The following is a 269,891-nucleotide window of genomic DNA, read 5'->3' on the forward strand; positions in this document are numbered from 1 at the left end:
CGAACTCACGGACCGCGAGATCGTGACCTGGCTGAAGTCGGACGCTTAACCGACTGCGCCACCCAGGCGCCCCTAAGTTTATTTCTTTTTGAGACAGAGAGAGACAGAGCATGAACGGGGGAGGGGCAGAGAGAGAGGGAGACACAGAATCGGAAGCAGGCTCCAGGCTCTGAGCCATCAGCCCAGAGCCCGACGCGGGGCTCTACCGCGAGATTGTGACCTGAGCTGAAGTCGGATGCTTAAGTGACTGAGCCACCCAGGTGCCCCCCGGCATCGGTTATTTTAAAAAAGCATCCTTGGGGCACCTGGGTGGCGCAGTCGGTTAAGCGTCCGACTTCAGCCAGGTCACGATCTCGCGGTCCGTGAGTTCGAGCCCCGCGTCAGGCTCTGGGCTGTTGGCTCGGCGTCTGGAGCCTGTTTCCGATTCTGTGTCTCCCTCTCTCTCTGCCCCTCCCCCGTTCATGCTCTGTCTCTCTCTATCCCAAAAATAAATAAACGTTGAAAAAAAAAATAAATAAATAAAAATAAAAAAGCATCCTTGGTGAACCTCACATACATCTGGAGCGGAGGCACAGGAGTGGGACATGTTGAGGAAAAAAACAGGTCAGGGGAAGGAAATGTCCCCAGCAATGCTGCACGGACAGGACCTTTGAATTTTAAGGCAGCACAAGGGCTCTGAGCACCAGGAAGGGGCCTGGAGCAGACGGTACGCCCCGGAGCGGGGAGGTAATTTTGATGAGGGCTGGCATGCTTGGTTTTGGCCACTGGGCACCCGGGTGATTTTAAATTACACACTTAAATGCTGACCATAATCCCATTTCGTTGTTCATACCAAATATTCAAAAAGTCTCTTTCTCTTAACAGCTACTGTTTCTATAGCAAATCCTTCTCCATCTCTGGTAATGTAAGGACGCACCGTGACTTTTTATCGGTGTGTTTGCCACTGTGGTTTCCTGGCCATGAAAAAGGATTTGCAACGTGTACCTTGGTGGACCCCCAGGCATTTCTTCTCCTCCTATGTTTATCAGTGGGGATGTCTGCACTGCTGTGGGGATAACTTCAGAAAGACTTGAAGGCCCTGGGGAATCCTTGGCCAGAGATCCCCACTGACAAACCACAACCGCCTCCAGCTCCCGGTTTGAAATGAATGATGGTCTGTCAGTTTCTTAAGTATTGAGTTGTTAATAAATGTAAAAGGGAAATAAAACCTGTCTCCTTCGATGCTGGTTCTGTATAGAGCATGAAAATGCCCCACACAGGACAGGATCATCACTGCACAGGCCCATGGGTATTAAAGAACGCTCAAGGACACAGTGTCTTCCTGTCAAACAATCCAGGGAAACTATGGGTGAACTTTTGTCAGCTTGTTGACAGCTGGCAACTTCGCCTTAAAGTTCAAGTCTCTAACTTTGTATCATTTAGATTCGTGTCCTTTCACTTAAGGGCTGTAGGGAGGTCATCTCCAGCGTATTCCATGAACCTACATGAGTCAGGTACACAGCAGGAGAGAATCCCAAGCCAAATGTATCCATCTAAAACGAAGTCATTGCCAGGCATTTCTAGGTCAGCAACCAGACCGTGCCGGAGTTTGGCCATTTATATTTGTCCTACTGTTTACCTTTCCACTAAGAGCTTCTTTAATTTTTTAGACTTTTTAATTCTAACAATCCTTTCCTTTACCCCTAATCCAGCGGTTTTCAATTAAGCGTTATGAGAATCCTCCAAGGAGCTTTTAAAAACATAAGGATGTCCAGGTCTTAACCTGGACCTTCTTGAAACTCTGGGGTGAAAGCTGGATATGCACACATTTTAAAAATACCTATTAGCTTTCTGAAAGTGAGCTCCTAGGTAAAAACTCCTTCCTAATCCATTTAGTTTCCTGGTCCACTCATCTCTAACTGGGTCAACCTTAAATTCTTCATCTCAAATTCACCCTCTACCCAAAAAGCCCATCTCTGACTCTTCAAGGCAGACAAATACGAACTCAAACAAGGGTTTTAAAATATGATGGAGATTTTAAGTGATGAAGTTTGTGGTCAACCAAAGAAACGGGTTATTGTTTGGAGTGATAAAAAACAGGAATTCTTTTCTTTTCCTTTTCCAAATGAAGTTTAATTGATAATTCAGCTTCAGGAATAAAAATAACTTCTGAAATGAAGAGTATAAATATGTTTAGTGAGTGTTTTTCAGAGTTTATTTCTTTTCTTTCTTTCTTTGCATACAGTGCTGATCCATTCTCTTGCCTGAATGTTATAAAGAAATTAAAATTTTAGGTAGATGAGCTACCTATTCCCATCCTAAAACACCACAAATCCCCTAGTAGCCTCGAAGGCAAAACGCCTCCCCAGTTTTTCCGTAATGTTTATGGCTGGAATATAGCACCTGGTTGAAATAAAATAGGGACTCAGAGTTCACTTAAACATGACCCCAAAGGGGGCGCCTGGGTGGCGCAGTCGGTTAAGCGTCCGACTTCAGCCAGGTCACGATCTCGCAGTCCGGGAGTTCGAGCCCCGCGTCAGGCTCTGGGCTGATGGCTCAGAGCCTGGAGCCTGTTTCTGATTTTGTGTCTCCCTCTCTCTCTGCCCCTCCCCCGTTCATGCTCAGTCTCTCTCTGTCCCAAAAATAAATAAACGTTGAAAAAAAAAATTTAAAACAAAAACAAAAACAAAAACAAAAACATGACCCCAAAGGTGTCTGGGATTAAACTCATGGACTCAGATATTTCAGGAATTTGCAAACTACCAGCTACCTACAAAAACGAAGCCCATCCAATTAAATTTATAAAGGCTGAAGGTTCTAAATGGGCCAATGCCGTAAAAGTGTTAAGTTACCAGACAGTTATGAATGGAAAATACCATGTTTCTGTTGATGGAAGTCTATAAAAAATCTGAGGAAACACACTGTAGGTAATGAGCACATTACTGCTTTTCTAGTAACACTTTAACTGCTGTTTGCAACTGTTGTTGCTTGTTTATAATTCATTTCCTGATCGTTGAGGACCGAGGTACAAAAAGAATTCCTGCTTTATTCTCTAGAAGCTATCAACAAGAGGGAAGGAGCAGAGGGGGGGTGACAGCACACCGCAGTGCAAGCAGAAAAATGGATGAACATTGACAAAACCAAGGCGGTGCTGGGCACACGACGGGGTGTCCTCTGTGAGGAGGCTTCAGATGCAGACAGTGCCAGACTCCCAACCCGTCAGGACGTAACGTCTAATCCCGGCGGTGGATGCACACCACGGGCTCACGGAAACACCTGCTGCGCAGAATGCATTTACCCGAAGATATGTAAAGCTTCTGCAATGCAAGAACTTACCTCTGCCCCTGTTGAGAGTTAGGCCTTTCCTACTTTTTCCTAAGAACTCCTTCTTCCCAGGTCGTAAAACCAGAGGCGTAAGGCAGTTCGGCCTGGAGAGCTGGAAGGGTTCTAGTCTCTGACCTGTCCCCGGTTATGAACTGCTACCACAGACACTTGTTTAAAAACCGAGCACTTACGGATGGAGGACCTGTACTCACAAGCTCTAGAAAAAGCACAGAAACCTGGACTCAATAAATAATCCTTAAAAACTCATTTTATCTAGTGCTTTTTTTTCTTCCTCTCTGGCAATTAAAATGACTCTCGTATTTCCTGAGGAGGTCCCTAGTTTGGACGATTGTAAGGCATTGAGACCCACTAATTGACTACATAATCCTAAATAATGAAGAACTGACTATAATCTCTACTTAAAAAATTTTCAGTACTAGAGATCTTTCGAGTAGTTTGTTTTTGTTCCCTGGACAGTATTAAATTCAAATAAACCTAATCTTTGAATGAGCAGTAAAGTAAAACGCTAATAGCCCAAATATATTCCCCTAGGGATAATCACGTAAACACGTTAAATATGAAGAATATTTTTTAAAGTATCAAACGTTTACCTAATTGGTGATTTTGTTCCCCCCCGATCTTGAATCCTGGGTTATTTTGTAATTTCCCGTTTTTTACTTTTCTTCTGTCCCGGGGGCCTCCTAATTTCATACTACACAAGTAATTTGCTTTGCTTTATCAAAGAAAACAAGAAAAACCTGCTATCTCCTTGTATTTACCTAAAAATCCAGAAATAAAGAAACCTACTTCCAAAGCACGCTACCTCATACACTGTAGAAACTTAATCTCAGCCAAGTTACACTGCTGCCAATCACTGAGCTGCAAAGTGTTTCTTTCTCTCTCTCCTAACTTAATAAAGCTTGTCAAAGGTTCCAAGAAACCAACTGTGACTTCAGCTTTTATTGCGTTCTGATGGGATCAGTGGTTACATGGCCCCAGCATCACAGATCACTCTCCCCATACAGGGCGGAGGAGAACGCGGTGTAATCCAGGGCGCCAGGCACGCTGCCTGGCCCGGAGTAGGCGGGCATCCTCTTGATGCAGTACTGGGCCTGATCTGGTGGCAGCTCTCGACGGAGCTCTTCTGCCAGGATGTACGGCTGGAAAAAAAAACACACAAGTGTCGGTTAAGATCAGTGGCAGAAAACACAGGAATGTCAGTGGCGTTGATACTTACACATCGCCTGCATCTGTTGGATTTAAACAAAGGATCGAAGTCGGGGGGTCTAACAGGGGCGGTAGCAGACAATGGACGGAAGGCTGCGTTTCACTCCCGAGAGCGTATGTGCAAGGTGATTTGTCTTGTGGCCAGCAGGAAATCGTAATACGCTTCATAAAGGCAGAGGGAGGACTATCACCGGTATTTCTCAAAATGAGCCATAATGCAAGGGGAAAATACTACAGCCTAAGATTCACACTGGAAAGATAAAGGGACAGTTGCTTTATATCATACACTGATGAGAATATAGGGATGGTTACTTAACGTGATCAACGTTTTCTTTTTTTTAACGTATGTGATTGTGTTTTTAGGAAATGGAGTCATTTTCCTACTCAGTTTATTAAAAAGCTAACTTTGCCACTGGAGAAAACCTCTTTCTAAAGCAAAATAAAATTGACATTAGCAATGGATTTGTTTTTCTTTTCTTTTTTTTTGGCAAATGTCAAATGTCCAACAGGAAACAGCATAATTCTAGTAAAACAGACTGGCTGGGGGCAGCTGGGTGGCTCAGTTGGTTAAGTGTCTTGACTTCAGCTCAGGTTGTGATCTCACAGTTTGTGAGTTCAAGTCCCGCACCGGGTTCTATGCTGACAGCTTGGAGCCTAGAGCCTGCTTTGGATTCTGTGTGTCCCTCTCTCTCTCTGCCCCTCCCCTGCTCACACACTCTCTCTTTCTCAAAAATAAATAAACATTAAAAAAAAATTTTAAAAACCAGACTGGTTGGTGAGAGTCAAAAAAATAAATAGCAAATACACTATAACTTATAGTAGGTTTCTTATGGGGTGGGTGCATTAGATGAGCTTTGCTTTATTACCTCCTCTCCCTCTACCCCCACTCGCATGAGAACAGGATGAAATTTAAAATAAACATTATTGTTTTCAGGATAGTTTAACTTATCTGATGTTTTAAGGTAATAAGCATAGCCATGCTGATGTTTTAACACCCTAAATTCCTCTTCCCTCTCAGCCAGAACACAGAGTAAAAGAATCATGTCCCACATTGAATTTATACATACTGAGATGTTATTGTTTGGGGAATGAGATTCAAAAATCTTGAACATGCAATTAAACTCCTACTTCATTTCTAGCCCACACATAACGAAAAGCCTGCCAATATTTTAAATGACCGAATGGCTATATTTAACTTTGCTCCCGTGGTTGGGCACAAAGTTGAGGTCACTGATCCTTAAGAAAAGGTTCCCGGTTCCACGGTATCTGATTTGTGGGGCATCTACTGACCCAGAATGTAAAATGGCATTTAACCAGTAAAGCACAGAAAAAAACTCTACAGAATATGTACTTGGTTCCTTCTGTCAAATTCACGGTGAGGCCCACACAAAGTGCCAGGAACAGAATGTCTGTGTTTTCTCTGTTCTGTGTTTGACATCGTTAGGTTTACTTGCTGCTTTTTGATTTCAATGCTGATGTGATACAAAATATCAAAATGGTTTTTACTTGGCAATGCTGTTTCTTGTTTTACCAGATCAATGCACGGACTACCACAAAAGCAGAAGGAAATCTGTCACTGCAGACCTTATCAGAAGCCAGGATCCGGAAGGAGGCAATGACCTGCTCGGCCGTGTCCGTGTCCGCCGTCTCTCTAGTCATGAAGTCGATGAAGGACTGGAAGGTGACGGTGCCCTGTCCATTGGGATCCACCAGGGTCATGATGCGGGCAAATTCAGCTTCGCCCTGAGGCAAGGTTGCAAAGAAACATGTAATTCAACGGGACACAACCCTCCATGAGGCCCTTTTACCTCCCGACATGCAAATTCCTTAGCGTCTGAAAATTTAAATAGCGACTTAAGTTTATTGCCATGAAATGATGTTACAAGTTGCTGTAGCATCAAGCCAGAAGCTGCTGAAGGTCAGAATTCCTTCCTCCCTCTGACCCATGTAGCCTTCAGGCCTTAACATATTTCCAGAAGAGGAATTCAGAGAGAAAGAGAGATGGGCCTTTTCTCGGACTCCAATCAATCAACAAGAGTAACATTGCTAAATGGAAGGCAGTTCCGAACGTGGCTCTCACGATTTTTATTTTAAGGGTCTGAGAAGAACCAAAGTAGCTCATGTTCAAAATCCACATTGACGGGTAATAGAGAAGCCGGGGTATACTGTAAATGTAAGATTTTCTTAGCTGATTTAGTACTAAAAAAGTTTTTACCTTCTAAGATATTAGTGGGAAAAGCACTTTGAAAATCATCAGGCTACTAAATACCATTCAAGTGTATACACTTTATAAAGGATAAACTGTACAGTATATGAATTACATCTCAACATGTTAAATCATCAGAAGGGGTGCCTGGGTGGCTCAGTCGGTTAAGCATCCGACTCTTGATTTCAGCTCAGGTCTCCATCTCACCTCCTTCTAACGGTTCATGAGATCCAGCCCCATGCTGGGCTCTGTGTTGACAGTGTGGAGCCTGCTTGGGATTCCCCATCTCCCTCTCTCTCTGCCCCTCCCCTGCTCATGCTCTCCTTCAACTCCTCCCCCCCACCTCAAATAAATAAACTTAAAAAAAAAACAAACTTTAAAGAATAAAAAAAAAAATCATCAGAAAACTTCATGTTCTCTTCTTTTATTAGAAAATCAAAATCTGACCAATTCCTGAATAAACACACATATTCTGGCTCTGTGAAATTCTTTCTATACAGCAGCAGGCAAGCCTTCAAAAATACCCTATATGATGAAAGTGCACTGATCCAAAGTGTGCCATCATGATTTAAGTGAGTCACCTCCTAGAAGTCCAAAGCCAATAAAATATCAAATCTTAGTAAAATTTTCACTTCTGTCTTACCAAATCATAACCCATGGAAATCAAGCAGGCTCGGAAATCTTCATGATCCATCAGGCCATTCTTCCTCTGCCAACAAAGAAAATGAACAGAGAAGCTGAACATTAGGGACAAATCAATTAAGAATCCAGTAAGAGAAGGGCCATGTTGAGCCCTGCCGAAGAGACTGTAAAGGTCACTCTATTTATCAGGGGATGGGGCTAACACGGGAATGTTACAAAATAGTTTCTTAAAAAGGAAAACGGAGGGCGACGCCTGGGTGGCTCAGTTGGCGGAGTGTCTGACTTCGGCCCAGGTCATGATCTCCTGGTTCGGGGAGTTTGAGCCCCATGTCGGGCTCTCTCTGGTCAGCCCGCTTCGGATCCTCTGTCCCTCTCTCTCTCTGTCCGCCCCCCGCCCCTGCTCATTCTCTCTGTCTCAAAATAAACTTACAAAAAAAAAAAAAAAAAGGAAAAAAGAGGAAAGGGGGATAACCACCAGACAAAAATTAAAAGAGATTACACATGCAAGAAAGCAGCAGGAAAAAAACCACCTAGTGCCAAGAGAATGGCCCGGTCAGGAACTAACTACTGCCACCTACTGATGACAGATCACTAATGGTCCAGAGAAATGATCACGCTCTCATGGCCCCAGGAGGTCCTCTTTGTGAAGCTCCCGGAAGACACCAGCATTCCTAGGACTCCCACAATGGCACAGCAACCCCCAAATCACTCTCTGGCTCGTGGGCCAGGATGGAGCGGCCCTCCCACGCATCAGACAGCCATGCTCAGAAATGCAGTGGGCGTCTGTCCAGAGCAGCGTGCAAGAAGGCCCAAGGGGACGACGGCTGTCACAGCCGAGAAAAGGCCGGGTCAGGACAAACAGTGCCCTCAACTCTACAGATACCCAGGTGTCGCCACAAAGCCCTGGATGTGATAGGAAGTGTGTGCCGTGCTGAAGATTTTCTTGCAAGTATTGAGGAGACAGCTAAGGCTCAGCATCATTATGAACCTAAAAATAAGAAAACACCTTTAAGGTTATTTTTTGATATTTTCACTTGCCCATGAAATGGCCCGTCCCAGAAGCGAATGGCAAGTTCTGTTTTCCTATGGATGGAAACTGCACGTGTCTGTTCTCATGCCTGTGCCTGGGGCTCAGTCACTGACCTGCCCTCCTGGGGACATCCGCTAGTGCAATGCTTTCCTACCTCACTGACACTTATTTCAGGCTGACTTTCCTGAGTTCTCTTTCTCTGGTTCCTCTGCCTCCTTCACACACAGTTAATTCCCCACAGTCTGGGCCCTTCCCTCTTCCTGCTCTCCAGGCTGCCCTGCCACAAACACCAGCACGTGGGGACCCCTGCAGGGCTCAGCCCTGAACCCTCGCTGGGTTGCCAGCTGGCCAGGGCACCTCTTCACATAATGCTCACTCCACTTGCACGGCACTCCTGTTCTCATGCCCTCCAGGCTTAGAATATCCACGTTATTTGTAATCTCTCTCTCTCCTCCGCCCCCCAATCCTGTGGTCACGTCCTCCCCGATTTCTGTCTCAGCGAATCTCAGCTCTGCCCTCTCATCCTCACTTGTACCTCTGCTATGCCCCCGCCCAGGAACTCCCGTTCCTCTCCTCTCCCTTCTCCAAAAGCCTCCGGTCTGTGCCTCCACTCCCCGCCCCCTGCCATCCAGTCCAGTCCATCTTAGCCACTGCCGCCAGGCACGTTTTTCTGAAGCACAGCCACGAGCAGGTTACGTCTGTGCTCTGAAAGCCCAGCAAGAATTCCCTCAGGGCACATCCGCTGGGTCCTCTGCCATTCCTAACCCTTACTATTCAATGAGAGGACTCAGCAAAGTGGATCCACATTCCTGACACCTCTCCCCACTAAGTTCAAGCAAACGTCGTTCCCCCCAGGACATACACTTCTTAACATTTACACGAACTTTTGAACTTGGCAGGTCCTGGGGCGCCTGTGTGGCTCAGTCGGTTAGGTGTCCGACTTCAGCTCGGGTCTCGATCTCGCCGTTTGGGAGTTCCAGCTCCGCGACGGGCTGTGTGCTGACAGCTCAGAGCCTGGAGCCTCTCTCTCTCTCTCTGCCCCTCCCCTGCTCATGCTGTCTCTCTCTCTCTCTCTCTCTCTCTCTCTCTCTCTCTCTCTCAAAAACAAATAAACCTTAAAAGAAAAAAAACTTGGCACATCCTGTGTTGCCCTCCTTTGGACTTTAGTTGCAAAAGACCATCTCGTTATCTTGGACTCAAATAAATGTGCTTTTTGTGTGAGGTGGCCCCAGTGAGGGAGAGAGGTCCTCCAAGGAGCCCGGCTGGGTTTGTGCGGGGACAGCGATCCCTGACATGCACTTGAATGTATGGATCGGGTCAGCGGTGGAACATGTTCCTACGCAATAAAGCAGCGCTCACAACATGCTAACTTCTGTACTCATCTCTGTATTTCACTCTTTATTATGCCTCAGGCCCCGATCACAGGTCTACAGTCTGAACTCTTTGACAGGTGCATAGCCCAGAGGCAATTTTAAGAACCATCTACTGAAAACTGTAAAGCATACACAGAGTCCTGTTCAGAGTACTGGGATATCCTTTTTTACGGGATTTTTACCAAACGAAATGTGGCCTTAGAAGTCTCTTTTAGCCATTACGATAAGCAAACTGGGAATTTTCTTATAAAGACTTGGTTTTAGGGGCACCTGGGTGGCTCAGTCAGCTAAGCGTCAGACTTTTCACTCAAGTCATGATCTCACAGTTTGTGGGTTCCAGCCACTGTCAATGTCCATGCTGACAGCACAGAGCCTGCTTGGGATCCTCTCTCTCTCCTTCTCTGTCCCATCCCCACATGCATTCACTCTCTCTCTTTCTCCCTCTCTCTGTTCCTCCCTGACCCACACTTTCTCTCTCTAAATAAATGGATAAACCTTAAAAAATTATAATTGGTTTTACTTGCTATTATTCAAATAAAATACCAGGTAATATTTTAGAAACAGCACTTAACTTTTTATATGCCTGTACCATGCAAATGATCATCATTCTGTTGGTGCATTTTCCTTAAAACATGTCGTGAGTCAGTTTTATTAATTAAAAAAAATTAAAACAAGCAAACCAATTAAGTTTTATGTGTCAAAATGGTAGGTTAAGTTTTCATTAGGCGCTTTATCTAATTAGTTACTTAGGAAAAGTATCTCAGAATGTTGTCTTTGAGTCTTTAGAAAAGATCTAAGTCCAACAACCACATCTCATCAAGGATACACTTTTACTTGGAACAAATCTAGCTTTGCCATCAACTACAAAGGCATCCGTCAGGTGGTCTGCATAAAGGCACATGTGAACCTTGACTTCGAATCACCTTGAACAACGTCAGAGCCTAGCACATCATCTTTGGTGGCTGTTTTCATTTGGCATTAATTATCTGGTTTCCCTGTAATATCTATTGGGCATTAACACTTAAACTAATAGCACGAATATTATTTCAAATGCACTTTTTAACGTCCCCAGTATTGCTCTTCGAGTAACTACAAGGAGAGGTAGACGTACCCTGTCAAAGTGGTTGAAGGAGGCCCTGAACTCATTCATCTGCTCCTGGGTGATGCCTTTCGCGTCTCTCGTCAGGATCTGGGTCTCCACTTCATTGATGGTTCTGGCGATGGTCGTCAGCAGCACCTCCCACCCAACACGAATGTGCTACCAAAGCAAAAAGGAAATGATCAGCCCTGGGTCTTATCAGCCCATCAATCTTGCCTCCTCATTTTCATAGCCGGAGAGCAGACTCAAAGGGAGGTAAGTAGGGCTTACAAAACTTTCATTATTCCATTCTAATTTTTCACTCTTCCTAAGACTCTGTAGTAGGAAGTGCTCAGAAGTGAGAGTGGGGGTTCTAACGGTGGTGACTGGCACTTCGTAAACAAAACATACAATACAGAGTCTATTTGTCATTACAAATATCTTTCCATTTACCAAATAGCAGGAAGGGCCCTGGATTGCACCTGCTCACTCCAAGGACAGGAAATTGAGCCAAACTGGTAGCAATGTTAACCATATGTTTCGGCTTTCAAAGCAGTGCACTGGATTCATTGTCATGATGATGATGATGATGGTGATGGTGGTGGTGACAGTGGAAACCAACAATTTTATAGTGCTTGATCTAGTTCACAAAGCTTTTTCACATAGAGTGATGGGGAAGGCCTGAAGATCCCTAACTTCCACCGTGCAGAACTTCACAGGAACAGACACAGACAACTGTGGGGGGGGGGGGGGAACACCCCAAGAGAAGGTGAGATGGTCACAACTAAAAGCCACAGCGACCCCCGCCTGTGTGGCCGCTGTACCTCCATGGTGTAATTGGTGTGCTTGTTGTCAAAGACCAGGGCCTCCTGGATGAGCTGATGGTCTCCCTCTAGCTTGTCGATGTTGTTCTTGTAGTTGATGATGTTGTGCTCATACTGCTTCAGCTGGTTCATCTGGTCTTCCAGGGCTCCTGTGATCTGGATGGAGCTCCGGGCAATCTCCTGACGGAGGCAAGCGGAGGGAAGAAACGGGTGAGTGGGCCTCTACGATGACCGTGTGGGAGTCCCAGTCCCTGATGCTGCTGCAGACGCCATGCTGGCATTCAGCTGCAGCCAGAGTCATGGGATTTTCTCAGGTGGGGTGGGAAACGGGGCAGGACCACAGTGTGAAAGCAGCTCTGGTTATGATTCATCTACAGGGTGGGGAAAAATCAACCGAGAGCCGAAAGAGCAAAGCAGGAAGAGGGGTGAGCATTATCTCAGCCTCCTTCCACCAAAGATGGAAGCCTGCCTGGGTCAGCGCTGCCCTGTTCTGGAGGCAGCGGTGTGATGTTCTTCATGAAACGAGCTGTGGACAGATGTAAGACCACTGGAGAGTCAAAAGAATTTCTTACAGTTTTATGTGTTCTCCCTTTAAGAAAGAAGGTAACAATTTACCACCATAGGGAGGTTGGGAGAAACACAAGAAGGGCAATATATGTCTCTTGGCTGTTCTCAGGGATAAAATGAACCCAGAAATCAGTGTCATTCAAAGATCACTTTTCCTTAAATGTTCTGAAAATGCAAAATATCTGCTTTATTTTTTTTTTTTTAATTTAAGTTTATTTATTTTGAGAGAGACAGAGGTAGCATGAATCCGGAAGGGGCAGGTAGAGAGGGAGTGAGAGAGAATCCCAAGCAGGCTCCCAAGGCAGGGCTCGAACTCATGAAACCATGTGATCGTGATCTGTCCAAACCAAGAGTTGGACACTTAACCAACTGAGCCACCCAGGTGCCCTTGAAAATGCAATCTTTGTGACTCTTCACATGTCCTCCTTAGGGATGGATGGTTTAAAATCTAGGTCCCGTAGAAGCTAAACACTGAGAAAGAGTCCCATCATCCTTTTTAATGACACAATGAACGAATGGCAGCAAGAACAGCCTGGTCCCCGTTAGTGTGCCCCCCCCACACTGCACCAGTGTCCACAGGCCACAAAAGCTCAGGGGCCCAAAAGAGCAAAGCCCAGCATGACAGGAAGGGCCCTCACAGCCCTGAGTGGAGCAACCGGGAGCAGAAGAGGTGTCATCGTTGGGTCAACTCGGGGACTAATTTTGAGGATGGGGAAAAGCTCTCTGTGAAGGGCGCCACACTACCTCCATCTTGTTCTGGATCCACGGCCCGATGGCATTGGCCTGTGCAGCAAACTGGCGACGCAGACGCTCGTTGGCATGCTGACGGGCCAGCTCCTCCTGCAGGGACTGATCCCGGATGGGCACAAGCTGCTTCACCTGTCAGGGACCAAGGGCAACAGGGATAAGACACCAGCTTTCTTCCAACAGGAGTGACGGAGATATGTGCTGATAGTCCAGAGCGGAGGGGTGGAAACAGAGAGAGCGGAGGGGTGGAAACAGAGAGGGTGGAGTCTAGTCCTGATGGCCCCCCCAGTGCCTGCTGAAAACCTGGGTGCATCTGCATTAGGGACACGGACATTCCTCCAGCCAGGGGCTCCCTGCAGAGGATTTGTGAACTTGACTGAGGGAGAGCAGACATCTTTATTTTCACTATCTCTAATTGAAAGTTAGTGTTTCCTTCGATTACAAATGTGGGCAGCAAATCCACAGTAGTATTTAGCAGTACTGTGACTTGATCACAGTAGAAATCACAGACATTCTCATATAACATGAGTTCTCTGTGAATCCACAAAGGAGCTACCTCAGAAGTCTTTTTTGGGTCTTCTGCAAAACTGCTCCCACAGACGTTACCATTCATAATGTCCCTTTCACAAAAATCCATGTGTCCAATTTGCTTTTTAACTTCGCGCTGGGAGAAATGTTTGCCCCACTTGAAGAAATGACAGATTTCCCTTCTCTTCAGGGGAACTGCTTAGCTCAACATGTTTCCCTTTCCGTGTCGGCTGTCAGAAGGCTGCAGCTAAATGTGAAGTCAGTCCCTGTCTCCCAGATAAACGCTCTCCTTTCCACACCTGTTTTTCTCCTCTTTTGCACTGTTGATAATTATACAATTGTCGTACGCGTGTTTTTGTACGAAGCCACCTCAGATCCACTTGGTGGAATTATTCCTTGGAGGCCACGTAGTGGCACAGATAGCTGGGCTATCGTTTAAACCGTGAAAATCAATCTTTCTTAAGAGTAAGACAAAAAGGCTCAAATGATCCCATTTGGACTATAATTAAATCTGTGGACAGTTTCCCAAAATCTAAAGGGCTGCAAGTTAGCAGGAATACTTTCCCTCCCTAGTTTTCTGAGCAATTTTTCTGCATTTAAAATTTCACACACATTTGGGAAATGTCTACCCCACATTCTAAAAATTCTTTAATGAAGTTCTCTTACGGTAGGCAAGCTCGAGTGCACCCAATTTCCAGCTGGGGTTTTAAAAATGGTTTCCCTTATGGTATTAGCATCCTGGCCTATACTGATTTTGCCAACATCTTGTAAGATTTTCCTTAAAGAAAAACATTTCTGCTTTCTTTCCTTACAAACCTAAGACTGCCGAGTGGCATTTAAGAGTTTAACTTATTTCATCTGCTAGAAACAAGACAACTAGCCCAAAATGGAGTTACTTAGGCTAAGCCCCATGTCACCAACTGGAGAACTCAATTACAGTTTCAGGTTGCCCAGGAATGGAATCTTAAACTGGTCAATCACCTGATCCACACTAGTGAGGTCATCGGCTGACAGACAGACCCCCACCATCCCCTGAAGGAAAGTAACCTTGCAATAACCAACCAGTTTTTTTCACCTAGTATAATTTCCTTGTTCCCGCCGCTCCCCTCTGCCCACAAAAGTCTTTCACTTCGTACAGCTCCCCAGAGCTCCTTTGTAGCTGCCGGATGGGATGTTTGCAGGATTCGAATCGATTTTGGCTCAAATAAACTCTTAAATTTTTACTGTGCCTCAGTTTACCTTCAAACACATCTGTGACATTCGGGGCAAAGGAAAACCCCAATCGTGATGCAAATCAGTCACTCTGGTTCCCCCAAGTTTTTACCTCTTCCCTCAGCCTCGGCTTCCAGAGTGCCTACCCTGCCCCACAGCCAGTCCTCAGTCACCTACCTTGTCCCACTTGGCCCGCAGCTCATCCACGGTCACAGTGCTGTAGGGATTGCTGGAACTGATTCTGATGCTGTAGCTCTGGATCACCTTCTCCACCTCGTTCTGGATGGCCATGATGGACTGCCGCTCACCATCCGCCTCGGGCAGCGTGGCCTTGAACTGCTCATGGGCAGTGATCAGACTCTAACCCGGAGACAAAAAGCGGGGAAAACGTTCTTACAGCGTGAATGTTACAGGCTGCGACGTTCCCTTGCGCACATGTGCAAATGCCCTTTTTAATTGCAGGAATCTCTGCGGGGAAACAAATTCTGGATGTTTTAAAGATGCTATTTTGTGCATGGTAGTTCCTCAGAAATGGAAAAAAGACACCAGGATGATGAAGTGATGGCTAGTAATCCAAAGTCTTCAAAAAAAAAAAAAAACAAACCCATCATTTTCTTTTTAAACAAAAATCATGTTTGCGTTCACAATTTTTTATTTTATTGAATGTCTATTTATTTTTGAGAGACAGACAGACAGAAGATGAGTGGGAAAGGGGCAGAGAGAAAGGGAGATACAGAACCTGAAGCAGGCTCCAGGCTCTGAGCTGTCAGCACAGAACCCAAAGTGGGGCTCGAACTCACAAACCACGAGATCATGACCTGAGCTGAAGTGGGATGCTTAACCAGCGAGCCATCACTTCTGCTTCCCCAGCTACTATTTAGGTCTCACCCTCCACTGACAAACAGAACTTAGCTGCCCTTCCTAACCTCTGCAGTCCAACAAGAGAACATAACATTTGCTGTCTTTTTATTTAAAGACCACCAGGAGGGGCGCCTGGGTGGTTCAGTCGGTTAAGCGTCCGACTTCAGCTCAGGTCACGATCTCGCGGTCCGTGAGTCCGAGCCCCGTGTCGGGCTCTGGGCTGACGGCTCAGAGCCCGGAGCCTGCTTCCGATTCTGTGTCTCCCTCTCTCTCTGCCCCTCCCCCGTTCATGCTCTGTCTCTCTCTGTCTCAAAAATAAATAAACATTAAAAAAAAAAAATTAAAAAAAAAAAAGACCACCAGGAAATAATCTCTCAAAAAGAAAAGGTGGCAAAAATCAATTTGTTCCTCTATGTCTTTAAAAACCTCCATGGGGATGCCTGGGTGGCTCAGCCAGTTGAGCACCCAGCTCTTGGTTTCAGCTCAGGTCATGATCTCTTTTCACACATTCGAGCCCCGCATCAGGCTCTGTGCTGACAGTGTGGAGCCTGCTCGGGATTCTCTCTCTCCCTCTCTCTCTGCCCCTCCCCCACTCACACTGTCTCTCAAAGAAAAAAAAAAAAAGCCTCTCCTCTGGCCCTAAGGTGTAAGACCTTAGCCCCTTGGTTCTGGTGTCTGTAGGTGCCATGGAAACCACTGTCTGCCATGCTAACGGTCGCTTCAGGCGCTGCAATGTAGAGTGACCTTTCACTAAACAAAGAAACTGCTTCATGCATCAGGTAGAGCTTCCACGACACTTAGAAATCTCACTTATTCCAAAAATAAAGGATTTCAGGTTGCTAACCTCTGCTTCAGAGCTCATGCAAAAAATGCAATGTTCAACAAAGTAATTTCTTTCCCCCTCCACCCAGGTGCAAATAGAACACTCTAGAACGCTCCTGAGCGGGGAGAGGTGGGTCCAAATCCCGACCTTTAGCATTCTTTATATTTGGATTCTTTTTGATGACTATTTTACAGAAAGAAGAATTTGGAAGTATTTCTCTTTCTATTCCATTGCACATCAAGTTCATGGTACACTGGTCTCTCAATAAACTGGGTCCTTGAGAGTAACTCTCCTCCCTCACGTGACTCCTGAAAAGTCTTATTTACAAACTCTGAAGTTCCAGGAGAAATCAGAAGCAGAACATTTTGGTCTGTGGGAGACAGGAGGTGCTGCTTCATGGTTTCTTTTGCTTTATGACCCAGCAAAAGTATACAGATCTTAATAAACAGTCGCGTGGATATATTTGCAAAGTACTTGGGGCGACTGGGTGGCTCAATCAGTTAAGGGTCTGACTTCAGCTCAGGTCATGATCTCGCGGTCTGTGAGTTCGAGCCCCGCATCGGGCTCTGTGCTGACAGCTCAGAGCCTGGAGCCTGCTTCGGATTCTGTGTCTCCCTCTCTCTCTGCCCCCCTCCGGCTCACACTCTTTCTCTCTCTCTCTCTCAAAAATACATAAATGTTAAAAAAAAAAATAAGAAAGTACTTAACGCAGCAGCCAATAAACTCACAACTTTCCGTGGATACCTCCCAAGAGCGTACAGGTCTATTTTGCTCGATGATTCCACAGTATGTTTTAAAAACAGGCCCTTTTAGATGTATTCGCCATTGTCTGATTGATATGAATTTAGCTGCAGCCAATAGCAGTATACCCATTTTTAAGCTAAAGATCAAGGGGTAATTTTGGCTTCCTAGCTACATTTTCCTCAGGGGGAAAAAAATAAACAAAAACAAACAAAAACAAACAACAAAAAACAAAAACAAAAGAAGAAAGAAGAAGAAACGAAACAAAAAAGAATTCTAAGTTTTCAAAATTGCAGTTCATTTCTAGTACAGCAGGAGTCTGGGGGCTTGGGGGAGAGGGGGTTCAGTTACCTGGATCTCCTCGATGCTGTGCACAATAAACATGTCCTGCAGATCCTCCATAGCTCCTTCCATCCAATTGTTGAAAGGGGCAGCTCTCTTGGCAAACTCCAGGTGAAGCTGATCGATGGTTTCTAGCAATTTCTCAGTTCTCTGGAGATCAGTGAAATAGGAGTGTTATCGTAGATTGATAAAAACTATTCTCCGAAGACACAAACATGCATTCCAGGACAATAAACTCTCCTCTGACATCGTGTTCATCGCAACACGCTCTCACCACTAGCTCCTGCATCCCAAAGATTAGCCAACGTCCAAGGAGGAGCCTGAGCCCTGCGGGTCTCTGAAGTGCCTTCCGAATCAAAAAAGGATTGAATAACAGCCAGCGCAGCCTTGTTTCGAAAGAATGCTCTGCTAAGTGCTACTTTTTTTTGAAAACTGAGAATCCATATGGGGGATATAGTAACTTGCTTTCAGCTAAAGCAGTACCTTTAAGGTTAGATCTGATTCCCTAATGATGTTAACCAGAACATTCAGGGCATCTTCCTCATTTTATACACAACGGTGTGCAGAGAAGATGCACGCCTTTCCCAGAAGTCACCTGCCTAAGTGAAGACGAGAGAAGAACTACAATTTAATGTCCTCAAATCTTCATTCGGGATTTAATACAGAGATCTTCTTTGCCCTTCTGGGCATGGGGAAGCACCTGGCTTCGAGCCACAGAGAACACTGTAACTGTTTCATCTGACAGAGATGATGGGGGCAGACAGGGAAAACAAGCATACCCTCTCTAGAGATGTTCCATAGTTATTCATTTTTCCCTCCTGCCCTAAAATCTTGGAGGGGTCTCTGTTTGCCTGATGGTTCTTCCCTCAACCTTCCTTTCTTTAGATGGATATGCTAACAGTCATTTGGCATCTAGGAAGCTTGATATCACATATTATAAAATTTTCATCAGGGGCGCCTGGGTGGCTCAGTCGGTTGAGCGTCTGACTTTGGCTCAGGTCATGATCTCACAGTTCATGGGTTCGAGCCCCGCATTGGGCTCTGTGCTGGCAGCTCAGAGCCTGGAGACTGCTTCAGGTTCTGTGTCTCCCTCTCTCTCTGCCCCTCCCTCACTCATGTTCTGTCGGTCAAAAATACACATTAAAAAATGTAAAAAAATAATAATAATAAAAGTTTCATCAGACTCAGAAAACTGGTCACTGCTTCCTTCCTTGGCAGCGTACGTGTGCGTCTTCCGTGGGGAGAGACAACAGGGCACAGCCACCTACCAGCCACTTCCTGTTGCTTATCCAACTCTTCTACTTGCATAAGGCCAAGTTCATCCTGGATCTGTTTCATTTCCCTTTATCCTCCAACATTTGTTGCCATTTTCCCTTTGCCCACCTGCAAGTGAAGTTCTTCCTGATTCCCTGACTGCATCACAGCTCAATTTACTCTTTAGAGAAGGCCCTTTGGAAATTCACTATAATCACTACCTGATACAAAATGGGTTTATACCATAATCTTATTACCCCTGGATTTTTCTTTTTATTTCAAAAGTATGCTTCACTGAAAAAACAAAAAACAAAAACAACCAATGCTTCACTGGAAATAGAAAGTATGCCTCCCCGGGGGGGAAAAAAAAGCACGCTTCACTGCTATATGGATAAATACAGTACAAAGCCAACTATACATTTCCCGCTTTCTCCTATTTTTCATATTCTCTGTGGTGGCTCCTTTCATGAGACAACCTGTTGTGTTTTACACACATCACGCCACGGAAAAACAAAAACAGGATCTTAAGAGCTTCTAAGAAAAGATTTCATGTCAACAGGCGTCACCTCCAAGGCTTCTCTCCTCTTCTGAGTAAGCGTTCCCAATCTGTCCCACTGGTCACAGATTTTCTGGCACCGATCATTGACATTCACGGCATCATGGTAGTCCAGTTCACTGTTAGAAGCGAAAACAAAGATTAACTTTCCCTGATGCTATGAGGAAAATGGACATGGGCTCAAAATAAACATTTTTTTTTTTTAAATATCAAAGATCTGATAGAAAAATGGCAGGGTATTTTGGGGTTTTATTAACTGCCACCACTGCAAACAGGATCATTACTCTTCGACGGACTACAAGAAAAATTAGTAAAACTCTTGCTGGTCAAACAGTTTTCTGAATAGACAGAAATGCTGTCTTCCCAATGCCCCAAGCTAACTCCATTCTCCCTTGGTTTTCTTGGCCAGGCCCCCAGAGTATTATTTTTAAGTGGCGATGTACCTGTAAATGAAGCCAACCATCTGACCTGGAGGACAGTCCTGTGGGCCGCCTGAAGCCACAGTGACTGGAACACCAAAGTGAGTCAAGGGGGAGGGAGGTATCAGCTTGCACCCCATTGTGTCCTTGGCTCCCCTCAAAGGGCACAGGCCTTGCGGCTGGGATGGAGCACCGAGTCCAGAAGGGGCGCTGTGACTTTATCTAGCATTGCGAGCACTTTGAAAAACTAGCAGAACACAGCCCTTCCTCTTCCAGACAGAAGTTCTGACTTGTCTAATGCCACCCGTGTGACAGTAAGAACAAAATGACTTCTTGCTAAATAACTATTCTTCCTCACCAACCCCCTCTCCTTTGTAAGGTGAAGTAATTTGAACTTAGGATTAATGTTTTTTGGTTTTTTGAGAGAAAGAGAGAGTGTGTGTGTGAGCAGAGGAGGGGGAGACAGTGTGTGAGCAGAGGGGCAGAGAGAGAGGGAGACACAGAATCGGAAGTAGGCTCCAGGCTCTGAGCTGTCAGCACAGAGCCCAACACGGGGCTTGAACCCATGAACCGCAAGATCATGACCTGAGCCAAAGCTGGACACTTAAACAACTGAGCCACCCAGGCGCCCCTGAACTTAGCATTAAAACAAATTTCAAACTAGAAGGTTAACCTAGTATTGCTGGGGATAAAAAGTTGGAATGATGTATAAAATGTAATCACCCTTTCAGTTAAGATAAAAATTTGATTCACAGAGGTTTAAAGACACCTTTAGCGGACTCCTCTGTCATGAACAGTCAAAGATAAGACAGCTTTAAGGAAAATCCCTCCCCTCCAGCCAAATTCATTTCCCTGAGACTTAAGCTTGTTTATTTCTTCTCTGACCTTAAGGCAATGGTTGTTCACCCTGTGCTTTTCTTTTCCTCTTAAATAATATTAACTTGTCCTTATTGAATGTTATTGCCTCTGCCACTGAATGCATGTGGTTGTGACCTGAGTGTTCTTTTCAGTGGGTAAAGCTTGTCCAGCTCTTACAAGCAGCCTTTTACATACACATACACGTCACCAGTCTGAGACAGGCTTAACTTCTTGTGTTCTTTGTTATAACCCAAAAAACCCCAAAATGCACCACCAATTTGCACAGCCTTGAATACAAAGGGAAAAGGCTATGCCTCTTCAAAGTGCAAATATTAAAGAGAATAAAGGCTTCGAGAACAAAAACCGAAACACTGAATCCTACAGACCCCATGATGGAGACACCAATGCTCACTTCTCCATAATTACCTTTAAGGGGTATATACATTTCTCCTTTTTCTAATTCATTCGTAAGAGTTCCATACATACCTGCTCTCAAGGAGTGAGGGGTTTGCATAACTGTGCACACTTTGAGAGCTGCACAAACACTTTATTATTTTAGGAAAGGTAAAAAGGACAAAGAAGCAACACATTAAAATGAACACGAGGGCACCTGGATGGTTCAGTCTGTTAAGTGTCTCACTTGGGCTCAGGTTATGATCTCACGGTTCATGAGTTCAAGCCCCGCATGGGGTTCTCCAATGTCAGTGCGGAGCCTGCTTTGGATCCTCTGTCTCCCTTTCTCTCCGCCCCTTCCCACTTGCACTCTTCTCTCTCTCTCTCTCAAAAGTAAACTTTTAAAAAAAATTAACAAAAAAAAAGAAGAATGCAGATTTAAATTTTATATGTGCTGCCTCTTTTGACCATGTGGAGAAACAGTCACTGGGGATACCAGGAATAATGATACAAAATTACTACTTAAATGTTATGGGCAACACTTAGAAGCATTCCAAATGACTCACAGGAGTGGTTAAAGGGCATTAAATAGCTTGAGTTCCTTTCATCCCTTATTTTAATTGTAATTGTTAACAAGCAGCCATACACCCAATCTTCGAGAACCATAAGAAGATCACGTCAAGACCACAAATACAGTGTACAAATTGGATTATGAAGATCACAAATAATTAAGTTTATTTACCAAGGCTAAAAAAACAGTAGGATACTCTTAAAAGAGGCCGTCGCTGGTAATTAACGAGTTGTGAGGAACACGGAAGTCATAAAAATGTAAGGTAGTAAATGTTTATTATATGTTTTTAAAAATTGTTTTGTGACAGTTATCATTATGTGATTTTAGGCACTCAAACTTCTGCAGCTGTATCAGTGGGACGGGAGTAGGGAATGAAATATTTTATTAATCAAGAGAGTTAGTGTATTTACTTTTTTGTTTTTCAAGTTTATTCTTGAGAGAGAGAGAGAGAGAGAGAACACGTGAGTGGGGAGGGGCAGAGAGAGGACAGAGAGAGAATCCCAAGCAGGCTCTGTACTGGCAGCGTAGAGGCCGAATCGGGGCTGCAACTCACACACCGCGAGATCATGACCTGACCCGAAATCAAGAGTTGGAGGCTCAACTCACAGAGCCACAGAAGTGCCCCTTTCCAAGACCTCTTTAAAGACCCTCCCCCCTCGTGGCACCTGGGTGGCTCAGTCGGTGAAGTGTCTGACTCTTGACTTCAGCTCAGGTCATGATCTCATGGTCAATGATTTCAAGCCCCCTATGGGGCTCTGTGCTGATAGTGTGGAGCCCGCTTGGGATTCTCTCTCTTTCTCCCCCTCTCTCTGCCCCTCACCCACTCACACTGTCTCTGTCTCTCTGGAAATAAACTTAAAAAAAAAAAAAAAATTAAAAACCAAAAAGGCTTAGAAAGACTACAGGAAGGGGTCTCCCCCAGAGGGCGGCCACAGACAGACGCTGCACCCGGGAGCACGTGGGCCTCGAGACTTAAATCAGGCTGGGTCCCTCCCATAAAACAGAAAGCATGGAAATGAGAAAGCACTTATGTGTCGACAAAGAAAAAGCGGGGCCATCACGTCTCCTCCTCCGAGGTAAGGCAGGGAGGTAAGGCAGGGATTTGTTTTGTCTCGGTGTCTGGACCTGCCGCGCCCCCCACTCACTTCCCTCCTCTGAGAAGCAGAGCCGCCTGCGGAAGGGGCCGGGAGGGCACCGGGATCCGGCGCAGCCAGGGAACCCCAGGGGAAGCCTGTTTATCTGTTTAAAAACACAGAGGCCTCCAGCTTCGTTCCCCCTAAACTGAGCACAAGGAAGGAACCCCCGGGGGAAGCTGTTGGTGGAATCCTCCCAGCGCGCCCCTGGCCCCGGCGGAGCCGCACCGCTGCACGCGAGCAGCGCGCCCAGGCACAGCACGCACAGCACGTACTTGAGCTCCTGCGCGATGGCCGCTATCTGCTCCACCCGGTCCTGGTGCGCCGCCAGGTCGCTCTCGAACGCCTCGTGTTTCCGCAGCATGGCCCGGACCTCGGTCAGCGTGGCCGACTCATAGTCCTTCTGCAGCAAGATCTGCTCTTTGCCTGCAAAGGTTGCATAAGGGGATATGACTACTCTGATGTCACGCATCGGCTTCCTTGCACCTGCAAAGTTCTCGGCGATCCTTATGACTCCAAAGAACCAAGAGAAGGACCGAGAATGACGGGACCGAAGACACAGAGGTGCTGTTTCAATCGGTTTCCAGGCTGTAGCTGTGCTAATGCTGCTGCCCGAGCCCCTCTGTGTTCTAAAAGCTCATGTCTACACATAGAGAGGGGAAGCATGTGGAGTCCACACTAACAGGGCCACATTCTCCATAACCCTGAGTAACAAGTAACTGATTGTGCATCGTGATGCTCGGTTAAGTTAGCGATGATTAGTGCTCAAGAGTTACCTGGGATAGTTGGACACACTTGTACTCTACTGGCCCACCCTCGGGTTCAACCTTGACCCCACTTCTTAATGCTTAAGAGCCTCATTTTCTCTGGTTAAATATAACCTGTGGTTTCCTTCCTAATAGTATGAGAAGCTTTTCTCTTTGAACCTCCACCTATTTCCCCACAAGTATTTCTTAAGTCAAGCAACTGCTGCAGTTATAACCGGACCCACATTTATTCCCCAGTTGATGACCTTTAAGAATTTAATTCCAGGGGCGCCTGGGTGGCTCAGTCAGTTAAGCATCCGACTCTTGGTTTCAGCTCAGGTCACGATCTTGCAGTGCCATGAGTTCGAGCCCCCCACATCGGGCTCTGTGCCGACAGCACAGAGCCTGCTTGGGACTCTCTCTCTCCCTCTCTCTCTGCCCCTTCTCCACTCACGCTGTCTCTGTCTCTCTCAAAATAAATAAATAAGACAAAAACTTTCTAACGGATTTAATTCTATACAGCTACAAATGGAAAGCAAATGTTCATATATTTAACGGTGACAACATAGCACTTACTAGGCACCAGATACCGATTTAAATACTTTATAATGTGGACTCATTAAATCGTCATTACATCAAAGGCCTGTGTTGGAGGTATCATTGCCTTTCCACTTTGAAGAGGACACTGAGGCACTGATAGGTCGGGAGCTCATCCAAAGCGCACAGCTGGGAAGTGTCTGAGCTGGGACTCCCACCTCCCTGCCTCCAGGCCCACGCCTCCAACCATCGTGCTGTGCGACATCAACCATCAAACGACACTAAAGCAAAAGGAACCAAAGGGTGAGGGGAACCTCCCTGACCTTTCTCCAAATAGATTATGGGGAGAAGGTTTTGTTCCTCTACCTCAGCAAAATTATGATCATGGTGTCATGGCTGTGGAAAGATTTGCAAGGGCTGAAAATAGATGAATCCAGTGAAATCAGGAAGCTAAGACTATAGAAAACGATCGCTGGCATTCCTCCTTCCAAGCAGATCTTCTAAATGGGAAATTATGTTGCTTTGTGGCAGGAGCCAGTATCTGGGCCAGGGCTGTCTGACCGACAGGGAATAAACAGATACTTATGGATCAAACAGAAAGAAAGTGGGGAAGACAGAAGGAGGCCAGGACTTACATAAGGAAGCGTGGGAAGAATGCATTTTTGAGTGCCATTTTGTGAAAAAGTACATTATCTGCTCAACTAGAAAATACGCCTTCACGCCCACCTCCCGAAGAAATTTAGTACTGGGACAGCAGGGTGGGGCGAGGTGAGGACACCTGCCCACAGGGTCACTGGCATTAGGGACAGGGTTAGCAGAGACCGCACAGTGTGGCCCTGTCCGGTGCTGACAAACCCAACCCCAGGCTAGTGTACTTGCCATAAGCCCACGTTTCATGCGTCGAAGCCTTCTGCTTGAACTTCTCCGCCAGGTGCTCCACGCGTTCCAGCCTCCGAATCTCGTTGAGTAGCCATTCCTCGTAGCCCTTCTCCGCCTGCTCCAGCCTCTGCCAGGCGCCGGCGATATCCTGGGGGCATTCGAGGATGAAAACGCAGGTTACGTTCTGAGATCCTCTATAAAATCCCCTCTGCTACGAGTCCGACAGCGTTTTCTTCTCCTTGCTACCCGCCCTCCCTATCCCCAAATAACTAACTGTTCAACTGCTTTGGCTTTTAAACGTCTTCGTTCTCACCAGGGCCTTTTACAACCCATATGGTTGTTCGTATCAGCCAGTAAATGCCCGACACTCGTCCAGATGTGGACAGAGGCTTACAGGGCTTGAATTTTCTGGCTAGAAAAACATGAAGCCGCGGGGTGACTCAATTCAAAGTGACTACTACTCAGTGACTGTGCTCAATCAGCCAGCCAGCCGCCAACAATCATTTCCTGGACAACACCCGCGTGCCAGGCACTAGGGAGAAACTTCTGTACAAGAGTAAGCGACACCTGTGAAGTTCCCTGCCCCAAGTAGCTTTCATGATTGTCGGAAGGAAAGAATAAGTGAGTGCAGTTAACCCTTGAACAACAACACAGGAGCACCAACCTCCTGCACAGGTGAAAACCAACGTATAAACTTCGACTTCCCCAAAACTTAACCATCAATAGCCTACTGTTGACCAAAGGCCTATTGGTAACATCAACAGCTGATTAACACATATTTTGTATGTCATATGGGTTATATACTATATTCTTACCATAGAGCACACTAAAGAAAATGTTATAAGAAAATCAAAAGGAGGGACACCTGGGTGGCTCCGTCGGTTAGGCTTCCGACTTTGGCTCAGGTAAAGATCTCGCGGTTCGTGAGTTCAAGCCCCATGTAGGGCTCGGTGTCAACAGCTCAGAGCTTGGAGCCTGCTTCAGATTTTGTGTCTCCTGCTCTCTCTTCCCTCCCCCACTTGTGTGTGCTCTCTCTCTCTCAAAAATAAACATTAAAAAAAGAAAAAAAAAGATAAAAGAAACTACGTTTACAGTACCGTCCTGTATTTACTGGAAAAAAAAATCCATGTGATCTGTTTGGTTCAAACTTGTGTTGTGCAAGGGACAACTATAATTAAACAAGTGATCGGCTGTGAGGTAAAAAACAAAATGGGGTCGAGGGATGCTGAGAGACTAGTGGGGGGGGGGGCGGTGTTCCTTCAGGTAGGTCACTTGGAGAAGACACATCCAAGGAGGTGGCATTTTAGCCAAGATCTCAATGACAGAAAAAGCCAGTCACATGAAGAGGTGGGAGTCAGCACTGATGCCTGAAGCGGGGATGGCCCTGTGTGCAGGGAACAGCACCAAGGGCACATGACACAACATGGAGTGGGGATCAGCTGGGTGGGAAGAGAGTCAGATCACATGGGATCCTATAATATAGGCTTATATATTATATATAATATAATCTGGACCTTAGTTGAAATATTCTAGGAAGTCACTGGAGTGTTTTAAGTAGAGACACATCCTGGTTTACATTCTGAAAAGAGCCCAGCAGCTGCTGTGCCGAAAGTGAATGTTAGGGGCCAGGGAGAGGAGGACCACGGGGGGCCCTAGAAGAGAGAGAGGTGGCTTAGCAGACAGCATGGCTGTGCAGGTGCAGGCCAGGGCACGGACAAGATACAATCTGGAACCTGGACGCAGAGCCGGTGGGACTGCTGAACAACTGCCTGAGAGAAGGTGACAGACAGGAAGAGTCCAGGATGAGGCCTGGGTTTGGGGCATCAGTAACTCAGGGGGTCGTGATGCCATCTGCTAAGACAGTACGCCACAGAGGGGCTCGGGGACAGGTCAGCTTTGAAAGTGCTCTGAGACGTCCATGCGGGTACGTGAACCTGGATGTCGGGGAGGAATCAAAGCTCGAGATGGACAGCTTGGGAGGCAACGGCGTTCAGGTGCTGAGGGGGAGATCGCGTGGGAGTACGGAGGTGGAGAAGAGGGTCAGCCCCACCCCCGAGAGACGTCCTCCCATGGACCCCGGGGCAGGGGGCAGGAGGCGGCCGAGCTCTGAGCCGAGCCCTGGATGGAGTGGGAAGGAAACAGGGCGGAAAGAGTGTCAAGGAGGAGGTGTGGTGAATGGGGTCAAAGCAGCAGAGGGTATGAAAATAAAAGTGACAACCAGCATGTCACCACGGACGCCGCTGAGCTGCACAGGAACGGTCTCAGGAGGGGACACGCCAGGTGGCCGCGTGGTGAAGGGCAGAAGGAGTAAAGAAGCAGCGAGGAGGGGAGAAGGGCTGCCACTGACAGCTCCCTCTGGATTGCCTGCTGTGAGGAGAGCCGAGGGCAGGCCTGGGCTACAGGGAGGCAGCGAAGGCGGTGGTGTCTGGGATTTTCCAGTCCCCCGTGTGCTGGTGTGAGTGACTCAGCGGAGCCGAGAAGCCAAGGTGCAGGGAGGGATACGCATGTGGCACCAGCCCCGGGAAGGTGCCGGGTCGTAAGAACAGGGAAGAGAGGGAACGAGATGTAGATGCTAGGAGGCCTGGGAAGACGAGGCCAGGTCGCAGGAGGGCAGGGAGGGGAGGAGGGCGGTAGAGGCTGCTCTTGGCAAGGCCCCGCACCTGGAGCAGTGAGGGGTAGAGACCTGCATGCTGGTGGGGAGGAGACATCTGGAAGGAAGGGGTTACAGGGCCAAAGTTGTATCTGGTAGCTGCAAGGACTGGAGAAGTCAAGGCGGCCTTGTGGGCGGCCCATCAGAGAACAGGCTCCCTGAACAAAAGGGGGAACCCGGCCCGGCGCTCACCGACACCATCTTGCCCTCGGAGGGCATGAAGGCGGGCCGGTTGCTGATCCGAAGCTTGGTCTGCAGCGTGTTGAAGTTGATCTCCAGCTGGCACTTCTCCTGCACCTTGGGCGGCTTGTGCTTGCGCCGATAGTCCCGGAAGTCCTCCAGCTTCTGCTGCATGGCGTGCATGGCCTTCTCAGGGGTCCGGTTCTCCAGCCAGGGGATCGTGCGACGAATCCATTCCAACAGCTGCTCCCAAAACACAGAAACGCTGCTGAAAACACCAGCAAACTGCCCCCCGTTAAAAAACAAAAACAAAAACAAAAAAACAGAAGCACCTAACAATTGGCAGGGATTCACCTAACGTTCCTAAAATTACAGACTACGAATACAGTAACTCCCGACCGAGAGGAGAAAATAAAACGGCACCCCAATGCACAGTGGCATGAATGAAAACTTCCATGTCCCTCCCACCATGGCCACTGGCGATCACCCCAACGATGCCACACACGGGTCGGAAACTTAGAGTCAGCACGAGTCATGTTTTCACAAAAATGGGACGTTAACAGGAAATTCGGGGACCGGACATTAGCAGACAAATGCTGGATGGAGCTTTCAAATGAAAAACAAAAACCTGACAGGGTGAAATGGAAAATCAGCAAAGACTTGGGTTTGGCTTAAAAATGTAACTCTCTTTTGAATAAGCTCAAATCTAATGAAGCTATTCACCAGAGAAATGGACTGTCAATCTGGGACCGACTCCCCACCAATGTATATTTTGATTTGTTATCTAGCTTTCAAGGAAACCCACATGGTCGAAGTGAAAATGGTAGTGAACTTCTAAGCATGAAGTGATATACCCCCTTCTCTTAAATTGCTGACAAGCTGAAAGGCCACTAATAATGTGCATTTATGATCACTCGGAAAATGACAGCAGGTGAGAATGAAAGCTAGTTAAAACGGTGATACACCGGCAGTCTAAGGGTCTGAGGAGGATAAACAAAGGACCAGGGGAGAAAAGGAAGGATGTAATTGCTGAGGAGTATCTGTCCTGTGATCCTGGTGGTGCCTGAAGTGGGCTGCTGGGGTTAAACACTGCTGACAAACTGAATCTTCCCATCGCAGCAGGAGGGAAATAGAAACTCGGCACCATCCGGCGGGATTACCATGAACACTCCTTTGGAAGACTGCTTCCCAGGATCCCGACACTTTTGCCAGGACGGACCACGTATCAGCTAAATTCAGTCAGAGCGAAAATGATTTGGTCTGTGATAATGCGTCACTGTCACGGAGATCAAGCCAGAGGGGTATGTGGCCGTGCACGGCACTCAGCCCGTCCCTTGTATGGGAGAAGCCACGCCGCGGCAGGACGAGGTTGTGCAAGTTGCTACTTCGGCCAAAATCAGAACAGAAAGAAGAACGACGTGGAAAGTGCTTTTGTAACCGAGAATCTGGCTGAAGAGCTGCAGGAGGCATCGTGGAAACTCATGTGCAAGCACGTTGGATGGAGGGCCCTGTCTCCCCCACGTTTCCCTCTAGGTTTTCACAGACAACACAAGGCTGAGCCTCGTCTCACAACAGTTCCTATGATGCTCGGTCACTGTGTAGAGCAGGGCTTCTGAATAACACAGGGTACCCTATGTGAGGTCAGTAACCAATGAAGCAGGGAGAAAAAACAAGTAAGGCAAGCGAGTCGTCTGGGGGCGTCCGACCCTGGGGGTGCAGAGCTGAGAATGGCATCACACACCCCCCCTTCTTAAAACACACAAACGACCGCTATGCCTCGGGGTGGCTGGGAAGCCCATCAGGATTTCTTTTGGGCCAGTAAGTAAGTTGTTACGAGACGAACCACCTCTGAGATCGAGTGTAGCTCCCTACTTTTGATTCCATCTGAGATGAAAAATGCAAAGAAAGGCAACACTGACAGTCGGGGTTCACCCTCCGTGCCTCACCCTCTGGGTGGGAATGGACAGGACTGCCGGTCACCCGCTTCCTTTACCTCACTTGCTAGCCTCTCATATTCTTCCATCAGCCTCTCATTCTCTTGATTCACAGCAAGAACCTTACATATCCTGTTAGCTGCTGTCTCGGCCTGTAAAACACAATAGGTAAACAGGACAGCTCTGTGACAGGGAGGCGCATGCACAGAACGGAGCGTGAGAGGGCAGGAGAGGGGATGAGGTGATGGCGTGCTGTAAACAGTGCAGATTCAAAGTTAGGGTGGAGTAAGGCTGAGGGTATGGCTCGTTTAACACTATGGATCGTTTCACACCTTTTGTTACACAGACTTACACGGCAGGCTGAATGTACTGTGGGGAGTAACGGGGAGATACCATTAGTCTAAAACAGAAGCTTCGTAAAACAGCAAGCAAGTTAGTGACAGAAATAAATGGGTCAAGGAAGCCAAATTCTCCCGTCCCTGAATGTCCACCCGAGTACTCTACTGACCTCCTGACAGTGGGGTGAGAACTCTCTAAATACCATCAGCCTTTGGAAATCAAAGCAAAAAATAATTGGTTCCTGAATATATATTGGCATTGCACCGAATTAACAGAAGACCTCTTGTCCTAAAATAAATATGTGGATCTTGCTAGGTGGGATCCTTCCACAGAGCGAGATTTGTTTAATGTACATGAGAAGTGGTTGAGGTGTACGTAATTCTCGGCCATCACTTTGTGGAGGGGCACTTGGGCCAGGAGTGGCAAAGTGCCCCGAACCACGACCATGTGATGAATCAAGAAGAGCAAAGTTGCCCCCCCGGCCCCCCAATCTGTCCCAAAGCCTTGCCTCTAAAGCCCGCCATAGGGCCCATCTGCAGTTAGCATCATGTGCTGGTGACAGTCATAAAGAAATCACAGAAAACAATACTATGTTGTCACCCCAATCCATCGGTTTTCTCCAAGCAGAGACAGGTGAAGGGGCAAGAGACAGGTGCATATGGAGGTAGCTGAGGGACCATCACCCACAACGTGTGTCTTAAGAAATGTGGATTTTTCTGAGGTTTTAGCCTTACTATCCTTTTGCTATTTCAATTAAGATTAGTCTTGAAGGATGTCAGAACCGATCACTGAGCAGTGAAGGCAGTCTCTAGGCAGAGGAGAATAAGGGACACCAGCAAGGTGCTCGTCTCTCCTCAACAAATGTCCCCTTCACTGTTCAATGAATGTGGCGCCATTTTCAAGGCACCTGTTTTTTCCTAAAGCACAAATGTTTCCCACAATTTACTAATGAAATAAAATCAGGAGCTTAGAAGGAAGGAAAGATAGGAGCGCCTGGGTGGGTCAGTCGGTTAAGCGTCTGACTTCGGCTCAGGTTGTGATCTCACGGTCCGTGGGTTCGAGCCGTGCATCAGGCTCTGTGCTGACAGCTGGGAGCCCGGAGCCTGCTTCAGATTCTGTGTCTCCCTCTCTCTCTGCCCCTCCCCCAGCTTGCACTCTGTCTCTGTCTCTCAAAATTGAATAAACGATTAAAAAAAAATTGTTTTTTAAAAAGGAGGAAAGATAAAAAAAAATTTTTTTTAAACCTTCAGGAACTGTCTAAAGTTAAAGCTATTACCAAAAACAATTCCCAGTTTGGAACTTGCCATATTAGGTCATTACAAAACACTTAGAAGGATTCCAGGGTAAGATGTGAAGCGTACAAATGCACGCCCAGGTAGGCGCACGCGCATACACACACACGCGCGCACACACACACACACAACTAAAACCGATGCAGAACAGCAGCCCAGATCGACACGTGTTGAATACCTGCTCCGCGCCCGCAAACGCATGGTAGAAGCAGGAAACGTATGTCATGATAGCTCTTTCATCGGGCTTGGGAGTGTTCACAATGTCTGAAGGGAGGGAAAAATAACACAGAGAACAAACACACACACAGATGAAGAGTAGAAACCAGGGTGAACAAAGGGAAGAACAAATTGGTTTACACTGATCCATTTTCTGTGTGTTTCTCGGGCCCACAGTGCCGGCGCTCAGGAAGGCTCTCCAGCCCTGACGTGGTTTGTGAACAGAACGACTTGGACCGGCATGGCTTTAAAACAATCCAACAGAGGGCCTTTCTTCCTCCCCTGCCCCGTGATGAGCTTGTAAAAGTACAGGTGAGGCATTAACTGGGGGGGACTGGGTGCTGCACCTCAAGGCTTGCTATCACTTCCTAATGACGTGTGAGGCCCACGTCCGCTCATCTTTTGACCACATCGGGTCATCTGCCGCTTTCGCTCTGAGCGACGCATGTGACCTCGCAAGATGCTGTGAATCCGGGCAGCGCTCCGAGGCCCCATCTCTCCTGCCACCTTCCCACCCCACCTTTGTAACTGCTGGCTTTCTGGATCCTGTAAGGAGGATGTTCACCGGAGAGGGCATGGCTTTTAATGCCTTCTGCGCGTACTTACCTTGCCATTTACAGAAATCACCATGGGTAACAAAACATCTAAAGAGAAGGATATACGCGGCTTGTACTTATTGTGACTCTTGCTAGCGTTTGCATTAGCTGCCGAAATAACCAACAGGAAGAGAGAAAACAGAACCGTGTGAACACACATCCTTTCTTCCTTCACCTTGGCAACACCATTTTTTTTTTTTTTTTTTCTGAATTGCTTTTTACCTGTAAACTCCGTTCCGTCACTGGACAAAACGAAGTTGAAGGAAAAAAAAAAAAAGATACCTTGTAATTCCCTAAGGGTGAAAACCTAGTCATTGGGTTTTCAGAGGGTATTAATAGAAAGGATGCGGGGGTTGTGTAACAGTATGGAGTCTTCTGGAAAACAAACACGAACAGCATACTACTGCATGGACAGAAAGGAAGTTTCAAAGAAAACTAGACTAAAAAAAGACAAATGACTGCCTTCTCAGAACCAGACAGGTCTCCTTACTCAGAGGAGAGGGGGAAAGAGAAAAATGATTGGGAAAAAAAAAAATTAAGACACAGAAGGTGAAGGGTGAGTGGTGACTCATGTTTTACATCCTCACCTTCTGTGCACCAGCAAAAGCATGATAGTAACAGGAAACATAAGTCATTATGGCTCTCTCATCGGGTCTGGCAGTGTATACTAAATCTGTGTGGAGAAAAGAAGGTTAACCACTCGGATGTTCTAGTACCCACGGGCTTTGCCAAGTGCGGCCTCAGAGAAGCCAAAGCAATGAATCTTCCCCCCCTCACCCCCACACACTTACGTTGTCAAAACTTTGGCTCTAATCAAAGAAGTTGTTACTCTCTGTATACTTCTGAGAATTGCCAAAGAGAAGAACACGGCTAGTGCAGAAGACCCCTAGACTGGCAAGGAAGTCACATCCACAGCCAGAATCAGAACTCCAGGATTCCACAGAATGCACACAACAGCACATTCCCAGAGACTCTCCACCGCGGTACGCAAGGAGGGCCCCATGGTCAACCAAGATCCACACAGAACATACGCACCCACGAATCGAAGCCTGGTGCTCACCTTAAGGAAAGGTTTGTGAGGAAAATAGCGAAACAACTTCCAGAATGTTTTAAAAGCAGGGAAGACAGGTAAGATTAGAAAAGTTTCCCCAGTGTTTGTTACAGGTAACCTGTTCACGGGAGAGAGACCCAAGTAGCCACTGGAAAATCCCCACATAGGGTCCGGAGACCAACACAAATGACAGGAAGTGAGGTCAGCAGCAGCAGGCAGGAAGGCAAGCCTTCACCAGAGGGGTGGGCGTTCTGAGAGGAGGCGGCCAGCACGTGCTGTGGCCAAAACAGGGACATGCTAATACAGTGCTGTGGTGGTGAGAAGTCTGAGCGCAGGTAGCAAGGACAAAGGGTCGGTCACATAGCCCGGGACCTGTTGGGCAGTCATATCACAACATGCCCCACACTCAAGGCAGTCAAGTTCACGACGCTGCTAGAAGATTCCTGTGAGAAATTCCAAAGAAAATAATATAGTATGTAAGCCTTTTTCTGAACCATTTGAAAGGAAAGGAAAAGAAAAGGAATAGACTAAGATGCATCACAAGGGAGGAGGAAATGAAGGCGTACCAGGACATCTCACTGGCCTGGAAGGATACATAGGATGGATACACGCCCAGACCAGGACTCAGAAACGAAGGGGGAAAATCTACCGACTAAGAAGCATGTCAGCATGCCAGAGGAATAATGATGGTGACCCTGAACTCACCCTCAACTGCAGTGTATTAAGGAGGCATTAATTAGCTAAATGTCTCCTGTTTTTTCCTCCCTTTAGTATTCTAGCTATTAACTCAAGTGGGTAAACTCTGGGTAGTTATTTACTCTATGGAAAAGTCCAAGGAGATATCGCACAAATGTAAACTTGGCTTAGAGAGGACAGACAGACAAAAAGGAAAAGCAACTGTTCTCCATTGCTACTTCATTATTTTATTACTTTCTCTCTCTAAAGAGCTTTTGAAAACCGTACACAGATTCGGAGGAGTATATTCAAGTGTTAACACCCAATAATGTGGGTGTTTGATAAAATGATTAAATTAAAGGGCGCCTGGGTAGCTCAGTCGGCTGAGCATCTGACTCTTGATTTTGGCTCAGGTCATGATCTTGAGGTTCATGAGATTGAGCCCTGTGTCAGGCTCTGCACTGAGCATGGAACCTGCTTGAGATTCTCTCTCTCTCTTCCTCTCTCTCTCTCTCTCTCCCCTTCCCATTCACGCACACACACACTCTTTCTCTCAAAATGAATAAACATTTCTTTAAATGCTCAAATAAGTGGGTAAAATTAGAACCCTACTTCAAAGATCACTGTTTTGAGTTGCACTGTGTCCCTCAAAAAGATATACTGAAGTCCTAACTCCCACCCCCAGTAGCTGAGAATGTGACCTTGTTTGTAAGTAGGCCTTCGCTAATATACTCAAGTTAAGATGAGGTCATGCTGGGGTAGGGAAGATCCTTAACCCAATATGACTGGTGTCCTTATAAGAAGAGGGAAAGAGATAGAGAGACAGACATGGACAGAAGGTGGTCATGTAAGGACAAAGTCAGAGGTTGGAGTGATGGATGATACCATAAGCCAAGGAATGCCTGGGGCTTCTTGAAGCTGGAAGAGGAAGGAAGACACCTCTTCTCCAGATTTTGCAAGAACCATGAGGCTTCCAACAGCTCGATTCCAGACTTATAGCCTACAGAACCATGAAAGAATACATTTGCTTTGTTTCAAGCCACCTAGTTTATAATTCAAAATGCAATCACCAAAAAAAAGGAGGATCAGAAGATTGACAATTGCCTCTAATCAAGTTCTTTGCTTTCCCCCCAACCATGTCAATTAGGGGAAGAAATGGACCATCAGGGAAGAATAGTATCAACAACAAACATAGTAATAGAAGTTCCTTGAGGGTAAGACCCTGCCTTCCACACCTCGTGATCTCCTGCAGGACCTAGCAGGGTCCTGCACACAGTGGGCACTCGATACACGTCTGTTGAGTGAGAAGAGAATCACAAACAAGTGAATTGAATGGATGGTCTCCACATATCTGTCCTTTCAATGGTGTGCCGTAGGTATAATGCACACAAATTCATCACATGCAGAGAGCACAGAAGTTACTGGAAACCAGTCCCCAGCATGAATGGTGCTCAGCTGAAAAACTGCTGAGAAAGTTAGCTTCTTTCAGATCTAACTAAATGTAATTTAGACCCAAAATGAAACGTGGACGCTTGAGAGGCACACTGATGGCTGAACATTCAGTATTGTGTATTTCGATTCTGCAACTTCTTCTGGCTGGATTTTTTTTTCCCTTGTGAAGTCCTGACACTTCACAAGATTTCTTTGCTAAACTTGTCTCCATTGTTAAGAGAAATAACGATGTGTTGTTACAAAAATAAAAATCACAAAGCAAATCACAAAGCAAAGCATTCTGCCTTTTCTTTGCCAAAGCTGAACCTTTTATCAAATTATTTTCACTATAGTTTTGCTACGTGGTTTTGAGCAGGATTTTTAAAAAGAATTCAAGAGCCAGGTACAAGGAAAATTCCCTTAACCCTCCTGTGGCCAAGGACAGAAACTTCCTCGGATTCTTAAGTACTCCAGATGTAACTTGGCTATAAAGTTTTACAAACCCCCACACGTGGCCATAGCATGCACAGTCCACGGATTTTATGTGAGTCGGTAAACACAATTTTCCTCTTACCTTCAGCATCCAGCATTTTGGGAATATCCAGGTGTTTCTCTGCAATTTCCATGGCCAGGTTAATATTTCCTATTGGGTCATCCTGTGTGAAACACAGCATAGCCAGTTTTTTAAAGTATCTTTTGGACAGGGGTTACGAGTAATGTTTTTTACATACCTTACTTTTCAGAGGAGACTTTCTCATGCCCACCACATAACCATGAGAGTCTAAGTAATATTCCTTCTTATCTTTTCCCAATCCCTCCAAACATTTAGAGAAAAACCAAAAATGATGTGAAAGCCACACGAGCCATGCACACTGCAAATCATAAGATGTGAGCCAAATGAAGAGGCCAACTGCTTTGTAGACAGAAAAGTTGACAGATATTCTCTCACGGACCAGAAAGAAGCCTGAAGACCTCCAAGCTTATTTTCAACTCTACTGATAACATTTAAATGATTCCAGAAGAAATCATGAAACGTACATTTTCCAGATCTGGAAGGGCATCATGGAGAATGTCTAACACCTTTGTTTTAGATGTAAGAAAGCTGAGGGGTAAAGAGGACGAAAATATGGTGGCCGGTGAAACATCTGGATCCCTAAAGAAGCAAGGGTGGCTACCCTTGAGCAAGATGGCTACCAAGATGGCTACCAAGAGCAAAAATTATGCTTCTAGGGGCACCTGGGTGGCCTAGTCGCTTAAGTGTCCTACTTCGGCTCAGGTCCTGATCTCACGGTCTGTGGGTTGGAGCTCCGTGTTGGGCTCTGTGCTGACAGCTCAGAGCCTGGAGCCTGCTTTGGATTCTTTGTCTCCCTCTCTCTCTGCCCCTCCCCCACTCATGCTCTCTGTGTCTCAAAATAAATAATCAAAATAAATAAACATTAAAAAAATTGAAAAAAGTATGCTTCTGGGAAGCTAAAGACTAAAATTATGAAAATTGTGAAGAAATTTTTGTTCTTAAGATTACATTTACCTTCACAGTAAGATTGGTTAAATTATATGTGTGTGTGTGTTAATTTATAACATAACAAAATAAATTTAACCAGAGGTGTATATCTGAAACATAGAAAAATTTAAAGACTTATTTAACACTTCTTGTTTTGATCCACTTAAGAGATTATTAGGAACCTTAAATGGGATGGGGGTAGGTAAGATAGAAAATCAAACTGAAAAGTAGTGTTAGTCCTGGGATCGCTTGAATGAATTTTAACATCAAAGCCATTTAAACATTTTAGAAACTGCAATGGCTTACAGGAGTAGAATGAGTTTCCTACGCTGAGTTTAGAAGGGCAGCCTTCAAAAACACATTCACGAGGCTCAGCGAAGAAACCCAACTAAGCTTCCTGGCCTCACAGAGTATATATTTCAGGCAAAACATTTTTTCCAGTAAATGTTTTAACAAAGCATATCATCATTTCATTAAAAGCAGCCTTATCATCAAGGGAGTCTTACCTGTGTATTTCATGCATCTATTTATAAAGCCAAATCGCTGAGTAAAAGTATCTTTCTTTTTGTTTTAAACACGTAAGAAAAATTTCAGTATTAAAAATAGAATCATGGGGCGCCTTGGTGGCTCAGCCATTAACCACCTGACATCAGCTCAGGTCCTGATCTCACAGTTTGTGAGTTCAAGTCATACATCGTGTAAGCCCCATTTCTCTCTCTGCCCCTCACTCACTTGGACACTCTCTCTCTCTCTTTCGCTCTCAAAAAAATTACAACAACGATTCTGCAACTCTGTGAAAACTACCTCATTTATACTGTGATTGAGAGAGAGAAAATGTGGCAGTTAAGTATTTTCTTGGCTCAGCTACTGGCCATGTGACCTTGGGCAGATTTCTGAATTCCATTACTTCCTTCATCTATAAAACTGGGATAATAATAGTACCTACTTCATCAGTGCATTATATTTTACTGTGCATTGTACTGAATGACTATGCATGTATATGTAACATACACAAAATAATATATATACACAATATACATATTAGTACATGTATGAATATATGTATGTGTGATATCTATGCATGTGCAACCTACATATTAATACATACGTATGTGTATAATAAATATACGTATTTATTTATAACCGACTCTAATCTAGAGCTGTGTAAGTATTAACTGCTACTGTTAATTGCTATCATTTTTCACTCATCAGACATGGCAAATTACCACAGGTCTGTGGACCATTGGTAATAAAAATCGACCACCGTAAATTGCTAATGAAACTCGTTCGATCTAGAACAATCGCTTCATTTTGCAAACAAGATGGAGATTCACTGAAAAAAATATACACTATCTCCAAGTCTGAAACTTTTCAAAATAACTCCAGAATAAGAGAATGTGTCTGAAAAGCTGAGGCACTCAGGCAACCTTCCGTTACGGTACAAGTAAATTTCTCAGGAGTAGCTGTCATCGGAGACAGGCCGGGAGGGAGGCAGTGAGCAGGTGACAGCTAAAAAGGTGCCAGGGGCACCTGAGTGGCTCAGTCAGTTAAGTGTCGGACTCCGGCTCAGGTCATGATCTCACGGTCCGTGACTTTAAGCCCCACATCGGGCTCTGTGCTGGCAGCTCAGAGCCTAGACCCTACTTTGGACTCTATGTCTCCCTCTCTCTCTGCCCCTCCCCTGCTGGCGCCCTCTTTCTCTCAAAAATAAACAACCATTAGGAGCACCTAGGTGGCTCAGTCGGTTAAGCGTCCGACTTCAGCTCAGGTCATGATCTCGCGGTCTGTGAGTTCGAGCCCCGCATCGGGCTCTGTGCTGACAGCTCAGAGCCTGGAGCCTGCTTCGGATTCTGTGTCTCCCTCTCTCTGACCCTCCCCCGTTCATGCTCTGTCTCTCTGTGTCTCAAAAATAAATAAATGTTAATAAAAAAATTTTTTTAAACAAACAACAACAACATAAACAACCATTAAAATCATAATAATTGCAAAAAAGTAATAAGAAGGTGGCAAAAGCCAGGACACTCTTCCCATGACCGTGTGCACCACACAGGTGAGGGCAGCATGCAGCAGGAACAGTTCCACAGCAAAACACGTGACTCAACGTGAAGGCCACGAAGCACACCAGCAACTGGGAGGAACTGGGCCGTAACCATCGCTTGGGGGAACATCTTTGGGGCAGGCAATGCCTCTAGCCCTCGATCCTCACACATCCTCACACATCGTTAAGTCTAGGGCAGCAGGACTACCTACCACCAGGTTTAGAAGGGGCCTGGCATTCTTTTCTCTGTCACAGATTCACGTTTTTAAACCACTGTTAATGAAAGGATTCTGATGCTAATAGAAACTTAAGCGAACTGAAGCTTAAGCTTAAACAGAGAATTAAAATTTCCTCAGCTGAAGTTTCTAAAGAGAGCAAAACTGAACGACAGAAACCCTTTTCCGAGGCTACGGCTAATACCTTCTGTCAATGGCAAGATGATTATGGAGTGTCCCTTGTGTGAGAAATTAATCAATTCTGAGTGAGAATGTCTGCAGTTCAACCCTGCAGGAAAGGTAAAGGGAATTTGAAAGGAAGGCCTAGGGTATTTGAACCCTTCTTTACCCCAAACCATAGATGTTTCACTTCTCATATTTACAATCTGGGAGCGTAAAATCTCTGAGACACATCTCTAAAAACCTTCAAAGTAAATCAAGCCAAATGGACGAACATATCTTAATTTGGGCCAAAAGGCTGATGTGGCTCTGGGTCTTGTCCCATCTTCATGATTTAATATTAATAATTAATTAATCGCTAATAAGAGGATTTTCCTGGCTCCCCTTCCCATTTGCACTACGTGCAAGGCTAGCTGGGGACACGATGCTGGTGGCAGCCTGGGTGTTCGTGTGAGTTCAGTGCTGATGTGCTCATTTCAGGACAACATGCTGAGGGGCGGGGGGGTGGGACGCTGCATGCCAGGTCCCCAGAATGACCTTGTTAAGCTTTGAGTAGTCAATGAGGTCGGGCCGGTGTCTGTGGATGAGCGCACAGAGTCCGAGGCCGTCTTTCCAGCTGCATGATGGTCAGGAAGAACAGGAACACGTGTTAATGGAGAAAAAGCAGCAGCAAGGGTCAGCCCTGGGTCAGATGGAGCCCCGAAATTTGGGACGCATGGCCCCTAACGCCCTTCTGTCTCACTTAATGCACCAAAGGCCCCATGTACCTCCCTCCCTACCCAACCCAGTATACTGTGGTCCCTTCCTTGAACACCAATCTTCTTTCCGGGGTGTTTCTAGGGTCCTCGGTTCTTCTTCATTTGTAGCTTCGGGCCCAGGACTCTTCCCCGTCCTGCCAGCCCACTCTGGTTCTGGGCTGGGAGACCCGGCAGTGACGAGAAGGAAGACGCCCCTCTACTGTGTCTTGCTCTCCTCCCGGTTCAGTGCCCTCCATCCTAAACCCCTCCTCCCTCTCCTCCAAGTCTCCCATGTGGATCCAAGTGCCAGGGTCTACCCAATAAACACACATGAGGATGTCTACCCCGAAATGTCCACGACATACTTCTCTCCAAGATTCTTAGTATACCTGAAAAGTCACCATGAGCTCCCAGGTACTCCCATGTCTTTCCCCATAAGGTTCTTTACATGTTTTTAAAAAGGCAAAGACAAGTGAGCACCTGAGGGACTTAGCAAGGAGGGCCTGGGCTTCCAGTCTGTTTCCCCAGAGACACCTGTGCTAACCATTCTTCAGACAACCTAGGGCGGTGAGCCTCCCAGCGATGACCAAGGGTTCACTGAGGGCTGGGAGCTGGAGCTCTGTTCCTCCAGGGAAGGAAGGGGAGGCAGGGCAGGAGGGAAGCCCCAGGGGCAACACAGCTGAAGTGCCTGGGCCAATCTTGGGCCCAAGGAGGAAAGCAAGAAGGTCAATGAAAAGCCAGTCTGGAACTGGTTGACTTTTATGCTGGCAGAAGGTCTCAGCCCTTGGTGGCTCCTCATGCCCTCCAGACTGCGTGTTACAGGGACAGGAAGTCCTCTTTCCCACCTCTGCCTCTCAAGGCTCGGTGCCTGACGCTTGGTAGACACTCTACTGATACTTGTCTCCCCAGAAGAACCTCCCCGATTTTCCCCTGTGGCTCATCCTCACCTTTCATTTCTCTGATTACCCACAGTGGCTGGGGACTCGTTTATATTCATAGGTAACCCACGGTATAAAGGGCGACAATACAGACAGCTCGTCTACCCACAGATAGCAATGACAGAAGACCTGCATGAGGTAGAATACTGAAGCACGTGACAAAACCGTGCTCTCGAATGGCATTTAGCTTTCATTTCTCCAGGTTCCTGTCATTCTGCAAATGTGAGTGTTCTACTTCTCTCGAATCCCAGCATACGAAGTTGGCCGATGAAGCGTCTTTCCCCGTCGAACACAGGGAGGCATCAGTGTGCAGACGATCCATTGTGGGAACACGCATTTTGCCTCCGTGGCCTTCTCACCGAGAAGCCCCGCCTTCTACCTCCTCCCAACACCAGGTGAAGGCAATGGTGAGGTGCAATCCTACACCCCCAAACTGTGAAGCCCCATTCAGGTGCTGCAAGGTATTCACTTATCAACACCAAGCTGTTCTACCAGCGCCTCAAACCTTAATCAGACACCCCCACCCACCCCCAGAGAGATCTTAAGCATTAGAGATTCTATGGCCTCGGTTCCTCTACATACATAAAACATGGCTCAGACAGAAGCAGGAAGACACCAGTATAAGGAACCACTGTCCTCCCTGTCATCTAAGGATCCCAGTAAGAATGTAAGAACCCAGGTCCCTGGCTGCTTACCTGGTGTGGAAGTTCTGAATGTTCACATTTCTATAAGGAGCGGTTTTCCTTTGACACCAAAGCAGGAGACCTTCTTTGGCAGAGGTTTCTGTAATGACAGCCAGGAAAAAGTGTCCGCGTGGAAATACTCACTACTTAATGCACCCAACTCCCAGTCACTTTCTAAAAGGAGACGTCCTGGGGTGGGGGGTGGGGGGCAACCATCAAACACATCCTCTCTTCCTGTGGTCTCTGTGGAAGGGCGGGAGCCAGAACCCTGTGCCCAGGGACTGCCTTGTGATGACACTTAAGAGACTTGCAGAGGAGGGGCACCTGGGTGGCTCAGTCAGTCAAGCATCTGACTCTTGATTTTTGGCTCAAGTCATGATCTCACGGTTCATGAGTTCAAGCCCCACGTTGGACTCCATGCTGACAGCGTGGGGCCTGCTTGGGATTCTCTCTCCCTTCTGCCCCTCCCTCATTCCCTCTCTCAAAATAAATACAATAAACTTTAAACAATAAAAAGAGAGACCTGAAAAGGACAATGCAGGAGCAACTGCAAGTTATGATACCATAAGTATCAAACAACCAGACTTCAGGGATTTGGGCAATTTACCATTTTTAAAGGAAACTTTAAAATCTGTGTGTAGTTTATGACTTCACTAACCTGTCATTCAATTCACTTACCATTTGGAATCCTGGGTAAATGGAATTCACTAGAGGCCACAGTGTCTCAGTTTTACTCCCTTACCCAGTGATTGTTATAATACTGAAAGGCTTTCATTAGTGCATTTCAGGTTTGGCCACCTGAGTTCTGACCAAGTGGAAATGACACCACCCCCCTGTGGTAGCCATGAAGGTGTGCGGCTCCGATGTCCTGCTGCTGGGAGCACAGGGCAGCTCACAGAGGTCCCAGGTGGCACTCTGAATCCATCCCTCACTCCCCAGCGGCCATACTTCCTCAGCTGCTCCAGCCAAAGACTGAGCGAGGGAGGGACCCTAGAACTGGGCCATCCTGTGCATGTGGAGCTCCTCTAAGAGCAACTGAGTCATAAGGGCTCCCCGCCAGCCTGTGAACAGACCTAAGGACCACACTGCAGGTAAGACTCTTCTCCCCCAAGCCTTCCCTTCCCTTCTCCAGCATGGGTGTTGGCCAAGCGCACTGGCCATTTCCTGTTCTTCACAGGCATTCCCCTCCACCACCCCCCCCCCCCCAAATCTCCTGCATGTCTGTTCTGGACTGAATGTTTCTATCCCCCTAAAATTCTGATGTTAAAGCCCTGACCTTATTTAGATAGGGAGCCTTTGGGAGGCAATTAAGGTTGGATAAGGTCATGAGGGTGGGGCTCCCATGATGGGATTAGCACCCTTATAAGAAGAGATACCGGACATAGCAAGACGGTGGTCATCTACAAGCCAAAATGAAGGTCCTTATCAAAAACTGACCACAGTGGCACCCTGATCTTCGACTTCTAGCCTCCACAACCATGAGAAAATAAATTTCTGCTGTTCAAGCCACTCAGTCTACGGTGTTTTTGAGCAGACTAAGACAGCATCTAATACCCACCTGGCACTTGCTTCTTGGAGAACCCAAAGTTACGTATATCCAAACAGTTCCTCAAACCCGCTCCTAAAATCTAGGATTCTGTCTGTATTTAAGTGTTAACAGCTTAGAAAACCCCTGTAAACACACGGACTCTTGACTAACACTGGAACTTGGCCTCCCATTTCAGTTAGAGTTGAAGTTTATTTTTTTAATATCAAAATAAGTATTCCATAATTATTTATTTAAATTATCCATTCTAGTTCTGACTTCCTTTTGACCTATAACCCAGTTTAAATAAACACACTCCCAAAATTTCATGTGCTATGGAATAACTTGAATGATTCCTGTTCACATCTCTTCTCTAGAAAATTCTTGTTTGGAAAAGCAACTGAAAGTTCTAAGACCTCATTCAAATATTAATTGGTACAGATGCTGTACAGATGCTGGCTGTCATTACAGAAACCTCTGCCAAAGAAGGTCTCCTGCTTTGGTGTCAAAGGAAAACTCCCTATCTAGTGGTCCTGGCCAATAGAACTAATAAGAAAAAGTACGCCAGGAGGAAATAATGTACTGTACATTACAAAGTTTAAATGAAACAGGCTAGCAAGGCAAACAGAGGTAAAGTAGATGAATAAAATCTCACAACTGCTATGGAAATTTAAATTTGCCAGTCACTGGGGCACCTGGGTGGCTCAGTCGGTTAAGTATCCGACTTCGGCTCAGGTCATGATCTCACACCTCAGAGACTGGAGCCTGCTTTGGATTCTGTGTCTCCGTCTCTCTCATTGCCCCTCCCCTGCTCATGTGCCGTCTCTCTCTTAAAAACAAACAAACATTAAAAAAGTAAAAGAAAATAAAAATAAATAAAAATGGGGGCACCTGGGTGGCTCAGTCAGTTAAGTGTCTGACTCTTGATTTCAGCTCAGGTCATAATCTCCTAGTTAGATGAAGTCCCACACTGGGCTCTGCACTGAGCATGGAGCCTGCTTGGGACTCTCTCTCTCTATTCTTCCCCTGCTCACACTCTCTCTTTCTCTCTCAAAATAAGTAAACATTTTTAAAATAGTAAAACCAAAAAATTCATATTTGTTCTTTAAGGTGGGTTTAACTGTTTAAATATGTATATCTGGAAGTACATAAAATTGGTAAAGTTATTACGAGTTACCGCCTCTTAATACAGTGAGAACTTTTAAGAAGCATTTTGTTATTTTCGCCGGAATGAAAGAAATGTGCTTGAATAAAAGTACATTTATGGAAGTTTTCAAATTCAGGCTGTTTATTAATTCAAGCTGGCTGTCATTTCTGAGGCTGAATTATTGAGATTTTAATACATCATATCTTACTTGGATTTTTAGATGACACAAGTGGGGCTTCAGTGCCAGACGGGAATAATCTAAGTGGGTAAGAAACTCCTTAAGGGTAAATACCATAGGCTTCAGGCCATCTGGTCCAGCAGTAGATAAATTAGTGGTTTTTTAGTGTTTGTTGGTTGATTAGCAACTGACGTCATCTGAAAAACCAGTGTCAACAGGGACTCCATCCTGGGCAGAATTATAATCAACGCCCCCCTCACCATGCAGGTACCTGGTTACCTGTCAGGTGACAAATGACAGGATGCTGACTGGCTGGACAATTCACACCGCCTTATTTAAATATGTTCTGCGGCTATACATTTTGTGATGTGAAGCCTAAACAGGCCAAGTTCTAATTTTGAGAATGTCAATTTGACACTTTTCAACAGTGCTGAATTCATCAAAATATTTAGGAGTACAGTGGGCGTAAAAGACTAAAGATTTTCATCTTCGGTGGAACGCCAAGGATTACGATTCTATTATAGTGACAGAACAGTTGTTGGGCCGAAAGATACAATAACAATAGAGATTTTGTTAACAGAAAGACAGAAAGAGGGACAGAAAGACAGAAACAGACAGTGAAAGGAGGAAGGGAGGAAGGGAGGGAAGGAGGGAGGGTGAATGAATGAACTCAGATTGCAACTGTTTTTTTGCACCTGAAAAAAAGTGTTTCAGCTTTAAGTCTTAACAGCACTGCTCTAGTTGTGAACCTACCAGTATAATAAGCAATTAGAAGCTCAAAAAAAATGCTCATTTTAAAGAGCGACTTCTGTTCTGAACACGTGCTCATCTTTTCCCCAAATGACTCCACCCCCGTGAATGAAACAGTATTGCTGGGGTCTTTTCCCATACAAATATAAAACCTGTGAAAACCCAACTCCCATATCTTTCCTTAAATCATGTAAATGGCACTTCCAGCTTAAAAGCCCTATTCAAATTTGACTTTATGAACTCAATTTACACAATCACTCCAAGTATCTTATTACCATCAGATCTTCAACCATGTCTCTTACCTTCAACTGAAATATCCTGAATAGCAAAGCGAAGGATGATGGTCCAGATCATACCCAGCGTCATTTTCACGTTGCCATCCACAATTTCTTTAGGTGAGAAAACACAACAACAAATTAGTGTCGTGATAACATAACCGGTGCATAAACTTCTCCTATAACTTGTACGTTTCCCCTAAGCTTTGACTTCCGAGCTATCGGAAACTACATCCATACGCAGAAAGACCAGTTGAGGTTTTTGTAAGTGTGGCAGCGTGTCTAGTTATAAATACAGTATTCATAACCAAATGTCTCTAGATTAAATGAATTCTGAGTTAATCATACGCACAAATCTTGCGAATGCATAATCACCAAAAACAACCCAAGAGTTTCCAAAGTGTAAAGACTAGATGGGCTAGGGTTCTAAGTCATCAGATACACAGAACACAGGCTGTTCTTTAGACCCCGATCCTTCCAGTGGTCCCCAGGTGGCAGGTTCACAGGATTCAGTTGTGTAAACTAAGAAGCAGGGGAGTCTCCGCTCCTACCAAACTCTCCAGGGTTCCCAATGTCCCAGAGAATGAAGAGGTCACTTTCCTCCTATTAATTAGTTCCTTTTAAGAGTGACTGGGAAGGTTAAGGTCTTTCTCATGCCGATAATCGGTTTGAAGAAGACAGCATTATATTTGACTCTCGTCTTTACGGATAACCTCGGAGCCTGGTCTCCCATTCATGCTACCTTTTATTCTCATCTCTAGACACCAGAGCCTACCAGAGAGCCTGACGTGAAGCAGACACAAGCAACAGAAGGGAGGGAGGGAAGAATCCATCCGGCAGCAGGCACACCTGCCCCCCACTGTGAGATCAGTGTGGCAGCCAAGGTTATTCTTCTCACACCTCATTTACCTTCAGCCCCGATGGACACCAGTTTCACGCCTTTGCTGGCTATGTAATCCAAGGCTTTGTTGACATTAGCAATTTTGTGGAATCGCATTTTTCCTCGGTCAGGTTTCGGCAGCCTTTCCCCTGTCAGATGAAAAAAGAAGAGCGTAGGCACAGAGAAACTAATTCCTTGACGTGGAACCAAGATGCCAACATTCAGAGTCGGTGCTTCCTTACATGGAAAGCACGGTATCTGACTATTTCTGATGGGTCTCTGGCTTCTGTAAATCACAGTGTAGAGGAACACGGACCAAAAAACCTTTCAAGACCAACGGACTGATGTGGAGCCATATGCTTTTCAGATCTGCCGGGAGACTCCAGTTTGGTCCACATACGAGCCAACTTACAAAGGAGAACGGAGAAAAGCTGGTTGGTATCCTGGGAGCGTCTGGAGCCGCCGACTAGCTATTAGAGGAAGTCAGGAGAGCCTAGTCCAAATCACCGCGGTGGCTGCCAGGGCTGAGACACCTGATTATGAAGATATATGGATCGGGGCAGACTTGCCATCGCCCTCCCAGTCACACTTCTTCAAGGGTGATCCCTCCTCTCATCCAAACTCTAATCCAGCCAACTGAAATTCAGGGCAAAACACAACCCCTCTGGGATCTGAGCTCATGTTTTCCGAGTTACGCCAACACATACACCGGCTGGCTGCATGAACGACAACATTTGGGAGATGCGCTAGCTGGGCTAAGAGTAGAGAGGGCAGCTTGGTGGGTAGTCACATAAACGTCACTTTTTTTCTTTTATTTTGTTTCGAGGTGGGCGGTACAAACATGATTTTAATTAGTCAGTTTTAAGCAGAATTTACTCCCTATGCAGGGCAGAAAAAGAAGTCCAGGCAGACTGCTCTTTGGAAAGGTTTTCTTTGCTAATAATACCATGTTCTTGCCCAGCCAGGTTCAAAGGGAATTTCTGATACAGTCATCTCTAACTAGACGCATATCTAGTGCTCACACGCGGACGCACGGGATTCGGGTAGGACGGCTATGCGATATCCAGGACCAACCTGAGATGACTTCCAAAAGCAGCATGAGTTTAAGGCCATTCCTGAAGTCCTCCTCGATGTTCTCAATCTGGGTGCCAGCTTTCCTTAGGTGGGAATTACACCAGGCCGTGAAGGTCTGCAACGAGAACCAGACACTGCTGGGCACAGACCCATCAGCGGTCAGCCCCCCTCCATGCAGACAACACTTGACATCGTATGCACTCTGGGGAGTCTAAGAGGCTGGAACTCCTCTGGCGAGAATTTGGTGGAAAGAACGACTTGAAAGACTAAAGTAAGATTTTGTTAGTTTCCCCTTTAGGGACAAAAGAAAATCATTTATTTGATATGCCAGCCTGAGGAATTTGTGCCTTCTGTTTAAAACGGTACCACGTCCAGGGCCGCCAGGGTGGCTCAGCTGGTTAAGCATCCGACTTCAGCTCAGGTCATGATCTCACAGTTGGTCAGTTCGAGCCCTGTGTCGGGCTCTGTGCTGACAGCTCAGAGCCTGGAGCCTGCTTCAGATTCTGTGTCTCCCTCTCTCTATCTCTCTCTGCCTCTTCCCTGCGCACTCTGTCTCTTTCTCAAAAATAAACATTTAAAAAAACCAAACAAACAGGTACCATGTTCAGGGGCATTGGGGTGGCTCAGGAGGATGAGCATCCGACTCTTAATCTCAGCTCAGATCATGATCTCACATTTTATGGGATCAAACCCTGTGTCTGGCTCTACACTGACAGCATGGAACCTGCCTGGGATTTTCTCTCTCTCTCTCTCTCTGCCCCTCTCCCACTTGTGCTCTTTCTCTCAAAATAAATGGACTTTAAAAAAAGGTACCATGTTCACACCTATGCCTTCCGAAAACCTCTTACTTTGTAGGAAATACAGACTACATTAGTGTGTGCTTATTCCCTGCATGCAACAAAAATAAGCTTGCTTGCAGAACGGATGAATAAATAATGTTTCAGGAATGTTCATAATGTCTTACTTTAGAGCAGAGGGTGGGCGGTATTGTGTCGCAGAAAGGAGAAGAGAGGAGGGGACCCATAACCACTAATTACCTACATCTAGCTTATCCTGAATGCACAACAATGTTAAGCCAGTAACTAAATTAATTAAACAGATTTGCAGTAGAGTCAGTCATTAAAAATAATGATAACAGTAATAGTAACAATAACTTCCTACTGGCTGGCATATTTCAGGCCCTGAGCTAGACCCTGCATCTCAAAGACCATTAGATACAGCCTAGTCAGGTTAACAAATTGCAAAGACAATCTTCAGTGGAAAGATGGACTATATATGAAGTGACATCCAAAGTCATTCTGTTTATTTTTCAAGCCGCATTTAACTTGGCTTCCACTTGTGCACGATTTCCTGCCAAAACCATTTTAGAAGTGCTTCTGGCAGCTGCTGGCTAAGAATGCAAACTGTCCCCTTGTCTCACAACAGCTGTGGGGCTCAAGAACAAAATGCCCGGCACGTTACTCTGTGGGGAGACACGCAGATAGGGTCTGTGTTCTAGATGACAAAATGAATACCTAAAAAATAAATAGCTTTCATGCAATGCCACAAAAAGACATAGTTTCCATAAAAATGATTTTCCTGAGTAATAAAGAAGATTTAAAAACCTGATTGTCACTTTTTTCAACAAATATGTGATGGCATTAAGTTCAAGGGCAAAAATGTAGGCGTCTTCTTGGACTTAGAAGAATTCATTTTACTCGGAGAGCCTACAGTAATAATTAGGTCTCCCAAAACACATCTAAACTTTAGTCAGCTTTAAACAGAAGAACAACTTGAAACCATATACTCTAGATCTATCCCCAGTCGATGGGGCAGCCACTAGCCATGGGTAGCTATTTAAGTGTAAATTAATAAAAATTAAAAGAAATTAAAATTTTAGTTCCTCAGTTGCACAAGCCACTTCTCTTTTCCTTATTTTTTTAAAACATAATTTATTGTCAAGTTAGCTAACATACAGTGTATACCGTGTGCTCTTGGTTACTAATCTTTGACAAAGCAGGAAAGAGTATCCAACAGAAAAAAGACCATCTCTTTAGCAAACGGTGCTGGGAGAACTGGACAGCAACAGGCAGAAGAATGAAACTAGACCACTTTCTTACATCACAGACAAAAATAAACCCAAGATGGATGAAAGACCTAAATGTGAGACAGGAAGCCATCAAAACCCTAGAGGGGAAAACAGGCAACAATCTCTCTGACCTCAGCCACGGCAACTTCTTGCTGGGCACAGCCACTTTTCAAGTGCTCAAAAGCCACATGTGGCTGGTGGCTACTGAGCTGGATGGTGCCCATACGGAACATTTCCAGCATCATGGAAAGCTCTATGGGACAGTTACTCTAGATAACCCAACTTTGGTGTTTGAAACTAAGATTGTTACAAAGAGTCCATCATTTATTTATTTCAATATTAGTTTATCTATTTACTTTTTTTTTACACTTGATCTTAGCCAAAAGGCCGAGAAGTGATTAGTTTAAGTTTATTTATTTTTGAGAGAGAGAGCGAGAGAGAGAGAGAGAGAGCGAGCATGAGTCGGGGGAGGGGCAGAGAGAGAGGGAGACAGAATCCGAAGCAGGCTCAGAGCCTGATGCAGGATGCAAACTCACAAACCATGAGATCATGACTTGAGCCCAAGTCGGACACTTAACCAACCGAGCCACCCTGGCACCCCTGTCTATTTACTTTTTGAATAGGTAATGAATTTCTTTGGTTCAAACTTCACGTAGGGGCACCTGGGTGGCTCAGTCGGTCAAGCATCCAACTTTGGCTCAGGTCATGATCTCACGGTTCATGGGTTCAAGCCCCGCATCGGGCTCTGTGCTGTCTGTGCAGAGCCTGCTTGGGATTTTCCCTCTCCCTCTCTGCCCCTCCCTCACTTGCGTGTGTGCACTCGCTCTCTTTCAAAATAAATTAAAAAAACTTAAAAAAAACCTCAAGTGGTACAAAAGGGTATGAAGTGAAAAGCATCCCTTTCTTCCTACTCCCAACCACCCAGCTTTCTTCCCCAGAGGGAACACACACATTCGTTTGTGTATCTCCTCAATGATCTTCGACAGATATAGAGACAGATACACACATCGTTTTTTGTCCCTTTAATACAAATCAGAGTGTACGCATTGTTCTCTACCTGGATTTTTTTTTTACCCACTTAAAAAATATAACCTAGGGGTCATTCTGCATCAGTACAGATAATTCCTTTTCATGGCTGCATAGTATTTCCCTGTAGTGCATATACCATACTTTATGTAACTAGCTCCCTGTGGATGGACAGTTAAGCTGTTTCCAGACAGTTATCCTTCAGTAAAACACATCCCAGGCCCCATTTTCAGCAAGAAAAACTACTTTAAACATGGTTTGGGTTTTGGTTCTTTTTTTTTTTTAACTCACAATACTGAGATTAATCATATATCTAACCTGTTGGGACAGGCACAAGAAAACAGGCCATGATTTTTTTAAATATAATATTTTGTCAAATTGGCTAACATACAGTGTATACAGTGTGCTCTTGGTTTTGGGGGTAGATTCCCGTGATTCATTGCTTAATACAACACCTAGTGCTCCTCCCAGCAAGTGCCCTCCTCAATCCTCATCACCGATTTTCCCCTTTCCCCCCACCCCAATCAACCCTCAGTCTGATCTCTGTATTTAAAAGTCTCTTATGGTTTGCCTCCCTCTCTGTTTGACACTATTTTTCCCCTTTCCTTCTCCTATGGTCTTAAGTTTCTCAAATTCCACATATGAGTGAAAACATATGACATCTGTCTTTCTCTGACTGACTTACTTCACTTAGCATAATACCCTCCAGTTCCATATCTATGTTGTTGCAAATGGCACGATTTCATTCTTTCTCATTGCCAAATAGTAGTCCATTGTACATATAAACCACATCTTCCTTATCCATTCATCCATCGATGGACATTTGGGCTCTTTCCATGATTTGGCTATTGTTGAAAGTGCTGCTATAAACAGTGGGGTACATGTGCCCCTATGCATCAGCACTCCTGTATCCTTTGGATAAATTCCTAGTAGTGCTATTGCTGGGTCGTAGGGTAGATCTGTTTTTAATTTTTTGAGGAACCCCCACACTGTTTTCCACAGCGGCTGCACCAGTTTGCATTCCCACCAAGAGTACAAGAGGGTTCCCGTTTCTCCACATCCTTGCCAGCATCTACAGTCTCCTGATTTGTTCATTTTAGCCACTCTGACCAATGTGAGGTGGTATCTCAGTGTGGCTTTGATTTGTATTTTCCTGATGAGGAGTGACATTGAGCATCTTTTCATGTGTCTGTTGTAGGTCATGATTTTTAAAAATTGAATTGACAGGCAAAAAATATCATGACCTAAAATATTTATAGAGTTGTTTTTGTTCAGATTCAACTTAAAATGAGCAACTACTGCTGGTGAAAATTACCTTATCCTGTTACCACATGATTTAAGTCCTTTCATAATAAAAGTATCAGAAACACTCCCGGGTAGAACCCCAAAGCTGCTCATGAAATCCGTGCAAGCTTCCTGACCCCGCTATGCAACACTGTGGAGGTCTGTTTGATCCTACCTTTTTATAGGTATACATAACAGGGAAGGTAATTTCCCAGAGGTAATTATTCCTTTGTGCAAATCCAGAGAATGAATCTAACCGAAAAGGTCAATTTATTTAGTTAAGTCTAATGAAGGGTCCCTATCTTTAATGAGCATTCCAAGGAGCCAATAAAGGTGGTAACTAACCAATTGGAATGTGAAGAAAGGACCCCAACAGCTCTGAGATAATAGCTTGCAAAGAGGCCAGTGCACTCTGAAAAGGAATTTTAAGCTTTGTTAGAACATTTAATTTTCATTCTATTTACAGTTTTAATTACCACGGTCTATAGAGACTGTTCTTAATGCATTTCCAATCGTCCTCGGTTTCTCGGAAAAGCCTGCTAATTATGGAGGAGACAGAGCAACAACAGCCAGAGCAAACCTCCATACATCTTACCCGAAGGCTTCTTTGTGGCTTGTCTTGCTGGCTGATAGCAACGCACATCTTTAAAGTCTGTGGGAACTAAATCTTGGGAGGACTAGCGTGGAATGAGGGTAGGTCCACACGGTTTTTGAGGCAGGCTCCTTGGGTCAAACCAGACTACCAAGCCAGATGTCCTTTCTTAGGAAAAACGATGCTCTATGAACTAGACAGAGTCCAACAAGGAAACAGGCCACAGTCTCCACAGGTCACAGCTCAACCCAGAAACTGCTCAGTCACAGGTGAGGTTCTCCAACCTCCTCTCCTGCTTCCTCTACCTCCCTCCTGGAGAACAGCTCATTCCCCACGCCTCTACACCTAGCGATAAGTACCAATGCTTTCTGCAGCTCAAAGACAGGCATGTGGAAAAAAAACTTTCAGGGAAATCCAAAGATAACCAGACAGGAAACCACAGAACCATCTACAGATGTTCCTGACTTACGATGGTCCGACTTCTAATTTTTGACTTCCTATCGGCATAAAAGCCATTCGCATTCAGTAGAAACCATACTTGGAATTTTGGATCTGTAGCTTTCCCCAGGGTTGTGCTATGTGGTAGGGTCCTCTCTTGTGATGCTGGTCAGGGACAGCAGCTCCTTGCCAGCGACAGGACCACGAGGGTAAACAACTGATACACTTACCAACATTCTGCACCCATATACATGGCCCTTCTGTCGCTCACTTTTGGTACGGTATTCAACTACATGACAGTCAACACTCTGTTATAAAACAGGCGTGGTGTTAGAAGCTCTTGCTTAACCGCAGGCTAACAGAAGTGTTCTGAGCACGCTGAAAGTCAGGTGGGCTGAGCTATGATGTTCAGGAAGTTAGCTGTAGAGAATGCATTTTTGACTTACGGTATTTTCAACTTACAATGGGTTTATCCAAATGTAACTCCATCAGAAGTCAAGGAAGATCTGTATCTCCAGAAAGGAAAGGCTGATAGTATTTGAAGTCCTTACCGCCTTCCAAAGAAGCTCACATGAAAACAAAAGGAAAAGGCGGGAAGGCAGTGGAAAGCACTGTCTCGACATGTATATTCCTGAGACAACAGGAGCAAATATCAGCATCTCTTCCCAAAAGAGAAGGAATCACCACCTGTGAGGCACCGGCCAGGATGGGCAGTCTTGGGGGCACAGACTGATCTTCCTGAATACAGACCTGCCCTGGCCATGGCATAAAAACTCTTCAGAAACAGGGTGCAAAGGAGAAGGGCCCAGAGGTGAAGGCTGTGTTCCCATGGCTTGTAGGAGGAGGTTTCACACAGAAAGCCTGAAGGATATTCAAACTATCAGCAGTCCCTCCTCTGTTATATTCTGAAACGTAATCGAGAGACCCAGAAAATGTTCGTTAACCCCTGAAACATGGTGGCTGAGAACAATATCTGTTGAAGGAGTTTCCCAGGAGTAGCTGTTACCAAGAACTGTCGGTCCCATTCAGCAGTGGGCGAGACCACTCCTTCTTCATGAAGAATGTACCAGCAAAGCCCCTAGTTAGTCCACAAGAACTGTAAGACTGACCACTGTCTTTCTCAAAGACAAATCCTATGCCAATCAGCACATTGTGCTAAATGACAAAAAAAAGTACTACATGAAATGCTGAGATAAGCCTGTGTTACTGAAGGCTATACATTTGCATTTGGTTTCTTTTTCAATGAATTAAGCCTATAGACACAAACACCTATATTGTAGACTTTTCCACAGAGAAAAAGGGAAGGTCTTTTAATCAAGATGCATAATAACTACGGTTATTGACATAACACAAGTTCATATCTCTACCTAGAAGAGATTATTACCCAGATAAGGACCAAAGGAAAAAAATCCACCTTGAGTCTGACATAGTTGTCTGAATAGCAGTCTATTTCATGCTATCAGTTAATTATTAATTCTTTCAGCAATTTGGTTCTAGGTGTGGCCTGCGTCCTGTAAGACTAACTGTTCAATTTACTAAACAAAAATATGGCAAGACAACACCTATACATTTCCTTCACGCTTGTTAAACTAGCTTTAACTGATGATGATAATGCCATAAAATACTCATTTCAGATCACATTTCCTGAAACGGGTACTCAGAAAAGCTTATGGGATTTTTCTGAATGAAACAGAACAGGGCCCGCTAAGGGCTGGGACATTTGGGCAGAGGCCCACTGCATGAGGCTCAGGGGGTAGAAAGGTCTTAGCTTTCAAGCCCACCAATTATGAAACAGTACTGTTGTCAGATCCAAATCAGTTTGGGGCATTGTCAAAGCGCTCTGTGACTTTGAGATTGCCCATAGCTTGCTTTCCCCAGCGAGTGGAGACACCGGGAGGCTTGCTGTGTCCATCCTGGCCCGCATCCTGTGGGGTGGGACGAATTGGCCCCAGGTAAGCGGGGACAGTGGGTCCCAGGAGAGGCGGAGGTCAAGCCCGGCCCAGCCTGCAGTCATGGCTCAGAACTCAGATTCTATTTCTGACTCTGACTCCATGTAACTGTTTGTCCTTCATGCCCTGACACTTTCCCAGCTATAAAAACACGGGATAACTGTCACGATCAACTCTATGAAATTGTTGAAAAAGTTATCAGGAAGAGAAGAACTGTGAAAGCCGGTCAGCCAGCGTTACCTACTGCACTGGTTCTGAACACGCTCTCATGTACACCTACCGGAAACCACTCTGTGGTTTAAGTTGATTTTTCTAAAAATGCTCCATTTATTTTTCTATTTACAATAATCACTTTAATGGTGTGTTCTTTTCCACTCCATAGACTCCCAATTTGCCAAGATTTCTTCTAATCACTTGTGTGTGTGTGTGTGTGTGTGTGTGTGTGTGTGTGTGTTTTAATATTTGAAAAGTAAGGGGTGGGGAGCATCTAGAAAGCTGCACAGATTTATAAAATCTCTGGTTAATGCAGGAGAGGAGGTCAGAGCTGTTCCTCTGGAGTAAACGTGATTTCAGCTTTAGTGTTTAAAAAGGAGACAGTACCCTCACAAAGAGCAGGGAGCCCACTGACAGAGAGGGCAGAAATTCCTGCCCCTTGTGGCTTGCAGAGGCAGAATGTTCTGGTTCACCACGAAGCTTCACCATCCCCTCAGCCAAGAGAGAGATTCCAGTCCACACACCACGTGAGGACATGCGCTTGGCGATCCATACGATGGGCCACTCCAGAATCACACCAGAAATCAGCAACATAGCCTTACATTTAAATATTCAGACATATAACCATCCTGGAAAACATTTAAGGAAGTGCTGTGGACCCAGAAGTCACTCACAATATTGACTGGTCAGCATAATCATCTGATCTTGAAAAAAATCCCAAACCTTCGAGGTTGCCACACGACATCATACTCACACAACATTACAAAAAAATGTAACCAGAGAAAGAAGTACGTAAGCATTAAAGGGTTACTTGTAAGGATCCTGCCTGTGCTACAACCAATTGCAAGACGGAGCCCTAATGTTAACCAGGGACCTAAGCACACAGTGGGCAGTCCTCAGCTTAGAGCTCCAAGATCCTGCTAGATAACACAGCGTGCAACAGCTAAGGTCAGCAGTCGCTGAAGAACAGCAGCCCTAAAATCTGAAGCCTAGCTCTGTGACCGGCTCAGCATCTGGTGTGGGCAAGTCGGCTCCTCTCTCCTGGGGCTTGTTTCTTCCCCTAAGGAATGCACCGTTGACCTAATTCAACGAGTTGACTGTGATGCGTGATGAATTAAAGAGAACGCAAGATATGTCACAAATGTAGAAACACAAAAGAACAGCACTCAGTGATGGCAATAATTCAGAGAGAGCTGAGGTGCTTTGGGGTTTAATTTAAAAGGGAATTAAACCATTGCATAGAAAAACAGACAGCCTACAGTCACGATCTCAGTCTACTTGAGCATAAGAGATATTCCACCTCCAATAACTAAGCATAAACAAGCTGTTGCTTAGCACAGTTCATAAACTGTTACAGTAATACAGACAGAAAAGGGAGGCGAGAAGGTCTGGGATCCAAGAAGCCGGAAAGATGTCAGGTCTTCATCTTTTCCGGGTTTTCCACAAGTACTCACACCACTGGTCAGAGAACAAAGAACATCGTTCGCATCTCTTCACTCCCTCAAGGCACAAGGTGTTCAGAACATTAATTCTGGCTGATAGCAGGAAAAAATATTATGCCTGTGTAATTTTTTTAAATGTATTCCCAAGAGACAATTAATATAAAGGGCTACATTTGCATCAGGACTTGGTTCCAAATACACTAAGTATAAAGAGCCTTAAAATTTAAGTCTTTTTTTTTTTTAATTTTTTTTTTCAACGTTTATTTATTTTTGGGACAGAGAGAGACAGAACATGAACGGGGGAGGGGCAGAGAGAGAGGGAGACACAGCATCGGAAACAGGCTCCAGGCTCTGAGCCATCAGCCCAGAGCCTGACGCGGGGCTCGAACTCCCAGACTGCGAGATCGTGACCTGGCTGAAGTCGGACGCTTAACCGACTGCGCCACCCAGGCGCCCCTAAAATTTAAGTCTTGTAAGGGGCACCTGGGTGGCTCAGTGGGTGGAGCGTCCGACTTTGGCTCAGGTCACAATCTCACTGTTCATGAGTTCAAGCCCCACGTCGGGCTCTGTGCTGACAGCTCGGACCTGGAGGCTGTTTCGGATTCTGTGTCTCCCTCTCTCCCTGCCTCTGCCTGCTCCTCTCTCAAAAGTAAATAAACATTTAAAAAATTTTTAAAAATTAACGCTTATAAAAAGGCAAATCCTTGAAATAAAGATGAATCACTTTCCCTCTAAAAAAAAAAAAAAAGGCAAATCCCATTTCATCCCATTGCAAATGGCAGACACACCCTGATTTCTCAGACTTTCATATGCCTGCAAGCCTACACCAAACGACCACAGTAATCCTGTCTTACTCACCTCTGTATCACCCACAGAACCCAACACCCACCAGGCATACCTGGATTCACACAGAGAGGACTAGCACTTATTTGAATTTTCAACACTTGAAATGGTGACAATTCCAGTCATAAATAAGCTGGAAGCTCAACAGTACCAAACACTGCTTTTTTTTTTTTTTTTTAATATTTATTTATTTTGAGAGAGAGAAAGAGCAAGCAGGGGAGGGGCAGAGAGAGAAAGGGAGAGAGAATCCCAAGAAGGTTCTGTGCCTGACTCAGGGCTGGAACTCACCAACCATAAGATCATGACCTGAGCTGATACCAAGAGTCAGGCGCTTAACCGACTGAGCCACCCAGGTGCCCCCAAAATACTGTTTTTAACTTGAATCCCAGGGATACTCAGAAATACAAATTTAATTACTCAAAGACAAAGTAACTGGGGAAAAAAGAAGAAGTCTTTTTCCACTGATGATTCACTGCCCACCCCCCCCCCCAAGTTCTGTCAGCAAGCAGTGTTCGGGGGTCTCTTCTACCCAAAGTTAGGATGTCTGGCAATCTCAAATTGGGGGGGTAGGGTAGCCTACGAACAACTCAAGGGGGGCTGTCACTATCAGAGTCCTTTAAGGACCTGGTGGGAAAGCAGAAAAAATACTGTCAGAAATACCTGACGTGGCACACCACATAAAAAAAAATAGTTACAAACAGAGAGGGAGGGAGGCAAACCATAAGAGACTCTTTAAATACAGAGATCAGACTGAGGGTTGATGGGGGGTCGGGGGAGAGGGGAAAATGGGGGATGGGCATTGAGGAGGGCACTTGTTGGGAGGAGCACTGGATGTCGTATGTAAGTGATGAATCAAGGGAATCTACCCCCAAAACCAAGAGCAACTGTATACACTGTATGTTAGCCAACTGGACAATAAATTATATTTAAAAAATTAAAATAAAATAAAATGCTGGTGTAAGTGATACACTTATAAGCGGGGGTCTTTGCTCTGTGCTCCTGACAGGTGGCTGGAACATACTAGCACTCAGTATTTGCTCAATAGGATCTCATTTGCCAGACTTTCTGGGACAGTTAGTAAAGACGAAAGCAGTCATATTTTTTTTTCTTTTTTACTGAAAAAATAAAAAAGACTGAGGAGTTTAAAATCTGCTATCTGTTCAAGTTCCAGGTTTTTAAAAAATTATTGTGTCAAACTTCATTACGGAATCCTTAAATGTTAAAAGAGACTCTGTAACCTTGCCAAAAAAAGAAGGAAAAAAAAAAAAAAAACCCTTGTAAAAAATAAAAGACAACCTCATGGCTGAGGGTATCCGAAAATAGAATCAGGCTAATGGATGATCCTTTAAGTGGGTAGGTTAAAGATGGCTCTCCCAGCACTTGGAAAGAGAGTTCCACCCATGTCTGGTTTTCATCAGAAATTCTGAACCGTGAATTTTGGGCTTCAGTCACCAGGCTCCTAAGACTGACTTCCATTTAGGTCCTGGGCTGTTCAGAATACAGAAAGAAAGGTTCTGTAAAGCCCGAAGGCTGCTAACAGGAAAAAAAAAAAAAAATGGTTTTTAGGTTTTTTCACAAAGCCAAATCTAGCCCAGACTGATTCCGGCTTGAGGAATGGCCTCTCCAGTATGTGGACTCTCCTCCACAACTTCCAGAAAAGGACGGGACAGATTAAAGTTACGAATTTGGAAAGGGGTAAGGACAGCTAATAAGGCTACTTTGTATCGGGAAAAGTCTAGGCTTCAATAGGAAACCTGTGCCTTGTCTACAGCACCCCTCCTATGCTATTGTCCAACTCCTAAATCATAGATAAAGGAGAGCAATCAAATCATTCTTGCCTATAGACAAGAAAGGCATTCTGTTCTGTACAGGGACCATCCTCCTTCCTCCCATAGAAAAATGTCTCCTGCCCTGTGGACGTTCATGTCACTATTCCTAACCTATAAATGTGCCTCTTCTTTGGATTTTCTCTTGAACTGCTCGTTAACTCCTCTTCATTTTTCTTTAATGAGTTAAATAACATCTTTAACATGCACTTTTTTTTTTTAATTTTTTTTCAACATTTATTTATTTTTGGGACAGAGAGAGACAGAGCATGAACGGGGGAGGGGCAGAGAGAGAGGGAGACACAGAATCGGAAACAGGCTCCAGCCTCTGAGCCATCAGCCCAGAGCCTGACGCGGGGCTCAAACTCCCGGACCGCGAGATCGTGACCTGGCTGAAGTCGGACGCTTAACCGACTGCGCCACCCAGGCGCCCCAACATGCATTCGCTTCTATGTTTGTGTGAGAGTCACGCTTTTTACCTTTATTTAAGAACTGTCTTTTCATACTTCAGGCTTTAGGGTCCATTTTCTAAAGACAGGTCAACCCTCAAACACGCTAAAATATTCGTTATTCTGATAAAAATGTTATTGATTTCAGTGAAGACAAGAATGATCTGCGGAATCGAAGTCTATCCTTTGCTGATCTTAAGTGACGGTACGCTTCCCTTGTCCCGTGAAAATGACAACTGTCCTAAGTCTCAGCTTACTGGATTCCTTTTCCATGTCAAAGCCTCCATTTAAAGTCTAATACGTGTCCCCATGTTCCCTCTCATACGAATCACCATAAATAATACTAAATTTGGGTTGAATTATTTAGCACGTTTCCCTGTTTCATAAAGATCTTACATTTATCTAGAAGCTAAAGTATTTCCATCTGTTAATTTCCTCCCTGCTCAAGAAAATTTCCCACAAACATTTTATCACCACTTACAGGAGTCTTTATTACTCATGCTCTTGATTTTCATTTCTCAGCTACAGTTACTCATCTCTACATTCCTATTATCGGCAAAGTACGTAAAGTAACAAGCAAGAACATCAGACACGTCTCTGCTCCACCGATTCTCCGTGTTTTGAAACAAAAAAAAAAATTGTTTTGAATTTTTTGGAAACAAAATTTTTATATAAAAATTTATAAAACTTATTTTTAAAACCTTTTATTTAAAAAAAAGTCCTAGCTCTCCTAAAGGACCGTTAGTAAATGATCTTGGTGAAACTCCCCCGTTTTAACTGTTGAATGGAAAAAGGCAGAGGTTAGAAATACGCAGATTCTACCCAAACTATTCTAGGGCTGGAAGCATGTGTTAAACTAATCAGATCAAGTATCTTCAATATCAAAGTCTCAGTCATTCTTGCTCTAAAAGGTTTTTTGGTTTTTTTGTGTGTTTTTTTTTTGTTTTTTAGATAAAGGAGGTGGGGGTAAGCTCAAAGAACCACATGAAAGCTCTCAGGTGCCTGGTCAGCCAAGACAGAGCAATTCCCGGGCCAGGAGCCTGACTTAGCCACTGGCTGGGAGTTCTCTGGGGTCACACCTGCCTCCCCCAAGCTGGCATGAGCTATGTGGAGAATTCCTTTGAGGACTTTCTGGTAAGCAAGCATCTACAGCTCCCAACAAACAGCCTTACATATGATTGATCCTGAGCTATGCTTCCCAAAATAACTTGTTCCCTTGCAGCCTGGGTAATTATGTGCAAGATGTGGCTCAGTGACAGGGCAAACCCAACTGTTGCTTGGTTTTAGGCAACAGCAACATTTATTATACTTTTATTATTCTGTTCCTGAGGATGAATGCAAGGCTTTTCTTTAGAAAAGCAAACTGATGTTTCCCTCCTCGGCCCATCCAGGGAACTGAAGGAACAGTTCACCGTAATGTTACTACTTTCAGGGACCCAAATAAATGGCTGCCTCATAAGGGATTAAAGCGCTCATTTAGAATGAAACAGCTCTCCGTAAGACACCACATGCTCTGCATTGGTGTTTGGGGCCAGAGCGCAATCCTAAACTAGAAACAGTCCCCATCAGGTACGTCTACAGGATTCCTCTCCACACGGGGAAACCTCTGGTTAGCAGAAGGGGTAAAAACAGGGGAGCCGGCCATTTCCAAAGTTCCTGCTCACTCCGTCCTGAGGGAACCAGGCTCCGATTTCCTCCTTCAAAAAGTTCTTGCCTAGGGCTCATGCTGAGTGGACAGTGTTCACAAAAATATATGATGAAGCCTCCATATCGTGAGCCATTTCAGACAATTACATACTATGATACAAAATTCATAAACATATGCTTCCATACTATAGCATAAAGTGTTCTAGTAGACGATATGGCAAAATGTTAACACCAGTTTTCTCTAGATTGTGACTTTTAAAAATTTCTTATCCATATTTTCTGTAGGGAACGTGTATGACTTATGCAGAAATGTATCTTAAAAAAGTAACTCGGGGAAGTATATACAACGTGTTAGCCTAGATTCTTTGGTCTTCATCCTGGTTATCTGTAATTACGTTAAGCTAGCTTTACTTCATTAATCCTCCAGATTTCTCCCTGAAAAAGAAAAACTGCCTAAATTGCATATAATTAAGCAACCCCAGATTTCTGAAGTTAACCAACGGAGGGCTCCTCCAGGATTTTTTTTTTTTTTTTAAGTTTCACATTAAAATCCCTATTTCGACATCACATTTCAAAACCCTGATGGAGAAGGTACGCGCTGTCCAAGTTCTAGGATCGCAGAACAGAAATCCTTTGGAGTCTATAATATCCAGTTACCCAGATGCCAGTCACAGCAACACAACCCACTGTCACACAGCAGGTATTTCTGACAGGATTTTTCCGGCCTCCTTACCAAGTCCTTAAAGGACTCCGCCAATGACAGCCCCACCTGTGTCTGATTATAGAAACACGGGGAATTTTTACAGGAAGCATGATTTTATCACACAGTAAATGTATTTATTATCATCGCTGCACTCCCAGAGTTTACATATATATATATATGTTTTCAAATATAAACATAAATATATAAAACTTAAACTGTCTGAAGAACAAAGCTAGATAGAATTTGACTTTGGTGACCGCGCTACCTATTTAAATAACGTGTGACCCTTCGTTTTTCAGACTCACAAAATAAGCATTCTTAAAGCACAGCACATATTAATATCAAAATGTCTGAAGTGTGAATCTACACACTATTGATGAAACCATAAAGATAACATATCAAATACCAAAAGCACATGGTGGCATGCATTTCAGAGGGGAGCCTGACCCACCGTGGGGGGTCAGTGGCCCCGTGTCCCTCAACACACAGGGCTCCACCCCCATGGCTCTCTGGAAGGCTTGGCCTTCTAAAAGATACATGAATTAAAAGATTTGGAAATTACTAGACTCTGGTATTTAAATCTGTTCAAAACGTAAGAAATCTCACTTCGCCAATATCTGCATTTTTTAAAGTTCAGAAATAGGCCTGTATTTTGAGAAAAGGCATTGCTATCCTATATATACATTACTTGGGTCTCAACATTATTTTAATGCTCTGAGGTTGCTACGTGTATGTCCTCGGAACACAGGGACCTCAGAGTTTGCGTCTAGCCTGGACCACTTCTGAGAGTCCGAGGAAACGTGGTTATTGCTATAGCCCCCAGTGGGACCTTTCTGGGCAGACTTGGATGTGGGCTTCCTACCTCTTACTCCACCTTTTCGTCAAATCCCTTCATGAAGAACAGAGGCTCTAAGAAATGAACACCACGTCATACACCTTAAATTTATACAATGTTGTTATGTTTTTTTTTAATTGTACTGAATTTATTTTTATTTTTTATTTTTTTTAATTTACATCCAAATTAGTTAGCATACAGTGCAACAATTTCAGGAGTAGATTCCTTAGTGCCCCTTACCCATTTAGCCCATCCCCCTCCAGTAACCCTCAGTTTGTTCTCCATATTTATAGGAGTCTCTTCTGTTTTGTCCCCCTGCCTGTTTTTATATTATTTTTGCCTCCCTTCCCTTATGTTCATCTGTTTTCTCTTAAAGTCCTCATATGAGTGAAGTCATATGATTTTTGTCTTTCTCTGACCGACTAATTTCACTTAGCATAATACCCTCCAGTTCCATCCACGTAGTTGCAAATGGCAAGATTTCATTCTTTTTGACTGCCGAGTAATACTCCATTGTATATATATACCACATCTTCTTTATCCATTCATCCATCGATGGACATTTGGGCTCCTTCCATACTTTAGCTATTGTTGATAGTGCTGCTATAAACATGGGGGTGCATGTGTCCCTTCGAAACAGCACACCTGTATCCCTTGGATAAATACCTAGTAGTGCGATTGTTGGGTCATAGGGTAGTTCTATTTTTAATTTTTTGAGGAACCTCCATACTGTTTTCCAGAGTGGCTGCACCAGCTTGCATTCCCATGTTATGTTAATTATATCTCAGTAAAGCTGGGGGGGAGGGATATAAAATAAATAAAAGTGAGTTTTTGCACAGAGTGAGGTAGCCTGGGACTTGGCATGCATGCAGCCACCCCCCCCCCCCATCACTTCCAGGACTCCCCTAGATATGCACACATGTAAGCAGGCAAGGGCCTTATCTAGGTCTAAATAAAATCCCCGGAAGCAGTCTTGGCAAGACTGCCCCTAAAAATAACCTTTCCCCAAGAACCCTTTAAATGTCTCTTCTCTCCTTCCTCCGGCTGTACTCTGGGGGTGGTGGAGGAAATAAAGACACAGATGTATCAAATTCAGCATCCTCAGACATCTTCCCCACCTCCTGTCTCTGATCCAAGCTCACCGTCCAACGCGGTGAAAGCAGAGGTCATACGAACTAAGAGGGAACTAGACCAATAACCCTGAAAGAGGTTATAGGGTCACTTTATCAGATCAGTTTGCAGCAGGAGGCGAGAGAGACTCCTTAGACACAGCACACACGCTATCAGTACAGACACACGGGCACAAACTCGTAGCAGTGAACCATTCACATTTACAGGATGCTAAGAGACTTTGCCTCTGCCCAAAACGCCTCACACCATGCCAGCCTCTTCTCTTGTCAGCCTGAAATCTATGCTGAGGGTTCCTCCTGGAATTAGACAACGGGATTATCATCCTAGAAAGGTTACCTTTAAAATGCGGGTGATGTCTGGAAAGGCAGGTCTTGGGAATCTTTCGTTTAAAGGAAGAAGGTGAGGGGCACCTGGGTGGCATAGTCGGTTAAGTGTCCAACTTGGTTTCGGCTCAGGCCATGATCTCACGGTTCATGGATTCAAACCCCACATCAGTCTCCATGCTGAAAAGTGTGAAGCCTGCTTGGGATTCTGTCTTCCTCTCTCTCTGCCCCGCTCCCCCTCACTCTCTCTGTCCCTCAAAATAAGTAAATAAACTTAAAAAAAAAAAAAGATTAAAGGGGGCAGGTGACAAATGGCCTCCTTCAAAGTTCTGCTTTGTGCTGAATCTTTCAAAAATTTTTTACGGAATAAAACACTTGTTGAACATAAAAACTGTTTCCCTTTTAGAGGTGGACATCCCTGGTAACCATTTCACAATGTATGCATATATCAAAACATCCTGTACACTTTAAATATCTATAATTTTTATCTGTCAATCAATTACACCTCCATAAAGCTGGGGGGGGAAAGAATCAGACATCCCCTATCCACGAAACAGGTTTTCCTTGGCCAGTTGGGTTCAGAAGGATTCACTATATTCTGCATTCTCCCTGCTTTTGTGTATGTTTGAAACTTTCCATAATGTGAAGTTAAAGAAAAGCAGAATTCTTTTAATTTTTTTTAAATTAAGCTTTTTTTTTTTTTTTTTTTTTTTTGAGAGAGAGAGAGAGAGAGAGAGAGAACAAGCCAGGAAGGGGCAAAGAGAGGAGAGAATCCCAAGCAGGCCCCCCACTGTCAGCATAGAGCCCAATACAGGGCTCAAACTCAAACTGAGATAATGACCTGAGCCTAAACCAAGAGTCAGATGCTTAACCAACTGAGCCACCCAAGAGCCCCAGCAATTTTTTTTTAATATAAAGAAAGTCCTTGGCACTGCGACGTCACATTCATGCTGAATCCTGGTGGGACCCAAATCTTAGAGAGCGTTCCTGCACTAAGACAGCACACCTGCACAGGGAGAACTTATCTGTGCTCTTGCCTCCTGGAGTCTCGTTGGCTCGTTCCAAAAGAGAGCTGACTCGAGTTCTTAGGCATCATGAACTCTGGCTTCTTTTGGAACTGAGTCAGACCAGCAGTTAACTCCAAAGGGATGCCCTTAATGGCGTGTCCTACTAAACTCCATCTGAGAGGGTTTTGTTAGCTTTCCCTGTGGTGCCTTTTCTCCTCCTGTAGGTATCTCTGTTGGACGAAGCAATTGCTACACAGCCTGACCTGGAGAAAAACCCCTGAATGACAGTATTTACCATGCCCTAAAACTCAGTTCTCTCATTTCATCAGACGCTCCCAGTTGTACACATTGTGGAACGAAAAATTCACAGGCACACACAGCCTTCCACAAAGGCAACAGGTTATTGGTAAGTGAGAAATTAGGAATACAGAATCCCAGGATTCTACTCAGAGTTGTAGGTGATAAGTCTGAGTACAAAGCAATTGAAAAACCGCAGAAAACGATTAGTAGTTCAAAGCACAGTCTTCAGAGTTAAGCAGCATGGCTCTAAAACTCAGCTCCGTCCCTGGTGGACCAGAATATGCCATAAAATATCAGCATCTCTGCATTTGACAAAGCTCTCATTGTGAGACAGGACTGTATCTTTGTAATCTAGAATTCTGTGTGTGTGTGTTTTCTGGCTACACTTCCCCACCCTCAACAACCCTTGGACAAGTCACTTAACCTCCCTGGCTGAAAAAAAGGAGAATAATAATACTCCGTTCTCAAGGTTGTTGTGAAGATTTAATAAAATAATATCTATGGTTAAAACAGCGCCTAGTAATTCTCAATAAATAACTGCTCTGCCCTGCACAGTGAATAGTTTGGGATACTAAGGATAACAGACCAAATCCCTTCCCCACCCTTTTTCTTAATCTTTCACATACTAAAGTATTACTTTTACTGTCTTGGAATTCTTTTTGTTTTGGTGTTATACTGAAAACAAATTTTTTTTGTAAATATTCTTCTGTTTCAAAATTTAACAGAATAGATCGAAGTATGCAATAAAATAATCAGCCACTTCCTATTTCATAAATTTCCAATAATAGGACAGAAATTACACAGTTTGCAAAATGTAAAAAGCATGCCTTGCCTTTTTCCAACAAATCTCTCCCCACATCCCAGCCCAATCTGACGCTCACCCTCTCACCCCTGCCTCCTCTCAAAAATGTGTTTCAAAATAGAAAAATATTATCCTCTGTGGGTGACCTCTAAACTGATTACAATTCTGAATACATCCATCATCATTTTCTTGACCAATACTCTCCCAACCCCAAATACTAATAATATTTTCTAAAATCCTTAAGACCAAATATCTAAATGAGGGCAACAATTCATTCCACTCCCTTAATTATATAAATGATAACATAGAAAAAAAGGAAACCTATCTGGGGGTTAAATTCTACCTTTAGTAGAAGATGAAACAAATTCTACTGTCTTCAGCAATCCTCATGACATTTTAGTATAGTCTTCCTCAGGAAAGCCTACCACTGGCCATTTCAACTGCAGTAAGCGTTTCATGCCACAGACCTGAGCACATCACCATAAATAATTTCTTACAGCTTTTCACCTCCTTTGAAAGCATAACTCAGCTCATCAGCTAAAAGATATCCCATCCCACGGTGCCAAATCCCTGCGTTTCTCTTCCAGCAACTAAATCAATTCAAATGCCACATTCAGACTGGCGAAGCTCCATTGGAATACCAAGGTGAGATTTCTCCAGGAAGAAAATCAAAGACGTTGTGACAGTTCGAGTTGTTCCAAGTCCTCTGATGTGTCCCCATCTTCATGCAGAGGAGCAATGCTCCCAGGTGCAGGCAATGACACTGCTTCCTCTAGAGCCCTTTTTTTTTTTTTTTAATGTTTATTTATTTTTTGAAAGAGAGAAAGACAGAGTGTGAGTCGGGGAGGGGCAGAGAGAGAAGGAGACACAGAATCCAAAACAGGCTCCAGGCTCTGAGTTATCAGCACAGAGCCCAACGCAGGGCTCAAACCCACAAACCATGAGATCGTGACCTGAGCTAAAGTCGGATGCTTAACTGATTGAGCCACCCAGGCACCCCCCATCTAGAGTCCTCTTGTCTTCTCTGGATTTCTCCCATGTTCCCCTCCCCATAGTTTCAACCATTGCCTATGAGCAGATAACTGCTACACCTAAACCTCCAGGCTTGACCTTTCTCCTTGATATTTCCATTGAATATCAAGCTCTTGATCCAAACCTCCCATTTTTACCTTCTATGAAACCCAACGATCCCTTTACTTCCCTAAATGAACACCAAAGGCATTAGAGATAAGGCTAGAAATGATTAGAATTCAGTTTTATGGTTTGGCTATTGCATGGTATTGGTCAAGGATCTCAAATACAACGGGACATAGTGGTAACATAGTTTTACTGGGCTGAACAGAAGAAATTGCAATTTTTGGAAGTCGAAGTGGTCAATGTCGAGAATTTCATACGCTCATCCTAATACGTGTAAAATAACTCAAAATTCTAATAAAGAGCAATGACATTTGTAACTTCTAAATAATTATTTTCATGGAGCAGTGGCTCAGTAGGTTAAACGTCCAACTCTTGGCTCAGGTCATGATCTCATGGTTCATGAGATTGAGCCCCGTGTCAAGCTCTGTGCTGACAGTCTGGAGTCTGCTTGGGATTCTCTCTCTCCCTCTTTCATGCTCTCTCTCGCTCTCTCAAAATAAATAAACTTTAATAAATACTACTTTCACATCTTATTTGACTATCATGAAATAACTTAAAGATTCCTTATGACTGTAAAAGGTAGGATTTCTTGGTTTGCCAGTCTCAATTATAATTGTCTATATAAGACTCAATCACAGGTTCATATTCAATATAGGTCTCATTTGCCCCCAAATAAGTGTATATTCACCTCTTTGTCCATTTGGTCCTCACCATCACTAAAAAAGGAGATTTTTCCAAGATAGCATGCCTTTTAATGAAAAGGTTGTCACATACTATTAAGAATCTATTTATAGATTATAGGGATTATAACTAACAAATTTACCTGCTAGCAAAAAGAAACAAACAAAGCAAGACAACCCAAAGTCATGCTAACGTCTTAGTCTTGAACTTGGCCTGTCCTTTCCCGGACACATATATTCTTCAGAATCACCCACATCTATTCTCTCTTATCCAGTTCTACTGGGAAGTACAGCACATTTTCCAAAAAAATTGTTTTTACCACAAAAACACACATTTAAATTATACTTATCTGAATCATAAGTGAATTTGTAATTTTCTTTATTAAGTGGGTAAAGATTTTCAATCTGGAAAATAAAACTGGTCATTTCAAATCAAATTTAGGTTACCAGAAACTTTGTTCATTAAGATGGTGACACATTATAATTTAAATAAATCTGCATGTATGAAAGTTTAATTCCAAAAATCTCTAAATTCCAATTATTTTTAAATTAAGCAGCTTGTCTTTGAAGGCTCAATCTTAGACTAAGGATTAAGTCAGACAACTCCATCATGTTGAGGACTTGAGAAAAACACTTTCAGAAAATATTTTTTTTAACATTTATTTTTGAGAGACAGAACATGAACAGGGGAGGGGCAGAAGGAGAGAGGGAGACACAGAATCTGAAGCAGGCTCCAGGCTCTGAGCTGTCAGCATAGAGCCCCATGCAGGGCTTGAACTCATGAACTGTGAGATCATGACCTGAGCCGAAGTCGGATGCTTAACTAAGTCACCCAGGCGCCCCAAGAAAATATTTTTTAAAAGCACTAGACAGTAAGCATGATTTGGAGTTAATACATAGATAGCTCAAGGAGTTATAAAGACTGCAAAACTAGGTTGTTAATTATTACATTTAAAAATTTTAATTGTACTAAATGCCTTTTGGAAATAGAACTCATAACTTTTTTCATTCCGCAAATGAGTTCCGAGTCTGAGCAGGCTCAGTGCAGGGCTCCGGGAACCAGAGAGTGTCTGCCCACAGCCCTCAGAGGGAGACCAAAACACTACCAGGTGACCCATGTTCTAGAAGGCTAGCCTCCTGGAGGAGGGGCCTGATGGAGGAGGAACTCCAGAATGAGCAGAGGACGTAGGGGCTGGGTATAAGGCAAAGGGGTGAATACCACTTTGCGGGGTTGGACCTTGAACCTGTGGGGGAGAAATGGAATAGTAGACAGAGGCTAGGTGAGACCTGGCCTCACAAACCACAGCATGGGGTCCAAATTCTCTCCTGATGGCAATTAAAAAAAACCACAGAGGAACTTTAAGCAGGAAATACCATGACCAGGCTTGTGTTCTGTAAAGATCATTCCTGCCAGGATCATGGAGAAAAGCCTGCAGAGAAGCATGAGCTATGGGAGGGTGACAGCACAGGAGGCCACCACCCTAATCGAGGCAGGAAACACAGAAGCTCTGAAGACCTTAACGTATATAACAGGAGGAAGGGGCAGGGTCCAGAGGACTTCAGCAGATGGGCTCCACCAGAGTTGACAGGGAGGGAGGCACCAAGGATAACTCCCAGGATCCCGCCTGGGTGACACGGAGGAAGATGTTTCCGTTCACCATGACAGGAAACCGCCCAGGTGGGACATTCGGGAAATATTCTCTCCTTTCTTTCACCAGCCTAGTGGAATGGGGTGTCCTTCCTGTGCGCTTCGCACTGACCTTTCTGTCTCTTGAACTGGGCTGTAAGTTCCTTAAGGCCTAAGGTGGTGTCAACTCAATTCTCTATCCCTGGACACGAAAAACGTCCAACGAATGAAAGAAAGAATGACCGTGCCTGTGGTCCGTTTAGATTTTGCTCTTCAGTAGGGCTGCAGATAAAAAAAAAACAAAAAACAAAAAAGCAAAGAACGTTTCCGATCTGGAAAATTGCGGGGAGGGGGACAGGTGCGTGCCCCCAGATGTGCGTTTGTGTAGAAAATGTTCCCCCAGACTTCTTTGGAAAGACCAATCCCTTGCGCTCAAGATTTTCCTTCCTTTGGAATTTGTCTAGCACAGCAGTTAGCAAACGCTCCCCCTAATCTTTGCTCTCTGTTCTTTCTGGAAGAATTAGTACCGTTCCCAGGGAAACAGCGGTACAATTCTGACTGTCCTCCAACGTATTCCGTACCGACTCCTCTGCTCATCATGGTGGCTCCCCCGCCCACTCGGGGACTGTGCCTTTTCTGTAGGTGTCTCCCAGCTGCAGCCACTGACTGCAGCTTTCTGACAGCTTTCTGAAGCCACGTTCATTAAGTTTCCCAGCTAAGAATTATATCCGTCCTCCCACACCCTTGTAGAATCTTCTTTTGAGTTCAAGTTTCTTCCCTGGTGAACTTGGCTGAAGGCGTGGGGCCCCAGCGTCTCGGGGATGGTCTGAAGACAAAAAGTGACTTTTCTGCCTTACCACTCGAACCACCAAGTGTGTATTTAGAACAACCGTCCCTCCGGGGTCAGAGGTGTCTTGGTGCTCATACTAGATTCTGCCTTTCCACGCCTACCCATCGGCATCCTTCTCTGGACATCAGAGGCCCCTTAGAACTCCAGCCCTCCCTTCAAGTGATGGATGGCCTCGGGAACACATGACTTGCCCCACAGCTCTGGAGCTCACACCCCTGCCCTGGATGACATGCCCTGTAAATATGCCACTTTCTATCTCCTGGCAGGTAAACCGATTCTCCTCATCAGTTTGCTTGTTCCTTGTCAATACCATGGTCTTGACTTTCCAGTCCAGGAGCTCTGACGGCGGGATCATGTCTGCTTAACTGGATTTATACCGCAGCCTCCCGTGGAACAGCACAGGGCCATTTAATACTTCTATAATCCCTCCTGACCACTCTCAAATTGATGCCTTCCTCGCCATTTCTCCTACCAGCCCCTAGATCTAAACCTGGCCACTCTACCCTGCGGGTCTCATCTCAGGCTTCTGCCTGGGTCTCCTGGCCTCAGGTCCTCCTGCATCCGATTCATTCCGCCAACAGTCGGCTTCTTCAAGCACGGCCCCTTGGAGCTCCATCACCTGCAGCCTGGGTCCCCTGTAAGCTGGCCCTCTCTCTCTTCTCTCTGAAGTTCAACCTGCATCCTGAGCTTTAGCTAAGCCTGTCTCTTCCTGCTCCCTCAAGCACATCAGAAGCAGCAGACGCATCCAAGAATATGGAGCTGGGTGTCCTAGGCTGGTCACATTGGCCACTTTCTCCTTTCAGGCTCTCACTCTCTAAGCTTGTTCCCTTAGCCCTTTGTCAGAGGGTGGTGAGGGGGGTCCAGGAAATAAAAGGGTGAGGGTGCTTTCATAGCACAAAAGGGTGACTGGCCACCCAGCTGATACTTAGTTACTACTTAAATTATGGCCTGGCCCAAGTCCTACTCCTTTACAAAGCTACTTCCTCATTATTCTCACCCACAATGACTTTCCTGATTTGACCTCCCATAATTTTTGTTCTTTACACAATGAGCTCTGGCACTTAATGTTAAACAACGTCTTATTTTCTAAGCGTTCAAGTGTGTAAATCCACTCTTTAAAAGTACACCAAGGGGTGCCTGGGTGGCTCAGTTGGTTAAGCATCCAACTTTGGCTCAGGTCATGATCTCGTGGTCTGTGAGTTCGAGCCCCGAGTCAGGCTCTGTGCTGACAGCTCAGAGCCTGGAGCCTGCTTCGGATTCTTTGTCTCCCTCTCTCTTTGCCCCTCCCTTACACCCTCATTCTCTCTCAAAATAAACGAATAAACTTAAAAAAAAATGTATATCAGGGGAGGGGGATGATGGGAAATTAGTGTTTAGTGGGCACAGAGTTTCAGTTTGGGATGCTGGAAAAGTTCAGATGGATGGGGATGATGGCTGCATGGCCATGTGAATGTATTCATGTCACTGAATCGTACGCCTAAAAATGGTTAAGGGGCAACTGAGTCGCTTAGTCAGTTAAGTGACCAACTTTAGCTCAGGTCGTGACCTCATGGTTCGTGAGTTCAAGCCCCATGTCAGGCTCTGTGCTGACAGCTCAGAGCCTGGAGCCTGCTTTGGGTTCTGTCTCTCTCTCTCTCTCTCTCTCTCTCTCTCTCTGCTCCTCCCCCATGTGTGCTCTGTCTCTCTCTGTCTCCCTCTCTCAAAAATAACCACTAAAAAACATTTTAATGGTTAAAATGGTAAATTTTGTATTATATATATTTCTCCACAATAAAAAAACAAAAGTACAGTAAAGTCACTAAGGAACAAATCTGTGCTTCATTGTCCCCTAGCAGTCCAAGTGCAGACCTACTGCACAGCTAACCACCATTACACCAGTTGCTAAAACAAATATTTGCCACATGAAGGTAATAACATTTGAACATGTATAGTGTCTAAAGCCCCTTCAACGTAAACTGATTTAACCACTGGATCTTGAAAAGCATGACGAGGTGAGAAATGTCTCACGTCTTTATTTTCTAGATAAAGAAACAGAAACTTGAAGGCTTAGGGACTTGATCGCGGTCGGAGAGTACCAGGGAGCACTGGGATTCCTCTAGGTCTCATCAATCTGAGAAAGTTCACAAGCGTTTCATTAACCATTCACCTTGTTGGAACACACAGTGCCTTTTCTCCAGGGAAATAATCAGGCAGAGGCAGACTGCAACATGCAGCGCCCCTTAACCAGCAGCCTTCACCTTGTGCCCTTAACCAGCAGCTGCTCTCCTCAGAACACAGAACTCTCAGGTCCCTGGGCTCTCTGTTTAACCTGGACCCTGTGGGCAGCTGCTCCCACACATGTCCGTCCATGCTGCCTGAGCTGACACGGCGACACTTTGGCCTGGGTGGCAGACTTGCTCCAGGGTGAATGGTGAATCGGACCCTCTAAATTACAGACATGCAAAACAACTTGACTTTCTCTCCAGAATGATTAAAACCAGTGAGAGTTCCGAATACAGAATAAATGAACCACTCTCTTATTCTCCCAACGACTGGTACAAAAGTTTATCCGTCCTCTAGCCATAAACAAATTAAGGATGTAGGGACCCTTTATACTTCAAAACACATAGTCATTTCCTTAAAAGGCCTGTGCGAGGCTCCCAGAGTGAAGGACAGCGCCCCAAGCTCACAGAGATAGCACACATATTCAGCATTGCTGTTCTCACAAGTCACCTCCTGATTAGGCTTCCATTGAACTGAAGGTTGAATGTGTTCCTTGGTTCCAAGAGAAGCTTGCTTCTAAATACCAAAGCTCTAGGAATTTCAAAAGTCCACTGAAGACAGCCTAACTTACATGAATATGTATATCCCTACCCCTGTTACTAAACACCCCTGAAAGAGAAAGGGAGCCCTTCGAAATGCCTGCACATACTTATGCTAAATTCAGTGTCTTCTAAATTGCCTCTTTTTGGAAAAAACACTACACTTCCTCAAAAAAATTGAAAATGGAACTACCACATGATCCAGAAATTTCATTTCTGGGTATAAAACCAGCAAAATTGAAAGCAGGGTCATGAAAAGGTATTTGTACACCCATGTTTATGCCAACATTATTCACAATAGACAAAAGCAGTCCAAGTGTCCACCTGCGGATAAGTAAACCAAACGTGGAAGATACATACAGCGGAATATCGGTCAGCCTTAAAAAGGAAGGAAATTCTGGCACAGCCCGTAATACGGGTGAACCTTGTGAATATTATGCTAAGTGAAATGAGCCAGACTCAAAAGGACAAATACTGTTATGATTCTACCTATATGAGGTCCCTAGCGGAGTTAAATTCTTAGAGACAGAAAGTAGACCAGTGGTTGCCAGGGGCTGGGGAGAGGGGAGAATGCAAACTTATTCTTTAATGGGTATCCAGAGTTTAGTCTTGGAAGATGAAAAGAGTTCAGAAGATTGGTTGCATAACACAACAATGTGGATATTCTTAACTCCGATGAACTGCACACTGAAACATGCTTAAGATGGTCAATTTTATATGTTTCTTACCAAAATTTGTAAAAATCATAAAAAAAAAAAAAAAAGAAAGAAAGAAACAAGCACTCTACTTTTGTTAAGTCCTTCTGTATCAAGGAATTCCACACCAGGGAGCAAGGATTACCACAGCCCATGAGACTCTCTGAACCGTGGATATAATTAGGCACCGCATCCATTATAACGCTACACACGTCATCGTGTGTTACCAGCATCTGTTGACAGATCTCATACCCAGCATATCTCTGAAATGGCAAGTGTGGAGAAGGTAGCCCACAATAGAAACAATGGCATTTTACCCTTGTCCTGTTCCAACAGTTTGTCTCATACGACATAAATAGAGGCCACTGCTCTGGCTACACTGAGCTCACAGCTCGATATTATTTTATTGACCTGAGTAGGTTCTATACCAAAAGTAGAAACAGAGTTCTCTTCTGGATCTGTCCAGACCTGTGTCCTAATGCAGTGGATTCCCCACTCACACCCGCAAGATCTGTGTGTGAGCTCAGATTTAGCTTAAAAATAAAAATAAAAATAAATTCTCACTTTAAACTTAGCATTCTTTTGAATTGGGATCAGGAAGTATAATAATGTATGTCAAGGGCTATCCAATTATCATATTATATTCATGCAGGTATCCCAAACTTAAAACAAAAATTACAACAATGCCATTATATCAAAAAATATTGTGAATGCATTAAAAAAAATATGACAAGAGATATATGTCAATGTGGCTTTTGGAAACTGACATCGGCTCTATCCAAAACTAAAAAACAAAAGCAAACACCATTGTGATCAGACTATTATTCCTAAAAATGATGGGCAGACTATCTGCCCCATTCCTTAGCTATTTACTGTTTCCCATACAAAAAAAAAAACAAAAACCCATGACCATGAAAATGTACCAATCAAAACTTTGGGGAATTTTTTTAAAGGGAAACACTCATGCTAAAAATTAAAGTCACTTTTGAACTTCTGTTTGACAATGCATCACCTAGTCCAGATGACACGTTCATAATCCATGTGTTTTCCCTCACAATGTCATTTAAAAATTGTAGAAGATTTGAAATTTTATTTTCCTTTATATTTATCACTTCCAATTCTCTGGTTTCCAAGAAAGGGGGGGATAGTGGAAGTCTTAGGAAACTAACGTGGAGGGTGAAATATAGCCAAATTTGAGGTTTAAAGTAGTAACACTAAATGTATTTTTACCAGAGAGGGTAGACAACCAAATAGGAATCTTGATATAAAAACAATGCTTGGCTATTTGACAATTATCCAAATAGGGAGAGATCCTTCCAGGAGAGATTCTTCGCTAACACTGCTCACTGGGAGAGAAAGTACAGATGTACATGTTTCCCACGGTCGTACACTAATTCACCAAGTAATACAGCACACTCACTCACAGTGGCAGCTACACTTCCTATGCACACATATGGTCAACAGAGGTTATTCATGTCAAAGCAGGTCCTTAGAAGGGAAATCCACTTTGCTCCACCCCCAGAAAAATAGGGGAGGGGGGAGTGTAGGGCACTTTGCTTTTGTCATGACACTGTCATCATAAAGTTGGGTTCGCAGGTCTGCCATGGCATGCCTGACCCCACCAGGCTCTGTGCCCAGTCAAACAGGAGGTGGGTTTAGCCTCCTGGTGAACATTCTCTACGTGTTCCAGCCAAGGGGATCAAGAAGAAACCTTGAAATAGTGGAATATTCCACTGGGCCCCCACAGCGCCAACCAAGTTGGGCTGAGAGCTTTCAGAGTTGGCTGACTCCCTCGTCCCTGTGTGCTTACCTCAATGAACCACAAATAGAGCGTGAAATAATTATTACTTCATTGGTGGATGTCTAGTGTCCACACAGCATCCCTCTCTTAGGAGCCCCAAACACTTAAGAAATGATTTGCAAATCTACTCTTCGGGCAGCCCTGTGACTATCCCATTGACGCTGATGTTCACTTGACATTTTTATTTGAGGAGAGATGGGCTGGGGGCAAATGAACACAGTGGTGCAGGTTAGTATAACTCTTGCGGCGAAGGTCACAGACTCCAGGGGTCAGGAGCAGACCGACCTGAGACTTTCAGGTTCTGGTCTGACAGTGGTTAAAGCAGAAACACACACACTGTTCCCCTTTTAACGTTTTTCGTTTTGTGACTCTTCAGTTACTTACACACGCGCGCGCACACACACACACACACACACACGCACACTCGCGCGCGCGCTCACACACACAGGGCGCCCGGGTTCGTGCCCGTCCCTGGACGTGTTCTCCTTCCTCCCGGGGCACGCGGGCTACGATGACACGGGACAACACAACACCTGCACCACGCGCCCACTCGCAGGTGCACGCAGTGGGCGAGCCCGCGGGGGGACCGGGACACACGGACGCGCGGGCCGAGCCCGCAGACGGCGGGCACGGGGCCCTTGCTGACCTTCCTCTGCTGCTTCTCCCAGGCCGGGTCGAGGAGCAGGTCGCGGTCCCACTCCTCCTCCTGGATCATGTACTCGTCATCTTCGTAGACGTAGTTGTACTGCACGCCGGGCTCTATCTGGTTCATGGCGCTCGGGGGGCCGGGGCTGCGGCGGGGCGCGCGCGGACTGACGGACGGACTGACGGACGGGCGGGCGGGCGGAGACGCGGCGGGGCCGGCGGGCGCGCGGAGCTCGGCAGAGGCGCGGGCGGCGGACTGGCGGGCGCGGAGTGACCTTCGCGCGGCTCCTCTCGGGGCGGCACGCCTAGACGCTGGGTCGCGGGCGAAGCACCAGCTCGAGCCGCGAGCAGCTGCCGCGCCGCTTAATACCCGCGCCGCCCGTCACGTGGCCGCCGGGCCGCGCCCCCGCCCCGCCCTCCGCCCGCCCCCGCCTCTGCCCCCGCCCCCGCTGCGCCGAGCACGTGCTGGCGGGCTGGGACGCGGGGCGGCTGGGGGTCCCCAATCGCGCGGCTGCAGCAAACCTCCTTGGCCGCGAGCGGAGCCTGCATGCACCAGCCCACGCCTCCCACTTACCCTTCTGCCTGGCGGCGGGCTCGGTTGCGGGCGCCTGAGCCGGTTACGGGGCGGAGGGGAGGAGGGGTGGGCGTACGCGGGCCCGCCCGGGCCGGGGGCACCCATGGTCGGGATCCCTGACCACCTCCAACGCATCCAAGTTTTCCATGTATCATTTGCATATTCACGTTTTCCACGTATTTCCATAGATAACACGCACATACACGCCTGAAAAGTAAAGTTTAAAAGCTACAGCGTCCCCTCGTTTTCTTCTACCCGCCCTCACCTGGGGGAAATCAAGGCCGGGGACTTGGATCAACCGTGTTAGAATGTCAGGAACCGAACCAAAGGCGGGAAGTATCAGCTCTCAGCTGCCAGTCATAAATTTAAAAGAACTGACAATGGAGGACGAGCAGCCAGCTTCATGTTACACTTAAAACCCGCCTTGATATGTTGCACATAAGCCTTTTCATTCCTGTGGTTCTGGTTAGCTGTTCCCTATCGGTTATGCCCTGGAGGAACCGAGGTGAGGTCCTTTGGGACAAGCAGGTTGAAATTTTTTTTCATCGAGTATTTATTAAGCGCTTACTGTAATCCAGACACTGGGATACTAGATGTGAGCTGATAGGCAGGAAACGTGCCTTCTGAAGTTCATGTCCAAATTGAATAAAAGTTGCCCACAGACGCTCCATAGCTGTTTGTGATTCAAAAGCTTTTAGTTTCTTCACATGTTTCAAGCTGAAACTATGCTCAGATTTATCATTGTTCCTCAGAATTTTTACACCACTTACTTTTATTATTTTGAGCTTTTTGCAAAAAGACTTTGACAAATTAGCATATATGCTGCATTAACATTTTGTGAAACATACTCACTAGAAAGAACATGAACTCCATGAGAGCAGAAATTTTGCCTTGCTCACGGCCGGAATTACCAGCAACTGGAAGGATGTCTGCTACTTAGTAGGTGCTCAAATATTTGTGGAAGGAATAAGCACTCTTGGAAACAGTGACTGAACTAATTTGCCTGGATTTAAATTTAAGATTTTAAGCTTATATTGTGCATTAAAGTCATACTCTCTGAACAAGTTTGCCACTAAACTTTAACAATTAGAAACTGTATCGACAATGATAAAAACTGTCATCTTAGTCTTAAAAAAATTAACTGGGGAACCTCAGATTGCAGATGAGATGGAATAAAAGCCAGATTTACCATCCTTCCTGAAACAACCAAAATCAAGGGAAAAAATATCTATGAAACAAAGATTTTCAAGACATTGGTCATCAGGCAAAGAAGGAGGATGATGGAAGGAAATTAAAAAAAAAAAAACATGAAAACTATGATTTCCCCAGTTTATTGCCTAGAGGTAGATTCTAAGGTGCAATACAATAAAAGGGGACCCACGCATAGTTCAATGGTCTCACTAGGCTGGGAGTTCAGAGAGACCAAGGTGGCTAGATTTTGCAAGACCCAATTACAGAAGAGGAGAGAGCTGCAAAAAGAGAGAACCCTGGAGATTTCCAGAGACTGTCCCTCTAGTCCGATCAGTGAATGCATGGGAGAAAAATACCTGAGGCCAAGGAAAGAAGCAGCCAAAAGACCCAGAAACAATGGTCCTTGGAATTCATAAAGGGCCTGAGTCGTTCCTGTTTTCCTTAGCCAGAGTGGAAAACCTCACAATTCACGGGGCATCAGATGGAGTATTCAGAAGTGGGGGGAAATTACCCCTACACTAAATTATATACTGAGACAGCCATCTCAGAGGAGTAAGGGGAAGACTGCGCAGCATTCACACAGGGCCAGGCGAGTGTCTGCTCCAACCACCGGACGGCAGAGACTCATAATTCACAGAGCAGTGGAGCAGAGTAGAGTACTTGGGAATGACTTGTGTCAGTACTGTGGAACTAATTATTCCTTGGCTACTCCTAGAATGAGCATGACTCTAACCCAGACTAGCAAATCATCAAACAGTCATAAAAATCACAAAAGCAAGACCCAAAGAGATAAACTGTTACCAAGTGACTGAACTGTTTCCAAGTAACTGAACTACATCGCAGAACAAAAGCTCAGGAAGATTTATAGGAATACAAAAATATCCAGCACCCAACAATGTAAAAACCACAATCTGGCAAGCGATCAAAGATTCCCTCAGGTGAAAGAGAAAAATATCATCCATGATAATGAGAATAACAATCAATCAAAACTGACCCAGGGCTGACACACAAATTAGGTACCAGACAAGGGCATTAAAACAGTTATTACTACTATGTTCTGTATATTCAAGAAGTTAAAGAGGGGCACCTGGGTGGCTTGTGAGTTCCAGCCCCATGTTGGGCTCTGTGCTGACAGCTCAGAGCCTGGAGCCTGCTTGGGATTCTGTGTCTTCCTCTCTCTCTGCCCCTCCCCTGCTCATGCTCTGTCTCTCTCTTTCCTTCAAAAAGAAACAAACATTTTTTAAAAATTTAAAGTTAAATAGAAACATGGAAGATATTTTTAAAAGACCTAAGTGAAACTTTTAGACACGAAGACTACAATATCTGAGATGAAGAATACACTGTGGGATTAAGTGCAGATTAGACATTGCAAAAGAAAAGATTAGTGAATTTGAAAGCATGGAAATAGAAACTATCCAAAATACAGAGAGAAAAAAAATAATCCAAAAGAATGAAAAGAGTTTCAGTGACATCGTTGGAGGGGTGATCCACCGGGGTCCTGAGGATGCCTACATATTCTTACAGGTATGCCAAAATTGTAGGACCCTGGCAGCAGTTTATCGAGGCCATTTCTCGAGGTTGTATTTGCAATGGGCAACCTTGACAGATGAGGTAATGTCTACCCATAAACAAAGAGCAGTCTTGCTGCTTCTTGCTATAAAAGTCATGAATCCCCAAGTTCAGTGTTCCTCTCTTCTAATGAAACGCACTGTTCACACAGTGGGAACAGGCTACATCTGTGAAACTTGGGGATTATGGAAAACCAGCATGAGCAGTGAGATTGATCATATTCATGGCCATAAAACAACTCTCAATAAATTTAAAAGGATACAAGTCTTACAAAGTATGCTTTCAGACCACAATAGAATTAAATTAGACATGGGTAAACAAAAGATCTCTAGAAAATCCCCAGATATTTGGAAATTAAGTAACATCTAGGTAACCCAAAAAATCAAAAGAGAAATGAAAAGAGATATTAGAAAGTATTTTTTTAACTAAATGAAAATGAAAACACAATAGATCAGAAGTTTTGGGGTGCCACTGAAACAGTCCTTAAGGGAAAATTAGTAGTCCTAAGTGCTTATATTAGAAAAGAATGATCTGGGGCGCCTGGGTGGCTCAGTTGGTTAAGCGTCCAACTTTGGCTCAGGTCATGATCTCACGGTCCGTGAGTTCGAGCCCTGCATCGGGCTCTGTGCTGACAGCTCAGAGCCTGGAGCCTGCTTCAGATTCTGTGTCTCCCTCTCTCTTTGCCCCTCTCCTGCTCATGCTCTGTCTCTCTCTGTCTCAAAAATAAATAAAACATTTTAAAAATTTAAAAGAAAGAAAAGAACTATCTTACGTTAATGACCTCAAGCTTCCACCTTAAAAAACTAGAAAAAAAAATCAGAGTAAACCCAAAGTAAACAAAAGAAGGAAATAATAAAGATCAAAGTAGAAATTGAGAAAACATGTAAAACAGAAACCCAGTAGAGGAAAATTTATAAAATCAGTAAGCCTACACCGAAACCAAAAGATATCAATAAAATTGATACACTTAAAGCCACACTGATTGTAAAAGAAAAAAAAAGAATGCAAATTATCTATATCAGGAATGAAAGAAGTGACATCATTCAAGATTCTATAGATATTAAAAGAATAATATGTGAATATTACTAACAACTATATGCCAATAAATTCAATAGCTTAAATGAAATCAAAAAATTCCTTTAATGACACAAACTATCAAAGCTCATTCAAGAAGAAATAAAAATTCTGAATAGCTGTGTATCTATTAAAGAAACTCAATTTGTAGTTTAAAACTTCTCCCACCCACTCCACCCCAAACACACATAAAATCTCTTCTGGGCAACATGCCTTCTGTGGTAAATTTTATCAAACATTTAAGAAAGAATTCCAGGAAACTAAAGAGAAAGGACTGCTTTCCAACTCATGCTATGAGACCAGTATTAGTCTGATACCAAAGGTAGACAAAAATAGTATAAGGAAGCAATGGATCAGTATCTCTCATGAAAATAAATGCAAAAACTCTCAACAAAATTTTAGCAAATTGGATCCATTATGATCAAGTGGGATTTATTCCAGGAATTCAGGAGTGGTTTGAATATTCAAAAATCAATCAATTTTTATTGTTTTAATTGAAGTGTAGTTGACAGACTATATTATATTAGTTTCAGGGGTACCACATTCTGATTCCACATTTATATACATTGTGAAATGATCATCATGCTAAGTCTAGTTGATCATCTGTCAACATACCAAATTATTACAATATTATTGACCATATACTTTATATCCTGTGACTTGTTTATTTGAAAACTGAAGTTAATACCTCTTAATCCTGTACACCTATTTTACGTATATGCTCCCCCCTTCCATTCTGGCAACCACCCATTTGTTCTCTATATTTATGACTCTGTTTCTGTTTTGTTTGTTCATTTGCTTGGATTTTAGATTCCACATGTAAGTGAAATCATATGGTATGTATCTTTCTCTGTCTGATTTATTTCACTTAGCATAATACCACTAGGTCCATCCATGTTGTCACAAATGGAAAGATTCCATTCTTTCTCATGGCTGAATAATATTCCATTGTTAAAAATATATGTATCACATCTTCTTTGTCCATTTATCTATAGTAGACACTTAGGTGGCTTCTGTATCTTGGCTGTTGGAAATAATGCTGCAATGAACACAAGGGTGCACATATCTTTTCAAATCGGTGCTTTCATTTTCTTTAGATAAATACCCAGAAGTGGAATTGCTGGATTATAAAAACAGATTTATTGCCATCTTAACAGACTCAAAAAGGGGAACCACATGATTATCTCAATAGATACGAAAAAGCATTTGACAAAATCCAACATCCATTACTGATAAAACTCTTAGCAAAATGGATTATAAACAAACTTCCTGAAGCTAATTAAGGGCATATAAAAAAAGAACAGAAAAACTATAGCTAACATCAAATTTACTATTAAAAACTTGAATGCTTTCTTCTTAAAAACAAAAACGAGTCAGGACCATAACAGGTGTATCTGATATCACAACTTCTATTCAATATTGTACTAGCAGGGCTCCTGGGTGGCTCAGTCGGTTAAGCGTCTGACTTCAGCTCAGGTCACGATCTCACAGTCTGTGGGTTCAAGCCCCACATTGGGCTCTGTGCTGACAGCTCAGAGCCTGGAGCCTGCTTCAGATTCTGGGTCTCCCCCTCTCTCTGCCCCCCCATGCTCATGCTCTGTCTCTCAATAATAAATAAACGTTAAAAAAATTTTTTTTAATATTGTACTACCAATTCTAGCCAGGGCAATCAGTCAAGAAGAAAAAAAGTCATCCAAATTAGGAAAGAAGAAATAAAACTCTTTATTTCATTTCTATGATAAATCATTATTATTATAGGATTATTATATTAGTATATATTAGTATATTATTATATTAGTATATTATATTAGTATATTATTAGTAATATATTAATTATATATTATATATATTATACGTTATAACATATATAATATAATATAATAATATATATATTATAATATATATAATACTATAATATAATATAATAATATATATTATCATATATATAATGAATGAATATATATAATATATAATATATAATATATAATATATAATATATATTATATATATTATATATAATATATAATATATATTATATATATTTTAGTATATTAGTATATTATATTAGTATATTAGTATATTAGTATATTAGTATAGAATAAGTTCTATAATAATAATTATTATATTATAATAATAATTATAATATAAATATAATAATTATTATTATTATAATTATTACAGAATAAATATGTAGAAAATTTGGTGGGTTCTTCAAAAAAGCTACTAGACTAATAAATGGATTTATCAGTGTTGCAGGATATAAGATCAATGTGCAAAAAATAAATCATCTTCAGAAATCTCCAGGCCTCGCTGGCTTTATTGGACAATTCTAACAAAATTTAAAGATGAAATAACTCCAATCCTACACAATCTCTTCCAGAAAATGGAAGAGAGAGGAACATTTCATTTTATGAATTCATTTATGAAGCCAGAATTATCTTGGTACCAAATCCAGGCAAAACAAACCAAACCAAAACAAACAAACAAGAACAAAACAAGAAAAAAAGAAATAAAACTACAGTCCAATTTCCCTAATTAACACAGATGCAAAAATCCTCAACAAAATATTAAGAGATTGAACTCAGTAGTATGGAAAAATAGTAAAAGCATTTACAAATCATATATTGAATCAAAACTTATATCCAAAAGTATATTAACAACTCAATGCAACAGTAAGAAAATGATCGACTCAGTGAAAAGATGGACAAAAGACTTGAACAGATAATTCATCAAATACTAATGGCAACCAAGCACATGAAAGAATGCTCAACATCAGTGGTCACTAGAAAGATGCAAATTAAAACTGTGATGGGGCACCTGGTGGCTCAGTTGGTTAAGCATCCAACTCTTGATCTCAGCTCAGGTCTTCATCTCAGGGTCATGAGTTCAAGCCCCACATTGGGCTCCACACTGTGTGTGAAGCCTACTTAAACACACATACACACACACACACACACACACACACACACACAGCATGATGAGATACCATTTCACCCATAAAAATATCTAAAATTAAGAAATCTGAACATGTCAAGTGTTGGCAAGAACATGGAGGAATTAGAGTTCTCCTATGTTGTCAGTGGGAATATCAAATGGTACAACCACTTTGGAAAACAGTTTGATAGTTTCTTAAAAAATTAAACATATGCCTACATATAGCTCAGCCGTTCCATTGATATAAAATTCCAGAAAATGGAAGCTAGGGTGAGGAGGGAGGCTTACAAGGGGCATAAGAAAACTTTCTGGGGGCGCCTGGGTGCCTCAGTCAGTTAGGCACCCAACACTTGATTTCGGCTCAGGTCATGATCTCACAGTTCGTGATACTGAGCCCCACATTGGTTCTGAGATGTCAGCATGGAGCCTGCTTGGGATTCTTTCTCGCTCTCTCTCTGCCCCTCCCTGTTTGCACTCTCTCACTCTCTCTCAAAATAAATAAACTTTAAAAAATTACAATTAAAATTACCTGTGTATTTCCCTGTTGCCTCAATAATTTGTACTGGTTCAGTATCTATCAATGGTAGCTCTTTCAATATATCTTACAAGTTTCAATTTTAAAATTCTGCCCCTTTTGGGAGACTCATCCAAAATGCCTTCTCTAACACAACGCTTGCTAATTGAAGCCCGAAGTGAGTCACCTCTGCATTCTAAATAACCTTTAGAATGTAACTAACAAATACTGCTTTGTTAATATGTAACTAACAAATACTGCTTTGAATGGCAAATAATAATATATAATTTTACTCACTGGATTATATACTCCTAGAGGACTTATCTTTTTTTTTTTTTTCAACGTTTATTTATTTTTGGGACAGAGAGAGACAGAGCATGAACGGGGGAGGGGCAGAGAGAGAGGGAGACACAGAATCGGAAACAGGCTCCAGGCTCTGAGCCATCAGCCCAGAGCCTGACGCGGGGCTCGAACTCACAGACCTCGAGATCGTGACCTGGCTGAAGTCGGACGCTTAACCGACTGCACCACCCAGGCGCCCCTAGAGGACTTATCTTATACTGTTTGGAATACCAATTACACCTGATACAAAAAACAAACAAACAAACAAAAAAAAAAACCAGTATCTGGTAGGTGTCCAAAATTTTTAAAAAATCAATAAATACAGTCAACATATATTAATTGCTTTGTGTCAGGAACTATTGAAAATGTTTCAGATGCTACCTAATTTAAATATCACAAAAACCTATGTCCAAAGTAAGTATAACTATCCCCTTTCACAGAGGGAAAACCTGTGGCTTAGAGAAATTAAGTGACTTGCCCAAGATGGTATCACTAATGGTTGTCAGAAACAGAAGTTGAACCCAGGACTGCTGTTAAACACTACCAGGCACTCTTGGGATCTGGTTGAGATCAACTAACCAGCGACAGAACCACAGCGAGAAGGCATGTGTCCATTCTCACAGGCTCCTCATCGAGGCTTCTTTGAGGTCAACTGCCTTAACTCTCACCAGCCATTCTCTCGCCTCAAGCTAACGAAAAATCCCATGGCTCAAGAATCACGTTCTCTTTAAGAATCCAAATAGCCTGCCAATGATATTCCAACCTTACTCATTTCCTCCCTTCCTGGTTTCCTCCTTCCATTGTCTCCTCCTGTCATCTTTTCTTGGGCCTGCCCAGTCCCCTTTCCAATCTCCTGTTTCACTGCAATCACACAATCCTTGCTTCCCCAAAAAAACTTAACTCTGATTTCATACTGATTGTATAAGATAATAACTAACGTTGTGAATTACTTGTTCTTTCTTTTTCTGAATACATATATTTAGGCCATTTTTATATAGGGTAATAACTTCTAGATTCATAGAAACTGAGGAATTTCAGATCTATTCGATGTTAGCTACTCCAGCTCCCACCCACTATAGGAATCAACTGGAGAATACCATAAAGAAAAAAATTTTGACTTGCTTACCTGCATTATTTCTAGACCTATGGGATGGCTGGTACGACTTGAAAATAATTTTCTAGTCGCAGAAGACTCACCACCTCAAAAGTGACTTATCGAAAAGTAGATTCACTGAATCTTAAATTTCACAGAGATCTTTGCTTGTATGGCCTTTCAAAGACTTTGTACCAAATTGTGCGTTCATAATTTTGTGTTCTTTTTTCTTACATAGGCCCACCAAATGGAATTATCTATGGGCCTCTGAACTCATCTTATTTTTGGGAAAAGTGAGGTCGTCTCTACCCATTAGTAGCCCTGTCTGTCTTCTGGAGCTGTAGAGAAGATGTCTAATCTGATTCCACATGATCACATTTCAAATATTTTAAGGCAATAAGAAACACACAGAAAGTTTGTTTCTATTATCTAGTGACACTTGTTTTCCAGATTTTCCCACATTAATAGTATCTATTAAGGGCTCCTGATGTGATAAACACTGTGGTAATCTTGTTATAGAAAGTGTCCATTAAATCTGCTCATCCACCCAGGAGGAAAGGGGCTGTGATTGTAGGTTGTAGAACTCGTTCAAGGTCACACAGCTCAAACATGAAGTGGATTATTACAAAACCCATACATTCAATGGCTATGTCATATTACCCTCTTAACTGTTTTTCTGAACACACTCGTGTGTGTGTGTGTGTGTGTGTGTGTGTGTGTGTGTGTGTGTACAGGTTTCTAAAATGTGAATTCCATGCAACCTTTTTGGAAAGGATTTATTAGTACTTATCAAAAATTATAAATATACCCTTTGACCCAGAAATTGTATTTTTGTGAATCTACTCTTTAGACATGGACAAATGTCCGTGTGTAGGAGGCTGAATCTCTCAATTTTGATGTCTGTGATTTAGAAACGAAAGGCAATTTTCAAAAGTGATGGCTTTTGTGGAAGAAAATTATATATGTCTATAAAATGTTTTGCATTTAGAAGAAAACACTCCAAACTGTTCCTATCAGAGAACCGTGGGGAATAGGTAGGGGGTGGAAAGATGCGAGAACTTCAACGATTTGTTTCATAGAGTTTTGAACTGTTTGTTTTTTACCATGGGCACATGTTACATTTATAATAAATGATAGCTTGTATCGCTCGAGCTGTGCTCTCACCAGCTCAGAGAACAATACACCATGAAGAACCAAACATCACATCCATTAATCCAGCTTAATTTTGCATTTGATTTTTTTTTGTCCGCCTACAGCTGGTTTCTATTGAACTTACCGTCAGTTAAGACACCTAGGTCTTTTTGTCACAGAACCAGAAAGCCGTGTGGGTAAAATTACACAAGATAAAATCCAATACAATTATTGTTACTTATTGTTAAGAACAGACGTAAAACAACAGGAAACCTTGGCATTTTCCACATTTGTTAGTGCATCAGCCCACATCCTCTTTTCTGTTGATGATGATGTTTACAGTTTTCTTGAGTTGCCCAAGCTTCGGAGTCCCCCACGGAAGTGAAAAAGGACAGGGGGGTGGGGTGCAGACACAGCTATTCAACAGTGCTTTGGGGTATTTCAATTTGTTTGTTTTTTATAAATGTACATTTATAAATGGAATGCTTTTCCCTAACCCTACGAACAATTAGTGTTGACAGATTCGTGTGGAACCTTTTCAGAGTTTTGTATGCGTATTCACACAACCTGAGTATTATTTTTTCAAAACTTAAGATAGGATTAAGCTACATGAACTGTATGCAACTTCTTTTTTTTAATACTGTAACACTGTATCTTGCATATCAATCGAGATTGGTGCGTTGAGGGTGGTACGGCCATAGACTATATCTCGTATACCTCTGTATATCTTTCAGGCAGATCATTCTTCCTAGAGGCAGCACTGTCTCAATAATGTTTATTTAACCTCTTGACCATCAGTCTTTGTGTGTATGTAGGAAGGGTAGAGAGGGGAAGGATATGTGTCCTCCTGAAATTTCAGAAGGCAAGGAATATCAGAATTCCATCTGCTCAAAAATTTATGTCCCAAATAGTCCACTAACTGGAGGACCATTTAGGATGTAGATGTTGTTTCTGCAGATTACCTTCACATCACAGCTCAGAAAGCACCGGGGCAGCAGCAGCCCTGTCTCGTGCATTCCTGGAGGTCACATCCCGTTTGCTCAGTCCACCAGGCACTAGACTCAAGTCCACGGCTCCTTCACACCCTGGATTATTTCTCCAACCCTTGGTATCTGCCTCAGTTCCTTGCCCTTGTTTGGGCAATGCCTTTGGACTCCCTGCCTTCCCTCCGACTCCACTTCCCCTATTCTCCATTTTGGCAAATCTGAATCTCTAAGGAAGAGACCCTCTCCTGGCCAGACTTGCCCCTCAAAATCCACTCAATCCAGGTTAGCCCCAGGAGGGCATTCTCCCGTAGGGGCTGGGACGCTGGATGATATACAGGGTTGATGGACTGCTCGCAAACACCCATTTATTTTATTCAGGCAACGTTCAAGATGGATTTGGTGAATTTGAGATTAGGCTCTAGGTAGTCTGATTTAATTTAAACTTCTGGAAAATGAGAATGCTATGGTGGGTGGGAATGTAGGATATGAGATAAAGGGCGAGCACTGTGCTAGAAGGGAACAAGGAGGAAGTGAAAGAGGTGAGCCAAGACTTTTGCATGTTTTATAATTTTGATGGAACTTGGGTGACGGAATAATTCCTCAAAAACTGTATGTATTTAGTGCCATACCAAATACCACATTTAAATGCCATGTTGACATATTTTTCATCCCTTAGGGTGTCAGTGTCTGAATTTTAGATGTCAAAACTAGTAAAGAATGTACTGATAATATTGACCACATGTCAAGGGCATGCTAGGCACATGCAAAGTGCGTCAGTAATATTAGACTTCATTATTCCCAGGATCTAGGACAGCCTCTGGCATGTAGTAGACCATTAAAAGGAATGATTGTCAAATCAATGAGTAAATCAGTGCACAGGTAGTAAATACTGCAGTTAGGATTCAAATATATATCTGCCTGATTTCAAACTTCTTAGCCCTTTGAGTCTATCTCATTTTAGCTGGTTGATTCTGATCCAGGTTGGTCAAATATCCTCTGATGCAATTCTTGAATTTAGTCTAGTGATTCTCCCCAAGAGAGCATAAGGAAACCCAAGGCAAAAGAATTTGCCAAACATGTGCTTGAGGAAAGGAGGTTCAACTCTTGTTCTTGGATGACCCACCTCCCTGGGCCACTCCAGTTTAAGAATACTCCAGTGTAACAAGACAGAAATTGTCTTTGAATCACCTCTGGCTTAGCCAAACAATTTGGACAAGGCAGGTCAAAAAGTTCACTTCTTTATTCAGCAACTATTTTTTGAGTCTGTTCTAAGTATCAAGGACCACGGTACGTGCTGGTGATACCAAGAACAACACAAATTGCTATCTTCCAAGGAGCTCACAGACTGCAGGGGAGAGAATCACACAACAGAAGGGCTGCAGTACAATAATTCAATAGTTGTAATGGAAATATATGCAAACATGCAGGTGTACGGGAAGACAGGATTCAGGTGAGACAAGGCAGACTTTTCAGAGGAGGCTGGGTTTGAGCTGAGGTGTGAAAGATGAGCAGGAGTTTCCCAGGTACAGAAGCTGAAGTCGGTGGTTAGGAAGAGAGAACAACGCCGGCAAAGGTATGGAGCCCTGGTAGAGAGCCCTGAGCATGAGAATCTGATGTGAGGTGACAGTGTGGGGCAGAGCAGGAAATACAACTGGACACGTGGGCACATGGGCTGGTCCAAACCTGAGGTGGCGTCTTGCACTGGACAGTGCAGATTTGTTCTGTAAGTCAGGAAGACCCCCTGGAGATTTTGCCCGGGGGATCATAACTGGATCATCCTGTTCGAAAAATCATTCCAGGGGCACCTGGGTGGCGCAGTCAGTTAAGCGTCCGACTTCAGCCAGGTCACGATCTCGCGGTCCGGGAGTTCGAGCCCCGCGTCGGGCTCTGGGCTGATGGCTCAGAGCCTGGAGCCTGTTTCCGATTCTGTGTCTCCCTCTCTCTCTGCCCCTCCCCCGTTCATGCTCTGTCTCTCTCTGTCCCAAAAATAAATAAACGTTGAAAAAAAAAAAAAAAGAAAAATCATTCCAGCAGCCAAGGGGCAGCCGGGACAGTGACAATCGGGATGGCTCTGGGAGACATTTGGAAAGTAGAAGAAGATATTTTAATGGATTAAGTGGAGACAGAGGAAGAGAGAGAAAGGAATGTAGATTCCTTCCTAGTTCCTGATTTGGTCAGTGGGTATATGTACTATTCCTTGAGACAACAGAGGAAGGACAGGGGCGGGTATGGGGAAGGAGCAGGGAAGATGGTGAATTCATCTTAAGACATGTCCAATAGTCAGACTCAGCTTGTGATCTGGAACACAGGAGAGAGGTCTGGTCAGGAAAGACTTGGGAGGCTTCGTTGCTAATGTCCTGCTCAAGCGTGTTTGCAGAGGTGAGGTCCCATGTTCGGGACACAGCCTAGTGGTGGGACCAACCTTTACCAGCAGAGATTCAAAAAATAGTTATTGTTAGTCTGCATTTAATCAGGTTCTATGGATCTACTGAATATACTAAAAGGCTGGTTGCTTTTCTTTGGCAGAAAGCCTGAAATTTTCCTGTTCTATTGACATTTTCTTTATTTTGTATGGGGTGTTGAGTAATGCAATTTGTTTTTTCTGAATGTTCATACAAAATATGCTTGCTTTCTCAAAAAATCACATAATCCCTAGGAATTTTTATTTCCTTTATCAGAAAGAAATCTTCAAATGCATCTTTTTAAAGACCCATTACACTGTATCTCTTTCCCAATCCCTCATAATGGACCCTGAGAGTCTGAACAAAATAAAAAGCCAGGCAGTGGAGAAGATATAGAAAGACCACAACTGAGGAGCTATTAAAGTTCCCTCCTGGGGGATTGGATGATAATAAAGGGACAGGATGATGAGTTTTTGTTGTTTTCTCAGTCACAGAGATAAGCTAGGTTCCAAGTCCCTCCTGTAATTTAGTCCTTAAGGCAGCTCAGCTGAAAATAAGACAGTGCTATGAGGCAAAAGGCAATGCAATTTTCTCACTTGATAGAGTCTTAGAATCAGAAACTCGCTTCTAAGAGCAGAAAGAGTACATTCCCACTTGAAATTTTATTTTAAACACCACTGTGTGCTTGGGTTAATTGCCTTTGGTCGAAAGGAGGGGGACCCATTTCTTCTTCTCTTCTAATCTGGGAAATCAAAGGAGACACGACCTTCAGAGAATTAGAGGTAGTGGACTCTAGGGATCAGGTCTAGCTCTCGCACTTCACAGATGAGGATACTGAGGCCGAGAAATTAAGGGGCCTGCTCCCACTCTAACCATCACTGCCGCCTGGAGAAGCGGTGTGCTATGGCAGAGACAAACTGGAATTAGAGCAAGCTGACCCGGGTCCCGGCTGTGCTATGGGACTGCAGGCAGCTTTCGTTACCTCTCTGAGCTAGATTTCAATACATACAGAAAACGAAAAACCTCTATGGTCACTTCAAATTCTAGCATCCTGCAAGTGCTTTCTTGTTGGTTGGTTGGTTGGTTGGTTGTGTTGATGTAGGTGTTTTCATTGCACTTGCATGCAATGCGCCCTATCATCAGGCCAGGAGGGAGCTGCTGCCTCATTCATGGGCCAATGATGGGTGGACACAAGGGTGGGAGGGGCACGCATAGAGCAGCCAAGCATTTCTTTTAAGCTCAGAGGCAACGTTACCTGGTTGCTAGCCCAGGACACTGTAACCACTCTTTCCTGCCCCTCATGCTGTAACTTCTGCTCTTTTGCAAACATTGCTGAACCCCTGCTACTCCAAGAATGGTCGGTTCTTCCTGGACCCATAGCCACACCTCACCTGGGGACTTCTTACACAGCAGAGCCTCAGGCTGAACCATAGGCAGACTAGAACTCACAAATCAGAATCTGCATTTTAACAGGATTAACAGGCATGTGTGTGCAACAAAGTTGGAGAAACACTGTGTTTGCACATTCTGTGCTATAGTATTGATCATAAACCTTTGAACTCTATCAACCAGGTAATGCATTTTAACTAAAAATAAGTAAATAAGTTGGAGACATATTTGCACAAATTACTTCCTGTAAGGATCGAAGTCACATCTCACATTACCAGCACTTGAGAATTCAGAATTCGGCATTATCACTTATTCCTTGTGTGATGCTGGACAAACTATTCTCCAAGCCTCTGCCTCCCTAGCTGTAAGATATGAATAATCTCTGCCTCACATGTTTTACCGGGAGTACTGGAGTATTATAAAAAGCAAATGACATACTATATGCAAAAAAAAAAAATGTTTATAAACATTTAGTACCATAGAGAGGCCACTTTTAAGAAAGGGGATCATCCTGACTCCATTGGTAATAGAACAGGTACTTTTGAGAAGTTGACAGGATGGGTTTTGTTTATAGAGAGAGGTAATTGCCTGTCTAGTGAAGTTTATGAGACGATGGAAGTCCTCTTCCATCCACCTCACTCTCCCTTCTGTGAAATGTTGAAGTTTTTCTAATAGGGCAGGGTGTTGAAAGAAATTCAATCACATAAGTCAATTAAGTAGACTGGATGAAATATCTAAAAACATCTCTGCACACACAGGGATGAACTGGCAATAAAGTAAAACATGCCCAGAAGGCCAAACTAATTCAAAGTAGGAGCTATGAGAAGTAATACTAACATCTAAAGCCAAATTTCACCCTGAGGACATTTGCTAAAAACAAAAGAAAAGAGCGGGATCTCATGGACTTACACGCGGGGCGCAAAGCACAGAAGACAAAGGCTAGGAGACACTGGTAGAGAAAGTCAAATGCAAGAGTCTTCCTTGAAGAGTTGACGTTCCAAAGGGCCATACAATCAGCAAATGAATTACTGGCTCATGTGGTAATTCTATTTCTAATTTTTTGAGAAGCCTCATACTGTTTTTCCATAGTGGCTGCACCAATTTACATTCCCACCAAGAGTGCACAAGCATTGCCTTTTCTCCACATTCTTGCCAAAACTTGCTATTTCTTGTCTTTCTGATACGAGCCATTCTGACAGGTGTGAGGTGACATCTTGCTGTGGTTTTGATTTGCATTTCCCTGATGATGATGTTGAGCACCTTTCCACGGACCCATTGGCTATCTGTATATCTTTGGGAAAATGTCTCTCTTCTGCTCATTTTTTAATCAAAAAATTTTTTTTCTTGGCTGTAGAGTTGTATGAGCTCTTTATATATTTAAGATATTAATCCCTTATCAGTTACATGATTTAAAAATATTGTCTCTCATTCCATAGATTCCCCTTGCATTTTGTTAAAGATGGAAGAAATTCACCTTAAATGCAAAGTCACAAAAAGGTTAAAAGTAAAGGATGGATGTCAGGAAGTAAAAAATGGCAGATTTTTACCCTATTTGCAAGTCAATGATCTGGCCTTGCTTCAGTTTCACGGATGCTGGCAGAAGACATGAGACCACTGGATCAGAGATAAAGGACTTTATTGCTCACAACAATAAAGTAACCAGAGTATCAACATTTTCACATCCATTTTCCAAGTCTCAAATACCAGATTCTGCAAATATTAAATAGAAATTAAAAACAGGCATTAAACAGAAATTGAAACAGAAAATTAAAAAAAAAGTTTCCCAGGGGAAAAAGCTAGGTCTTCCAGACTGTGTCTTTCTTTCCTGTGTGTTCCTCTCACACACAACGCTTCACTTTTGACACTTCTGGTCACCAGTTGTGTGCGGGGCTTTCTCAACAATAAGCAAGTCTTCAACACCAGCTGGGTGTCCTCTGACTGCGCTCAATTCTGACACTATCTATCTGGAGACAGTATCAGATCACACAGTTAAGGTCTCAGCACCACAAGACTGCCCCATCCCATAGACATACTTCAGATGCTAGTTGCAAACCTGGGCTGTCACCTGTGCTTCTGACCAACCAGTTATTGATTGGAAGTTGCAATGACCCCCTCTCTGGGTTTGATTCATTTGCTAGAGTGACTCACAGAACTCAGGAAAACACTTAGGATATTATAAAATTTATTAAAGGATATAATAGAGGATACAGATGAACAGCCAGATGAAGAGATACATGGGGGAGGTCTGGGAGGGTCCCAAGCACAGGACCCTCCATGGAGTTGGGGTGCATCACCCTCCGGCGTGGATGTGCTTGCTAACCTAGAAGCTCTCTGAATCCTGAACTACTGGGATTTTTTGGAGGCCTCCTGACATAAGCATGATTAATTATTAACTCCATTTCTAATCCCCCCTCTCTCTCTGGAGGATGGAGGGTGAGGCTGAAATTCTAAACTTTTTAAAAAATTTTTCTGTTTTATTTTATTTTTGAGAGAGAGAGAGAGAGAGAGAGAGAGAGAGAGTGGGGAAGGGGTAGAGAGCGAGGGAGACACAGAATCTGAAGCAGGCTCCAGGCTCTGAACTGTCAGCACAGAGTCTGATGCAGGGCTCAAACTCAGGAACCACGAGATCATGACCTGAGCCTAAGACAAACACTCAACCAACTGAGCCACCCAGGAGCCTCTTTCCTTTTCTTTCTTTCTTTCTTTCTTTCTTTCTTTCTTTCTTTCTTTCTCTTTCTTTGCTTCCTTACAGCACCCAGTTGCTCATCCCAACAAGTGCCCTCCTCAATGCCCATCACCCATTTTCCTCTCTCCCCCTCCATCAACCCTCAGTTTGTTCTGTGTATTTAAGAGTCTCTTATGGTTTGCCTCCTTCCCTCTCTGTTTGTAATTATTTTTTTCCCCTTCGCTTCCCCCACAGGTAAATCACATCCTCCTGAAAATCCTGTGTTTTTTTAATGTTTATTTATTTTTGAGAGCATGCACATACCTGTACATGAGAGAGAGAGAGAGAGAGACAGAGAGAGAGATAGTGTGTGTGTGTGTGTGTGTGTGTGTGTGTGTGTGAGAGAGAGAGAGAGAGACAGAGAGAGAGAGAGAGAGAGAGAGGGACAGCATGAGCTGGGGAGGGTCAGAGAGCGGGAGATAGAGCCTGATGTGGGGCTGAAACTCACAAACCACAAGATCAGGACCCAAGCTGAAGTCAGACGCTCAACTGACTGAGCCACCCAGGCGCCCCAGGAATTTACAGGGCTTTTAAAAGGCGTGTGTCAGGGATGGGTTCAAAGACAAATATTAGAACTAGCTATACTTCTAATGTTCTCATCATGTAGGAAATTGCGAGGAATTCAGGAGCTCTGTGCCAGGAGCTAGAGGGAGAGAGACCAATACATGTATTTTATATTATCTCACAATAATAAAGGAATATCATGAACAACTGTATGCCCCCACCTAAACGTCATCAACCTAGGTGAAATGGATGGCTTCCTTGAAAGACATAATTCACTAAATCTCACTCAACAAAAAATAAGTGTCCTAAATAGCCTGATTGAAGAAATCGAGATTGTAGTTGAAAACTTTTCCACAAAGAAAACCCCAGACCCAGATGGCTTAGCTGGTAAATTCTACCAATGCGTTTCATAAAGTTGTAGGATGTAAGACTGATGTACGAAAATCTATTATATTTCTATATACCATCTGTATACAATCAGAAAGCGTAATTTAAAAATAATGGCAATAATAGCATCAAAAAGCATGCACTACTTAGGGATACATATGACAAAAGATATAGAAGGCCTATACACTGAAAATTATAAAAGTTTATTTTAAAACACATACATAAAAGGAGTGATATACTGACCTGTGCTCATAGGTCAGAAAACTCAATGTTGTTAAGATGTACTTTCTCCCCAGACTGGTTTATAGATTCAGTGCAATCCCAGTCAAAAATCATAGCAGGCTTTTTGTAAAAATTGAAAAACTGGTTTCAAAAGTTATGTAAAAATGTAAAGAATCTGCAGTGGCCAAAACAAAATTGAAGAAGAACAAAGTCAGAGAGCAAGCACTACCTAATTTCCAGAATTTTTATACAACCAAACAACAAAACAATGTAATATTGATATAATAAGAGACAAGTAGTTCAATGGGACAAGGTAGAAAGTCCCCCCAAATAGACCCCTATATATATGAGCAACTAATTTTTTTTAACGTTTATTCATTTTTTGAGAGACAGAGAGAGACAGAGTGCAAGTGGGGGAGGGCGGGGAGAGAGGGAGACATAGAATCCGAAGCAGGCTCCAGGCTCGGAGCTGTCAGCACAGAACCCGACGCAGGGCTCGAACCCACGAACCGTGAGATCACGACCTGAACCGAAGTCGGACACTCAACCGACTGAGCCCCTCAGGTGCCCCGATGAGCAGCTAGTTTTTGACCAAGTTGCAAAGGTATGCAATGGAGAAAACATAGTCTTCTCAAAACATGGTGATGGAACAAATAATCATATGAAAAATAAGCAAAGGAAAGTTTAAAACTAAACAATATGAAACAATAAACTTTGACCCATCCCTTATGTCATTACACAGAAATTAACTCAAAATGGATTATAGACCTAAATGTAAAACACAGAAGGGTAGAGGTTCTGGAAGAAAACCTAGGAGATAATCTGCCCTTTGGTTAGACAAAGGTTTCTCAGATATAATACCAAACACATTACCCACAAAAGAGAAAAAAATAGATAAATCGGGTTTCATCAAAATTAGGAAATTCTGCCTGTGAAAAGACACTGTGAAGGGAATAAAAAGACAAGCAGCACTCTGAGGGAAAATATTTGCAAATAGTATTTAGTGAAATAACTATATCTAGAATATATAACAGGTGCCTGGGTGGCTCAGTCAGTTAAGCGTCCGACTTTGGCTCAGGTCATGATCTCTTGGTTTGTGAGTTTGAGCCCCGCGTCAGGCTCTGTGCTGACAGGAGCCTGGAGCCTGCTTCGGATTCTGTGTCTCCCTCTCTCTCTGCCCCTCCCCTGCTCTCCTTCTCTCTCTGTCTCTCTCAAAAACAAACATTAAAAAATTTAGAATATATAAAAATGTTCCAAAACTCAATAATAAGAGAAGAGCCAATACAATTAAAAAGTGGACAATACTGGAAAGACCCTTCATCAATGAAAGCCTAGGGGTTGAAAATAATCACAGAAAAGATGCACGAACATCAACAGTTATTAGAGAGATGCACATTAAAACCACCATGAGATAACATTACGTACCTACTTGAGTGGCTGAAATTAAAAAAGACTTCATATACCAAGTGTTGGACAGGAAGCGGAAAAACTGGAACTTATACACAGCTGATGAAAAATGGTTTGACAGTTTCTTAAGAAGTGAAACGTATGCCTACCATATGTTCCAATCAATCCACTCTTAGATACCCACCCAAGAGACAAGAAAGCATATGTCCATACAAAGATGTATGCACGAATTTCCATATTTGTTATAGCCCAAACTGAAAATACACCAAGCATCCATCAACAGGTGAATGGATAAAATCATCATGATCCATGTAGGCTGTGATAGGCTGAAAAAATTGCCCCCCAGAGACATTCCTGATGCCTGGAATGACGTTTACCTGATTTGGAAAAAGGGTCTTTGTATGTAGGGTTAAGTTAAGGATGTTTGAAGCTAAGAGACAATCTTGGTTTATTCAGATGAGCCTTAAATACCATCAGAAGTGACCTAATAAGAGCCACCTGCAGAGGAGAAAGGAAGCAGCCGAGGGGCAGAGGTCATGTGACCCAGAGGCAGCAATGGTAGGGAGGCAGTCACAAGGAAAGGAATGTAGACAGCCACCAGGAGCTCGCAAAGGCAGGGGACAATTTCTCCCCCAGAGCCCTGCAGGCGTTGTCTTGCCAGACTTCAGACGTTTGGTCCCCAGAACCACAAGGGAATACACTTCTGTTGTTCAGAGCCATTTAGTGGCAGTTTGTTACAGAAGTCCCAGGAAACTAATACAACAAAAAAGATATTTTTCAGTAAATAAAGGGATGAACACATGATCCACACAAAATAATATGGCTAAATCTCAAAATAATTATGCCAAGAGGAAGAAGCCAGGCACTAAAGAGTACACACTGCATGATTCCATCTATAGCAAATTCTAGGAAATGCAAACTGTGGTTATAGAAAGCAGATCTGTGTTTGCCTGGGGGATGGAAAAGGGTGGAAATGAGTCATTACAAAGCAGCACCCGAAAACTTTGGGGGGTGATAGGTATGTTCATTTTCTTTTCTTTTCTTCTCTTTCTTTCTTTAACATTTATTCATTTTTGAGAGACAGAGAGAGATAGAGCATGAGCAGGGAAGGGGCAGAGAGAGAGGGAGATACAGGCTCCAGGCTCCCAGCTGTCAGCACAGAGCCCAACACGGGGCTCCAATTCACAAACTGTGAGATCATGATGGGAGCCGAAGTCAAACGCTTAACCGGTTGAGCCACCCAGACGCCCCTGATTTTGTTAATTGTGGTGATGGGTTTACAGGTATATGCATATGCAATTTTATCAAATTATACATTTTATGAGTTTTTCTTTAAGTTTATCTATTTATTTTGAAAAAGATAGAGAGAGAGTACAGGAGGGGCAGAAAGAGAGGGAAAGAGAGAGAATCCCAAGCAGGCTCTGCAACGTCAGCACAGAGCCCGATGTGGGGCTCAAACTCATGAACTATGAGCCCGTGACCTGAGCCGAAACCAAGAGTTGGACACTTAACTGACTGAGCCACCCAGGAGCCCCCTCAAGTGATACATTTGAAAGTTGTGTACATTATGATATGTTAATTGTGCTTCAATAAAGTTTTTAAATGAAACGAAACCAAAAAATGGCCATCAATGGCTAGTGTTCCTGGTAGCGGTAAACCCAAATGCTGTCTGGAAGATCACACACCTTAAAAAATGGTGTCAAAAAATCCCCACCAATTAAACCCACAAGAATGTAAGCTCCTGTTCAAAATTCACAAAACACATAAGGAAGTAAGACAGAAGAAAGGACTCACAAAAATACTTTAAAAGGTATCAAAATCAGACTCACTAACATTTAAGGTACTGGAATTGTCAAAGTCAGGATATAGGACAAAATGTGCTTAATATGTTGAAAGAAATAAAAGAGAATTAAAAACATAAGGAAGATGCAAGGGACTATAAAAACAAGACTATTCTAAAATAATTAAATAGGGACGCCTGGGTGGCTCAGTCGATTGAGCGTCTGACCTCGGCTCAGGTCATGATCTCACAATTCACAGGCTCCAGTCCCGCGTCGGGCTCTGTGCTGACAGCTCAGAGCCTGGAGCCTGCTTCAGATTCTGTGTCTCCTTCTCTCTCTGCCCCTCCCCCACTCACACTCTGTTTCTTTCTGTCTCTCAAAAATGAATAAATATTTTTAAAACTTTTTAAATAATTAAGCAAAGTAAAACTTTTTTAAAAAGCCATATAATAATTAGAAATTAAAACCCAAAAGAGTTAAATAGCAGGTTAGACACAGCTAGGAATATAGTGTGATAAGCCAAATAATACCCTCCCCCAGATGTCTATTTCTTAATCCTTAGAACCTATGAATATGTTATGTTACATGGCAAAAGGGACTTTGCAGGTGGAATTAAGGGTATGGATCTTGAGATGAGATTATTCAGGATTATCTGGGTGGGCCCAGTGTCATACTGAGCCTTGAACAGCACAGGACTTTCCCCAGCTGCGGTCAGAGACAGATGCAGCAGGAGACAGACATGGGAGGCATTAGTGTCAGAGACACTCGACCCTCTTAGCTTTGAAGACAGAACAGGGGAGCTACGAGCCAAAGACTGAGGAAGTTTCTAGAAGGTGAGAACAATCCCTGATTACCAGCCAGAAAGGAAGTGGGAATCTCAGTCCGACAGCCACATGGAGCTCGGTTCTACCAATAATGTGAATAAGCTGGAAACAGATTCTCCTCTGGAGTCTCCAGAAAGGAACACACTCCTGACAACACAGATTTCAGTCTTGTGGGAGACGGGCAAGGGGAAAACAGCCATAGTCAGTGGCTTTCTGACCTACTGATGAGTGAAATCATACATTTGTACTTGTTTGAAGCCACTAAATTTGTGGTATTTTGCTATAGCAGAAAGAGAAAACTAATACGGATATTTTGAAATGAAAGTAAACAACCAGAGACTGATGTGGGGGAAAGAAAAAAGGAAAAAGATCCAGAATGCAACACAGAGAGAAAGAGCTCGAAAATATGAAAGAAAGTTTAACAATATGGAGGATAACATCAGGCAGTCTAAGTATTTTTTTTTAATGTTTATTGATTTTTGAGAGACACAGAGACAGAGACAGCGTGTGAGCAGGGGGAGGGGCAAAGAGCGAGGGAGACACAGAATCGGAAACAGGCTCCAGGCTCTGAGCTGTCAACACAGAGCCTGACACGACACAGGGTTCGAACTCAAAGGCTGTGGGATCATGACCTGAGCTGAAATCAGATGCTTAACCCACTGAACCACCCAGGTGCCCCGAGGCAATCTAAGTATTACCCTTGGGACTTGTAGGAGGCCAAAGCAGAGAATGGGAAGAAGGCAATATTCAAAGAAATAATGACTTAAGATTGCCCTGACTGATGAAAGATTCTGTTCTTCAGATTCTGGAAATTCATTGACTCTCAAGCAAGAGGGTACAATAAAGAAAAGAAATAATGTAGACACATGGTTAAACTCTAGATCACCAAAAAGAAAGAAAGATCTTAAGAGAAGGCAGTTAGAAAACCCAGACAGATTACCACAAAGAAGCAACAGTTAGGTTCACATCTACTTCTCAACAGCAACAACAGAAGCCAGAAGACAGTAGAAAAGTGCAGTAAAGCATTGAACCCGTGACACTTTAAAGTGTTATAAGAACATCATCATCAACATGAATCATATTCAACGAAACTGGTTTTGAACAACTAAAGTCAATTGAAGACATTTAAGGGAAAGCAAAAATCTAAGAGATTCTGTCATCAATAGACCCTTTCTGAAGGATATTCTAAAAAATGGAAAAGAAAGGAAATTCAGCCAGAAGGTCCGAGAAGCAAGAAAACACACCCCCAAAAGCGGCGAATACATAGGTAATCTTAAAAACAAACTACCGGGGCGCCTGGGTGGCTCAGTCGGTTAAGCGTCCGACTTCGGCTCAGGTCATGATCTCACGGTTCGTGAGTTCGAGCCCCGCGTCGGGCTCTGGGCTGATGGCTCAGAGCCTGGAGCCTGTTTCCGATTCTGTGTCTTCCTCTCTCTCTGCCCCTCCCCCGTTCATGCTCTGTCTCTCTCTGTCTCAAAAATAAGTAAACGTTAAAAAAAAAAATTTAAAAAAACAAAAAACAAACTGCCAAACAAAAATAGTAATGTCTTGATGGTTAAAAAGTCAAAATAAAATGTGCGGACAATGGAACACTGTTTGTACAAAGTCTACTAACAAATATATTATTGTAAGTACAGTAAGTTAAGTAGTTGCAACAGACACCATATACGTAGCCGACAAAACCAAACAGCGTTTACTATCCAGACCTTCCCAGAAAACGTTTGCCAACCTCTGCCCTAAAAAAAGCACAAAAGCAACTGGAACGCTATTTCATTTTCCCTTTATAACCCCAAAGCCACCTGATCTTACAAAGCCACAATGTCACAAGAGACATCAGTGCCAGAGTACTTGAACTGCCCACACGAACACACAGCCACGTATCTGGAAAAGTTTCAGACTCAAATGGGGACGTTGGTATTGACCACATATTCCTATCATTAACATTTTACAAACTTTGAATGTGGAAACGTCATGTTGATTAAAAGAAAACCAAATCTGCCACCCTGTACCCATTAGGATGGTTCCTATACAAAACAAAAACAAAAACCAAACACAAAGCAAAAAGAAATGAACGAAAAAAACCCCAAACCAAAAACGGAACAAAACACACACAGAAAATAACAAGTGTTGGTGAACGTTGGAGAAACTGGAACCCTTGCGTCCTGCTGATGGAAATATAAAAGGGCTCAGCTGCTGTGGCAAACAGTATGGCGGTTCTTCAAAGAGTTAACTATAGAACGACCGTATCAGCCAGCAACATGGAATTGCCATATGATTTAGCATCTACCCCAAATAATTGAAAGCAGGGACTCAAAGGGATTCATTATACCTATGTTACAGCAACGTGATTCACAATAGCCAAAAGACGGAAGCAACCCAAGGTGTCCATTCATGGATGAAGGAAGAGGCAAAATGTGACACATATTCATTGTATTATTAATCGATTATATAATTAATTAGTTATAATATTATTAATCCTTTAAAAAGGAAGGGATATTATTCATCCTTAAGATGGAAAGAACTTGTGACACATACTATGACATAGGTTACCTTGAGGACATTATGCTAAGTATAATAAACCAGACACAAAGAACAAAGACCGTAGGGGGCGCCTGGGTGGCTCAGCCGGTTAATCGTCTGACTTCAGCTCAGGTCATGATCTTGTGGTTCACAAATTTGAACCCTGCGTCAGGCTCTGTGCTGATGGCTCAGCACAGCTGAGCCTGCTTTGGATTCTGTGTCTCCCTCACTCGCTGCCCCTCCCCCACTCACCCTCTGTGTCTCTCCGTCTCTCGAAAATGAATAAACATTAAAAAAAAAAAAAAAGAACAGGGGCGCCTGGGTGGCTCAGTCGGTTGAGCGTCCGACTTCAGCTCAGGTCATGATCTCGCAGCTCGTGAGTTCGAGCCCCGTGTCCGGCTCTGGGCTGACAGCTCAGAGCCTGGAGCCTGTTTCAGATTCTGTGTCTCCCTCTCTCTCTGTCCCAACCCACTCACATTCTGTCTCTGTCTCTCTCAAAAATAAATAAACATTAAAAAAAAATTAAAAAAAAAAGAACAAATACTGTGTAATTCCATTTATATGAAGTACCTAGCGGGTTCAAATTCACAGAGACGGAAAATAGAATGGTGGTTGCCAGGGTCTGGGGGGAGGAAGCAATGAGGAGTTAGTGTTTAAGGGGTATACAGTTTAATTTTGCAAGATGGAAAGGTCCTGGAGATGGGTGGTGGTGACAGCTTTACAGTGATGTGAATGGACTTAATGCCTCTGAACCGTACATTTAAAAATGGTTAAAATGGTACATTTTATGTCATGTATATTTTACCACGATTAAAAAAAAAAGTCAAGTTGGAAGGTAAAGACGTGGCAACAATAACGTGTACGTCAGGAACAGGTGACATGTTCCTTGTGCGGTCCAGTGGGAAGATAGGGATGTCGTATAACTTTAGAAGCTGTTACCTTATATATCATGTGGTAATTCGCCTGTAGTTACCATAAAAAGTAGAAATACAATACCTGAAATAACTTTCAAGTAGTAAAGGGGAAAAATTGGATTGAGGGAAAAAATACTTTATCCATAAAGAGATGAGAAAAAAGGGAAGGAAGCAGAAAAATAGAACATATGAAGGCAAGTCTGAATGTTGAGGGAAAGAATCCAGGAGCAAGAGTGATGATTCCAGGAGGGAATGGGAAACAGGGAAGGGTCTTTGGCAGGGGTTGCTGGGGTGGAATCAGAGCACACAGGCAAGGGGTGGGTTGGGAGGGGTCTCCACTAAGGAGGAGGAACCAGGGAGTTGAAGTGCACAGATGCACGTTGGCTCGTGGGCGTGGTGTTTGGACGATGACTCTTGGAGTCACCAGTGTAGGGGGCAAGGGCATCAGCCCAGGGGGGATGGGTGGGGAGGTGTGAGAGGGCTCAGAAGTTCTGCCCAGGTAGGGCGAAAGTACTACGAATGGAACGGGAGACAAACTCGCCCCTTCATAATGGGACCTCATTTCTGGAAGACTCTGCTTCCAGATCGTTGAGACACTTACAACTACAGCTGAGCCTGACTCAAAGTGATAAAATAGGAAATGAAAATTTCCATTTCATTTTTGCTTCATGAGCCATCCAACCTTCCTGTTTTGCAAATAGCCCTGTCGAATTAAGTCGTAGAATTATGGAAGCTTGGTATGGTTAGAGCTTAGAGGAAATTGGAGATCATTGTTACAGATGAGAAGGTCCCAGAAATATTAATCTAATTTTCTTCCCCAGACCTCTGCTTTATTAATTTTATTTACAAAGGAGACTGTGGTAATACAAGATAATGAGCAGTTAGCATTTCTGCAGGATATATTTTCATTGCATTAAAACTTAAAAAGGGGCACTTGGGTGTCTTAGTTGGTTAAGCACCCAACTCTTGATTTCCGCTTGGGTTATGACCCGGGGTCATGGGATCCAGCCCCACTGCGATCACAGGTCTGCTTGAGATTCTCTCTCTCCCTCTCTTTTTGCTCTTCTCCTGCTCATGCTCTCTCTCTCTCTCTCTTTTTTAAGTTTATTTATTTTGAGAGAGACAGAGAGAGCGTGAGCTGGGCAGGGGCAGAGACAGAAGGAGAATCCCAAGCAGGTTCCAGATAGTCAGTGTGCCAAGCTGGAATCAGGGCTCGAACTCAAGACACCGTGAGATCGTGACGTGAGCTGAAACAAGAGATCATGACCTGAGCCCAAATTAAGAGGTGGATGCTTTATTGACTGAGCCTCCCAGGTGCCCCAAACAGGATGTCATTCTTAACCCAGACACTGACTAGTTCAACAGCACCATGTGCATAACAACAGCATCTTGGGCCCACTGGAAGACTCCCACACTTACTTTTAGAAAACTTTGGGGAGGGGGTGATCCTCAGGTAGTCACAAAGCAATTTGTTCTCTTCACTTCCCTGCAGTGCCAGACCTCTCCCTTCCTCTGCCTCTTGTCTTATGGAAGGACCCTGGATCCACCTCCAGTGATTGCCCGACAGTAGGGCACCAACTTAGGAGCCCCAACACATCCAGGACCTGGGATGTCTGGGTACTATCCGAGTCTGTGCAGAAGACAGGAGATGGGCTTTCTCGCCAGCTTTCACATCTGGAACACCACTTAGCTCTGCTTGCATTTGGAGACCTTTCTTAGCGAGATCTTTCAACTTCAAGACTTCACACTTTTGCTCAAGACCCCTTCACCTGCTCCGGTTTTTAAACAGCCAATTCATCCTTTCCTTTTATTTTTTTCCATGCTCCCTCCCCAACCACAGCCTCTTCTGTCCACCTCCGTTACAATTACAATGTCCAGGTGTGTATTAGTTGACGAAAACTGCTGTGTGCATGACTACGTCTCTATGTGTGTATTTCCGGTGGGAAAGGGGGGTTGGAGATGGAGAGAGAGAGACAAGTTGTCTCATTCCCTGGCAACAGCCAACCAAGAGTACCCCAAATGCCCTGTCATGCATCTAGCACACTTGGGACCAGTTGCATTAGGCTCTCAAAACTTTATCGTCATCAGCGAGATGAATCGAGTTTTCCAGTGCATGGTCTTGAAGAGCCCCTATGCGCAGAAAGCTGATGGCAGCTAGCACTTCCATTGTGGGCAACATTGTTTAATTTTTATATTGTTTCTTTCACTATAAAGGTAAGTGGTGTTGTTGCCCCTGTGATCACTTTCAAAAGCACTGTATTTAGATGCTAGAAAAGTTGATGTTTGTAAGATAAAAAAAAAAAATTTCAGGGGCACCTGGGTGGCTCAGTCGGTTGGGCATCTGACTACGGCTCAGGTCGTGATCTCACAGTTTGTGAGTTTGGGCCCCGCGTGGGGCTCTGTGCTGACAGCTAGAAGCCTGGAGCCTGCTTCGGATTCTGTGTCTCCTTCTCTCTCTGCCCCTCCGCCACTTGTGCTCTGTCTCTCTCAAAAGTAAATAAATGTAAAAAAAATTTTTTTTAATAAAATAAAATCTCAGACTAGTAGGACTTGAATACACCTTTAGAGATCAACAATCAACAATACAATCCCCAAATTTTTGTGGCCAAAGGGTTTAGGTGACTTTATTTATTTATGTAAGTTGTTTTAATTTTTCAATTTCAGTATAATTAATGCACAGTGTTATTCTAGATCCAGGCATACACTATCGTGATTCCACAATTCTACACATTAGCGCTCATCACGATAAGTGTAGTCTTTTATTTTTAAGACTAGAGAGGGGCACCTGGGTGGCTCAGTCGGTTAAGCGGCCGACCTCGGCTCAGGTCATGATCTCGCGGTCTGTGGGTTCAAGCCCCGCGTCAGGCTCTATGCTGACAGCTCAGAGCCTGGAGCCTGTTTCGGATTCGGTGTCTCCCTCTCTCTCACCCTCCCCTGTTCATGCTGTGTCTGTCTCTGTCCCAAAAACAAATAAACGCTAAAAAATTAAAAAAAAAAAAAAAAAAAGACTAGAGAGAGAGCATGAGCAGGGGAGGGGTGGAGAGAGGGAGAGAGAGAATCCTGCCCAGGCTCCTGGACACCAGCTCAGAGCCTGATGCTGGGCTCAATCCCACCAACCAAGAGATCCTGACATGAGCCGAAACCAAGAGTCGGATGCCTAACCTGAACCACGTGTAGTTTTAATTGCCTTCACCAATTTCACCCACCCACCACCCCTCTGGTAACCAGGTTTTAGGTGACTTTGAAACTAAGATCATGTAGCTGGTCTTCTGATACAAATTAAATGTTCTTTTCAGTACCTCACTCTGTTGCCTAAATTTCAGATCTTTTATGCGAAAGCAGTGATTCTCAACCATATTTTCATTACTAACCCCTCACCCGGAATCTTTTTTAGCCTTTTTTGTCCCCCAATGACATTGAAATACCAGAGATAATCTGTGTATCTGCTTATAATATGTGTGTCTCTGTTTTCTACATAAAAAGAGTACACTTCTTTCCACCTCTTCACTGAAAATGCATGTGTTAAAGTGATACAGAGTGAGGCAATGGTGTGATTCTGAGAAACACTACCACCGAAAAACAAAGAGCTATTTTATGTCAGGACACTTTCAGTTGCAAATAATAGAAAATTCGACTAGAAGTTGCTTAAAGAATAAGGAAAATATATTTCCACATAACAAGAAATGTGTAGGTAGGAGTTTCAAGCTTAGTTAATCCTTTATTCTACTGTAAGCTTACATACTTTAAAATTTTTTTAAGTTTATTTATTTTGAGAGAGACAGAGAGAGTGAACAGGGGAGGGGCAGAGAGAGAGAGGGAGAGAGAGAATCCCGACCGAGCAGGCTCCACACTGTCAGCACAGAGCCCGACCCTGAGGTCAAACTCATGAACTGTGAGATCTGAGATCCTGAGCCAAAAGGGAGAGTTGGACGCTTAACCGACAGAGCCACCCAGGCACCCCTACGCACTCTTTAATTAATAGACTTTTTTTTGAGCAGTTCTAGGTTTACAGAAAAATTGAGATGAAAGCACAGAGAGTTCCCATCAACTCCCTCACCTAAGCCCCTAACAGTTACCCTGGTTATTTGTTTTGATCACTTTATTTTATTTTTTCAGCACGGGAAGTGTACTCTTTAATCCCCATCCCTGTTTCCCCCACCGCCCCACCCTAACCCCTCCGGTAACCATCAGTCTGTTCTCTGTAGTTGAGAGAACTTGTCTCTTTTTCTCTTTTTTTTCCCCTTTGCTCCCATGTTTTGTTTCTTAAAATCCACATATAAGTGAAATCATATGGTACTTGTCTTTCTCTGACTTATTTCACTTAGAATTATACGCTCTAGCTCCATCCATGTTGCTGCATGGATTTCATTCTTTTTTATGACTGAGTGATATTCCATCGTATATCTACATCATATCTTCTTTATCCATTCAATCAGTGGACACTTGGGCTGATTCCATAAGTTGGCTTTTATAAATAATTCTGCAATGAACATAGGAGTGCGTGTATCCCTTTGAATTAGTGTCTTTGTATTTGGGGGGTAAATATCCAGTAATGCAATTACTGGATCATAGGGTAGTTCTATTTTTAAGTTTTTGAGGAAACTCCAGACCATTTTCCACAGTGGCTGCACCAGTTTGCCTTCCTACCGACAGGGCATGAGGGCTCCTTTTTCTCCACATCCTTGCCAATACTTGTTTCTTGTGTTGTTGATTTTAGCCATTCTGACAGATGTGAGGTGATATCTCATTGTGGTTTTGATTTGTATTTCCCTGACGATCGGTGATGTTGAGCATCTTTTCATGTGTCTGTTGGCCATCTGGATGTCTTCTTTGGAGAAATGTCCATCCATGTCCTCTGTAATTTTGTAATTGGATTTTGTAATTGGATTATTTGTGTTCTGGGTATTGAGTTGCATCATTCTTTATATATTTTGGGTACTAACCCTTTATCAGATATGTCATTTGCAAATATCTTCTCCCAATCACCCCTTTTATTAACATCTTGCATTGGTGTGGTTCATTTGCTATAATTGGTGCACCAACGTTAAGACATTATTATTGACTAAAATCCATAATTTACATTAGGGTTCACACTTGGTGGTGTATATCCTATGAGTTTTGACAGGTGTATAATGATATGTAGTCATCATTACAGTGTCATACCGAATAGTTTCACTGTCCTAAAAATGCCCTGTGCTCCACCAATTCATCCCTCTCTCTCCACAATTCCCTGTCGAACACTGATCTTTTTATTGTCCCAATAGTTTTGTCTTTTCCAGAATGTCGTATAGTCAGAGTCATACGGTATGCAGACTTTTCAGATTGGCTCCTTTCACTAAGCAATATGCCTTTAAGATTTCTCTCCACATCACAGCACCTGGGTGGCTCAGTTTAAGCGTCTGACTCTTGATCTCCACTTAGGTCTTGATCTAAGGGTCGTGAGTTGAATTTCCATGTTGGGCTCCACACTGGGCGTCGAGCCTACTTAAACAAAAAAAAAAGGTTTCTCTATGTCTTTTCATAACTTGATGGTGCATTTTTTATTATTTTTTTAACGTTTATCTATCTTAGAGAGAGAGAGAGAGAGAGACAGAGCATGAGCCAGGGAGGGGCAGAGAGAGAGACACACACACAGAATCCGAAGCAGGCTCCAGGCTTTGAGCTGTCAGCACAGAGCCTGATGCAGGGCTCAAACTCATGAACCGTGAGATCATGATCTGAGCTGAAGTTGGACGCTTAACCGACTGAGACACCCGGGAGCCCCAGTGCATTTCTTTTTTTGTAATGTTTATTTATTTATTGTGAGAGAGGGAACATGAGTGGGGGAGGGGCAAAGGGAGAGGGAGAGAGAGAAAATCCCAAGCAGGCTCAGAGCAGAGCTCAACACAGGCTCAATCCCATGAACTGCAAAATCATGACCTGAACTGAAATCAAGAGTCAGACGCTTAACTGACTGAACCACCCAAGCTCCCTAGAGAGCTCCTTTCTTTTTATCACCAAATAATATTCCTTCCGTTGCCTGGATGTCTGCCATTTGTTTCTCCATTCACCAACCAAAGGACATCTGGTTTACCTCCAAGTTTTGGCAAATACAAATAAAACTGCTATAGACATTCACACGCAAGTTTTCGTGTATACATAAGCTTTCAAATCATTTGAGTAAATACCAAACACTGTTGTGGGATCATATAGTAAGAACGTGTTTAGTTTTGTAAGACATTCCCCAATTGTAAGGAGAGTTCGTGTTGTTCCATATCCTCATTAGCACTTGGTGTTGTCAGTGCTTTGGGTTTTAGCCATGCTAAGGGATATGCTGAAGGATACGCAGTGGTATCTCATTGTTATTTTAATTTGCAATTCCCTAACGTCAGGTGATGTAAAACATCTTTCCGCATGCTTATTTGCTACATGCGTATCTTCTTTCTTCAAGTGTCTGTTCAGATATTTTGCTCATGTTTAATTGGGTTGTTTCTTATCATTGAGTTTTAAGAGTTCTTTGTATATTTTGGATAACAGTCTTTGGTCAGACGTGTCTTTTGTAAATATTTTCTCCCAGTCTGTTGCTTGTCTTTTCATTATCTTTATATAGTATCTTTCACAGGGTAGAAATTCTTTTGATTTGAATGAAGTCCTGTTTATCTTTTTTTTTTTTTTTCTTTTCACAGATTGTACTTTTTGGGTGTCATATCTAAAAACTTATCACCGAACCCAAGGTCACCTAGACTTTCTCTTGTTATCTTGAAGCAATTTCACACTTTTGCATTTTACATGTAGGTCTATGACACAATCTGGGTATTATTAATTAGTATTACTCTCCGCAAATGCCTGTTTTAATTACTGCACTGTTGACTGTTCTCTATTTTACATTATAAATGGCACTCTGAGAATTAGATTTTCCTCTTTCTATTCCGCAGGTTCTCCTGATTTCCTTCCATGGGTATTTTTCCTACAGTAATCCTTTTAAAACATCCGTAGTGTTTGGACCCGTGCAGTGACTTCTTTACCATGAGCATATTATGCAATTTGTAAGATTCCACACTTACAACTGCGGAATAAGTCAGGCCCTAAAAGAAACTAACTTAGTATGTGTCTAGCTCAATATGTATTACCCGACCGCAGTGAAGGTGCACAGCTAAAAAGCTGTGAAGATTCAGAAAGGTCCCTCAGATGGAACATTCAGAGAAAGCATGGCGCTCTAAGGGAGCTTCAGCTGGTACCATGCTATTAATGAAGCTGCCCTTGCCCTTTGCAGCCTAACACACATGGTGACAGGTGGGGAAACTACAAATAGCCTTGGCCTAAGAATGGAAAAAATGATAAGCTGGAGCCAAGGCTTTGAAAGTGACTTAATGACAGGAATGCAAGGGGCAGGCCTGACTATACAGAAGAGTGTGTTATAGGTCTCCCAAAGAACCTTCGATTGCGGAGGACTTTGGCCACAATCCACCCTCAGGCTGCCTGCTTAGACAAGGGTAGTAACCTACGAGCCTCAGTTCTGTGACGGTGCTGAGATCCATGGTCCATACGCTGTGTCTCAAGAATACCAGCTTCTTAAAAACATCAGTCTTTGTCGTTATACCAGACTGAACCACTTTGAACTGAACATTTCCTGGGCCGATCATACACTGTGCTGGTTCTTGCTGGGTTTTGATGCTATGAGAGGGTGGAAAGCAGCTTAACTCACCTGTCAGCTGGATCACATTACCTGAAGGCCAAGTAAAAGGCCACGGATGGGGGATTTAAGAGCTCTGGGTTTTAATCCCGGCTCCACTTGTCGACTCATTGAACACTTTTGGCATTTTGATTTCCTCATCGTTAAAATTGGGATATGAGCTGTCTTTACTGGGAAGGTGACTATGAGTAATTAGTGAAATAGACCCCTCGGTGCTCTGTAAATTATTCCACGGAGGAACACGTGAACTCTGGGCCTCACTCTGCTTCACCCTGCCCTTACTGCCCTCAAACTGTGAGATAGTTAGGCTACACGACCCCTGAGACAGGTTCCGTTCCAAAATTGGCCATTTCGGCCACTGCCACCCAAAACGTGGCGGTGGTTTTCAAACTTGTGCGAGAGACAGAATCAGCTGCAGGGTCTGCTCAAACACAGATTGGGGTCCAAGATTGGGCATTTCTAGCACGTTCCCAGGTGTTGCTGATGCTGGTCCCCAAGGGACCTCACACAGCTGAGAACCACTGGCTGGTGGTAGCTGAGAAAACCCTGGAGGAAGGAGAGTTGGTGGACAAAGCTTACCGGTAATCTGGCCATCTCAAGGGCATCTGTGCAGACCCACAGGCCACCCTTCCCTCCGAAGGGTCTCGTGCTTGGTTAGCGCCCTGCTGTCACCAACCACTTGAATTTCTTCATTTTTGAACAAGAGACCCTGCATTTCCATTTTGCATTGGGTCCCCTAAATTATGTAGCTGGTCCTGTTCATAGTTTGGGTTTTACAAATAAACTGTGGATGAATGAGCAAGGCTCATTTTGGAAAACCACCTTAAAAACTACTAAGAACCTTTAAGCTGGTTCTACACCCAGTGAAACGGGCTTATTTAGAAATTATTCTTTTAGTTACAGGCATTTTGCCAGTCTGCTGATCCACCAGGAGAGTCCAGCAGGTAAGCGTCAGGCTTGTCCAAAACCGGGCAGGGTGAGAGGTCCTGTGTCATTCACCTTCTGTTAGGACTTCTCCCCATTCTTCTGCTCCCTCTCCTCTGCACACCCAGTGGGCTTTCCTCACTGCCCCAGGCGGAAATACTTTAATAGGCTCAAGCAGGAATGTCTGCATGTCAAAATAATACCTCCAGGGAGAAAGCAATATTACTATCTAAGTGTACATATTTTTTGAGAAGAGAGGACTTTGCCCTTTGAATTGTAGCACGCAGAGTGCTGCCTTCCCAGCGTGTCTCTGAGATCGGACCGCCACACGATCCTTTAGGAGCCTAACTTAAAAAAGTTCACCCAAGTGAGACCAACAACACAACTAAGCCAACCGTTAGCAGAGCAGAGTCAGAGCTAGGGAAGCAAAATGAAGACACCCACTTCTTTTTTTAGGATGGGATTTCCTACACTGACATACCTCTTGACTTGTTTTCCTTTGGTCAGAGCTGATAATAGTACACGGGTTTTTTGTGGTCCCATCCTTGTGTACGTCGGCAGTGGAGGGCAGTATAAAGCCCAAAATCCATTTATTTTGCTTCCCCAGGATGCCTGGCATTTCCCTAATTAGAAACACACAACCTGGCCAAGTTTGGCCAAGAAGACAAAAAGAATGGGAGGCTGAAAGAGCCATGGCCTGAATTAAGATTTTATCAGACTGTCTGAGGAAGATTCTCGGTTTCAAAGTGGTAGCCAGGGGACTTGTGGACACGCACTGAGAATGGAGTGATACGGCCGGCCAATGTGGAGACACCAGTTTTAGTGAGGGGTTAGTGGAAACATGAGATGTTGGCAGACTAGAAAGGAAGGAACTAGTTAGCTCTCGTCTAACATGGGCTCAAACATGGACTCTCATCTAAGGCACTGAAAACAATACTGAGCAATTCAACCTTGTTTTCCTCTGAGGGATGTGTACCCAGGGCCCCACTGTTTGTATACAGGGAGACTTTTGATTTAGAAAAGAGATCCTCTTCTTAGGACACTTTGCAGCCATAGATAGACCAGGAAATGTCCCCCGTGAGCACACCAACTCGTGGTGCCCTGAAGTAAATGACCCTCCTCGGTTCTGTGTTTGCACAACTTAGCCAGCCTTTAGATACAGGCCCCCTCTAAGGATCTGGGCTCTCGGAGATTTTGACAGATATGTCTTTTAGCTACTCTCTCTTTGGGGGTGACATCTACAGATCATTGCCGAGAATTAATATTACCGCATATTGACCTTTGTATGGTTGTGGAATAAGGACTCAAAGGAACATAGAATCACTGTTAATCATTACTTCCTCCCGGGATGATTGTGGGATCCTATCCACTTCCTGTGGAGAACGAACAACCCCACCCAACTGACTTTCCCAAAGAGCAGCACCAAATATATCACTTCTTCCCTTCAAAACTTTTCTGTGGTTTCCATTGTTTGCCTAATTAACCGCAACCTTTTACCCAGCCCTATAGTACTGGCATGATGCAGGGCTCAAACTCATGAACTGCAAGATCGTCACCTGAGCCGAAGTCGGATGCTCAACCAACTGAGCCCCTCAGGTGCCCCACAACACACATTTTTTGGGAACCGCACTGTGTAGGCCTTGGTACCTAGTGTTACATTTAATCCCCTTATCAAAACCAAGGCAATTTAACAAAAAGGAAAGACAATTTTACTTAACAGCTGCAATATAAAATTATAACAATATATACACAACAAAGGCAAACAGAAACCTATCTGAGCGTATAGTTTCTTATTTTTATTTGATAAATTTTTATTCATTTTCGTTTTGGTCAACCCAAGTGTTTTAAAAATGTTTATTTATTTTCAGAGAGAGCACAAGAGTGTGAGCACATGCACACACAGAGGAGGGGCAGAGAGAGAGGAGGAAGAGAATCCCAAGCAGGCTCCAAGCTATCAGCACAGAGCCCAATGCAGGGCTCGAACTCATGACCTGAGCTGAAATCAAGAGTCGGACGCTTAACTGACTGAGCCACCCAGGCGCCCCTGGTCAACCCAAGTTCTTCAGTTGTTGTTTTTTTTAAGATTTTATTTTTAACCAATCTCCACACCCAGCGTGGGGCTCAAACCCACAACCCCAAGATCAAGAGTTGTATGCTCCACCAACCGAGCCAGTTGGAACCCCCACCAAGTTCTCAAATTTAAAGAAAATTATTTAAAAAAACCTAAAAAGTTAGACAATTCTATCCATTAAATTATCATTTTCTTAAAGTTAAAAAATAGTCACTATTCTCTGAGTTTTCCAGAAGAACACCTAAATTCAGCATGGGGAGCAACAGGGCTTTGGCAGGAGCATAGACTGAGAGCCACTTCAGGAGGTGGGCTCTACACGATATTTGTGGGGAATGTAAGACACTTTCCAAAAGAAGGTGACCAAAAATAGAAGCCAGAATCAAAATTCAATCAAACCAAGTCATAAGAGGATTAAAAATTTATATCAGTACGTCTGCACTTGGGTAAGATGTATCATCCAAGCCAACAAGATATTACTTTGGTTCCATCCAAGAGTTGGCTTTTATTCTACAGCACAGGGATAGTTGAACACACCAGTCACCTCTGAAGTTTTGTGCTTTTCAAAAGATGTCTAAGCATACGGGGCATTAACAGCATCACTTGTACCAAAGATATACAGACTCCAGAAAGGGAAATCTGGCCACGAGTTACAATTTTGACTCCTCCTGTCCTGTAACAGTTTTGTCTCCCCTGAGTCAGAACCCAATGCATTTCTTCCATTAAAGGTTCTTATGCTGCAGCAGGGGCACTTGGGTGGCTCAGTCGGTTGAGCGTCCGACTCCGGCCGGCCCAGGTCCCGATCTCATGGTTTGTGGGATCGAGCTCTGTGTCGGGCTCTGTGCTGACAGCTTGGAGCCTGCAGCCTGCGTCAGATTCTGTGTCTCCCTCTCTCTCCCCCTTTCTGCTTGTGCTCTGTCTGTCTCTCAAAACGTGAATAAACGTTTAAAAAAAAAAAAGGTTCTTATGCTGCAACAGCTTTGAAACTCAAAGATAAGCCTCTGTATACAGAAGACGGCCCAAAGGGAGACTTCTCACAAATTGTGCCCAATGCCTGTTCCCACAGGTGGACAGTGTATTTGAGAATGAGGACAGGGTGAGAAAAAACAGAGGACCTGGCCTGTGTATAGCTCCTGAGAGAATGAAAGCAAATGCTGTCTTCCGGTTCTCCCAGAGGAAAGGTTGAATATGTTAGGAAAGTTGCAAGCTGAATTTGTGTTGTCATTTGGGAGGCAGAGGAAAGTTAGCTGTGTTCACATCAAATTCAGGCAACGTCTGCTGTTTTCAAAAGAATGGAGACAAGAATAATCTAACCCCTCAAGTCACATGAAGGTGGTGGATCCCATCTTCACTGGTTCTTAGGAACTAGAAAAAAGTTTTAACTTCTTACTCTCTTTGATAGCAATGAGAATTCATATCTGAAAACACGCCTTCCTTATGCAACTCATTATAATGATGTTTAAAGTATCAGGTAACCAGATTGCTGTCTCGTGGTGTCACCTGCTGATTTTAACCTGCTCTTACATTCAGACCCAGAGGGTTAGCAGAGGCTGCCGGAAGAATGTCGAGTCTGTTTTCCGTGTCATCCCTGTGCCAACCAGACTCTGCCCTTGTCTCTGTGAGCCGAGCCAAAAGGAGAAAAACAATATTTTGCATACAGCTTTTCAGGAGATGATTATCTCATCCTAACAGACTGCTGGAGTTGAAATGAAAATTGCAATTCTGTGTTTTTGTGTGAAAGAACCACTAATGAATGGTTTTGTTGTTTTCATAAACAAACGTAAAAAAATCTGGCTGCAACATTGCAAAAGGAAAGAAGAGTGAAAAAAGCAGCCGTATAAAGTGCAGCATGAAGCATGTTCTTTACCATCATCACCATCCACAGTCATTTGTTCATAGGGCAGCCAGATTTTTTTTTATATAAATGCTTTTTTTTAAGTTTATTATATTATTATATTGTATATATTATTATATATTATATTTATACTATATATATTATTATATATTATATTATATTATATATATTATATTATTCTTATTATAAGAGACAGCATGAGTGGGGGAGGAGCAAAGAGAGAAACAATCCCAAGCAGGCTCCGTGCTGCTGGCACAGAGCCTGATGTGGGGTTCAAACCCATGAGGCCGTGAGATCATGACCTGGGCCAAAACCAAGAGTCAGATGCTGAACTGACTGAGCCACCCAGGCGCCCCCTCTTAGCTAAAATTCTTAAATACAAACTCCTGGACCAGGTGGACCAAGGAAGTGACACATGTTAAGTCACATCTTAGGATGACTCCCCAAGGAGCTGCAGAGCAGGAAGGAACCAGAACACAGGCAGACTGTAGTACTTGAGCTTGGAGTGTTGTGCTATAGGGAGGAATTTGCATGGCAAACCTTTTTTCAATAACTTTTTTAAAAATTTACTTATTTATTTATTTATTTTTGAGATAGAGAGAGAGGAAGAGAGAGAGAGTGGGGGCGAGGAGGGGCAGAGAGAGAGGGCAACACAGAATCCGAAGCAGGCTCCAGGCTCTGAGCTGTCAGCACAGAGCCCGACGCAGGGCTTGAACTCACGGACCATGAGCTCATGACCTGAGCCGAAGTCGGACGCTTAACCGACTGGGCCACCCAGGCGCCCCCTGGTACGTCGTAATAGTACACTGAAAGGATATCTCTGTATAATGGCATTTTTACCAGTTCCGTGATATAGGAAAGCTATCATTAATTTTATACATGTAATTATATACATGATAACTAAATATTTTCTAATTAAACATAGATACCAAATCATCTAGCAAATTACATTTCTAATTGCACACCGATCGAGAGTATGTATTTGTAGCGTATTACCATATTTACGAATTATATTGAACGTATAATTTTCCCACACGAGATACATCACTTCCACTGCTACTGTTGCTTTCTCTTACCTTTTTATTCTCCTTCCTGTTCCTCTTACTCTTCTCCTCCCTCTCCTCCACCTCGTTTCCCTCCTCCTTCCTCTTCATTACTATTATTAACCATAATAAAAGGAGTGTTCAAGTCCCGAGACTCCCTTCCTTATAGTAATCCTTCTAGATAAAATATTCCCTTAGGTTTGGGAATTAGCTTTTAGCCTGTGTCTCCTGTCAACCTAGAAGAAACCCTTTAATCTCCTTTCTTTGTCCGGTGTTTTTTTCCTCTCTCTGTACTATTTCCTTTTTCCAATACCAAATTACATGTAAAAACAGTTCTAACTCATGTCAAGACAAATCTCGGGTTTCAGTTTGGGAAGGCCTCGAAGGGCCCTGGAAGCTGGTACCTGAGTGTTCTGAAATTCAGTGGATCCTTGCTGTCCCTCCTTTACCACTCTTTTCTTTGTGTGGCTGGGGCATGGGGAGGAAACAAGGCCAGCATCCTAGGTTAGATTCCCAGGTACACCAGTCAGACCCATTAATTTCCATGCTTTTAATCCAGACCCACCTTCCCAGGAGAAAGGAAGCAAGAGGGAAGGCTAAATGGATCAGCGCCTGGGTGAAGGGAGGGGAAGCACCAGGGGCGGCTCTCTTCCCTCAGGTGTCTCACTGGAATTGGCAAAGATACGGTATTTAAAACAGTCTGCATAGGGGCGCCTGGGTGGCGCAGTCGGTTAAGCGTCCGACTTCAGCCAGGTCACGATCTCGCGGTCCGTGAGTTCGAGCCCCGCGTCAGGCTCTGGGCTGATGGCTCAGGGCCTGGAGCCTGTTTCCGATTCTGTGTCTCCCTCTCTCTCTGCCCCTCCCCCGTTCATGCTCTATCTCTCTCTGTCCCAAAAATAAATAAACGTTGAAAAAAAAAAATTTTAAAAAAAAAATAAAACAGTCTGCATAGACAGGCTATGCTTACCCTTCTGCTCCTCCTTGGCTTTGCTCATGCGGTGCACAAGAGTTCAACCTTCCCGAAAAGCCACGAGAGAGAGAGAGAGAGAGAGAGAGAACGAATCCTGGCTATTGAGGTAAAAAATCCTGCAACAGAATCAGACACCAACCAGAGTCACATGTCCCAGCAAAAGCAGCCGAGGGTCAGACCAAGAGAGGCTGATGTGAGGGACTGCCTCGAGCTTCTGGTCCCAGAAGTGTTGTTCTATGGGTAGGGTTGCGTGGGAAGGTCGCCATTCCCAGAGGGGCTGGGGTTTGGCTGGGGCGCGAGGAAGAGGGGGTTGGTGCCAGAGCCCTTCCCTCTGCTCTGCCCTACAGCCTGTCTCTGGAGCCCGAACGGGGCCACTCTTGCCACAGGGTGGGGAGCCAGCTCCCCCAGCTTCTGCCCACCAGCTGCCCTGTCACCAACTCTCAAACAAAACACACACACTCCTTCCGCAGCACATATTTGCTTTTTGCGTGTTGTCGAATGTGTTGTCGCTGCTGTTGTTTTTAGGCACACATAGCCCTGAGAATACGTAGAGAAAAAAGTGAATAACACATTTTTCTCCAGCAACCAGAATCTGTGGCACGAAACTTCACCTGCAACATACGGGACTTTCTGAGCTTCTAGGATAACTGTACCCATTAGCAATGCTTCCAGACACTGAGAACAGAAAGTCATGCTAACAAGAGCTTAAAGAGATAGCATTTATTTTCATAATGTGACAAAAATAATGGGGAGTCTGCACAACGATGCTGTCTCAGCCGGTTTGCCCACTCCACCATCCAAAAGGGCCACCTGCTTGGCCTCTCACCGTTTGCCATACGACTGCCTCAGCTCCAGGCATTCAAGGCAAGAGGGAGAGGAGGGGGTGACACCAGGGTAGTCGTCTCTCCCACCTCTACCTTTTGTCGGGAAGCAAAAGCTTTCTCAGCAGCAACTCCCACCCACTTCCTTTTATCTCTCATTAGGGAGAACTAAGACACAAGAGCACTTCTGGTTACCAAGTAGGCCAGGAAAGCGAACATTTGCTTGTTTGCTTGTTTCCTCCAGTTTCCACAGTGGGAAGCAGACAAGGGGATGGGGTTTGGGAACAGCTATTGGGTCCCAGGGCTCCCCCGCAGGGGGGCCAAGGCACAAGTTACTGTGCAGAAACAGTGACCCATCAGGGCAGCTGACCAGAGCCTCAGGCGAGTGGTTTCTGGCCTCAAGCCCAACCTTGTTCACCTCTGTGGGCTCACAGGGTAGCAGGAGTTGCCACACTTTCTGGTCTCAAGACCACCCCCTTGTACTCTCTTAAAAATTGAGGAATCACAAAGAACTTTTCTTTATCTAGCTGGTATCTGTTAATATTTACCATATTAGATTATTGAACCTGAGAAATTATAAGAGTACTTCTTACTTCGTTTTAAAATCACAATTGGGGCGCCTGGGTGGCGCAGTCGGTTAAGCGTTCGACTTCAGCCAGGTCACGATCTCGCGGTCCGGGAGTTCGAGCCCCGCGTCAGGCTCTGGGCTGATGGCTCAGAGCCTGGAGCCTGTTTCCGATTCTGTGTCTCCCTCTCTCTCTGCCCCTCCCCCGTTCATGCTCTGTCTCTCTCTGTCCCAAAAATAAAAATAAACGTTGAAAAAAAAATTAAAAAAAAATAAATAAAATCACAATAATAAGCCCGCTACACATGAATATCAGAACATATTTTTATGTTCTGAACATATTTTTATGAGACATAACTCTATTTCCAAAGAAATTGGTAGGTACAGGGGAGCCTGGGTGGCTCAGTCAGTGAAGCGTCCAATTTTGCCTCAGGTCATGGTCTCGAAGTTCATGAATTCGAGTCCTGTGTCAGGCTCTGTGCTGATAGCCTGGAGCTTGCTTCCGATTCTGTGTCTCCCTCTGTCTCTCCCTCTCCCTCGTTCATGCTCTATCTCTCTCTCAAAAGTAAAGAAACATTTAAAAATATATAAGAAATTAGTGGGGACAGTGGCATTGTTTTGCATTTTTGTACATCTCTTTGTCGTATACCTTAATGGAAGGCAATTGGAATCTCCTATCTGGTCCTGTGATCTGTTTCATTTTCTCACACCATACGGCTTCCAGAAAACTTCCACATACACTTGCAGAGATGCCTTTGCCAAAGGCAAATACCGACTAATATTATTATAAAACTAGTTTTGACCTCACAGACCCCAGACAGGGTCTCAGGATCACTTCGAGAACCCTCGCGGTGCAGACTTGATCATTCATTGAGAAGCCCCGATTTCACCAACGAAGAGTATCTGCCACGGTCCCCATTTCCAATTTTGAGCTTTGCCTTTCATTTGTAGAACTAAATGGCCAACTCAGGCGTTAGTCTCAGAATTCAGGAATCGTCTTCTCCCCGCTTATGTGTGATTCTTCTTGTAGTTCTCACCAAACAGAAACCTGCCAGCAGTTCTGGAAACACAGGCTAAAATTTTGGTTCCCCTTATGTGCGTTTAGATTTCAAAGGTCATGGGGTCTTTTCAGTCAGGGCTCAAACAAATGAGGTCTGTGCTTGTTCTCTTCCCAGGAGTACCTGCAAGAAGGAAGGGTCCCTCCTGGGCTCACAGCGCAGGAGAGAGGTGGCAATGAGTGGAAAGGTGGGCGCCGGAAGGATGAATCTACTTCTGCCTTTATCCTTTTGCTCCAGGCTTTCTTGATGTGTGTCTATGCAGCTATCCCATTCTACGGGGATTATGGAAGGCACAGTTGATGACACCCAAATTCACACTCTAAATCTTCGACAGCTCCAAGAATTAACCCTAAGACTCTCCGTCAACTGTTGTCAACATTTAATTATATGCGGCTCATTCTCATTATACTGTTCATCCTCGTTAGCCAGTCCCTTATAACCCTGTGAGAGTTCACGGGGCAACACGTGGGACGCAGGCCCAGGACTTCGGATATCTTCCGTGTGATCTCCCCCAAGTGCTTTAGAGGTTAACGCTGAAATATCAGACCACTGTGGGCAAATAGCAAGGAGAGCTAGAGAGGCCCTCCGTCGGCCTCCCAGCCCTGTGGTGAAGAGGCTTCCTGGGTGTTTGTAGACAGGGATTTGGAATCCCCCCCGGGGAGCTTTCTCGAACTGCGCTTGCTGCTTCCTACCCCACCCCCCTGGAGTCAGATCTCTCCCCACCCCCACCGTGGTTGGAAATCACTGATCCAGGCTGTTAGGAAAGAGCTTTATTAAATTTAAATTTAGCAGACGAGGTTGTGGATAACCCTATCTCTGTTTCTGGAAAACAACTGTTTACTATTCTAACACCCCAGAAACCTGGCAACCGGCTAACGGAGGCCTGGCAGGCAGACTTCGGCTCCCAAAGCCTTTGTGCAGCTGCCGCGTAAGGGACCCCCCACCCTGCCCACTCCCACCTGCCCAGCCTGGTGTTCGGGTCAGAAGGGGCACACGACCTAGGACTCCTCAGGACCCAAATGGGCAGCCGAGCCTATTTTTGATGATCCTGAGGATTATTAAGAAAGGAAATTCCACAGAGTCCATGTGGTGTTTGAAAAGTATTTTGTTCCACTGCTTTCTTTGTTTGTCCCTCCCATTCTATTTCTGTATTTCCCTCTTTTACGTTGATGGGTCTGGAACTGAAGGGCAATGATGTGAAAGTGATTGTCCTCGAGAGATGTTCCTGGGTGGAAAATCGGATCACTTACAAGCCCTGCCGCCACTGATGAGACGACAGTCTGGGAGACTCTGCAGGAAGATTCGCAGGATAATTGGGGCGCTTGCCATTCAGAGTGGGGATTTTTATTCTATTGCCACTCACACTGGGGAAAATGGGATGTGGGTTATAGCTGCATGGGTACCGTGGCTGAATTGTTGCCAAACACTGAGAAGCCACCTTGCTCACCCCTCCTATTTGAAACATTTGCTGCAGGCAAAGCCCTGTGGGTAGACCCTCTTCTAAATCACACACACGCACAGTACGTGACACTTGGTAATAGGGGGGTATTGGAGTGGACAGGAGGGACAAAACAGTCATGATATCTCTAGTCACACGGACATGCCATGCCGCGTGATCTCCGCAGCTAAAATGAGCTTCTAGAAGCTGGATGGAATGGAAAGTGATGACGTGGGTGCCTGGGTGATAGGGTAACCTCAGAGGATGTTCACAGCCAGTGCTACACAAGCCAAACGGACCGGGACGAGGTGCTCGTGACGGCATCACGGACAATGTTACGCAGTCGCATGTTGTTCCAGCTTGAAGTGCCCAGTCTAGCGAGCCTACTTGTTACGGAGGAAATAAAATAAAGCTTGCAAACTTCATCAGTATTTGATGTTGGAAAGGTGGCCTGGGAGAGAATAGAGTTTATGGGTTTAAAGGGTGAGTACGTGGGGCACCCGGGTGGCTCAGTCGGTTGAGCGTCCGACTCAGATCACGATCTCAGGGTCATGGGATCGAGCCTTGAGTCAGGCTCCACGCTGAGCATGAAGCTGCTTGGAATTCTCTCTCTTTCCCTCCACCCCTCTCCCCTGTTCATGCTCTCTCTCTCACACTCTAAAAAAAACCATAAAATTTTGGGGCGCCTGGGTGGCTCAGTTGGTTGGGCATCCAACTTTGGCTCAGGTCATGATCCCGCGGTCTGTGAGTTCAAGCCCCATATCGGGCTCTGTGCTTGACAGCTCAGAGCCTGGAGCCTGCTTTGGATTCTGTGTCTCCCTCTCTCTCTGCCCCTCCCTGGCTCACGCTCTGTCTCTCCCTCTCTCAAAACTAAATAAACATTAAAAAAATGTTTTTAATATAAAATTTAAAAAGTAAATAAAGGGTGAGTATATTTTAGCAAAATGTGTCCAAACCCATCTCTTTTGTGATTGTCTTTAACATGTTTGTTCAGCAGACCATATACGAGTCAACAAATGCCTATGGAGTCTCTACTATGGTCAAGGCATGTGCTAAAGTCAGACAAATATACAAAGATAAAAGTGACATGGCACCTGCCCTGAAGAGGATTGCAAGCAAGCAGGAGAGGAAATATACATAAAGAGCTATTCTACATGTCCACATTTAAATATAGATTTCTACAGCTGAATGTCTCCCCGTAGCAGCCACAGTACCTTCTATTCAGTAAGTTATGTAGAAATGAATAAATCATACATACGCAAGTAGGGTGATTTTTTTTAACTTTTTAAGTTCCAGTTAGTTAACACGCAGTGTAGTATCAGTTTCAGGTGTACCGTACAGAGATTCAACATTTCCAGACAACACCTGGCACCCATCTCAGGTGCGCTCCTTAATCCCCCTCCCATATTTCACCCATCCCCCCACCCACCTCCCCTCCGGTACCATCAGTTTGTTCTCTGTAGTTAAGAGTCTGTTTCTTGATTTTTTCTGTGTCTCTTTTTTTCCCTTTTGCTTGTTTGTTTTGTTTCTTAAATTCCACATATGAGTGAAGTCATATGGCATTTATCTTTTTCTGACTGACATATTTAGCTTAGCATAATACACTCTAGCTCCATCCACATCATTGCAAATGGCAAGATTTCATTCTTTTTTATGACTGAGTAATATTCCATTATATACGTATATATACATATATACATACATATGTGTGTGTGTGTATATATATATATATATATTCTTTATCTATTCATCAGTCAATGGATGCTCAGTCTGTTTCCATAAGGTGGCTATTATAGATAATGCTGCTATAGCATATGGTGATTTTTATGGAGGATGCACAGAAAATCCCAACCCCCTCCCCAGAATTCCAGAAGCCAGAGAAAGAGTCCAGAACCTTCTTTTTAATAGATATTAGTTGCTGGTATAACAAAATAGTGAAGTGTAGTGCTCAAAAAAAAAAATCAACAGACCCTATTTATAAGCTTATTTATAGCTCCTTATATAGTTGAGTGAATGATGTCTCAATGGATGATTCTGTAAGGTAAGTACACATACCCTTGTCATTCTGCAGGAAATTCTACAGGGTTGGCAGAGCAGAAGAAGCTGGAACTCGTGGTTTGCCCATTCATGGTTCTCTGTAGCTAAATGGTTAGTTTTCCACACCATTCCCTGCAACCCATCCCAGGTCTGAGGAGAGCGGATATGCAAATATGGAAAATTCATTGAGTCAGAGATACATGGGGGGATTTTCTTGGCTGTTGATTCTGTCAATAAAGTGAGAACAAGACATGCGAATTTTACTGAGAACATGGTCAAGTATAAGGTTTCTCCAAGGCAGTAAGTACTTCAGTGTTTCAATTCTATGAAAAAACACTGGTGCTGCATAACCAAATCATTTTCATATTTTAAACCTCTTAAAATATCTACAAGGGTTATTTTTTACATTTATTTATTTTTTTTTATAAATTTTTTTTCAACGTTTATTTATTTATTTTTGGGGGGACAGAGAGAGACAGAGCATGAACGGGGGAGGGGCAGAGAGAGAGGGAGACACAGAATCGGAAACAGGCTCCAGGCTCTGAGCCATCAGCCCAGAGCCTGACGCGGGGCTCGAACTCACGGACCGCGAGATCGTGACCTGGCTGAAGTCGGATGCTTAACCGACTGCGCCACCCAGGCGCCCAACATTTATTTATTTTTGAGAGAGAGAGAGAGAGAGAGAGAGTAAGACAGAGCACGAGTGAGGAAGGAGCAGAAAAGAGGAGACACAGAATCTGAAGCAGGCTCCAAGCTCTGAGCTGTCAGCACAGAGCCTGATGTGGGGCTTGAACTCACAAACTGCGAGATCATGACCTGAGCCTAAGTTGGCACTTAACCGACTGAGCCACCCAGGCACCCCTACAAGTGTTATTTTTACATCATGCTATTCATTTATAAGGTTTTAATAATTAAACTGACTCCATAAATTAAATTCAAGCAGTTACTTCTTTTTTTTAATGTTTGTTTTGAGAGAAAGAGAGTGCAAACATGTGCACGTGTGAATGGGGGAGGGGCAGAGAGAGAGGGAGAGAGAGAATCCGGAGCAGTGTCCATCCTGTCAGAGCAGACCTGGATGCCGGGCTTGATTCTGAACCGTAAGATCATGACCTGAGCTGAAATCAAGAGCCAAGCGCTTAACTGACTAAGGAGTTACCTCTAATAATAACAAAATGAGATTGTGGTGGAGAAGGGGAGTGTGCAATCCAAAACCTCTATTGTGCTGTCTTAGGAAAACAATGTGTAGAAACAGAACTTTTCTAGAAGTTTGGTGAGATGTCTTGAAAACAAATTTGAAATATGTCCTCTAAACTTCTTAATACTTAAAAAAAATGACTAGCAAACTTGTGGCCACTCTTTTGGTCACACCGTGTGGGAGCCATTCTTCCCACTAATGGCCAATGCCACTCCTATGGGAGCCCATCAGCACTTGGCTCTGCACCTCAGAAGTCACTGTGATAGAACCACGACATTAGGTTCTCTGCCTTCCTGTCTGCTGGGAGGCTCCCATCATGCACTGCTGGTCCCTGCCTGCAGTACATTGACCTACGCTGCTCATTTGTGCCTGCCCCTCCAAACTGAGTAATTCCAGAGATTCCCTTTCCCTTGCTCCATAACACTGGAGTGGTTTACGTGCATGTGCGTGCATGCGTGCATGCGCACACACGCACACACACACAACACACACACACACACACACACACACACATAAACACACACATACTTTGCTCTTTCGTGTTCTGTTCCTTTGCCATTGCAGGCTCATTGTGGCATAGGACCGTGTCTGAGCTCAGCCAGTCCTGTCTACCACATGACACCTCCTCCCCAACCTCCTCTCCTGGTTCTGGTAAGAATATCTGATGGAAATAAGACCTTCAGTGGAAGATAGGGAGAGACAGAGACAGAAAGAGTTTCCCTCTCCTCCTCCCTGCAGCCCCTCTGCTTCTCCCACACCAATACTAGTCGCTGGTATTGAATATAGAGAGGAGAGAGGAAAAATGGAAAGACCCTCATCTGGTTCCTATGTCCAGCCCTGCACCTCCCTCTCCTCCCCACCACCTCACTCCCCTACATATCCATGGTGAGAAGAATAAGGAAGATAGGGCAAGGATTGACCCTAAGAGAATGGGGCCCAGTCTGTCCCTCACCGCTCCTGACCCCTGGACCACACCACTACCTGCTTCTCCCTGCCCTACTGTTCCCATCCCTGCTCCGTGCCAACACCCCCTCCCATAGTCCTTTGCTTTTTAGGATCCACAGTCCTTGTTCTCCACTTCTTCCCAGCCTCTAAGGCTCAGCAAAGTCTGCCCTAAGCCATGGGATTGTTCCTGGTGGTATAGACTCAAGAGGTTCTTAATCCAATTCTAGGATTGCAGCAGTGGAGACATAAATTCTTGATGTCCAGAGTTAGAACCTTCTCACAGTGGGGTTTGCTCTATTTCCACAATGTCTGTAAGATCAAGTACAAATTCCATTATGACCTTGTGCCTTTTATAACCTAGCTTCCTTCTTCCCTAGCTGTATCTGGCCTCCCTCCTTCCTGCACCCATCTTTCATTCAAGGTACCACACCACTTCTGTCTTCACTCATGTTCTTTCTCTTGCACGGAATGGTTGCCCTTTGCCTCTTGCCTATTTGCTGCTCGTTCTTCAAGGAGCAACTAAAATGTTCTCTGTTGGTCTCCACGACCTGCTTCTCCCTCTCCCTCCAGGCAGAATTATTGCTCCCTAACAGAATTTCCACTCTTCTGCACATTTCTATGCGAGCCTTTGTCACACTATATTAAAGTTTTTGTTTATGTTTTGTCCTCCTCCATGCGACATATGCATTCAAGGGGAAGTTTTTGGAAAACCAAAGAACATATTTATTTTTTAATTTCTTCTTTTAAAAAAAATTTTAATGCCTACTTATTTTTTGAGAGAGAGAGACAGAGCACAAATTGGGAGGGGCAGAGAGAGATGGAGACACAGAATCCAAAGCAGGCTCCAGGCTCCGAGCTGTTGCACAGAGCCTGACGTGGGGCTCGAACCCATGAGCTGCAAGATCATGATGTGAGCCGAAGTCGGATGCTTAACTGACTGAGCCACCCAGGCGTCCCCCAAAGAACATACCTGAACCATCTTTAATGCCTACCTAACTACTGAATGGCAAACTGCTGTATTTGATGAGCAGAGTCAAATATATGACGTATCATTTATCAGTTCTACAATGTAGGTGAATTATAGGTTACTCATTAAACAAAAACAATTTTACACCTACCACATGCTGGAAACTATTCTTGACACCGCAGTTGCAGCCATAAAATTGACAGATGAGGTTCCTACAGTCATAGACATCACATGGTGGGAGATGGGCAAATAAACAAGTAAAGAGGTAAATAAATATAATAATTTCTGAGAGTCTTCAATTCTGGGAATGAAACACTACAGCGTGATGAGATAGCATAGCCAGGTAGCATACATTACACTGAGTGGTCAGGAAAGGCCGTTCTGAGGAAACATTAGTAACTTTTGCTCTAAGACTGAATGGTAGGAGGGTGATGGTGAACATCTGGGAACATTCCAGGCAGAGAACATTCCAGACAAGGAACAGCAATTACACAGCCCAAGGTAAGAATGAGCGTGTCATCTTCAAGAAACTAAAAAGTGTTACTGGAGAAAAGTAAGAGATGGAGTGCCATAGACTGAATTATATCCCCCCCCCCCCAAATTCATATGTTGAGGCTCTGACTCTCAGTGTGATGGTATTTAGAGACAGGGCCTTTGGGAGGTGATTAGGTTTATATGAAGTCGTGAAAGAGGGACCCTCATGATGGAGTCAGTGCCCTTATAAGAAGAGACATGCTAGAGCTTGTGTGTTTAATCTCTCTGTCATGTGAGGACACAGCGAGCAGGTGGCCATCTGCAAACAAGGAAGAGAGTCCTCACCAGAAACTGAGCCATGCTGGATCCTTGATCTTGGACCTCCAGCCTCTAATTTTGTAAGAAAGTACATGCCTGTCATTCAGACCACCCAGCTTATGCTACTGGGTTATGGCAGCCTAAGTAATTACAGGAGTAATATCAGAAAAAGTAATGAAAGCAGGCAGGGAAACAGATCTTTTAGGACTTGGTGCCTTGGGGTAAGAAATGTGAAAACCTCATATCATTGTCTTCTGTGTGCTGGTTAGTGTCAGCATTTCAGTTGTCTCTTGCTGCATAAAGACCATCCCAGAACTTAGTGTCTTGGAACAGCCACCACCATTTATTTCCTCATGATTTTGCAGTTTGAGCAGGGCTTGGTGGGGACAACTGGACCTTACCCTATGAGATCTTGGTGAAGGTTGCACATGCAGCTGTGCTCAACTGAGGTCTTACCTGGGGCTGGAACAACAAAGATGTCTTCCCTAATGTATGTCAGGGACCATACACCTCAGCCATGGCAGCCGGAATGGCTGGGGACCGGCTGGGCCTTTTGCTCTCCATGCGGTGACCCATGATTTAGTAGTCTCTCCTCAACTACTCTTTGACAACTTGACCCCAAGAGGGTGAAAGCAGAAGCTATAATGCCTCTTCATAAGTCCTATGACCAGCAGTCCTAGAATGTCTCTTCCACTCTATCTGCCTATATTAAAAGGAAAGCAATTAGATTCTACTTCTTGATGGGAGGAGTGGCATACATCATTGGGAGAAATTGTTGACACAAATCTTCAGGACTCATCTATCACAGTCCTCCTTCTGGCCACAACTATTCACCCCCCCCCCCAACCCCCCGATACTCTTCAAAGTCTCATCCAATTATGGTACAGGCTTGAAGCCTACTATCTTGTGGTTTACTTCATATCTGGATGTAAAAGAAGCTCTTCAGGTATGACTCCTCTTGATCTAGATACCTATGAATCATATAAGTTATCTACCGGGACACCGGGGCTCAGTCAGTTGACTCTCGATTTCAGTTCAGGTCATGATCTCACAGTTCGTGAGATCAAGCCCTGTGTCGGGCTCTGTGCTGACAGCACGGAGCCTGCTTGGTATTCTTTCTCTCCCTCCCTCTCTGCCGTGCCCCCGCTCTCTCTCTCTCTCTCAAAAATAAATAAATAAACAAACTGATAGACGTTATCTACCTCCCATACATCTACTATCGAATTGTGAGACAGAGTCAGTTGCTATGTCTGATACACAGCAATCTCTGGTCCATAGCAATTATGAAATCCAGCCAAGCAAATATCATGATCTCCCTTGACTCCAGCGCAGGACTGAAAGGGCACAGGAAGATCTTCACTTACGGCCCCTTTCTGCAGTCTGGGATTGACTACCTGATCCAGTATTTCCCATTGCTCTTAGCTCCGCCCTCTGAGCTCTTGACTCTTCTCGGAGTCGTCTTCCCTTTTCCATGGTAACAGAGCATGCTCACACTGGTGAGCTCACATTGGTCCCACTTTCAGCCCTTTTCCCACCCAAAGAAGACTGGGCTACAAAGTCTCTTTCCATCTTGAACTGTCTCTCTCACCTTTAGTCTAAACAGGTACAACTCTTTTAAGCTCTTTGTGGGCTTTTATTTATCAACTTACAATCCATCACATTAAACAAAAACCACATTCACAATTCTTTTCAAGACAATCTCTTCTCCATTTTGGGCTACCAGTCAGGGTGCTGTGGAGCAATGTTCTTAAGGTTCTCATAGCCTCAGAGAAAGGATCTAGGAGGGCATCACCTTACAGTTTTATGAGACCTTAACAAAGTGTCTTACAGAGACTCTTGTCTTTATCTTTTTTTAAAATGTTTATTTATTTTTGAGAGAGAGAGAGAGACAGAGCATGAGCAGGGAGAGGAGCAGAGAGAGAGGGAGACACAGAATCTGAAGCAGGCTCCAAGCTCTGAGCTGTCAGCACAGAGCCCGACCCAGGGCTCAAACCCACAAGATGTGAGATCATGACCTGAGACAAAGTCAGATGCTTAACCGACTGAGCCACGCAGGCACCCCATGTTTATCTTGATCTGAAGGCCATGTGTGATTAGCGGTACACTGGATTTGATCTTTGTCTTAAGACTATTCTTCCTTTAAGAATCTTTTGCTCATCTAGACCTTCCAAAAATAAAAAATAGTTTTCATTTCCTAACTCATCAATTCCTGGATCACAACTATATCTCCCAACTTTTGCTTGAGACGGAACCATTCCTTCTTTAGCTCATCTCTCTCTTCCCTTTCTTTATCACAGACAGTTAAAATAAGTCAACTGGCACTTTCCACATTCAGCTGGAAAATCTCTTTGGCAAGCTTGACAAATACATTAGGTACATGTTTTAGCTGAGTACTTTCTGCTGCTCTGTAGCATGCATTGTCCTTTCTCCAGCTTCCAGGGTAGCTACTTCATTATTCTTCCAGCCTCCCCCACAGGCTCCTCACCACTTCTGTGGTTTCCATCTGCCTGACCCCACAGCCAACAGCACACATTTTGGTTTTTTGTTACAGTAGAATCCCAAGTTCAGGTACCCATTTCTGTATCTGTTACCTATCAATAAATAACAAACCAGCCCCAAACCTAATGATTTAAAACAATTAGTTATTATTTCTCACAATTCTGTGGGTTGAATGAGCAATTCTTCCGCTTTCCAGGTTGTTGGCCAAATCTCATTCATGTGTCTGCATTCAGCCGGTGGCTTTGCTTTCCTGAAGAGGAGACTTCTTTTTCTTTTGTATGTCTGGGACATTGGGCTGACCATCAGCTGAGGCGCCTTGGTTCTCCTCCACCTGGCCTCCCTCTCTATGTGGCATTTCATCCCCCAGGGCCACTCCACGTGGCCTCTCCTTCCAGCAGACTGCCTTGGGTATGGCCGCTGGGTTCCAAGAAAGCCAAGTGCAAACTAACAGGCACAACATCACTGCTTTTTTAGTCTGTTGGTCAAACCAAGTGCCAGAACCAACACTGATGCAGGAGAAGCAAAACAGAAGGGAGGAGCATGCCCAGATGGAAGAAATTGTTAGTAGTCATGTTTATGGGAAAAATTCCCCTGTCAGTTTCAACCTACCCTCTGTATCCCTTCTATTCACTCCCCTGAGCCCTTGCAGAATCCTGAGCATCTCTGGTCAGGATTCAGGAACTCATCTGAGTCCCTTTAGATGCATGTTTGCATTCATGGGTTTGCATTCACAGGTTTCTGCATTGTTCCTAATACCCAAAGTTTGAACTCTGTCACGGGTATGGTAGTGAAATCTCTTTCTTTCTCCTGTTGAGAATAAAATGACTATTATTATTAACAGCTAATATGTATTAAACCCATTCTTGGTACCAAGCAAACCTGGAGAGCTTTGCATCATTTCTGATTTGCAAGGGAGAAAACTTGAGATTCAGAATGTTAGTTTGGTGGCCCAAAGTGGTAAATGGCAGAACAAGAACTGGAGCCTAGGTTGTTTGGGTTAAAAGCTGTCGGCATAACTCCAAAGCTCTACTCCTCTCTTCCTGGGCGGTAGCACTGCAGAAGTCTATCAATTCCCCTTACCTGAATCACGTTCTAATTCCTCAACCATGCGCAAAGTTGGGGCCCTGCTGTGTGCCCAGACCTTTCTTCATGTAGGCCCCGTGCCTTCTTCCTTTAAAAAAAAAAATTAAATACAAGGGTGCCTGGGTGGCTCAGTCAGTGAAGCATTCAACTTTAGCTCAGGTCACGATCTTAACAGTTTGTGAGTTCGAGCCCCACATCAGGTTCTCTGCTGTTGGCTCAGAGCCTGCTTCAGATTCTCTGTCCTCCTCTCTCTCTGTGCCCCTCCCCACTCATTCTCTCTTTCTCTCAAAATAAATAAATAACTTTAAAAAAATTAAATGCATATTCTATTGAACTATACCATACATACAGAAAAGTATAATTATTGTATAGCTTGATGACTTTTTTTTTACAAAATGTACTTACTACCCAAATCAAGAAGTAGAACATTGCCATTGCCGCAGAAACCCTCACCTCACACCTCCCCAAGCCCCAGTTACTAACTATTTATGCTCTACAAAAATAACTATTATTTTCTATATTACAGGTCAATTTTGACTGTTTTTGAACTTTATGTAGCTAGAATTATATGTATTCTTTTTGTCTGGCTTCTTCCTGCTTGACATTATGCATGAGAGAATCAGTCGTATCAATCAGTGTGTAATGATGGTTTATTTATTTTCATTTCTTAATGGTGTTCCGTTGTGTGGCAACTACACAATGTATGTGTTCCTTCATCTGTTGATAAACATCTGGATTGTTCCCAGATTAAGCTATTACAAATGATGTTGCTAAGAACATTCTTGGACAAGCCTCTGGGGCATACGTATCTGTTGAGTTTATACCTGAGAGGTCCGCAATTATGAAACAACGAATTTGCAAAGCATCTGTACCAATTTTCACGTCCGCTGGCAGTGTAAGAGAATTTCAATTGTTCCACATCATTACCAACACCTGCTTCTGCTGGTCCTTTTCGTGTTAGCCCTTCTGGTGGTATGTAGAAAAATCTCACTGTGGCCTTAATTTGGCTGCTTATAATTAAGGCTGAGAACATATTCATATGTTTATTAGACATTCAGATGTTGCATTTTTTGAAGTGATTATTAAAGCCTTTTCCCCATTTTTCTATTAGGCTGTCTTTCTTTTCCATTTGAAACAGTTCTTTAAATGTTTAGTTTTTAAAACATTAAGCACTTGTCAGATATATGCATTGCAAATATTTTCTCTATTCTTTGCCTTGCTTTTGCTTTGTCTTCACTGTGTTTTTCAATAAAGTTGTTTTTTAAGTATCACTGCTCCTAGGTGACCAGTTGCTAAAGTCTACTTCCCCGTGGGGGTCACACAGTTTCCTCTGGTCCCTCTCTAATGCTACCTGCTGCCTGTGCCCTTGCCTTCAGGACAATGTCTCCTGTTGGCTGCATTGAACACCCTCAGAGTCCAGTGCACCTGTTTCTGTCTTTCCAGAGCCTGCGCCATCCCAGTGGACAGATCTGGTTCCAAGTTCTGGCACTTTCCAGTCTTCTCAGACTCCCTGAAGTTAACTAGCTGTGCCCAATCGTGTTCTGAAAAAAAACTTCAGGATGTCCACACAATTGGCTTGTAAATTAACTTTAGAACCCATGACGCTGTACATTGGGGAAGTCCTAGATATTCTATCTCCTTCTGTCTTAGTCACCAAGGATCCAGTACCTCTTCCAGCCAAAGGGAACTAATACATTAGTTTTAAACCATGCTTTGAGATCACCCAAGATACTTCTGCAATTTAGTGCCAGGCCACTAATCTATGAGAGAAATTATACTATGAGAAAATGAAACTCTTTTTTTTTTAATTTTTTTTTAACGTTTATTATTAAGAGACAGAGAGAGACAGAGCACGAGCATGGGAGGGGCAGAGAGAGGGGGAGACACAGAATCTGAAGCAGTCTCTAGGCTCCGAGCTGTTAGCACAGAGCCCGACCAGGGGCTTGAACTCACAAACCGCTAGATCACGACCTGCGCTGAAGACAGACACTTAACTGGCTGAGCCACCCAGACGCCCCGAGAAAATGAAACTCTTAAGCCAAACTGAGAAATTCAACAAATAACTCTTGAGTGACTGATATGTGTCAATCACTGTTCCAAACATTACAGAAACAACAAATGAAAAATAAAAAAGACACCTATCCATGTATACATGGATTATGTTTTAGATGGAGAAACAGATAGCAAACAAGTTAAGTAAGACGTTTAGTAGATTAGATAAATACTAAAGGGAAGGGAGGTGGGAGTGTCATGACAGTGGTCAGTGGGTTGACAGTTTTAGACAGGACTTCTAGGTAGAGGCTCACCAAAAAGGCGACATTTGAGCCAAGACTGGAAAAAGAAAGAGAGCCGTGGTGATACCTGGAGGGGGAAGACTATTTATAACAAAGAAAATAGCAAATGCAAATCCCCTGAGGTGGAAGTGTGTCTTTTGTGTTGGAAAAACAATGAGTAGCAAAGAGGCAAGAATGGCTGGAGATGAGCAAGAAATAGGAGAAGAGGTCAAATAGGTACAAAGGGGGTAGGCTTTATAGGTCATTGACCTACAATATGACACAGGGCTATACTAATTTGGGATAGTGAAGCTTAGATGCCAAGTTCACTGTGTGTTGAGATAATGAACATGGTTGTAACTTGAGAGTTGTTAAGAACAGCATACTTCAGCCCTTAGGGAGAGGAAGGAACAGCCATGGGAAGGGCTAGGGGCCACACCACAGGACCAGGGGTTTTGCTGCTTGGGGGTGGGGAGCAATGAGATCCCGAGTCCATAGAGACAAGATTCAGGGAAAGGCCAGGACATGGAGGGGCATTAACAAACCCAAGATGCAGAGGTTCAGCCGAGCCTCTCTGGCTTCTAGCAGGGACCTAATACATGAGAAAAAAAAGGCTGAGATCGCACTGAGAGATCTCACCAATAGAGAGTTCCTTATTTAAGAGTTGACTTTACCCAATGTCTGCCTGCCTTGGGGTCATTCTCTAGTACTTTAAGTGATTGTTTTTTTTATATTTTGTGAAGATTTTATAAGGTTAATCTCTAATAAAATTAGCCCAACCTAGCTACTAAGTACTAGAAATGAGACTTCCTTTATTATTATTTTAAAAATTCATGATGTCGTCTGTCATTCTTCAGCAACTCCGTCTTACCAGACATGTTTTGTTAGTTCTGACTTAGGCTCCTCTTTTTGGCTGGTAGTTCTTCTTAAATAAGGTGCATTTTTCTTTGTTGGCTCATTGGAACTCTGATTCGATGTTGAATTGCCCAAGTGGGGAGCAACCCTTCATGGAATGAGGGCTGAGCTGTCGTAAGGGTTATAGGATGTAGAAGCAGGCAGGCGAAGCATTGCAGATCACACGGTGTTTCTGTTCTGTTAGTTTCCTAGGCTCAGGATCAGGGAAGACTCAGGACATCATTGAGCTTTGTATCAGTAATCATTGTTATGTGCCAATATTGCTGCAAACTCAGTGGTTCAAAACAACACACATTTATCAGCTCATACTTTCTGTGGGTCGGGAGTCGGGGCACAGCTAACCTGGATCATCTGCTTCAGCATCTTATAAACCTGCAATTAAGGTGTCAGCTGGCGGCCAGGTGGACACCCATCTAAGGCTCGGCGGGGGAAGGATCCACACCCAAGTTCACGGGGCTGCTGACAATATTCAATTCTTCGTGGGCTGTTGGACTGAGGGTCTTGGTCTATTTCTGGCTGTCAGCTGGAGGTTGCCCTCAGTTCCTTGCCATCCGGGTCTTCCCAAAAGTCACTTGCAACCTGACAGCCAGCCGGAAAGAGAGCCTTCTGTCAAGACCGATGTCACGATGATATGCAAGGTGATCACACACAGTGTTTCACCTTTGCCAGGTTCCATTGGTTAGAAGCAAGTCCTAGGCTTTACCCATGCTCACAAGGAGGGGATTTGGATAAGGGCATGAATGCTAGTACAGGGGCTGTGGGGCCACTTTCGAGTCCATCTGCCGTTAAGTTTCTTCATGATATTTTGGGGCCTGGAGGACTAAACACACTCACGCATTCAAAGCCAACCTATCATGGGAGGGTGCACAGATTTTGGCAGTATCTGTTCTACCCCGGAGCCTCTCCTTCATGGTCTTCACACATGAGTTTCCTGGTGTTATTAGCCTCCGTGCTCTTCCCTGGCACCCAGTGACAGCTAAATATCACACAGAGCAAAGGCTCTACTTCTCCTCCTGTGAATGCCACTGTCTTGGTCCAAGCAAGGCATAGATAGGAAAATTACAAATGAGCCTCCCTCTTAGGTGCCCAGAATCCCTCTCTGTATTTGTTTTTTACAACACGGAACATCTCCCACAGCTTAAATGTTTGGAAGTACTTAAACACACTATGATACCCCTAAATTATAGTACACCCCCAGTTGTGTAGCTGTTAACAGAGATTTTAGCATGGAAAAATGTTCTGGGGGTGCGGTGGGGAGAACTGCTTAAAAAACAGGAGATACTCCAAAAATGATTCTTTTTATTTTTTATTTTATTTTTTTAAGTTTATTTATTTATTTTGAGAGAGACAGAGACATCACAAGTGGGGAAGGAGCAGGGAGAGAGGGAGAAAGAATCCAAACCAGGCTCTGCACTGCCAGCACAGAGCCTGACTCGGGCTCAAACCCACGAAGCTGTGAGATCATGACCCGAGCCGAAACCAAGAGTCAGACGCTTAACCGATTGAGCCACCCAGGCACCCCGATTTCTTTTAAATATATGCATGTATGTGTGTATAAATGTGAAAACTTAGCCATATAAAAAAATATAATGAAATGTATTGCTTTTGTAATAAAGGGCCAAACTTTAGAAGTTTTCTGCTTTTTATGTCTTGAGTATAATATGTCTGAGATGAAGGACCTGTGTTCTTTATCTCCGTATTTCTAGCCCCTAGCATAACTCCCTTGGACATATTAGGATCTTAATGTTTTTAAACAAACACATGGATTTCAGAAGGTTTAAAACTAATATCAAGATACTCTATGGGGATATGCAAACAATACTAATTTACAAGCGTTATTACAAACAAAACAAAATCTCCCAAACCTTTCCTCTATTTCTTTTTTTTTTTTTAAGTTCATTTACTCATTTTGAAAGAAAGCGCACACACGCAGGAGGGGAAGAGAGAGAGAGAGAGGGAGAGGGAGAGACAGAGAGAGAGACAGAGAGAGAGAGACAGAGAGAATCCCAAGCAGGTTCCTCACTGTCAGTGCAGAGCCCAATGCAGGGCTAGAACTCATGAACCATGAGATCATGACCTGAGCCGAAACCAAGGCACTGACTGAGCCACCCAGGCACCCCTTGCTCTATTTCTTGTAAGGAACCAACTCCATTCTGCCTTCCCCAATGCAGTCGATTATTCTAGGAGGTAAGGGTGGCAGGTGGCATGGTTACTGGTCAAGGATGGTTTAGACAAGTGATGGCATGGTTATTGGTAAAATTCTCAGATAATCAAGTATTTCCTGTTTCAATCTATAGTTTGAACTGTCTTCCCTGATATGACTTTGGAAAAGAGTACTAATAACTAGCAAAATTGATGGAGTGGCTATTATACTTCCTGCTTGGGACCAACACTATAGGAGCTGGCGATGAGCACTCAACTGATTTTGAACTTCAGGATGGGGGAGAAGGAAAAATAATGGACCAAATACATAACATTTGAGATAGTGAGAATTTACTGTAACGAACCCCTTGTTATTTTTTAACTTCACCCAAAATAAACTGTTGATAATTAAGAGTGAAGGGTAAGAGACTTTTCCTAAGGATACTAAATATGTTCAATATGTTCAATATGTTCATTGTTATTTCAGTATTGCCCTTTAATGGTTACATTATGTTGAAGGCTAATGAGGAAAATATAATTTGAATCCTATCTTACAGAAGAGAATATTGGAGCACTGAAGGAGTCTAAAGAAATTATACAAAATGATTGGGAAAGTCAGTGGCCCATCCAACAAGAGAAATGAATAGTTTTGATCAACCTGTCTGTGTAAGTGTGGCTGAGCTATTTTTACCTCCCCTTCACCAGCTTCCTGGTCCCTCCCCCCAAAATAAAACAACAGATAACTCGGTAGTTTGGTCTTTTCATTTTCCTTCCTCAGTTCCAATATTTTATGATGGTTAGCTCAGTTTCCCGTTTTTAGCCTACTCTTTGCCCAGCAGATGCATTCAGGTACACTCAGCTGGGCAACAAAGTCGCCCACCGATATCAGGTTGGTAGCAAGAGTTTGCTGGTGTATTTCATCTCACTGGTTTTCCTTCATACTGGTAGCGTCAGCCTCAGTACTGGCTGGGTTCAGACAGCTGCTGCATTTTCCTCCATGTGTCATTCTAACAAAAACAAAAACAAAAGACCCCCAAAACCAGAGAGCCTGCGTGGGCTGGACACAGTGCTGATCCTCACTGAAGGATGGAGTGACAGAAGGAAAAGTAAGCAGACAGCCCAGTTTCCGCCTCTCCTTTCCTGTGCTGGGGTGAGTGTTTTCCGTTCTGTCTTACTCTGTAGCATGCTTTCTTTCTCTACCTTCTCCCGTCAAGTCCCTGCTTGGAGGGTCCCTGGAGTCGTACCTGTACCTTCGGTATCCAGAATCTGAGATCCTCCCAGGCAAATCACTGCCAGCCGATTTCCCACCTTTCTCTCTTTTCTTGCTCATTGGTCTCCTTTCTCTCTTTATTGAAGTCCATTTTTTCTTCAAAAAGGTCAAACTTCGATTGAGCTTCTCCACCAGCAAGTATATTCACAAATTAATCTGAGGTTATGTTGTCCTCTTTGAGGAGTGCCTAAAACTGACTATTATGCCCAGGAGAAGACATTTTGTTACTTATTGTTTCAGGTTATAGTGGCTTCCAGATCTTCTTAAATTTTTTTTTTTTTCTTTCTGGGACACCTGAGTGGCTCAGTCAGTTAAGCCTCCTATTCTGATTTCGGCTCAAGTCACGATCTCACGGTGGTGAGATCGAGCCCCACGTCAGGCTCCCCGCTGAGTAGAGCCTGCTTGGAATTCTCTGCCCCTCACTCTCTCCCCCTACCCCTGCTCACATTCTCTCTCTCTCAAAATAAATAAATAAACATTAAAAATTTTTTTCCTGTTCGGGCGTCTGGGTGGCTCAGTCGGTTAAGCGTCTGACTTTGGCTCAGGTCATGATCTCATGGTTCGTGGGTTTGAGTGGGTTCGGGCAGAGTTCGAGTTCCTCTGCTCATGCTCTCTCTCTCTGTCTCTCAAAAACTGAATAAATGTTAAAAATTAAAAAAAAATTTTTTCTGTTGTTAAAAGTAAACATTGTTTAGACAAAATAAGAAAACACCAGGAGATATAGAGAAGAAAATGGAAATCAGAGGCTCATCATCCAGAGCTAATGTTAATATTTATGTACATTTTTTTCAAGATCTTATTCTATGCATATGTGATTGCCTATCAAATACATATGTTTACCGAATAGGGACAATTTGAGAATATACATTTGTTGTACTTTTTATTTAGCAAAGTCACATTTTCTGACATAATTATTCTTTTTTTAATTTTTAAAATTTTTAATTATTATTATTATTATAACATTTATTCATTTTTGAGAGAGTGTGAGTTGGGGAGGGGCAGAGAGAGAGACACACACGCACAGAATCAGAAGCAGGCTCCAGGCTCTGAGCTGTCAGCACAGAGCCTGACACGGGGCTGGAACTCATGAACCCTGAGATCATGACCTGAGCCGTGGTCTGTTGCTCAACAGACTGAGCCGTGCAGGCCCCCATCTTTTTTTTATTTTTTATTTACTTTTATTTTTTAGAGACAGAGAGAGAGAAGATGGGGGAGGGGCAGAGGGAGACAGAGAGAGAATCCCAAGCAGGATCCATGCTCAGCATGGAGCCCTACTTGCGGCTGGATCCCATGATCCTGGGATCATGACCTGGGGAGAGTCAAGAGTCAGTTGCTCAACCAACTGACCCAGGAGCCCCAGTTAAAGAGTCTTTTAAAAATATTATTGTTAAAGTCTACCCTGAATTACCTTCCATTGTTTGCCTTCATTTATGAATTGGGAAAAAGGCCAACCCAATAATTATGGGCATTCCTAAAGTTTGGAAATAGTTTAGAAGGCTACCCTAAAGAAACCTAACACATACACATGGGGATATATGTACCAATGTGTTCGTTGCAAGATTTTTAGATGGTTAAAAATTGGGGTCAGTCTAATTATCCATCACAATAGGAATTGTTAAATAAATTAGGGTATCTCCGTATTATGAAATATAAGGTGATACTTGGAAAAAATGTCCATGATGTACTGTTTAGTGGAAAAATCAAGTTATAGGACAGTCTATAGAGTTGATCCCATTTTAATTTAAAAAAAATATATATATATATTTATTTATTTAAATCCTTATAGAGAAATTTGTAGAGTGAAATACACCACCTATATTTTAAATTTTTGAATTTCTAAAATTAAACATATGGGAAAAGTTTGCTGTCGATTTAAAGTAAACAAGGGGCACCTGGGTGACTCAGTCGGTTAAGCATCTGACTTCAGCTCAGGTCATGATCTCATGGTTCGTGGGCCTGAGCCCCACGTCGGGCTCTGTGCTGACAGCTCAGAGCCTGGAACCTGCTTCAGATTCTGTGCCTCCCTCTCTTTCTGTCCCTCCCCTGCTTCCACTCTGTCTCTCTCTCTGAAAAATAAATATTTAAAAAGAAATTTTTTAAAAATATTCTTTCCAATGGTAAATTGCCCTAATACTATTATAATTAGGAGATTTAAGAAAACACTTAATATTATTTTAAAAATGAATTTACCAGGGGCACCTGGGTGGCTCAGTTGGTTGAGCGTCCGTCTCGCGGGTTGTGAGTTCTAGCCCCACGTCGGGCTCTGTGCTAACAGCTCAGAGCCTGGAGCCTGCTTTGGATTCTGTGTCTCCTTCTCTCTCTGCCTCTCCCCTGTTCAGCTATTATTCTCTCTGTCTCTCAAAAATGAATAAATGTTAAAAAATTTTTTTAAAGAATATTTTTTAGTACTACCAAAGTTGATATTTATGAATTACAGAAATATACTATCAATACATTTTGTTACAAATTTTTATTCTCCATTTTAAAAGGTAAAAGCCGAGGGGTGCCTGGGTGCCTAAGTCGGTTAAACGTTCGAATTCGGCTCAGGTCATGATCTCCCTGTTTGCGGGTTTGAACCCCGCATCGTGCTCTGTATGGACACCATAAAGCTTGCTTTGGATTCTGTGTCTCCCCCTCTCTCTGCCCCTCCATGCTCATGCTCACTTTCTGTCTCTCAATAATGAATACATGTTTAAAATATATATATATAAAATAAAATATAAAGTAGACAAAAATGTCAAATATTTTATTTAATGGAAGGAAGAGCAGTGGTGCTACATCATGAAGAACAAATGAAGCTAAAAATACCAACTAGTTGAGAAAAACTGCAGAAGATATTCTAAGAACTGATGAGGAAACATGATAGCAAATTCCTCTGTACTTTGCAGAGAGACTTGTGTGCTCTGTGGGAAAGTCTGGGTCTTCTGTTCAACCACGGAATAAAATCCCATAATATATTATACATAACATATATTAGTGCTTATGGAGAAATGTGTGGTGATATATACCAAATTTTACACCGTGGAGTACACTTGAAAAGTGAGACAAAGTACATTTTTACTTTATATACTTAAATATTGCTTAAAAGTTTTACAATGACCATGCATTATTTTTACTTTCTTTTTTTTTCTTTCTTCTTCTTCTTCTTTTTATTTATTTATTTATTTTTTTTGTAGTGGAGGAAGAAAATCTGAGCCTCAGAGAAGTGAAGTAACTTTTTTCAAATCACTCAAATGGCTAGTAAAAAAGATAGGACCGGAATCCAGGGATTTCTGATCCTGGTCGGGTGCTTTTTCTAACTAAAGAACGCTTTAGACACACTGTTACCAGAACATCTGGCTTCCTACGAATCCAGTCCAACCTCTCATTTCTTAGGGAAGTAAATAAAACATGATTTTCTGCTTCTCCCAGGAGGACAAGTTTCTGAGCCTCTTGGTCAACAACATATCCTTCTCAAGATTTTTTTTTCTATATTTACTATTGTAATCATCATAGAAATATTCATTTATAGTTACGATGCTTCCCTTATGTGACCAATTCTGGCCACTTCCCTAGCCACTAATCCACTAAGACGGGATTGAAACAAACTGGGACTTTATTCCATGGTTGAACAGAAGACCCAGCCTTTCCCACAGAGCACACGAGTCTCTCTGCAAAGTACAGAGGAATTTGCTATCATGTTTCCTCATCAGTTCTTAGAATATCTTCTGCAGTTATACTATACTATACTGTACTATATATACATACACTATATATAATATACTTTATAATACATTTTATATATAATATGTATTATAATACATATATATTTTTTATAGAAAAATGGGATCAAACTCTATATATTTCCTATGACTTGCTTTTTCCACTAAACAGTATATCATGGACACTCTTTCCAACTGTAGCGTTATATCGCATGATACAGAGATATCCTAATTTATTTAACAATTCCCATTATGATGGACTTTTAGTCCAAAGCTTTTAGGATAGCTTTCTAAAAATGGAATTACTGAGGTATAAATATTTCAAATTTGTGTAGGTAGTACCAAACTGCCCTCCAAAAGCACAGCTCTTGCTGTTTCCCCCAATAGACTATAACAAGGCTCCGCCTACACACCTTTATCAACACGGACTGTCATTATCTCTTTATGTTCTGCCAATCCAGTCAGTGAACACAGAATCTTATTGAAACTTCCTTAATTACAACATAAAGAGTTGGAATCCATGACCTCTAAGGACACTTGGGTTTTAAAATGCTACATGTGGAAAACATAATTGCTTTGCCTCAAGACGTACATGTGAGGCTTCATAATGGATTTTTCTGGGCCCATCTGCAAAACTATAATACACAATCCTGAGAGTTTCTGCTCAGAATTCCAGAGGAGGTGGCATTCCAGTTAGAGTTAGGGGACCCATCATCAATTTCACCTGAAGGGAAGGAAGACCAATGTTGCTCTTTTCAGCAATTTTAACTGAAAGGAAAAAAACCGTAGTAACACACACACGCACACACACACACACACACACACACACACAGAACAAAAGGCTAAAAATATATAAACCTTTCTTCAGTATTGCATGTAACAAAGGAAGGACGAAAGCTCCGTATTTAAAATATGGCATTTGGCAGGGACTCTCACTATTGATAATAACTCTACTGACGAAACGATCTTGGTTAATTTCTTCTTTCTGACTAAATCTATCTAAATATGTAGACACTATGGTAATTCTAACACAACTTTCAGTTAGCCCAAGGCGGGCGGGGGCGGCAGGGGTGGGGGTGCAGATTATGACAGAACAGTGGAAAATCTACCAGGGGAAGGTTAGTTTGATTGAGGTGACCTTTTGGCTTTAGCAATCCAGTTGTTCCATTAAGAGTTATAGTGTCTTTTCTGTAGCAATTTGGAAACCGTGTCTTAGATTTAAGACCCTAGTTGGGGCGCCTGGGTGGCGCAGTCGGTTAAGCGTCCGACTTCAGCCAGGTCACGATCTCGCGGTCCGGGAGTTCGAGCCCCCCGTCGGGCTCTGGGCTGATGGCTCAGAGCCTGGAGCCTGTTTCCGATTCTGTGTCTCCCTCTCTCTCTGCCCCTCCCCCGTTCATGCTCTGTCTCTCTCTGTCCCAAAAATAAATAAACGTTGAAAAAAAAAAAAAAAGATTTAAGACCCTAGTGAGTTGCCCCCAAGCTCCAAATGTAGGGAAAGGGTAATGTCTTAATTACCATTAGTTTTTGTTTGTTTGTTTGTTTGTTTGTTTGCTGATTTCCTTTCTGGTAGCTCTTTTTATTTTATAAAATCCTCGTACAGTTTGAAATCTTTCAGCTTTTAAAAGTCCAATCAGTTGTACTCCAAGAACGGAGGAAATAATTTCTGAATGGTACTTGTAGGGACATTTATTAAAATGTTAACATAACCCCAGGACTGAACTATTGCTGTCACCTCCTGCTGGGCTCCGTAGCCAGCCTTCACCCCTTTGACCTGACCTCCTTTGGGGGCCAGAGTCCCCAACTGACCTCAGTCTCTGGATCCCACCTCCTATCTTGCCTTTTCCTTCTAGCATGCCCCATGTTTCACTTAGACTGGCAGTTCCCCAAACACCCCGCTTCACTTCGTACCTGTGTTTTTTTCACGGGCGGCCCCTGCCCGGAATGACTGGTCCCCCAGCTGTCATCCCCTTGTTTCTTTCTATTTGACCTTTCAAGCCACAGCTCCATTGTCACCTTCTCTGAGAAAAGGAACGCCCCAGGGAAAGCTGACCCCTTGTGCCCTCAGTCCCTGGTCTCGTGCCTGTTAAGCAGAATGGCAGAGGTTATTTTAAAAGGCTGCCTTCTGTACAAGACTCTGCTAATGCTTCCTTCTGGCTAAATACAGGCCCTGTGAATCGGTCATCTTCCCAGCATTTATCAAAGTATGGGACATACTGTAGAGATGTATTGATGTTAATTGAATTGATTTGACTCGAATGACATAATGACGAATCTGATCTTACCTGGGAACTCATTTTATTGGTGATCTTGGCATAAGTTCCAACAAAGCATTGTCAAATAAGCTATGCTTGCAAATTAGGCAAACTACTAATGATTCACGTCTCTGGCACAGTGATCTCAAGGTCTTTATTATTGGAAGGAGGTATGAGAAAGAGTTATTTCTGTTATTTTCACAGTCTTCTTTGTGCTTCCTGTACAATAGCCATGGCTCCCTAAAGATTCTGAGATCTTCTGAAATGTTTGAAAGCACATTCAGTGAAAAACAGACTAACAACATGTGCGAAGTACAATAGGACTCACTTTGCTAGAGTTCATTCAATTAATTTTTTAAAGGTACACGGTCGTCTTTCTGACCATAATGGAGCTTTTCGTTTGGAGCTTTTTGTGGAATACATTTCCCCTTTCCCTTTTGGACAATGCAAAATAGTAACTGCCTTATATATAAATATGTCACCCTTTAATCTAAGACCTTAAAATTCTTCAATGTCTACAGTCACACTTGTAGCTTAAAATTGTTATAATTACATTGACTTTTACAGAAGATCCCCTGAGATGCATACTGAAAAATTTCCCAGTATCTTTATAAGTATATTAAACAGAGTGAATTCATTTCATTACTCCTTCTGTTATAGAAACCTGACTCCTCGAACTGAATGTCTTCTTCAAAGTATGTTCTTTGTTCTTAGGCTAAAGAAGAGCCTTACGTGAACCCGAATGTGCACTGGTGTTTAAATAGTTATTAATATATTATCTCTAATAAGCTATACAGAGTTATTTATGGAGAAAAAATGGTGACTATATTTGTTAAGGTTTAAATATCAGAGGGTGTGGGGCGCCTGGGTGGCTCAGTCAGTTAAGCGTCCGACTTCGGCTCAGGTCACTATCTCGCGGTGTGTGAGTTCGAGCCCCGCATCGGGCTCTGTGCCGACTGCTCAGAGCCTGGAGCCTGTTTCAGATTCTGTGTCTCCCTCTCTCTCTGACCCTCCCCCGTTCATGCTCTGTCTCTCTCTGTCTCAAAAATAAATAAATATTAAAAAAAAATTTAAATATCAGAGGGTGATTTAAAATGGAAAATATCATGTAAAAATGATTGGTATGCATAGATAAATTAGAAAAAGATCTTTGATTATTTTTGTTTAAAACTATCAAAGGATAGTTTTTAAAAGTTTATATTAAAAAATCTATACTTGTATTATCTGAATCTACATTTAATTATATATAACTGCACTTTCAAAAATCCACCATCCCACACAATAAAGTGATTACAGTCTGTTTACAGCTGTGGAATTTTGGGTTGCTAACAGGCATCCAGAAATGGAATTAGTAAGTCAATGCGTATGAACATGTTTTGAGTTCCTGATGCATATTTCCTATTACTTCTGAAAGGGTGACACCACTTTATAGTATCATTGGGTAATGCATGAAAATATGAATTAAAATCTGCCTTTTCCAGGAATAAACAACATTACTTTTTAAAAATTTTGCTAATTTAGTAGGTATGAGGTGCATTATTCTAATCCATTTTTTTGCTTTCTAACAAAGTTGAGTATTTTCCCATAAATTTAATAGTTGGATTTTATATGTGTGAATCAGTTGGTTATATTTTTTGGCTGTTTATCTATTAAAACTTTAGTGTTTCATTCATTATTATGAGATATGTGTTGTGTACATATATTATCCTTTTATCTTCTATATTTGTTCTTTTTCACTCTGTTGCTTGTCTTTTAAGTTTGTTTATGCATTATTTAAAAAAGCATCAGGGGCACCTGGGTGGCTCTGTTGGTTATGTGCCTGACTCTTGATTTCAGCTCAGGTCATGATCTCACAGTCCATGAGCTTGAGCCCCACGTTGGGCTCCACACTGACAGTGTGGAGCCTGCTTGGGATTCTCTCTCTCTCTCTCTCTCTCTCTCTCTCTCTGTCCCTCTATTGATCTCTCTCCCTCCCAAAATAAATAAACTTTAAAAATAAATAAATAAATAAATAAGCATCAGATACTTGAATGTGTAGTATAGATGTCATTATATCTGATGATCTTTTTCTCAATAATTGTTTTCTGAAGCATCTGGACATTCTGTCTCACATCATTCCCCAAGTTAGTAAATATGCAATTTCATTTTTTTGGTTTCTTCCACTATTTATGTTTTTACGCAGTTTTTTTTTCAGCATTCTGATTATGATAAGACTTGGTGTCATTTTCTCCGTTTCTTGTGTGTTGTTAAGCTTCCCGAGTCTATGGATTTATCATTTTTTCATCAAATTTGGAAAATGTCCAGCCATGATCTCTTCAAGTACCTTTTTTTCTGTCTGCCCCTGCCTTTGAGGATTCCAGTTACAAATGCATTCATCCACTTAAAGTTGTCTCATAGTTTACTAACGTTTTGTTCATTAAAAAAAAAATTCTCTTCCCTATGGGTTTTTTTTTTAATTTTATTATTTTTTTTATTTATTTTTTTACTGAGGTGAGTAATTTGGGTGGAGTAAAATATTTATTTATTTGTTTGTTTATTTATTTATTTATTTATTATTTTATTTTATTTTAAAAACCCTATGGGTTTTTTATTTTTATTTTTATTATTTCTATTGCTATGCTTTCAAGTTCATTAATCTTTTCTTCTGTGACATCTCTTTTACCATTACTCCCATGCAGTGTATTTTTTATCTTACACATCACAGTTTTCTTCTCTAGTAGCTCAGTATGGGTCTTCTTAAAAACACCCTGTGTCTCTATTAACTTTTCGAACACGTGGAATATAGTTAACACCAATTATTTACTGTCTTTTGCCTGCTAATTCCAATGTCTGTGTTAGTTCTGGGTCTGTTTCAATTGATATTTCTTCATTATGTGCTGTATTTTCTTCTTTTTTGTGTGTGCCTCATGATTTTTTTTTTTTTTTGTATTGAATAAGAGATATTGCCAAATTTACCTTGCTGGGTGCTGGATATTTTTGTGTTCCTTTAGACGTTCTTGAGTTTTGCTCTGGAATATAGCTTGATCACTTGGAAACAGTTCTATCTTTCACGACTTGATGTCGAGGTATGTTAGGTGGCACTGAAACAGGGCTTGTGTATAGTCAATTGCTTCAATTACCCCACTTCTGAGGCAAGACCCTTCTATGAACCTACCCAGTCACGAGGCCTTCATGTCACTGGTAGGGCTCTATTCCTGGCCCTGTGTGAACGTGGGCACTGTTCCCTCTATTCCCTGCAGATGGTTCTTTCTTCAGCTTCAGCAAGCCCTGACCAGCGCTCAAGGGGGACCCTCTCCAGATCTCCACCGCTTGCTGTCTTCGAGGGTTTCTCGTCTTCAGTATTCTGCCCTACAAACTTTAGCTACCTTGTTCTCTCTGGACTCTTAGCTCCGTATCTTCAACTCAGAGAATCCACTCTTCCCTGCCTGGGTTTCCTCTCCTTGGACTGTGGCCAGGAGACTCTCCCAAGGCAACCATGGGGCTCCCCTCTTCTATTTCCTGTCTCTCTGGGATCGCTGATAACTTAGTTGTCAGATGTACGGTGTCTTAAAGACTGTTGCTTCATATATTTTGTCCATATTTTGGTTGTTTCCAGTGAGAGTGTTAATATGGTCCTTGATTATTCCATTCTGTTCCAAACTATAATTTCTTTCAGTATTTTGGAATCTATTCTTGTGTATGGATTGAGAGGAATTTCTATTTCAATATTTTTTTTACTCCACCCAAATTACTCACCTCAACATCAGTTGTTGAATATTTTCTTCCCTGATTTTCTTTTATTTTAAATAATCTCGACACCCGACGTGGGGCTCAAACTCATGACCCTAAGTTCAAGAGTCACATGCTCTACTGACTAAGCCAGCCAACCTCCCCATTCCCTGATTGTTTTTGAAATTTACTTTGTACTATATTAAATACTCACATATATTTGGGGTCTATTTCTGGATTAGCTCTTTGGTACTGGAGATCTATTAATCTTTGTCCCAAAGCTGTATCTTTTACCTGAAGTTGCTTTCTCATATATTTTTATTTAGTTTATTTTTTTAATTTCTTTTAGTTTATTTATTTTGAGAGAGAGTGTGAGCATGAGAGGGGAACGGGCAGAGAGAGTGAGAATCCCAAGCAGGCTCTGCACTGTTAGCACAGAGCCCAACGCGGGTCTGGATCTCATGGACTGTGAGATTGTGACCTGAGCCAAAATCAAGAGTCGAGTTGCTTAACCGACTGGGCCACCCAGGTATTTTTAATACCTAATAATATGAATCTACCCTATTACATTTTTCCATGAAATTTCCCTCTGAAAATTTTAAAAATGTATTCTGTTATACTTATCTTTTTCTATCCATTTAGAAAACATTTTGTCAAATTTTAAAAACCATTCTGGGATTTTTCTCAAGACTGAATTAAATATGTAAGTTAACTTGAAGATGACACATAGACATTTTATATAATGTTTGTCTTCCTTTCCAGGAGCATAATATACTATCAATCTTCACTCATTCAAATCTTTTGTTTTAATTTTCCGTAAGTTTGTACTGTTTCTTCACAAAGCTCTTGTGTATTTTTCTCTCAAGCACTTTGTGTGTGTGTTTTGCTTTTGGAAATTGGCCCCTATTTGTAGGGTTGGTTTCCTATAATTACAGATAAAATGCTGCGGACATCATGTGTGTGTGTGTGCGTGCGTGCGTGTGTGTGTGTGTGTGTGTGTGTGTGTGTTTATGCTTGCACCCATACAGTTTCTTACATTCCATACAATATCCAGCTGTTTCGAGAGCTAAATGCTTGGCTTGCCCAGGTGCATATATAATCATGTTACTGGGAAATAATGGCATTTTCATTTCTTTATTTGCAATACTTAAATAACCCACATTAAACTAAACTGGTTTAATGGGTCTCGAAACTAGTTACAGCATGGAGTTATCCTACTAAAAATATTATTCTGGCTCCTAGTTAGTACTAAAAATAAACTAAAATCCTCAGAGAAGTCTTTTTTAAGATTACCAAAGGGAGCCTCTCTGCTCCTCCCCACTGGACAGTCTCCTCTTCTGGTGCTTTGCCAGCCACATCCCTGAGACACAACGGGGAAGCTCAGAGTAAACGGATTTGGCCATATCAGGCACCCGGTCATCAGGGCTGCTTTTAACTCTGGCAAAGTGAATACTGTTGCCATCAATGACCCCTTCATTGACTTCAAGTACGTGGTCTGCATGTTCCAGTATTATTCCACCCAGGGCAAATTCAACGGCGCAGTCAAGGCTGAAAACAAAACACCGGTCATCCATGGAAAACCCGTTTTCACCTTCCAGGAGCGAGATCCTGCCAACATCAAATGGGGTAATGCTGGTGCTGAGTATGTTGTCGAGTCCACTGGGGTCTTCACTATCATGTAGAAGGTTGGGCCTCACTTGCAGATGGCCCTCACTTGAAGGTTATCATCCCTGCCCCTTCTACTGGTGCCCCCCACATTTGTGAGGGGTGTGAGCCATGAGAAGTATGGCAACTCCCTCAAGATTGTCAGCAATGTCTCCTGTACCACCAACTGCTTGGCCCCTCTGGCCAAAGTCAACCATGACAACTGTGGCATCGTGGGGGTCTCGTGGCCACGGTCCATGCCATCACTGCCACACAGAAAACTGTGGATGACCACTCTGGGAAACTGTGGCATGATGGCCGTGGGCTCACCCAGAACATCGTCCTTGTTTCTACTGGCACCAAGGCTGTTTCTACTGGCACTCAGGCTCAACCCTGAGCTGAAAGGGAAGCTCACTGTCATGGCCTTCTGTGTCCCCACCCCTCCCATGTGTCACTGGTGCATCTGACCTGCTGCCTGGAGAAAGCCGCCGTATACAATGATATCAAGAAGGTGGTGAAGTGGGCACCAGAGGATACCTTCAAGGGCATCCTGAGCTACACTGAGGACCGGGTTGCCTTCTGCAACTTCAACAGTAACACTCATTCTTCCACCGTTGACACTTGGATTGGTATTGCTCTCAATGACCACTTTGTCAAGCTCATTTCCTGCAATGACCACTTTGTCAAGCTCATTTCCTGGTATGACAATGAATTTGGCTATAGCAACCAGGTGGTGGACCATATGGTCCACATGGCCTCCAAGGAGTAAGAGCCCCCTGGACCATCAGCCTCAGTGAGAGCAAGAGGAAGAGAGGAGTCCTCAGCTGCTGGAGATTCCTTGCCCCAACTTATCCCCCAACACACTGAGAATCTCCTGGCCTCAACACAGTTTCCATCCCAGACCCCCCTGAAGAAAGGGAGGGCCTTGGGGAGCCCTCAATGAAGTGTACTGTACCATGTAATCATCCATAAAGTGTACGGTTCCAAACCCCCCCCCCCAAAAGAATACCAAAGAGAGAATACAAATGTAACAATAATAAAACTTGAAAAGATTGTTTTTCTCTGTTCACTTCCTATCTAATATCATCTTACACAAGGAGCTGCTCTTTTCTTCACCTCCAAACTCCTCTCTCTACCCCAAGTTCTTCAAATCCAGCCCACAGAGAGCTGCATCCTTCCCTTCCTCACCAACCACCTAAACTTTCCTGGGTTTTCTAATAACTCTTGTCATTATGTTTCTATTAATTTCCCCTTGCTGGCTTTCCCAGTCGTCTACGTCACCATGACCCTACTCAACACAAAAATCTCCCCAGCAGCAAATATTCAATTGAAATGAACTTAGAATGAAGTGAGGTTGGGGAAAAATGGATTCAGGACATCTGCATCTACAATTAAGTGTATTTATTGAACGAATGACTGAATAATGCTCATTAGCTAAGAAAATGTAAATATTTTCAAATCCTGTGGTTCTCTAAATGCTTAAAAACATTATTTTTATTGCATTTTATAATACATGGAAAATTCTAGAAACCAGTTTCTGTAAAATTGTACACAATTTTTAAACTTAAAAAGTTTGAAAGCGGCTATTCCACGCGGTGCTTGGGGATACTGACTAATGGCCTCCCGGGATCAGGAAAATGCTTTAGCGCCATCTGCTGGCTCCTGGAGGTATACCAGGCACTTACTCCAATGGATTGACTGACTATTTTTTTCCCAACTCTTAGCTCCCTACCACTGCATTTCAAAATAACCAGAAAAATAATTGTAACTTCTGGGGACAGCACCACAAGTGCTCAAGTTCATAGTACTTTAAATGGCTTTGACTGGGATGTAATAGGAAGAACCAATACTTCTCAGTCCATTTACCAAGTCATGTGTTTGTTGCCTAAAATGTAGATTTCCCAGGCCGAATTTACATTGCTCATTTTATACATCTTGTTTCATCTTTCATCAATAGATATATTGTCAAGTATCCCATCAATTGTTACATATGATGCAAATAATGTGCAAATGAAAACATTTTGAAGTTTCTGAATAGTTTACTTTTGTTATAGTTAGAATATCTCTCAGTCATTCCTGTCACCATACTACTTTCATTCACTTACATTCAGATATACGTTTCTTGAATAAGAAAGAGATACAGACAGAAACAGCTTATACACATTTACATTCGTTCACTCATTTGTTCAGCCAAGAAATATTTATTGTCAACCATGCCCCAGGCACGTTACTTCCCAGCACAGATCTGTTAGTAAGCATGAGAAAGCCCTGTCTTCAATACCACCCTTGGGCCAGAGTAAGGCCTGAATTCATATCATGAATATATTTAAAAATTTGTTTAAAAATGTGGGAGCCTGTCCCTCAAAGTCTGCCTTTTAGCACTGCTGCAGCATAACTTGAACATCCAGTCTCTGATTTGTGTGTTCAAGCATCAGGGAAATAGGTCGCGTGTCCTGTGTCCTCAAATAAAAGCAAACCCTGTTTGAATGCTCTGAAGGCTTATGAGTCGTACTGGCCTTGGACACTGTGTCAGAGCACAAGATTTGTACGTAAAAGGGCTTTAGGTGAAAGACAAATTGGTTAACTTGTCACGTTCTTGCTTTCAGACTGCATGAACACAATAGATTTCTGCATGATGTATTGTTATTCCCAAGCAGTTCCAAACACGTACTTTCTCGTTTCCTTTTGTTTTCCAATTTATGGGTTTGGATGTACTCATGAATTAGCAAAGTATTCCCAACAATTGGACATGGTAGCTGAAGATTGTTTCCAATATTAAATAATTCATGTGACTCTTAATTTGAAAATAAATATAGATGTAACATGAATGAATGGTGATACTGATTCCTTACACTGGCAACTCGATGGACATTGAATGACAAACTTGTGAATAATTTATTTTTTGTGAAAATATTTAATAGGGTAATAACATTTACCAAAAAATAAAAAAGTTCCACTTTAATTTTATTTGAAAGTTTGTCATTAATTATAATCTATTTTGCCTTCCTAAAAGAAAGACAACTGTTGAAAACCAGTGAAAAATAAAACGTATTGACTTTTTAGTTAATTTCCATTTTTATGAAAACATATTCAAGTTTTGTATACTTTGAATATAATTAAAATTTTTAAAATCTTTTTTATCATTTTTGTCAGTGGAATGCCATTGATGAAAATCTGGCTTAAATAACATAACCGGTAATTTTGCTGAAATGAAAGCAGAATTTTTATGGGATAAATATATAGGAAATGTATTAGCTTTATATGTCTTTATTTCTCATCCAAAATCATCAGTCAATCAACATTATACCCAGACAGGTGCAATAATTAAGTACTGTCATCTTTTATATTTTGCTGTCTTTCGTTCATATAAAAACGTTTTTATTTTATCATAAATGTTTACTTGTCAAAGTTGGAGGTTATCCCTCCAACTTAACGGTAGAGGAGTTAATGGTGTGTTAGGTTGACTTATAACTATTTAGACTGATAGTAGGTCAGTGTCTATTTGTACACTTGCCCAGCCCCCCTGATCTTAGGGGCAGGCTTCATGCCAGCCTATATGAAGACAGTATTCAGGTGAGAAGACACAAGAAATAAGTAAGCGAACAGATGAGATCGATCAGGTAGTCGTAAGCGCTGTGCAGAAAACAGAAGCTTGGTGTATTTGATGGACAGAAAGAAGCTCTTTCTGTGACTGGAATGGAGTAAATGTCAAGATCAGTCCTGTCTGGGATGATCTCCGTATTGTCAAGAATTTGCAGTCAGGTCTCAGCTTAAGTGTTCCCTCCTCAGAGATTTCTTCTCCAACCACTCAAACTAACAATGTCTTTTCTCTGTCACCCCTATCGTATGGCTTTGTAGCAGGATCATTAGAGTCCTTCTCACATTCCTTGATGCTTTTCTGGTTTATCTTTTTGCTTACAGTTTGTCTGTCTCTTCCTGGTGGTATGTGGGGTCCATAAGAGTAGAAAGGCCAGCTGTCTTATTTACCACTATATGCCTAGCCTGGCTTAAAGGACACATGGAATGAATCAAAGTATCATTACTATGTATTAAAAGGGGTGGGGTGAAGGAGGGAGACTATCTTTAAAAAAAACAACTCATGGAGCACCTGGGTGGCATTTAATCCAATTGACCACTGAAGTCCCCTTTGACAGTTCAGTTTGCAGTGGTCAAAAGCTCTAGGGGCTCAGTGGGTTAAGTGTCTAACTTCAGCTCAGGTCATGATCTCATGGTTCGTGGGTTCGAGCCCCGCGTCGGGCTCTGTGCTGACAGCTCAGAGCCTGGATCCTGCTTCGGATTCTGTCTGTCCGTCTGTCTCTCTCTCTCTGCCCTTCCCTGCTCACACTCTCTCTCTCAAAAAGAAATAAACATTAAAAAATTTTAAGAAAAAAAGAAAAAAAAAAAACTCATTTATTCAGATCACTCTTAGAAACTGTGGGGGTGGAAATAGAGTCCTTGCCCTGAATAGTGATTGAAATGAGGAACAAAATTCATTGCTCTGTCATAATGACATCCCTCATCAGATGAAAGAACATATGGTTAAAATTCCATCTCTGAAAGCCATGTTTATCCTTGCATCAAGAAATACGTATCAGTCATAGCTAAAATTATGGATTTAATGAATGTAAAATAGCAAAAGCCATGAAAAGAATTTGTAGGTAGAAGCAATGGAGAACAACACACGCCGTACAACTGATATTTTAAATTCAAATAACAACTGCAAAAGTAAGTTTGCTCTGTTCCTCAAATGAGTAATCAAACTGGCAGATGGGCATATAGTCACAAAATCCAAGGAAGAGATCATCAGAAAACAATCAGGAATATATCCAGAGAATTCTTCTAAAATGGAGAAAAATATCTAATTCAAAATCACAGTATATTTTAAAGTAAATGCTTTTTAAAAATATATATATGTATATATACATGCTGTGTATATATATCGTACATATATATATTTCATATATATATATATGAAACTTTGACTTGTTTTCTTACTTTCCTAGTTTACGTCCAAAGTAAAATTCAACATGGCACCGTATACCGTTGGAACTGACATAAAAAGGCATGAAAGATTTCAACATGGAGCAAGCCAGCCGAGCTAAGCCTAGCTCTTTTAGGCAGGGTCGAGAGGCCAGAAAGGAGGAAGACTTTAGGCACGTCCTCACGGGAGGAACCATGAACTTTTTGCCAGCTACAAGCCTTCAGCCTGGACTTCACTCCCTCATCACCATGACACCTGGATCTTTCCAATTAAGGAGGCAATTCAATTTGACAAGTTTCAATCCCTCATTTATCTATTAATCCAACCAATCCCAGTTAACCTACTTTTAATCCCTATTTTGCATAGAGGACCTAAATGAAAACTGTACTCGTGACCTTTCACCTTTATATCTCTGCCCCCTCTTTGTCTTCTTCAGAGTGCAATTCAGGTTTCTATCTGACTCTGTCTTCCAAATTGCAGTTCTCATTGCCCAAATAAATGCCAAGTTGCTTGAATTCTCAGTGAATTCTTTCTTGGTAGATGAAGAGTTGAACCAAATACCTGTAGCACTTTTTCTTTTTAACATTTTCATTTTGATAAAGCTTTAAAAAAATACTCAGAATTTTTTTTTAAAGTGGAAAAGCAAATATGCTTTGTGGATAAACTGGTACTGGTTTTCATTTTTTTACTACTTTAACTTCTCCCTAAGTTGATTGCTCTTGTTAAGCAAAATTCTCTTGACACATTAGAACAAAAAAATTCCTTTGAGAGGTCTGCTTGGTTGGGTGAAATAGATATCACCAGAAGTTAAAAAGATCATGTTATTTTCCTAAGGCAATTAACACCACATAGTTATTATTGTAAAAGATCATTAACTACCTACAGATATTTTGGAGGTTGTTTTGAATGCTGTTAAAGCAAAACAGCAAAAGACTGTGCTAATGGGGCACCTGGGTGGCTCAGCTGGTTAAGAGTCGGCCTTTGGCTGAGATCATGACCTCACAGGTTAGTGAGTTTGAGCCCTGCATCTGGCTTGCTGCTGTCAGCAAAGCCAGTTTGGGATCCTCTGTCTCTGTCTCTCTTTCTCTCTCTCCTTTCCTAGCTTGCTCACTTCTTTCTCAAAACAAAACAAAAAAACAAAAACAAAAACAAAAAACCATTAAAAAAAAAAGACTGTGTTAATAAAAGGCAGAGAATACTTGTTAAGTATATAAGCAGGGAGCCCCCAAATTTGTAACTGTGTTTCCAACAATCTTCAGGGAAAAGGGTGACTGAAAGAGTGACATCCTGGTACGGAAGAAAGTTCCACCTCTTGAGAGTAATGAATGCATCCAGAAAGAGATGTAGGATATCCAATTACTCCAGCGACCTGGATAGCTTCTTGGAGAGACCACTCCGCTTCCTTCTGAAGTACCTACCACCTGCTTCGGAAACAGATGGTGGTATAGCCATGTTATTCAGCACCATTAACCTGTATATTAAGAATATTATTCAGCAACATTAACCTATAATGATGCCAAGACCAGTGGTTGCCTGCGGCCAGGAGTAGGAGTGGGCATCACAGCAAAGGGGCAAGAGGAAACTTTTGGAGGCAATGGAAACTTCCTATGTCCTGAATGGGGAGAGAGTTACATCTGCATTTGTTAAAACTCATAGAACTGTTGAACTGAGTTGGGCAATTTGGTTTGTATATTGTATCTCAACAGGGTTAACTTTAAAATAAAATTTAAAAAATTAAGTATGCGTTTTCCAGGAATGCAAAGTGGTCGGTGACAGGATGGTCCCCAAGATCCAAGGCGGTGGCAACCACCATTCATAGAGCGGCTCGCTTCGTTCGATCAGCAGCTCACCTCATGAAATTCTCAGCCTTTCCCCACTTCATAGAGAAGGTAACAAACTCAGCTGAAATAATTCGGTGGAGCTCAGGGGCGCTAGCGCCGGGATTTGAGCCCACTCAACGTGACTTCATAGGTCACATTTTTAACCGCTGGCTAATCTGCTGGTACACAGTGAAAGCTGGATAAACGTATGTTGAATGAATGGTTCCAGCTACAGATCCCTAACGCTCACAAAAGGCTAGCCCTGAGACTGAAACCCTCAGGCACAAAGCCCGGCGCGGACCGCCAGCCCCAGCACCGGAGCCGGACCCAACCCAGACCCAGAGCCTGAAATCTGGCACGGCGAAGGGGCGGGGCTTCGACGCAGGGAGGCGGAGCCATCGTATCGTATTTCTGGCAAGCTTGTACCTCTTCTCTTGCCGTAGTGCCTGAAACCGGAAGCTCCTGTGAAGCATGCTTTGAATTTCCGGGCGAGAGCCGGCCGCTTTGGTAGCATGTGGGAACTGCCGTGAAGGCTGGTCACTCCGGACTTGCGTCCCGAATTCGAGCTCTCGGTGAGCAGGAGCTGCAGGGGAGTAGACGGTGTACCAAGGAAGGGTGAGGTGTCCGCGGGTTTTCGAGTCTCGCGTGGTCGGGGCTGAAGAAAGCCACGGCGCGGCCCCAGGAACCTGCGTTAACGCTGTTGCTGTGGCGTCTGTACCCTGGGGTCCGTGAGTCCCGGGGCAGCCGGCTGTGTGTCCGTGACGCCGCTGAGTGCGAAGAAAGTTACCTGTATGCGAGGCATTAGAGGCTCGTGGTTCAGCCACCTGTGGTTTTCTAGAGACTTCTCACAGTGTCTTTGTTTTTTAGCCTGTGTTTTTAGAAATCCGCCTGCGTGGGAGATGACGTCCTTAGCCCAGCAACTCCAACGCCTCGCCCTCCCTCAGAGTGACCGCAGTCTGTTATCGAGAGATGAAGTTGCTTCTTTGTTGTTTGACCCCAAGGAAGCGGCCACCATCGACAGGGACACCGCTTTTGCCATTGGTGAGCTACCCGTTAATTAAGAAAAGGTCTTCGAAGCACCTGTTTTGGGGTTGTTGCCGTCTTGTTTTCTCTTCTGACCCTCCCTCTTCCGTTAAGAGTTTCCAATTTGTTGACTTATGTTGTTCAGAGAAAGAGGATAACAAATAACTATGCGCTTGATGCTTGAAACGTGGCAGTATCTGAATTTCACAGATGAAGAGACAAAGGTTGGGAGGTTAATTAATGTGTGGAGTGGACAGTCAAAAAGAGGCTGGAGGCGTGGCTGGGGTCGAGAAGGAGTCTTCCCAATTCCTACCGGAACTGGCCTGATTCTTGCAAGGGATTTTTTTTTTAATTTTTTTTTTTTAAAGAATGGTACCTGCCAGGCAGAACTTTGTGTTCTGGTTGGGGAGATGATTTGTTTTTTATGTTGAAAACTAGAAATCTATGTTTGGGACTGTATTACAGGTTATACAAGATTTTTAGGGATAAGTAAAACTGAGTTTGCTTGCAAAGAATTGTTAAAAATACACTGTCCTTTTCCTAGGATGCACTGGCCTGGAAGAGCTGCTTGGGATCGATCCTTCCTTTGAGCAGTTTGAAGCACCGTTGTTCAGCCAGCTGGCAAAAACATTGGAGCGCAGCGTTCAGACCAAAGCAGTGAACAAACAGCTGGATGAAAACATTTCATTATTCCTTATTCACTTGTCCCCTTACTTCCTGCTGAAGCCAGCACAGAAGTGTCTGGAGTGGTTGATTCACAGGTAACAAATTAATTTACAGAAATAACTATGGGCTAACAACTGTGATCTTTTTTTAAAAATTAGGTAATGAGAACACAAGCCAATTTAAAGCTGAGAAATTAGGTCTATGAAGAGGTTAACACGATGTCTGTAAGATGAGATAAGCTTGCCATTCTGTTAAACTCCTTTTTGTTGACAGAAATACAACTACTGGAGATCTTGAGTTAATAGACCAACTATATTAGTTCCAAGGAGCTCACGTCACTTTGCCACTACGAACTGTTACCGCATATTTGGACCAAAGGATATTATTAAACTTCTTTCTTGCCAAAATAACAAAACCAGTGCTTTGGGAAGAAGCAAACGGTGTTCTCTAAAATACCGTAACGTAAGAAAAACAACAATAGCTAATGTACATTGAGCATTTACATACCAGGTTCTGTGGTAAGCACTTTGCGCGCACCGTCTCAGTGCTCACAGCATTCCTACGGGAAGGTACGTGTGTTATCCCCATTGGACACCTTACAAAATTGAGGCATAGAGGGGTTAACTTACCTAGTCACACAACTAGTGATCTGAGATACAAGACTGTTTCCAGGGTTTGACTCGTTGGAAATTGTCTTAGTAAGGATATTCAAGTTTATTTCCTCACTGAATTGGCATCACATCACAGCTTACACACTTTGGTTTATTCTGCCATGTGTTGTATGTTTTAAAAGTAGAAAGAGCTTTATTTCATTAATTGGAGACATGGGGATAAAGTGATTTCCCTTCTGGACGCAAGTGAGTCATTAAGAAAACGTTAAGTTTAACTTGGGTCTTCTGATGATCAGAGCACTAGAGTCATCAGACAGAAAATAGCAATTCTGTAATATTTCCCTTTTTCTTCTAGCATTTAATTCCTTCCCCCCAGCATTAGCTGGGATGATGAGCATAAGGAGTACTTTTTTTAATTTATTCATGTAACTTATTTATTAAGTAAACATTAGAGTCAACACAAGGTTAAATAGGCTGCCCTTGGTTATTGTTTTGAAGTAAAGGTGTATGCAAAGTTTGGGGCTGTTGTGCTGCCTGAAGTAGTTGAGGAAAGCTTCACGAAGAAAGTAGCATCTTGGCGAATAAGTTTAACGTGTAGTAGAAATAAGAGGAATCACTTCGCTGGGAGAATCAGGAAAAGCATCCTGAACACGGAAGCATTTGAGCTAGGTCTTCAAGGCTAGAAAGGATTTAATGTATCTGATGTGGCTAATGAGCCTGTCTTACTATGGTAGAGGGACCAGTACAGAGTTGTGTGAAGTTTAGGGACAAATTATATATAGTTGTAATCTGACAATTTATTCTAATTCAGAGAAAGTAATGTGATTTTAGTCTTCTGGTTTTAGAATTCTGATAAGCTGAGGAAGCTGAACTTTAGAGCACAGAGAGGAGCCGAGCATTGCTGCCTAGTTGACCAGTTGGTTTTGTGTTGATTTGACCACAGTGGTCCCACAGTTATGTTAATTTAATAATAGTGTTTTGTTTTTTTTTTTAAGTTGAGAGAAAGTGAATGGGATGTAAATTTTTATATTGAATAGTAAAAACTATTACTGCATAAGAGTTGACGACCTCTGTTGAGAAGTACTTTAATGCAAAGTAGAGGCTTATCACTTAGTGCTCTATCTTGCGTATCGTCATGTACTTGTTTTTACTGATACTTAATTCTGGGTGGTTCTAGCTCGTTGATGGAGAATCTGGACATGGAAGGAAATATGTGCTTGCAGGTTTTGTGTCATTTCAGATTGCTTGCTTTTCTCCCCCCAGGTTCCATATCCATCTTTATAATCAAGATAGCCTCATTGCTTGTGTTCTACCATACCACGAGACCAGAATATTTGTACGGGTTATACAGCTTCTGAAAATTAATAATCCAAAGCACAAATGGTTTTGGTTGTCACCAGTTAAGGTACGATTGTTGAATGACATGTCTATAATCATTACAGGTCTTGATTAAGGGATACAATTTGGAAAAAATGAAGTCCTTAGTGCTCCTACAGGTAGTCCAAGTATTACCTCCATCACTTTTATTTCCTAACTTCTAGTTGAAATTGGCATTTACTTGGCACCTGACATTAGGCTAGGCAATTCTCATTATATTATCTTGGTTTGTCACAAAACTATTTTTACAGATGAGCACAGGCTAAGAGAATTACTTGCCCGAGTTCAAATAACTATAAAGTGACAGTTAGGATTTGAATTTAGATCTGATTTTAAAGTTTATTATCTTTCCACTACACTACTGTCTGACATTTTAGATCTTGGAACTGAATTGCTTTAAAAAAAAAATTGGAGGTGAAGAAAAGAAAAATACTTCAAAAAATTAAGAGGATAAGGATGATGGACTTAAGGAAATTATTAAAATTGATTAAAAAAAGATGCTATCATTTAGTCTGAGATGATTAAAAGGATGGTTGCCTTACAGGAAGGGTCTGGTAAGGATCAGTTAGCATGGTTTTGTGATAAAATGACTGATTTGGCCGTTTTCACTTTGTTGGCAACATACAGTAGAAGAAAGTACATTTATGTTGACAAGAATTTTACTGAATATTAAGTATGGCAATTCAGGCTAGGAGGAGCACAGATGGGGCAAAAGTAGACTAACAGACTGTGGGACCTTGAAAAGAGTTAATTTGATGTGTGATGATAGTGAGGTCAGTGATCAGAATTAGTAAAAAGAAAGGAATGGGAATTTTTAATTGGGAGTACAGTTTAAGAGTTTGGATGTAAAGCACTTGAACCAGTCAGTGTTCAAGAAGAGAAAGACAACCCATAATAAAGCTTACCAAACTACTCCCTCTGCTAATGTAACATCAAGGTCATTTTTTTTCCCCTACTCTACACACAGACGCTGATGCTCTCTAGACACATTTGTTTCAGGTATGCAACTCCACTCACCTATTAAAGTTCACTTCAGATTCTCCTTTCTTTTAGTTATTCAGTGTTTATTGAGCACCCCGTACATGCCATGTGTGGTGTAAGCGGTGGGAATAGCAGTATAAGGTTTCTGGGTTCCTAGTCTATTTCTATTACTAGTGTTCTTGTAAAGCAAAGACAACCACAGCACATTGGCTCAAAAACCCAGTCTAACTAGTAGAGTTCCTAAGAATCTAGAGAATTCAGATTTAGATAAATACATATGAAAATGCAACACATGGTAAGTAGGCAGTATTCACTGAGTACCTCTACCCCCATTGCTGACCTCTTTTGGATTTCTAAAGTTTGCACAATTTTATATGTTCATTTCCTCTCTACCACCAGCTATATGGAGAGACTGTATTTTGTATTAACTGCACCAGTACAAAGTTGTACTGTGGTAGGTACTTTAAAAAATGATCAGTTGATCAGTATCCCTAATGATGATTTGTTCTTTCTGTCTATAACAGCAACATGGAGTGCCCTTAGCTAGGGGAACTTTGATTACCCACTGCTACAAAGATCTTGGATTCATGGATTTCATTTGTAGTCTGGTGACAAAATCTGTGAAGGTGAGTAGTATCTGGTTCCCTGACTCTCTGATTCCATTAAAAGATTGCTTGCTTTGAGTGAAGAAAGGCATTCCCCGATAACTGTACTTAGAATAATCTCCTTTTGTTAAGCGAGCTACTGTTCTGGAACATGAGCAGCTTGAATCAGTCTTTCGTCACAAAAGGTGTTTTCCTTCAAAAATAAATTACTCTGTTTCTTGTCAAATTCTATTTACAGTGACTGTTTAAGAGGGGATCAGAAGTCAGGATTGTTCATTCTTGTCATTTAATTGAACCATTGCATTTGTGTATTTAATGTTGTATATGGTAAACATAAAAATGACAGTCTGAAGTAGTTGAGGGGAGCTGTAAACATTCTTATATGTTTATCTAATTGGCCTTTTTTTTTTTTTTTTTTTTAACCTGTGCTCTGTGTTTTTTGTTGTAGGTTTTTGTTGAGTATCCTGGGAGTTCAGCTCAGTTGAGAGTGCTCTTAACTTTCTATGCTTCTACCATCGTGTCTGCTCTAGTGACTGCTGAGGGCGTATTGGATAATATAGTCGCCAAGCTATTTCCATACATCCAAAAGGTTGGTCCTGCTCGTGTGTAGATTATTTTGTACTTGAAGGAGTTTCCTGGCTTTATGAAAATTTCACTTAGACATAACTATTTTTAAGTTGACAGCATAGTTCAGATGGTTGGCAAGATTTAATTTTTAGGTAAAAAATCTGACTTTTTTGTCTTAAAAACTTGCAAAAGTGGGATCTTGTTTAGGGTTCATTAAGAATAAATGTTGGCCATTTGGCCCTGACATTACCTTTCAGATTTGTTTTCTTAGCAGTCATCTTGACTCACTGGAAGCAGAATGGATTAGAAAGTCTCCATCAAGGCATATGCTCTTACTCTTTTTACAGTGACTTCCACTTCTCAGTGTTTCTTCTTCCCAGGTGCTTTGTTGCCTACCTACCACCCTCCCAGATTCCCTGTGGAGGTACTGCTTAGGTACTGCTTTCACTTCCTGCTGGTGTCCCAAAATTACTGTCTTTGTTTTTGTTTTTTTTTTTTAATGTTTATTTATTTTAGAGAGAGAAACAGAGCACGAGTGGGGGAGGGGCAGAAAGAGAGGAGGAGACACAGAATCCGAAGCAGGCTCCAGGCTCTGAGCTGTCAGCACAGAGCCCCATGCGGGGCTCGAACTCACAGACCGTGAGATCATGACCTGAGTCAGTCGGACGCTTAACCGACTGAGCCTCCCAGGCGCCCCCATTGTCTTTGTCTCTGAAGTCTCCTTTACACTGGTGGGTGTTTGCCCATAAAAGAAGAGCCTGTTGGCCCTTGTTAGCATATGTAGTGGATTTTCAAGTTGGGAGACCTGCTGAGATCCCTCCTCTCATCCAAGAGACTTAACCTCATCTCTGTGTGCTCAGGAAAAGAGGCTAAATTCTGAAGAGTTGTTGACCCTTCAGCGTACGTTAGGTAGTATTAATCTCTCATTTATGGCATTTTTAACTTGTCAAGGTAAAGTAACATTTTAAGTAAAGTTAAAAGATACAGCTTATCATTTTTCCTTGTATCTTAAAAAATATTTAGGGGTTGAAATCATCTTTACCAGATTACAGAGCTGCAACGTACATGATAATATGTCAGATTTCTGTGAAAGTGACAATGGAGGACACCTTCGTCAATTCGTTGGCTTCACAGATCATCAAAACGTTGACCAAAATTCCTTCTTTGATCAAGGATGGATTAGGTTGCTTAATAGTGCTCATGCAGAGACAGAAGCCAGAGAGCCTTGGGAAAAAGTACGTACGATTGAATTGGGAAATGATGATAAATACAGGAGAATGAAAGTATTTTGAGTAATTCTTTTCAAAGATAAATTGTATACTTTTTTTAAAAATTGCTATATATTACCTGACTTTTGAAGTTAGCATTTTATGTACTTGTTTCTTCAAAGGCCATTTCCTCATTTGTGTAATGTTCCTGATCTTATTACAATACTTCATGGGATTTCTGAAGTCTATGATGTCAGTCCTCTTCTGCGTTACATGCTTCCCCATCTGGTCGTCTCCATCGTTAATCATATTACAGGTTCGTGGTTGTATATTATGTGTCCAGAAGCGTAACGTCTAAGATTAGATTCTCTTAAATTGTTAATATCTGTAAGATATTTCAAGTTTCTGCTAATTGTTTTTGTGTAATTTTTTTTTTTTTTAAAGTGAAAAACATTTGAGGTGGGAGTACATTGGTTGAAGGAGATATTTGTTAATTGATATGCTCAGAATTCTGGTGTGTCTTTTTAATGTGTGTTCTATTTTAATGTTTATTTATTTTGAGAGAGAGAGTTTGTGCACAAGTAGGGGAGGGACAGAGAGGGAGAGAGAGAATCCCAAGCAGGCTCCACACTGTCAGCGCAGAGCCTGACACAGAGCTCCATCCCATAAACCGTGAGCTGTGACCTAAGCCTATACCAAGAGTCAGATGCTTAATCGGCTGAGCCACCCAGGAACCTCTAATGTGTGTTTTTAAAACAATCTCTTCGTTAAAAAGGCTATGGAATTATTTTAAAATGATTAACATATGTTACCCAGTAAAACATTCCCTTCTCGTTTAGATATTTAATGAACTTCAGTGACTCATGTACGACAAATATTTAGTTGCCAAAAAAGTTTTTCTCCTTGGAGTCAATGAACATAAAAGTCCTTTGAGTCACTGAACATGGCAGACCAAGAAAATCGCATACATAAAAAACCCAAATTTTGGGGTGCCTGGGTAGCTCAGTCTGACTTAGGCTCAGGTATGATCTCACGGTCCATGAGTTCAAGCCCCATGTCGGGTTCTGTGCTGGCAGCTTGGAGCCTGGGGCCTGCTTAGGATTCTGTGTCTCCCTTTCACTCTCTCTGCCCCTCCCCCACTCATGCTCTGTCTCGATCTCTCAAAAATGAATAAATGTTAAAAAAAAAAAAAAACACATTTTTAAGAAGCTGTAAAAACGGTTATTAAAAATGACTATTTCCATTATATGCTTTTTATCTTTCAATAAATAGAGAAGTACAAGAAGAAATGTTTGGTCCTGTTGCCACTTAGACTAAGAAAAACATACTAGGGGAGACATCTCTAAAGTGTGTCCGTTTATTGGAAAATGAGCTTTGCCTAACCGGATCTTGGTTTAGATATGTGTCAGAGATATGAGTAGCATGTATAAAAGTATATTTTTCCTATTCTGGTGGTGATGTGGTCCCAATCTTTGAAGGCAGGGCTACCAGCTGATTAGTAATATATGTGCAGTAAATGTGGAATAGAAGATGATGGCTCAGTTCAGTAAGGCGCATCAAGATGCATGCTGAGCCTGCTTTCAGAGCTAGTTTCCTGGGCTCTAGGCTTGGGTCCCAACTTCAACCACTTGTAATATGACCTGGCACAACTATGTTTTGGACCTCTGTTTTATAAATAAGGCATGGAAAACCCGTTTTTTAAAATGTAGAGAATTTCAGGTAAAGCATAAGTGAGGGTAATGTATAGAAAAATGTAAAAAATATACATAGCTGAATAGGTGAGATACACTTTTTTTTTTTAAATTTTTTTTTCAACATTTTTTATTTATTTTTGGGACAGAGAGAGACAGAGCATGAACGGGGGAGGGGCAGAGAGAGAGGGAGACACAGAATCGGAAACAGGCTCCAGGCTCTGAGCCATCAGCCCAGAGCCTGACGCGGGGCTCGAACTCCCGGACCGCGAGATCGTGACCTGGCTGAAGTCGGACGCTTAACCGACTGCGCCACCCAGGCGCCCCTGAGATACACTTTTATAAACAGGTAAAAAGCTGGATACCAATATATATGGTTTAAAATGATTCCTGTAGGGGCGCCTGGGTGGCGCAGTCGGTTAAGCGTCCGACTTCAGCCAGGTCACGATCTCGCGGTCCGGGAGTTCGAGCCCCGCGTCAGGCTCTGGGCTGATGGCTCAGAGCCTGGAGCCTGTTTCCGATTCTGTGTCTCCCTCTCTCTCTGCCCCTCCCCCGTTCATGCTCTGTCTCTCTCTGTCCCAAAAATAAATAAAAAATGTTGAAAAAAAAAAATTAAAAAAAAAAAATGATTCCTGTAGAAGACTTTTCTGCTGTAAGTAAGTTTAATAATGTAGGTGCAAAAGAATTTTGCCCCATCAATTTTAATTTATGTTGTATGCTAAGGTGAAGAAACTGAAGGGACAGATGGTCAAATCTACAGGAGACATTTAGAAGCTATACTTACAAATATATCACTGAAGAACAACTTAGACCATTTGCTGGCTAGGTAAGCTATTATTTCTGACATGCTTTTGATTTGTATCTTTGGGGCTTAGTATAGAGTTGGGTAACAGTCTTCCAGTTTCTCTTTATGATGCATTTCTTGATTTGTCCGTATCATTTCATTAATTACTTAGTGCAGTAATGATGGCAGCAGAAGGAAAATGTAATTTGTTTTTAATGCTTAAATGGGATTATGGAAAGTTAATAGTTAAGCTAAATTTGGGTTATAGCTACATGGAACTAGTGGTTGATTTGAGATTCCTATTAATAACTGCGTAAAAATGCCTGAAACAATGCATCGCAGTTAGTATTTAGTAAATATCAATTAGAAACTTAATATTGAGGGTGTGAAGTGAAAATTCTTTCTTTTCTGTAAAGATAGTTCAGTCTCCCATTTTCTTTTTTCACTTAAAGGACAACTTGATACAGTGAAAAGAATGTAGGCATTACAGTCAGACATGGGCTTCAATCCTTCCTCTCTCATTTCCAGGAGAGTAGAGTAGTAAGTTCTGAAGGTCAGACTGCCTGGATCCGGTTTTGCTGTTGTGTAACATTGGCCTGTCTGCTGCTGTGTGTCATTCGTGCCCCTCGCTCACGGAATTGGCTTGTGGATTAAATGAGAGTAGACGTGGGAAGTACTGTTGAGAGTGTGGGCCCCGGAGTCCAGCAGGCTTTGAGAACCTGCTCTACTGTTGATGGCACAGGAGGGCTCGCTGAGCACTGGCTGCGATGGCTGTCCTCTAATCGCAGGCAGATTACAAGAGTTCTCAGCCCTGGTTTTGCATATGTAAAATAAGAATGACTGGTACCTTGTGGAAATATGGCAGAAGTATTTCTGAAGCATCTAAAATATAATGGGTGCTCAATAAATAGTAGCTCTCATGTCTGCTGATACTTGTTTTGTTTTGCAGCCTTCTTTTTGAAGAGTATATTTCATATAGTTCACAGGAAGAAATCAGTCCTGATAAAGTATCTTTGCTTAACGAACAGTTTCTTCCACTTATCAGACTTTTGGAAAGCAAGTAAGTTGTGTGTTTCTGCCCTTGTTGAATGTGTGTGTCTTGTTTTATTAAAAGAAGATTCACAGGGGCGCCTGGGTGGCGCAGTCGGTTAAGCGTCCGACTTCAGCCAGGTCACGATCTCGCAGTCCGGGAGTTCGAGCCCCGCGTCGGGCTCTGGGCTGATGGCTCAGAGCCTGGAGCCAGTTTCCGATTCTGTGTCTCCCTCTCTCTCTGCCCCTCCCCCGTTCATGCTCTGTCTCTCTCTGTCCCAAAAATAAATAAACATTGAAAAAAAAAAAAAAAAAAGATTCACAGGTCACATCATAACATAGGGAATGAATTGTAAAGAGGCTGGTTTCCCCCCCCCCCCCCCCCCCCCACCTTTAGGAAGACCGGTATGGGATTAAGTGTATTTGACCTATACTTTCATATAGGAAATAGGGGCCATTTTTGTATAGAGAGATGTTACTGTGTTGGAATACTTTTAAGGTTTTATTTGTATCTTTTTTATACACGTATCATGTGTGTGGTTAGTGACTTCGTTAAGAATAATTAGCTCTTTATTTTCTTCCCAGATATCCCCGAACATTAGATGTTGTATTAGAGGAACGCCTAAAAGAAGTTACAGATCTAAAAAAACAAGAGCTTTTTCATCAGTTTATCTCTCTTTCTACAAGTGGAGGAAAGTATCAGGTAAGTTTTTCTTCGGAGGAATTACTACAATTATGGGTATATTTGTGTGGTTATTTAAGGAATTCTGGAGATAAATTGGCTAGTTCACTCCTTTCTTTGCAACTTTCGTGGACAGGTGAGATTTAGTACAGTTTCCCTAGTTCCCTGAAGGGAAGCTGTGAGGCCTCAACTCAGTTATGCATTGAAGTGTTGGAAAAAGGCATGGCAACGTAAATAACTGCATGTGATACTTCTTTCAGGAAAAGTATGTTTTGGAAATGTTATTAGCAGTCATCAAAAGGGGGCTTCACTCAGGTTTCCAGTGTGTCCTTATTTTTTGGCTATGTGTGCACTAGCCTCATGAAGCTGTTCAGGTCACTGGTGAGAATAAGGGAGGCAGATTTTAATTTCATGATCATGTTAGAACTTCAGAAATTTCCTGTCAGTTCACCCTAGATCGATCTATTTCTACTAGAAGTTAGACATTTGAGCAGTTTTTACAGTTAGCCTTGAAAATAAATGTTATGAGGAGAAATGTGATTGTTTAGGTTTCTCTCTTTTGTAATTAGACCTTCATCTTTAATTAGTTTCATTTCCAATATTAGGATAATAGATTTCCTTTTTAGTCTTTTTACATAAGTGAGGTAAGTTGTCATTAATTTGACTGTCATTGTTTTATTATTTAGGTGAATTGCTTTCTGTGTTCAGTGACCAATTTTTTTTAATTCATATTTTCATTTAGGTGCTAATACACTGATTTATTTCAGGTATTTCTCAGTCTGAAGTTAGATCCATATAATGAATACAAAGTTACTTCACAGAATTGCTTCACTAAATAAACCTACACATAGACACAAGTGTACTCTCAAAATCACAACATTTACAATGCTCATTTTTTTCATCTATTGTAACTCATTACGTTCTAGAGACAAAGATTTTACTTCTTGGTTTCTGGATTTAGATGGTTGTTATCAAATGTGTTGGGCATTTTAGGGCAGTTTTCTCTGGTTTTTATTCTTGATCAGATGCTCAGATTTAATGGTGAAATCATTTGGTGATTGTGATGAATTCTGTAGTTTTTAGCAGATTCTGATACGTCTTTGATGCTCAGTCTGAACCATCCACTTGCTCCTGTGAGACTTCTGGCTATTAATCATCTGAAAAATATCATGAAGACATCAGAGGTTTGTTTCAGATAGCTTCATTTGTGATATTTTTATCCTTAAAATGCACAGTGTAATTCTAGAAGAGGAAATTGGAACTTACCAACTACAATTGATATTATGTAATTACAGACACAAGGCAAATATCACAGAGAGTACATTGGACCATGCATGCCAGTAGCCACCATTTATTAGAGCAACCATGCTCTAATAACCTCTATATTCGTGTTTCCACATTGCAGATTATTACTTCAGTGTTTTTCAGACTATGATTTCTAGATCATTTACAGAGGTTCACCAATTATCTGAGAATGTTGTAGTTTTGAAATTTGACTTTGGTACTCTTAAGTTCAACATGAGTGTATTTGGGGACATTGGAATTACAGCTTTTGGAACACTGTTCGTGATTTCAGTACCTCCGGTTGTATTTGTTTCAGATTTTGGTGGCTGTGAATAATAAGTACGAAGGCTAACTTAATTTGTAAATAATGTCTTTATACCAAAATGGTATTTTACCAAGACTTTGCAGTAATTGAAATGGAGCAGTATTTTCTGAGCTTCAGCCATTCAAACAATTCTGTCACAATTTTTGCTGTTCGAGCTTATCACTAATACTATGTTTTTAAAATTTTTCTCTGGCTTTCAAATGGACTAATTTTTTTTTACATTGTTGTCAAGTCATGAGTTTGAAGGGTTAACTGGTGTAGACATGTAGTGTAGTTACTATAAAGGAAGAGTGTTCATCTGTGTGATAATCTAAATCTTCTCATGTAGTACTGTTGCGTATTTGGAACATTTCTGGAAGAGAAAAGTCCTAGAGTCGAGTGTCCTCATGGCACACCATAGTATGAACATGCTGAACTTGAACTTGTGTCATGATAGCTAGAGCCAGATTCATATCACAAATAGAATTTAATTTCAGAGTGCAATCATAATTACCATAGTAAATTCATTTCAATTTGAGTTTTTTGGTTTTGCAGGGCTTTGTGATAGTGGACTTAAAATTTTTTGGTTTATATTTATATTATCTTTGATTTGCTTTATATTTTTGTGTTACTTCGTTTTAAAATGATATGTAAATAATAATAGCAACATTAGGATCTGGGAGGATTTTTTTTTTTAACATTTATCTTATTTACGTATTTTTTGAGAGAGAGAGACAGAGACAGAGAGACAGAGCATGAACGGGGGAGAGACAGAGAGAGGGAGACACAAAATCCAAAGCAGGCTCCAGGCTCTGAGCTGTCAGCACAGAGCCTGATGCAGGGCATGAACTCATGAGCTGTGAGATGTGACCTGAGCTGAAGTTGGATGCTTAACTAACTGAGCCACCCAGGCACCCCAAGAATGTTTCTTTAAAATGGTTGATGTAATACTCAAATTTATAATCTGTAGCTTTGATTCATTTCTGATCTGGCATAAATTACGTCTCACAAGGTGTTGATAGGTTTGCGTTAGTGATTTGCTGGATAATTAAACCATAGCATACTGGTCTTCATTGTGATAGGAAGATCCCAGTGTCTAGAATGAAAAAAAGGATTCCTAGAAGCTCCTAATATTATATCTGAAGGTGTTCTTGTCCTTCTTTTAATCCCTTTCTTTTCTGTCCACTTCTGGATTTGGTTAGTGTTTCAATAAAGGCCGTTGTACACATTCACCTTTTAGATTTAAGCATGGTTAACTGTCTTCAGATTGGGATATTTGACTACTTGCTAGCTATTTAGAAAATTTTGGTGATATTTGCTATGTGAAAGTTGGACTTCAGTTTGTGAATTCTAGGGATTTTAGTTTTATCTCCCAACAGAGTGCCTTACTATTTTTTGTAGCATTATTTAGTTATATTTTTTTCACCACCCATAGATAAGGATATATACTTAGGTTGATTTGCGATCTTACCTTTTTGTTACTGTGAATGATTACGTGCTTTATTTTCTTTTGTAAATGAAAAAAAGTAATCTTTTTGGCAGACTGGCTTCGCAGTGCTTGTCCTCACTCTTGTAAAAATCTTGATAATAATAGCTGACTTTAATAGTGTTTACTACGTAAAAGGCCTCGTTCTAAGCACTGATGTGTATTGTTTAATCTTGTAGCAGTTCTTTGGAGTTGGTACTGTTACTAGCTCTGTTCTCTGGAGGAGAATAGTGAGACCTGGAAAGGTTAAATTACCCAGTCGGTTGCACAGCTGGTAGGTGGGTAATGCCAGAATTTAAACCTAGATGTTCTGGTTCTTGAGTCTTTGCACTCTCAATATCCAGGCTCTGATTTAACAAGATGAACTTCTTAATGCAAAAATTATATTTGGATTATATATATTCTATTATATTTTCAGTAGAAACTGGAAAAAGTTTGTACCAAATAATTACTCATCTATAAAGGCCCTTTAGCATTGAGGAGGGCAGCTGTTGGGATGAGCACTGGGTGTTGTACGGAAACCAATTTGACAATAAATTTCATATTAAAAAAAATAATAAAAATAACAAAAAAATAAAAAGGCCTTTCAGAGATTATCTAGTTCAGTGCAGGTATGTTTAGAGTGTTTGAATTTGCATCTAGGCCAGAGCCTGTATTTCTTACTGATAATCTGGAGTGCTTTTCACAAAACCAAGCTTCCTATCTAGGGTAAAATCTTAGGAGGTTTTAGCAGCAACTAAATATATTTTTTTTCTTATTTAGGAGAATGTCGATGAGTCTTTCATAAAAGAAGCTGTTTTAACCCGATTAGGTGATGATAGTTTAGATGTTGTTTTGTCGGCTATAAATGCTTTTGAGGTGAGTGAATTTGTTGTTTGTTGAAATACACAATTTGTAAATATTTTCTCCTCATGTGATTCTCTGCTCTAGGCAGGAATATATTGGAAATTATTCCTTCATTGGAAATTTGTTCTCTTGAGAGCATTGACTTAAGCCTGGTTAAGGAAAGCTTATGGGAGAAATCAGACTGCACAACTTCATATTACATAGAAGTTCTTCAAAAGGGAAAAGTGTTTTATAAATTGTTATCGATAGTAAATACCTTGGGATCATGGAAAATTGGCTTATGAATGCCACTTTTGAGAAATAGCTCTCATAAAGCCTTGAAATAGTTCAAGGACTGTTGGGAGACGAATTCTTTACAATTCATTATTTTTTTAAGTGTATTTAACAAGTACCATATGTATTTGAAGCAGGTGAAAATTTACTTATGGCCGTTTTTTCCCCTTTAGATTTTTAAACAACACTTCAGTTCAGAAGTGACTGTTTCAAATCTTCTAAATCTCTTTCGAAGAGCAGAACTTTCAAAAAATAGGGGATGGTATGTATTCATTTCTCTTCATACTGTTTTGAATTGACAAAATTCTTATACCTGTCTCATTTTTTGTGTTTACATGTTTGCATTTTCTAATTTAGTTATATGGTCATGGTAGTGGAATGAATCATAATGTAATTCTTGCATTATGTAAAGAATTAGGATTTGTGTGGCTTCATTATACTATTCTCTGAAATTTTTTCTTCATAAAATGGTGAGAGTCTATAATGTGTGACATAATACTGAAATCTGAGAAGTAGGGTAGTAGGGAGTTTTAGTTTTTATTTGAGTTTTTTTTTTTTTAATTTTTTTAATGTTATTTTTGAGAGAGACGGAGTGCGAGTGAGAAAGGAGCAGAGAGAGAGGGAGACGCAGAATCGGAAGCAGGCGTCAGGATCTGAGCTGTCAGCACAGAGCCCAATGTGGGGCTCAAACCTACGAACTGTGAGATCATGACATGAGCCGAAGTCGGATGCTTAACTGACTAGCCACCCAGGCTCCCCGAAAGTTTTAGTTTTCTACTTTATATAATTCTATTTAATTATTTTTTCCCAGGATAGTGTATTACTTTATAATGAAACACGAACTTATGAAAGTAAGCTCAGAGGCACGTGGTTACCTTCTGTACTATTTGATGAGCTCATTTTTGGCATTTAAGCTTTTTTCATGGAAAAATGACTAAGTTCCTTAGAGGAAGAGAGCATGTCTTGCAGGTTTTTGTTTTGTATCCATCATATTTAGTTCGTAGCACATAGTATGTGTTCAGATTTTTTTAAAATTATGAGTGAGTCTGTGATTTCTAGTGGAGTTATATATAGTGTGACATGTTTTATGTTATTATAGTTAGCCTAATGATTTCTCACAAAAAAAGATTTGACAGAGTTAGTTTAAAATTGTTCTCCCAAGTAACTCACCTTTTGGCATGGATTTTAAGTGATTGTGTTGGCTGTGTCTGAATTATGTGTTTGTTGAGACCAGTATGATGTCAGCTGAGCAGGGACAATGCAATGATTTGGGGCTGAATTTAAGTTTCCTAATGGGTTTCTCAGCCAATCTGTTTGTGTCTTAGGTACAAGGTACTTGAGGTAGCAGCAGACATATTAATTAAGGAAGAGCTACTGAAAGAAAATGATCACTTGTCAAATCAGGTGGTGGTACATCTGCTGCCGTTTATGATTATCATCAATGATGACATGGAATCTGCAGAGATGAAAATCGCTATATATTTATCAAAATCAGGAATTTGCTCTCTGCACCCGATATTAAGGGGCTGGAAGGAAGGTAAGAAATTCAGTTGCCTTGTAGAAAAAACACTTTAAATACTTAAAAAAAACAACAGCAAATATTGGCTGTAACTTATTTGAAATCACATTTGCTCTGTTCTGTGTCAGCAAGATTGTTTAAGATCAAAAATCTAAGATCAAAAAACCTACGATCCTTAAGCAACAACAGATTTGAACTGCACAGATTTACTTAAATGTGGGTATTTTTCAATAAATACTGTACAGTACTCTGCATTTTCTCTTCCTTAGAATTATTTAAATAGTACTTTTTTCCTTCTAGGTTTATTATGAGACTACAGTATGTAATACATATAAGATACAAAATCTGTGTTGTTGATGTTATTAGTAAGACTTCAGGTTAACAGTAGACTATAAATGGGTTTTTGAGGAATCAAAACTTATATGTATATTTTCAGCTATGTTGGGAAGTGGGTTGGTGCCCCTGTTCCCATGGTCCGTGGTCAGCTGGACAGTGGAAAGGAAGCTGACCCACACACAGATTCAGAATTGGACAAAAGGGAAAATACAGAGCAAACCTTCATAGGAAAATTATAAAACTTTTGCCTAAATTTCTTACTCTGTAGAATTCTTTAGGTGAGTATTCATGATATAAGGGCCCTGTGTTCATTTTTTTTTTTTTTTTTTAACAGCTCTTGAAAATGTGATTAAAAGCACAGAGTCAGGAAAGCTAATTGGTGTGGCAAATCAGAAGATGATTGCGTTATTGGCTGACAATATAAGTTCAGGGGATCCTTCTTCAATGTTAAAGATGGTAGGTTTGCTGTCAAAGAACACCCCTGGATTTCTCAGTGTTGCTTCACTAGATTTTTTTTAAATAACGTTTGCATTTTTGACTAAGTATATTCTGCAGATTGTTTTATATCTTTTACGTTTTATATAAATTTTTTATTGTGGTTTTATATTAGACTAATAATAATATGTACCTTTTTGCCTCCGTTTCCTTTTATTTAAAATATGAAAACCTGGGGGCACCTGAGTGGCTCAGTTGGTTGAGCATCCGACTTTGGCTCAGGTCATGATCTCGCGGTCTGTGAGTTTGAGCCCTGTGTCAGGCTCTGTGCTGACAGCTCAGAGACTGGATCCTGCTTCGTATTCTGTGCCTTCCTCTCTCTGCCCCTCCCTCGCTCATGCTCTGTCTCTCTCTCTCTCTCTCTCTCTCTGTCAAAAATTAAAAAAATAAAAAAATAAAATATGGGGGCGCCTGGGTGGCGCAGTCGGTTAAGCATCTGACTTCAGCCAGGTCACGATCTCGCGGTCCGTGAGTTCGAGCCCCGTGTCAGGCTCTGGGCTGATGGCACAGAGCCTGGAGCCTGTTTCCGATTCTGTGCCTCCCTCTCTCTCTGCCCCTCCCCCGTTCATGCTCTGTCTCTCTCTGTCCCAAAAAATAAATAAACGTTGAAAAAAAAAATTTTTTTTTTAAATAAAATATGAAATCCTGTTTTTTGTTAAAATAGCAAAATATCAAAAAGTTATTTTTTTGTTTTTTTTTTTTTGCCTTAGTAAATAAAGCTTTGTCAAGGCATTAGGTGTATAATTTTAAAGCATTTATCTGGTTGCCAAGTGCAGTTATTTATGTTCATTATAATTCTGAATTTTTTAATTTTTTTAATTACTTAGAAGTCAGTGCTTACTACTTTTTAAAGGCTTTGTATTTGTCATCTCACCTTAAATGTAATACCCAGATAGGTCTGGGGTAGAGAAAATTGTTTTATGTGAACTAAGAGCTACCAGTAATGGAGAATGTTTATTTTTCAAGGTGGAGGATTTAATAAGCCTTGGGGAGAAGGACTGCTTTAGTCTGAAGCAGAAAGTGACTTTTCACCTGGTCACGGCTGTGCTGGTTTCTTGCTGTTCATCTTTAAAGGAAACTCACTTTCCATTTGCAATAAGAGTCTTCAGTTTGTTGCAGAAAAAAATAAAGAAGCTTGAAGGTGTCATTACTGCAGTGGTAAGTAGTGCAAAGTGTCTGGAACATTGAGTAAAGTGGCGGTCTGGCTTGTTAATCACAGCAAAACTGAAAATTGGGGGCTGAAATGCTGAATCTTTGGATTCAGTTGAATGCTGAATTAGAAAAGTTAATTGAATTACAGAATGTCAAGGTCGTGATGTTTTATACGTAATGGTTGACTGTCCCCTTTATTATCTTTATTGGGTAGTTATCTGAGTTATGCATAACTATCCTTCATGATGAAGAATTCACTAGGTATGTCAGTGCTTGAATAAAATATTACTTCATTCTATTGTTTCCTAAGAATTGATCTTTTGTATTTTAATGTTACATCAGATTTGGATCTCACCAGCTTACTCGTTGTCTTTGACAGTATCAGCTAAGAAACATGTTTCAGTTGTTTATATTTTTACCTAGTACCGTATCTTGAGGTAATAAGATTATTTCTTTTAATATCTGCCCCCTGTAATAGTATTTAGTTTTTATTTGTCCTCCATCATTCAGAGGGCTCTTCATTTTAGGATTTGCAGAATGAGTCAGCATCTTTTTCACATTTACATATACCCTCAGGATTTTACAAGTTCTGGTCATGGTCATTGTTACCTAAAATCATATAAATTTAAAAAGAGTAATAAATTTTTGTATTTTAAAAAAGTAGCCCAGATAAGCCCTTCTTGAATTCTTTCTTTCTTATCTTTTGTGGATTGTGGTAACCTGAAGGGTGTTTGCCCTTGGTGTTAAAAGTGTGAACAATTTGGGTGTGTATATATATATATATATATATATATATATATATATATGTATATGTATACATATGTGTGTGTGTGTGTATATATATATATATATATATATATATATATATATATACGTACATATGTATACACACACATATGCAGATAAAATGCTTTATATTTAGTACCCTTTCTGGGAATCATGGGCCTCTTTCTGGCTGTAGCAGCATATTGAGTCAGTGAAATCCCTCCAGAGAGACATTCTCTTAGAAGTTTGGCTCTTTCCTTCCAGGTTACTGCTGTGTGCTCTCCTGTACAGAGTCTCATAATTTTCCTTCATATTTTCTCCTGCTTTTTAGTAACTGCAGTATAATTTCTAAACACCTCACATTTTGCTGCTTATTTGCAGAATTACCTGCAAGTTTGGAGATTTTACTATGTATCCTCTTCAGATTACCTGTAAAAGTGGGACATGAGAAAGGTCCCATTAAGGGAGGGTCTCTTAGAAATCCAGCTCCTTTCTGTGTAGAAGTGTGTCACTTGATAAACACAAAATATGTGACTAACGTTTGTTTTTAGATGTGTGTGTTGAGAAAATATAGGTAACATGAAACTGTGGATAACTTGGATCTTTTTCTTTTTGTAAATAGTGATTGATGGTTGAATCTCTTTACAAATGTGATTAAAGCTTTTAATTCTCTCACATAAATATGCACAGAGACACAATTTTGCATATTACCCAGACATACACATCCATTGCAGTTCTCCTGTGTATAACTCATGTTCAGAACCCCTTGTTTGTGTTGTCTTTGTCTCTTTTACCATTTCAGGAAATCCCCTCAGAATGGCATTTTGAGCTGATGATGGACAGAGAGATACCAGTGGAACTGTGGACACATTACATAGAACAGCTCAACACCGCCCAGAATATTGCTGTGGAGGATTCAGTTTTACTCATATTTTCACTGAAAAATTTTATTCATGCACTAAAGGCCCCTAAATCCTTTCCTAGAGGTAGGACAGAGTGTGACTTTCGAATGCGATACTCTAGAAATGGAACTAGTGTCTTGAGTGAAAAGTTCGCACCAGTGTGTCCACGTAAGTTTCTTTACCGTCTCTTTGTCTCCATGTCCGTGTAGAGGACGTGTGGTGGGACCCCGAACAGCTGCAAGAAGACAGCAGGGCCTATGTGTGCTTGCTCATTGGGCTCTTTGAGACGATACTCACCGGTGCTGATGCCGTTCATTTTAGGGTCCTGATGAAACTGTTCATAAAGGTACGAAGCTCCTCTTTTTCAGGCATACTCTTCCCTCTAAGAAGATATCGCAGGGTATTTTAGTTATGACAGTTTTAATGAAAATGAAAATAATGTGTGCTGATTATGGTGAAGAGTGTGCGCTGATAAACATGGCCCTGTGAGGTAGCGCTGTCGTGACACCAATCGGTAGGTAGGACACAGGTGCACTTTGTTGCGTGCATGCTAGTGTGCTAGACCCGTTAATGTGTTTCATAATCACAACAGCCCAGACTGTTTGGTTGATGAGTGCCATTACCAGTGAGAAAGTGCTGTTCACAGGGCTGATTTAGCATATTGTGCTACTCAGCTAAGAAATTTCAGTGACCTCCAGTGGTCGAGGCCTTTGTTCTTGGCTTCTTGCCCCTCCACAGCATTTGACACAGTTGGTGATGCTGACTCCATCTTTGAAGTACTTTCTTAATGAGGCCTCTCCAGCATCACTCGTCTTGGTTTTCTGCTTAGTGTTCTCATTTTATTGTCGTTCGGTGTGTTCAAATGTAGAGTTGTAGCAAGTCCTTTGAATTCATTTGCATCCTTCTCATTGGTTAAGTGTAGAAAATTTTAAGTCATGAGACAAAGCAGCAGAACATTGCAATGAAATATTTGTTTTCTGTAATTACACACTAGTGAAAAGAGGATTTGGAACCAACCGAATGTGAGTAAAAATTAAACTTCCCTGTTGTTGATTTGTTCAATTTAGGTGCATCTACAAGATGTTTTTCAGTTCTTCAAGTTCTTTTCTGTTTTATGGACGTATGGGTCTAGCCTTTCAAATCCACTTAACTGCAGCGTGAAAACAGTGCTGCGGACCCAAGCTCTTTATATAGGGTGTGCGATGCTCTCTTCTCAGAAAGCACAGAATAAACATCAGCTGGCATCTGTCTCTTCTCCAGGTATTGTGAGTAGCCTCTTACGTTCCGTCATGACCAATTTTAATGCTTTCTCTATATGTAGTTTGTGTGGATTGTACTTTGGAGAATTTCTTTTTAATTTGTTTTTAAGTAGAATGCTCATAGGGGCGCCTGGGTGGCTCTGTTGGTTGAGCAACCGACTTCAGCTCAGGTCATGATCTTGTGGTCCATGAATTCGAGCCCCAGGTTGTGCTCTGTGCTGACACCTCAGAGCCTGGAGCCTGCTTCAGATTCTCTGTCTCCATCTTTCTCTGCCCCTCTCCTGCTCAGTCTCTCAAAAATTAAAAAAAAAAAAAAAGAGTGCTCACTCACATGTGCATGCACTCTCACTCACGTGCTGTGTATACATGTAATTTATGTAGATGTGTGTGAACTGCTACATGTGTATAATTTTTTTATTTAAAAAAAAATTTTTTTTAACATTTATTTATTTTTGAGACCGAGAGAGACACAGCATGAACGGGGGAGGGTCAGAGAGGGAGACACAGAATCCAAAACAGGCTCCAGGCTCTGAGCTGTCAGCACAGAGCCCAGTGCGGGGCTCGAACTCACGGACCGCGAGATCATGAACTGAGCCGAATGGGACGCTTAACCGACTGAGCCACCCAGGCGCCCCTACATGTGTATAATTTATATACATATATGTGAACTATATGTGTGTATGTATAAACTACTTCTAATCACCAAAACATAATAAAAATGGCAGATGATTAGTCATAGGTTGTTAATATCCTGCTCATTTTCTGAGTTTCAGCAGTTACAGGGTTGTCTGGGGAAGCCAGATCATTTAGTATAGTTCCAATATTCAGCTACTTATAAAAAGGTCTCCACTCTGACAGCCTTCTTGGATTTGTCTCTTCTATCAGGTGTAAGTCATTTTCAGGTTGGACACTCACTAATAAAACACTTATATTAAATTTATATTTTTTGATAAAGTGAAATTTGCAAATTTTGTAAAAGATGCAGAATTTCCTGAAGTTGATGAACATGATACTGAAAAATAGATATTTACAAGCTATTGACAAATGAGAGAATCTGACAGAATTAGACCCTGTAGTGATTAAAGATGAGGAAATTGATGAGGATGATGGATATGATTGATTCTTCAAACCAGAAGGATTTTAATGTCAAAGGAACAAGAGTGGCTCTTGGGAAATTTGATTATGTTCTTGATTTTTTTCTTTTTTTTTATTCTAAAATCACTCTTTATAAATGTTCTGTGAAAGCAAAATGAACGATATATGCTTTTCCCAGAACAGTTTCTCAGTGTTTCTCTTTCATTAGCTTTGTGAAAGAGCACATAATTAATCATTATAATCAAGGTTTCATTAAATACAAGGTAAAGTATGTATTTAAATTTTTTACTTGTAGAATAAAATCCCATGAATTATTTCATTACTACTTATTATAAAATTGCAGTCCCTGATTTTAGGTGGACTTAATTTAAGAAGGCTTTTTCAGGTTTTGTTTTGTTTTGTTTTGTTTTTTCCTTTGGATGAGAAAGATATACTGCACATTTTTAAAAACTTTAATCCTTTAATATGTTGTAGGTATTGTTCTATATTATTACTTAGTAAACACAGAAATTTATTTACTTGCAAATGTCTGCAGACTATTCCATTGCATGGAAATAGCCTGATTTATTTAAATGGTTATTTTCTGTTAAAGGTATGTATATTTTATTTAGAGGTCATAACTACTTTGATTTTCTAATTAAGTATAAAATGTCTATTATCTTTTGATATCAAAGGCAGAGGTTCCTGAGGGATAGATGTCTCTTCGTCTATAAATAGCAGGACCAAAAGACTTCACTTTTCCCCAGAATTGCTGCAAGATCGACTCCCTGTCTGCCCCTCTGCCTTGTCATCTGTCACCTCCATTCTTCCTAAAGAACTTTTGCATTTATGCTGCTTAGAAATGTCCCAGTAGCCCACCGAAACCAGGACAGGTGCACCTAATTCCCCTTGGAAGCTCAAGGCCTATGCACTGGAGTCCTGGAGGGCCTGTGTGGAAGGTCACTCAGTGCCCCCAGCCTCCGGGCACCCACTCCAGTGCACAGGGAGCTTCTGTCTGCACCTGCTCTGTAAGGACTCTGGGAGGTGCTGGTATTTGTTTTAATCTGTTTATTAAAAATGTGACACTGTTCAAAAGAAAAAGATACTGCAATATTAAAATACTACAGTACAGGGGCGCCTGGGTGGCGCAGTCGGTTGAGCGTCCGACTTCAGCCAGGTCACGATCTCGCGGTCCGTGAGTTCAAGCCCTGCGTCGGGCTCTGGGCTGATGGCTCGGAGCCTGGAGCCTGTTTCCGATTCTGTGTCTCCCTCTCTCTCTGCCCCTCCTCCCGTTCATGCTCTGTCTCTCTCTGTCCCAAAAATAAATGTTGAAAAAAAAATTTTTTTTTTAAATATTACAGTACAGTGTTTATGAATTTTTGTCAGTGGTTTAAGAATCTAACCAACATTTATTACTTTCTGTGGAGATATGCGTTCCAGCTCAGTCTTGCATATAGCGAGTTTTGTTAAATGAACATTTAACATCATTTGTAAGATGTAGACTGCCTTTGGTTTTTTAATACTTGACCAATATAGTAAATGTATTCATAAGTTTAAAACCAAAGCTCAGTATTTTTTTCAATCTTTATGTAAAATATCCTGCTTTAAATCTAAATAAAATGACTTGGGAAAACAGAGTCACATAGACTTTTAAACGGAAGAAAATTCCTAAAAGCTGATAGTTTTAATAAGGTAGCTTTTGCTTACTGTGAGTTCTAGTATTTAACTTGAAGGTGGTAACTGTAGTACTTAGTACTTTGATTTGTTTTTGCATTTGGATTTTTCTGGAAGCTCTGTACCACTATACAGGGAATTTTAGCAAATAGTGACTTGGCCTGAAGCTGCCCTTTGTGTGAAATGAAATTTCCAGCTGTTGCTGACTTTATTTTATAAATTAACCTTACAGAGACTAGGAAAGATTGCCAGCCTTTACATCACCTTCTCAGAAGAGTTTGACAGTTTGTTGAGCTCTTTCTTAGCATTCCAGAAATGAAATATATGGAATGGATCATTAGTAGCAAAATGAAAGTCACCACAGTTTGCCCCAGCAGATAGCATGGAATAAAGCTTAAATAACAGTTACCGTGAGAGGAATTTAGGAGTCTTTTTATCCCGGAGACATAGTTTCAAAAGACTTCAATCCAGTTGATCTTACCAGATGCATTCTGGCAGATCTTGAAAGCAGGTTTTTCAGTGCTGTTGGACTGAGCAGGGCATAAAACAAAGGAGAGCTTCCAGATTCTTTGTCTAAAATGAGTATAACATTGAAAATTGACAACACTTAGAGACAGAAACAAGACAACAGACCAAGTTGCTTTGAATAATAATGCAAAATTTCTAAATATAATATTTGTAAATTGAGTCCAGCATATTCTTAAAAAGCAAGCATCTGCCCAAATAAAGTTCATTCCAACAATATAAAATTGGTTCAAAATAAAGAACTCTTAATTGGCCATATCAGTGTTAAAGGATTATCATTTTCCAAGAATTTAAAAGGCATTTGATAAAAATCAGTAATTCTAATTTTGTGGCAGCAAAATAGGAGTAATGAGAAAAATACTCAAATCAAAAGCTAGCATCTTCATAGCAGAGTTGGGAAAACAAAAGCGTTCCTGTTGAATCCATCACCATACTGGACACGGCGTTAGAAGTAGTAGTTGGCAGAAATAGCTGTTTGAGACACTGATGGAATGTGTGAGTGATGAGGCTGTGGGATTCTTAGGTGCGTTATTAAATAGGACATCTGAGGCTAGCCGTTTGAAAACATTTGAATAAAAGTTGACTCCATCCTTATTTCCTTAGACAAAATTTCACATGAATTAAAGATTTCACATTAAAAAAGAACAACATAGCTCTAGTGTTAGAAGAAAACATGGAGTGCGTGTGGCCTCTCTAAATATTTAATATAGATTCAGATACTTGAACAGCTCAGAGCAGGGACGGCCTCTCTAAGCATCATACAAAATTAGAAGAAAAGTGGGACTGAAACTTCTACATTATAAAAAATTCCAGGGGTGCGTGGGTGGCTCAGTCAGTCAGGTATCTGACTCTCAATTTTGGCTCAGGTCATGATCTCATGGTTTGTGGGATCAGGCCCCACATCAGGCTCTGCGGTGCTTGGGATTCTCTGTCTCTCTGCCCCTCCTGTTTGTGTGCGCGTTCTCTCAAAAGAAATCAACTTAAAAAAAAATTATAAAATACAATTAAGGACAAAGTATTTGCAAAGTATGGTGCACAATGAGAAGTTTCCTCTGCACACTTACCAAGACGTATGTATGTATGGAGATGCTTGTTGTAGCAGTTTTAATGCTGAAAGACTGGAAGCAGCTGAACTTACCAGTAAGATAATGGTTTAAATAATGCTGAAAATGCAATGGAGAACAGTACAGTTTTAAAAGAATGATTTTATATACATACATAAACACACACACACACCCTCGGGTGTCAAACAGTTCCAAATAAATTTGAAATGTGATAGTTCTTGAAGCAGGGTGTGTGCATATGTACACCCCTGTGCTCTGCTCTCATTTGTTTTCAAAAGGGTAAGCTCGCATATATCCACGGTAAACATAATTAAACGGTGAATGGTCTTGAGAGAGAATTTCAGTGGGGGGGGAAGACTTCACCATCTACCCTTAGGTGCTATTTCAGTTTTGTACTGTTTCAGTTTTTTAAATTGCTACTTAAATTTTTTTCCGTTTGGTTTTAGTGGTGACATCTCTACTCATTAATCTGGGAAGCCCCATAAAAGAAGTACGAAGGGCCTCCATTCTTTGTCTCCAGGCCCTCAGTGGAGTGGTGTCTCATTTCCATCTGGTAATAGATCATTTGGTTCCTAAAGCAGAGGAGATCACCTCAGATGCCACCTATGTTACTCAGGTAAATTCCTCTGCAGAGAAGGTTGAATGTGTGCACTCCTGTATGGACACACGAACAGTTTCCTCCTCCTTTGACATTTTGCTTTATAGGGATTTTGATCGACTTAAGTCACTGAATTTAGAAACTGATGGCGATAATCTGTACATCTTTCTCCTCCCATTTTTAAAAGATAGGAGTACAATGTTTCATTCATTTCTGCTCTGCTTTCTTTGGCTAAAAGGCCAGTATTTGGCTTTTAATCATAAGCTAACTGAGAGGTATTGGTACCCTTTCCAGGGGAAATGAAAGATGATAAGTAGCATCACATCATTTGAGAAAGAATCTTCCATAATTAACACATTTAGCCTTTGTAGTTCCTTAGCTCTTTTTCATCCAATTTTCTTTTTGGTGCCCTAGGATTTGGCTGCTTTATTTGAAGAACTGCGGAGAGAAAAGAAACTAAAATCTCATCAGAAATTATCAGAAACTTTGAAAAACCTACTTAATTGTGTATATAGTTCCCCATCTTATATTGCAAAGGATTTGATGAAAGTACTTCAGGAAGTCAGCAGTGAGGTATGTGCAGTTCAGGCGGCTTGTAGTTTTGTGTGTTCTTACTAAGCACTATTAGAGCTGCTCATCGTATCTAGGAAGATGTGTCCAAGAGTTAAGCAGATGCGTGCAGCACACTCAGAAGTGAAAATTCTCTTACTCGTTTGGGAGGGGGAAGCATTATAGTGTAGAAAAAGACACAGGATGCAAAAAGCAAATATTGTGGGGTTTTTTTCCTTTTTAAAATTGTGTGTTATCCCTACCTAACCAGTTACTTGATTTTAAGTGAATTTAAAAAAACATATGGGGGGAAACACTGAAGGGGCACTGCTGAAAAAATTGTTGGTTTGTGTCTTTTCTTCAGGTGAAAATCCTCCACAAGGTAATAGTTTTGGACATAAGCCTGTGAACATTCCAAAATCGTTTGTTCATTTTTTAAATGTATGTGGTTGACCATTTTTCTGGGGGGAAGGTCCATAGCTTTCATGATATTGTTAAGGAAGCCTGTTATCCCAGTGAAAGAGGTTGTGAAGCACCTGCTTCTGTGAAGGAGCATGCTGGTCAGCACAGGAGAAGCTCTTCATCCTAGGGTTCCAAAAATGCCTAGATGCTTCTCCAGTCTGGGACTGACGACAACTTGGAGAACTGAAATGGGATAAAGTGGTGTGGAAACCACATGATCAGATTTTCCTGGTGGGAACAAACAGGTGGCATTTATCAGCTCTGTGTCATCCCTGGTGGAGTTTAAACTAGGAATTGATGGGGCACCTGGGTAGCTCAGTCGGTTAAGTGCCTGGCTTCTGGTTTCAGCTCAGGTCATAATCTCACCGGTTCGTGAGTTCGAGCCCTGCATCAAGCTGTGCCCTGAATCGCCTGCTTGTGATTCTCTGTCTCCCTGTGTCCCTGCCCTTCCCCTGCTTGCTCTCTATCTCTGTCTCTCTCTCAAAATAAATAAATATTTTAAAAATATTTAAATAAATAAACTAGGAATTGACAATTTTGTTCTGTAAAGAACCAAATAGAAGTATTTTAGGCACTGTAGGCTACACAGTCTTTCTTGCAGGTACTTATTAGCTCTGCCATTGTGTTGCGAAAGCCATGGTCACTTACGTAAACAGATGAGCATAGCTATGTTTCAGTAAATAAAATTTACAAAAATACATGGTCCTCTGGATTTGGCCCACAAGCCATAATTTGCTAGCATTTTGGTTTAGTTTTTAAAGGCTTCACATATATAACATGAATTAATATTATATCAATTTGGAAGCTCTGGGGGAAACATGCAATGTTTTAGAGAAAGCTAAAACTTCTTTTTGTGGCCTAAGACTTCAGTTTGTATTTCCTGTTTTCAGAAAGTCTTGGGACACTCAAATGATTCATCTCTGAAGGGTTTAGAGCCCTTTTTTTGTAATGTTTTATTTATTTATTTATTTATTTATTTATTTATTTATTTATTTATTTAAATTTACTTATTTTGAGAGAGACTGCGTAAGCAGGGGAAAGGCAGAGAGAGAAGGGATCCAAAGCGGGCTCCTTACTGACAGCAGAGAGCCCAATATGGGACTCGAACCCACAAACCTCTGAGATCATGACCAGAAGTCAGACGCTTAACCAACTAAGCCACCTAGGTGCCCGCCCCTGTAATGTTTAGTTTTGAAAGAGAGAGAGAGAGAGAGAGACAGAGCATGAGTGAGGGAGGGGCAGAGAGGCAGGGCTCAAACTTATGAACTGTGTGATCATGGCTTGAGAAGCTGGATGCTTAACCGAGTGAGCCACCCAGGCGCCCCTAGAGCTTTTGGCCATTACAGAATGAACTTCAAGGGAGACTTCAGTGCTTAATTGGATTAAATGCCATTTCTCATGTCTAAGAGATCATCTTTATTGGGGCTTTTTTCTCCAGGCTGTGTTCCCAGTCTTGGAACATCATCTCTTTGGATGTCTTTGTAAAGCAAGCAAAATTATATATCAGTAACTGTTTACTATTGAATTGCCCAAATTTTAGATGGTGCTTTCTCAGCTGTTGCCTATGGCTGAACAACTGTTAGAAAAGATCCAAAAGGACCCAGCAGCTGTCCTGAAAGATGAGGCCATTATTTTGCAACTCACTCTGGGAAAATATAATGAATATTCAGCATCCCTTTTACATAAGGACCCAAAGAGCCTAGATATATTTCTAAAAGCCATGCATACAACAAGGGAACTTGGCGCAGGAATGCCAACCGTTCAGATTACAGCCCTTGAAAAGGTCAGTGATTTTTTTCAGAAACTAAAATATGTTCAAGCTTTTAAATTTTGTACTGTTTTACTTGGAGAAGCTTAAGTGGAAATGTTTTAAAAGGAATATAATATATTTGATCTGTTTTTGCAAAATTGAGTGATGTACATGTGTGTCGAAAAGAACTGCATTTTAACTGACAAAATGAGTAATGATTTTACGTTGTAAGAGAGAGTGGCTTTAAGGTCATTTTTGGAATTCATGTTCGTTCGTTGAGCTCACTTGCCTTTTTTCTATTCCCTCTAGATTACAAAGCCATTTTTTGCAGCTATAGCAGATGAAAAAGTTCAGCAGAAGCTTTTACACATGTTGTTTGATTTATTGGTGAACTGTAAAAATTCACATTGTGCTCAGACCATTAACAGTGTTTTTAAAGGGGTAAGTTGCAAACTTTCTGTAACTTGTTTATTAACGTTTGTTCTCTCCAAGGGACACCATGTTTAACTGTCCTCTGATTTCCAGTGCATTTAGGAAGTCAGATGTTAGCGTCAACAAGAATCCTGGACAAGAAGCTCATAGAAAAGTGCAAAATCAAAATATAAGTTTTCATCATGATTTTTATTGTGCGAAATACTTACAGTGTTAAGCAGGTAGGGTATGTATGTTAGGTTGGATCTTACTCATATTAAATGGGATCTATCTGGTTTATCCAAGGATGTTCAATTGGGTATAGGCTATACTTAATTTATATAGTTGTGTAATGACATACATATAATGAGACTGAGAATCTGCTTGTTGATTTATGTGTATATTAAAACATAGCTGTACATCAGAATAACCACCTGGTTATTCTGTGTTTGTTTTGCTGTTAAAAAAAATAACTTAGAAAACAAGTTCACAAAAACAGGTAATAATATGGGCAAGTTCTATCCAGTTTTAGCAGTTCTCAGAATTTTGACATATTTTCTTAGATTTCTAAGATGCATTAAATGAAACAAATTAAGGTACAGAGTAGTGTGTATAATACAGTCCTGTTTGTGTGTGTGTGTGTGTTTTAATATTTATGCAGGTTTGGTATGTGGGAAGTACATAAGGTGTTTGCCTTTGGGGATTGATTTGAGCTCTAGAGTCATAGGAAAATGTAAAAGTGACATGGATGTTTTCACTATCTTTTTTTTTTTTTTTTTTAATGTTTATTTTGAGAGAAAGAGTGTGAGTGGGGGAGGGCAGCGAGAGGAGGGGAGAGAATCCCAAGCAGGCTCCATACTGTCAGCTCAAAGCCTAATGCAGGGTGCATTCTCATGAACCGTAAGATCATGACCTGAGCTGAAATCCAGAGTAAGTCAGCGTTTATTTCTCTGATGTTATCCTGTGCAAGTGTATCATCGACCATTCTTCCTTCATATTTCAGATTTCTGTTAATGCTGAACAAGTCAGAGTAGAACTGGAGCCACCAGATAAAACGAAGTCCTTGGGCACAATTCAGCAAACAAGAAGGCAAAAAATGCAGCAGAAGTAAGAGCTATGTGTTCAGTGAGAAAGTGCCCTTTGTTCCCCAGGCCTTAAATGTTATGAAACCATTACGAGTTTTTTGATACCTGTCAGTTTGACGTATGTGGGTATGATAATTTTTACTTTGCATTCATCATGTTTGCTTTTCTAATATTTTCTTACCTGTTTCACAGAAAATCACAAGATCTAGAATCCATTCAGGAAGTTGGAGGTTCTTACTGGCAAAGAGTAACCCTCATCCTAGAATTACTGCAGCACAAAAAGAAACTCAAAAGTCCTCAAATACTGATACCGACTCTTTTTAACCTGCTAGCAAGGTAATGACACTTGCCTTTGCCTTTGATCTGTGAGAGAATAGGATTCTAATTCCTGCATGTCTTCTCTAACAGTCTGTTTTCAACAGTCTTTTCTTGCTTAACTAGTCTGTAAAATAAAGCAAGTACTGTAGTTGAAAGATGAAAGGTTTTAGGTACCCTTTGCCAGTTCCCCAAGTTGTGTAGTAAGTGACCACTCCTCGTATAGCCTACTTTTTAACTTTCAACACCACATCTCTTGGGCATCTTTACTTGTATTGAAAGACACAGGGTGAAACTTGCTATGTTTTTAGGTGTAAATTACTAGATTGATAGTTCTGGTATATGCCACTGTAGTGTGGATATTCTCTTTTACTGTCTAAAAAGCAGAGTAATTTGCAAGGTTGTCCTCTAAGGTTTCAAGTAAGTTCATGGAAAATACAACAGAGAGGGTTTGACATTAAGCACCTACCTGCATGAGAAAAAAATTAGCATTAGAATCTTACATCTTGTTTACAGTCTATGTTTGATGTTAATATTTTAGTTATTCCTAATGAAGTATGTGTTGTGGACAATGGTCTTTAATGTATCACTGAAATTGTGTAACTCTTTGATTTCCCATTATGTTTTTTTTCTGGGGGGTCCTGAAGGAGTTTAGAACCTTTGCTACCAGAGCAGGGAAATATGGAATACACCAAACAATTAATACTTAGTTGTTTGCTTAACATCTGCCAGAAGCTCTCTCCAGAAGGTGGCAAAATACCAAAGGGTATGTACTCTGTTGGAAGGAAAGGGTGGAAGAACTCACTGCTCTGCGTGTGAACGTACCTACCACTTAGAGAGTTTTTTCTTTTTCGTCACTGTAGATGTTCTAGATGAGGAGAAGTTCAATGTGGAATTGATTGTCCAGTGCATCCGTGTTTCAGAGATGCCTCAGACCCATCACCATGCCCTTTTACTTTTGGGTACTGTGGCTGGAATATTTCCTGTAAGTATTAAGTTTGAGACTTCAGCAGATATCTTAGGTATTTTCTTTCTTCAGTGGAAATAACCTAAGTGCTCACTGGTTTGAAATCAGTGGACTTTGGGTCTCATTGGCGGGACTCTCAGCCCTGTCTCCTAATAGCTGAGACAGTGTGAGCTGTTTGATCTTGCTAAGCTTCAGATCCTCTTTTTGTAAAGTGGCAGTAATAGTAACCTTCTCGTAGGATTGTTGTGAGGATGTGACTGGGTAGTTTATGGTTCGCACAGAGCCCAGCACAGTGTAACTGTGTTAGTGTTATTTGAAAAAAGTTAACTGTCCTGTTCTCCTCAGACAGCTTCAACCAGTGACTTGAGAAAAGTAATTGGATTATAAACTGCCTTAGTTAGAGAAATCATGTCCGTTATAGAAATATATCTTTTGAAGAGATTGAAGTTTTTTCCTATCGGGGATTTAGGTCACGGGTTCTTAACTGGGGTTCTCCATGAGCTTCAGTGGTCTTTCTATACTAACATCATGTGCTAAATTTTATGAGTCTAGGATTGTTTTTTCTTTGAAGAGAGTCAGTAGCCCTCAGAGGAGTTGATAATCCAGCAACAAATAAGAATCATTGATATTTTTCTTTGTTTTTATTGAAATATAGTTCATACACCATTAAATTCAACCATTTAAATAGTTGTACTATTCACTGGTTTCAGTATGTTCACAAAGTTGTATACCCATCACTATTATCTCCTTCCAGAACATTTTCATCATGCCAGAAGAAACACCATGCTCATTAACTGTCACTTCTCATTCCATCTGTCAGTACAGTTTCTGCCCTGGCAACCATTAATCTACTTTCTCTCTATAGGTTTGCCTCTTCTGGACATTACCTATAAAAAGAACCCTGTAATATGTGCCCTTTTTAATGTCTGAAACATTAAAGTGAAAACACTTAAGCATCATACTTTCAAGGTTCACCCATGTTGAAGCTTGAATCTATTCCTTTTTATGGCTGAGTAATACTCCACTGTATGCAGATACCATGTTTTGCTTATTTGTTCTTCAGTTAATGGATATTTAAGCCATTTCTACTTTCTGGTGTATACCTAGTAGTGGAATTGCTGGGTCATAAGTTAACTTTAATATTCTAAGAAACTGTCAGACTGTTTCCATAGCATCTATAATATCATTTTGTAACCACCAGCAGAATATGAGCATCCTAATTTCTCCATATCTTCACTGCTAGTTGGTACTGTCTTTTTTTTTTTTAAGTTTATTTTTGAGAGAGAAAGAGTGTGTGTGAGCAGGGGAGGGGTAGAGAGGGAGGGAGACACAGATTCCGAAGCAGTCTGCAGGCTCTGAGCTGTCAGTACAGAGCCCGACAGGGGGCTCAAACCCACAAACTGAGATCATGACCTGAGCTGAAGTCAGATGCTTAGCTGACTGAGCCACCCAAGCACCCCTTACTTTTTTTTTTTTTTTTTTTGTCATCCTAGTCTGTGTGAAGTATCTTATGATTTGGAGTTTGCATTTCCCTGAACAACTGATAATGTTGAGCATCTTTTCATGTGCTCAGTGACCATTTGTTTAATCTTTGGAGAAATGTCTTTGGAAATCCTTTGCCTGTTTTTCAGTGGGGTATTTCTTCTTTTATTACTGAGTTATAATGAATCATTAATATTTGATATGCTTAAAATAGAAAATGCTGAAAGGTGTGTTTCCTTTCAGGATAAAGTTCTACACAATATCATGTCTATTTTCACATTTATGGGAGCCAGTGTCATGCGTCTAGATGATACTTACAGTTTTCAAGTTATTAACAAGACAGTGAAAATGGTTATCCCAGCACTTATTCAGGTAAGCTGTTTTAATACCATTGTTTGTATTCTTTTAATTTTATAATTGTATATAGTATGAAACTTAAGTGACATTACAAGTTTTTCTGAAATGCTCAAGTGTTTGTGCTTCTGAAATTTTAGAATGATGGAGCTAAGAATGAGTCTTAGTAACAATGTCCTTTCCAAAAACATGAACATGCATAGCTGGTTCTGCTTTGCTGGGAGGGCATAACTGTACACATGTCTTAGCATTAATCTGACAGTGAATTTACATTTGCTGTATATTTCAGGACATTGCAGTTGGATAATACCCTTACTCATGTCAGTGAAGATAGGACATTTTAGAGCTCCAGTGGCAAATTTGTGAATACGCAATTTCAACAAACATTTTCCAAATGTTCTCTAAGAGCCAGGTACTCAAAGAGATGATTGGGTCTCTTTGCCAATTTGAAAAGCAGCCTTGAAGGTGAAAGAGCTTGGTCATCTGGTTGAGTCTTCTGTTTACCCCTACTTGTTAATGCCTTTCTCACATTATTGACCGTTCCAGGGATGACAGCACCGTCTCCTTTTAATCTTGGTATTTGGTTGATATTGTCTGTCCAACAGGTCCCAACAAGTAGGGGACACAGATCTAAAAAAAAAAAATAGCTGTATGCACAGTAGCATATATGCCAGTAGAATAGATGAGTGGTGAAGGGTTCAGAATAGAGGATGGCACATGTCGGCCCCGAAGACCACAGTTTCAGAAGAAATAGAATTTGAACTGGCATAAATGAAGGGCAGGATTTGCTCGGTAAAAAGGCGAGGTCTGGGAGCATGCACCGTGTGTGTGAAGAAAGTGACGTCAGTCAGTTCGTGGAGTGCAGCGTTGAGACGGAGAAGTGGAGGGCATTGGTTCATTCGTTCATTTGTGCAAGAGGTTGTTATTCATTCTTTAATTCAACAGCCGTGTTTGAAGGATCAGTACCAGAGTTAAATGGTTTGAACTTTATTCTGAAAGCAGCAGGGAGTTGTTGGCCTTTCTGTACTCTGCTTATGTAGGCTGTACCCGTTCTTCTTGGGGCAGAGCACAAGTCCTGCTTGATATGTGCAGCCTCCCGGTTGGCCTGAGAGCAGACCTGTTGTAAGTGCCCCATACTTGGCATCTGCCATTCATTGCCTGCTAGTGTTCTCTTTCCACGTGTGAGTCTTGTTTCATACAGAGGATGAATCTTCGGGGCTGGGCTCACATCCTACATCTTGTATTCTCCTGGGAGCCAACAGTGCCTGGGACACCATCTGTACTCTTTGAATATTTATTGATAGGTCTTTGATTATTCAGATTCTTTTGATAACTTTTTCTGGCACATCTGAAGGCCGTGGACATTCCGTGTCCACTTAAAAGCTTCTTTTGTGGAGGGTTGTTTGCTCCTACTCACTGTCCCTGCTTGCTGTTCTGCAGTCTGATGGTGGAGACTCGGTGGAAGTCACAAGAAACGTGGAAGAGGTCGTGGTGAAAATCGTGAACGTATTTGTGGATGCGCTGCCCCACGTCCCAGAGCACAGGCGCCTGCCCATCCTCGTTCAGCTTGTCGACACGCTGGGTGCAGAAAGATTCCTCTGGGTCCTCCTCGTCCTGCTTTTTGAACAGTATGTCACGAAAACAGTGCTGCTGGCTGCCTGTGGAGAAAAGGTCAGAGTATAGAGTGGGGTGATTAGAAGGAAAATGTTTGTGTTTATGAAGCATGGGGTGCTCACGTCGATTTAACAGTCCTTGCTCGCAACCGTTTGTAAAGAGGTTTTTGATGTTCTTTACAGCTGCTTTCCAAGCCTGTGGCACTCTGAATATCCTCCATAGCAACTGATATCTGCTGTAGGTGATTCGACCTAAGAACTGGTCTAGTACAATGCTGGGTGGTTTAATCCAATGCTGGATTAAACTGTGTCTCTTGAAAGTGGTTTTTAAGGCGTTTCTTGGGGGAAAGGGAGGAATGTCTACGTCATCAAAGTGGTTACAACATGGTGGTGGTTTTGAAGAGCCCTGTTTGGATGGATGAGGGCAGAACTTACAGGCCGAGGACTGCTTTTAAATGATTTTCTAGACACAGGATCTGGGAATAGAGGTAGACACATTCTGAGTAAAAGGGTATGTTCAGTTCTGCTAAAAATCATAATGCAGGTTATCCTGGAATAATGCCAACATTCTTCTCATAAATTGGCATTTTTAGCTAAGAAGCTCAGTAATTCATTCATGTGGTGATACATGTGACTATAAGGAACAGTATGTAATGCCTTTGCATGCCAAGAAATATTTTTCAAATACTTCCATCATTTGTGCTTAGTTAATAAATTTGATAGGGATAATTACATAAATTCGACATCGAATAGGGATAAATTCAATAATTTCTTTTCTCTATACAGGATGCTATTTTAGAGGCAGACACTGAATTTTGGATTTCAGTCTGTTGTGAATTTAGTGTCCAACATCAGATACAAAGCTTGATGAATATTCTTCAGTACTTAATGAAGCTGCCAGAGGACAAAGAAGGTCAGTCATAATCAGGTGTTCATTGTTGAATCTGAAAGCTCCAGAGGTGCAGAAGACCAGACGGGTCATCCTCAGAGCACATGGTACATCTTAGAAGGGATTTTATAAGTAACTTAATAATTTTTATGTGATGGTGTGCTTTCTCAAATCCTTACAGAAAATGGTAAGTAAGATTTCTCCTTGCCTCTCCTCACACATTGGCATTGACTTTTTTGTTTAAATTTATTTATTTAAATTCAAGTTAGTTAACATACAGTGTAGTATTGGTTTCAGGAGTAGAACCCAGTGATTCATCACATATATAACACCCAGTGCTTATCCCAACAAGTGCCCTCCTTAGTGCCCATCACCGATTTAACACATGCCCCCTACCCACCTCCCCTCCAGCAACCCTCAGTTTGTTCTCTCTTTAAGAGTCTCTCATGGTTGGTCTCCCTCTCTCTTTTTATCTCATTTTCCCTTCTCATCCCTTTTGTCCACCTGTTTTGTTTCTTAAATTCCACATGTGAATGAAATCATATGACATATGTCTTTTCTCTGCTTGACTTCCTTCTCTTAGCCCGATACACTCTAGTTCCATCCATGTTGTTGTAAATGGCAAGATTTCATTCTTTTTGATCACCCAGTAGCATTCCATTATGTGTATATATACATCTTCTTTATCCGTTTGTCAGTTGGACATCTGGGCTCTTTCCATACTTTGGCTACTGTTGATAGTGCTGCTATGAACATTGGGGTACATGTGCCCCTTCGAATCGGCACATTGGCTTTTATACCTCTGTCCTTTTGTGTAGATGTGTTGGCTGTGGAGTATTACAGGTATATCCAGGATGAATTGTAGTAAAATGACAGCAGGTTAGCAGCAATGTATTAGCTGTGTCTCAACTTCTCATTAGAATATTTGTGAAGACGTTGACAGGGAAAAAAAAACAGGTGCCACGACTTTGGTAACTAAATATTAAATTTTTACCATGTATGTGAGTCTTGAAAAAAATTCCACTAATTGCGGCACCAGTTAGACTGGTTTAAGAAAGGGTTTGATGTGTTCTTAGTTCTCTGCCCTTTGAAACAGAGCAGCAAGGAGCATTGGAAAGAAGATACTAAGGACCCCATGGAGACTGTTTTCTGTGTGGCCAGCTGTTTGGCCGGGCTTGTGGTCCCACAGTCTGCTTAGGTTTGGCAGGGACAGACCAGGAGCCTGGAGAGCCGTGCGTGGTGACTGCTTACGGGAGAAACCTTCAGTTTGAGTCACTCTCTAGGACAGTGAGTGGTTTTTAAGTGGCCCACTGTGGACTCCCCAATCACTGCACCCTCAAACCCATTTATATTAGATAAATTCGGATATAGGATTCTACAGAGTTTTAGAACATACATCTTTAAACTTTGAGAATTAAATGTTGAAGGCTAGAGATGACCCTCCTTCAGACTGTTGTGAGCCAACATGTAAATACTTCTGAGGCTTCAGAATTGGGAATGGAGGCAACATTTAAAGGTTCCTTTTTAAATGTCTTTGTCTTTCATTTGCTTGTCTCAGTTGTCCTGTTTTTTGTTTGTTTTTGTCTTACTCTCTTCTCTGGGCTCTTGGATACTTTGTTGGTAAATACGCGTCTTTCACTAATTCAGGAGAGAAAAAGCGGGGTGTGACAGATTCACAGATTCCTCGCAAAATCGTATCCCTTTTACTCTGCTCATTATGTCTGTGTCTGTAAAGATTCTGCTTGAAGATGAGTGACGTCACTTGTCCTTGTTGCTCTTTTTCAGAAGCTGTTTCCAAAGCAGCATCAACTAAAAGTGAATCACAAGAAGAGGTGCTACAGATTTTTAATATAGACACTCACACGAGCAAGCAGCTGCGGCATTTTAAATTTTTGTCCGTGTCCTTCATGTCTCAGCTCCTGGCTTCTAATAATTTTATCAGAAAGGTGATGTGTTCTTTTAAATGTGTTTATGACAAGATGATTTTGCTTTTTCTAAAGGAACTATCTTTTAAACTAGTAAAAATAGATTGGCAAATATGAAAACATGAGGCATGCCTTTAAAGATAATAGAAAAAAATCAGGGGTGCCTGGGTGATTCAGTTGGTTAAGCATCCAACTTCGGCTCAGGTCATTATCTCACGGTTCTAGCTCCACATCGGGCTCTGTGCTGACACCTCAGAGCCTGGAGCCTGCTTCGGATTCTGTGTGTGTCTCTCTCTCTGCCCCTCCCCTGCTCATGCTCTCTCTCTGCCTCAAAAATAAATAGAACATTAAAAAAAAAAAAAAGATAATAGGAAAAAAACAGAGCGTACCTGAACCATTTGGCATGATCTGGTTAGGCTGTACATGTATCAACCCTGCGACTCAATAATTCCATCTCAAGTGGTACACAGGCATATTGCACATTTTACTGGGCTTCACAGATAGTGTGTGTTTTACAAATCGTAGGCCTGTAGTAACTCTGCATCAGGCAAGTCTCCCAGCACCATTTTTTCAATAGCAGTTGGTCATTTCATGTCTCTCTGTCACCAGATTTTTTCATTATATCTGTTACGGTGATCTGTGGTAACTGATTATGACTTGCTGAAAGCTCGGACGGTGGTTAACATTTTTAGCAATAAGGTATTTTTTAAGGTACATAACATGGGTGTTTTTTTTTTTTTTTTTGACATAATGCTATTGCATATGTAATAGGCTATAGTTAGTGTAAATACAACTTTTTTTTTAAGTTTATTTTGAGAGAGAGAGAGCGTGAGTCGGGGAGGGGCAGAGAGAGAGGGAGAGAGAGAATCCCAAGCAGGCTCCATAATGTCAGCTCAGAGCCCAACGTGGCGCTCGAATCCACGAACTGTGAGATCATGACCTGAGTTGAAGTCTTACACTTAACTGACTAAGCTACGCAGGTGCCACTAAATGTAACTTTTGTATGCACTGGGAAACCGAAAAACTTATTTGACTTGCTTTATTGTGATACTCTCTTTATTGTGGTGGTCTTGAACTGAACCTGCAATGTCTTCAAGGTATGCCTGTATACCCAGCAGAATGTATGAGCATAGGCACTAAAAGACGTCTACAAGAACGTTCATAAAAGCAGTATTTGTGGTAGCCCAGAACTAGCAACAAGCCAAGTGTATATCAATGTGGAGTGGATAAAGGGTCTGTCATCAAAAATGGACATGAGGGAATCTCATAAGGGTAATGTTGAAAGAAGACAGGCAGACACAAAAGAATATATCCTATGATTCTAGTTGTATAAACTTTAAAAACAGGCAGAACAAATCTAGGGTTGTAGAAGTAAGGACAGTGTTTACCTTTGGGAAGGAGGGAATAAGCAATAATGAGGGTCCAATAGAGGAAGGTTTCTGGAATGCTTGTAAGAGCCTTTAATAGGCTCTTTTCTTTACCTGAATATAATGAGCTCTATATGTGTGATTTGTATGCCTTCCTGTTTGTGCGTTAAACTTTAAACAGAGAAGAAGGAAATACAGAAAGTGAAGACCTAAAGAAACAGAGAAGGATCAGGAACATCAGAATGGTTGAACATTAATAAGAAAGTCTGAGTTGTGGTCTTCTGCGTGAGCAGGTCAACGGGAAACCATGTGATCATCGAAGTATTTGTAGAAAAATAATGTAATAAATTCAGTACTTATGATTTAAGGAAAAATCCTCTTAGCAACCAAGATAGATGGGAACTTCCTAACGAAGTTCTGGCCTAATGAAGATACCAGAAACTGCTTTACATCACCTTTCATAATGAGACAGACTTTATAAAGTCTGGAACAAGGATATCCTGTCATTGTTTCTATTCAGCAAAAGAACGATGTGTAAGAATCCGAAAACGATCAGCAAACTCCTAGAACAAATGATTCGTTCAGGTAGCTTGCTTGATAGGGATAAGTGTAGACCCTGCTCTGTCTCACGTGAGCTTGCCAAGGACAGTGGTGGTGCCAGGTCAGTCAGGGGGGTCAGTGTGACCGTGTCCAGTCTGTCTAGACACATACCCTGTGCACATGGAAGAAATGCTTTCATGTGGAAGGGGCATTACAGAGTAGTTAGGAAAAGAGAACTGTCCAGCTACTAGAATGGACTTGATTTGTTTTCCATGTGGGGAAAGACTGGCCTCATACCACATACAAAAGACAATCTTAGGTAGGTTAAAAAATTACTTCAGTGTGATTTTAGATAGATTAAAAAATTACTCTTTCAGTGTGAAAAGGAACACTTAGAAGGAAATGAGAACATTGTTACCAGAGGAACACAGAGGAATTTCTTTAGAAGTGCATTTTAACAAAAAGCCACCATAAGCAAAATGAAAAGAAAGCCACAGACATAAATTAAAAAGTATCAGTTCCTATGAGAACATCTGGCAAAGAACATGAATTCACAACAAACGGCTAATATTAACATACAACAAGGTAACCTCTCTAGTAAGGAAGGGAATTGCAGATTAAATGCGATGCCACTATGATGTCCTATCAAACTGGCAAAAGTTTAAAAGCCCTTAATAGCAGGAAGTGGCAAGGCTGTGGGGACACAGTGACTTGTGTACCCCACTGTGGGTTAGGTCTCCGGATAGCCGCTTCAGAAAGCGAGCAGTCAGCGGTCTCCAGTCAGGTTGGAGATGCGCATCTCTTGTGATCTAGCCGTTCCCTTTCCGGGGTATATGCTCTACAGAAAAGTGCCTGCTTGTTCAAGGAGACATATAAAAATGTTCTTTTCTAATGTCTTTACTGACAGAAAAATGGACGTAAACTAAACATCCATAGTAAACAGATGGGATGAGCAGATGTGCCATGGTGTGTACCGTGATGTATGCAAGGAGTGTTAAATGAACACTAGAACGACATACATCTCTGTAGATAGATCTCAGAACTCTGATACTCCCAGAAAAGCATGTTGCTGACTGTGGTGTAAACTCTGACATTTAACGGCAGGTTCAAGTTTATGGGGCTGGGGGCACTTAACCAAGGGATGAGAGAGGTAGGGATTACACTGGTATCTGTAACGTTCATAATGTCATGCAGTTACTAGGAGCTAATGGAAGCATTTCATAAAATTAGTGGGTAAACGAGTGTAGATGGCTGTATTTTTCTGAATCTTTCTAGTACTTATAGAAATCACAGGTATCTATAGAGTGTAATCACTCTGTGAGTAGAATAACGAAAGGGAATAGAGTTACTACAGTTTGACGGGGAAGGTCTCAACCTGATTAAATTGTACGGTCAGAAAACGGTCCCTGGGAGGTTTGAATTGAATAGTCTTACAGATGAGTTTCACTGTACATACTTCAAATGATTTTTTTTTATATCTAGCTTGCATACTGTTCTGATGATGTTTTCTTTAAAAATTAGGTGGTTGAAAGTGGTGGTCCTCAGGTTTTAAAAGGCCTTGAACAGAGGTATGTTACTTTTTAAATTTTTAAAAAAATTTTTATTTGGAAATAATTTCCAACTTTTTAACAAAATGCTGGAAGAATAGTGGACAAAACTCTCATATAAGCCTCCTTTGTTTTAGGTTGCTAGAAACAGTTCTTGGCTATATTAATGCTGTAGCACAGTCCATGGAGAAAAATGCAGACAAGCTAACTGTGAAGTTTTGGCGGGCACTGCTTAGTAAAGCTTACGACATGTTAGATAAGGTAGGCTTCCATTTCTCCCCATCCACTGTGTTTTGCTGTTTTTATGTCATCGTGAAGCTATTTGATAGAAAGTTTTACTTTAGGAATAAACTTAGTGATAGTTTTTCTTACCATAATGCAGCTCACATTTTTCTCGGAAAAGAGTCTCTTGATGGCTGGAGATAAATTCATCTGAAAATGATTATTTACCTACAAATTATGAGAGCATGTGCTTCACTAAAAATGATACTTTAAGATTGAGTCATCTAATACTGTATAATATTCTACTTTATGCAGTGGAATAGAAGAAAAATAGCTTTTTAGGTAGAGTATGTGGGATATTAGAAATATCACTGGCCTTGACATTAGGATCCCTGTTCAAAATCTAGCTGTAAGACTTTGAGCAGTTCACTTAGTCTTAGCATCGGCGTTTCTTGTTTGTTTGCTTCTTTTGTTTCCCTTTTAAATGTGGTTAGTAATGTCTACCTGAAAGGTTAGTGTAAGAAGTTAAAAGGGCATAAACTGCCTGGAACCTAGAAGGTATGCAGCAAATAGAAATCAGTCTTAATCTGAATGGATCTTCCCTTTTAAAAATTTTTTTTGTTCAATGTAAAACTACTGTCTAGGTCAATGCCTTGCTGCCCACGGAAACCTTCATAGCTGTGATCAGAGGGCTGCTGGGTAACCCGCTGCCATCTGTCCGCCGGAAAGCACTGGATCTTTTGAACAACAAGCTACAGCAGCATACATCCTGGAAAAAGACCATTGTAAGTGAAGACCGTCCGTCATACCCACTCACCACTCTGCTTTATCAAAGAGCTGCATTTTAACTCCCTTGCGTTTGTCGCTTCCCTGAGTGCTACGATGTAAATAAGTATAGTAGTATTTGAATATGATGCCAGTAGACGTGTTTCTAAAATGTGATGTTAATTCTAATAGGAATTGGGATAAGAGTTCTTAGAATGGAATCACAGCCTAATAGAGTTGTTGCTAATTTGGACCCTACGTTGTCTTAGCTTTAGCATGATCTAATCCTCTTTTACTCCAGACCAGTGGATGCATTACGTAAATACGTCCCAAATGGGTCACAAGCACATACGCTGGCTCAGTGGTGAAGAAGGCAGATAGGGAAACAGTTGCTTGTGTATAATTGTGTGGCACAGGGCCTCAGGCAGTCGCAAGCAGTAAAAAATGGAAAAGACGGACTAGTATGTTTTTTCTGCAGCTCTAATTATTTAAAATTTTTGGCTGACCTCTTCAGGTTTATCGTTTCCTAAAACTGGTTCCAGTCCTTTTGGCCATTGTGCAGCATAAAAAAAAGACGGAAGAACAAGCAATAAACAGACAGACAGCTTTATATACTCTAAAGCTTTTATGTAAGAATTTTGGTGCAGAAAATCCAGAGCCTTTTGTCCCCGTGCTGAGCACTGCTGTGAAACTGATTGCACCGGAAACAAAAGAAGAGAAGAATGTCTTGGGAAGTGCCCTGCTGTGCCTGGCAGAGGTGACCTCCACCCTGGAGGCGCTGGCCATCCCTCAGCTTCCCAGGTATGCTGATTAGGACCTGGAACAAGAGCCACCATGTGGGGTTTCTGGTACAAATTGAAAAATAATACCTTAGCAATTTTTTTTTTTTTTTTTTGCCACTCAGTAGAGGTTACATAGGATTAGATTTGTTAAAGATTTAATTTTTTCTTCAAACTAAAAACCACTAATTAAAAACTTTCTAATTTCCTTTATGATGTTTGTTGCCTTCCTCTTTTCACTCCCCCTTGGCCAGCTGTAACTAGGAAACAAGGGGTGAAGCCCCGCGGTGGGTGTTCCATCTGTTTGGGCAAAAGCTGCCTCGTGCAGCCCAGGTTCAGAGTTGAATGCTCCTGACTTTCCCCCTTGGCTTTGGTATTTTCTAGCTGTGCAGCCCTGGGCAGGTTACTTGGTCTGTTAGAGCTTTGCCATCCCTAAAACCGAGACCAGACCGACTTCATGGGATTCCGGTGGGGAGGTGCACGTAAGGCTTTTTGCACAGCGCCTAACACGTAGCAAGCATTAAATTGAAAGTCCCTGTTATTTTTTAAAATGACTGAGTAACTATTGCTACTGGGAGGTTTCTTGCTCTGAGTCTCATAAAATGTGTAGACACGTTTTGTCGGCTGTGACATAGCATGATGTAGCGGGCACAGTTATTAGGAGTTTTGCATAGTGACTTCTCCATTCTCTGTTCTTAAAGTTACTCTAAAACTCTTGCTTTTTTATATCTAGCCTGATGCCATCATTGCTGACAACGATGAAAAACACCAGTGAGCTGGTTTCCGGTGAGGTCTATCTGCTTAGTGCTTTGGCGGCCCTGCAGAAGGTTGTGGAGACCCTCCCACATTTCATCAGCCCTTACCTAGAAGGTGTCCTGTCCCAGGTGAGCCACAGTACCTCAACATGCTATGCCCGTTTTCTCTCCCATCATCCCTCCTGCTTGGTCATGACGTTGAAATGGTCATCGCTTTCTTCTTATAAGGCTCATCTCTTTTTTGATTTTGCAGAATGTGTTTTATTGCCTTTCTCTCCCCTCCATGAGATCGTTCGTGTTGGGCTGGAGCCGCCTTTTATTACTTGTAGAAACTTGTGTGTCCTATTTGCTTCGAATGTAAAGGGTTTTTTAATCCTAAGGTGTCTTTCAAAATCAGAATCCCTCTATTGCTGTTCAGTGGTTACTTGGCACATGGGCAGTGGGCAAGGGGCATTTCTAACTGACAGTGCCCAGGAACGATCCTCACTCTGTTCTCTTGTACTGGTCATTTGCCATTATGAGGTTAGGAGCTTCAGCTGCCATGATGAAAATAATTTAGCTGATTCACACACTCTTGTAGCCAGGGCTTGAAGGTAGACTTTTTATAGAAAGGGACCCCTACATCTGAGGAGGTTTGTAGATAGATTTTTTTAGCAAGAACAAACACACTTGACTCTTCTCATGGTCTCTGGATTCCTGTCCTCTTTAAAAACAAAAACCCATCAGTCTGAGTGCTCTGTGTTCTTCTGCCTTCCACCATTTACCTGCATCCCTGACTCCACTTGGGGAAGAGGCATCTGTTCATTTGTATCTACAGATGTTCAAGACTGCTTTGAAAGGAATTCTGTGAAGCGATAGTGCTCCGAGCTTTCCCCAGCCGCTAGCCTCTGGGTTGACGTCTGTAAGTGTGCAGACATTGTCAGTGAGTTCTCATATTGGCTTTGGTCGTGGTTTCTGTATTCCTATAGGTGGTTCATTTGGAGAAAATCACTGGTGGAATGGGTTCTGCCTCACAAGCTAATATCCGCATCACATCCCTTAAAAAGACACTGGCTACCACACTGTCACCCCGAGTCTTACTGCCAGCGATCAACAAAACGTACAAACAAATTGAGAAGAACTGGAAGGTTAGATCATACTGGGTTTTAGACTTTGGAGAGGGGAGATGTGGTACTGAAATTTCTAAGTTTTCACTTAAAGAAGAGGATGGTTATTTAATTGATAAACGCACTAATGAACTCGGAATATTTAAAATTGGTATGTCTCTTTACTGTGTTACTGGTAGAAGCACATGCGTCCATTTATGAGCATCTTGCAAGAGCACATTGGGGTCATGAAGAAGGAAGAGCTCACCTCCCATCAGGCTCCACTAACCGTGTTTTTTCTGGAAGCCCTGGACTTCCGAGCACAGCACTCTGAAGTAAGCTTATTTCCACTTCCCCAGATCCTAAAGTTATCTACTTGTTTAAGAGCCAGAGAAAAATCTAGCTGTGTAATTTGTTTTACTTGCCAAAGTTATTTAGAGCTACATGTTAGTAATCTGGCTAATCTTCTGTTTTTCAGGATGATCTGGAGGAAATTGGAAAGACCGAAAATTGTATCATTGACTGTCTAGTAGCCATGGTGGTGAAACTTTCTGAAGTCACGTTCAGGCCCTTGTTCTTTAAAGTAAGCTTGCTCCTTCCACGTCTCCTTTGTACCCATACATAAATGTTACAAGATATGTAGAATAAACTAATATTACTTTATCTTTTTAGCTGTTTGATTGGGCTAAAACAGAGGATGCCCCGAAGGACAGACTTTTGACATTTTACAACTTGGCAGATAACATTGCTGAAAAACTTAAAGGGCTTTTTACTCTGTTCGCTGGCCACCTGGTGAAGCCTTTTGCTGACACCTTGAACCAGGTGAACATCTCCAAAACAGGTTGGTAGCTGACTCCAGTCGATACCTTTGCTCTGTGTACCTTACACAAGGCACAGTAGGTATAGTAAGCATAAGGAGGGTGAAGGTTTTACTTCATAATCAGTCAGTAGGCATTGAAGTCTTTGCTTGAGCAGAATGAAAACATGTTAACAACAATTGACTCACTTAGAAGTAAAAGTAAGGTAAATGGTATGTGCTACTCTAAGTTATTGGAAGTAACTTTAAAATGTTAAGATTTAAGATTGGTGTTTTCTGTACCGCTAATGAGCAACCCACTGGATAAGTGGTAATTTAACTTGCCAAACTAAGTGATCTAAACTGAGAATCTTGACTCCTACAGGAGCCACTTACCCGAGAGCTGCCCATTTTATGTCATGTCTTCATCCTGATTTTCTGTATTGTTTTAGAAATATTCTTCTGACTGTAGTGTTAATAGTGATTTGAATTTAAACATTGGAGGTTAAATTGTGAAAATCAACTGTTTTTTCACTTTTACTCTTCCCATCTACAGATGAAGCGTTTTTTGACTCTGACAATGATCCTGAAAAGTGCTGCTTGCTATTGCAGTTTATTTTGAACTGTTTATATAAAATCTTCCTTTTTGATACTCAGCATTTTCTCAGTAAAGAGAGAGCAGAAGCCTTGATGATGCCCCTGGTGGACCAGGTAACCACATGGAACCCATCTTTTTGACAAACGATGAGGAAATTGCCATCACTGTTAAATTTGTTTGTTAATTTTATTTAAATCCAAGTTCGTTAACGTATAGTGTAATAAGGTTTCAGTAGAATTTAGCGATTCATCACTTATATACAACACCCAGTGCTCATCCCAACAAGTGCCCTCCTCAGTGCCCATCACCCACGTAGCCCATCCCTAACCCTCTTTCCCTCCAGCAACCTTCAGTTTGTTCTCTGTATTTAAAAGTCTCTTATGGTTTGCATCCCTGTTTTTATCTTGTTCTTCCTTCTCTTCCCCTGTGTTCATCTGTTGTGTTTCTTAAATTACACATGGAGGTGAAATCATATGATACTTACCTTTCTCTGACTTCTTCCGCTTAGCATGATACTCTCTAGTTCCATCCACGTTATTGCAAATGGCAAGATTTCATTCTTTTTGATTCACTGTTAAATTTTTACTAGATTTATATCTACTAAAATTAGAGCTTGCTGGGCTTTCTTCTCCAGGCTTTTTTTTTAATGAAATTTTTATTTCAAAATTTGGTTATTTTTAATGTACAGAACTTATCTTCATAGTGGCATACACCAGGTTTTACTTTTGAAGGTTTCAAATGGAAGGCAGGATATAAGGACTCATGGTTAGATTTTTAATTTTCTAAAATTGGATTTATTGAGAATGTTTTAGGACTGGGCCGCCATCTGGAAGAACGCCTCTCAGCTGTTCTCCTGGAGGGAGGGGTGACACTAAGGGCCATGACAGTCTGCCTCGGCTCCAAAAGGTGGTAAATTTGCTCTAGAGAGTGTTAGAATTACACACCTGGTCCTCGAGCCTGCTGCTTGGAAAGAGTAAACAAGTTTATTTATACATTGGGAATTTTTCAGACAGAAAACTTGTTGCTCAGAGTCCCTGTCTCCCTCATAGCTAGAAAACAGGCTGGGAGGAGAAGAACGGTTCCAGGAGCGAGTGACAAAGCAGCTCATCCCGTGCATAGCGCAGTTTTCCGTGGCCGTGGCAGACGACTCTCTTTGGAAACCACTGAACTACCAGATTCTGCTGAAGACGAGAGACTCCTCACCCAAGGTGGGCGCTGTGGTCGACAGGCACCGAAGCTGCGTGCGTTCCCCATATAAACCAAACAGTCCCAAAGCGGTCGTGGCTGTAGGCCCATGGTACACTAGCTGCTTGTCTTCTAGGACCGGAGGTTGCTCTTTGGGGCAGAAGTTTGAGCCTGAGAAACGTTTGGCTTTTACTTAAAGGCTATTTATAAATAATAGAAGTCCTCTCCCCCACCCCCACGGTGTGTTAGACGCAAGTAGTGACATATTTAAATGTCTTTGTGCTCCCAGAGACGGTCTTTCAGTCTGTTCACAGAACATTCCTTTGAGCTAGAGCAATGGATTATCTCCGTCATGTGTATCAGGCTTAGGATTTTGTGAAATAATGGGAAATAAGGAGTGGTGGACACTCACTCACGTGGGCGAGGACGAACCAAGTTACAGCCCCCTGCCTGCGTCTCAATTTCCAGTCACCAGTTCTCAGTCTAATTAGCATACGAGAACCTCAGTGAATAAAGCAGACCGAAGCAGAATTTTGTCAAAAGATTTATTACTTGAAATATATACCATTTATTACAGGAGAGAACAGTGAGGCTATTTTCATGAACCCCCAGATTTTACATTGTAGGTTCTTACAAGCTTATAGCATTAAATTTGTCTTAATGTTTTGTTTTGAATGTACAATATCAAAAAAAGTCTGGCTTGAACATAGGTAGCTCATAGGCTTTTTAAAGAAATCATTTTGCTTTATCCAAATATATTTTTTTAATTGTCCAAAACCGGAAAGAGGATTAGTACAGCTTTTGTTTCAAAGTGAACCACTAACAGAGCCAGACCACTGCTTGCATTCCATAGACCAGAAATATGAAATAGAGAATATATGAATTAGGTATATGAAATAGGAATAGAGAAACACCCAGACTTTTTTTAAGTTCCCAGATCCGGAAGTCACGATACATTATTTTTAATTCCGTGCTGAATGCCCACCCCCTCCCACCACTGTAGTCGGGAGGGAGGGGTCCTGCCTGAGGGGGCCAGGCTGGCCTCATCGCCCACAGCCCAGCAAGCCCATGAGCTTCGGTGCACGTAAACTTGATGACATACTTGAGTCTGTGTGTGCCTTTTTGATTGTTGTTTTTAAAGGAAAATGTTAGAAAAAGGTATTCACATTAAGCCCTGCAGTACTGTAAGACACTTTAAAAAACACTGGTTTGTATAAGGTTGCCCGTATTATAAACAGACCCCAAGTTGTTAAATAAATTGGTGTTCTGAGATGGAAGTGGAGTGGACAGATGGGGAACCAATTCATTTAAAAAGTCAGAGCCTGTCTCAAGTTAGACAGTTGTGAGATATAAATGTAGCAGTGCTAGTCTTGGGCGGGGGAGGGGGGGAGGGGTTAAATCCTTTCTTTACCTTTTTATCTCTTTCAGGTTCGATTTGCTGCTCTGATTACAGTATTAGCACTGGCTGAAAAACTTAAGGAGAATTACCTTGTCTTGCTACCAGAGTCCATTCCTTTCTTAGCTGAATTGATGGAAGGTAATGCCTAAACTACTAAGAAATAATGGCAGTAAAATTCTGTGAAAATGTGCCCAGTGGTCATGGAAATTTGGATAGAACCCCATCCTCTGCCCCCTCCACGTCTCACATTGCAGACAGGAGGCGGGGTGCTTGTTTCGAGTAGGGTTGAGAGACCATATTAGGTGGCCACCCCGCGATCATCTGAAACTTGTCTACAAGGAAATCACCACCTTTACTTTTGCGTTTATTGATGTTTCTCATTATCCTCATACATTTATATGATTATTTTAGTCCCCATAGATTTACTGTGTCAGAAGTGCCAATAAGATCACAGTAGATTAGCTGCCTGTTAACTACCAGCCAACATTTTCTCCATGTTCTGCCTGGAGGATCTCATTCAGTCCTCACGATGTGTGTGCCATTATCCCTGTTTTATAAAGGAAGAAACTAGAGGCTTTCAAAGGATTTTGATAAACTAACAAAGTGAGTGTGACGGGTGTTCAGGCCAGGTTTGCAGAGTTCTGGGCGTGGCGAACGCCCTGCCACCAGGCCGCACGAATCAGCAGGAGTGAGGAGGCAAGCAGACAAGTGCTCATCTACAAGTACATGCCCCGGTGTCTCTTGCGGCCTAGAGCAGGGGCATCACTAGAAGTTGGGATTCCCACTGTGTACCGCTCTTTCGGGGGCTGCAAGGAGGGTGCTGTGCTTTCTGCTTCGTGGGCAGGTTTCATTTCCGTCCTTTGACTGATCGGTGGCCAGACGATGCAAGAGCTGAAGAATTAGACTAACGATAACTGAGGCAGTTTTTATTCTTGTGTTTAGATGAATGTGAAGAAGTTGAGCGTCAGTGCCAGAGGACCGTCCAGCAGCTGGAGGCCGTACTGGGGGAGCCACTCCAGAGCTACTTCTAAGACACCGGGTCTCGGGGCTTTCTTACTCTGTTCAGAGGTCGGATTTATTCATGTTTTTATTTGTGGGTGTTTGGTACCATATTACTTTTGGTGCCCTCACCCCTGCGCGGACTTCTGTATGAAACCAGCTGGCGTGCTGCCCTCCTGCCCCTTGTAGGAACTGCAGTAAGAGTAAATGATGCCTATTTTCATACAGACTGCTGTTTGTCTAAGCATTTGTCACAGTCTTTTCTGATTGAGGTTATTGATATCGCAGACCTGGTTAATTTTAGCACTCAAAGGTAAAAGCACCTCCTCTTTAGACAGTCAAAGCCTTAACTTTTCCCGTAAAGGGATATCTTACGTACGTGGTATCCATGTTGGATTTCATTCAAGGTAGCTCTTCGAGAAAGTGACAGTTACTCAGCACCAATGCTTTGGACTATAAAGCTATTTGGAATAGTTTTCACATTTTGGGTAGATGATACTTCAGCCATAATTTTTGTGCGTGGCCACAGTGGGAATTAGTTCTGGAATGCGTTTTCTACTTAGGACTGTGATTGTCTTCTGTACCCTTCAGTCTTTGGTGGGGGCAGAGGCAATAGGCTCTCAGAACCCACAGATAGAAAAGGCCCAGAAACACTAGGTGGCATGGCTCCTCCAGAATTAGAAATGGTCAGACTTCCCCTGATGGTAATTCAAGAATTACTTGTATGAGAAAGTATCAAATTTTTTTTTCAAACTTTATAATATATATATATATATATTTTTTTAATGTTTACTTTTGAGAGAGACAGACACAGAGTGTGAGTGGAAGAGGGTCAGAGAGAGAGGGAGACACAGAATCTGAAGCAGGCTCCAGGCTCCAAGCTGTCAGCACAGAGCCCAGTGCAGGATCGAACTCACGAATGAGATCATGACCTGAGCCAAAGTCGGACACTTAACCGACTGAGTCACCCAGGCACGTTGGAACTTTGAAGTTTTCTAATCCCTGATGTCATGGTGAAAGTGAAGGCTCAAATAAAATAAACTACCTTCAATAAAGACAGATTTGTCTAATTTGTGCCTTAAAAATAAGTTTAAAATATCTAACAACTATCCCATGGTTTTAGTTTGAAAGCCTTTGTTCTAATTTAGTACAGAAATTTCATGCCAAATTGTGACAAAGAAGCAAAAGGCTGAATTGTAGCTGTAGAGATATAGCTTGCTAGGAATGCGTACTCCCTTTTAAAAAATGTTTTGATAAGATTAATCAGTAAAATGCTAATAGCTTCTTCTCAAATCACATCTTATTGTTTTGTATTGTTTCTGTCAAAGAATCAATCTTACGTCTTAGTAATAGCTCCACGTAAAACAAAAAGTGAAGTATGTTTAAGAATTAGAGGAAACAATGTATGTGGGGCTTTTTTCCTGAGTGGCCTATAGTCTCCATCTGAGTCACGCCCTCTGATGTTTTACATGAAGGAAAAAAAATAACCAAAACCCTGGGGGATTCTTTCTTCAATTCTCCCAATGAAAACTGGGACCCCACTCCACCTGCCGTGAGCTTGGCAAGATGTAACATGATAAATTAACATGAATAGAAAAGAATCACATGCCAGAATCTTCTACACTGAGTACTTTTAAAAAATCAGATTGGTAGTAGTATTCTTTTCAGTATATGGGTACAAATAATATCTAACCAAAATCTGTAATGAAAATAGTCCTAAATCCTGGCAGCATATTCAGCATAGCAATTTAACATGATAAAATGATCAGACTAATTTAACTTTTTTACCTCCCCACTCCCAAGCCTTTGAAATTTCCTGTGACAAGATCTGACCTGTAAGAATTCTATAAAGAACTTCTGCCAACTCACTTCAAAGAATAATGAAAAAATTACAGAAATGCAACAATTTAACTTGCTGATACAGGTTTGATTTTAATCACTTAAAGTAGAACAATGTTTTGATCTGGCTTGTTAATGATGAGGGACTAATCTTTAGAAGAGCAGAGAGGTGGGGTTTGTTTGCATGCAGACAAGCAACAGATTTTTATACTGCTGCTCTCTACCTCATTGGTCTCGGTGTATTTTATTTTCTGATAGTGTGTGCCTATTTCATGAACAATCATTAAATCTAATCTTGACAATTGCTTTGTTACACCCATAAACGTTTTACAGATTGAAATCATCTACCTTAAACTTTCTAGTGGAGTGTGTGTAGACCTCTAACTCCAAGTGCATGTACTGTAAGCATTTACTGGTATAGACATCCGTGGCCTTCAAATTGACATCAACTTAACTTTCATGCCATTTGTTTTTGTTTCACTGCGTTTTTTTGATAGTGTTATTTCTTTGGCAGTGCTTGTAGCTAGCAGAGCTAGATATTTAGCATGTTAAAGAAAATTGCCAAATGTAAGGGCAACGTCAATCCTTTCAGTTACGGGATGTGATCGAACTCTGGTTACGAAAGCAATGGCTAGAAAAGGAATAGTGTCTTGTAAATTCGTGCCTAGGTGACTTAACAGTTGAGTAATTCTTCTAAGTCTCTGGTTACTTTATACAATTAATGCCTATAGAAAAATTGGTGACACGAGGGCAGAGCCCAAAAGATTCTGAGCTCAAGAGGGAGCAGAGTGGTATTATGTTCCACTGTATACACATAGCCCCAGCTTCTAGCGCAGTGCTGGCAGGAAATAAGTACTCAGTGTGTTAGCTACTGTATTACTAGCTACTTATTGATCTGAATCGCATTTAAAAAAGGAAGCCAAGGTGGGAGAGAGAACAGAAAGGCCTGAATAATGGCTGTCAGTTGTTGTTGCCTTGAATTTCCTTACCCTGTGGCTAGACAAAGCCACGCTCGCTGCGTGGCAAGACCCAGAACACCTAGAAGGACTTTGTTATGCAAGCTCATTTTAACAATATAGATAAACAAGAATAGATGCACTTTAGCAAGGCCAGTGTCACATAAGCCATTTTGTATTTCAGTTTTTGTAGCAAGCATGTCGGCTACCAGCTTCTGACTTCCAGTAAGTGAATATCTCCATCAATTTCCAGCGTGTCAATATTGCTAAGCTCTTTAAATCTGTGTTTGTACTCCAGGCTGTGTACACCATTTACGGCAACCTTGAATTCTCTAACGTCACAATAAATTATCATCTGGAAGGAAAGTACACACAACATTAGTGGCTTTCCTCGGTTTAGGCAGTTCTCCCAGCCCGCTGGTGTTAACGTCCCTTCTAAGATTCTGACTAAAGTGTATCCAGTAGTGGCACCTTCTGCCTCATCCCACTTGGGGAAGGGACTCTGAACATGCTTGCAGCTTCACGCTGTCCCCAGGGCCCGAGGCCTGCCTTCCCTCAGCACCCTCCATCCACTGCACCTTTTCCCAGCGAAATGGGAAGTTGTTCCCTCCCCACACCCCCCTCCCCTCCCCGTGTCTGGGAACCGTAATGACGTAGGAAAACAGCCATCTTGACCCTTACAGAGGAGCTGACTGCAAGTAACAGGCTAGAAACCAAGGGACCTGGATCATGACTCTTCGGCCTTAAACCCCAGGATCTTAGACAAATGCCACAGTAGAGAATTTCAGAGCTTTTAGGGCACTCGCTGGGACTGCACAGCCGCGTGGCAACCTTGACTCCATTTCCACCCCAGCTCCGCACATCGTGGTCTCCCATCTGTGTCTCAAGCTCAGGATTCTGTGGCTCTCTGGAGCAACTGGCCTTCTGGCAGAGTGAGCTCACGTCCGTGGCCAGTTGTCAGCCTTCTGTGCTAGCCTTTCAGAGCTGTCTCTGCCTAACACAAACCCGTGAACATCAAAAGAAACTACAGTCCTTTTAAATCACTTTGACACGTCAGCCTCATACTTCCCGCTGCCGGCCTGGCCACCACGCTACCGTGTATTCTCCAGCCACACGGCAAAGACCAGTCTGGTGAACCTGCACCACGAAGCTTCTGAAGAGCAGCTCAGCCTGCCTCACACCTGGCTCCACCCCCGGGGGCCAGCCGGAGGCAGAATCTGAATCTGCAGAGAAACAGGTTATTTATTCTGCTCTGACTGGTGATAAATGGCTGCTGGGGGCGATTCCTTGGATAAAACAATGAATGGACAGAAACAGGCTCTAGGTCTATGTAGAGAACCGAGGAAAATACCAGTAACTGGAACCACATTATCCTCACAACAGTGCTGGAAATCCCAGTTTCAACCAGGAGGAAGGGACCTTTGGTAACATACATTTAACAGAAATCTCAACACAAAACAACAGCCTCATGCCCAGAAGGGAAAACAAGCTGGCATCAGAGGCATGTAGTGGGAAGGTCCGTCAGTCACCAACATCGTACGACACAGCAGGTGCGGCGCCCTGCATTACCGATGGAAAGGAAGGGCACGCGGCCTGGAAGATGCACTCCTGCAGAACAGATACTATAACCATGTGCAAAAGCCAGTCCCAAACCCCGCCCCCCCCAACTATCTGATGTTACGAACAGCTCGTAAGAACATGATTTGATTAAAACAAAACAAAGGTATTTTTTAAACGAGTAGCTGGAACTGATAAATGAATTTGAAACAAAAGGGGACAGAAGATAACTGGTTAAAATCAAAGTAATGGCATAATGGGAAAATCCAAGGATCGCAATAAAAGCATATTGAAAAGGCAGGAGTCTGAAGCAGAGAAAAATCGGTCACTACAGAAACTTAAAAATAATCCAACATGAGGTAATGACTGTTCCTGAGGTAGAAAGCTAAGGAAAAGATTTTAAAGGAATTTTTGTCCTTTTCCATTTTAATCCAGTAGCAAACATGGATGGGGCCCAGATCAAAAAGCAGGTTAGTCACTGGTTTCCTGTCACCAACCACAAGGATCCACTTCCTTCTGGAGCAGTCACTTCTGTCTCCCTCCAGTGAGCCCCAAGTGTCCTCTTATACCTGGATTCTTGCCAAGCCGACAAACCCCTGTGCTGCCCTCCCCACCTCCAGTGACTTGTTCAAATCATCCCCTCCATCTGGAAAACCCACCTTTAACTTCACCCTCCTGCATGCCCCTGACTTCCAAACCAGTATCCACAATTTCCAGGGACCCTCCTATGATGAGGTCACAACTGTTACCCCACATACCAGAACTTAGGAATACACATTCATGTCCAGCTGCTGTCTTTTATTCAGTCTTGGTGTTCCTGCTTTTTAACAACTGGTTTTGATGAGTGCTCAAAAACTCAACCTACTGATCCAGAGCAAGTGACAGTTTTAAAATGTAGAAGCAGGACCCTAAATCAGTGACCCTAAATGACCATGGGAGGCAGTACGTCACCTCAACTAGTGACTGAACCTTGCCAACCACCCAGCGTCCGCGTCGAAAAAACTACTGTCTGCTGGGCATCCAGAAACGTTTTCGGAAAGGTTGTGTCACCATGATATTCACACGTTTGGGGGACCCGGGACAGTATGTTCTCAAGTCACACGAGATGAGGGGCCCTAAAAAAGTTACCTGACCTTCGAGTTCCAGGGTCTAAACATCTCTTTCCTTGAATATTTACAAACAGGACAAACTCCCTGTAAGAAAGGACTGCCACCTAAAGCTATCTATAACCAAGACGGCACGTGAGGGAGAGTGCAGGCAGTTTTATAGTTCCTGTGTGCTCATGTACACAGGGGATTATCCTAAACGTGTTTTTCCAGTCCTGAGGCAAGGCTCCTGTTAAAATTCCTATTCCTCAAATTCCTATGAACTAATATGGGCCACACAGTAAGAATCCCAGGGCAAATAATACAGTATTCTACTGGCTGTGCCATTTAGACTGATTGTATTTTGAATGCCCCTTTTATAATGCAGACAGTCTCCACATAAACAAAAACTACGTGCTATCTCCACATATTAAGCTAGGACTTGACGTAAGTAGACCATTTATCCCACCCCTCCTCCCAGGATTCTTTTTCCTGTCCCATAAGATCATCTTACCTCAAAGTACATCCCGGGACTAAATGGGAAACAGGTAATATTTCTCTCTTCTTCTCCCCAGGACTCGTGAAGAAAAGAATTTCTTACAAATGCTTTAATATTCAGGCGTGGGTTCAAGTGGAGAGCAATATCCTTGGACTTTCCTGATATTAGGTCAACATTAAAGCTTTTGAGAGAATAAAAAAAAAAAAACCCTAATTAACCAAGTAGAAGGACGTGCAGTTTCTGCCATTTTAAGAATCAGAATTGAACTCTGATCACGACACAAAACACATGTATGCACACAGACAGGAATGCAGATGAAGGTAAAATTTTAAATTTAGTTATCGCTCCACTGATAAAAATATAGAAAAATTTATAGTTTTTTAGCCTCAGTGTTGAGGCCACAGGTCTGGTTGGGAAGCAGCTGAAGAGCAAGTAAACCACATGCCTATTACTTTAGGCTGCAGGGGGATGGGGTCCTCGCAAGTGTTCTTGCAAATGTACTATTTTCTAGGAAATAGCTAATTTCAAGCTTTCAGAAGTCTGAACATCTCTAGGAAAGGTGGTTAAGTCACATGTGGTGAGGGGCCCTAACCAACGTTACCTGACCTCGCAGCTGCCCTGGAGTTCTACAAGGCAGGCTGGGGTGGGGACAAAAATGCCACCCTCTTGTCTGGCCACAAAAAGCCTAGCTCAGAACACTGGGCCTGAGTCCTGGTTCTGCCCCAACCAGCCGTAGACAGTCTGGTTAGCGGCGTGACTTCGAAGCTCTTGCTCTGATGGTCTCGGCTTCCAGGTGAGGACTGGGACACGGCTCCCGCCTGTCCCACAAGACTGTCTGGGGTCTAAGGCAACAAGAGAGACACGTGCAAACTCTTCGCACCATTAGTGGTAACAACGGTACTGACCCTTTGGCATTTGTATTCACTTCTCCTTTAATGACGACAGTTCGTCCAGGGCCCATCGAGGAGTTCAACCTCGCAACGAATGGCAGAGTCTGTAAAGAGACCACAGTCGGCACCAGGAAGCCTGCAGAAAGGGGTCTCGTGGGACAAGTGTCCGAAGATACATTTTAACATTTAAAGGCCATGACCCTGTAAAACCCCAGTGGTCGGCACTGCCTGGCTCACAGCAGAGACTCGCCAAAAACGGTTCACGCGATGAAATGGGTTCACGGGACACGGGACCTGCCTGCGTTGGGGACTGCAGCTGGGCCACACGTCCTGCCTGAGGGGAGACGTTAAGGAAGCACACTCCTGGCTCAGAGACTACGCCCGGCCAACTCTTATCTGTCCAGGATCAGCACAGAAGTGCAAAGTGGCTCCTGTGGGTTTCTACTGAGGGTGGAAGTTACATATACCAGCTAATTAAAACTTAATTTGTTAAACAGAATTAAGAAAATTTTTGGCTCTTCAAACCTTTGACAAACAGTTGGTAGGTAGTATTTTGGCGCAAGTCAAACTGTGATTGGCAGTCGAACCTTTGCTCTTGGTGTAGACAGTTCTGGGTACGATTTTAGAAATGTCTCCTCTATTACTAGGCTGTTGGGGAAACAGTTCTGCAATAAGGTGTGGAAAAAATGAAGCTGGCTTCCAAGGTTTAAACTATTCATTTCCTGGGCGATTCTATAAAACATTCCATATATTATAATCTAGGCAAAAATACTTACAAACTGTGATGTGCCAGACTTTTGTACCTATTGGAAGAGAAAGTCAAAATGAAGACATTTGAAAGGGAAAAATTACAACACGAGCAGTCAGATCTTACTGGTTGAAATGGCCAGAGCCTGGGGTAGTAGCACCCGCTTGGCCTTGGATGTGACACACAGCGGCCTATGCTTTCTGACAGGTGTGGTATCAGGCTGTGAAGGGTGCTCAGGCTGGGAACACGGTCTGATAGTCCTACAGTCCTAGGACCACACATGAACTTTACACATGTTTTACTTGTTCTTTCCAAGGGGCTCCCAAAATGCTGAGATTATATTCTCTGAGGTCACATGCTCTGAGATCAGTAAGATGTAACTTTTTCCATTAATGACAAAGACTCAGTGTTTAGACTGTACTTGTTACTACAGGGGAGAAGATACATGTGGAAGTTTGCTTCCCAATGCGCCGACTGTGTTCAACATTTATAAATACTGTGAGACAGTTTACTCAACAGTTAAGAGAGAGGTTTTTTACAGAAGAACGGTGGGTGGTGGTCACAGACACTGATGGCTCAACCATCTGCGAAACTTCCAGTGCCTGGTCCCACAGAAGTAGAGGCCTTAGTCTGCAAATGATTACTCCCACCTTCTTGATATTAAAAACAATTTTTCACAAGTTAAAAACATAACTTTGGGGGGCACCTGGATGGCTCAGCCGGTTAAGCGTCCGACTTCGGCTCTGGTCATGATCTCACGGTTCATGAGTTCAAGCCCCACGTCAGCTCTGTGCTGACAGCTCAGAGCCTGGAGCCTGCTTCGGATTCTGTGTTTCCCTCTCTCTCTGCCCCTCCCCAGCTTGGCCTCTGGCTCTCTCAAAAATGAACACTAAGAAAAAAAATTTTTTAACATAACTTTTAAAAACTCAGCCTGCCTGCCACCTGATTTACTTGACAACTAAAAGAACATTTTTCAACTGGTGGTTATTTAAAAGATTGAATATTTACATTTTCTTTACTTATCTCTGTCAGTTCCAGAGTAGACGTCTGGGTACTTCTTAAATCCTAAAGATAAGATTAATTTTTGACATCTGTCAGAATTCTAAATATAACCTCCCTTACATCTCAAAAAGAATTACAAATAGTGTTAAACGTGAAAATAGGCTTGAGAGTCATGATCCAAAAATGCACTTAACATTAGGGTCCTCTGCCCCCTTATCAGATGGACAGACCTCAAAGAGCCTAAGAACGAGTGTCGAGAGGAATGTGACAAATGGGCACAGCTGCTGAGACTGCACACTGCTAGAATCTTCTTGAAGGGCAAGCTAGCAGTATCTGTCATAACTTAAAATGCAAATACCCTCTCAAGACATTCCGCTTCTAGGAAGTGATCTCAGGAGAAATCCTCCACTGTTCACCTGTGTCAGGGAATTAGCCCCTGTTCCAAAGGGTTTTGTTTTGTAATTACTGTTTGGGGTTTTTTATTGTTGTTGTCAGAACCATACTAGATTTAAGATCCTACGGACATTAGAGCGCTAAATGGCGCACTACTAGTCTGAAAGCTTTGTTTCTAGGAAATTAACATACTCATGATGGAGACATTTATAGTATTTTTATCTTAAAGGAAGATGTTAATTAAAGATACTTGCTACCATTTCATCAGAAAACATCATCAAAGACCCCAAGCTATGGAAGGGTACTCACCGAGCTGAAGCTAAAACCAACTGAGTGAATATTCACTTTGCCATAAATGCCCAGAGTGTCTATCTTCTCCGGGCTAATCCTGTGGGCATAGAGCAGGATATGTTTCCCATTTACCGCCACCTAGATGGACACAGAACACCCCGCCACCCCCAGAAAAAAAAAGTTAATATGTTAACGTGTCCAAATTTAAATCCCGTTTCCTTGGGTTTCATTTTATACCTCTTCCCCCAGGTCTGCACATTACACGTCTGATCAAACTGTGACTGAAAGCATCCATAACACTAGCAGTGGTTCTTAACTTCCTTTGAGCTCTGATCTGATTAGTCACCATGGACCCTCTCCCTCCACACCAATTAGGCATTCATGAATATATTACACGCATGTGTGCACCGACACGTGTACAGGAGGCATCCGGGGTTCAGCGGTTCCCCGGATGCACTAGGCCTGTGAACCCAGGTTAGCAATCTGCCCGGCAAGCTTGCCCACCTGCTCTCCTTGAGGACCACACTCTAAGGAAGAGGACGCTGCACGTGGCAGGCTTTCAGTAAATATTTGTTGAATCCTGAATGAACGGACATGGGCAAGCTACTCAATTTATCTGCGATTCCTGCTTAGAGCAGGACAAAGCTCTTCCTGAAGAAAGGGGCTGCTGTTGTGATCAAGTCACTCCCGTGAGTGCCCGCAGCACATAACCCTGTCCTTCCCTCCCAAATAGGGAATGTCGGGAAAACAAGCAGGATACGAAACGGTCTCGGACCTCAAGGAGCTTAAAATCCCCTTGGCACGTAAAATAAACACAGGAAAACACACAACAGGACAGGAACAAGGGTTTTAGAGGAGGATACAGGTACAAGCACCCAAGAAGCCGGGGAAGGGAGGGAAGAATGGAGTCCGAGCCTGAGATGGGAGGTTTTCACGCTAAATTGTGCGAATCTCTCTCTAGTCTGCGGGGTTCGAGGTTCTATGGGGCTTGCGGGCAGGTGCATCCAAAGCTCTAGGGCCACCCTCTCCATCACACGTACGCACCATAAGCACTGTGTCTAGACCGCTCGATGAGGCCAGCGGTGGGACTTCTAACAACTCGGGATCTAGAATCTCACGATCCTGAAGGACTTGTGGCAGGATTCCCCATTGATCTGTTAGTTCCAGATTCCCAACCCCCGCCCCGGGTGACGGTGACCACAGTTTACTCTCCCACAATTTATACAGCTCTGCGCCAATTCAGAAGTAAGCTCGGCTGTGCAGCAGAAATGCCACACACAAAGAGGTCTGGAGGCCCCGGCCCCACAATTCCAGATGCCACGAGGCGCAGGCAGAAGCTGCGCCCCAGCTCACACTTAGGTACCCTCCGTGCCCCTACTTCAGGGCAAAACGATAAAGCCACTCTTTCTCTAGACTTAAGTAACGTAAGGGCGGGTTCGCCAACGTGCAAGCCTGCCTTGGGTGCCACTTCTCATTACCTTCATTCTCCCAAACCCACCTGGAATTTGTCTTTCAACACCATAATCACAATTTCAAAAGATTTTTCTTTCTTGAAAGGCGTGTCATAGGTGATCTCCTCCCATCCCCATTTTTCATTTTTCAGAGTATTGCAGACGATGCAGTCGGACCACTTGAAGCGGGGATTGAAATGAAAGGCCACGTCGGCGCGGGGCTTCACGCTGCTGCCGCACTGCAGATCCACCTGGAACCTGCGGGAGTGAGGAGGAGTGAGGAGGGAGGGTCGTGGGCAGCCAGGGGGTGGGCTGCAGGTGGAGGCCTGGCGAGCTGAGTCACCCGCGACTCACCCCCGCGCACCCACCCAGCTACCCAGAACATGGAAGTGAGGGCCGGGCTTCTAGCTGCCTCGAGCCAGGAGAAACAGGAAGGACCTCGCCCTGGGGACAGCAGAACGGTGACCCCGAAGCCTGCTTCTCTAGATGACAGTCACCTGGAAATGTCTGTCTGGGCTTTCTCCTTCAGAGTTCACTTTCACTTATTTAAACCACTGTTACCCGGGCATCAGCCACAGAGAGCTGGCCCGGCCCTGACACCGCCTAGTCCACAATTTGTGCCCAAAGCGAGCCTCAGACAAAACAGCCCGAAATCGATCTTCAGAGATGCCGTGGGGACCTCGTCCCTGGCGTCTGACCACAGTCCCTGTCATTAACCGTGTATCTGATCATATTCCAACCACACTTCGAACAATAAAATGAAAAACTCTTCGGTCTTCATTCCAGTCTCCTCGGCACCTTGGCCTCAAGAGTATCAAAATGGTCTCCCCACATCAGTTTCTGTGGTTGTTCCACAGTCACGAGAAGACAGCGTAGTCACTTCCTCCATCTCACACCATGGTTTTTACCTGTCCGAATCACAAGGAACATGCCCACGTATCACAATCAAAGTTCCAGGCTCCAACTGCTCAGGAATCGTCCCGACATAGGGGATTACCTAGGAAAAATGATTGTAACAAATGTACGTTTACATAAACAAAACGGAAAGACTACATTTTGAAAGTCTGCATACAAATCTGCTCAGAATCTAGCATTTTCCAAATCACTGTTCAAACAGCTGAGATAGTGACAATATCTATACACCTGAGTTCTGTGGGAAAAGACACGGCAAAAGTTCACAGAACATTTTATTTGGCCGAGGGCTTTGTGAAATAAGATACTTAATAGGACAATTATGATCTAGAAAAAACAACTTGCTGGAAGTCAGGTCCCCTCCCCCTCCCCTTTTCCTAACATTCCATGGATGATCCGGACGGCAGGACCGAGACCACACCAGGTCCCTTGCCCACACTGATGGAGACCGGGACACTCACCGGCCGCTTGTAGAGGGGCACCAGGTGAGCCCCTCCCCCACACCTGGGATGGGGGTGTCTAATCCCTGCCAGGCCTCCCGCCCACAGCTCACCGGCCCTGCTGGAAACCAGAACCACGAGACCTCAGGGATGACCCTGGGCGCCTGTGGCCTCTCCGGACGCAGCAGCACCCCCCCCCTCACCCCCACCCCGTGGCCTGACCCGGTCCCGGGCTTGGGTTCGACACGGTATCCGTGTCTCCTCTTGCCCCCTCATCACCCGGAGCCCCACCTCTTTGTCTGGGGCCGGACGCACCATCAGATCCCCTTCCGCGGGGGTGACCCCACCACGCTCCCCGTCCACCGGCTGCGTCCGCGGCATCACAACCCCCACCCTCTTCCCCTCGGGAGCGTCGGAGCAAGCCAAGCCGGCCGGACCCCATCAGACCTCCCGCCAAGCTCCCCCGAGTTGTGTCACGCATGCTAAAACCTCTCCAAGGTAGCCCTTGGTCGCCAAGAGCTGAGGCCTAAAACAAGAGAGGGCACATCCAAGTGGTTGCGGATTGGTCGCTCCTAAGCTGAAATTCTCGCCTCAAGCGCGGTCTCCTCCGTGGAGCCCTTTCCGGACCCTGGGCCGTGGCACCGTACACCCCGCCCGGCCCGGGAGCTGCACGGGGCGGGCCGGCTCCTTTACATCCCCAGGACCGAGGTCAGACGAACGCGCTCCCGCCAGCCCGGTGCCGGGGTTCTGGCAGCCCCACACGCACGACGAGCAGCGCGGGTCGTGGCTTTAACCGACGAGCAGAGATGAACGGAAACCGGAAGTAACCGAGGCCGGCGGGCATCTGGCATCACGGCAGACGCGGCGGGCAGGGCGGCTGGGATGAGCAGCGCCCGTCACACCCAAGAACACCCCCCAGATGTGCACGGTGTGGCCGCAGCCGCCCGTCAAAGCCGTGGGTTTTGTGCAGGGAACGTGCAAGGCCCTCCGCTCGCACACTGATCTTCCGGGCCGCGGCGGATTCCCTTCCTCAGCGTAAGTCTCTTAATAAACGGAGACCTGCTTTTGTAGCTTCAAGTCTTACGCCTATTCAAATTCTACTGATGCAGAATGTTTAATAATGCAAAAATGTTAGGGACAGTATTAGTGAGAAAAGAGCCTACAAAACTATACACGGTTTGATCCCAACTAAGTTAATAATAAACATCAAAAAAATAAGCCAAAAATGTTAATAGTTTTCTCATTGAGGCGGGATTGTGTTTTTCATCATGTATTTTTATATTTTCCCGAAAATAAGCGTTTATATCTTTATAACCGCAAGTTTTGTTGCATAATTTTAGGGTTGGAAAGGGCTTTCTGAGACCACTAATCTATTCCCATCACTGCTAATACGTTCTTTGCGATCGTTACTCAGTCGTTCCAGTCTAAGAAACAACAGCGCTGAACAGTTTAGTCACTTGCTGTTTTCGGCATCTGGACGAATGCTTTCCGCTTGGGAGAGCACCCTAAATGATGTAACCCTCGAGGGACCTGGGCCACGTAACACAAAATGCCCTGCAGCCCACAGACTCAACTCAAAACTGCTCCTGTGAAAAGCGAGAAGGGCATGATTTGGTAGGCAACTTCAAGCTTTGATGCTTCGCAAAGAATTTATGTGGAAAAAAATTAAAACACAGTTGCGATCGCTCTGGAGACACCAGGAGCTTAAGCCCCACTCGTTGAGTGTAGTGTTTTCTCCCAAAACATCCTGACTCATCCCGCTTCGCCTGTTTCAGGGCGACTTATTCAGCGTCTGCTCCACCCGACGGTCGTGGGTGGACTCCAGCTAGAAAGACGCACGACGGCCCCTGCGTGAGGCGCTTCTAGCACAGCCGGGAAGAAGTCAGATACCCGTGGAAGGAGTAGAGGAGAAACATGACCCTCTGGCTGTTCAGAATCACAGTCTCCTTCCACGCCTGGAAGATCCTCTCCACCTGGCGAACATCCGGCCTCACCCAGACTGCAGCGAGCCGCAAGGGTGTACGACGAAACCCCGTCACTCAGCAGCCCCGCCTCAGACTCGAAGTTGGAGCCAGGGCCAAGAAGCCGCCATCAGGCGGCGGCGTTCGCTCCGCCAGCGGGCAGCGGCCACGCGCAGGCGCAGTGGAGGCGCTGGCGGTGTTGCCAGTACCACCTGTGTCCAGGGGTGGCGCCAGAGGTCTCGGCGGAAACACTTCAGGCGGGACTTTGGACGCTGTCCGTGACCCGGCCTTGCCAAGTCCGGTTCTTCACACCTACCAGCGATCCGGAGAACCACGCAGTATCATTTGATAAATCTTAGTTTAGCAATTAATAAATTAATCATCTCTGCTTAGAGACTGGCTTTTATGCTCGCAACTACAAACCACGACCGACTCAACGGCTTAAAATACGGGGTGGTAAGCCAGTGCCAAATCAGAGCTTCAGAAAAGTGTATAAAGAGTTCCGAGCTGCCCAGAGACACTTTATGGTGGAGGTGTGATTTGAGCTGGGAGCTTAGGAGGAGAAAGCCAGTTCGGGTAGAAATGTCCATTTACAAAAGCAGGGAGGCAGGAAAAGATAAAACATGTCTGCTAGAGAGTAAGCAGCAAGGGAGCAGTGCCAGACAGGCAGGGTCAGATTTTAGAGCGCTACAACGAGGGGTACGGGGTACCTGTGTGGCTCAACTGGTTAAGCGTCGGACTCTTAATTTCCACTCAGGTCATGATCTCCCGGTTCGTGGGCTCGAGCCCCGCCCCAGGCTCTGCGCTGACAGGGGTGGAGCCTGCTTGGGATCCTCTCTCTCTCTCTCTCTCTCTCTCTCTCTCTCTCTCTCTCTGCCCCTCCCCCACGCACACTCTCTCTCTAAACATGAAAACAATTTTTTTAAATATGTTAAAAACAAAAAGGATGATATAATGAAAACGGGGTTTAAGAACAACATCCAGGAGGGTAAAAATGTGCCCGAGGGCAGGGGTTATCTGGGAGACTGGCTACTTGCAGGAAGCCTGGCATAAGGAGAAAATATAATCCAGGCTGATGGAAGCAGACACCACGGGCGGGGAGAGGAAGAGCGAGGTACGAGAAGTATTTCAAAGGAAACCATCTATATCGGGCCACCAACTAAAATGGTGAAACTGGGGAGGAAACGGATTCAGAAGGATGATGAGGAGTTTAGTTCTGAACGCTTCCCGTGCGACGGCTCAGCAGGACATCTAAGAAAGAGCCCGTATGACTGAACAGAGTGGGAGATTCAGCACAAGTTAAGTGAAGGGCCAGAACTCATCTCTAAAGTCAGAGCAGAGGTGATTATTAAAGATATCCAGGTAGATAAACTGAGAGGAAGGAAAAGTCAGGGGCAAAGCCTCGATGGGTTTGTAAAGCGAGGGAGTGTGCAGAAAAGGGAACAAAGCAGAACTGACTGCTGTCCTTGAAAGGTGGCCTCCTTACGAGGTTGGCCCTTGGCTGGTGTCTAGGAACTTGGATTTGGGGACAGCACCCACCACCCACACGGAAAAGGGCGGTCTCCTGTTCGCCAACTGCGTGCAAACAATCCAATTTATGCTAAAAACCTGCTCCCCTTCCAGGAGTCTGGAATTTCGGTACGTGCTAGGCAGAAGCAGTCTGCGAGACCGGCCCCAGATACGATCTCCCGGCAGGGAGTCTCTGATGAGCTTCCCCGGTAGGCGACGTTTCACATGCACCATGACAGCTTGGGGCTGGGGGATTTAAGTCCATCTTGGGTGACTCCACTGAGAGAGGACCCATGGGACCTTGCGCCTGGTCCCCCTCAGACTTTGCCCCAGGTGCCTCTCCCTTTATGACTTTGCTATCACTTCACTACAGTAAGTGGCAGCCGTGAGCAGGACTGTGCCAGTGAATCATCACAATGGGGTGTGTGTCGGAGACCTTGATGCAGCCAATGAGAGAGAAAGGAGAGAACGATCGATCGGTCAGGCTGGACAGTCATATCAAGGAAGTCCTTTCGATACAGGAAGACTGTCAACATCTCGGACACGGAAAAATACAGAAGATTAAAAAAAGATAATGAAATGGCAATCATATCTTTTGGCCCAGTGATTCCGCTTTTACAGATTTATCCTATAAAATACTGGCACGTATGCTTAAAGATGCATATACTGGGATGTACATCACAGCACTACATACAATCACAAAAGGAAACAGTCCTTTAATGGAGACTGGTTAAAGGAGTTAGAGTATATCCATACAGTGGCCCAATTATGCAGCCATGAAAATAAGTGAGAAGCTGTAAGTGTGCCAGTTTCTCCAAAATGTATCAAATGGAAAAAAGCCGCAAACACAGCAGTTTATATACAGGCATACCTCGGAGATATCGTGGGTTCAGTTTCTAAACCGCTTCAATAAAGTGAACACTGCAATAAAGCTATTCAGATAAATTTTTTGGTTTCCCAGTGCATAAAAAAGTTGTTTCGGGGTATCCAGGTGGCTCAGTCAGTTACGCGTCTTTTGATTTCAGCTTGTGTCATGTTCTTGCAGTTCGTGGGTTCGAGCCCCACATCGGGCTCTGAGCTGACTGCACAGAGTCTGCTTGGGATTCTCTCTCTCATCTCCCTGCCCCTCCCCTGCTTGTGCATGCTCTCTCTCTCTCTCTCTCTCTCTCTCAAAATAAACTTAAAAAAAAAGTTACGGTTACATTATACTGCTGTCTGTTAAGTGTGCAATAGCATTATATCTTTAAAAAAGTGCATTCCTTAACTTAAAAATATTGCTTAAAAAAGCAAACCATCATCTGAGCTTTCAGGAAGCTGTAATCACCGATCGCCATAACAAATATGATAATAATGAAAAAGTCTGAAATATTGCCAGAATCTCCAAACTGTGACACAGAGACGTGAAGAGAGCAAAAGAGAGCAAATGCTGTTGGAAAAGCGGGCGGCCACGAGCCCTCGCTCTGTGCGAAGCACTCGGCAAAACGGGGGGTCCTGTTGTACGACCCAGATGCGGAGGCAAACAGATCTATGAAGTGATACACACAACACGCACGCTCGGACACTACGTGTGTTCTCAGGAAGGATCTGCAAAACCTGCTGAATGTGACTGCCCTCAGGGAGGGGAACTGAGCACAGGGTAGATGGCAATTTTATGTTCGTGAAACCCTCAAATACTCTTTGAATTCTTACAAATGGTTTACGCATACTCTCTTCAGATTTTAAAAACGATGATAAAGGAAAAGCCACTGACGTTTGACACAAATGAAAGGAAATTCTGAACGCAGCTTCTGTTCAAACTATGCGGGGCTTGGCGGCACGGGAACAGCAGAAGTTAAACAGCAGAAAGACACGGACAGAAACGGAAACAAACCCAAGAGAGGGGAGCTGATCCAGGGAGGAAGGCATGACTTTGGTTTTGAACTAAGTCTAAGAAGCGGGAGCCTCAGGTAAAAGGCCGGAACAATTTATACACTGTGTACGCGCTCAAAAGGTCTGACGATGATCAGGAAAGACACAAAGAGAAAGCAAAAGACACGACTAGTGAAGACAAGAAAGAAATTAAGAAAGAGTTGAAAAAAATTTAAGAAAGAGTAAAAAAACAACAAAAACAAAAACCAGAGGGCAGAGCTGAGGTGAGGACATCAAGTCCTCAGAAACAGACGCTGACGCTCTCAGGACCGGGACCAGCAAGGGAAGAACAAGGGAACAGAGGCTGGAAGGGACCCGGAGGTTAAAAGATTTTACTGTTTTGTTCTAAGGTCAAATGGTAAGGGACAAAGGATGTCAGGTCAAATGGTAAGGGACAAAGGAGAAAAAGGTAACATGGAAGCGAGCTTCCGAAGGAGAGCGGAATGGTGAGCTTTTGAGCGCCAGGTGGAACGAATGGTTACAAGTGGCCTATTAACTCACAACAGCCAATCTGAGCCGCTGCTAAAATTCCTAAGATTTTAAGGTAATCAGCCGGGATACTGTACAAGCTAGCCTTCGAAAACACTACTTTCTTGCGTTATGGTTATTTTGTGAGCGATCAGTCAAAACCCTGAGGGAGAGCTGGAGCCGAGTGTGCGTGCTCAGCGCTGCGAGTATTTAAGAAGTGAAATTTAAAGACAGAGCTCAATGTCATTTTTGCTATTAAGTTCAATCTTTCTACCTCCATCCTTTTCTGCTTGTGAGAAGAGACTATACATATACATATATATACGTACATATGCTATCTGCCAAAATTATTTGCTTTGGGACACTGTCACCACGAACCATGCTCAGAACGGCAGCAAGGCCTTCTGGGAGCCCTGGCTGCATTTCCTGCCCTGGGGCAGCACCACTTCCCCAGGCCCTTCCTCAGGAAATGAACGTCAGCGTCGATGTGTTTCAACCCTAGAGCTGCCTGTGCTAACCCCAGAAAATCGGGAACTGTCCGTGTGCTCGCATCAAGATGCGCGTGCACCTTAACCTGCAAAACTGCTTTCGGAGTAACGTTCACAGAAGTCATCTTACTGAAGCTCAGAACTGAGGAGTGTAACCTGACCATCCCTCCCCCTCCAGGCCGGAGCCAACACGGTACTTCAGTCACCCTTGACAGGCAGCATTTTTTTTTTTTTTTAAATCTTTGCAGAAAGTCAGTCTACAACCTTGAGATGTTTTGAACTCTGGGATCCAGAAAAGCATTTTAAATGTCTCACTGACTTCAAATGCAGTAAGTCTTCCTTTTGAAGCCAGTACTATTTAAGGCTATTTCTTCTAAAACTGAGTTTTGCTTGATGTGGCGATGGTACCTCATTCTGCACAATGACGTCAAAGCTTAGGTTAAGAAAAAGAGTTACAACTACAAAGTAAATAACAGGAAAATGAGACAGGGTCAGGGTCATGCTTCGGGGACCCTCACCGTCCCTCTCTTGCCCACAAGTCTCTGGGGACAGGGGGTTATTTAAAAAAAAAAAAAAGTAACTCTATCTTGGACCTAAATTCAGGATCCAGCTTCATATATGTGGAAACTAGACATTTCTAAAGACTCTTAATCACCACGTAAAACTAAAACCAGTTATTTCCAAGGACGTACACTGAAAGTTCCAGCAACTGCAGTCCCTGGGGCCCTTGAACCACAAGACCCTCATTCTTCTCTTTCTCCATCTTGCCACTAGCTCTTGGCCTTTTCCCTGCTCAAGTACGAAGCAGTATTTGAAAGGCAAGGGAAAAGCTGAGACATTTACTTCTCGTGACCAGGGTCTAATTAAGAAAGAAAATTAAAAACTTTCAGAGCAATGAATCCATTTTCCTTTAAAATATTGTCTTGTGATGATCTTCCCAGCACCAAAGTCAGCTTCCCTCCACCAGACCCCATGCTCTCCATTCAGAACACGTTCTCACCACCCTGTACGGTCACTGTGACTTTGTCCTCCACCAGACCGAGGTCCGAGGGCCGTATCTGTTTTTCGGTCAGCAACCGGCACAGTCCCTCTCACACAGTGGGTACTTTCCATACACGTTCACTGAATTTGATGGTCTCCCCTCCCCAGGAATGGATAATTACTATCCAATTGGATTTGCTCTACATCCTGCCACAGACAAAAAGTGATTTCATAGGAATCAGTTACCGGGTTATAGATGACATTCTGCAGGTTGTTTAGGGACAACATCATTCTTTTCCACCTTATCGTTGATTGAGGTCTCTATTCTACGTATGATCGAAGGTTTTAAGACTTCTCAGATTGAATCGGAGGCACCTGTCCTGTGTAAAATCAAAACAGAGGGAAAGAAAAATTAGCATGCATCGTTTTTCTTCATATCATAACTGTCTCCAAGTTTAAGTTATATTAGTTTACTGGTAGTTACCAAATAACAGGTTGCTATTACCATCAACAATCTGACCCCCATTCTTCCCTCGTGTACTTACACGCCAAACAATTTAGGATTATCAGCAGGAAACAGTGACTTAAAATATACATTAGTAGAGGAGAGGGCTCAAAATGGCCACACGGGAAGATCCTGGGCTCACCCCCTCCCACGGACACAGCGACTCTACTGCTACACATGGACTACCTCCTTTTGAAGGGGACCTGGGATTTGGATGAACAGAGCCTCCGCAAGAAGAGGCAGAGATACAGCCTCACGAATGGAAAAACCACACCCCAGGCAACGGCATTCCACAGTCCAGACAGATCTCAAAGGCATGGAAATTTTCCCAGAGGAGTCAGAGATTCAAGCTCACATCAGGCACCCCAACCAACCCTTCCATCCTGCACAGATGGCCCAGCCCCCAAAACAGCTGGCTTTCAGAACCAACAGGGAATCACCCATGAAAACTATAGAACTATAGGGGAAGGAAAACCCATTCTTGAAGGGACTGTGTGAAGACTCCCTCGGCCCAGAAACCAGTACAAAAATACCAGACCAAAAAACACACAGACCAGAGGTGAAGGAGACCCACTTATTAACCCTGGAGCACCTGCGAGAGAAGCTAGGACAGCTGGGCCTCTCCCCGGGAACCGAGACACCGGCGGCAGTCATTTGGCTCTCTCATTCTGCCATGCTGATCCTGGTGGACGCCATTTTGGAATCCACTTTCTAGACTGCTCATGTCAGGGGGTGCACACTGCTGAGAGCCCCACATAACCTTACGTCTCAGCATGGCCTTGCTGCCAACAGGACAGCAACCCTGCCCAGCAGAGCAACCTGAAGCGGTTCAGCCAGGCCCAACAGCCAGCGGGGCAGGAGGCCAGCCCTGCCCACCAGAGCACGTACACGGTCGTAGCCCTGCCGCAGGGGAGAACCCTGGAGCAGCTGGCTCTGGTGGCCAAGGGGGAGCGCGTGTCTGTGCCCCATAGGACATCCACATAAAGCCACTCCTTCAAGAACAAGAAGACCAGGAGACAGAGCTGAACTACTTCATACATACAAACACAGAGTTAGGCAAAACAAGACAGAACAGTATGTTCCAAACACAAGAACAAGACAAAACTTCAGAAAAAGGACAAAACAAAACAAAACAGTGTACCCAATAAAGAGTTCAAAGTCATGGTCAAAAAGATGCTTACTGAACCAGGGAGAAGAGCGAATGAACAGTGAGAACATCAGCCAAGGGAAAATGCAAGAAATTACCAAAAAACCAGAAAGGAATCTAAACATAACATGAAAGAAAGTCATAAAGTCACAAGAGAAGAGAGCAAGAGAACTGCAAAATCAACCAGAAAACCATCAACAAAATGGCAATAAATACATACCCGTCAATAATTACTTTCAAAAGGTAAATGGACTAAATGCTCATCAAAAGGCTTAGGATGGCTGAGTGGATTTCAAAACAAAACACAAAAACAAAAACACACAAGGCAGAGGACTGTGGGAAGACGGTGGAGTAGGAGGACCCTAAGTTCACGGTGTTCCCAGATAACATTCAGATCAGCATAAAACAGAAAATGGCCCAAAGGCAGAACAAACTCCACAACTAAATGAAGAAAAAAGACCACATAGAAGAGGGTAGGAAGGGTGGAGACACAGTGGAAAGCTAAACACACAGTCCAGGCGGGAGGAACCCACAGGCGCAGAGAAGGGAAACGGACTATCACACCAAGAAGACCCCACAGGGAAGACAAATCCCCGTAACATCAGGCTTTGAAAACCGGAGGGGCTAAATTTTGTGAGTTCATACAACCAGTGGGATTTAAACCTGGAATTTTAAAAATCAGTGGGCTCAGCTGTGGGAAAGCCGGGAGGGAGAGAAGCTGAATCCTTGACCTTAAAGAAATGGCTCAACAAACAGCCCAGAGATACTGCCTGGATAAGCAGCAATTTGAAAAATGCCCGAGGCACATGGGAGATGTATTCACTCATCTCAGAGCACATCCAGCAGGAACCGAGATCAACAGGGTACTGCTCCAGGAGCAAAGACCCTGGTGAGCACTATTTCCCTCTCCCCACCCTGCATAAACACACAGCCACCTGTGGGAGCCAAAGCTGTGCTGACATTCACCACTTGAGTTGCTTCCACTGCTTCAGGAATCTGCCCCTTCTAGCCAGGCCTGCCTCATTCTGCTTCAGGACCTCTCCTGCGAGAAAACCAGCAGCAGGCAAACCTTGCTAACACCACTGCCCCACCGCACCCCTCTAGCCCCCATGTTGGGGGTCCACCCCCTCCAATACGCTCTCGGCTGGAGCCCATTCAAACCAGGGCCACAAGCCTGGCCATGTGCAAGCAGCCCCAACCGGGGCCAGCACCACTCCTAGGTGACTCCCGCCCTGGGGAGAGGGGACGATAACCACACACACCAGTCTGACTGGGGACCCAGCAGTGGGCTGGGGGCAGACACCTGCTCTGACTGCAGACCCCACCCACCAACTTAAAGCTTCTCAGGGAACAACGCAGACGGCTCACCCTGAAGTTCAGAGCTACTACTGCATCTCTGGCAAATGCCTGCTCTGACTCAACTCAAGCCCAAGGCAGCCCGAGACTGGTCCACTAACACCACAGGGACGAAACGCTGTCCGCAACCGGCAAAGACAGCCACTGCAAATGAATGGGCTGAAGTCAAAAGTGGCTCAGCCACAACAGCAGGGTGCATGCAACACACACAGGATACCCCTCAGTGGACAGGAGCTCCTCTTCATAAAGCCATGATTTTCAAGAGCAGGAAATGCAGGTGACTTTCCTAACACAAAGAAACAGACCCAGAGAGTTAGACAAAATGAGGAGACAGATGAATATGTTCCAAACAAAAGAGTAGGACAAAACCACAGAGGAGACCTAAGCAAAAGGGAGACAAGTAATATGCCAGATAGACAATGCAAAGTAATGGCCATAAAGTACACACCTGACTTGAGGAAGAAAGTGGAGGATGTCAGTGAGACACTGAACAGAGATTAAAAACACACACACACACACACACACAAAACAATCGAAGATGAGGAACACAATAGATGAAATTAAAATACACTAATGGAATAAACAGTAGAGTACCAAAGCAGAAGAATGAATCAATGACCTAGAGGAGAGAGTAATGGAAAGTAATCAATCTGAGCAGTTGAAAGAAACAAATTACGCAAAATGTGAACAGGGAACTCAGTGACTCCATCAAGCTCAACATTCATACTACAGGAATCCTAGAAGGAGAAGCGAGAAAACAGGGGACAGAAGTGTTATTTGAAGACATAATAGCTGAAATCTTCCCAAATCCAGGAAGAAAACAGACATCCAGATCCAGGAGACACAGAGAGCCCCCAAGAAAATGAACCCAAAGTGGTCCACACCAAGACACATAGTAATTAAAATGGCACAAAAGTAGTGACAACAAGAGAATTTTAAAAGCAGCAAGAGAAAAGAAAACAGTTACATACAAGGGGAACCCCATGAGGCTATCAGCTGATCCTTCAACAGAAACCATGCAGGCCAGAAGGGAATAGAATGATATATTCAAAGTGCTGAGAGGAAATAAATCTGCAGCCAATAATACTCTATCAAGCAAGGCTATCATTCGGAATAGAAGGAGACACATGCAAGCTAAAAGTAAAGGGATGGAGAAACATCAGGCAAACAGATTTAAAAAGAAAGCCAGAGTAGCAATACTTATATTGGTCAAAACAGACTTTAAAACAAAGACTACAAGAGGCAAATAAGGATACTATATAATCATAAAGGGGACAACCCAACAAGAAGATATAACAATTATAAATACTTATGCACCTGATATGGAAGCACCCAGATACATAAAACAGTTCATAACAAACATAAAGGAACTAATCAATAGTAAGTAATACAATAATAGTAGGGGACTTGAACACCCCACTCATATCAACGGACAGATAATCCAAACAGAAAATCAACAAGAGAACAGTGGCTTTGAATGACACTTTGGACCAGATGGATTTAACAGACATCAGAGCATTCCATCCTAAAACAGCAGAAAACACATTCTTTTCAAGTATACGTTCTCAACAACAGATCGTATGTCAGGCCACAAAACAAGCATCAATGAATTAAAAAAGATCAAAATCATACCATGCAGCTTTTCTTCTAGTTTCGGTGAAACTAGAAGTTGACCACAAGAAAAAATGTGGAAAGAGCCAAATACATGGAAGTTAAAACATGCTACTAAACAATGGATGGGTCAATCAAAAAAATCAAAGAGGAAATAAAAAAATATATACGTGGACACGAATGAAAATGAAAACACAACAGTCCAAAATCTTTGGGATGCAGCAAAAGCAGTTATAAAAGGGAAGTTTAGAGCAATACAGGCCTACCTCAGGAAGAAAAATCAAAAATTAAACAATCTAGGGGCACCTGGTGCCTCAGTCAGTTAACTGTCCGACTTTGGCTCAGGTCATGATACTGTGGTCCATGAGTTTGAGCCCTATGTCAGGCTCTGTGCTGACAGCTCAGAGCCTGGAGCCTGCTTTGAATTCTGTGTCTCCCTCTCTCTCTCTGCCCCTCTCCCACTTGCACTTGCTCTCTCTCTGTCTCTATCAAAATAATAAATAAACATTAAAAATAAAAAAAAACAAACTAAGCAATCTAACCTTAAACCTCAAGGAACTATGAAGAAAAAAAAAAAAACACAAAACCAGCAGAAGGAAGGAAACAATAAAGATTAGAGCAGATATAAAGGATACAGAAATTTAAAAAACACAATAGAACAGATTAGTGAAACCAGGAGCTGATCTTTTCTTTGAAAAGATCAACAAAACTGATATGCCTTTACCCAGACTCATTAAATAAGTAAGACCAAAAAAATCAGAAATGAAAGAGGAGAAAGAACAACAACAGAGAAATACAAAGGATTGTAAGACAGTATTATAAAAAACTATATGCCAACAAATTAGGCAAGCTAGAAGAAATGGATAAATTCCTAGAAACACATAACCTACCTAAATTGAAGAAGAAATAGAAAATTTAAATAGATCGATTACTAGCAATGAAACTGAATCTGAAAATTAAAAATGCCCAACAAACAGAAGTCCAGGACCAAACAGCTTTGCAGGTGAATTCTACCAAACATTTAAAGAAGAGTTACTACCTATTCTCAAACTATTCCAAAAAAGATAAAAGGAAGAAAAACTTCCAAATTCGTTCTATGAGGTCAGCATTATCCTGATACCAAAACCAAATAAAGATATCACAAGAAAAGAGAACTATAAGTCAGTATCTCTGATGAACACAGATGCAAAAATCTTCAACAAAATATTAGCATATCAAATCCAACAATACATTGAAAAAATCATTCACTACGATCAAATGGAACTTACTTTTGGATACAGGGGTGGTTCAATATTCCCAAGTCAATAAACATGATACACCACATCAATAAGAGAAGGATTAAAACCATACGGTAGTTTCAATGGATGCAGAAAAAATATGTGACAAAGTACAACATCCATTCATGAGCAAAACCCTCAACAAAGTAGGTTTAAATGGAACATATCTCAATATAATAAGAGCCATATATGAAAACCCACAGTTAATACCATCCTAAATGGGGAAAAACTGAAGAGGTTTTCCCCTAACGTCAGGAATAAGACAAGAATGTTCACTCTCACCACTTCTATTCAGCACAGTACTGGAAGTACTAGCCACAGCAATCAGACAAGAAAAAAGAATAGCAGGGACCCAAATTAGTTAATAAGACCTGTCACTATTTGCAGATGACATAATACTATGCATAGAAAACCCTAAAGACCACACCAAAGAACTACTAGAACTGCTGAAGCAATTCAGTAAGGCCACAGGATACCAAATCAATGTACAAAAATCTACTGCATTTTTATACACTGATAATGAAACAGTAGAAAGAGAAATTAAGAAAACTCCCATTTCCAATTGCACCAAAAACAGTAAAATATCTAAGGAATAAAGTTAACCAAGGAGGTAAAAGACTTGTACTCTGAAAACTGGTGAAAGAAACTGAAGATGGCACAAATGGAAAGACATTCCAGGCTCGTGGGTTGGAAGAACAAATGCTGTTAAAATGCTGATGCTACCGAAAAACCACGTGTATGCTACCCGAAGCAATCTACATATTCAACACAATCCCTACCAAAATAGCAACAGCATTTTTCACAGAACTATAACAGATAATCCTAAAATTTGTATGAAACCATAAAATACCCTGAATTGCTGAAGCAATCTTGAAAAGGAGAAACAAAGCCAGAGGTATCACAATTCCAGATTTCAAGTTATATTACAAAACTGCAGTATTCAAAACAATATGGTACAAAAATAGACACATAGATCAACTGCACAGAATAGAAACAGAAAATAAACCTGTGATGCTATGGTTAATTAATCTTCAGCAAATGAGGGAATAAGGAATTGGAAAAAAAAAAAAACATGCAATAAGAAAAAAACCATTCTCTTCAACATCTATATGCTGCCTACAGGAGACTCACTTAAGATCTAAAGACACACACCAACTCAAAGTGAAAGGATAGAAAATACATTCTACACAAATAGGGAAGAAAAGCAAGCTGGTACAGCAATATTTGTACCAGACAAAACAGTTTTTAAAACAAAGACTGAAACAAGAGACAAAGGAGCATTACATAATGATAAATCAACCCAACAAGAAGATGTAACAGTTATAAATATTTATTCACCCAACACAGAAGCACCTAAATATATAAAGCAAACACTAACAAACACAAGAGGATAAATTAACAGCAATACAGTAACAGTAGGGAACTTCAACACCCCACTTACATCATTGTATAGATCATCCAGGCAGAAAATTAGTAAGTAAACACTGACCTTGAAAGGCACATTAGACCAGGTGGACAGAACAGATACATTCAGAACACCCCCTCCAAAAAGAGCAGATTACAAATTCTTCTCAAGTACACATGCAAATTCTCTAGGAAAGATCACATTAGGCCACAAAATAAGTCTCAATAAATTTAAGAAGACTGAAATCATATCAAGCAACTTTTCCAACCACAGTGGAATTAGAAATCTAGAAATCAATTACAAAAAGAAAACCAAAAAAAAAAAAACCCACAAACATGTGGAGACCAAAGAACACGCTACTAAATAACCAAAGGGCCAATGAAAAAAAGTCAAAGGAGAAATAAAAAATACCTTTAAACAAATGAAAACACACCATTCTAAAATCTATGGGATGCAGCAAAACTAGTTCCAAGAGGGAAGTTCATAGCCTACCTCAAGAAAAAAGAAAAAAAAAGAAAGAAAAAGAAAAAAAAATAAACAATCTAATCTTAAACTTCAAGGAAATAGAAAAAAAGAACACAGTACAAAATTAGTAAAAGGAAGGAAATAATAAAAATCAGAACAGAAATAAATGAATAGAGACCAAAAAAAGTAAAGATCAATGAAAGGATTCTTTGAGAAGATAAACAATACAGATAAACCTTTAACCAGACTCATCAAGAAAAAGACAGGGGCGCCTGGGTGGCTCAGTCAGTTGAGCGTCTGACTCCTGATTCAGGCTCAGATCATGATCCCAGGGTTGTGGGATTGAGCCCCACACTGGGCTCCACACTAAGCATAGAGCCTGCTTGGAATTCTCTCTCTCTCCCTCTGCCCCTCTCCCCTGCTAGGAAAGAAGGCAGGAAGGCAGGAAAGGAAGGGAAGGAAGGAGGGAGGGGTGGGGAGAGAGAAAGGAAGGAAGAAGACAGGGACCAAAAAATAAAATCATAAATGAAAGAGAAGTTACAACTGATATCCAGAAATACAAAGGATCATAAGACACTACTAGGAATGATCATATGCCAAAACATTGGACAACCTACATGAAATGGATACAATCTTTCAAGACTGAATCAGGAAGAAACTGAAAACCTGAAGAAACTAATTACTAATAATGAAATTGAATCAGTAACCAAAAAACTCCTAATAGACAAAAATTCAATACTAGAAAGCTTCACAGGTGAATTCTACCAAACATTTCAAGAATTGGGGTTATTTTATTTATTTATTTTGAGAGAGAGAGAGAGAGAGAGAGAGAGAGAGAGCGCACATGTGCAGGGGAGGGGCAGAGAGAGAGGGAGAGAGAGAATTCCAAGCAGGCTCCACACTGTCAGCACAGAGCGTAACGTGGGGCTCGATCCCACGAACCATGAGATCATAACCTGAGCCGAAATCAACAGTCAGACACTTAACCAACCAAGCCACCCAGGCACCCCAACATTTCAGGAATTGCTAAGACCTGTTCTTCTCAAACTATGCCAAAAAACTGAAGAGGAAGGAACACTTCCAAACTTATTCTACAAGGCTAACATTACCCTGATACCAAAACCATAGAAAGACATTACACAAAAAGAGAAAATTATAGGCCAATATCCCTGATGAACATAGATGCAAAAATCCACCACAAAACATTTACAAACTGAATTCAGCAGTGTATTAAAAGGATCATACACATGATCAAGTGGGATTTATTCTGGGGATTCAAGGTTGTTTCAATATCCACAAATCGACGTCATACACCATATTAATGAAACAAAGAATGAAAATCATATGAACATCTCGATACAGAAAAAGCTTACATTCAATATCCACTTAGGATAAAAAATCTCTATAAAGTGAGCACAGAGGGAACATACCTAAATGTAATAGAGGCCATATACGGGCCTACAGCTAATATCATACTTAACAGCAAAAAGCTCAAAGCTCTTCCTCTCGTATCAGGAACAAGTGTGCCCACCAATACCACTTTTATTCATCACAGTTTTGGAAGCCCTAGTCACAGCAATTAGGCAAGAAAAAATAAATAAAAGGCATCCAAATCGGACAGGAAGAAGTAAAACCGTCAGTATTTCCAGATGACCTACTACATATAAAAGACGCTAAAGCCTCTGCCAAAAAACTATCAGAATAAAAGAATTCAGTAATCTGCAGGATTGAAAATCAGTATGCAGAAATCTGCTGCATTTCTGTACACTAATAATGAACTCTCTGAAACAGAAATTAACAATCCCGTTTACAAGCGCATCAAGAAGAATAAAGTACCTAGGAATAAATTTAATCATTGAGGTGAAAAACCTGTACTCTCAAAACTACAAGGCACTGATGAAAGAAATTGAAGACAACACAAATAAGTTAAAAGATATGTCAGGGCGCCTGGGTGGCTCAGTCGGTTGAGCGCCCGGCTTCGGCTCAGGTCATGATCTCTCGGTCTGTGAGTTCGAGCCCCGCGTCGGGCTCTGTGCTGACAGCTCGGAGCCTGGAGCCTGCTTCCGATTCTGTGTCTCCCTCTCTCTGACCCTCCCCCGTTCATGCTCTGTCTCTCTCTGTCTCAAAAATAAATAAACATTAAAAAAAATTAAAAAAAAAAGATATGTTCACAGACTGGAAGAATTAACGTTACTAAAATGCCCATACTACCCAAAGCAATCTACAGATTCAACGCAATCCCTTTCAAAATACCAATGGCATTCTTCACGTAACTAGAACAAACAATCCTAAAATCTGTATGGAACCACAAACAAAACCAAAAACAAACAACCAAAGCAATCTTGACAAAGAACAACAAAGCTGGAGGCACCATGCTCCCAGATTTCAAAGTGCACTACAAAGTACATAATCAGAAACAAGACACATAGGGGGGAAAAAACCAGACACAAAGCTCAATAGAACAGAACAGAGAGCGCAGAAATAAACCCACGCTTACGTGGTCAATTAATTTATGACAAAGGAGGCAAGAATGGAGAAAAGATAGTCTCTTCAATAAATGATGGTGAGAAAACTGGACAAGCTACATGCCAAAGAATGAAACTGGGCCACTTTCTTATGCCATACACAAAAATAAACTTAAAACGGATTAAAAACTTAAATATAAAACCTGAAACCATAAAACTCTTAAAAGAAAAAACATAGGCAGTAAGCTCTTTGACGCCAATCTTAGCAGTATTTTTTTGGATCTGTCTCCTCAGGCAAGGAAAACAAAAACACATTTTGTTAATAACAAATTAACGAGTGGGTCTACATCAAAATAAAAAGCTTTTGCATAGTGAAGGAAACCATTAACAAAAAGGAAACTTACTGGATGGGAGAATACATTTGCAAATAATGCATCTGATAAGGGGTTAACATCCAAAATACATTAAAAAACTCCTACAACTCAACATCAAACAATCAGATTAAAAAATGAGCAGAAGACCCGAATAGACATTTTTCCAAACATAAACCTCATATAACTATCGAATCACTATGTTACAAGTGAAACTAACACAATGTTCTATGTCAACTACTATTCAATAAAACAAGAAACAAGTTTATCAGATCATGCAGGCACCTTAACGCAGGAGAAGAGGTTAATTGTGATAAGTAAAATCAGCACTGTCCTTTATTTTTACCACCAAAATCCTGAGGTTGCTCAAACAGAAATAAACCAAATAATAAACTTAAAACAATACACTCCTAGAAATTCTCTAACTTGGAATTACTAAAAATAAAATAATAGCAAATCGTCCTGTACAACTACCAAAGATACTCATTTATCTCATCGGTAAAATGAAAATAACAGCATTCACCTGACACGTTTGTCCTGAGGGTTAAATGAATTAATAAAAACAATGGAAAGAAAGTGCTTTATAAATTTGGGCTCTTATTTTAATAGAAGGCATTCCTCTTCCTCCTCCAAAGGAAACTAGTCAAAAAGAAAAAAGTCTAATCCCTTGAATAACAAGGATACAGTTTTCCTTGTGGCTTAAAACTATGGGGGGCGGGGGGCAGGGGGCGGTTGCGACGCATTAGCCACAGTTTGAAAGATAAAACCACCCCACTGACAGAAGTACCCATTTAATAGCTCCAGCGAAGACTTAAAGACATCAAGTACAACTAAAAGAGAAACGAAAGTAAAACTTCCTACATTTTACTTCCGCCAATTCTCTCATCGCACCAAAGAACAATACGCAGTAACCACAACTATGAGTTTCTATTAAGAAAAACAAGAAACTTCATCCTTCTTGGTTTACCACCTGAATGCCCTAAACTGTCATTAATTTAGACGTTAGTCAAAACCTCGAAACTCTTCCTTCTGCTCCGGAAAATTCAGGAAGCGCGAATACGAGCAGAGGGAAAGGATACAGAGATGCCATAGCCACATTCATAATTTACATCGCGACCAGAGAGTGACCCGATTTAAGCCACAGGCTTGCATGAAACCGGTTGTTCCCAAAGGAGCCACACGGACGGGTCCTGCAGTTTATTCGCTTCACAAAGAGCCATCATTATGTTTTGCGGACAAAGCAATTCAAGTGACCTCCGTTTCCGAACTTTAACACTGCAGTCAAATGACTCGGCATCTTGCACCAACGTGTTCAGGGTCCGGGAGAGCAAAGCAGGTCTGTCACTAAACGCACAGAACTTGTCCTTTAAAAGGTGGCGCAGGAGAACCCCGGGCAATCTGGCTGGGGGCCAGCAGGTGCGAAGGCAGACCTGGTGGGGAGGGTCTGCAGCGGGGCAGCGGGAAGGGCCGCGGCTCCCGATACCCGCTCCCTCCCGGGAGCTTTCCCGCCACCCCACCCCACGCTGCCGCGGAGAGGACCGGCGGGACGGGGTGCACCCAAGAGGTCCCACCCACCAAACTCCAAAGTGGAGACAGCGATGTCCGCATCCGGCGCGCCCACCGCAGCACCCAGCGGCTCCCCGCCCCGGAGAATGGCCGCCGTCCGACTCACCGCGGGATTGGCGTGGCCGCCGCTCCACGCACCCGGCTGTTTCTCCGCCGCCGCGCGTCGTCCGGGATCCCGGGATGCGTGGGCGGCTACGGGAAGCGAGAGGAGTCAGTCCGCTTCCATTTCCCGGTTCGCGCGCCGCGGGGGCGTCGCCGTCGGCCCCGCCTCCGTCGGCCCCGCCTCCGTCTGCTGGGCGTGCTCGGGGCTCTGCTGGCGTGCGGCCACCCCCCAGCCGGGCCTCCTGCACAGCCTCCGGGGATCGGAACGCGACCGGCTTGCTGCGGGACGAACGGAGGGGGAGGACGGCAGAGTGTGTTTTACAAATTCCCGAGCGCACCCACCTGCCCCTGCCCCTGCCCCGTAGTCGGGGTGGGAGTGGACGGAAATGGGTTGGAAAGGAGAAAGCTGATGCTCCCTCGGCCCGGGGCTTTCCGCCGGCTCCGGTGTCCCGGCCTCTGCCGTGGGTCAGAGTCCAGATGGTGCTATGAAAGATAACCCGACGTGGACGCGCCCCTTTTTGCCAGTGCACACCCTGGGGTGTCACTGAAATGGTGGGGGGGATGGGGTCAGTTCGGCTGGACTGCGCCCAGCCGGGGGCGCCCCGTCTGGTTAGTCTAACGGACTTGCCTCCGCTGTGGATCACCCGCCAATTACTTCGTGTGTTGGTGTTTCCTAAATTACACACCTCCCTAGGGAAAAATGTCAGCAGTATGGGGCACAGTAACGAGCAGAGGAGATGTTCAGTAAAGGACCAATTTCTCACCCAAGGACCCACACTGACCACTAGTTTGCTGTAAAAACAGAGAGATACAAATAAAGTCATGTACCTTGGACAGCTGGCTGCTTTCAGTTTGTTTTCTGTTAGGGACCGCAAAGTTCTCACGTTCCTACTTGTCTCTGCTGGATTTGTATCCACGTTTGTTTTGAAAGACCGTTTTGGTGTCCCGGCTCTGGGCTTTCTTCTCGGTGGCTTTGGTTTTTATTATTTTGTATTTAAATTGAGAAATTCATCACAAATCCCATACCTGTGAACTCACGTTCCGATTTACTATTCCTTTTTGCTCTCTCTCCTTCTCATTTTCCAAGTTTGATTCACTCTGCAGGATCCAGTTTCAATAGCTGCATTTAACCCTTGACATGCTCTACCTTGGATTTGTACTTCTGCTTCTGCGGGTTGTGTTTTATCTATCTAATTCGATTTTAAATTGAAAAGAGAAACTTGTCTTGTATGTTCCCCCAATGCCCAGTGTGACGCTTTACGTGAAGTAGACACTGAATATTGAGTTGAAATAATAGGTTATTACAAGGTGGGGAGCAATTAAATATCTACACAATTTTGCCTGGGGTTAGTACCTCTCCTTTGCAAAAGAAGTTGAACTCAATACACATCAGTGCTCTTTTTCTTTGTTAAGTGCAAATGTGACTAAGTCAACGAGCCAGAAATCCAGTGTTGAGGTAATTCTATATTAAAATATGCCCAAAACCAGAGAACCTATTCTGAGAAATAACCCACTCATTAGTCCCTGTTTTGTTTAATGAGCTCAGTATGTTTTTACATCATTTAAAATCTTACAAATATATGCTCAATGCCCACCATGACAAGGCACAGTGATAAGGGGTACAGGTTTACTAAAAGGTTTTTGTAGTGTTTGCCTCGTGGGACACTTCTAGACGCAAAGAAGAGACATAAGGGCACCTGGGTGGCTCAGTGGGTTAAGCATCCGACTTTGGCTCAGGTCATGATATCCCAGTTTGTGAGTTGGAGCCCTGTGTCAGGGTCTGTGCTGACAGCCTGGAGCCTGCTTGGGATTCTTTGTCTCCCTCTCTCTCTGCCCCTCCCCCGCTTGTGCTCTGTCTCTCTGTCTCTCAAAGATGAATAAATGTTAAAAAAAAATTTTTTTTTAAAGAAGAGACATAAATAAATGGAAGTCCCATATCTCTTCCTTGGATTATTGCAGAAGCCTCATAATTGGTCTCCCTGCGTTTGCCCTTGTTCCCCTGCAATCTGATGTCAACTCAGCAACCAGAGGGATCAGGACAAAACATAATTCAAACAATGTTACTCCTCTGCTAAAACTTGCCACTGACTGATGTTCCTTCTTTGAGTGGATATCCCCGTCCTTACATGATCTGCCCACCATCTCCACACACACTCATTTCATTTCCTACTTCATGTTCATGCCTCCTCTCTCATTCTGCAGCAAGCACTGGCCTTCTTGGTATTTTTATGGCACGCTTGTCACACCTCCCCAAACCTTTGCATCTGACATTTCCTTTTCCCCCTAAAGTCCCCCTAAACTCAAATATCAATTTTCAGCGAAGCCTCTCCTGACCACCATATTTAAAATTGCAAACACCCTCCCAACACACACACACACACACACACACACACACACACAATTCCTATCACTTTTCCTTCCTTTATTTTTCTCTAGAACTTACCATATGCCAATGTGCTGTATAATTGACCTTTTTATTTTATATGACTTCACCCACCAAATGATGAGCTCCATGAGGACAGAGGGTTTTCACTATTCTTGTTTCCACAGGGTTGATATTCCCATGGGGGACACAGATAGTGATGAGTTTCAGAGAAGACTTAAAAAGGATGGTGTCATTGGGAGCACTTGGGTGGCTACTTCAGTTGGGTGCCAGGGAAAGCCCCTCCGAAGAGGTGATCTTTGAACGGCTGGTGAGTGAAAGAGGAAGCCATGGCAGATCTTGGGAAAGAGCATTCTTGGCAGAGGGAACAGCTCACTCACGCAAGGTCCCTAAGGCTGAGAAATGCATTCAGTGTGTTCAGGAACAGAGAGGCCACAAGCATGGCAGAAGCAAAGCAAAGGAGACAATGATGTGAGATGAAGTCATGGGATTTGATGAGATCACCTAAGAGCGTAGATAGATGGAGAATCTGATCGAGGACAGAGCCCTGGGGAGATAAGTCAGGAAAAGAAAAATCCATGAAAGAGACTGAGAAGAAGCAGCCATGCAGCCTTGCCAGGAGTGGTATTCTAGAAGCCAAAGAAAGGAAGTGCTTTAAGGAAGAGCAGCCAGTTGTGTCACATGCTGCCGAGAGGTCAAGGAACATAGAAATTTCCAATGGATTTTGCAACATGGAGGTCATCAGTGACTGACTTGGAAGTGGGTTGAGAAATACGAGGTGAAGAAGTGGCAGAAATCACGACTAATCAATATTTTAAGTTTCGCTGTGAAAAACAGAGAAACTGCCGTAGTTCAGAAAGCAGTGGGGTAAAAAGAAGATTTTGATTTCGTTTTGTTTCTATCTCCGTGTTTAAAAAGAGAAGCTACTAACTACAGCGGTGCTTGGCAGACTTGGGACAAGCCAGCCACAATAAGAACCACGTTTCCATCGTGACTTGTTACACACGTACTTAAAATCGTGAAAACAAAAATTTGCAAAACAATACCCGTGTTATACACCGCGTTCCAATTCTTCATTTAAAAATGCTGCTTATTACCCACTAAAATGTTTGCAAGCCCCACTAATGGATTGGAAACTGAGGTTGAAGAACACTTTCGGGGAGTGTCGGAGCTGGTTCACACTGGCTTGCAGGAGCCAATTTTGCACACCTCTTCCATGTTGATAGCTTGAGAATGGCCAGGAACGGAAGCACTTATACCAGGGACATAGACATCCATGACAACTTAGGGCCACCCCCCACCGCCCCCAGCCCAAAGCCAGGTGTTAAACATTTACCACCACACTACTGACTGTACTCATATGAACGATCCAGTAGAGCGGAAAACACTAACCACGTAGAAGAAAGGGATGGTCACAAGAGTGCTTCTGGAGATGATGTTGCCCAAAACACACAGCAATAACATTTTGGAATATCAGTTCAAAACAACAACATAGAGATTACCAATTATTTGCAGACAATTGTCTTAGAGTCCCAAAGCTGAAGGGATCATTTCTAGTGGGATCAATTTCATCTCTTAATGGCCTCTTTCCTTAATCAAGAAGACACATTCATATAGTGTCGTGTGGCTGCAGATTTGGAAATAGTATGATACAGAGATATTGTCTTACAAGCAAAATGTGAAATAATGTATATTTAATGATGTGCATCATGTTGTTTAAATTTTTTTTTTCAACGTTTATTTATTTTTGGGACAGAGAGAGACAGAGCATGAACGGGGGAGGGGCAGAGAGAGAGGGAGACACAGAATCGGAAACAGGCTCCAGGCTCTGAGCCATCAGCCCAGAGCCCGACGCGGGGCTCGAACTCCCGGACCGCGAGATCGTGACCTGGCTGAAGTCGGACGCTTAACCGACTGCGCCACCCAGGCGCCCCGCATCATGTTGTTTAAAGGTGGGAAGCACTTCTGGTAGTGATTTTGCTTATTATTGTGTTGCTGGGTTTTTGTTATTATAAGTAAATTTTTTTTTTTTTTTTTTTTTTTGCCTCCAAGCATTGATTAAATGGTGGTGCCAGTGCTGGGAAAATACGCCTGAAATTAATAACTGTGGCATACAGGGGCGCCTGAGTGGCTCAGTTAGTTAAGCCTCCGACTCTTGATTTCAACTCAGGTCATGATCTCATCGTTGTGAGACGGGGCTCTGAGCTGGGCATAGAGCCTGCTTAAGAGTCTCTCTCTCCCTCTCCCTCTGCTCCACCCTGCTCTCCCTCTTTCTCTCTCTCGTGCTCAAAAAAAAAAAAAAAGTAATAATTTTGGAATACAAGTTAGATGTGCTAAAACACTGTAAAGTACTTTAAATGACTGCTTCGATAATTATTCATGCTGTGAATTTAGAAGTCAAAACTCTAGAACCTTTAGCAAAAATAATCTATAAAAAAATTCAAAACCTTGCGCAATAATTATAGATTTATGAGCTCTGAGACTATATACCCTGCTTTCCCTTTATTTCTATGAGAAAATTGTTCTTGAATTATGCAGATTTTAAATTATTCAGTCTTTAAGACTGCATTCTTTTATTTACTTATTTTTTAAGTAATCTCTACATCCAATGAGGGGCTGGAACTCAACCCCGAGATCAAGACTTGCATGTTCTATGGACTGAGCCAGCCAGGCACCCCAGAAGTGCATTCTTTACAACACCATAGCACTTATATTCCTTAAACCTATGTCTACTTCCCAGGGAAATTTCATGGTTGGTGCCATTGACCTCTTCTGATTGATTATCCTCCCTCAGTGTAAATGGACTCATTTCTTCTTTGAATCCTCTTGCTTTGAACAAATTCTCTCATACCTCAATACTAACTAGCACTACCCAAGAGCACTCAACCTTTTTTTCCAAACTTCAGACCCCCCTGTGTTTTGATCCATCCAGCTTACCTCTTATGTTCTACACGATCATGTCCCTGATCCAGTCTTTTCAAGTGTGAGAAACAAGCTTCTAGAACTATGGTTTTGTCATAAAATAAAAGAATCTTGAAGATGTGGAAGATCTTCAGAGGAGTGTAAATTAAATTAATTCATCCCAATGGCTCAAAGAATGAGATACTGTCCTATTTTTAAAATGCTTTCCTTGGGGCGCCTGGGTGGCTCAGTCAGTTAAACATTCAACTCTTGATTTGGCTCCGGTCATGATCCCAGGGTCATGGGATCAAGCCCCGAGTTGGGCTCCACGGTGGGCATGGAACCTGCTTGGAATTCTCTCTCTCCCTCTGCCCCTCCCTTTCTCTCTCTCTCTCTCAAAATAAATAAATATTTTTTAAAAGTTAAAAATAAAATACTTTTCTTGAAAGTCTTAGCAAACTAAGGTATGTTAACTACAGAATAATGTATAGTTATTTTATATGAGAATATATCTGAAATTATGTAATTTTAAAAGTAGAAACAATAAAATACTTAAAGTCACATATATATTATACTAGGTAATATTTTAGGCGCTAGAGATACAATGGGTAAAAAATATAGCTCCCATTGGAGCTTCCATCTAGTGGGAGTTAGATAATAAGTAATTATACACATGTATTTTAAAATTCAAAAGGATGATGTAAGTAACTGTTAATGCTCATTGTGATCTTTGTTCTTGCAAAGTAGCTGAGATTCTTAATACTATTGAAAGGCTTCCCTCAGCAATGCAATATGAATATTTAACCAATCCTTCTTGTGTATAACTAATTGTCTTCTAGCTTGTATTTACACAGCTCATTAGAATTTCTGTGACAGGTTATTTCCTGCCAAACCTGGAGTTAGCACACTATATACGATATATATATATATATATATATATATATATCTATATATATATACACACACACACTATATACTATATACTATATATATATATATATATATCCTATAACTCCACAACAAAAAACAAATAACCCAAATCAAAAATGTTCAAAGAATTTGAACAGACATTTCTCCAAAGATGATACACAAATGACCAACAAGTTCAACATCACTAATCATTAGAGAAATGTAAACCAAAACACAGTGAGGGGGCACCTGGGTGGCTCATTTGGTTAAGCTTCTGACTCTTGATCTCAGCTCAGGTCTTGATCTCAGGGTGGTGAGTTCAAGCCCTGTGTGGGGCTCTGCACTGAACATGAAGCCTGCTTAAAAAAACAAAAACAAAAACAAAAACAGAAAAATACAAAACCACAATGAGACACCACCTCATACTCATTAAGATGGCTTTACTAAAGAAAGGTGGAGGGAAGAGGGAAAGAAAGAAAGAAAGAAAGAAAGAAAGAAAGAAAAACTAACAAGTATTGGCAAGGATGTGGAGAAATTGGAATCCTTATGCACTATTAATGCACCAAAATGATGTAGCCTCTATGGAAAATAGTATGACAATTCCTTAAAAAAATTAAAAATAGAATTGCAACATATCCAGCCATCCTGCTTCTGGGTATATATCCAGGAAAACTGAACACATGATCTCAAAGAGATATTTGCACACCTGTGTTCACAACAGCATTATTCACAATCCAAGAAATGGAAAACAACTCAAATGTCCTTTGATCAAGGAATGAATAAACAAAATATTATATACTGTATATATACATATACATATACGTATATAATACATATAGTAGAATATTATTCAGCCTTTAATATTTTTTTAACGTTTATTTTTGAGACAGAGAGAGACAGAGCATGAACAGGGGAGGGTCAGAGAGAGAGGGAGACACAGAATCCGAAACAGGCTCCAGGCTCCGAGCTGTCAGCACAGAGCTCGATGAGGGACTCGAACTCACGAACTGCAAGATCATGACCTGAGCGGGAGTCTGACGCTTAACCGACTGAGCCACCTAGGCGCCCCCATTCAGCCTTTAAAAGGAAGGAAATCCTGTTGCATGTGACAACATGGATGAATCTTGAGGACATTATGCTAAATGAAATAAACCAGTCACAAAAAGACAGTTACTTACATGAGATATCTAACAAAGTCAAGCTCATAGAAACAGAAAGTATAATGGTAGCCTCCAGGGGCTGGGACAAGGACAAAATGGGGAGGTGTTTGATGGGGATAGGATTTCAGTTTTGTAAGATGAAATAGTTCCGGAGATTTGTTGTACAACAATGTGAATATACTTAACACTACTGAACTGTGCACTTAAAATGGTTAAATGGTAACTCCTCTGTTGTGTTAACCACAGTTTAAAAAGCAATAATAACTTGAAATAATTTATCTCTGTGTCAATAAGCCACCAACTCAATACACCATTAGATTCATTAGTTTCATTTTTGTTTTCAATTCTTGAGGCTTGCTTTTAGTTTATTTCACTTCGATTTAATTCTGGATTATAATCTTATGAAATAGTTACACGGTCCCAATGCCAAATTTACAAACAAATTTACGAATAAGACACGTTTGGGGTATCTGGGTGGCTCAGTCGGTTAAGTGTCTGACTTCAGCTCAGGTCATGGTCTCACAGTTCGTTGAGTTCAAGCCCCGCATTGGGCTTGCTGCTGTTAACCTGTCAGCACGGAGTGGCTTTGGATCCTCTGGCCCCCTCTCTCTGCTCCTCTCCTGCTTGTGCTCTCCCCAAAATAAAAATAAATGCAAAACAAAACAAAACAAATAGAATACATTTGTGGAATCCTAGTTTCCATCCCTGTCCTCTCCATCCTATTCCCTCCCTGACTCTACACATAATACATGTAGATGGTTTTTATATTCACATTCACACTGTAGAGAAAAGATAGCACACTGTGCATAGTTTTGCACTTTGCCCTTTTTACTTCACGTATAGCCTGATGACCACTCCACAATAGTATACACAAATATTCCTCATTTCCTCTTCAGCTGCATACTGTACTATTGCCTGGATGTAACTGTGATATTGTGATGTGTAGTAAGAAATATACATTTGGTCTTTGTCCCTTTTACTGACACAGAGCTCCCTGGAATTTCCGAAGTGATGAGAGTCAGAAAGGCACCTTTTGTTATGCTAATGAGGTGACTTTTGGACCGCACTTCAGGATGGAGGCTGGTTGCCAGCCATCCTAAAGGATGGGGCTAGGGAGCTCCCGGGTTGCTGAACTCCTAGAGATTTAGAAAGAACGGTAGGCTCAGGGAAGACATGGAAACCGCACCCTTTCTCCACACCCGCCCTGCGTATCTCTTCCATCTGCAGTTCTGGAGTTACATCTGTTCAGAATAACCTGGTAAGCTAGTAAAAAATGTTTCTCTGAGCTGTGAGCTGCTGTAGCAAATTGAGCCCAAGGAAGGGTCCGAGGAACATTTAATCTACAGTGGGTCCTTCAGAAGCACGGGTGCCACTGGCATTTGAGGTAGAAAGGTGGTCTTGTAGGACTGAACCCGTAAGGAGTCTGATTCTATCTCTGGGTAGATATGTCAAAATTGAGTTGAATTGTAGGAACCCTCAGCTGGTGTCAGACAATTGCTTGTTGGTGTGGGGAAACACCCTGCTCCCCCAACACACACTCACACACGTGCGCGCACGCATACACACACACACACACACACACACACACACACACACTGGAATTGAATGCAGAATCCTTTAGTACCATGGTTTGTTCACCCTGTGGACCTTTTGCTATCATAAATGATGCTTCAGAGTATAGGTTTGCACACATCTTTTTGTATATTTGCACACTGTCTCTGGGATAGATTCTGAGAAGTGACATTTTTGTGTCAAAGTTAAGCACTATGTAATTTTGCTAGACATGAGTTTAAGTACTTTTGGAGAGTTCATTCAAATCCTTTGTTCCTAGTCTACCTTAGGGGAAGGTCCAGGCTACTCTTATGGGAAAGGGGTGTTGGGGGTGACCCCTGAGGGGTTGCAGTGGAGAACCTGTCACCTGAGATGACAGGAGAACCAAAACCAAAGGAGTGAGCAGGACCAGGAACCACAGGGAAGACCAAAGTCAAGAAGCCAGGAAGGAAAGCTGGGAGACTTCAAAGAGGGGCCAGGAGGAAATATGAAAGCTTCCGTCCAGGAACAGAAGCGTGGGAATAATAAATGCAAATTGGGAGAGGTCCAAGGTAATTAACCCAGAACAGCGCTACTCTTCTACATTCTTTTTCTGGCTGGCTGGCAAGGAGTCATTGCATATGTTTATATGAGGGCAACAGCTGAGCTAAGACACAGTAGCTGAAATGCAGTCTCTACTTGACATGCCCAACTGGCATGATGCTGCATCTCCAGGAGGAAGGGGTGAGGGTGGGGTTAGGACCACCTCTTTCTAATATGCACAGAGGTGTCCTATGACCTAACCATACCTTGCTCAGGTTGGCTGGGCTTAAGGGCTCTGCAGAATGGGCAACAATCATCCAAAATCTCCTTCCCCCTTAGTGGTTATATTCACTTTTTTCTCTATAATTCAGGTATATTTTTGGCTATAATATTGCACTCTAAAACTATCTCTAGTAGAAAGGTGAGGCTGAATTGTATGGTCTTTTGCATTGGAGCCACAGTAAGGAGTTGTTTATTTTAATGAAATGGTTTATTTTCATAAATAAAATGGTCTCTTTTAACAAAAACGGCTTTTAGGTTAAACTGTGACTGCCAACTGATGAACCTTTCATGTTGTGTGAGGTGAGGCATGTTGATACTTTTGTTAATTTGGAAATGGGAGAGTCAGGAAAGCAGCAAGCCAAGCATTACCTGGAGATGATATGGAGCTTTATTTATGAGCTTTGAGCTCTGGAGTTGAGAAAGAAAGGGAACTCAGTGCCGGCTTGACCATATACTACTTTAGATAAGTGGTCTTTAAACATTTCTACTCACATAACCTGTGATAGAATTTTGAAAAACGATGTAACCTTTCCTCTAACATGGTACTAGAAGTCCTTGCTAATGCAATAAGGCAAGGCAAGGAAAAAAGAGATGTACAGATGGGAAAGTAGATGTAAAACCGCTTCTGTTTACAGATGACATGATCATCTATGTGGAAAATCTGAAAGAATCAACCAAAAAACTCCTGTAACTAATGAGCGATTATTGCAAGGTTGCAGGATACAAGGTTAATGTACAAAATTCAATTGCTTTCTTTTATACCAACAATGAATAAGTGGATTTTTTAATTAAAAACATAATATCATTTATATTAGCGCCCCCCAAAATGAAATACCCAGGTATAAATCTAACAAAATATATATGAGATAAACTACAAAACTCTCATGAGTGAAAGCAAAGAAGAAATGGGGAGATATTCAATGTTCGTGGATAAAAAGACTCAATATTATCAAGATGTAGATTCAATGTATCCTCACTCAAAATCCCAGGAAGCTATCATATGGATATTGACAAATTGATTCTAAAGTTTATACACAGAGGGAAAAGACCCAGAATAGCCAACATAATATTGAAGATGAAGAGTTGGAAGACTGATACTAATCGACTTCAAGACTTACTATAAAGCTACAGTAATCAAGTCCGTGTGTTAATTGGTGAAAGAATAGACAAATAGATCAAAGGAAAAGAATAAAGAGCCCAGAAGTAGACTCACATAAATATACTCAACTAGTCTTTGACAAAGGACCAGAGGCAATAAAATGGAGCAAATACAATTTTTTCAACAAATAGTCCTGGAATAACTGAACGTTCATACACAAAAAAAAAAAATCTGGACATAGACCTTACACCCTTCACAAAAATTTACTCGAAATGGATCATAGACCTAAATGTAAAATGCAAAACTCTAAAGCTCCTAGAAAATAACAAAGAAGGGGCACTGGGTGGCTCAGTCAGTTAAGTGTCCAACTTCGGCTCAGGTTATGATGTCACTGAGAGTTTGAGCCCCACGTCGGACTCTGTGCTGACAGCTAGGAGCCTGAAGCCTGCTTCGGATTCTGTGTCTCCCTCTCTCTCTGACCTTCCCCCACTCATGCTCTGGCTCTCTCTCTTAAAAATAAACATCAACAAAATTTAAAAAACCCAAATATGCTCGTAAAAAAAAAAAAAACTAACAAAGGAGAAAACCTAGATGACCTTGGTATGGTGATGCCTTTTTAGATACATACCAAAGACATGGCCCATGAGAGAAATAATTGACAACCTGGACTTCATTAAAGTAAAAACATCTGTCTAAAAGATAAAGTCAAGAGAATGAGAGGACAAGATACAGACTGGAAGAAAATACTTGCAAAGGACACCCCTGATAAAGGACTGTCATCCAAAATATCCAAAGAACTCTTAAAACACAACAATAAAAACACAGCCCAATTTACAAAATGGGCCCAAGTCCTTACAGACACCTCACTGAAGAAGATAGACTGATGGTAGATGAGCATATGAAAAGATGCTTCACATCACATGTCATTAGGGAAATGCAAATTAAAACCACAATGAAATAACATTACATACCTATTAGAATTGCCCGAATCCAGACGCCAAGATGCCAGTCAGGATGTAGAGCAGTCGATACTCTTCCTACATTGCTGGTGGGAATGCAAATGGTACAGCTTCTCTGGAAGACAGTTCGGCAGTTTCTTACCAAGTTAAACATACTGTTAACCATATGATCCAGCAATCACATTCCTTGGTATCTACCCAAAGGAATTGAAAGCTTATGCCTGCATAAGATGTTTATGGCAACTTTCTTCATGGCTGCCCAAACTTGGAAGCCACCAAAATGTCCTTCAGTAGGTGAATGGACAAATAAACTGTGCTATATCCAGATAATCGGTGCTAAAAACAAATGAGCTATTAAGTTATGAAAAGACATGGAGAAACCATAGTAGCACATTTTTAAGTGAAAGAAGGCTAAGAAAGCTACCTACTGTAGGATTCCAACTATATGACATTCTGGAAAAGGCAATGAAATGAGAAGTGGTTGTCAGAAGTCAAGGATAGGTGGGGAGCAGGGGGTGGGGGACAGATGAACAGGTAGAACACAGAAGACGTTTAGAGCAGTGAAAATACTCTGTGTAATATTATAATGATGGACATACATCACTACACATTTGTCCAAACCCATTGAATGTACAACACTAAGAATGAACCCTTGGGTAAACTATGGATTCTGGGTGATTATGATGTGTCAATGTTCCTTAGCAAAAAATACCCCATTCTGGTGGGTGATGTTGGTAATGGGGAAGGCTGTGTGTGTGCAGGAGGCATGAAAAATCTCTGTACCTTCCTCCCAATTATGTTGTAAACCTAAAACTGCTTTTAAAAAATAAGAAGGTCTCTAAAAAATAGTAAACTATGCAAGCTTTCACATGTTTTACATGGATGTTTTGGCTTAATTGGTTGGAAAGAATGTAACTTCTAGAATACTGCAAATATTGACATTTTATTTTATTTACTTTATTTATTTTAAATGTTTATTTTTTTAATTAAAAATTTTTTGACATTTATTCATTTTTGAGAGACACAGAGAGACAGCACAAGCACGGTGGGGCAGAGAGAGAGGGAGACACAAATTTGAAGCATGCTCCAGGTTCTGAGTGGTCAGCACACTCAGAATGGGCCTGAGATGCACCATTTCCCTAAGGGGCTCAACGAAAACAAATTATTGTCCTGACCAAGAGAAAGAAAAGCTTAGCAAGCAAAGGAAGACTTCTTCATAAAAAATGTTCGAGAATTAATTTCCTCATGTTGAAGTAAGTGTATTTTATTGAACTGGAAGCTATTACTGTTTCTACAGCTGTAAAATTGGTCTCCTGACAAATTCCAGAAACCCTCTTGTTCTAAAATTATGTGTATGCTTAATTACATGCATACCATACGCATACTATAGTGGCCAATTTTCACCAGACTACCACATTTTCAGCAGCTCCTTTTTTATTCAAGCATTATTTTCACGATGATGTAGCTAATAGTAATGCATCAAAGGCAGAGAAATAATTTCAATTGGCTGAAATGTTTCCTCATCACAAACTTGTTTCTCTTTGGCTCAAGTCTAATTTCTTTTAGATCTTTTTTTTCTGTGTGTGTCTAATTTTTTCCCTAGCTGTATATACAAAATCTTCACAAGAAAATAAAGCTCTGATTCACCGGAGCGTTAACAAATTTGGTGAATCATAGGGGCACCTGGGTGGCTCAGTCGGTTAAGCCTCCAACTTCAGCTCAGGTCATGATTTCGCGGTTGGTGGGTTCGAGCCCCGTGTCAGCATCTGTGCTGACAGCTCAGAGACTGGAGCCTGCTTCGGATTCTGTGTCTCCCTCTCTTTCTGTTTCTCCCCTGCTCACATTCTGTCTCTCTCTCTCTCAAAAATAAAAAAAAATGATTTAGGGGCGCCTGGGTGGCGCAGTCGGTTGAGCGTCCGACTTCAGCCAGGTCACGATCTCGCGGTCCGGGAGTTCGAGCCCCGCGTCAGGCTCTGGGCTGATGGCTCAGAGCCTGGAGCCTGTTTCCGATTCTGTGTCTCCCTCTCTCTCTGCCCCTCCCCCATTCATGCTCTGTCTCTCTCTGTCCCAAAAATAAATAAACGTTGGAAACAAAAAATTAAAAAAAAAAAAAAAAAAAAAAAGATTTAAAAACATTTTTTAAAAAATGAATTTGGTGAGCATGCAGAATGTGTATGTGACAGTAAAAAGCCGCGGCCACAGATGTCTATGTTGCACAAACGTTTCCAGGAGCAGACTCTGGCCTTTTAAATCTGTATAATTAGGCAAGAAAGTATCTGGGTTTGTCAACCACAAACACTCAGGAGCCCTGTGCTCCTCATGTGATCTGCAGATCATCACCCTTCTCATATGTGGAACAGGTTCGTTGGAAAACTATTGGATTCCGGCCTCACTGTTGGGAAAATCTGTGTGGGACCCTGAGGGGTGGGGGGCTTTTAGGAGAAGGAGTCATGAAAATAATTACCCAGGAAAGTTAGCACAGGAGCTGGAATTTGAGACCACCAGCTCACCTTACTTCTTATTCTTCCTTACCTATCATTTAATAACCAGCCACATTATTAACACACCCATTGTATAGGCACAGGGGACATAGATGTATAGTAAGAGTCACTACTCAGAATCAGAGCCATTCAAAGTGTGAATACTGTCAAAATTCGGCATGCCGTGAGGTTTGGTCCTGAGCGCTGCACCTCATGGCACAGAGACTAGGCCTTCCTTAGCACCTTCAAGGAGAAGAGGCCATAGGTGATAAAGAAGCTGGCCTGTTTCTAGGAACAGAGCCGTCTGCTTGTATAGGGCCCCGCGTCAAGTTACAAGGACAATTTGACCTTTAGCACTTCAGGTGGTGAATGTGTTTGTTAAACTACAGCAGTTACTCTTAATGGTCAGATCATTCTAGAAAACGCACATGAAAGAGCACACCTTAAGAGAGTCAGCCCGATACCCCTTGAGAGTTTTTCGAGAATGAACCCTTAAGATTTGGGAGGCGGAACTGGCCATGATCACTAGTTCAGGCCTTTAAAGCTAGATTCACTTAGAAACGGATTTTTTTTTTTTTTTTTTTTTTTTTTTTTTAGTGTTTATTTTTGAGACAGAGAGAGACAGAGCATGAGTGGGGCAGGGTCAGAGAGAGAGGGAGACATAGAATCCAAAGCAGGCTCCAGGCTCTGAGCTGTCAGCACAGAGCCCAATGTGGGGCTTGAACTCATGAACCCGCAAGATCATGACCTGAGCTGAAGTCGGACGCTTAACCGACTGAGCTACCCAGGCGCCCTGAAACTAAATATTTTAAAAGAGGTGAAGACAATCTAATTACAAATCTAATACGATCCCAAATGCCCCTATGCTTTCTTTCTATAAAATCTCCCCATCCCTCAGTGACAAGCTTTAGAAAGAAAGGAAATAGAGTGATTTTTATCACAAAACCTGACGGTGGGGCAGACTGTAGGCCAGGATTGACTCCCATCAGCAGGAGGAAGGGGCACAGTGGAGTTGAGAGACTGACTGGCACATTTAAATTTTTTTAAGTTTATTTATTTTGAGAGACAGAAAGAGCAGAGGAGGGGGAGAGAGAGAGAGAGAGAGAGAGAGAGAGAGAGAGAATCCCAGGCAGTCTCCACACAGTCAACATGGAACCTGATGCAGGGCTCGAACTCACCAACTCTGAGATCATGACCTGAACCAAACCCGAGAGTGGGACGCTTAATGGCCTGAGCCACCCGGGTGTCCCCTGACTGGCACATTTAAAGAGAGCGCTTAACCAGTTCTCAGGGCCTGGGATCAGCCAGCACTGTCCTCTGTGTTGTATTAACACCCCGAGTGCTAGATATAACGGTACAGGAGTTTCCTCTGTTAATTGCCTGTCGTGAAAAATAAGCCCACGGACCCAATCAAAGGAGGGATGCGGGAACTCCCAGCACAACGAAGCGAGCCTTTAATCAACCTTCTTGCAAGAGTGGGTGTCTGATGGGGCAGTTACCCAAGACAATTTATCTCCTAGCACGCAAGCCCCTCCCCTGGTTCCTCATTGGCTGAGAACTACAAATGTTACAGCCTCAACCCTGAAATCGCTATGCCCCCGTAAGGCAAAAAGCAGCCTGACCGGAACAAATGTGCATTCCCTGAGGTGAGGCAGGGACTTCAGTTCTTTGGCGCAGGCTCATTGCAAAGCCTTGAAAATAAGCCCCCCAAGTGGAGGTGGGGGGGCACTTCGAAGAACCAGGAAATGCAGTGTCCAAGGGTTTGGGACTCCACCGTGGGGAGGGGTGGGTGTTCGTATTTATTTCCAGTAGGTTGTAAACCTACCGTTGACTAGACAGCACAACTTTTATTTGGTGTTTCTGGAAATGAATCATTTCCCTTACTTCTCGCACTATGCACCACAGAGATGAACAGAATCCCAGCTTCCCAGCCACCTTTCCAGGCCTCACCCCAACGCTGGCAGGCTTCCTTCTAGAATGCCACTCTGCGGTGAAGTAGTGTGTTGCTTTAAGAGACAGAAGACTCAACCCGATTGACACTTCAGATCTATGTGCCACCACAACTTCCTCTGCGGATGTGTGTCTTTAAGGCAAGACACGTCTGTGTGGGATCTTAGCTCTTTGAAAATGATCCATATCTGGAGGCTGTGAGGCGAAAATTGTAATTTCGGGTTTTTTAAGATTCTTAATTGGCCATCTCTGCTAGAATTACAAAGGTGCACAGCTCGTAAAATTCATCAAGGAATTCGTCCTCTGTAGGTAGTTTTTTTTTCCCCCCAAGCTAGTGCAGTAGATAACTTATATCCACATACTTATCACTTCCTTCTTGTCCATCTAAACACATAGGCAAGATTACACAATGAATGTGTGTGCATAGGAAAATAATTATTTACCCAGTCCTAACACAAAGTTTTACGGCAAGGAGGCCTTAACAACCAGGGAGGTGTTTATTTAATTCGCTATCACAGCAGACACATAGTCAAACCAATCTGGTAGGGGCATATCATGTCCAAATATTTATGATAAATTCTGGCTGTTTGGTTTAGGAGTCTGGGCTTTGCCAGCGGAACGCCCTGCCAAGAAATGCAGCAAGCCTAGCAAATGACCGGCTGCATCCTACACACTAGTATACCCGAAAGCTCTGTGGCATCCTCTAAAAAGCACGAGATTTCTCTCCCACTTTCGTTCATGATTATGCCAACCTCGAAATGTAATGTGTTAGTTCATCAGAGGAAACTTCAGGGCCTGGCCTGAGGATCTTGATTTTTCACATCAATTTGCATCCTGAGTTTTTGTGTGGCTCCTACCTGCTCCCCTGTTTCATTGAGCACCGTTAGCCTGTGGCCTCTATGCTCATGAACACACACGCTTCTTAGAGAATTTGGTTGGGGGCCACTGATGCAAAGACATTTACTCACAATTGTACATTTAATTGGATGTACACTTCTGTCCCTGAGGCCTGAGTGAGCCTTTAGCCATGTTTTTATTTTGTATTTTATTATTTTTTTATTAAAAATTTTTTTTTACATTTATCTATTTTTGAGAGACAGAGAGAGACAGAGCATGAGCAGGGGAGGGGCAGAAAGAGAGGGAGACACAGAATCTGAAGCAGGCTCCAGGCTCTGAGCTGTCAGCACAGAGCCCGACGTGGGGCTCGAACCCACAAACCATGAGATCATGACCTGAGCCGAAGTTGGACGCTTAACCGACCGAGCCACCCAGGCGCCCCTGTATTTTATTTATTTTTAAAATGTTTATTTATTTTGAGAGAGAGAGCAAGAGTGCCTGAGCAGGGGAGGGGCAGATCGAGAGGGAGAGAGGGAGAATCCAAAGTAGGCTTCACGTATAGTACAGAGCCCGATGTCAGGCTCGATCTCACAACCATGAGGTCATGACTTGAGCTGAAATCAAGAGTCAGATGCTTAACCGACTGAGCCATCCAGGTGCCCCCAGACATTTTTAATCTTGGGTAAGTTTCTTATTTCATTTAAACAGAAAGTCCAAGGGCTACTTTCTCTTAGAAGGAGGTTTGTATAGTCATTTTTGTTGTTGTTGTTGTCTTAAATGAAATCATCTTTACATTTTTAGTACAAAGTCAGTAGGTTGTTATAGAAACAACGTATAAACTAGAAGAACGCTAACATACCTGTAGTTACACATACCCAGGGCAACCACAGAGAATGAACATCTTCATATGCCAATAAAGATGCTTTTTCGGCAACATCATCGTTTACGTGCAAAACTCCACGAATTAATCCAGTTTACAGAGGGTTTTGTTTTGTTTTTTTTTTTTTTTTTAAGTCATCCTTTAGAATAATCTAGGTCATGGGGCACCTGAGTGGTTTAGATGGTTAAGCGTCTGACTTCAGCTCAGGTCGTGAACTTGCGATTTCATTAGTTCAAGCTCTGCATAGGGCTCTGTGCTGACACAGCTCAGAGCCTGAAGCCTGCTTCGGATTCTATGTTCTCCCCCTCTCTCTGTTCCTCCCCTGCTTGCACTCTGTCTCTCTCTCTCTCAAAAATAAAGATTATTATTTTTTTTATTTTTATTTTTTTCAACGTTTATTTATTTTTGGGACAGAGAGAGACAGAGCATGAACGGGGGAGGGGCAGAGAGAGAGGGAGACACAGAATCGGAAACAGGCTCCAGGCTCCGAGCCATCAGCCCAGAGCCGGACGCGGGGCTCGAACTCACGGACCGCGAGATCGTGACCTGGCTGAAGTCGGACGCTTCACCGACTGCGCCACCCAGGCGCCCCTATTATTTTTTTAAAAATAATCTAGGTCTTGTAAATATTTAATCAACTTTCTCATCTGTGTAGTGTAGGACTAATGTGGTTTGAGAAAAATCAGGTAATCAGGGAAGTACTTAAGGGTCCCTAAAACCAATTCCTGATGGCCTCCACACAAGTCCTATACCCCCAGTTACTAGAGGTGTGTGCGAAAAACAAGAGAAGTGAAATTATAGACATTCCAGGAATCTTATGACTTCCCTGTGGTAGTCATTTCTGACTGTGTGTTTCTTCACTTCCTATCCCGAGGTTGTTTTGAAATCATAGCTGACTGGTGCAGCCCAGAGCCTCTGGGACCAGACTCCTGCGTGGGAATCTGGATTCCGTCACCCGCTAGTACTGTGACCTGAAGCAAGTGACTTAGCCATTCTGTGCCCCAGGCTTCTCAGCCATAAAATGGGGTTAAGAAGGGTCCTTACCTCCTAGGGCTGTGAGGACTGAATGAGTTAACATATGTAACATATGTAAACAGGTGGTAAATGCCGTGTGAGTACGTTCGCTGTTATTACTTTGCAAACTTCTGGAAATCCCACATGGCTTTTGGTTCGGATGTGGCTTTTGTCATATTTAGGTGTCACAGAGGTACCCCCCCCCCAATTTCTCTCATAGCAACAGAAAATAAGGATAGGTTATACCTTCATTCAACATGTATCATATTTTAGTATATGTGCTGCCGAAGGGAGCACAACATTTATCATATTTTAACTAGGTCTTTCCTTGCAAAATGAGATAGCGTTAAGAGAGCAACACAGATGGAAGTGGCAGGAAGCGGGGATGTTTTCTGACTCGCATCCTACGACACAGGCAACTGCTGTCCCCGCCAGTTATGGGGATTTAGAAGGAGTGTCCAGGCCACTATCAAGAACGGGCACCAGAGTCTCCAAGGTAAGGGAGGGCCTTAGAATTAAATACTCTTGGCATTGAACCTTACTTGATGTTCGGCATAAGTATCTCTTCATCCTTGTGCTAGTCATACGGAGAATGAAAGAAATACAACTTCAGATAAGTGGGTCTTAGAATTAGTTGGTTATCTGACAATGTGATCAAGGGTGCACTCTTACAAGCCTAACTAAAACATGGCGATACAGAGCTGCCATTCAGGTTCCTGACTTGGTCAGAGCTAAGAAGAGCGTTCCTGCTTTCATTCAAACTTATAAAACCCTCCTTTTCCAACTGAAGTGTTTTTATTGTACACAGTTGGGGGTGTAACTTTTTAAAAACTAAGTAAGTCAAGCTGCTGTGAACATGTGTATTCAGGTTCTGTGTGGATAAGGCCTTTGGGTAAGTACCAAGGAATGTGATTTCTGGATCACATGGTAAACGTATGTTTAGTTTTGTAAAGAAATTTCCATACTGTCTTCCAAAATGTTTGAATGGTTTTGTATTCCCTCCAGCAAGGAAGGAGAGTTCCTGTGGCTCCCCATCCTTGCCAGCATCTGGTGTTGTCAGTGTTCTGGATTTTGGTCATTCTAACAGGGGTGCAGCGGTATCCTGTTTTAATTTGCCATACCCTGATGACATATGATGTGGAGCATCTTTTTTTTTTAAGTTTATTATTTGTTTTTGAGAAAGAGAAATTGTGAGTGGAGGAGGGGCAGAGAGAGAGGAAAGAGAATTTCATTGTCAGTGCAGAGCCTGATGTGGGCTTGAACCCACGAACTATGAGATCATAACCTGAGCTGAAGTCGACACTTAACCGACTGAGCCACCCGGGCACCCCGTGGAGCATTTTTTTTATCTGCTTATGTGTTTCTTTTCTTTTTATTGAGGTATAATTGACATATAATATTATATTAGTTTCCAGTGTATGACATAATGATTCAATATGTGTATATAGTGTGAAATGATCACCACGGTAAGTCTGGTCAACACTCACCACCACACATAGATACAAAAATTTTGTGTGTGTAGTGAGAACTTTTAAGATCAACTCTCTTAGCAACTTTCACATATGCAACGTTGCTAACTATCGCCACCATATTGTACATCGTATCCCTGAGACTTTTGACCCGCTTCACCCATTTTGGCCTGTCCCCCACCTCCTGCCTCTGGCAACCACGTATCTGTTTCTCTGTATCTATGGGCTTGGTTTTTTTGTTTGTTTTGTTTTCAGATTCCACATGTAAGTGAGATTACATGGTATTTGTCTCTCTCTGACTTATTTCACTTAGCACAACGTCCTCAAGGCCCATCCATGTGGATCCAGCTTTGATGATCTTCCAGATGACTCTCTGCCCCCAAGCCCTCCATCATTTTTAAAAAAATGTATTAAAATAATTTCTAAACATTTATTAGACACTTGATTTCCTAAAAGTATTCCAGTTTTGGTCAAGCATATTGACATGCTCTGATGGCTAATTTTTTTGTGTCCACTTGACTGGGCCAGGGGGTATTCAGACATTTGTCAAACATTATCCTAAGTGTGTCTGTAATCATGTTTTTGGATGACAGTAAGATTTGAATTTGTAAACTGAGCAAGAAGATTGCCCTCCCCCATGTGGGTGGGCCTCACCCAGTCAGTTGAAGGCCTCCCCCCGGGACTCCCAATGACCGACCGATGGCCTTGGGCAGGGGCTCATCTTCTCCTGCCTTTACATTTAAACTGAAATTTCGCTCTTCTTGGGTCTTGAGCCTGCCAGCTTTCAGACTGGAATGTAACGTGATCAGCTTTCCCGGGTCTCTTGCTTGTCAACTCACACTGCAGATCTTGGGATGTGTCAGCCTCCAGAACCGCATGAGCCAATTCCTTAGAATAAATCTTTTCATGGATGTATATACACACCCTATTGGTTCCGTTTTGAAAATCCCTGGGCACGGGGTCAGAAGGGCAGGGCCACGTCTACCTGGGTCCTCGGGGTCTGGCACGGTGTTCGCACAATAGCATTATTTGCCAAATGAATGAAACTTTCAGAAACTTCCAAGTGAATGCCCGCCTCCATTTGAAAGCTTTCTAATTAAATATTCAAATGTTAACTTGGAGCAAAAGATCATCTTCATAGTTTCCATGCTTGTTAAGAGCTAAGTTGTCTTTGCCAAGAACAGATAAAACGATGTCCATTGTATTATTTTTTTTTTCCTGAGTGGTGTGTAAAAGGACTTTTTATTTTCATGAATAGAAGTAAAAAATAGATCCGTCAAGGACCTGAACAGAATGTTACTTCTGAGTTACCATATTGCTTCGAGACAAACATACATCATGTCCCTGGAAAGAGTGGAAATAGTTTCATTTGCTTACAGGGACAGGTATTTGATCTGGCTGGGGGAAGGGAGGGGGGAGTGCAGGGGCAGCAAATAAAGGAGGTTAAGCCGGGTAGTGATCTGACTCGGAGTGGTGAGGCATAAAGGGAAACCTTATCAGACGGTTGATATTTCCTAAAAGTATTCCAGTTTCGGTCAAACATATTGGCATACTGTGATGGCTAACTTTTTCTGTCTGCTTGACTGGGCCATGGGGTGCTCAGACATTTGTCAAACATTACCCCAAGCGTGTCTGTAATCGTGCAGGGGGGGTGGTGGGAGACAAGTTATGATGACAGCAATAAGCCAGACAACAGCAGATGAGGCCATGGGCTGGTCTGGGCGGTAGGGACCGAGGCAAGACCGACAGAACTGGTGGTCACCAGGATGTGGTCATGAAAGGCAATGCCAAGCTTGACTTCCCGGTTTCTAGGTCATGGAGGGGAAAGAACAGATATTGGCCATGAAATGTCTGCCATTTTCGATGTGTTATATTTGAGGCCCCTGGGACTTGTTCAACAGACAGCTGCATACGCGTAGAGGAGGCAAAGGGGGGTGGGGTGGTCAGGGCTAGGAAATAGGATCATGGGGTTACCAGCACAGAGGTTGTAATCAAAGCCAGAGAGACTGGGCATAACACGAGAAGGGGCAGGGAAGGAAAACTGCAACACTGACGACCACCAACACTTAAGGAGACAGGTGAGGAAGAGGAAGCTACCAAGGAGAGGAGACGGAAAAAATCAGAGTAGAAAAGAATCAAGGGAGAATGGCATCTCAGAAGCCAAGGGAGGGAGGAAAGAAAGAAAAATTTCCCCAGCTTCTCACTTCTACCTGCAGACACGAGGCCCCCAGCACCCTCTGCGTCCTCTCCAACCAGAAATGGTTCCCCAGGAGTCCTTGGGGGCATCACATCTGTGTTTCTCTCCCATGGGATTCTTAGGCTTCTCCGGGTAAGTCATTTCTCCCCTGGGCACGGTGGGCCCTTCTCCAGCCACATGGCTGTGGCTCCACAGTGGCCGGGGGTCTAAAACCGCAACTCCCCACTCTGCTATTCATGGTCTTGTTCTGCCATGGTCACCCTGAGCAGTCAGGGTGCCAAAGCTTCAGGGAAACCCGAGGCAGAGTGAGGGAGCATGGGCTCCTCCCCTGTGAGCCACAGTTATGTTGTTTGTTGGCGGGATCTCAAAATTTGGGGTATCCACTGGGGGAAGAGTCAAGAAACACCCACTGTAGTGTGCTGAAAACCCCTGCTTCCTTTCAGTGATATGTGTCGGTACCTTAGGAGTGTTTGGGTTTTTTTAAAGTTTATTTATTTATGTTGAGATAGAGAGCAAATGGGGGAGGCACAGAGGGAGAGGGAAAGAGAGAGAGAGAACCCCAAGCGGGCTCTGTGCCATGATTGCAGAGCCCGAGGTGTGGCTCGAACTCACAGACCATGAGATCATGACCTGAGCTGAAATCAAGAGTCAGATGCTTAACCGACTGAGCCACCCAGGCGCCCCATACTTGGTTCCTTTTCTCAGAATGCGCTCTTTCCTGGGAGGCCCCTGCAAATATGACTTTGGGGAGAAGACCTGGCCAATTCCCCCAACATTTCCAGATCTGCCTAGCAGTAGCTGTGACGAGAATTCTTTCCCAGCAGCAACTTGGATCCCAAGCAACCATTCTCTGTTGGGTCTGTGGTGCCACTTTGCCAACAGATTTGAGCCTCCCAGTGGACCCTAGAGGCTAAACATGAGCAAAATGAGCTCTTTTCTACATAAGGCTGTGGGTTGTTATGGATAAGTGGATACTGCAGTAGTTAGAAGGTCATTCTTCACCTCTGCCAGACACTTCAAAGAGTCAGACTTCAGCAAGTCACAGGACCCAATGGGAAATTAAGAGTTCCAGACCAAGGGACGCAGGGTTGGTCAGACGGTTGAGCATCTGACTCTTGATTTTGGCTCAGGTCATAATCTCTCGGTTTGTGAGACTGAGCCCCCCATTGGGCTCTGAGCTGACAGCATGGGGCCTGCTTGAAATTCTCTCCTTCCTCTCTCTCTGCACCTGCCCTCCTCAAAATAAATACATAAACATTAAAAAAAAAAAAAAAAGAGTTGTAGACCAAAAGAGCGGACAACTCTTTCAAGAGGCTAGGCTGTGAAGGAAAGGAGACAGATGAGATGGGGGGTAGCTATACACAACCATGAAGTTGAACTCCAAGGCCTTTTGTTTTGTTTTGTTTTCAGGTGGGAGAAATTCGAATGGAAGACAAATATCATAATTTATTTTTTGTCTTTAATTTACACTCCCTTCTGTTTTTGGGGTCCAGTTGGTCCTCCTCCTCTATTTACTGAGGCTGCACCAAACATACGATGATTTTCTGTAACTTGTACAAATCCAACAGTGACAGCCCTGATCACTTCGGCTCTTCTGTGTTTTGTTCTCTTCTGTTCCGGGAGACAGAGGGGCCGAGGCGCTATCAGGGTAAGGTGGTTGGATGCATGGTGGCATTTGGAGCAGGGCCCCTGGCTGCACAGACCCTCTGAGGAGGAAGATCTTCAGCCCTGAGCACGTTGAGAGGAGAGCAAAGGAGAATGGGGCTCCAGGGTGCTTCTTGTCACCTTGCTGTCACTATGAAGAAGGATGACACTTTACCTGGTTAGGGGTCACAGAGCCCAGTCTTTACTGGCTGTCCTGTTTCCTTGGTTTCTGTTTTTACTTTTTTTTTTTAACTTAAAAAATTTTTTTTAATGTTTATTCTTGAGAGAAAGAGAGAGAGAGAGAGCATAAGCATGAGCAGGAGAGGGGCAGAGAGAGATGGGGACACAGAATCCGAAGCAGGCTCCAGGCTCCCAGCTGTCAGCACAGAACCCGGCCTGGGACTCAAACTCAAGAGCCATGAGATCATGAGCCAAAGTCGGACGCTTAACCGGCTGAGCCACCCAGTTCCCCCATTAACTTTATTTATTTATTTTGAGAGAGGCGGAGACAGCATGAGTTGGGGAAGCGCAGAGAGAGAGGGAGTCCCAAGCAGGCTCTGTTCTGTCAGCTTGGAGCCCGATGCCAGGCTCAAACTCACGAGATTATGAGCCCAAACCAAGAGTCGGACGCTTAACCGACTGAGCCACCCAGGCACCCCTGTTTTTACTTTTATATTTCATTTTATTCTTTAAAAAATAAATTTTTATTTGAGAACGTTACATTTGCTTCAGGCACGCAGCCAGCTTCTTGCTCGCCTTCCCGCCTCCCGCCTTCTCCCTGCCCCTTCCCCCCTCCAGCACCAGGCCCCTGTCTCTCAGCGGGCAGCTGGCCTTTCTGCCTCACGTTCTCCTGTGGGGACAGCACTGATTATTTTTTAAGCTCTTCCCCCCCCCCCCCTTGGGGTACAATTTACCCAACATGAAATTCACCGTATCAACCATTTTAAAATACCCAATTCAGCGGCTTTTAGCGCATTCACAAAGTTGTACGCCTGTCACCGCTACCTAAGTTCCACAACATTTTTGTTTTGACCTTGTAAGCCCACGAGAGGGACGGGATGGGGTGAACGTCATCAAAATGAACACGAGTTCCAGTGTCCAGAGGCATTCACGATTCGGGAAGCGAATTTCCTCATTTTGTATTTTCTACTTACAATAATGTATTTCTATTTCCTCCTCACAGGCCATGCGATCATAAAGACAGGCTTCGCTTTACTTAGTGTCTTTCATTTATTTATCCACTAGCTCCATTTCACTCCTTCAGCATATTTAGAACCTTTCCTAGCCCAGTGAGTACTGATGACCCAGAGGTGAACGCACAAGCAAGGCTCCTGTCCCGGGGGGGTCTGCTGCCTCGCAGGACGACCCTGCAATCAAGGGGTTACGTTCGTGGTTTGTGCTGTGGAGGTAAATGAGGTAAATGACAGGAAGACAGCCAAGTCTGGGAGTCAGGTGCAGTTTCCCTGAGCTAATGGTGTTGCGGGTGGGGCCTGGTACGGCGTAGGATCAGCTGGGAAGGGTGGTGTGTCCAGGTGTGAGTGCAGCTGCGGGTGGACAGGGCAGAGCAAGCGGCAAGGGGGTGAGGACTTGGGCAGGAGAAAGAACGACGGCCTCGGGGACCTAGAATCCAGCGCGGCTGAAGCATCAGGAGATGGGGAGAACGAAGCAAGATGGCGCCCAATGGGAGCAGGGCCAGTCACACAGGACTTCATCTTGCAAATGAGAACCCATTGAAGAGGTGTTTGACATGGTGATGACAGGCTCCATCTGCTATATGGAGACCGGCTGGGAGGCCCTTTCAGGGTGAGGAAGGGTGGATGTTTGAGTACGATAACAGTCAAGAAAGAGTCAGGGGAGGAGATTTAAGTGACATTTGGGGGGTGGAATTGGCGGGAGAGGAAAGGAAGGTCTTTATGATGACATTGGCTACAGGGTGGGCGGTGACACAGGGGAACTCTGGGGAGAAACAGGTCCCCTTTAGGACAGGCTGAGCTGAGGTCCCCAAAGCATCCATGTGGAAATGTCAAGTCGATTAGTTCGTGATGTCTGGCAGCTCAGAGGACAAGCCCCGGCCAGAGATAGGAAGTTAGGAGAGGGAGAATGTAACCACAAAATCATCCTTCACCTACAGACATCACAGTATCCGAAGCACTTGGTGGATTGCTTACCTTTCTTCCTACCTCAGTGATTCTCAGTTTTGTTCTGCCATTGCTGACCACATGTGCCCCGCTCTCTCCAGGAATGTCTCTCATCATGTACAGAAGTTCTCCCTTGTCTATAGGCTCCTCGAGGGTAGGAAGTTGTTGCTTATCTTTGCATCCCCAGTGACCAGGATACATTTTATTTATTTTATCCTATTCTATTTTTAATGTTTATTTTACTTTTGAGAGAGAGAGAGAGAGAGAGAGAGAGAGAGAGAGAGGCAAAGAGAGAGGGAGACAGAGGATCTGAAGCGGGCTCTGCTCTCACAGCAGAGAGTCTGATGCGGGGCTCAAACTCATGAACCTAAGATCGTGACCTAAGCAGAAGTCAGCTACTTAACCAACTGAGCCACCCAGGGGCCCCTTTACTTTTTAAATGTTTTATTTATTTTTGAAAGAGAGAGTGAGCACAGGAGGGGTAGAGAGAGGGAGACAGAAGATCCCAAGCAGGCTCCACACTGTCAGTACAGAGCCCAACACGGGGCTCAAACTCACAAACTGTGAGATCACGACCTGAGCCAAGACCAAGAGTCCAACGCTTGACTGATGGAACCACTAGGCACCCCAGGACACATTTTAGAAACTCACAAGTTTTCTGACTGATGACTGACCAACAGATCACATCAATCACTGATTGTGTTGGAATCTTCATAAAAGCACCAAGTAGGGATAGTGGTTGACATCAATCTCTAATTTTGTAGTACCCATTATTATAGTCAAGATAATCTTTAGTTATTTATAAGACAAATACGAAATCATACAAGGGATCAAAATGAGGGTGGCCTAAAAAGCATGCCATTAAGGTATATAAATAGAGTATCACAAAAATTCAGTAGTTTAAAAGCATTGCCTTTATCAGCTGACGACGCGTCCTCCCGGAAGCCTCTGAAGGCATGCCTCAAAGGAATGGCCAGCTGTCACGGGACACAGAAGGGCACGGCTCAGCTTGGGGAGCCGTGAGAAGCTACCCTTTTTTTTTTTTTTTTAATTTTTTTTTCAACGTTTTTTATTTATTTTTGGGACAGAGAGAGACAGAGCATGAACGGGGGAGGGGCAGAGAGAGAGGGAGACACAGAATCGGAAACAGGCTCCAGGCTCTGAGCCATCAGCCCAGAGCCCGACGCGGGGCTCGAACTCACGGACCGCGAGATCGTGACCCGGCTGAAGTCGGACGCTTAACCGACTGCGCCACCCAGGCGCCCCGAAGCTACCCTTTTTTACATTCCCAAAGGGGTTAATAACCATTTCATCTCGAGTTGCACCGTTGACTGCTTTGATCACTTCAGTTGAAGGGTGGCGTTCGTTTCTACAGGCATACTCAGCTAAGCACAGCCCCAGGAGGGCAGACGACAGGCCCCCCTCTGCTGTGGGCGTCCAGGTGGTGAGTTCCCCAGCTGCGGCACCCACCCGTCCAAGGCTCCAGCCGGGGCCGCGCATGGTATGGCACCACGGCTACAGGCTTCTCTATAAATGTTTTCTTTTTTTTCAAGTTTTTATTTATTTATTTTGAGAGAGACTGAGACAGCGTGAGTGGGGAGGAGCAGAGAGAGGGAGGGAGAGTCGCAAGCAGGCTCCACCCCGCCAGCACAGAGCCCGACTCGGGGCTCGACCCCACGAACTGTGAGATCATGATCTGAGCCGAAATCAAGAGTCGGAAGATCAACCAACTGAGCCACCCAGGGACCCCAACACAGGCGTCTCTAGACCCCGAAGAAGCAAGACTTGCTCTCATCCATTTATACCCAAGTGTACAGGGCTCGGAAGTGGAGTGTGAATTCGCAAGCAGGAAATCATGCAACAAACTGGGTGAACGTTTCTCCTCACTTCTTGGAGCGGATGTAGTCATATATGTTTCGGTTACAATGTTTCGGAGGGAACAATTTTTTAACACTAGTAGGCCCAGAGTGTCATTACATACGGAAGATGATTCAACAAACTGCATCTGCATGTGCAAGGGAGAAAGGAAGCAGACATTAGCTCACGGCTGGGAGGGAGAAGGCCATGGGCACAGCGAGGAAATCGGACTTGAGAAATGAGGGACTAGCTCTAAAATGAGCAACACAAAGAGCAGAGACACGGCCCCAAAGGAGAGGAAGATTGTACTGTATTTATTTTTTAATATGTATTTTTAATGTTTATTTATTTTTGAGGGAGAGAAAGATAGAGCATGAGCAGGGGAGGGGCAGAGAGAGGGGGAGGCACAGAATCCAAAGCAGGCGCCAGGCTCCGAGCTGTCAGCACAGAGCCCGACACGGGGCCCGAACTCACAAACTGTGAGATCATGACCTGAGCCAAAATCTGACGCTTAACTGACTGAGCCACCCAGGCACTCCGAGAGGAAGATTTTAGAACAGGAAGGGCAGAAGCAGAAAATATTATAAGGAGGATGGTCTTGGGTCAAGACTAAATGAAACATTTATTGATTTAAGAAAGAAAGGGAAAGAAAATCTGCTAGACCTTAGTTATTAATATTGTATTTAAAAGGATCTATTTTTTATACTATAAATTATAAAGGACCCACAAATAGCTAACTGTAAATCTACATGGAGGAAGGGTCTTACTGACAATTCCCAGACCGTGGAACTGTTATTAGAACAGACTGGTCACGGGGCGCCTGGGTGGCGCAGTCGGTTAAGCGTCCGACTTCAGCCAGGTCACGATCTCGCAGTCCGTGAGTTCGAGCCCCTCGTCGGGCTCTGGGCTGATGGCTCAGAGCCTGGAGCCTGTTTCCGATTCTGTGTCTCCCTCTCTGCCCCTCCCCTGTTCATGCTCTGTCTCTCTCTGTCCCAAAAAAAAAAAAAAAAAAAAAAAAAAAAAGTTGAAAAAAAATTAAAAAAAAATGTTTAAAAAAAAGAACAGACTGGTCACATACGGGACTGAATGACAGGGCTATGTGACGATGGACATCTTCAGGCCACTGGACCCTCATCTCAAATATGCTGGCCTCATTCTGCTTATGTCAATTTATAAAGTAACTGCACTCTTCCTATCTTTTCTCGGGGCTATGTATAAGGGTTTTAACATAACACCAATAATGAATACAAGGTTGGTTCTAGGCTGTTCTGAGGACAACAGCCAAACCAGAAAGGATGTGTGTGCAGATTCTATGCTCCAGCAGAGGGCAGTCCCACACAGAAATTACTCTCCAGGAAAAACTGACGTCTGTTACTGCAAATTTCCCATGTTACTGAGTAAATGTTATTCAGCGTCACCACAATGGGCGACTTGTCCATACGGGGTGTCCTGAAATATCGGTGGGCAATCCTGGCAAACAATTGAAGCCCTAACCATTTTAAATCTTAAAAATTTTAAGGAAAGCGTGCCTATGTGAGCCTCCTTTTCCACGAGCCTTCCTCTGGGTCTATGTGTCTCGGGCGTGTGTGGTGTTTATCGTGACTTTGCCTCCCTCTCTCTCATGCGGTGATTTTCTACGCAAGCAAATAAAATTGGTTCGTAACATAAAGCCTCGCTCCGTAACACTATCGGAAGACCATCTCCTGGAACTTAGCTGAAGTGATTTCATCTTCCCAGTAGCAAAAGGACCTCGTTACAAGCAGTTTCGTTTCTAACGCGGTCAACTTAACCTAGATCCTTAGGAGCAGCATAATGAGAAAAACTCTTAGGTGTAATGAACTTGCGTTTTAAGTTATTTGATCAATTAACCAGAAAAGCGCTTTCCTTCTTTTCCACTCTCTCTTTTGTGGAGTCTCGGCATATTTATGCTGTTCTATTTATTTGCTGAAAATTAACTTGAAAATTATTTTGGCTTATTAGGCAGTGGAGTTCTGGTTCTCTTTCAGTTGAGAATTCCTCTTTGATATGTCTGTATGGAAGAGAGAGAAAAGCTGTCCTACCTTTAATCAAAGTCTAGGGGCTGAATGAACTTGACTTGAAAAAAACCTTTTAGTTAAATTTCTCTCTGCTAATATCATACTTCTAATAATTAAAACTTTTCGTGAACTCAAATGCCACCATACAGATGTTGAGGATGGGCAAATCATGGTAAATTCAAATTCAAACAGCACGTGTCCATCAACTCCCCCGCACACAAAAATCCTGTCCACCCTAGCACTGCCCCCATGCAGTTACAAACAGGAATTTTAAGCCTTCGTAGCCAGTGGTGGAAATTACTAGCAATCAGGACTTTGGACATAATGATGCCAAAAGGAGAGATAAGGGGGTGATACCCTGTGCTCACACTGTTTTCCTGGAAGTCCTGACTTTGACCGTAAAGGAACACACTCAGCCCTGCCCACACCTGAATCACCTAAATTCCACCTTAACATTTTTTAAATAAATGTCAAATTAATGTTCTCCCTATTTTTAAATGTTTATTTACAATCTCATTTTTGACAGAGTGAAAGAGAGATAGCGAGCACAAGCGGGAGAGGGGCAAAGAGAGGGAGACAGAGAATCGGAAGCAGGCTCGCAGCTCTGAGCTGTCAGCCCAGAGCCTGACACGGGGCTCCAACTCACTAGCCATAACATCATGACCTGAGCCAAGGTTGGACGCTTAACCAACTGAGCCACCCAGGTGCCCGTTAAGGTATCTGATCCAGCTCACAGGTAAACTCAGCTGACATTAACAAACAACAGCCATGTTCAAGATACGATGATGAGTTCAAAGTCTGTTTTGAGATTGAAATTCTGAGTTTGGCATAGGTGGATCTTGAAAAACTTAACAGAAGACCATGGGGGAGGGGAAGGGGGAAAAAAGTTACAGAGAGGGAGGGAGGCAAACCATAAGAGACTCTTGGATACTGAGAACAAACTGAGGGTTGATGGGGGGTGGGGGAGAGGGGAAAGTGGGTGATGGGCATTGAGGAGGGCACTGTTGGGATGAGCACTGGGTGTTGTATGGAAACCAATTTGTCAATAAATTATATTTAAAAAAAAAAGAAATTTTGAGTTTGAAATCGGAATCATGTCCAGAAGTAGTGCCAACAGGGACCATTCCCAAGCCGGCTTACGAAAAACTTTTAATTCAGAAATTTGTGAAATACAAAACTGACAGTTCTAAAGAACCTAATCACCACGTGTAACAAGTGTTTTCATGGGAAAAATTTTCACCATTCTCCAGATTTAACATCTGGGATATTAGCAGCTTAAATTTTTTTAAATGTTTATTTTTGAGAGAGTGAGAGAAAGAGAGAGAACCGGGGGGGAGGGGCAAAGGGGGGGTGGACAGAGGATCCAAAGCAGGCTCCGTGCTGACAGCAGTGAGCCCGACGTGGGGCTCGAACTCATGAATCGTGAGATCCTGACCTGAGCCAACAGATGCTCAACCGACTGAGCCACCCAGGCGGCCCAAACTTAAATTTTTTTTATGAAATTTGCAGCTGTGACCCTACTGAATGGAAATTTAGAAGGCCACGTCCCCCAGCTACTGCTCCAAGCCACCGAGGGTGGTGTGTGATGTGCCATGGGTTTCAATAGAGCAGAGTATCCACTGAGCTGGGAACTGGGGGGGGGGGGGGGGTGGTGGTGACAGGGAAGACCAGGGAAGATGGAGGGAGGGCGCCTTGGTGGGGGTGTTGTTATTCCAATCCTCTCCTCCACCAGGTTGCCCTTTCTTCTGGCTCTGTCCCTCTCTCTTGTGTCACTGGGGGTGGAGGG

General features: G+C 42.8%; 3 protein-coding genes and 1 pseudogene across 13 annotated transcripts; 2 read left to right on the forward strand and 2 right to left on the reverse strand.

Moving 5' to 3' along the window:
- Positions 1-3,095: 3,095 nt before the first annotated feature.
- ACTN2 (actinin alpha 2) lies at positions 3,096-76,602 on the reverse strand. 2 transcript variants are annotated; one of them, XM_047824849.1, is made up of 21 exons: positions 76,451-76,602; positions 47,336-47,450; positions 46,291-46,410; positions 45,409-45,495; positions 41,519-41,606; positions 39,686-39,764; positions 35,789-35,870; positions 31,424-31,509; positions 29,674-29,766; positions 27,693-27,923; positions 24,851-24,998; positions 22,964-23,114; positions 19,325-19,433; positions 17,514-17,654; positions 14,915-15,097; positions 12,995-13,129; positions 11,684-11,863; positions 10,893-11,039; positions 7,380-7,445; positions 6,115-6,273; positions 3,096-4,463 (listed from the first exon to the last, which is right to left on the reverse strand). In XM_047824849.1, the coding sequence occupies exons 1-21, from the start codon at positions 76,574-76,576 to the stop codon at positions 4,305-4,307; spliced, it is 2,685 nt and encodes an 894-aa protein (XP_047680805.1). In that variant the 5' UTR covers positions 76,577-76,602; the 3' UTR covers positions 3,096-4,304. The 2 variants fall into 2 exon arrangements, with proteins under 2 accessions (XP_047680805.1, XP_047680804.1); XM_047824848.1 differs by lacking the exon at positions 31,424-31,509 and adding an exon at positions 32,645-32,730.
- LOC125147557 (glyceraldehyde-3-phosphate dehydrogenase-like) lies at positions 76,575-149,166 on the forward strand (annotated as a pseudogene).
- Positions 149,167-156,056: 6,890 nt separating this feature from the next.
- Positions 156,057-208,317, forward strand: HEATR1 (HEAT repeat containing 1). 3 transcript variants are annotated; one of them, XM_047824642.1, is made up of 45 exons: positions 156,057-156,142; positions 156,438-156,611; positions 157,138-157,354; positions 159,134-159,275; positions 160,753-160,854; positions 161,282-161,422; positions 162,424-162,635; positions 162,791-162,924; positions 165,023-165,125; positions 166,033-166,143; positions 166,698-166,815; positions 167,871-167,978; positions 170,631-170,726; positions 171,161-171,249; positions 172,313-172,524; positions 173,177-173,298; positions 174,304-174,495; positions 176,057-176,240; positions 176,366-176,502; positions 177,224-177,416; positions 182,199-182,368; positions 182,765-182,923; positions 184,902-185,144; positions 185,421-185,552; positions 186,526-186,629; positions 186,800-186,943; positions 187,570-187,688; positions 187,786-187,907; positions 189,615-189,743; positions 191,166-191,396; positions 192,125-192,251; positions 194,013-194,173; positions 197,581-197,627; positions 197,744-197,867; positions 198,473-198,613; positions 199,108-199,394; positions 200,106-200,256; positions 201,096-201,254; positions 201,413-201,547; positions 201,691-201,795; positions 201,885-202,053; positions 202,565-202,719; positions 203,656-203,814; positions 205,220-205,328; positions 206,133-208,317. In XM_047824642.1, exons 2-45 carry the CDS (start codon positions 156,470-156,472, stop codon positions 206,219-206,221), a joined length of 6,426 nt encoding a protein of 2,141 aa, XP_047680598.1. In that variant the 5' UTR covers positions 156,057-156,142; positions 156,438-156,469; the 3' UTR covers positions 206,222-208,317. The 3 variants fall into 3 exon arrangements, with proteins under 3 accessions (XP_047680598.1, XP_047680600.1, XP_047680599.1); XM_047824643.1 differs by having other exon boundaries at positions 156,063-156,142; positions 156,451-156,611; XM_047824644.1 differs by lacking the exon at positions 206,133-208,317 and having other exon boundaries at positions 205,220-205,515.
- An 826-nt stretch (positions 208,318-209,143) lies between these two features.
- LGALS8 (galectin 8) lies at positions 209,144-237,974 on the reverse strand. Of its 8 annotated transcripts, none has more exons than XM_047824645.1 (11): positions 237,842-237,974; positions 225,814-225,947; positions 217,809-217,897; positions 216,948-217,158; positions 215,468-215,587; positions 214,772-214,828; positions 213,792-213,818; positions 213,541-213,663; positions 213,031-213,119; positions 212,141-212,306; positions 209,144-209,339 (listed from the first exon to the last, which is right to left on the reverse strand). In XM_047824645.1, the coding sequence occupies exons 2-11, from the start codon at positions 225,856-225,858 to the stop codon at positions 209,190-209,192; spliced, it is 1,077 nt and encodes a 358-aa protein (XP_047680601.1). In that variant the 5' UTR covers positions 225,859-225,947; positions 237,842-237,974; the 3' UTR covers positions 209,144-209,189. The 8 variants fall into 8 exon arrangements, with proteins under 8 accessions (XP_047680601.1, XP_047680602.1, XP_047680604.1 ...); XM_047824646.1 differs by having other exon boundaries at positions 225,814-225,942; positions 237,842-237,922; XM_047824648.1 differs by lacking the exon at positions 237,842-237,974 and adding an exon at positions 237,745-237,839.
- Between the last annotated feature and the right edge of the window lie 31,917 nt (positions 237,975-269,891).

This window comes from Prionailurus viverrinus, chromosome D2 (assembly GCF_022837055.1).
Source record: "Prionailurus viverrinus isolate Anna chromosome D2, UM_Priviv_1.0, whole genome shotgun sequence".
Classification (NCBI taxonomy): Eukaryota; Metazoa; Chordata; class Mammalia; order Carnivora; family Felidae; genus Prionailurus; species Prionailurus viverrinus.

What these genes read in the sequence shown, in the direction of transcription:
- ACTN2 (XM_047824849.1), bottom strand. Translation starts at nt 76,576, where the DNA reads ATGAACCAGATAGAGCCCGGCGTGCAGTACAACTACGTCTACGAAGAT. An exon ending in CAAAATGCTGGATGCTGAAG is followed by an intron (nt 31,510 to 35,788) that starts GTAAGAGGAAAA and finishes CCCTCCCTTCAG; the next exon opens with ACATTGTGAACACTCCCAAG. An exon ending in TGCGGGCCAAGTGGGACAAG is followed by an intron (nt 13,130 to 14,914) that starts GTAGGTGACTGA and finishes GGTCCCTGACAG; the next exon opens with GTGAAGCAGCTTGTGCCCAT.
- HEATR1 (XM_047824642.1), top strand. Translation starts at nt 156,470, where the DNA reads ATGACGTCCTTAGCCCAGCAACTCCAACGCCTCGCCCTCCCTCAGAGT. An exon ending in GCTGCCAGAGGACAAAGAAG is followed by an intron (nt 192,252 to 194,012) that starts GTCAGTCATAAT and finishes GCTCTTTTTCAG; the next exon opens with AAGCTGTTTCCAAAGCAGCA. An exon ending in CTTAGCTGAATTGATGGAAG is followed by an intron (nt 205,329 to 206,132) that starts GTAATGCCTAAA and finishes TCTTGTGTTTAG; the next exon opens with ATGAATGTGAAGAAGTTGAG.
- LGALS8 (XM_047824645.1), bottom strand. Translation starts at nt 225,858, where the DNA reads ATGATGTTGTCCCTAAACAACCTGCAGAATGTCATCTATAACCCG. An exon ending in GTTCCTTGTGATTCGGACAG is followed by an intron (nt 217,159 to 217,808) that starts GTAAAAACCATG and finishes TCACTCCCGCAG; the next exon opens with GTTCCAGGTGGATCTGCAGT. An exon ending in CAGAGATAAGTAAAGAAAAT is followed by an intron (nt 213,819 to 214,771) that starts GTAAATATTCAA and finishes CTCTTCCAATAG; the next exon opens with GTACAAAAGTCTGGCACATC.